The following is a 243,793-nucleotide window of genomic DNA, read 5'->3' on the forward strand; positions in this document are numbered from 1 at the left end:
AAAAATTTTTAACTAAGATTAATTAATTAAAAATTAAATGAAACATTTAATCAGATAAAAATGATTAAAAGAGCTTTGTCTTTTAAATGTCATTATTTCTTTTAAAATATCCCCTTTTCTTATAATTCTCTGAGGATATAAAGAAGTATTTGGCTGAAATTTTCTTTCATTTAGTAGAAAGTTCATGCTTTTCTAAAGTGTACTTTCAACTGCCCTTTAATGTAAATTATGTATCTTTTTGTTTTTGTAGCATCTGTGCCAAAATCCTACTTCAGATCTCTTTGGCTTATCATTCATCTTTGAACCAGCAGTTCTAACTGGGTCTACTCTTTTTCTAAAGAACAATATGGGAATGGGCACGTATCTGATCTATATCACCTTGCTTATCTTTTCTGAGCTCCTTCTCACCAAGTCTGCTGTCTCCTCTTCTGGGGATATCTTTCTGCAGCAGATCAACGTAACTGCAGTCTACGTGACTTGCAGTGAAGCGTTCTATCAGCAAATGTCTTTTATTTGGAGATTTAATGTTTAGCTTTGGTCAACAGTACATGTCCAACCATCATTTTCATCACTTTTTTCACTCCTTATTGTTCTAAGTAAAAAAAGAAAAAAAAAATCATCAGATGGACCTATTAGGATCCTCGCTTACTTTGAGAGGAACCTATAGTCTGCCTAAGCTTGAGAGGTATATATTGGTTTTCAATATCTTCTTTCCATTTGATTCAAGTCCCACTATATTTGATGGATGGCTGCAATTCATAGACTGTGCTTGGAGATTTTAACCAAGTTTCAATTCAGGTAAGATTTTACATTTCCAAATGTAAATTGTTATGTTCATCAGGTTTCTGGCATGAAAAGTGGTAGGAATTAAAATAAATATGCCTTTATCCCATCGTGTTTTAGAGGAAATTCCCTTTCCCTTTTAAACTGAGTGACAACACAGTTTGTTTCAGGGAATTTATGTCAATCTTATACATGTCAATCATAAAGCTGAATTCAATTTATTTATTTTTTTTTAAGATTTTATTTATTTATTCATGATAGTCACAGAGAGAGAGAGAGAGGCTCAGAGACACAGGCAGAGGGAGAAGCAGGCTCCGTGCACCGGGAGCCCGACGTGGGATTCGATCCCGGGTCTCCAGGATCGCGCCCTGGGCCAAAGGCAGGCGCCAAACCGCTGCGCCACCCAGGGATCCCATCAATTTAAAAACAGTAGTATAAGTTACTGATGTCAACTATCTGTATTCTATATATTTATTCCTAGTTATGGGGATGCTCTGAATTTTTCTAACATTTAAACAATCAACTTTTTAAGAATCAAAGTAATATATATCAATTGCTGAACATTTAGAAACATGTATGTATTATAAGAGAATTTAAACCATGTATAATTTCACTACTCTATAATCAGTATATTTAATTTATTATAAGATGGATGTTTTCTTACATTTTAACATCTCCAAAATGAGGTTATGCCTTACAGTTGGTAGCACAACCTAATTTAATCAATGGGTTTTTTTTTTTTCTTATTGGTATATGAAATAATTGTACATCATATAGCTGACACTGTCCTAGATTTGATCCAATCTGATATATTTTCTTCTGGATATATATACTATTTTAAACTGAAATTGGGATCATATTTATACACTTTAGGGCCAACTATTTTTTTTTTAAAGACTTTCTTCATTTTTTTAAACAGAGAAAGAGATAGAAAGGGTAGGGAGAGGCAGAGTGAGAGGGAGAGAGAGAATTCTGAGCAGACTCTACTGAGCACAAAGTCCAGCATAGGCTCAATCCCAGGACTCTGAGATTGATGTAACTTTTTAATATATAGAAGAGGTTTGTGGGCACTGGAGCCAGTCGCCAAAAATAGAGTTCTTGAGATGTCTTCAGTGTAAAATGGTGCTCTTATTAAAGCATGGGGACAGGGGATGCCTGGGTGGCTCAGCAGTTGAACATTTGCCTTCAGCTCGGGGCACGATCCCAGAGTCCTGGAATCGAGTCCCTGTGTGGAGCTTGCTTCTCCCTCTGCCTGTGTCTCTGCCCCTCCCTCTCTCTCTGTGTCTCTCATGAATAAATAAATAAAATCTTTCAAAAATAAACAATAAATCACAAGGACAAGATCCATCGGCAGAAGGAGCTACTGCTGCCTATTGCTCCCTGCTGATCCTGCTGCCTCAGGATTATTAGGAGCAAATGATTACATACTTTGGGGTTGGGGAAGTAAAGATAAATGAAGTTCCAAAAGGATCTTCTTGTGCTAAAGAAGACCCAGGATACCAGAGGCCTTACTATTATCAAACCAAGGTTGTTTTTCTCTCTAGCAAGGCATTAACATTAAGACAGTTAGGAGCTTTGTGGAAGAATATTATTTTTTTGCGTGTATAGGAATATTATATTCTGCCTGCCTCAAGTATTTGTCAATGGGCTGCAGGTATATGGACATTTAATTTTATCTACATTTCCTTATGCCTTAGTTTCCCACATAAAGATCACAATCCAAGCTGAAACCAAGAGTCAGAAGCTTAACTGAGGCACTCGGGTTTCCCCTCTTTTTTTTTTTTTTTTAATAGAGAGAAAGAGAGAGAGACCACAGGATGGGGGGGAAGGGCAGAAGGGGCGGGAGGGAGAGAGAATCTTAAGCAGGCTCCACGCCCAGTGGAGAGCCTGATGCAGGGCTTGATCCCACAACCGAGATCACAATCTGAGCTGAAATCAAAAGTCAGAAGCTTAATCAACTAAGCACTCAGGTGCCACCCTCCTCACTTTTTTTTTATTTTCCAGAGAGAGAATCTTAAGTAAGCTCCTCACCTAGTGAGGAGCCTAATGCAAGACTTGATTTCAAGACCCTGAAATCATGGTCTGAGCTGAAATTGAGAGTTGGATGCTTAATGGACCACTTGACCAACTAAGCCACCCAGGCACCCTTTTGTGGCCAACTTTAAATGAAATGCAACAATTGAGCTTTTTGTAGAATAAAATAAAGCAGTATCACAATGTCATCATCCTTTAAACATGGTTTACAATTCTATAAATGGGTGATCTAAATGCTTACATAATGTAAAAGAAAGATAAGTACTTGTCTCAAAATCTGCAGGCCACTTAACTTCTCTAAGCCTCAGTTTTATTTATCTATAAAATGAATTTACTAACAATACCTTCCATCTAGGAAGCCAGGATAATTCAATGAAGTACTTACCTTAATGCAACACATGTTAAATACTCAATAAATGTGAGTCATCAGCATTATTGTTACTAGTTGCAGTGTCATTAGTAATGATCCTTCAGGGAATGGCCTCTTTGCACTTATTTCAAAAGACAGATGGCTGATTCCATTCTATTAAATTGACCTGCTTACCCCATGCCAAACACTAGCTGGACACTAAGAATACAAAGACAACCACAACTCTTACCAGAACCCTCTGTGAATCAGTTTCCTGTCAGTATCTTGTTCATGTATTTTGGGTAAATAGATTTATTTTTTCTGAATACTCACTGCTCTGACCACAGGCAAATCTCTTCCATGCACTCTACACTTACATACAATACTTGCCCTTCTCCTCGCATGCCCTTTGTCACCCTATTTCTGCAACTATATTATAGTTCCTTCTTCATCTGTAATGCTTTTTCTTTTTCCCATCTCCAGAGGTCCAAATCTCTCATAACCCAAAGAATATTTTAAAGTGAAGAAAGAAGTTCCTTATTATTTACATTCAGTTCAAACAAAAGAGCAGCCAGAATGAGAAAACAAACCAGTTCACACAGGGTAATGCCACTCACATGCAACTCTCCTTGCATCCTTCTCAAAGCCAACTGCTTTGATGCCATTGCCTCTTCCTCCATACTCCCAGAGCATTATTTGCAATATTCCTTATCACATTCTGCATCACGGGATGCAGAATGTGATAAGGCATGCATGTCTTATCTGGCCTAGATTATGAGGTCCTCAAGAGCAGAAATATTATGTTGTCTTTGTCTCCATAGCATCTGTCACGTAATGCATGCTTAATAAGGTTTTGAATTGAATTAATTTAGTCACCTGACTCTTACAACCATTACTAGGGTTATTTATCCCTTGAAGTAAGTCACTCCATCTACTTATTTGAAAAAACAACAGCAACGTCTATGTATATGTACTATATACATGAAAACATCAGTTAGTTTTCTAAGTCTTCCAACAAAATCAATGATCTCTTTGTGCTTCTTTCCCAGTCTTATCCTGAGGTAAACACTTGCACCTTCTTCAGCTATTCCTTCCCACGATTTGCTTCTCCATGTTTAAACAGCATGAGACATGTGCTGTCCTCTTTCTTAACCTTTCCCATGTTATGATGTGGAAGATGAGCTTTGATCTTTTTACATGACTTGCTGTCCCCCATACATATTTCACCTCCCTGCAAACTCCCAACATACTACAACTTAATTTCTTTTCAGGTTTTCGTGTTCCAACCCTCTTGTTCCAATCTGGAATTGTCATTCTTGAAGTCCTGGGATGTCCCTTTATCACATGTTGGCTGTTCCTTTTGGTCCTCTCCTGTGTTGGTTTCCACGTTTCTTAGGTTCCAGATATTTGTATTTCTGGTTTATTCCTTACTTTGGTGCATCACAGCTTCAGCAGTTTTTCAAGAAATGCTCTATCAGAAATAATATTTACCTTTTTGAGAAGAGTGATCGGAAGTTTCACTTAGAATAGAATTCCAGGTTAGACGTGACTATCCTTCAGAATCTGGAAGGTATTACCTGCCATAAGAGGTACTAATAAAGTACAGGTAAAGGGTTTCTTGGATTATGTGAAAGTGAAATACTGCTTATCTGTGGGTTGCAAGATACAAAGTCAGGTAGGGTAACTGGAGAAGCAACATTTTAGGGAAGGGGACAGGGCTGAAATGAAAGCCAGGCAGGTTTTCCAAATCAGCATTGAATCAAACATGATAGAACGTGGTAGGAAAGCCCACTGAGACCAAAAGGATTGAAGTGAAGACTGTTAATATGGAGCTAGAAAAAGAAATATCCTGGGACAAAATAAATAAATAAATAAATAAATAAATAAATAAATAAATAAATAAAATTATCTCCAGTCACTTTCAGCTTGGTGCCAACACCTGGCTCTGAGGGAGCCTCTCAGTGATTGACCACAATCTTAACACCTGTACACTCTCCCATCCAAATTTCATTTTCTTCGATGAGGTTAGCGCGGTCTCACAAAATGAGAGACCCAAAAACATAAAATGCAACTACACCACAAAGCAAAGCCATTCACGTTTTCTTAGAATTCAGGATCTCTTCAGTCCAGAAAATATGGCCAAGAGTAAAATGGCTCAAATGCTCTTTCAAATCATCCTGCTGAAGAAGGCCCTTTAGTTCTACATCATTAGGCAGCTGCTATCTCAGAAACGGGAAGATTAGGCATGTTGGCCAGGTCAGCAGCAACCTCACTGTCTATTGAGAGGCCTGAACATTTATCAATTGCAGAATTCTACAAGGATACAAAATTCCTTTGGAATCAACACCGGCAAATGAGTGAGCAGTGATACCACGTCTTCTATTATGCACTGCTCCATGCTGCTGAAAAATTTCTTGTCAGCCTTGATATTAATGCACTCCTTGGACTTTTGTAGTAGTTGTGAACCTTCAGGATCTTCCCTAAATGGTGCATTAAATGTGTAATGGTGTAATAAAGTTTTCTTCTCATGGATACCAGATGGTATTAATAGGCCAAGACTATTAACCATTGCTTGTTAAGTAAAATATCCCTACTACCTCTCTGGCCCTTTCCAAAACAAATGCGCTGCATATCTGCTCCGGGAAAGGAAAACTCCTGTCACATGCAAATTCCTCACTTAAAGCCTTTTGTCTAGAAATAATACTCATTTGAGCTTTGGGTGTTTTCATTTGATGAAAAAAAAACAACAACAACAAACCACTGGGGAAAGAAGTACATCCCTTTGTATCTCAAGTAAGATAAAGGAAAGTCTGGAGGATGGTTACAAAGGATGAGAACACTCTCTTGCTACCTGACACCCCTGTTGCTGAAAAGGTTACAGGTTTTTTCTACAGGCCACAATTCACAAAGTGTGGTCTACTTACAGCATCAGATCACCAGGGATTCTACTAGAAATTCAGAATCTCAGGCCCCATCCCTCCTCAATTAGAATTTGCATGTTTAACAAGATCCTTCAGTGATTTGTATAAATATTAAAACTTGAGAAGTGCTACCTATAGATGCTGCATCATATTTGGAAGCACAGGATGTCAATACATTTCTTTACTGGTGTTACCTTTGATCATTTGAATGAGGTGGTATCCACCAGGTTTCTCCACTATAAACCATTATTTTCCCTTTGTAACTAGTAAGCATTTTATGCTGGGATACATTGAGACTACACAAACATCCTATTTCTCTTCACATTTGTGCTCAATAATTTTAAGATCCATTGATAATACGTGACTGCCACAATCATTACTATGGTAGTGACCAAGTGGTGATTTTTTTTTCAAATTCTCTGGGTTTTTTTAAAGATCTTATTTATTTATTCACGAGAGACACACACAGAGAGGCAGACACATAGACAGAGGGTGAAGCAGGCTTCCTTCCCTGTGGGGAGTTTGATGCAGGACTCAATCCCAGGACTCTGGGATCACGCAGTGAGCAGAAGGCAGACTTTCAACCACTGAGCCACCCAGGCATCCCTCAAATTCTAATAGACTATTTTTAAACAGTTTTAGAATACACATTTCCCCCACACCTAGTTTCCCCTATTACTAATATCTTGCATTACTCTACTTGTTAGGAGTGCCTGGCTAGCTAAGTCGGTTAAGTGCCTGACTTGTGATTTTGGCTCAGGTTTTGATCTCAGGGTTGTGAAATGGAGCCCTATGCCCAGTTCTGTGCTCACTGGGGGAGTCTGGAGTTTCTCCTCTCTCTGTCCCCCCCCCCCACTCGCTTATGCAGGCTCTCTCTCAAATAAATAAATATATCTTTTAAAAATATATACTTGTTATAATTAATGAGGCAACACTGATTCTATTTTTAACTAAAGTACATAGTTCATTTAGATTTACTTAGCTTTAACACTTGTCCCTTTCTATTCAGAATCCCATCCAGGTTGCCACATTACAGTTAGTTATATCTCCTGTGATCCCTCTTGGTTTGACAGTTTTTAAGACATTTATTCCCACCACACATTTCCTTATTTATTAACTGGAATTCAACTTAAAGGAATTCACTTATTTAATCACTTAGGTCTATATGGACCCATGGACATTTATTTTATTCTACATATTTTAAGCTATTGCCATTATTATCTGTTGTATTAAACACACTGTCTCCAATGTGTCATTTGGAATACAAGGTCCAAGTTGACTCTTCAAGATGCTCCCATTAGTTTTTGAGCACTTCCATACTTTCCAACATCCAAAATATTCCAAGTCTTATCATGCATTTTCCTGATCCCAGACTTTAATTGGGTATTTCTTTGAGAAGTCTGGACCTTTAATTGTGAGTACTATTTAGAAACTAAGGACAGGGGGATAGTGTTCTTTTTTGCTGCTGGGATGTCATTACTTCTAGGTTTTCTCAGTGCCAGGGCCAGAAAATATGGATGCATTCTGACCCATACATACATGTCCTTTATCCATTCCATGTATATTAAGAACCATGATTTTATATTAACACCTCGAACTCCAATCCAATAGTATAGGGTTCCCTTTTATCTTTTCTCTGACAATGAGAGACCTAGCTTTCATTACCATATTATTATATTCACTTATTAATTCAATCTCAGAATATAAACAAATAAATTGCAGAATTGCTAATCCAGATCTCTGAGAACAACAAATTTACTAACTAGAGCACAAGATTTGTGTACAGTTCTATCTTTAGCCTTACAGTACCCAGTTGAAATATTTTTTCCAAGATCACTTAGCAATTTTCCTTCCCACCCTCTTTATTGTGATTATGTGATTCACTTGTAATATTGTTAGGTTTTTTTGTTACTGCTTATATTCCATCTTGGGTTCCAGGTAAGAAGAATGTTTTGACTATGGAAGGATCTCACCTTCAAAAAAGAGCTAAGATCAGCCGAGATAATATTCCAGTATTCCTTGATATTGTAAAGTATTTAATAAAGAACAAGGGATATTTAAACCTCTTTGATCAGCATATGATTGTCCATATTTTAAAATTCCTATCTCAGTACATTCCAAAGAGGCAAAGTAGGAGCTAGCCCAGAAAAGAGAAGCATTCTTAATTAAGGCTTCCTTCAAAACAATGGTATGACTTCTCTCAGTAACTTGTAATGGCATTTCTATTTTGAATTTATACATCCAAATAAAACTTAGGGCTAAAGGAAGGAGGAAGTGGCAAATCCATAAGCCATCAGTGAGAAAACATATTAGGCACTTAGTGAAATAAGACTGAGGAGTCAAAATAAGCATTATAGAAAATCCACATGGCATTTAATTTTCTCTATGACAGACAAGGCACAAATAAGTAAAAATAAATAAATAAATAAATAAATAAATAAATAAATAAATAAATAATTTATAAGAGTAAAACACACATCCCTTAGGTCTGGCTAAAAGACAATGCAACAGTTTGCATTTTTTGTAGACTCAAGTAAGAATTTCAGGGTCCTGAGCCCTATCGAAATATTAATAGAGAGTTATCTCCCTTTCCCCTCAAGAGAAGTTTCCTTAATCTGGGTCCCTACAGGTAGTACACCAATCCTCACTATGACCTCCATGAGTCTTACCAATGCCTCTAGAGTGCCTCTGCTTTGTTGTTTCTAAATTCCAATAAATCTCTCTCCTATTAATAAAAATTACGTAGTAGTTTAATCTCTCACTCTCCCTACCAAATGGGAGGAGTTGGTTTAATAGCTCTCTAGAAACAAATAAACACGGCTTTGTAAGTAGTTAAATGTTGGTTCTAGTTGCTTCTGAAGGAGCCAATTACATAGCAGTCCTTCTCACGATTTAGTAGCTTTTTTCCTTATTATGTGACATATCTCAGTATATTCAATAGTTAATACCATTCCAAAATTTGAGTAGCTTAACACAATATATATTTTTTATCTCACTCACACAGTCCATATTCGATGTATAGCTCCATTAAGTGGCTTCTCTCTGAGCAGTGACAGGGATTCAGATGTCTTCTATCTTATGTGCCACTTCTTTACACAGGGACCAGATAAGAAAAGCAAATGAAGTGCTGAAGAGGGGAGGGATTCATGGGTCAGGTCTGTAAGTGGTACCTATCACCTCTGCCCACATTCCACTGGCAGAACCCAGTTAAATGGGCATGCTAAACTGCAGGGAGGGTGGCAACTGAATGCCCACAGGAGATAAGCAATGGTTTGGTAATCTGCCAACTTTTCTCTATTGTAGGTAGTAAACTCCCATCTAAAAGATTCTTATTTTTGCTTAAACTCATTTGGTTTGGTATTTTTCAACCAAAGGTACAGACTAACATAGGTCTTAGGTATAGTAATAGTAATAAAGTTTGGATAAGGACAAGTCCTAAATCTCTCAGGTAAGCATTCAGGTAATTGCAGTATAGATTTCATTATTCATTTTTGTCATAAGAATATAAGAACAAAGACCCAGAACATAAAGTAAGAGATGAAAGACGTAGTAAACATATACCAAAAAGGTCATAATATCCAGTAAAATATTAGGGCGCTGTCATTTTGTTAAGAATTAAACTTTTTCTCTAACCACTGACATGTAGCACTGTCTTACAGAGTTTCTGATTTCCTTATCACTTTCTAGCAAGATCTAAACTTAAGCATTCAGATGTTTTATAAACTCTTCTGAGTTATTCTTCATAAGTCTTTTCATAGATCAAAAGTTCTTGGATTTGGCCATGTATCAAAATAACAAGGATATCCAGGCCAAAACTCAGATATCATCAAACATTAATCTAGGTTAGGACCTGTATATCTGTATTTATTTAATGCCACAGGTAATTCTGATGCATAACTAATTTGGAGAACCTCTGTCATAGGGTGTAGGAATAGATGTGAATCTTATCTCAGGAACTACCATATATTTCCTATCATTCCCCAAGTTAAACTTGAAATGTAAATAATTACAATATTGAGTTATAAAGACCATGTGGAAGATATTAAAAAATACCTATTAAAATAATTTCTGTAGGATAGATGGTAGGCACCATGAAGTTAGAGATGTCCCTGGCTGACCTGGGTTGTGCAGCCTTCACAGGGCCAAGTTATTTGACCTGGACCCTGATAAAAAGATAGAATCTGATAAAAAGAGGGCAGGAGAGGCCATCCCAGATAAACTTAAGCAGCAAGAACAAAGTCACAGTTGGGAAAACACCAGAGAGAGTCAAAGGATACACAGGCCCACTGTGGTTGGAGCAGAAATAATGAAGGAAAAATACAAAGTAACATAACTAAATGTTAAACTATGCTCTGTGAGCTTAAAATGCTATGGAATTTCCAAAAAGAGAGTCATTTGGTTAGAACAGCCAAGAAGACTTCATGAAGAAAGCAGAACTTGAGCTAGGTCATGAAAGACAAGTAGGATTCTGTCAACAAAGAGAAAAGGGGGAAAAATTATTTTTATTGTGATATTTCTAAAACCTAGCAGGCAAAATGAAATACTATATGACTGGCTATTTTCTTTTTTTGTATAGATGTTCTAGGGTCTTATGTATACAGCTTAATACTATTATAAATGTTTACTAATCGTTTATTTGTTTAAATGTTGGTATGCCACAGAGGCCTTGAGTTGGCTTTTAAGAAATTCATGTTATAAAAAAGTATAATATGGAAGGATCTTGGAAGCCATTCGGGGCCTGAACTGGGCTACGTGGGATGGGAGACAGCTGGGAATCTATTTTCATAAACTAAAATCAGTAAAAAAAAATACAAATAAAAAGAGACATTAAAGAAAGGAGAGATTGAACACAAATGTATAAGCATGTAAGCATACATATATTTAACATAATTGATTTATGTCAGCCAAAATTTTGTCTCAAAACTTTCTGGAAATTAAAACAAAAATAGAAACACAATCATTTACACAATTCTCAGTATCCATGAAAACATTCAAAAAGTTATGCTAATTCTTCATGGGAAGGAAAATTTTCTCCTGCAAGAAGAACTATGTCAACTTCATATTAAATCATGAACAATGTACACACCAATGGAGTTTCAGTGGAACCACAAAAGATAAGTGAATCTTGGGAGTTGCCCAATGGGTAGAACCATTTTAGCCTCCTTGGTGAACTTCATGACACATCAATTGCTCACTCATACATAGCAAAAGCAAACTTGACTTTCATAAGATTTTCCCTACTGCAGGCCCTAAAACTCTGGAAGAACCAGCATCATCAGAAAGGAATGTTTCTGATGTGTCTATACAAAGTTGGTACAGCTGCTTTGATTTAATTAACAACCAGTCAACTCAATCAATTAATAATTTGATTCCATGAAAAACATTCCATCAAAATTCGGTAATATGAAAATGAAAGAGCCCACTAATATCCTAGATTTTCTCTATTCAGATGGCTATGTAGACCATGCAAAGACACAGTTTTTCTCTTTTCCTGTTTTTTTCAGATACAGTTCTGAGTATCCCTGGGCAGTGGCTAATTACCTGATGATAATGGTTAACATCTGTATTATGTCTTCAGAACTTCTTCACAAGTACAACCATCATGTGAGGTTGTGTTTTCACCTATGAAATAGGAGGTTCAATAACATGACCTAACATCTAGTTATTAATAGAAGAGGAGGAAGTATGGTGTAATACAAAGAACTTTGGAGTCATGGTAAACAAGGGCTTGTTGTCCAAATTCTGCATTTACTAGTTGGGTAGCTTGATGTCACCCATCTAGTTCCAAATTCTTGATGCTACACTTTCAACTTTGGTCTCTAACTTTGACCCCTCCAGAATTAATGTTTATTTTCATTCTCACTTGAAATTTAGTCCTTGGCTTTGTTCTTACTGTTTTTGAGTAAGCTAACTCCTGTGGTCTCAGCATCTTTTGTTGTCTTGGATCAGAACACTTTTCTAGCTCCAGCAATACAGAACACAGCCCTCAGGTTTGCCCTTGACTGGACCAGCCCTAACTATTCCCAAGGCACCCACACACAACTCCGGCAACTCTCACAGAAAATGAGGACTAGTACAGGACAGATATACAAATGGTAGGACACAGGGGGAAGGCTTGGTCAGCAAAGAGAATTAAGCTTCACATATATAATATACATTGATATATAACAAAGACAATATAGGTGTTTTACTCTGGACCAAAGTATGTTCAGGCAGATTCTGACTGAGATTCTGTGATTAACATATCAAAAGCAAATATAAACGCAAAATTCTCTGGATTTCCATTTACTTCCTCAAATTATTAACAAACAAATCATTTTCCACCACAGGGAAGTACATATTTAAAATCATGCTATGAATTGCTCTATATAAATAAAACCATATGGGATTCAGCCTCTCATTCCAGCCTTGCAGTCCTACCCCCCACCATTGACAAGATCAGATTTAGAATATCTTTAATTAAAGTGCCATCAATAAATAAATAGACTGAGTGACACTGGATGGTAGCAGAGACAATTAAAACAAAGTTACTTGGTGTCCTATTTATCTGTCATATGGGCTGATTTATAAGCTTCCTACAAGAAGTAATTTAAAGGCTCTTTAATAGAAGGAGGCTTGATAAAATACCAGCAGATGGTATTGTGGGTAATGACCCAGGCTATAATGATTTTAGTAATGACTTGTCTTATCTATTTACCTGTACTCAAAGGCTGAACTATATATACACACATGCACACACATTGTCTTCTGGTGGATTAGGCTCCCTAAAAGCCTTTTAGCAAAGAGAATGTAAATATAATTAAGTAATTAAAGTACATAAAACTCAAGAAAGGTACAAACCTAGAGAAAGTATTAGTAGTAGTAGTAGTGGTAGTAGTAATTAATAATAATAATAATAATAATTGATGTGATGATGATGATACAATCCAAACAAAAGCTATTTAGTACTTCTATTCTCACTTGCCTTGGCTTTCCATCAAAAGATATAAGGCATCTTCCTAGAGTATAAGCCTTTTAACCACTCCCAGCAAGTTTCACAGGGATCCTGAGTTATCTACTGCCGAAGGATGAATAGAAATGGCTTATTTATGCCAAATAGCCCTTTGGCATCCATATACAACACAGGCAACTCTCACAAGCAGTAAGGACTAGCACAGGACTCATACCAAATGATATCTCTTCTACTGATTAATTTCTCTTGGTCCCTTCTGTCTCAATTACAAACCCAGCAGCTACAGACACATTCTGAAGGGCTTCCCCTGACCTTGTAGGAGCAAATGTATAATTGGGAACTTTTCTTAGAGGAAACATCCAGGTCAAGTGCAATAGCATCCTATCTACTGTTTCATTTTAAGTATGGTAGTGTATGAGGCCCAGAAGTCTAGGTGTAAGCCATGGGATCAGTCAGGAGCAGGAGGCTGGGCATAAGAAAGAAAGTCTACAATGACCGGCTTCCTTGGCAGTCCTAGACAATGGGATTAAGGAGTTTCAAGGACCTGTTCTCTTTTATGCCTTGGCCAGAGCTAAGTCTTGGGCACCATCGATGTCTGGTCTCTATGGGTGGAAATAGCAGTGCATTATTTCAGGGAAGTTGAGCTCTCCTCTGACCTCTGCTCTGGGTGCCCCAGACAGTACTACTTGCCTCTGGCCATAATGAGAAGGTCTGTGAGCTCATTTCTGGGCAAGTTGTCTATGGAACAGAGACAGAGTCCACTGGGGCTAATATGTGAGGGAAATTTTAGGTCCCTGTTTCCTAAGTGAGCTGGAAAAGACATTACTAGGTACTGAGAAGAATAGTCTGTGGGCTTTTCAAATAAAATTAAAAAGGGAAGGCAAAATGAGAATTTTCCCAGGAAAACTTGACTTGGCATATTTTCTATGGGTGGAGCAGCAGACACCAGCACTGACCTTGCTCGCCCGCCTTTGGATAAAGTCAGCAAATAAGCAGAGCTAAACATCTGGGCTCTTGCTAAAGCACCCTCCATCTCTGCACTCCCCTGGCTTCCCCCAGGGCTCACTCTAGCTTTGCCCTCCCTGGAAGGTACACTATCCTGCAAAATTTACAAGCTGGTTTTTCTAAGCTGTCCAAACGGTAGCCATTAGCTACCCATGTCTATTGAGCATTTGAAATGCAGTTTGTTTGAGTTGAAATATTCTGTGAAATGTAAAATATGTAACAGATTTCAAAGACTCACTACAAAACAAGAATATAAAATACCACCTAAATGTTTTTATATTGATTACAAGTTGAAATGAAAATACTTTGGATATATTAGGTTAAATAAAATATATTATTAAAATTAAACTGTTTCTCTTTACTCTTTTTTTTTTTTAATGTGGTTACTATAAATTTTAAAATTACATTTGTGGCTTGCATTTGCGGCTCACATTATATTTCCTTGTGACCACAGTGTTTTCTATCCTCAGGGCTTTTATGTTTAATATGGTAAATTGATCCTTGACAATGACAAAGGTGAGCTTTCTCAAATAATATGCTTGATTTTAAAAGAGTTAATGGAGATAGATATGTAGGGGAACAGGTAATTCCTTTGTCCTGGAATGTGCTGCCTTCTTTATTCTGGAAACTCTTATTCATCTATTATGATTCAGATCAAATGCCTCCTCCACCAGGAAGCTTTCCCTAACTCTCCCAGGCAGAGAGAGCTAGTCCCTTCTGTTCTGTCTCAACATTCCATGCAAATCTTTACCAGAGCACTCTAAATCATAGCATGATATACCTTAATTTATATGTCTCCTTTTCTAAGCTGTGAACTCCTGCAAAGTAAGGATTTTAATAATAATAATGCCATAGTCGTCATAGTGTGTTTTCTGATACCTTAATTAATTCATTTATAAATGTATTAATTCATGCTGAAATCAAGCTGTCCTGAGCCATTCAATCAGCAACAGGGATCTGCCCATACCCCTTATTCTTCAAATAACCTATAATTATAGACCTCAAAGTGAGTTTTCTCCTGAGTTGCCAACCCAGCTACTTCTAATGAATTCATCTAGAAATGACTATATTCATAACTGAACGCAGAGTTTTAGTCATGTCCCTTGATTCCCTATGTAGGTGTCCTGGGTTTATCTCTTTGTATGTGTTACACATAATCCCACATAAGCCAGAGGTGTCCCTTGTTCCTGCACTGTTTTCTGCTCTCTCTCTTTCTCTCTCTCTTTTTTTTTAGTGCTGTTCTCAAGGTTCTGTTGTAAACTATCTCCTTACCTCACCCCTGCGAAAACTCTCCTGCTTCCAAATGTATTACTTATTACATTGCTTGGGTGTTGACTCACCTCGAATCTAGTGAAATATGGGATTTATTAGGAAGATGATGAAACTACGTTCCAAAGACTCAATGATAAGTCAGCCTTCTAACACATCCCAACCAGGCTGTCCGTTTTGTCTTGCCCACAGCTTTATTAGTCCTTGTCATGTAGAGTTATCCTGTATGTTGTAAAAGGAGTCAAGACTTTGCTTAACTGGGGAGATGTTTCCCCTTCTGCGTAAACATGCCATGGAGTACCAAGGAACAAATCTTGCTTCTACAGCCAGCATCCATTTTCTTAAAGGTTGGCTTTGGAAAAATAAGTTTCAGTCTTTGTAAAGGGTTGCCTTAAAAAAAGGAAGCAGCCTCGGAGTTCTTGTGAAAGGTGCACAATCAAAACTCTATCTTCAATCACTATCGAGGTAGTAAAAAGAAATTCATTGCGAAACAATTGTCATTAAGTGAGTAAAAACAAACCAAAGGCCATTTTGAAGTGTTACACTCTCTTTGGTCTTGAGAAGGTAGTGACAAGACACTTAATTTGACTCTCAAAGGAAAAAGAAAATCTAATTGACGCATGTCTTCATGTTTTAAATATGAGATTGCACAACTGTGGAACTCTAGTTCCTAACTTCCTTGCCTAATTTCTATTTCTCAGGTCCACTGGGATAGTTTAGAGATAAAAAGATTTGGTCTGCCTGGAAGGCTCCCAGCCCTCCCACTTTGCCTGAAGAACATCTACCACTTCTTCCTTTCTCAGCTTGGACACCACTCCTACTGAAAAGCCTTCTCTGATCTCCCAAGATAGAGAAGTGGAGCCAGTTTTGAGCACAATGCCACATAGGCATTCAAGAAATATTTGTTGAGTGAAGAAATGAGTGGTAGTAGGATGTAGACAAAAAATACTTGACTTGGAGATAAGCATTAGCTCTGCAATTTATCAACATCATTAACTCTACTGCTGCTGTGTGCTCCTCTATAAAACAAAGGAGATAATAGTACCTATTTCATTTCATTTCTCTAGTTTCTGAGAGCAAGTAAGGTTATGCGTGTGAAAGCATTTTGTAAACAGAAATGTTTTATAAAATTTGAAGCTATAACTTCCTTTTCTTTTTTACCTACATATTTGCTGTAACAATTTAAATATAATGCAACATCTTGGCATATGAGCCGAAACTATCTGGGAAGTAGGTTGGAGAGAGCCTGCCAACCATATCATGTGCTAAATGCAGTTTCATAGTGGACTGCATGTAATCCGTAGCTAATATGTAAAGAATTCCTTCGGGATAATCCAAGGCAGCCCAGCCCAGGGGTCTTAGAAATCAGAGCAACAGTGGAGTAGGTATTGGATAAAGAAGATGGTTTTATCACCTGTGACTCTGTCCACAGTCAGTATTAGGTTTTAAGACCTGTGTTCAGTGGGGGGCCCCAAATACTGTTCAAATGTCCAGTGTTTTAATAGTTTTGCCACATGGTTGGGTAGAGTACGAAGTTCAGTGTATCATCTTGCCTGCCTAGGCAGGAGTTTCTAACAAAGTCAGAAGAATGAAAGATGCATATGGAAACTTTGCTCACTAGCCTCTTAATTCAGCATAGCATTTAGAAGAAGTTAAGAAAGAGGACAGACTGTTGAATAAAAAGAGAGGAAAAATGAGTTAACCAGGAAAAACTAGTTTGCACATTGCACCAAGGAGTTTATGGATACTTTTTAGATGTTGTTGACCATATTTCAATTATCAGTAGTTATAAAATAACTGAGTTGTAGAACAGAGCTTAGTAGGACAGCCAAAGAAAGAAAGGAAAGCCAAGATTCCTCACCCAAATCTACTTAGTTATGTGAGTGACTCTGGCAAGCTTTTTAATCTCTGGTGCCACAGCATCCATATACAGGAGATGAAAAGTCAACTTAAACAAATCCAAGAGTCAACTATTGAATCTGAAGGATAAGGGATTAAGTTCTCCCAAGTTAATATAGTTGATTTAAGTGTCTTTGTGATTATCTGTTACAGGAATGGATACTTAGCTTAAACAAAAGATTTATACTATAAAGAGGCACAAGATACTTAACAGACAGCTGAGAAAAGAAAGAAAAGGAAAAGCAGAGCGACACAAGGATAAGAACTGGACTTGAGAAGGCCAGGAGTGGAGCAAGGGTTCTTTTGTTTCTCTTGGGCAGTAGGGGAATCTGTACTTTGGCTGTTCTTTAATCTTCTTTATCTTAATTGTTCCCTTTTGGTTGCACCTGATCCAACATGGCATTTTAGTTAATCCACCATCATTACTTTCTAACACCCAAGAACATTGGCCTAGATGCCTCCTCTTTGATCCAATCAGTTATGGCCATTAAATACTTGGCCACATGATAAAAGAAGGCACTAGGGTTTCATGTAGAGGCAGAGTTTTTAAAAAGAGGTTGGAAGCAGAAGTACAAGTCCTGTAAGTTGCCTAATCTTTAAGAGCAGTTTTGGGCTTATGAATGGTGCTGAGAATGTGGAAGGAGGTGTGGACTGAGGAAGAACATGAGGAAAATGGTTTTCTTTATTTAGGAACCAGTCCAATAAAGCAGAAAACCCGGGTTGACCAAAGTGTGATGTATCTCCTCCCTTTTCTTGTTTCCCCTCAGTAGGAAATGGTGATTCAGTCTTCTGTGGATCATAAAAGGAAAGGAAACTCTTCAAGTAGGCCTGTAATTGTGGTTTAGGAAAAACACCTTATAAAAAATCTGTACCTGATTTTCACCTTACCTGCTGGTGTACTCAGCTGTACTCAGTACTTAGCACCAGTAACAAAAATATTCATCTACTTTTAGATTTTAAGTGCCCTTTAATCGTCCTATGCATTGCTTCTACTTGCCTTCTGCCAAGTTCAAATGGTCCTACCCCATACTGTACTCCATTCACCTTTTCTCACACCTACCTCCATCTTTCACCACAAAGAGCCTTAGCCACATGGAGTATACACCCACCTCAATCTATATTTCTTTCCAAAAAATTCACCCTTTGGCTACCGTGTGGATCAAGAGAAACAGAGCTACAGGGTAGCTCACTCTCTGGAGGATAGATTAGGAAAGAGGGCTGAGCAAGCATTGAGAACTGGCTTTAGCATCTCAGGTTCCAGAGGACTATAGAAATGAGGGAGGTCTGGTGTGAGGGAGCTGCCACCCTGGGCTCCACAGACTTTTCATGGGGCTCTAACCCAGGTGGGGTCTTTGGCTTTGGGGTTAGTATTATGCTTCAATTGGCCATACAGGGCTGGGAGTCTCTGGATTTCTACCCATGTGCTATCAAGAAAGAAAAGGATCATTCTGCGAGACCATTATAGCTCCAAGACAGTATTTTCTAGATGGATTGCAGCCATTATCCCGTAATACCCCAAAAGATGTAATGGCCCTTCAACACCAGAAATTTAACATATTTGAAATCAAATTCATCATCCTTTTTCTTAAACCTTTTCCTTTTCCTGTTTCCCTTCACTATCTTATCCCTGCTAAGAGTATTATTGTTCTCCCAATAACTTTGACTCCATATCACTTAGGTTTCTCTCTTTCCCCAACTTTCTGACATTGAATGCTGTCACCAAGTCCTCATGAGTGTTCCTCTCTGTTACATCAAATGCCTCTCCCTTTCCTATCCTTGCATCTGAGATGTAGTCCTGGCCCTTATTACTTCCTGTCTAGACCATTACAATAAATTCCAGTCAATTTTCCACTTGAATCCAACCTAAACAATAACAATAATTTTGTCTTAATCTCAGGATACAAATCTGTTCACATCACTTCCCTTCTTAAAAAGCTTCAGTGGCTTCCCATTGACCAAGAATGCATCTAAACCCCTTAACCTGTTATTCAAGTCCTCCACAACCCAGCCCCAGCCAAGCTCTAGATAACATTTGTTTTGGTTCTTTAAGTTTTTAAATTATTATTATAAAAATAACTCTAGGTAATTGTAAACATTTGTGCAAAATATATGGAAATGATATAAATCTTAATATTACCATTCAAAAATATTTTGGTCTATTTACTTATGTCCTTTTTGTTTTTACAAAAGTGGAAACATCCCTCTTTTTTTTTTCATTGCTAAATCTATCTTGGTAGCATTTTTTCATACTTGAAAATAATTTTTAATTGTTTTAATACCATTTGCTACACTGACTCAAATATAAGTGATCTGTTTTTATTATGTAATGAATCTGTGCTTATGTAAAAGTGTATAAAATTTAGATCAGCATAAATAATTAAACAAGTAAGTTTATTCCATATTAGGTAACATAGAACTAATAATCATTAGCATTTCAGCGTATACAGTTACTGCTTATTTTATTTACATAATGTGCCATGACATTTACTGGGATTATCGTTTCTTTCTTTTTCTCTAGTGCTCTGGAAGGTTTACATCATGTTTTCTTTCTAGCAGTGATAAAAATATTAAATTCTATTTTAAAAATACATTAGACTCTAGTTTCCCTAGTTATTAGTATCATGAATGAAAAATATACATTTATTTTCCAAGTAGAAGACATGATACTACTTTATCACTCTTTATTTTTTCTTATCAGTTTCCAGTTATTGATTTAATTTGAATTTTTAGACTGAACTATAATTAGGTTATTCTTTGCTTGTCTTGCATCTTTTGTTTTAAAGATTATTTTTGATGTTCAAAATATTTCATCACCCAAGAAATAATTATTGATATTCAAATGGTTTAATTGCTCAAAATTATTTTTTTAACTATGACTTTCTTATCCTTGAGTTTATTATTTTGTCTTAACAGTCAATTTCAATTCTCTTCCCAGGATGTGTGTTCAACTAATTTCTTCTTTTCAGGAAAGGTACGCTGATGACTTTCTTAGCCTCTAAAGATAGGAAATAACTCTCCTTTGCCCAAACACATTCCATTTGCCAAACATATTGTGAGTATATAATTCTGTGTAACAATATTTTAAAATCCAAAACCCTTTTGTCATTCTCCATTCTTTTTCTCTTCAGTATTTGGTAAAAGTATGTATGATGCCAACCCCATATTAGCTCTTTATTTATTTTTTTTTTGAGCCAACTTGTTGCAATTAGCTTCTATGCTTTTATTTTTTTATTTGATTTTTAAGAATTTCAGCAACCTATTTCTAGGTGTTGGTATATTTCCATTAAATTTGCCTGATAATTGGTGAATTGTCTCAGTCAAAAATGGGTTTTTCTTTAGTTCAGAACAATTTCTTCTTTTATTTCTTTACTTATTCTTTTTTCTGTTCCTTACTAACTTTCATTCTACTATATTTAGATTTTTTTTTTCCTAATCTGTGTTCAATTTTCTATTGTTCTCTCTCTCAAAAATTCCATTTTTTTATCCTGTAGGTTCTTGGAGAAAGTTTCAAACATCATTATTCAGTTTTCAAAGTATTCAATCAACTTTTTCATGCTTCCTTTTAGTTAAGCATTTTTAAAAATTCCCATGAACTTTTTCATGAGTTCAGAATATTTCCTTTACACAACTGCTTGCTCAATTTTTTTTTTTGCTCAATTTTTATATCTGTGACAACTTCTTGAATTATGTTAGTAACAGGAATGAGAACATTGCTAAAATTTTCTTCATACACTTACGGAAAGGTGGTCTTATCCTTTTGAATAAAATATCATTTTGATGTATTCGGTGATACTCCCTATTTACCTGCCTTCATAGATGAATTAAAAAATTCAATTTTACCTGCCTTTGCTGGAAGAGAAGAAGCCCAAGGAGGTAGAACTTCCTTCATTTGTCCAGGATAAAACTTTTGGGTTTCTGGTTTTTGCTTCTTGTGACTTCTTACCCCATGCTTGCCATTCTGCTGAGTTAGCAGCCCATCAATATGCTCTACCAGTGTCTGCGAATCTCTACTTTTCCAAACAGAGAGCACTTGCTCTTTATAGGAGGGGAAGCTTTAGGTCATTCTTCCATGCTTTATTTAATCTGTCATTGTTAGACTTTATGTAGCTGAAATTTTTGACATTTTTAAAAGGCAAATTTTACAGTTTCTAGTTTTCACAGATTTTTGCATGACCTTGGCCATTTCTATTAGAATCTGGTGATGAAGAATTGAATACCTCTACTAATGCTACCATCTTTCTGAAACCTTTCTTTCTAATATTTTTTTCATTTCTCTTCCCATTATATTTTCCATCAACATCTTAATGATATTGCCTATGATTTCTGGAAAACATGCATTTTCTTATCCTGTAAGCTTCTCCTGGAAGCTCTTTCTTGGTGTCTTTTCTCAATTCATCTCTTCCTACTAAAATAACCAAAACTCAAGAACTTTTCAATGAGGAGCATAATGAAAGTCTACATAAAGTAGATAATACAGAACTCTCTCTTCTCTGTGCTCTTGTGCTATTTGTCAATATACATTAGAGTGCACCATGAAAGATAGCTATCTGTGGTTATACCTTAATCCTAATTACAGCACTCACTCAATCTTTAAGAGTAGGATTAATGCTGTGTTCATGTTATTTTCTCTGTAGGACACAAAGAGAAACTATCAGCTAGAAGAGGTTCCATAAAGTATGTTCAATTCAGTTTAAGCTCAGCTATTATTTATTATACATTCCATATCAGTGCATGTGTTATTTCTGTTCCCTACAATGAGTATCAGAGGTAAGTACCATTGTCCCTTTTTGTAGAAGAGGTATCTGAGGCACATGCAAGATTAACAACTTTCAGGTTATACAGTTAGTGACTGAAATTAGATTCACACCCAAGTCTGACTCCAGTGGCCATGTGATCTTCTGCCACACCATTCTGATTCAATTAAATTTTAATTAAGTTTAGATTACCTCACCAGGCATAAGACTTACAGGAGTATAATTGAGTTAGATATGTAACAACATTCTTCCCTTACTGTCCTCATTCTTTGATCAAAAATGAGAAATACACATCAAAGTTTCTACTGAATTGCTGCCTATTGAATTTCTGAAACCCTTTGTAGATCTCTCTTTTCTTCTCCCAAATAATGTGGCAATTCTCAGATTAGGATCTATGTAAAGTAAGTAGCCATAGTATACCTTGGAAATCTGAAGTAAGATTTATAGAATATAGTTTTTCCTCATGTCATAATTACAATGTCATCTTGGAACACTAAACCTACACATATAATGATCTAACTACTCAGCTAGATCTATCCTCCGTGGAAGTAGTAGAAAAATAATATGTAGCAGCTGTTGTTCACTGACCAGAAAAGTAGTAATTGAAAATGGTAAGAGCAGAAAAAAAAAAAATTCCTTAAAGCATAAACTGGCAGCCCATAGGCCAAACCCAATCCACTGTTATATTTTGTTTGGATTAAACAGTGTTTTAAAGCTATTTGACTTGGTGACTAATATTTAAAAGTTTGAAATTTTACATAAAAATCCAGATTTCTGGTTTCTTTTTTAAAAAATATGAAGATCTAATCACACCAGGCTTGCATTCCTGCATGAAAACCACACACTCAGTTGGGTAGCAGCAGAGACGGCTGGTGCAGTGCCTCCAACTGTGGATCAGTGAATTTGCAGTATGTAACACATGTGGAATAAATATAAAATATAGGAAGTTAGAGCTGGAAGGAATCTTCACAAAATTAAGAGTTTTTCATTTTAAATAAGGAAACTGGACCAGGATGGTGATACCACCCAGGGTCTCATAACTGACTACCAATAAGCTACAATTAGAATTGCATATTCTGACCACTCAGGCCACCGATCTGTTAATTGACAAGCTTCATAAGGAAATAAGGACCTCCCATTAAATTACATTATTTGATACTTTAAAAGTGAGATGTATTTTAAAACACCTATCCGTTATTCCTCTGTTCCCTTGATGCCTCTTCCTTCTCCTTTTGCATTAGCTAGCACATTGACTTTTACTGAATGACAAATAAATCCTTTGAGATAGGGATGCCAAATTATTTGAGTGACCATCTATCAACATAGTTCTGAAAATAGGATACTGAACAAGATTAAGATTGTATAAATAAAAGTGTAAGGTCCATATAAATCTTATTATAAATATACAATATTTTTCTCATTTATTTAACAAATATTTATCTACCAGGTGCAAGGAACTGTATTGGGCACTCACTAGGGACAAAAAGAGTGAATAATACAAATAAGATCTCTGCCTTTATAGTCATAAATTAGCAGTACCATCTGTAACAGAATCCCCAACAGTGAATTATCTAAATATGTGTTCCTGTAGATCCAAACGTCTTTATAGATCAGAGTATAGCAGATATAACAAACATAATTCATGACGAGTTTTTAAAAACTCATTATTATTAGTGGCAAATAGAATCAGAGTCTCAAAAAAGGCAGCAAATTAATGAATCAAGTGATAGGACAAATTCTCTGGAACTAGGTAAAAATACTAACATACAATAATCCACATTTTGAGCCAATAATTTGATTTTTAGAAGCTAAATTTTAAGGCATTCCTAAAATGCAAGAATATTTATATTGGAATAAAGGGTTCTTGGCCCCTCATCTAGTCACAGAATAATTACCTTCTAAATATGCATGTGGAATCAGAGACCTGACTATGGTTTCTGGCAGGTGTAAAAGGAATAAACATTTTTTCTTTCATATCTCATGGAACAGTCCTCTCTCCACAAGATAAAGACTAATAAACATGTATTGAGCACTAACTTTGAATCAGTTATTTTGTTTATCACCAGAAAGATAAAAGATGACTAAAATATTTACCTTCTTATATTAAACATATGTTAGAGAAAGAGATTAAGGAAGATAGAAAATAGTCAATGCTTAGTTACATGCTGTTTTATATTTTTTTCAAAAAAATTGAAAATAAATACAATAAATATCCCAAAATAGGAGAAAACAATGAGTTAGGGGATCCAGGGCATGCTTCAAGGGGGTAATGAGTCTTGAAGAATGAGCAGTAACTATAATGAAGGAAAAGGAGGGAATCTTGGGGAACTAAAAGATCAAAACCTCACTTAGGATGGATAACCAGGATTAAATTTATTAGAGATTTATTAGCAATTTATTAGAGAAATTTAGTCCCAACTAGATCCCTAAAGAGGAATGGAATATGGAAAAAAAAAAAAAAGATTGGTTTTTAAAGAATGAAAAAAAAGTTTAGTAAGAGGGAGCTAAAGAAAAATAAGGAAAAGAAGGATGGAGATTTATTGACTTATTTAGCTAATATTTGACTGGACACAGGTACTGAAATGATGCCATCAGTCATTGGTAAAGCATCTCTTTCAGCTTTTCTTTCCTTCACATTGTCTTCAGTGTCATTCCTTAACTCCAGTGAACATTGGAATCTCTTCTTTCTTGTCCCCACCCATACATGTGTTACCTGAAACAGACATTCAGGCAGTTGATACTTAGTCAATATTTAATTGAAAAATTATATATATGAATTTAGTAAATAAACTTTCTTTTTAGCCATTTGAAACCAAGAATCTTGAGTAAAGAGACAAATACATGTCTTTTGTATCAACTGTAGCAGCTTGCATGTTATCTGTCACAAAGGTGATCAATATATACTAGATACACGGAAATTATATCAAATTATTCTTTAGGTGATTAGGATCTTGTATTCTGAGAAGGGATTAAGAATGACAATTTATAGGGGTGCCTGAGTGACATAGTCAGTTAAGCAGTTGACTAGTTTGGGGCTCAGGTGGTGATCTCAGGGTCTTGAGATGAGCCCCATATCCAGCTCTGTGCTCAGCATGGAGTCTGCTTAAGATTCTCTTCTCCTTCTGTCCCTCCCTTCTGTATGCACATGTTCTCTCTTTCTCTCTCTCTGTCTCTCTCTGTCAAAGAAATAAATAAATCTTTTAAAAAAGTGATAATATGCAATACAGATGTTGGGGTAAAGAGAGGAGACAGTGACAGATTGCATAAAGAATATAAAGGCACTATAATCATTTCTAGTAGTTTCAAGGCTTACAGGCTAAAAACTAGCAATAATGTAGATTTGTTAAATAACAAAATAGCAACAATGGATGAGAATCAATTCCTGGAAGAAGATAAATTCCACTTTGGACACCTTGAGCTTTAACAGCTGATGAAATATTCAAGTTGCTAGTTCATATTAACAAGTGCCTATGGGAGGGGCACCTGGGTGGCTCAGTCAGTTAAGATCCATTTTGGTTCAGGTCATGATCTCAGGATCATGAGATAGAGCCCCAAGTCAGGATCTGCACTGGGTTGTGGGGCCTGCTTAAGATTCTCTCCCTCTTCTACTGCCCCTCCCACCCTCTCTAAAATAAATTTAAAAATAAATCTTTAAAAACAAAAACAACAAAACACTTATGGGAAATAGAAAGCAGATGACCATTTAGATCTGAAAATCTAGATTTGGGATTCACTGTCATTAGCATAGAATTGATGATAATAATGACTAGAATGGATAACATTCCATAAGAATGAATAGCAGCAAGTTTTGCTTTCAGTAATAGGATTGGCTATATATTCCAGAATAAAACATCTACCACAAACCCTGAGAAATTCTGGATAAAATAAAATAAATAAATAAAACAGATAGACTTTAAAATATATAGATAAATAACAAAAAAGTAAGAAAATTTCACAGATTAAAATAAGAAAAGCCTAAAAGTACATGAAACTGAGTGTAAGCAAGTGCTAAAGTCACAAACTGCTCAGGGGCATCTCCTGACAGTAGGAATCTAGATGCTCAGGTTTTAACACTCAAGATCTGGAAGGGTGAGAAAGACCTCAGTCTGAATCACACTAATAAGTCAAATCTGAGACTCCTACAGAAAATTGGGTTACTTGAAGGGACATTCCCTCCATAAAAATGTGAGCCAGAAAAAATTTCATCCACTGGAAAAGGGAGCAACAGAGGAACCAGTTTGCCGTAGGTCGTTGTGGAAAGGAAAAATGAATCTCCCCTGGAAATTCATAATGACAAGCCTGCCCTCTCAAAGGTTAGGGATTTGAACATTTGGTATCTTTGCATTCTAGTAAACTGCAAGCAAAATTAATTTTTAAGAGCTTCCAGGTTATTAGTGGCCCAGGACACCTGGCAGAAGGAAACACGGATCTTGTCTAGAAAAACATTTCCCTTAAACTAGATTCCTCAGAATCTCCATAAATTAATATCAGCCAAGAGGAAAAATAAAATATAAAATGATCAAAAACACAAGTAAACAATACACTAATAAGAGTCAGAGCAAAACAGCCCAAGGTCTTCAGATGTTAGAATAATCAGATACAGATTATCTTAAAATATGCTTTAAAAGTTTGGGGGAATAAGAAAGAATTAAAAGTAAGAAATAGAACATGGTATTTTCAAGAAATAACAAAGAACATTTGAAAAAGAACTCAAAGGAATTTTCACAAATTAATCATATAAATTTTGAACTTCAAAAATCAGTGGATTGGTTAAACAGATTGGATACAGCTGAGGAGAAAAATCAGAGCACTCACAAGAGAGATATGAGAAAAACAAAAGCAATGCAGAACCTTTGAAATAAAAAAGTAGGAGAAAAAAATAAAAAAGTAGGAGATCTGGAGAATGGAATATTGACATATATACATCTACTTGGAAATAACATAGGAAAAACATAAAGAAATCGAGGAGAATTGACATTAAAAGAATTAATGGCTTTGGATTTTTCAGATCCCCAAAAGTCATATATCTTCAATTCCAGAAGCACAGCAATACCAATAAGAGTAAATAAAAGGATATCCTAATTTCATTACATGACAGTGAAGTTTAAAACACCAATGACAAAAGGAAAATCTAAAAATGCAGCCAGAGAGATAAAAAACAAATGGATAATAGGCTGCCAGCAGATTCTCACAGCAATATGGGAAACACCAACAAAATAACATCCCCAAGGGATCCCTGGGTGGCGCAGCGGTTTAGCGCCTGCCTCTGGCCCAGGGCACGATCCTGGAGACCCGGGATCGAATCCCATGTCCGGCTCCCGGTGCATGGAGTCTGCTTCTGCCTGTGTCTCTGCCTCTCTCTCTCTCTCTCTCTCTCTGTGACTATCATAAATAAATAAAAATTAAAAAAAAAAATAACATCCCCAAAAGGTGATCTATAATTATTTTCCTGCCTAAACTTTAATTCAAAAGTAAGAGTGAGAAAGGATATCCATAGGGAAAAAAAATAAAACATTTACCACCAGCACACCTTCACTAAAAGAAGATCTAAAAAACGTACTTTAGGAAAAAGAAACTCATCTCATGAGGTAGTCCTTCAAGAAGGATTAATAAACAAATAAATTGATAAATATGTAAGTAAATATAAATGAACAATGTATATGAAATTATAGTAAGTTTTAAAAAACTAAATTAAAAATTTTTAATTAAAAAAAACTAAATTATTACACCAAAATAACATGTCAGAATGTGTGAGAAATTCACTGCAAAATATTAAAGAATATCTAAATAAATGGAAAGATATATCATGTTCATAGAAAGGTGTGATACTATGCAGATGCCAACTATCTCATAAAATAATCTATAAAGTAAAAAAACTTCAGCTAAGGTGCTAAAAATGTTCTTTCTTGGAACTTGGAAAACTGATTCTAAAATGTATATGAAAGAATAAAGTGCCAAAAATAATCAAGATATTCCTTAGAAAGAAAAGTATATGTGGGAAAAGTAGGGAGAGGACCTTGTAATAACAAAGCTTATTATGAAACTTTAGGGTTAGTTTTAATTCATAAGAAACTGACATTTTTATAGGTCAAAACCAAATATTGGTAACTTCTCAGCCTAGAAAGAACGATGTAGCTTACCGAAAGACAAATAGGCAAGGCCAATCCAGAACACAAAGCATAGGGACAGACCCATGCATGCATAGAAACTTGTCAGAACTGGCATCATAGATCAGTGGGAGAAAAGGAATAAAAGATGCTGTAATAATTAGTTACCTGATAGGAAGGTAAGGTCAAATTATATTTCTTACCTAATGCCATAAACAAAATTAGCTTCAGGTGGATAAAACACATACTTGTGAAAGGCAAATATTAAAACTGCTAGAAGAAAATATAGTAGAATGACTTTACAAATATGTTTTCCCCCTTCTACAATCTAGAATTTTCAGATGGGCACATAGCTATCCAGAATAAAGACTATTTTCCAGCCTTCCTTGCAGGTCAGACTGTCTGGCCGAAGGGATATAAGTGGAAATGCCCATAAAGCAGTTTCTTAAGAATCTCCTTTTAAAAAGCAGGTAGATGCCTGCTTTGCCTTTGTTTCTCTTTTTTCTACTCTCCTGCCTGGGAAAGGGGTATATAATAAGGACTATAAGGCATCACAAGAGTGGAGCAGAAAGTGAGAAAGAGCCTAGATCCCTAAGGACTTCATGGAACAGAGCTTCCTTACCTGTTGCAGATTGCCTACCTCAGAACTTTCACATAAGAGAGAAAGATAAACTTTCTGTCATAAGTATTTTAGGTCTCTGCTCCTCACAGGCAGACCTAAGGCTAACTAGTGCAATTTGTGATGACATTTCCTCCCTCCTTATTACAGAGAGACTATAAGAGGGAGAAACAGAATGTATAGGAATAATTACATGGGAACATCCACTTTTAATGGACTAAATAAGACTATGAGACAGTAAGAAAAACAAACAAACAAAGACTATGAGACAGTAAAAGAGAGAGAAGGTATAAAAGTTCCAAGTGCTAACTGCTGTGAAATACAGAAAGTGAGGACTGAAAAAAATTACCTCTGGACTTGTCTAGATTAGAAGGAGGTCACTGGTGACTTTAGAGGACTATTTCCAAAGAGTAAGAAGCCAGTGAAGCAACACAGCACTCAAAGGATTATTGCCACTCGCACGTTATTTGGAGGCCTTCCAACTCCAAACAAAACCAGCATACAAACACGTTTAGCGTTTCTGGGTGACTGGTGTAACTAGATGTACCTGAATCATCAAGAAACAGAAATAGCCTTTACCCTGAATAATGTTTTGACGTCCCTTCCACAACCATGGCACATCAATTAGGAATATGGTTGGTCCACACCATCTGGTCACTAGGACTGACATTTCAACTGGGATTCAACCTTTCTCCTTCAGTATGTGAGAGAATTCATTTTTATCGAGGGTTTAAAAAAATAACTGTTTTTTTTTATCTTTTTGGCATAGAGTAAAACACGTTACTATTAATGATATATTTATAGATGTGCGCATGTGTTTACCTATAATATAAAATGACAAAGCTTCTAAAGATTAAACTAAAATATTGGCCCGATATCCTTCACCAATCTCTGTGTAGAAGCCCTGAGCACTAAAACAGGGGAAAGAGTGAATGTAGGCCAGAACTTTGAACTTTGCAAAATAGAAGTGGGCATTCCTTGATGTACCCAAAGGAGGTACTTTTTGAAAGTCTGTGCAAATTAAGAGCACATACATCAAAAGAAAATTTTCCATAAGAAATAATTGTAAAGAATGAATTCAGGGGATTTCAGTCATTACAACATATGAAGAGGGGATGTTTGTCTCCCCTGATGATGACTGTAGGAAATGAAGGACTAGATTTGTCTAGTACCAACAAACTATAAGAATTCCTAAAATTCCCCTTAGGGTGTTTTTTTTTTCAATTTGAAGAAACTTTTCTTGTCAAACATTTACCAGGCAGTCCTTCTCCCATTAGAACTGGTAAAGCACATAAACTTTAAACACTTAAGGTAACAAAGGTCACCAAGGTGTCAACGCATAGAAACACAAAAGGTGATAAAAATGTGGTGGCTGAAGTGGGGTCACCTGATGAGTAACTATCCTGCAACATTAAGTGCACCTGCCATGTCCCATGGGAGTGGCCTATGAGGATACAGGCCTGTGGTCTGTGCACATGTCAATAAATTGCTTCAGTTGCCTCCTATGTGCTACAGTTTACAACTCAAGATTTTTGCCTGAATTACAAGGGACTACACCAGTTATACAATCTACTCCATCCTAGCCCATCTCCATACTCACTGTAGTCAGGCTACACTGTAGTGAGGCTAAGGACTGTAGTCCTTATTGTTTTCTGAGGGAAAGGGAAAATATAAAAGAGGTAGCAAAGCCAGGGAGGAAACAGAAGTTAAACTCCCTTTTCTGAAGCAGGAGTGGGAATGGATGGGTTCCTGGATCCCTAGCATTCTCTCCCATCCAATCTCCCTGGTTTGGACCAGTTAAAATGTCCTCGGTTTATCATTAGATACCTGGAATCTTTGCCACTGCTCTAATAGATAGCTACAAGACCCAGAATTATCACCCCCTGGATACCTAATCTACAAGTATCAGTATCCTCATGTGTTCCATGAGGAGCAAAACTCCAACAGGGCTCTAGCCAATCTTGGCTCCTGTAGGTAGATCCCTTGAATGTGTGTGCAAACTCACCCAGGACATTGCATTAACTTAGCAACAATAAACCTTGCACTTCCCTAATTAAAAGTTGCCAAGTTTTTGCACTGGCATATGTTGGGCGTTTATTCTATGCATCTTTCTCCTATATACCTTTTGTCTCTTATACAAATCTAATCCATAGCAGTTGACTAACATGACTAAGCCACAGTGAATCCTCACCCATGTGAAAATTGGAAAAGAATTGTGAATACCTTTGCAGAATGCCCCAATAAAAGGCATTACACTAAGGAATTTTATTACAAATTTTCCTGGAATGTCTTTAAGAGCTCAATGCTGGGTAAAAGATTCCTTTATTTTTTAAGTGCCCTTTTTCTTCCCCCCTCCAATTACTTCTGAAGGTCCTTCTTGATGGAGTTAAATGGCAATACTTCAAAATTTTAAAGCTCGGTACATTTGGAGGCTGTATCTGGTACATTAGATTTCATGTTTAGATTTTTCATTTACTAACAAGACTGTAAACACTTAGTGTGGGAAACCATATTTCATACCATTTGTATATATACCCACCAAATGTAGTGTTTTGATGGATAGTGCTTTATTTACGACTTTTTAGGTGCTTAAAACATCCATTGGTGGTTGCATTTTAGATATTTAAATGTCTAATCATCCAAGAAAGGGAGAAATACAAATAAATAAATAACAAAGCTTCTATCCTCAGGTCTCTGAAGTGGATTGAATTTTTCCTTCTGAGGATGATGGTCATTTTAATGTCTTATTTTTTTGACTATTTGGCTTTCTTAGTCAATTTAATGGGCACTTTGTAAATACAGATTGACTTACTATTTTTTTTTTAATTTTTTAAAGACTTTATTTATTTGACAGAGAGATATTGAGCACAATCAAGAGGAGCAGCAAGCAGAGGGAGAGGGAGAAACAGGCTCTCCCTGAGCAGAGAGCCCAATGTGGGGCTCAATCCTGGGATCATGACCTGAGCTGAAAGCACTTAACCAGCTGAGCTACCCAGGCAACCCCCAGACTGACTTACTAAATGAAAGATAATCTATCTTCCTCTTTCTAAATTTTACCCATTCTCTGAGGTCAACTCCTATTTAAACTCCACAAAGCCTCTGAGAGCTCTACCCAGAGTCCCATCCTTCCTTCCTCTGAACTTACTTATTCTTATTGATTGTATATATCCGATCATTTATGTAACCCTCATTATTAGGGAAATTAAAGAAATGGCCACTTCTGATACCTTCTGACAGAGTTAACTTCTGATACCTTTGGACATTCCCAGAACTTCTTGCTCTCCTTTTGGTAGTGACCCTGCTACCATTGCAACACAGCTGGCATGTAACACAAGCTCATCTAATTCAAGTCCTTCTCTGGGGATAGAGTCAAATTCTATCTGAAGCATCTTATAGTTAGAACATAAGTAATGTACAGCACAGTAACAGTAATACTGTGTTACATATTGGAAAGTTGCTAAGATAGTAAATCATAAAGTCCTCATAAAAGCTTTTTGTAACTATTTATCAACCTAAATAAAGTCAAAATTATCCAAAAGATGCCTTTATTCAGGAATAGCAGAGGAATTGTAATTAGGGACAAGCCAACTGCAGCAAGCTACAGGCAAGTCCTTTGAAGGTTTGGGGTAGCTGTGTTTATGGTAAGGAAGGGAGAGCTCAGTTCAGTCTGTTGAAATAAAAAACAAATGAAGACCAATTCTGAAAATTCCCTAAGCATACAAAACCAGTCCAGTCATACAAACAAAGCTCAATTCAGCTCATCTTGTGAGAATAACCTGATCTGGGTCATTTCTTGTTTATGCATCTAGAAACCATAATCAAAACTTCCCAACGTTGATTTGAGGCAACCTCTGACCAATTCCCTATCATTTAAGAAAATTCCAATATTATCAGTTTTCTGTAAATCACGCCTTTATGGGAAATTGTCTCTCATTCCTTGAGTTTTTGTTTTTCTGAGGGCACATGTCTGAATTTTCCCATTTTATATTTTCCAGTTCCATTTTAGGTTGAAGTTCTTTCATACTACACACAGTAACAGAGTGTTAACTAGACTTATTGTGGTGATCATTACACAATATATACAAAATCAAATTGCTATGCTGTACACCTGAAACTAATATGATATTACAGGTCAATTATATCTCAATAAAAGAAAAAAGAAGAATATAAGTAAGGAATTCCCCCCAACCAGATCACCCAACATGAGAAGCTGATCTAAGAGAAAAAGGTAACACCCAAAACGAGCAGAAACCAAAGACTTAGCAAGCACTGGAAGTTTCTAAAGCCCCTGGATCCATTCAAGTATCCCTGAGGTAAATTTCGTCCCAATCATTTCTAGGGTTTGTTATATTGGCCAATAAATTCCATAAATTCTAAATTTTTGTAGACTAGTTTGAATTTGTCATTTGCAGAGCCTTGCCAAATCCATGATGGAACCCTGGAGGGAGTCATATCTTTGTGAATTTCATTTCATGACTTTTACACATCCCATTGCACCCAGTACAGGTCATGCCCTGTAAAGAATAGAATCTCAATCAATAGTTGTCAAAGTCAGGGCACCTGGATGGCTCAGTGGTTGAGTATCTGCCTTCAGTTCAGGTTGTGATCCTGGGGTCCTGGGATCAAGTCCCACATCAGGGTCCCCACTGGGAGCCTGCTTCTCCCTCGGCCTATGTCTCTGCCTCTCTCTGTGTCTCTCAAGAATAAATAAAATCTTTAAAAAAATAGTTGTCAAAGTCATGAGTCCTCAACTTTCCAATAAGATTCTGGCATATTACATAAGACACTATAAATATTAATGAAATTATTGTATGCAGGAAATCATAAGCAATTTCAGAGTCTCAACATATATTAATACATTGGTTGAGTCACCTGTTTTGGGGAACACAAAGCACATATTTAACCATGTTGCAAATATATCTCGTCATTAACACACCACTGCCTACAGAAACCATTCATAGCCTTTACACCTTTTCACAAGGCAAAGTACCTGATATAAATGTGTTCAAAATTTTTTCATTCCACATTAACACTGTAAAGCATATTTTGTATAATATATGTATCTGTAAGTATATGTACACACAGATTTATAGATAGATGATAGATAGATAGATAGATAGATAGATAGATAGATAGATAGCTTTAACCAACTCCTGGAAAGTTTATTTATTGCACTTAAAAAACCTAGGGTGCAAATATAACAAAGTGAAACTATGCTCCACAGGCTCAATTAGGGCCCTTTCCATGAATTCTGTGTGTGACTTGTTCATGAATATGGAAAGTATCTGAAGATTTTCTTCTAACTTGTCTTGATTTCCTTGAAGACTCTGGCACACAGCATGAGATTAAAATAACCTGGCATTGCTGGCGTCTTTACCCACAAATACCAAGGAATAAATATTAGAATGATGGATTCTCTTTCCCTTGTCAACCATAAATGTGTTCCAGCCAGGGGCAAGGTCTAGAGAGTAATTTAAAAATAAACAAACAGAACCAAAGAGTAACTTTATTCTTTTATCCAAAGTTTATTAAAATACAAGAACAAATTTTAAAAGCACACGTACCACTCAGCACCAATATAATAACACTCTTTCTACTGATAATCTCCAAAGCATTTGTTTCTGCAACTGAGCAGCAGAGAAATACACACGTACATTCTCACCACATTTACCCAGTACCCATAGCATCGTGCCCCAAATATTCTCCTTGCCAGGGAGACAAAGATGGACAGAGGAAAACTAATGTGACTGTATCCAACCACTAACTGAGTCAGTGACTCTTTCATCAGTAGTTATCATTCGCACACTGGTCACCTCTGCACATCCCAGTCTCCCTCTCTGGGTGCCCGATTACTTGGGTTAGTGATAGAGTCTGGTGATAATGTGATGCAAAACTAAGTAAAACTGGCCAACATTCCCTACCCAAAATCTTTTAATTGCTTTGGTTATAAAGTACCGGATACTTATGTCTTCATACTCTTTCATCCTAATACACATAAAAAGTACATGGGCCAGTGATGTAGTCTGGAGAAGTCTTGAGAGAATTTTTATTTATTCCCCACCCCCTTCTTTCATTTATGTGTTTACCTGTTTGCTTTTGGGGAAAAGGGGGAGTTTTGAGCTCAAATAATGACTTCATTCAATATCTCTTGGGTCCTTGAGATCTCCTCAGTAAATATTAAATAAACTCCCTAGAGCTCTGGTGCTACTGCCCAAGATGGGCAGCAAGCCCTGACTTGCATGAGCAGTCTTATTTGGATATTTGTACATGTTTGCTTTCTATTGGTTCAGACTCACCTTAGAACACAGCTGGGTCTCTTAGGTCTGAGACGTTGCCTCTGCTGCTATCCAGAATATAAGGCATTAAGAAGTGGCCCAATATTGGTCTCATCCTAAAGTCATTTATTGACACCTAGGAGCCCTCTTCCACTGGTGAGAAGTTTCTTTTCAAATTCTCCCTAATCGGTAGACCAAATTCCCAGGGCCTAGTTCTTCCCAGTTAGCAACTTTCTGACTCTCCCAGGCCCTACTCCCTTCTTTCATGGAGGACCTCAAGATACTACTAAAAGAATGCTGATCAACAAGCAGGGACTGATACTCATCATGCCCCATTCTGGATGTACATATGAAGACTAAATTTGGAATCTATTTTTAAGGTAAAGAAGAAAGTAAGGAGAAAACTGCAATATAAAAACATTTTTGTTCTGATTTTTGGCAATATCATTTTAAGTTTTTGGAATTGGAATTCTTAATGTTAATCTCCACTGCTGAGAGACATGGCATTGGACATGTCCTGAAAAGCTCTAAGTGCTGGAGAGGTTTTCATTAACCCTTCAATGGGACGGAAATTGGTGTCTACATTTTCCCCTTTGCAATGGCCATTGTGATTCTAATTAAGCTTATTTTGCAAACCATCAATCTGATTTACAGAATGGAAAGTCCTGTACATCAATGCGTTCCTTTTGCTGTGGATATAACCCACAGGGCATGCTAAGAGCACCTTGTATCCAGCTGGGAATTCTCCCAAAGGCACAGATATTGTCTTTAACATGCCCCTCTGGTATTTTATGCAGCAAGGCGTACCCACACATGACCTCACCATATTTCATATTTTTTATTCACGAGCCCAAATAGTGACATATACTTCAGGCAAAATAAAAGACAGCAGGCTTTTCTTCTTTCCTTGGTCATAGAATAGGCATTTTCTGCTTAATGGCAGGAGAATTTAAATCAATAAGCCATTTAGAATTTGATATTACCAAAAATCAAGGGTACATTCTAAAACAAGGTGAAGACATAGTACCAGAGATCCAAAATATGAATATAAAAACTCATATAAGTTAAATGAATGTCAATTTAGTTATACAATGAAGAGTTACTAGTCTGCCTCTAAGGAGGTCAGTTACATTTTAATATTTATATCATACATTTCTACATTATTGTTCAGGCATTTCATTCATGCCCATTCAAGAAAGTCATTGTTGATTCACTAATATTTCCTCTAAGCAATAAAATAACATAAGTTTGAATAGTTCCAAGACATAAGTCTTTCAAACACTAAATGTTTGAGTAAATCCAGATGCTATGATAAGATCTAAAATCCCTTGGAAACTATTTCAATAATAGACAAGCTAATTCAGTTTAAAAGGCTAAACTGATAGCTCCATGTAAACATAGCCTATGGAGGGGAGATATTTAGGTCTCAAAGTTTTATATATATATATATATATATATATATATATATATACACACACACACACACACACACATACACACACACACACACACACACTACAATTGTTCAAAGGAACATATTTTACAAAGACAAAATAGGTGGGGTTGGTATTGACAATCTAATAATTTCTCTGAGAATACTAGCTAAGCATTGATTCTCCTCTACTTCAAATAATGAGTTCTTGTGATGTTCATAAAAGATACATCATAAGAAATCATAAAAAAATCATGTTGAGATAAATAGGTTACATAATTACAGGCCTATCATAACTCTGGTAACACCAAGACATTCTACATACTGTAGGATTCCTGAGCTTCGTCAATTCACTTTCTTCATTGGCCCCTAACTGCCTTTCTTCCAGAAAGTCTTCTATGTTCTATTGAACATATCTTTTTCCCTGATAGTCAGCCTATGCCTTTGTATATTTACTTCCACTGCTTCATTTTTCCATTGGAGTATCCTCGTGGAGAGGAATTGCACACACACGACCTTCTCTTTTCCTTAAACATATATCACAACTGGGTGCTTTTTCCATCATTCTTTTTCCCAGACAACTAGCACTGCCTTAGCCAAATCTCATCCCCCCACCAACTTCTCTAACATCCTGTTCCATTATTGTACATGTAGAACAAAGGGGAAGTTTAAGGTTAACCGGGGGAGTGAGCTGCAACAAAGTTTTCATTTGATTTTTCCAGGGTATCACATAATTTTGACACCACTTTAAAGGTAAAATTCAACAGGGACCACTGAACAATCTGGAATATAGAGTTTAACAAATGAGAACTCTGAAATAATCTATTTTCCATGGGGTTTTCCATAATGTTAGATGATGCCATATTTTCAAAATTTGCTTGGTTTCTTTGTGGATGTGTATTATAGAATTTAAGACACTGGGAAGCTTAAATGTTGCTGTAAAGAAAATTACCAGTTAAAATAGTGCATTAATGTCTAAATAATAAACTAGTAATATGACTGATATATTGCTCCAGTTTTGTTTTTTTTAATATACTTTTGGTTCTTACACAATCAGTTCCCACCTTTTTCTTATGTCAGGCAACTAGTTCCGGAAGATATTTTCAACTTGAGATATTTTTTTTCTATGACTTTTATTTTATAATTCAATTCTTAATGGAATGGTCATAAGAACCTTTGATTGTACATATCAATACAACCATATACTGTGATTTGACAGCATCCTCAAATTTACAATAAAGATTTATAATACAAAATTAACTGGTCTATTCCTTGGGGGTTATGCTATTTAGATATTATATTACAGGTAACACTATAGTACCTTTATTTTAAAGAGAAATATGGTGTGCTATATATATGTATATATATATATATACATATATATAGCATTATAAAAATGTACTATAGAGGTCTTAGATTATTAGACCTCAGCTAATTGGAACAAAGGAAGACTCCAGTCCAAATTCAAATGTAAATGGGAATTCCATTTCACCAAATTCCATGCCACTGAGGGTTGCCTTATATTAAAGCCTCCAAAATTATTAATTAGAATTGTCTCTAACTTTTTCTTCCTCTGTTTTGTAACTCAAGAAAACTTGTTTATTTGCACCTATTATTCATTATAGTTCACCTACTTTGGGAGGAGAACAGTGCTATAGCTAAATGACCAGTTCACCTACCTCCCATAGCAGCTGAGAATATATTATATTAATTATATTATATATATTATATTATATTATATTATATTATATTATATTATATTATATTATATATCTGAGCTGAAGAATGTACTTCCCAGCTCAGCATTCAAAGAACATGTTATGGAGACTGAGACCAAGAATGTCTGGAGCCACAGCATAATTGTAGGAATGGAGAGGGACAGATAAGCACCACTGGAACTACTGGTTTTTACATTAAATCAGTATCACAGGATATAATTCATCCATTGAAAATATACATACCACAAACCTGCCTCAAAAAGTAATTATTTCTACTAAAGAATCTTCATAATTACAGATAATGAAGTTTTTTTTTCTCCTTTCCATCCCCTTCCTCCCTCAATCTAGGAGTATATGATAAATATATTGATTTCATGTGTATATTCTCAATGCTAACTTTAGTTGAGCTGCTTCTTTTTCCAGCCCATGTATGTTTTTTGTTTCCATATTTCTGTGGCTAACAAATTAATTCCACTCTCTGTAGCTTCAAGGTGAAACTCTGTGAAGCCTCCTTGTCCTTCTGCCTCTTTTCCCTAGCTTGTCAGTTTGATTTTCTTCTAGGGCTTTCCCCACCTGCCTAGAAAGGATCCTTCAGATTTCAGATAATCATCCTAATCCTCCGGGTAGGGATCATTCTCAGTATCTACAAACATACCTGTGAGTTCTGGGATATTTAGACTGGCATAGAGCACCACATGGCTAGAAACTAGAACAGCAGAAACTACTTGAACATTGTTAAACACAAAGTCCTAACCAAAGAACCAGGCTCAAGGACTCTTTATAAGTTAATATTTGGGAATTTTCCAGTTGGGCTCTATCCGTGCTGAACAAAGCCTAGGCAATACCCCTTATATTAATAAGGACGATAATTCCCTAACATAGTAGTTATTCAGGTAAGTCCTTTCTTCAAGTCCCAAAGCATGCATCAGCTGTATTACTTCTTTCCCAAGGCAGAATGAACATATGTTGGAATAGGGTTTCATCCTCTCCATCTTGGGATCTTTTCACTAGGAAGAGATGTGCTGGGGCTACTATTTAGCCAAATGCCATTTGAGTGGTAAAAGGGGTATAGAGATGTTAGAGATGTTTATGTTCTTCTGACATGTAAATTCCTGTCTTTCAGCAAGGCAATGGGACTCAGTTGAAATAGTGGATTCAGTTCTTAGTTTCCTTTCCTTTACATAATTTAAAAAAAAAACAAAAAAACTCTTTTACAATCATACCTTTAACCAGCTAATCTAGATTTCATCTTTTGCTGAAATTCTTCTCCAGCCAACGCCGGACTTCTTGAAGGTTGTAGTAGAAGGGGCCCTTTCCTCCCAGATAAGCAATTTTCTGTCTCTGCACAATACACACACGTTCAAAGGCTACCCCATAAGCTACATTGGCATTATTGTCCATGCGGTCAGCCACAACTCGGCACTGGGGCGGCAAGGAGAAACGCTCCAGAAGCTGGTGGGCTGCTGCACATCGGTCTTCCTGGTTCCGGTGTTTCTTCACTTCAAAAGACAAAGAAGAATCACCAGGCACTGCCCAACCATCTGAAGGATGAGCCTCATCAATGTAAACCAACAGGAAGTCAGCCACTGATGAGAACTCTTCCACCAGTTTGCTGAAGGCTGGCAGCTGGCTAGTAAAAGGAGGTCAAGTGGCTGAGCCAAAGTTGACCACCAGTGGGCGCTCAGGGCTGGCAAAGTCAAGAAGGTGGCACTCGGCTCCATCAACTATCTTCACCTGGGCACCATTTCTACTGTTGTCACCTCCTTCAGAATTGGAGACATGCACCACACTGGAATTGGGGGCATCTTCACCCAGTTTCACCTGGTGGTGAGAAAAAGAAAAAGGGGAGAGAATACCATATGAAATGCATTGTCGCTCAATTTCACTCTATACAAAAACAACTGGCTCTAATCAAATGTGGTATTTCCTTCTTAGGATGTGCTAAACACATATTGATTTAAGGAAAGAGGCATCATGGCAGGTAATGTAAGAAATGGTCCTAAAAAGAGTAAAAATCTTTTTCATTCTATATATCACTGAGGATAATTGTTTTCATCACTAAAGTCATATTAGTTAGCTCTCTTCGTAATTATGTTGAGGCTGGTATTCTTTACTACCCTTACTATGCTGTTAATGGTTAGCACACATTACATAACAAATGATTAATTGACTTCATTTTAAAATGAACGACCATCTCAACCAATGGACAATGATCCCAATGAGATATTTCTGGCCAGAGCTAGAAAACCTGGGGTCTGCCATTTACCAGAAGGGCTACTCCCACTTCACCTCTTCACTGCCTCAGCTTTTCCATCTGTAAAATGGTGAGAATAGTACCTACCTTCCTTGGGCAGTTATAGGGCAATAACATCAGAAAATGAGCGCTTGTGTACTACAAATCATTGTGTGGGTATAGGTTCCATTATTAAATGCCACCCAAGCAGCATACCATTTCTCTAGGAAATTCTATGTTTTAAAAAAAAGATTATCCTTAGAAGTGATCTGAGCTCTTATCAATGATATCTTTCCTGGAGGTTTCTCGAGCTGCTGCTTTCTTTCCAGTTCCTATAACTAGGACCTCACCAATTTCATAAAACAAATGAAATAACAAAAACATACATTTATTCCAGAATTCTTTTAATTCCTCATTTATCAGGTAACTTTTGGTTTTGTTTTGTTTTTATTTAGGAAATCACAAACCATTAACCTGTCTATCATATATTCTATTAACAAGCTCCTCTGAACTATAAAATATTCAGGTAGGTAGAGAAGAAGGTATGCAAGAAAATTGTTCCACGTGCCCCTTTGCAAATGGTTTAAATAGCTGAACACAGACTGTAGGAAAATTTGCTGGCCTTCGGATCTGTAAATTGATAATAAAAAGCTGGCAACATAAAAGAACCAATTACTTCAGTTTGAATTAACACAGTCGGATCTTCCCCTAGAATGGTTTAATCAAAGCCAATAACATCGGGGACAACTTACAACAGCCCAATTGATTTTTATACACTATACTTAATATTATAAAACACTTCCAACTGGATCGACTCATTCCCTTCATATAAATACAGCCACATATAACACCGCTAGTAATTGAAGTCACTTAGAAGTAAATTGTTAAAGACTCAACAATCCAAACTGATGTAAAATACTCAAGGGCTTTTATTCAGACGCTTCTACCTAATATGGATGCATAACTCATTTTAACCATAGAGAAAGAAGTTCTTTCTCTTCCTTCTGAAAAATCCTAGCAATGAAGATTTGTAACAATACTATTAGTTTTCTTTAAAAAAGAAAATCTTGGAATAATAACCTTCTTTCTTAGTAAAGGAAGCTATTGGTATGATTTAAATAAGTACATTTGTTTTCAGTTACTATCAGGGAGAAAGTCACTTTATTTATATTAATTTTCTTGATTAATTTGCAAGTTACACTAGATAGAAAAATATAATAATCCACTTTCAGCTGGGTTATTTTATAAGAGGTAAAATAATACCTCACTTGTCTCGGAGGTATTGAAATACACTTAAAATTTAAAGATACACATTTTGAAGGTACTATAAACTTTTTAATCTATAGGTACTTCTTGCATTTTTTTTTTTTTAGATGGAGGTGGTGGGTAGCATTACCATTATCTTCTCGTTAGATTTTTCCCACTTAAAATATTGTAACAATCCTAAGAGGGCTGCTTTTAACGATATTGTGCTGTGTTGCTCAATTTACTGTGATATGAAGATCTGAATGCATTCAGACCAGTCTAAATCCATTAGCTGTTGTAGTGACTTCTTGTCAAGTGAGCAACCCATATACAGAAGAAAAATCATCTCTGGACTATAGACTTGTAGGTTCTTAGTAGGTGAAAACAACCATCTGCTTTTTGGAGTCAATTTAAAGACCTCTGATGCCCCTGACTCTCACCCAAGCAGAACTGCTGATACTTGCATTATTCTTGATTATTCAACTGAATAATCTAATCTGATCCTTCATTCTCTTATTACCTGTAGTTAATTTTCTTGGAAAGTTAAAGCACCTTCTCCTTCTTCTCAGTGACATAGTTCAGCCACATAATCCTTTTCAAAATACAGACTAGCCTACCTCAGAAAATTTCAAACAAGTATAATACATTCACTCTAGAATTAAAAATTAGAAAGGTTACCAAATACAAAATGCTTGTGTGTGTGTGGTGCTGGGGGCAGGGTTGGCATTTTGTTAAGCTGGGAATTTTGTTGAATGAATTACTGAATGAATGATAGCTGTTATAATACTGAGAGTAGGGGCCAATGAAGAATTTTATATTTAATAATAATCTTGATCTACAACGAACATAACTTTGTTTTGGCGATGGATATGCTCACTGAGTCAGATAATTTAGAAATGTGAATCCTGGAACCCGATTGTAGAGTTCTGCCATAACCAACACCAAATATCTGTTGGTGATTATCTGTTTTTGATTATCTCAGCTGGTCAGTGTATGAAATGAAAGTAGCCAATCCTTGTTATTTTGCTGAACAGCCATGGGGCCCTATTACAGATTGGAATGTCATAAACAGATATCCTGTTCATGAGGGTGACTATGTTAGAGAAGATGTGTAGGTTAAGACCAATGACATTAATAAACTTATGAAGGGAAAAAAAAATACAGACATTATTGTTAAGTCCCAACGTGAGTAGACCAGTAGTCTGCTTTTGTAAACATCATCTACTAATTGTAAAATTTGTCCATTTTTGCTAAAACATGCTGATGATAATTTAGCAATGATAAAATAAAGCTTTAGAAATTTTTTAAAAATGAAAGTCCTCTTTTAAAAAAGAACCTTTTAAAAGGACATTATTGTCCTTTCTCAATTGATATTTGAGACCAGTGTCATTTCTCATCTTCACATTTGATCTCCATGACAATTAAATTCCTAGTATGACCAGAGTTTCAAATGGAGAATTTCTTGGTTTGCTCAGTTATATGCCCTGCTGAGACAGAATGGGAGAATCACCATTGTCTTCAATGATGGAAGAGTCTTTGCTTTCCCCAGGAGCAAAGCATTCCTTGACAAAGAGCCAAAATGATGAAGAAAATAAAGTTCGTCCCATAATAACATTTAGGCTGCAGGAAAGAAGCTCAACAAAAACAAGTTATCCCCTGGTACTCCCAAACTTTGTTTTAATTTCCCACAGTGGCACAGAAAGTCTCCTGGCCACAAGTTACCTATCATCTTAATTTCTCCTTCTTAGAGGGTTTGTGTTTGGTTTTTGTCCTTAATGAGACATATTTGCCAAAGAGGCATTCAAAAGGCATTTTTTACTCTTGCGGAAGAGTAATTAGGTCGGTACCTCTTTCCCTGCCAGCATTAGCTGCTCTAAAGAGAACCCTGCCCAGTATTTAATGCCCAAACACAAGAAGCATCATTTCCACTAATTGGTCTTGAAGTTCCGATGTTCCCAAAGGGTCCCTTTATTTTGCAAGGATCAGAAAGGACATACGTAAAATGTAATATCGTCATCACTGACTTTATCTCTCTCATCTGCGCTATTACAGTTGTCCTTTCTTATGTTTGTGTAATCAACATCAACACAACACCAACAAGGGAGGTAAATAAAGGGTTGCATTTTTACAACACAGGGCATTACTAGGCAGAGCAGAGCACAAATGTTGTGATAGCCATATTTATAAATATGAACAAGAGTGTAAATATATGGCATATAAATTTGAATCCCTCGATGATGGTATCCCTTTTTCTGACAGTGTTCAGTGCATGGGGAAAAAGGATAATACCGCTTTAGCATGTGGACTGTGAAATGCAGGGCAAGGGAAAAAAAGAACCATTCATCAAGCAGAAGCTGGAAATAGAGCATATACTACTAACCTTGTTTTTTCTTTTTTTTTTTTTTCTTTTTTTTTTTTTTCTTTTTCTTTTCCACAGCCTGAGAAAGGCTTCTGGACAAAATATCACCTAATCTCATGATAAGAAGTAAGGCAAATGATAAAAATGGGGTGGTGGGTATGTCACAGAACAATATTTACACATCCTTCCTGCTCCCCAAAGCCCTGCAAGGCTTTATTAACCATCAAGAAATTTCAAATTCTTTGACTTAACGACCAGGCTACATCAGTGTCCTTACAATAGTGTCCAAACAATTATTAAGCAGCGATTTACCCATTTATATTCATATTGGCCAAATCCACCAGAGTTGAAGAATCAGCTACCTACTCTTTCCTCTGAGTTCGATTTCCTTTTGGCCATTCTCTTTTTGATTTGTACGTTGAAAATGTAGCTCTAAGATCTATCATTTTCTAGTGTTTTATCCAAGCGATGGACTAGCTCTCGCTATGGCCTCCTTTGTGTTCTTTTGGGACTATTTCTCTCTTAAAAAGGCTATTTTCTATTGTAGAAATTAGTGTCAAAAGGTTTGAGGTGAATGAAGAAGAGGAGGTGGATGTTAGAGACACTTTAAAAACCAAAATTATATGTTCAAATGAATATGTTTTCTGTGCTACTGCAACGTTAACCGTGCAGAAGCTAAACTGCTTGTCAGCATCTATACTGTGTGTTTACTTTTACACTTCATTTAGGTAGGAGCCAGGCTCCCAGACAGGGTAGTTTGCTTATTGGTTGCATTTTTGAGTCTTGGAGTGCCAGCACAAGGATGCAGTGTTAGATGCAATGACACAGATTAGGAAAACTTAAATAACAAACATCTGTTATTCACTTCTGTTACAAGTTTTCGTAGACTTCCTTTTTCATCAAAAACATGCATGGAACTCCATCTAACCAAGGGCAAGTTGTCTTTAAAGGTTTCCCTCTGAAGTTAATTTCAAATCCCATTCAATGTTTTAATATAGAAGCGTTGTTTTATTTTGTTCTGTTAATTTCCTTGTCACCTCCTATAGGAGCCAAATAGGGATAGCACTTTTACTGCACTTTCTCTAAATATCTTCCCAAATATCTGACCTTCAACAAGGGGAATTAGAAAGGACGTGCCTAATGTATCACAGGTGCATAAACCCCTTATCCTGGAAAACTCTGCTTCTGTGAGTGGCAGCCTCAAAATAATGCAAATCAGGATTGGGAAATACTGTGGTGCCGTCTCACACAGAACCTCCTCCAGTGTGGCTCTAGAACTGGCTACACCCAGAGACAGTGTCACAGATGACAACAGCCTTCAGGGAAGTGATTCAACCTGTTTCAGAGATTCTGAGTGACCCTTAAATTTCACCCAAGCCACTACCACCCTTGTCATACTTGGGAGACAGAAGGAAACCTAAAATCAAAGCAAGCTATGTTCACAATTTTTTATTCATTATACACTCAGTTCAGTCTTGTCTCTAGATATATGGGCTCTTGGTGGCTTCTTCTCATGGTATCTATTACATAAATCATAAAAAACAAACATAATAACGTCAGTTGTGAACTTGGTCACTAATCAAATCTATAGAAACAGGAGAAGAATACGTAAGCCATATGCAAAAACAAACAAACAAAAAAAAAAACAAAAAAAAGAAAGAAAGAAAAGAAAAGAAAAATTACTTGTCCCTGTCAATTTTCTGGAATACAAGTCACAAAATATTGCAACAGAATGGAACACTATATATTACTGAAAAAAAAAATCACGAAGTTTATTGAAGAGGCATTTGTTTGCTTTCCCCTCTTTATTCCAATAAGATGCTTAAGAGGAGAAACACTCTCACTTAATATTTGTAGGTAACAGCACAGCCCCCATATTTTATGTGAAATATCTATGCAAGCATATATGCATATAAGTAAAATTCTCCCAAGTAGTGACTTTCTTTTTATAGCAGAAGTCAATTATCTTTCAAAAGAGTAAGAGTTCAATATGCTGAGTTCAAGCCACTGGCATTGCCATGTTATCTTCCTAACACCAACAAAATACAGATGTAGACAAGGGAACTTGCTAATTAATACTGTGCCTGACACACTTGTGCATTCTCCACCCTCTTCCAAATTCTTAAGTCCCAAATCAAAGCATAAAAATTTCACATTCAATGATAGATTTGAAATGGGAATGAAATGGTCATCTCAATATTTCTCTCCCTCAACTTCCCTTCACCTCACATATATAGTATAAAGGAAATTATATGGTTAGAACTTTAAGCATTGTTTCATATTATTATAAAGGAGCTTTCACTTTCTAACAAGAGCTCTTACTATTCTCTGGCCTTTAGGACAACACATGCAGACCTTCTGCAGGTTACTTTCAATAATAAAGACATGCGTTGTAATAAAACATCCCTAAGTCACAATGAATATTTCCTTCTTGGACACTTGTTTAATTTTCAGAGAAACAAGCCTCCTCTGGATTCTTTGTGACTAGAAGTTACTTGTTTTCCTAGTGCATAGATTTATTTTTCTAGAGTTTATGTATGGGGGACTCATTCCCTTTCCTCTCTTTGATTCTTAGTTTTCATCCTGTTTCTGAAGTACTGATTATCCATAACGTACCACTTCATTGGCTTCCATATTCCTCTCAAAGTCCTTTCCCTGGCATCTCAGACAAGGTCCCCCAATACAGTTAGGGAAAACCAAGACTGTCTACTTTGACTGCAACTTTTAGCCAAGTGAGTCCATTCTTCTCAAGCCCAGAGATCTTTAGGAGTCATGTGATTATGGGCAAAGGGGACAACCAACAAAGGACCAGTTCTCCTTTGCCCCTTGAGATCTGAGTTGGGAATGTCCTACCAACATCTCCAAGCAGCCAAAAGGCTGGAATGTCAGTAAGTCTTAGAGAAAAAAAAAGATCAACTCTGGTTTTGAGAAGCAGTCCTGAGTTCTACAGCTAAGCGAGGCCACTGCTCCAGTGCTCAACACACGTGTTCTAACAATTCTGAGACTGTAAGGAACCATAGACTTCTCTGCTCTTTCTAGGACAACTCATTTTACTTTTGAGAAAGCAAATGTGGTTTCCTCTACAAAGTCTGGATTTCTGACAGCTAGTTCTCAGCTTTTTTTTTTTTTTTTTTTTTTTTTTACAAATTGATATCTAGTAACCCAGGACTCAGTGACTGATAACCACTTCAAAAGGGTTCAAATCAAATAAGTCATGGGGATGAAAAGTGTAGCATAGGGAATATAGTCAATAATTCTGTAATAACTGTATGGTGACAGATGGTAACCACACATATCATGGTGAACATTTCTTAATGTATATAATTTTCAAATCCCCATGTTGTACACCTGTTCAATGTATGTCAACTATCCTTCAATTAAAAAAATATCCATGAGGACACTGCACACAGGGCTGCTTTCATTAACTCTTACCCCTACCAGAAATGAGGGGGCTATTATGCCAAAGCATACCGTATGTGATCATTTTGTTACACCTTGCCAGCTCTGAGGGTTCTGAGTAGCATTTTCTTTTTTTCCCTCGCTTCTCAGTGCCCACCATTGAACTACCTTTCCTAACGTACCTCTGCCTCTCATCAGGCAAATCATCAAAACCCCAGTTTGTGACAAGAGCAGGTTAAATAAATGCAGCAGTCTCCCCTCCCCCAATATTTTCTGACTTTTCCTAAAGTTATTCAACCAGCACAAATAGCCTCTACTCCAAAACTGCAGCAAGATATTAATGACCCTTATTAGAAAGCCTCCTTACTCGGTCACCCAGAGTCATTAGGGCTTAATACCTGTCACCCCCAAATCCAACCTGTGTGACAGGTGTGGAAGGTGCAGGAAGGAGCTCCCTTGATCCTCACCACCAGGGCCCCCCAAATAGAGCTCCGCGATCCCAGCCCAGGGCTCCCCACGGCCTGCTGTCCCTGCCTTGCCAGCCCCTGTCCCTGCTGACCACGGGAGAAAAACCCCTGTCAGGGCAGCTCACCTGCTTGTAGGCATCGAGGAGGAAGCTCTTCCAGATGCAGCGCATTCCCTCTGAGGTCAGCATGCGCCTCCACTCCCCGCGAGTGGACTTGGAGCGGCTCAGCAGCAGCACCACGTGCTTGAGGAGAATGACCGAGTCATAGAGTGCCAGGAAGAGGCAGTTGGAGAAAAAAACTGGCAGAATTTGCAGTGTGATCAGCAAGTCTACGCTGAGGATGCCCATCTTCTCTGCCTCCCAGTCAGTTCCCTTGTGCGCTCTGGTTCCCCTTCACCCTCTTATTTAAAAGGGGGGTGGTGATAGAGGGGGTGGGGGAGATAAAGGGGAAGGCCGGGGGTGGGGGGAGAAGGAGAAAAACTAAATTAAAAGGAAGCCCAAGTTGTCTCCTCTTTCAAAGAAGCAGAAATGGCAAGACCAAGTCCAGTCTCTCCAGCCCAGCAGTTGGAGTGTGCCCATCAATTCATTCAATTCGGAGCTGCTGCTTTTTTTTTTTTTTTTTTTCAGGATTTAAGATGTTAAAAAAAAAAAAAAAAAAAAAAAAAAAAGAAAAAAAACCCACACACACAAACTGGCGTACCCGTCCCTAATCCAGTTACCCCTCTCAGAGTCGGTTCAAGACAGGCAGTTCTACTTTCATTTCTAAGCACCTATGAGACTGTGGCAGAGATTGCAAAATTTCCTTTAGCTTTTCATTGTCTCTATGTTCAGAAACGTAGCCTGTTTCTTTCTTGAATTGCCAGAGTTTTAAAAATGTGCTTAAAGGGTAGTTTTCCCCCTTCTTTACTCCGTTTTACACACACTTTCTGTTCTCCTCCCAGGCTGTCTCTCTCTCTCCCTTCCCCAGGAGCGACTGACTCCTCTCTTCCTCACTGCCTCTGGCTTTCCCTTCGTGCTATCTGTCTGTGGTGCAAAGTGCCTCTCTCTCTGCAGCCCAGTGAGTCTCCCTGAAGCCTTTTATACATTCCCTGGCTAATTGCTGCAATAGAGAAATGAAAGCCTAATCTTGGTAAAGATCTTGACGTCATTGAGAAAGAGGGCTTTACTTTGGCCAGAACTGCAGTGAATAGAAAAGCAAAACTCGACAACTTTTTTTTTTTTTTTTAGAAGGGGGGGCGGGTAGAAGGACAGTGGAATTTTGCTTTGTGATTTAAAAAGAGGAAGAGAGCGAGAAAAAATTAATACCTTTGACAGTTTTCAGGAAATGCTTCCAGACTTTGGGAAAAGTAATTTAATGTAACGTCTAAATTGAATTGATAGGGAAACACTCTCTCCTCTGATGATTATTATTGTTATCCTTCATTTATGAGGGGGTTTTGGAAAGAAAGGATTCTGGAAGGCAGGTAGAAAAGAGGAAGAGTACTCAGGGATGGCCTCTGTTTTATTTCTTGGAAGATGTGGATGCTTACATCTGGTCTTTATACCTTTATACTGTGACAGTTTCTCATCAGGTTTGTGACCTAGGTTCTTTAAATATTTTTGAGTCATGTTCTTATTTAAGAAAATTCAAAATGAGTTGTGAGGTGGAAAACTTTTAAACTCTTTGAATACCATTCACAGCATTTCTCTAAAGCTTCTTGCAGAAAATTAATACAAGTTTTCTTTTCAGTGTTATTGAAATTTCCAATGCAAAAAAGAAAAGAAAAAAAAAATCCTCCAAATAGGAAAATAGCTAGGTGACCAGACCTTCTTTTAGTTCCATTTTGCTTATATATAGATTAAATTAAAACTTTCTATCAAATGGCATTAAGATGCCCTAAGACTGAGAAATAAATTCTTTATAAGTGAGCTCTCTAAATTCTGCACTTTCCCTGCTTCTGTTAACATAACCCTTAAGAGACTTGAAGCTTTAGGGAATCTTCCTTTTTCTTTGAAAAAAAAATTTAATTAAATTGGTAGGTGGTAAGGAGCAGACTTTGAATTGGTTCAAGAGCCACACTGAACTTTGCTCAATGGCTCCCCTCTGCCATTAGTCTCCAAGACCAATGGCTATTTAGGCAGACAATGCTCTGGCACAATGCCATAGCCCCCACCTCATTCTAGTTTTCCTTCCTCACTTACCTAACCGATCACTTCTAGGAATTATATTTTCTTGGAAGAAGGAGCAGTAAGTACAGACACTGAGGTAGGGACATAGAATTTAAATTGAAAATTAATTAGCCAACTTTCCTATATACACAGTACTCTCATTAAGCATGAGCTAAGCAGGAGATAGAAACTTGCAGCCAATACATTTCTGTGTTTTGTCCCTATGGCTATAACCTGCAAGATTACAGAAATAATTTAAAAGCCTAGAGCAGGGGTCATTAATTGATGGGCTAATGGGCCAAATTCTGCATATATATGCATTTTATTTGGTTGGCCTAGTGCTTTAAAAAATATTAATAATACAATGAGAATGCTTTTAGCTTTCATGAAATCAGGGATTCCTATCTGCTTTCTCTATTGCTATCTTCCACCAGTAAGAACCATCCCTGGCATACAGTAAATCAAGGATACATTGAATGGATCAATGGGCAGGGTATGCAGTGCTCCACACTAGGGGGCATCATTCACATACAATATGAAATGGCTAGAGTGCCCCAGAATTATACACCTGGCTGGTCTTGAATGAGGCCCTCCCCCATTGACACAACCCTGACCATTCCCTATTGTCTTAAAAACCTGATTCCTTCATCTTTCTCATGAGTTTAGCCCATTATGAATCTTGGATTTATATTCCATGGACTAAATTTTGAGAGATTTCAGAGCTTAGAAAAATGAATTTAAACTACATAGAAAAATATTTTTCCTATGACTATACATTGTTGGCTAAAGAACTATTCATATACATGATATACATTTACTCCATTCATTCAATATTCTCAATGTCCCTACTGAAGAAAAAAGACAAAGAGAGGGAAGTGACAACATGGCATTTTAACTAGTGTAGATGGAAAAGCTAAAGTGACAGATGAAGTCCCACTCCACAGTGACAGAAGGTCTAGAGTCAGGAAATGATGTTTCCCCTCACTCTTCAAGCCTTAAAATCTTGCCCCTTCTCAGACATTCATTTTGACCTGTTTGAATGAAAGCAGTGCTTATTTAAGGCAGAGACTTTAGCAGCTATAACCAATTCTTCCTCACTTGTCATTTGCTTTCAAGGAGAAAGATATGATTAGAAATGGCAAGCTAAGGAGGGGAATTGGTAGAAAATCAGAAAAAATGTTTTCTTCTTAAATGCAAAGTTCAAGGCATATCGAAACTACAAATGATTGTAAATCAGAATGGCTTTTTTTTTGGTCTTTTTATTTTCCTTTCTTTGGAAGTCAGATGTGTTTGAGGGTTTTTTTTTTTTTAATAGAAAAACAAATAGACACATAACCAAACTGTTCCTATCATTTCTCAGATTTCTTCCACCATTTTTTAAATGAGTAAATAAATGAATCACAAAACTGAGAGCCATTCTTTTACCTGTTGGACAATCTGTCCCTTCTAGAAGTTACAGTTCTCCAAAGCTATTTCTTACACAGTTTGCTTGCTCTAATTATTAACAGTATTCAGCACTTTAACTTTCAAGTAACTTTGTACCCATGAAGTAAAAAAAATAATGTATACAGTGATAGAGAATGATTTGTCCCATCATATAGGTGAAAGAAAGTGGATCATGAAGGCTATAGAGTCAGAGCTCATGCTGATATTTTCTCTAAAACTGAACCTCACTTTTTTCTTACGTAACTGTTTTGTGGGTCCTGGTCATACTCTGAAAATTGATCCCCTTGCCAAAAGTGGTTGTGCTAAATTATTTTACCTTCTAAATTGCAAAGGATATCTGGGATTTCACATCTGTTTAATATTGTCCTAATTCAAGCTCCTGGTTTAGATTTCATATGGTCATTTCAAAGGCTTGGATATCTTCTTGGCCGTATTAGTGTTCTTAGCAATCAGCATTGTAATCAGCTCATTGCAAACCAATGTGTGGCGTGTTGGTTGAATTTCTCCATATAACACTGTACACAGGTTTTAAATTCTAAACAAAGGCAGCTTAGGGCAAAATGCTTTGAGTTTTTCAGTAAGTGCAGAACTGCTGTAAAATTGTTTAATTTTTTTTTCTCTTTCTACAGTAAGAGAGCATCATGTCCACCATTGCATCCCTCTGGTTGGAAAAATAAGAATATGAGTGATAAGTCTTCCCTTAATTTGCTCTTTGACTCAAATTGAGACTGAGAACATGAAGCTGGATAACCTGAAAGCAGATTTGGAAATTCCAAGGATAGAAGCTATCGCTGTTATCTCGTTATTGTTCTATGAAGGAGCCAAAGAGCATCCAAAGAATTCTGTGGATTTTTAAGAAGTCTTATTTCACATAATTTTATTCCTTGTAATTCAAGCAATTTGTTAAATATAGTTTAAAATGGAGATTAATTCTTCCTTTATTAAAAACTTGTCAAGTAAATAGATTATAAATCAAAAAATGTCTGGTCAGGACAGGTGTGTTGATTTGGCGTTTGGGAATATGATTGCCAAACACACCACCCCCCAAATAGCGCAGCTCTTATCAGAGAAGGGAATAAAACACTGCATGACCTTCTGTCTCTGCAAACTCCTACTTGTGCCCAGGAGGGAGTTATAATGAAGGGTTTGTACCACCACTACTGAGTCATTCAGAATTCCCTGTGGGCGCATCCATTTTACAAACACAGCCGTGTTCCCTTGTGATGAAAGAAGCTCAATGGATAAAATAGACAACCCCAGAGTAAACTCTGACACACCTTGAGCAAAGCAACTTCGGGCTGGGGCAGAGAAGGCAGACACTGTGGGAGGTAGGAGCATTCTATCCCAACAGCTGGTCTTAGGTTCCTTTGCAAGCCTTGGCAGAAAACACAGGCTGAGGTATTAATGCATTTTTCCCTCAGGAACTGCTGCTACTCTTTTGTTTCCAGGCCACCTACTGGTAAGACAGAGAAGGAAAGGAAAAGGGAAAAGACAAGGGGAAAAGGAACGCAGAAATGAAGAGAAAGAAGATGAGGGGGTAGAGAGAAGAGACGAAAGGAGAAAAGAGAAGTTTCAATAGCTGCCTGCAGGAGGCTGTGAGCAAGACAGCCTTAATGCCAATTGTGGCAATGCTTTCTGTGAGGAAGACAGCTGTCCAGAAACTGGATGGAAGCCACCACCTCATTTCACAGAGGCCACTGAACAGCTGTTTCGAGACAACAGCCTTCATTTGCTATTGACCTGGTCTAGATCTCAATTGATGGCCAATACCCGCCCCCAGCTGCCCAAACCTCTCCGGTGCTATGAGGCTTTCTGAGTGTTATTTACTTTTGAGAATAGTTTATTAACCTCTAGAGACACCCAAGGTTGGTGGTGGGGAAGACAAGAGAATAGAAAAGAACACAGTAATGTTATACAAGATGAATTCCTTCAGGACAAGAAGCCCTCAGAATGGATACACTGAACTCATCCTCTTTTCCTAAAATTTGACTCAGTGTCTTCATTCTCTCTAAATCCTTGACACAATGCAACAGACAGAAAGAAACAGAGGAAAACAGTAAAAAAAATCATCATCTTTGGAACACCTTTTCTTCTACTTTGTTCTACTCTATAGCTCATAGGAAACCACCAGCTGACATTAAGTTTTAAAATAAAATAGGCCATTCTTTATAAACAGTTTTATAGTTGCCTTTTAAAAAATCATTTATACATTGCCTCACTCATATACTGAGTACATGAACAGAGCATAACAAAATATATTAAGATTCATGCTGGTTCATGCAATTCCAGAGGCAATAGTAACTTGTTCCCACTGAGAGCAAAGGATGCCACACCTCCTCTCTCAAGAACTGGTAGCCACTAATGCACAGAGAAAATAAGCTAGGTATTCTATTCTAATCTCACCATCTCAGTGGAGATGATAAAACTAATAGAATTACTATAGCATCAAAAAAATCCACACTTGACATGGGAATAAAATACCTGCAATGAGAATGACTATACAATGAGATATGTTACCAAGGGAGGTTATGAAAATGTTATCAGTGGACTTGTTTTCAAGATAGGGAGGGAGGCTAATAAGACAATCTCTCAAAACCTTTTTAAACCCATGGTAATCTGAAAATAATAGTTTAGAATAGTTGAAAATGTAACAAATACATAAAACCATACAACTGGGTGAGTAGCAGAATACCATAATCATATTGTTCTGTTTCCATGTAAATTTTGAAAATAATTTTTTTCTAATTAAGTAAAACCTTTTGTTTTTCTAAGAGGTAGTAAACAGGAAAGCATTTGTTCATCGTCTAAGGACAAAATATAGGGCTTAAAATCAAATCTATTTTTAAAATCCAACCTTATTTATTAGATGGATGCTAGTGGTCTTTTATCAAGACACAACCACTTAGATAAATGATAATTTAAAAAAGAGATGTGTACTAATTCCTGAATACTCTTATTTTGTTTTCTCAGGAACATCTTCTATCACTCAAAATCTGCTTTCCCAAAATAAAACCAATACACTTTATGATTTTTGTATCAGGAATGAACTAAGTGATACACAAATCTAAGATGCTGAACTCCTCAGCCCCAGTATCTCTATTTCTTCTTGATAAATGTTAAATAATACCAGATCACTCAGCAAATTGGCATTCACCTCTTGTCAAGAAATGTCTCATTCTAGCAGACTTTAATCATCAGACACAGAATCTATTTTTGGGGCCATACAGGCCCATAGGATCAGAAACAAACCTCTGAATTGATTTCCCACCTATAAAATAGAGCTAAAAATGTCTTCCTGTACTGACCTCATGTTTGTGGCTAACGTATCCATGTTTTTAAGAAAGTCTCATTCTAAGAATATTCAAAATAAAAAGCAATCTTGGTTGGAAAGTTTATTTGGACCTATCTATATCAACAGATTTCTTCTAATAAAAACTCCTGGAAAAAATATTCCTAGCAGGCCAGATCTGATTTTAGTATGAATTACCAATCTGTTCTAAATGACTTTAAGGAAACTCTGGTTACTTAGTGGAAAACAGGAATGATTACCTGTATTGGTGGATATTAGGGATGCACAAACTTTGCCTAAAAGATAATAATAATCAACCTGAATCTTTAACCAAAATCAACCCCGAACTGAATGGTTTGAGAGCCCTCTAGAGAGGCATGTTCCTTAACTCTAAATTATTCATCATGTAACTACTCCTGCATCTTCCATAATTCTAGGGAGCCTAGAAAGAAAATCTACCCAAATGTCCCTGGTCCTAGAAAACAATTGTTCTCCTAAGCTTTCTTGGGCCAGAATGGACAAAGGAGGAAAACCACTGATATTTTAATGGATAATATTTATCAAACTGAAGCTTCAACAAAATCCATGTCTGCCACTATCTGTGGCATTACTTTGTATCTTTAAGAGACCATTTACTCATCCTACACAGAAATATTTCTCTTCTACCATGGGACCTCAGAACTACTGGTCTTAAAAGAGCTATCAAAGCTATTTGTTTTTGTTTTTTTTTTTTTTTTTTTTAACAAAATTACTCTTCTATAAGGGGCTAGCAGGCAATGGGAGAAGGGAGACAAGAGATAAGGCAGAAAAATAGAAGACAAGGCTGGATTTAGAAGGATGAATATAATAAGGGTTAGGGGGTCGTGCACATCCAGTAATATTTGATTCCTTGATCACAGATTTTGGATCTGCTAATATATTAAATATTGGATAAACAGAGAAACATAAAAATGTAGAGGTTAGTTCAGTGAAACGATAGGAAATTGGAAGTCAGAGTGTAAGATATTTTCCTCTTCTGTGTGTAGCCCCAGTAAAAGGATATGGGAAATGTGAAAAAAGGGATAGGAAAAAGTCAAAGGCATCTGCTTACATAGTAAAATAAGCTCAGATACACTCAAAAGATCATCCACCAGAAGACATTTATTCAATTTGCCAATTTATTTTCAACAAGCATTTATTAAAACCTACAAAGTGCTTGTCATTTTGCCGGTCATTGAAAAGGATTACTGGTCTCAAACAAATTTGGAGTCCAGTAGGGGGAGACAAACATGTAAACTAAAGAAGGCAACTCATGGTATAGGTGCTATAATAAATAAAACTGCAACATACAGTATGGTATTAAAGAAGAATTAGCCAATTCTATGTGGGATAAGAGTCAAGAAAGTATTTTTTAATGAAGAAAATACACCATCTCCACTAAATATAGTACTGCAAAATCAAATTTAGAAATGTGGTATTTGATAATAGAACAAGTTCAAAACAATGTTTATGTATTACTTTATCAATAATCAAAAGATTACTTTATCAATTATCTCAATTAGAGTTATAAATGCATAGTATTTTTTGACCTTGGAACTAAATTATATAAGTATATATAACCTTCTCTTGATAAACAGTGTGTAGCTTGTTATAGCTACACAAAATGAAAAAAAAGATTATTAAAGCTTTGTTCTGACAGATTCTACCAGTAATAGCAAGGAACAGGGACCTAAATATATTTTTTCTCTCATTTTATAATTGAAAGTTAGTATGTACAAGTTCAATCTGAATGTTATGGATGTATTATGGAAGATTAGAAGTACTTCTTGATAATGCTGTTCACATCCAGTTAAAGAATAATCAGTGATGGGAAGAACAGTGACCAGGTCAATTCTAGTCTTCCACTACCACACTTGTATGATTTCAAGCCATTCATTTCATTTTTAGCTTCTTCAGGTATGTCATAAAGGCAAGCTCAAAAAGCACACTGAGATTCCAAATTAGTGAGTATCTAATATTGTAGCTTTTGGAATCTTATGCTGCTACAGGGGAAAAAATGGGTTGAGTAACTCAGAATCCAAATTTTCATTCTTCTAATTCTGTTCAGTCCATAGCGTAGGGTATCCCTCTTGCTTCTTTATTTGTAATTTTTATTACTTTTGTCTTCTCATGACAAATCCCCCAGATAATGAATAGGATGCAGGGTCAGAAACATTGACGATGTTTACTTGTTGGAATCATCTAAGCTAGTGCAAGAAAGATGTGGAAATCAAGATTTTATGGAAGTAGGATATATTTATGAAATATAGAGCCTGTAGTATATATGCACGAATGAACATTCTTGTTTCCACATTTGGAGTATAAACTCCTGCTGGGAAATAGTTAAACCTTGGGATTTTAGAAAAACTTATTATGGAAAAACTCAAAGACATGGAAAAGTAGAGTGATGAGAATAAAGAATCCCATGTATCCATCAACCAGCTTCAAAAGATATAAACTCATGACCAATCTTGTTTGATCTCTACCACTCTCACCTAGTTCCTGGCTTTCAATGTAATTTTGAAGATAGTTCAGGTCAAGTTTTTTATTTTCCCAAAATATCTATGATGTTTCTTTGCCTACAGAAAGCATCATATAAATTAGCTAGCTAATTGATTTATTCTCTTATGTCTACCTTTTAACTCACTGTGACATTTATCTGTCGAGCTCCTAAGAAAGAAATGGAAAACAGATATTCCTCCCCATCATTTTTGAGCTTGAATCCAATTTTTCATCTGAGTGCCCTGGTGCTACAGTGATGGCTATTGTAAAAAAAAATGTATAAACAATAAAACTGTAACATTTTTCATAAATTATTGAATGAGTCATTTCCTTTTTTCCCCCATTTTTAATGGTAGGCAGTACACATGTTGACTCAGAGTAAGATTGCTTTTTAAATTATGAGGTGGTCTCAGTTTACTCATTTACATTCATCCCAAAATGCAATGTACTATAAGGTACAACATGAAATTGCCAACTATGTCATAAGAATCAGATTGTGATAGAACAAAAGCTGATAAGAACTCATGGAAGTGATCAATGACAATCTGATGTGCTTCTTAATGTGAAATTTCTCATGGGGAAACTTCATTAATACAAGAAAATCATGATATTTACTATAAAAAAAAATCATATGAATGTAAAACTTAACTTCTTAGTGAAACCCATAATAATAGGTCTGTGTGCCTGTTCCCTAAAGTCATTCTCCTTTCCTGAGTCATCAAACACTCCCCCAGGGTAATGATCTTTTCCATTAGAGATTATTCCATCTTCCCAACTACTTACCATTCCAGAACAACTCTCAGCCTAGAAAGTGATGAAGAGATGTTTGGAGGGTTTTATGGAAAATATAATGCTTTTCCCCATATCACTGATCACTAAGGGAGAGTGTAGAGGATGGGAGGGCAGCAGCATGTGCATTTATTTGGGTGTTTGCATCTTCTCCAACAGAAAGTATAAATTTTTAGCTGATACTATGCCAGAATAGTGTACTTGCATATGCATGTACATTAAATTTTGTAGGTGTGCTTTGCTATATTGGAAAACATATTCAAATAATAAATCTCAATAAATGAAAATGACTTTCTTTTCCTACAGTATATAAAAATGCCAGGGCAATCTGCTTTCCATGTTCAGACACCAAAGAGCTAAACATTGAGTGATACCCAAGTTTATGAGACACATAAAAATGAAATAAAAATGGGTAAGAAGATAAACATTTAAAGAGATAAACATTGTCAAACAGAAATGATTACAAAGTTTGTAACAATCTGCAGTTTTCATTGTTTTCTGTTTACCTAGCTTTCCCTACTATGAATTTCTTTTGCTCATTTCCCTTCTTTTAATAATGTATGTTCCCATAATCATTGACATTAAAGTAAAGGATGTGAAAAAGGACCCAGTTTATATTTATTGGGAGAAACATCAGTAACCTGAAAATGCAAAAATTTCCTTATATACTTGAATATTTCATCTAGCTACTTTCTTTTAATAGCTCTGGAAAATTGAGCTCCTTCTTCACAGGGGTACTGTCTGTTTACTTTGTACTATATGAAACCACCATATGCAACCTTTTTTGACCTACTAAAACAGCAATTTCATGTTATTTAACCTAATAATATTTAAAATGTCAAAAGGTCTACAGATTGCTGTTACACGTGAGCTTACCTACTGTTATTTCTTGGTGAAATGCACAGAGAAAAATGGAAGTATTTCCAGTGGTGCACCCTTGACATTATTTGAAATTTTATTTTTAAAAAATCATATAAACAATGGAAAATAAATTATTTTTTAGTCTGGCTTGTCATTGTCTCTCTCAGTGGCCTAATGTAGCCCCTGGAATAAGTTACATCCCCTATCCATTAGTGCAATATACCCAATGGTTCCTTCTTCAAAACGATGACATCTAATGTGTGTAAGAACACAGAATGTTTCTAGAAGATCCAGTAATACCTTTGGCTAGAAAACATGTTGTAGACAACATGTTGCTTTATTACTAACAAATTAGACGTTCTTATATTGCAATAATGATGTGGGGGCAGAGGAAGGACAATCTCATGTGTTAGAAGTAGAAAGGCCACCTTGAATGTGAGACTGATATTCAACAAGCCAAGTTCTATAAGGATGGGACTCAGATTTATAAAGGATTTTTATTATAATATAAAAATTTGAGATTTTACTTATGTGCATAAAAAGTTGAAAGAATGACTCAGACATTTTAAGATTATAGAATAATTTCATCTCTGAAAGAATCCTACATCTCTGCTATTCCTAAAGCTATCATTCTTAATGGGAACCTCAGTAAGACTTGGTTTTTAAGTCGCCTTCTCAATTTGGGGGTTAACTTAGTCTGTCCCTATTGTAGAAAAAGTTAAATGAACTCCATAAAGCAGTGTTCTGTAGACACTAAGTCACCACTTTACTTCTGTGACTCACCTTCATTAAATATGTCAAAGCAAAATAAAGTAACAGTAAAGAAATGTTGATTATATCATAGGCCACCAAGCAAGTACCCAATTATCTTCTCACATAGTCTTCTTTTTTCTAATATTAATATCAACACAAACAGCACCAACAAGTAATGATAGCTGACACTTAGTGAGAACTTCTTAAATAACAGTAACTCTTCTAAGCATTTTAATTGCACTGAGTCATTTAATATTTGTAACAATCTTATTGGCCTAAATACCAGTATTAGGCTCATTTCATAAGTGAGAAAACCAAGGCTCAGGGAGGGATGAAATAAATTGCCAAAGGTCACAATCTTCGGGGCACAAAATCCTAATGCTGGAAGGTGTCCATGAAGCAGGCAACCAGTTTATCCCTCAATTTTGTGTGATTGGCTAAAAAAAAGAAAAAGAAAAAGAAAAAATCCTCCCCTTCTGAAAAAAGAATTTTAAATCCTAATCCCTAGAACCCATAATTGTTACCTTATTTGGAAAAACGGTCTTTGCAGATGTGATTATGTCAAGGCTCTTGAGATGGGGAAATTATCCTGAATTATTCAGGTGGGCCCTAAATACCATCTTATATTTTTGTAAAAGAAAGGCCGAGGGAGATTTCATACAGGAGCTTGTACACATGCACACACACAAAAGGCAATGAGAGAAGACCACAAAGGAGATTTGAAGATGTTGGCCTTAAAGACTGAAGTGATGAGGTCACAAACCAAGGAATGTTGGCTGAAAGAGGCAAAGTAAAAATTCTTCCTCACCACCTCTGATCTGACCAACACCTTGATTTGTGGCCCAAAGATACTGATTCCAGACTTCTGGACTCCACTTCTGGACTCTGGAACTGTGAGAAAATTATTTCTATCAGCTAGAGCCAACCAATTGTGTTTATCTGTTACAGCAGCCATTGGAAACTGACATAGGCCACAATAAAAAGAATATCTAAACTGTTGAACATAACTTAAATGTTCTGGTTTTTAAGAACTTTAAAAGAGCATTATTCATCTTATGGAATGTAACAGTGATATGAAGTTACTTACAGTATGGAAGGATGTCATAAAGGACAGAAATAAACTAATATCTGTTCCTTTAGAAGGCAGAGGAATAGTAAGTGAATGATTTACAAATTAGAAGGGATTATTTCCTGAGAGTGGGATGATCAACTGTGTAACATGCTAACTGAAGGAAGAATTGTAAGTCTCTTTTTTTATTTAGTCTCTTTATTACAGGACTAATTTCTGGTGTTACAATTATCTGTCTAGTTTTCCTCTGATATCCCACTGCAGTTGTGAAATTCACAATGGTCCCAGAATTCAAATAAACTAGATTTTCTTCAAGGACTAAGCATAATGCAGAGACATGGAATGGGATGAGTATGGTTGTAAGATTTTCCAAATCAATCATGGATCTTTAACTCAAAAACACTTAGAATAATTCAGTCAAAATCCCTCCAACATTAACAGTGATTATTTATTCTATAAACATTCCTATCAATCCACAAAGTTGTTTTTAGTCATCCATATAAATTGAAAAAAAACTGTTGAATATCTGTTATTTCTATATTAGGAGTTTAATCTGTAAGGTAGTATTACCAATTGAAACAACCAATATTTACTTAATCGTATTAGATAAGAATTTTTGTGTAATAACAAATTCAGGGGACATGAGACCTCTAGTTTACTTATGGAAATTATAAAAATTACAGATACACTTACTTGCCCCAAGCTCTAGCAGATTTTACATCTATTTGACTCCTCTAAAACAGCAACTAGACTATGCCATCATAGAATAGCAAGCAGAGGTCAAGATGTCCACCCCAACCCATTTCTCTTTCCCCATGAAAATAAAAATTGGGTTCAGCAAACAGAACCTGTTTTACTTGAGCAAGCTGATTTAGCCATAATTAACAATGACACAAAAGACTTAGGAGCTCATGGTGGAAGGGATGCATTTTCGGGTTGCCTGTAAAACTTTTTCAACACATAGTCATCAAAAAGATTTCACATGGGACACCTAGGTGGCTCAGTGGTTGAGCATCTGCCTTTGGCTCAGGTCGTGATCCCCGGGCCTGGGATTGAGTCCCACATCAGACTCTCTGCAGGGAGCCTGCTTCTCTCCTCTGCCTATGTCTCTGCCTCTCTCTGTGTGTCTCTCATGAATAGATAAATAAAATCTTTTTTTAAAAAAAAGATTTCAGTTTTTTCTACTTTATGTGTACTGTTTTAGACAATTTGAGCCAGATAATTTGTTTTGGTGGCAGTCCTATGGATTGTAAGATACTCAGCAGCATCCCTGGTCTTTACACCTTACCTGATCCTCCCATCAAAAATGTCTCCAGATATTGTCAAATACCCCCAAGGAACAAAATTACCTTCAACTGAAAACAACTGTTGTAGAGCAAGCATAAACACTAATGAATATAACTAATTGGCTGAAATGAAATAGGAAACAAAGAATGGAACTACTATGCCTCTTTTACATTGGTCTTGCTTTAAAAGAAACCATAAAGCGATAATGCAGGCCAACAAGGAACAGTAAAGATAAATTTCTTTAAGAGAACAATTGAGAGTTTATTTTTAATCAGACAATTTTGTACCTGATCTTGAGGCCAAAGCACAGCTTGTTCATGTTTGATATCTCTTCAATACTCCTTAATTCGGATTTCTGGGAATGAGGATTTTAAAGCCAATCCTTGATTTACATGGATTATGCTGACATTCAGGGCAGGTGTGCATCTATTCATATATGTATCTAGAGCATATGGAGGTGATGTTCCTGCATCAGACATTAGCAGTTTCATTAATTTAAGTGGCCAGCAGGCATATTTTTAATTCTCTCAGATATTTTTAATTCTCTCAGTGATTTAGAAGTGGAAGTAAGGAGAAAAGGGCTTAGGAGAAGGTCAACTGAGATTCTTTTTCCTTGTTTCACCCCAAAACGGGATTTTTGCTCTTTCTACAGCAAATAAAAATAAAACTAAGGCACATGGGTGAGAGGGCTTCCAATAGTGATAATCTATCATGAACTTTAAGAGAAATAGAAACTTGTGAAACAGATTTTCAACTCTTTGTTTTTTAAAGATTTATTTCTTTATCAGAGAGAGAACAAGCAAGTGAGCACAGGGGAAAGGGCAGAGGGAGAAGGAGATAAATTCTCAAGCAGACTCCCCTCTGAGTATGGAGCCCAATGCAGGGCTCAATCTCACAACCCAGAGATCATGACCTGAGCCAAAATCAAAAGTTGACACTTAAGCAACTAAGCCACCCAGGAATCCCCAGCTTTTTATTTTCAAAATAATAAAATAAATGTATAAGCACCAAAATATTTTAAATCTACCAACAAAGTGAATTTTTGTGAATGTTTATGGAAATACCATCTGAGCTACCAGTTTCAACTTCCACTGTGATTTCTGTTCAAATCATGTAAATATGTGATATTTTTAATAATACCAGAGGTTATATGATACTCTCTAGACTTTTATTTATTAGGGTCAACAAATTAAAAATCTGACCTCAGATCTAAATAATCCTCACAACCCCAAAAGATAGTCCATTACAGTCATTACCAAGTGAGGGCAAAGCTTAAAGCTGGCTTTCATTTCTAATACCCTCAGCCAGCCATTCATTTCTGCTCATTCTGCAAAGATAATGCATGTATAAACAAATATGGGCAAGTGTTTATTGTTGTTATTTTTAATCAGACATCATTTGTGAGAGTATATGGGCAAAGTTGTTGTAACGCTCCCATTCCTGGCATCACAACCACTCCCTCCCAAGGCAGAGGACACAAGCCCTGCCCTAGCTCTTGTACCAGCAAGTCAAGGACTTCTGCTGAGGATCACTTTCACAGTCATGAAAAAATTAGTATAAGAAGCTCTGTAGACTGAAAGTGGATGGGGCCAGTTCTGTTGCCAGAGATATGTATTCCTGCCCCTCCTTCTGATTAAGTGTTTTGCTCTTTTGACTGAGGGAGTTTCAGCTGGTGAGGAAAGCTACCCTTGAACTGTCATCTCTTAAGAGGAAACTGACAGTGCTAATAGTTCAAGCACAGGTTGATTGATGAGACTGTCCCAGCCTGAGAGGCTAGCAATCTTTGTCAGTGTAAGGATCAGGTAAGCAGTTTCACCTGCCAAAATTCTGGTCTCTCTCTACCTTATCCTGCCTACCCTAAAATAGAGGGAAGCAGTTCTGTTACTGAAAATAGAAGTTTCATGTGATTTGAGCTTTGTTGACTTTACAAATCCAACGGCTTTGGGTTGCAGGTTCGAGAGTACTCTACTAGTTCTTTGTAGTGAACAAGAGAGCATAAGAGAACACAGAATAAATGCAGATTTTATGAGGCCTGAAGTTTCTATAGTTTGGGAAGGCTCTCTTTAAGAAAAAGAACATGCGTTATAAATATAAAAATTGGGTACAAAAGTGAATCACTATTCAGAATATTTTAAAAAATCACAAAAAATTACAATTTTAAAAGACTGAGAAAAACCACAAACATCACAAAATCCAGAAACATAGCAGAGGGTTTTTTTTTTATTAATTAGCTATAGGATACATTTCTTAAATTTTATGACTGTATATCATCTCTTCATAATACAATAAATAATTTTATATAGAATAAAAAGATAATAGTCTTTTACATAAAATTGCAAACAGGAATAAAATTTCTTCTTATTTATCATTTTCTTTCAACTTTATAATTCATTAAAGTCAATATAAAATTTTAGGAGGGATGTCCAATGTTCTTTCATATGAGAGTTGTAAGGCTGGGCATTCCAGCAATAAGCTTCTTTTTTGTATATTTCCAACCTTATTTTTTCTTCCACAATCATATCTTTAGTCCTTTGATCCTGTACTTTGCTGTCACAATGCCGTTGATTTGTTATGGAGAGTAACATTCCTAGAAACAATTCCACACCAGGACAGCTAGCAATAGCTTAATTATGCACAAGTGACTGAAAATAACATAAATACATCCCATTAAACCTGAACTAAATCCATTTCTACTAAACATATCTGCCTGCTCTCCAACACCACTGAACACAAAAGTATGAAAGAATAAAAGCCAGGTTGTAAAGAGACAGTTGATTTAACTAATTGTGATTAAAATACCTCACTTGTGTAAAACTTTGAAAAAAATACATGACTATCTGAACACATTGCAAGTGAAGGGCCTGAGGCTTAGCTTCATTTAACAAACCATAAAATTGCCTTGTGGGGAACTGTGAAGGTTGTACCCTCTGTCCACACATTCCTATCCCTCTCTTATTTTCCCCCAGATACTTCACAACTCTTCGTACTTCAAAGTGACTGGCAAAAAAATTAGGTATGTAGTTTTCATTAGGAAATTTTCTAATACTAGAATGACTATGTTAATTGTAAAAAAGAAGGTGTCATGAGGATTTAAAAACAAAGGATCTCAGGAACAGGGTAAAGACATAGAGATGGTGTAGTTGAAGAAATATATACACGAAGACAATTTCATTTGGTACACATTCATTAAACTACAAATATGATGTACCTGTTGGTCCAAGTACTGTACTTCGTGTAAGAGACAAAAATAGAACTACAATCTGGACCTTACCTTCTGAGGGGTCCTCATTTTAAAAATAACATGTGTAATCAAATTCACATTGTGAAATTTGTCTCTATAAAAAAGGTATAAAATCACCATAAAAACTATGAGAAAAGATTGGTAATTATTTAATTCATCTCTTTTAGAGGATCAATAATTAAATCATATAATGGAAGAAATCACAAAGGAAAACCTGTAGATATTATATTGAAACACTGCTCTACTTACAAACTATTATCTACCAAGTTAAAAGGTAAAGGATAAGTTGGCAAAAAAGTCCAACATTTATTGCAAATGGAGAGTAAATATAATTTCTCTATAAAGAGTTATTTAAATTAGTTGAAAAAAGATCAACCCAATAGAAAAATAAGAGACATAATAGGCAATATAAGAAAAAAATATAGCCAAAACAAATATTTGAATATATATTTAAACAAATAGTAATCAAAGAAATAGAAATTAAATCGATACTATTTTTTCACTTATAAAATTACAAATATCCTTTGTTTTAAAGACAAAATTAACCCTGATGAGGATATATTGAGGTGACAACTCTAATATATTATTAATAGGAGTGTCAATTAGTATAAATATTGTAGCAGAATGAATAATGGTCCCCAAAGATATGAGGTAAAAAAATGAACAAAGACTTCTACTAAAGGTAGAAATAAGTATCCTAAGAATTAATCAAAGATTTTTTTTAAAAACTGGAGAAATGCTGTTCATAACAGCATTACTTCCAATGGTAGAGAAAATAGTAGAGAAAAACTACATGCAGTAACAGGGTATAATACAGTAAATTATTATGTATGGATATAAACAAATATTTTGCAATCATGGATTTTTTTGAGGATTATTCAATATTAAAACTATGCCAAAGGTATAATATGAATATATTTTAAAGTAGGTCATAAGAATATGTATGTATGAATAATTTTACAGTTCAGGTTCATCACAGCATGCCTATCATAAGGGAAAAGGTGGGAAAAATATGAATGTGCAACAATAAATAAATTATAGCCCACCACATGATAGGATATTATGGAGCTATACCAGGGACTGTAAGTTACTTGCCTAATTTTTATTTCTTAATATCATAACTCTATTCTATTTGAAACTACTTACTAGATAAAATTCTGCATTTACCATTTTATAGCCAGGTGATAATGACACGACATCCTAGCCACTGAGATAAAAGCAAAATTTGTTAAGAACTTCTGAGAATATTCCCTTTAGGGTCAAATAACTGGTAGGTTTTCTTTTTCCCATTCTTCCATTTATGCTTCTAAAAAGGACATTGTGGCTAGAGTTCTGGCAGCCATCTCAGACTCTGTGACAAACTTGAGGATGGAAACTACATGCTAAGTCTAGTAGAACAGAAATATAAAAACATCCTGGGTCCCTAATGACCACAGAAATGCCAAACAAGCACTAGATGGATTTTTTCTGGTCTTCTTTAATATAAGAGAGATATAAACCTCTCTAGTGTTTAAGCCACTGGTGTTTGCTGTTACAAGCATCCAAACTTAACTAACACACTAATTATTTTTAAATTGTGTTTGGCAATTACTGCCAAAATGGGTAATTCAAACAAAAGCTCCCACTGAAAACAAATAGAAAATTTAGACAATTTTTTTTAAAGATTTCTTGAAGCTATGAGACCTAAGGAGACAGTAAAAAATTATAAGTCAAAGATTTAAGAGAAAAGGTCCCAGAGAGGTGTGTCTGACATTTGGGGCCACTTTAATTATAAGAGTGTTTTGTAGATTCTAGAGAGATAGCACATGCTGGGGAGAGGGACAGATAGAGAAGGAGAAGTAGACTCCCCACTGATCAGGGAGCCCAATGTGGGGCTCAATCTCAGAACTCTGAGATTATGAACTGAACCGAAGACAGACACTTAGCCAACTGAGTCACCCAGGTGCCCTCAGTAGATAAACTTAAGAAGAGCTTAAATTGCAGGTGAAGAGAGGATTAGGGAATTCAAATACAGTTTAGTGGAAGGAAAGGGTTCAGAATAAAGCACTATAATAAGCATCTAAGGAGATTAAGGTCTAATGTACCTTCAGGACTTCTAAAAGAAGAGAAAAAAAGAGCTGAGAGCATTCCAAAAATGATGAAAATGCCATAGTTTAAGTTCATAATTTTTCTCATATTATCTTGACTGGAGCATGCTGAACTTCTTAAATCTCTGGAGTGCTATCTTTTATCTGTTTTGGAAAATTCTTGCCAATTGTATCTTCAAATATTGCTTAAATCTCATTCTTTTATTTTTTTGAGACTCTCCTTCTATGATTGTGTCCTCCAAGTCTCCTAACTCTTTTTATTCATTCAATTTCTATTGACTTGCTTTTGAATCCACTAATTGTATCTAGCATGTACAATCTAATACTAAGCCATTCCCGTGAAATCTTAATTTCAGATATTGTTTTTGTTTTCAGATCCATAGTATCTGCTTGGAAAAATTTTTTTAATTATATTTCTCTCTCAAAATTCTCCATCTCTCTATCAAATTTGTCCATTTTTTTTTGTATTTTTCATACAAATTGTAATAGTCATCTCAAAGTCCTTGTCTACTAATTCCAATATCTAGGTCATCTGGGGTCTGAGACATGTATTTCTCTTTGATTATGGGCCACATTTTCCTCCTTCATGTGCTGCATAATTGTTTTGTGTATGCCGAAAAGGACAATAGAAACTGGAGTCAATATTATTTTCCCTCAGAGAGCGCATGCCTTTTATTTGTCATGCAGACAAGGAGTGTGACTGGCTCTTTTGAACTAATTAGGAATTGAGCTGGATAAACATTATGTTGCCACTTTAATTAGACTAAGTCACAAAGGTGTGAGCTGTTCTGTGTTTATTATAAACTTTAACAGCTCACAGAACTTTGGCTTCTAAGTATTGAAAATAGAAATAGTTTTTATTGAGTATTTCAGCCCAGTGTCCCTCCCCCGCCCTGCAGAACCCTAGACAAGAGTCTTGTGAAGAAATACAGTGGGGGAAAATAGCTATGCATTTAGGACTTATCTAGTTTCCAAGTGGCTATACCATCACTCCATTAAAAGTTCCTCTGATTTATCTTTCCCTCGGCAATTTCTGCCTGTCTGTATAGGAACCTCAACCTATGACTGGACTTGGTAAAAGTTCCCAAAGGAACATGGATGCCAAACTTTGTCCACGTTGAAGGTATCTTCAATCTCTGAAATTAATTCCTCTAGATCTCTACACAATTTTCTGATGACTTTGTAGACATAGATACAGAGATAGGGATAGAAGTAATAGGTATAAATAGTTTTTAAATCCATCCAGGTTTTTCTAGTTGTTACAGAAAAAATAATGTTCTGCCTCTATATCTTAAAGGAGTGTAGAAGTTCCTATAATTATAAAATAATCTAATTCAATTAAATTTTTTTTGATTCAGAAAACTCCATGCCTACATGACTTAGTAGATAAATTATACCAAATATTTAAGGAAGCACTAATACTGATCTTAAATAAATCTTCAAGAGAACAGAAAAATAGAAATACTCTCCAACTCATTTTTTTAAGCTGCACCACCTTGATATCAGACTTATAAGAAAAATTATAGCCAAATATCTCTCATGATTATAACTGCAAAAGCAAAAAAACAAAAATTGTAAAATTTAACTCTAATCTCAATTTGTTTGCAAACACCAAAATAATACATCACAACTAGTTGAGTTTACTTCAGTAATGTGAGGCTTATTATTTGAAAATGCCATGTAACTTCCCACGTTAACAGAGAAAGAAGTAAAATCATATTGAATATCTCCATATATGCAGAGAAAATAGTTAATAAAACTCAACAATTCATAATAGATGTTCAACGCAAACCAGGAGTAGAAGAAAACTTCTTTAATCTGATGAAAGTTATTTCAACAAAATTACAGCAAATGCCCTACAAAATAGTGATTGATATCTTGAAAGCTCTCCCTCTACTATCAGTAACAAAACAAGGATTCTCATTATTACCAATTTAATAAACATATATGAGTAGTAGCAAAGAAGAAATAAAAGCTGATAATATCTTATACATAGAAAAGTGAAAAGATTTGGTACAAAGTCAGTATATAAAATCAATAGTATTTTTTAAACATCAATGAACAGAAAATGAAAATTTAAACCATATCATGTATAACAACATCCAAATATATTACATATTGAGAAACTAAAGAAAAATGTAAGGAGTCCCACACAGAAAAATATAAAATATTATGAAAAGAAATAAGCAATATTCAAATAAGAGGAAAGCAAATATTTTCTGTAAAGGGTCAGATAATAAATATTTTCCCCTTTGCAGGCTAGATAGTTTCTGCCACAACCACCCAACTCTGCACTGCAATGCCAATGGAGAAATAGACAATATATAAACAAATGGGTGTGGCTGTCCTCCAGCAAAACTTTATTTTCAAAAACAGGCAGAGGATCATAATTAGCCAATGGGCTGTCATTTGCCAGCCCCTGGTTTAAATAATCAGAGGAATAAAATATATTAAGATATAATGAAGACATAAATAAACATATCTGTTCTCCCCAAATTGACCTTTCCATTCAAATTTCTTGCAGTCAAAAATCAGGAAGTGGGTTTTGGTTGCTGTTTGGTAGACATTGACAAGCTAATTATAAAATGAAGTAAATGTACAAAGGGCAAAATTTGTCAAACTTGAAGAACAAGAATTAAAGGACTTTGGGATGCCTGAGTGGCTCATCAGTTGAGCGTCTGCCTTCATGTTCAGGGTGTGACCCCAGAGTCCCAGGATCAAGTCCCACATCAGGCTCCCTGTTTGGAGCCTGCTTCTCCCTCTGCCTGTGTGTCTGCCTCCCTCCCTTTCTCTCTCTGTCTCTCTCTCTCTCTCTCTCTCTCTCTCTGTGTCTCTCATGAATAAATATATAAAATCTTAAAAAAAAAAAGAATCAAAGGACTTTAACAGATGCTGAGGCTTATTTTAAAGCTTCAGTAATTAAGAGAGCATGTTATTGCCAACAGAACGGATGCTTTGATCAGCAGAACATAACAAACAGTCCATTAATACCCTTACATACCCAACAGGTTCATGACAAAGGTCGTACTCTAAAGCAGCGGAGAAAGAATGGTCCTCCCAAAAAATTATTCTAGGTCATCTAGATAGGTGTATTATAAAAGAAAATATTTCTTATATTATGCAGAGAGATCAACTAAAGGTATATGGTAGAGCTAAATGTGAAAAATAAAACAGTGAAGCCCCTCAGAAGAAACTATGGAAGAATATCCTCAGTACTTTGAGGTAAGCCAAAATGCCTTGATCAGAACACATAAAACACCAATGCTAAAGGAAAAGACATTAAAGTTAAAAACTTTTTGGGCAGCCCTGGTGGCTCAGTGGTTGAGCGCCGCCTATAGCCCAGGGCCTGATCCTGGAGACCCGGGATCGAATCCCATGTCAGGCTCCCTGCATGGAGCCTGCTTCTCCCTCTGCCTGTGTCTCTGCCTCTCTCTCTCTCCTCTCTGTGTATTCTCATGAATAAATAAATAAAATCTTTAAAAAAAAGTTTAAAACTTTTCTATTTATCAAAAGATATTTTAAGAGAGCAAAAAGGTAAGGCACTGATTGGGAGATTATTTATAGAGACTTGGCACACGAAAGAAGGCATCAAATGAAAAGACATTCAACATTATGACACTTTAGGAAAATGTAAACCAAAACCACAAGAACATATCAATACACACCACGTTGGAATGGCTAAAATAAAACTGGTAATCCTAAGTGTTGGTGAGAATATGGGACATCCAAAATTCTCAGAGAGCTGGTTCTACTAAGTAGAACCCCTGTGGAAACATACATTCTATGCTAATGTAGAATATATATAAATATATATATATTCAATTAACAATTCCATTTCAGATGTATTTCAAAGAGAAATACATGTATGCACACATAAGAATATTCATTGCAGTACTACTCATGATAACCTCACACTGGAAACCACCCAGATGTTAATCAATAGTAGAGTGAATATTTTGTGGTACAGTTATTCAATGGAATATTACACAATAAAGATGAATAAACTACTGTCCCACATACAAGGTAGATAGAGCTCACCAACATAATATAGGAAATAATTTGCTAGACACAAAAAGAATGTATATTACTTCACTTAAATAGATGTTTAAAAGACAAGTAAAATGAACCATTATATTAGTCACAATAGAAATGTTTGGAGAAAGGGAGAAAGTAGTCATAGAGAAAGCATATGAGGATTATCTGTGTATTTGCCATACCTAGTTTTTTGACAGGGGTGATAATTACATAGATACATTCTTTTTATTATTATTTCAGTTAATACATTCATATTATACTAAAATTTTTGCTTATTCAGGTAAGTGAATAATGATTGTGTTTCTCTAATGCATGAAACAATGACCAGAAGGATAAGTAGCAATATAAAATTCTCATTTCTAGATGGAGGTTATGAGTATTTATTTTAATTTTTTTTTGCATCATTATACTACTCATTTTCTTCTTTTTAAAAATAATAGGATCCTACATTCTTCTACACTAAGAAAAAAATCAGTATGATTTTTTAAATTAAGAAACAACTACTTCAAGTTTGTCAGGATTGAGTGTCTGAGAGAATGTTAAAGTCATTAATCAGTATGGATAATAATAAAGGGAAAAGGGCAGGTTTTGACAAAAAGCAAATCCTGCAAATAGCTTAGTTTTGTGGAGGGTGAAGTAGCAAAATGGAGGAGTCAATCACAGACAAAAATTCAGTCAAGGCTGAAGATATAGATTTTAGGTCTTGCCAACAAAGATGTGACAATTCACTGTGAGAATGGGGAAATTTTTTTAAGATTTTATTTATTTATAAGAGACACAGAGAGAGAAGCAGAGACCTAGGCAGAGGGAGAAGAAGTCTCCCTGTGGGGAAGCCCAATGCGGGACTCGATCCCAGGACCCCAGGATCACGACCTGACCCAAAGGCAGATGCGCAACTATTGAGCCACCCAGGGGCCCTGAGAATGGGGAATTTTTTAAAGGGAAATGTACATTGTAAATCTGTGTGCCAATTTTTATCAAATATCAAAAGTTTTTTATTATGAATGGATTATCTACTCAAAAGTCTTTACTCTGGAGTATCTCCACTTTAATGTTTTTATTTACTCCTGGGGTGAATATTGCATTATCTAGCACATTACCTTATACATGGTAGGTTTTAAATAAAGACTTGATTAATGAAATAAGTGATAATGCTGATAATGCAATAAAAAGAGAAAGTTTAAAGAAAGTAAACACACAGATGTCAGAATCAGGACTGAGAAGATCTCAGTAGGCTAGAACAATGTAAGCAAATTTCCAAGATAAAACAATAGAAATAAATGTGAAGTCCCAAATACAGTTTTAAAAAAAACTAACCTCACAGGTATAGGATGAGAAAGAAAATCTTATGACATAGACCTTTATGTGCAAAGACTTCAGGTTTGAAATGATGCAGAGTCCAAGATAAATTCATGAGGTGTACAAGGCTACAAAAACCTAGGTCAGTTTTAGGCTATATCAATAAATGTAGTGTCCCAAACAAGAAAGTTAATAGTCCCATCAGACATTTTGCTGGCCAGAACAAACTGGAATGTTGCACTCGGTTCTGGCTGCATGTCCAGAGGAAGGTAGCCAAAACGGTGAGGTATCTGGAAACCTGATTTAAGGACGGTTGATTTTTGGAAAAAAAAGAAGCGTAAAAGGGGACAAGGCAACTCTCTTTGAGTACTTAAAAATCTGTCATGCATAAGTGGGATTTGATTCTCTGTGAAACTTTATAGACCAAATAAAGAGTAAGTGCTGAATGCTCCAGCTTAATATAAGGAAAGAGATTATAAGGTAGACATGTCCAAAACCAGAATGGGTTATTCATGAGATTGATCTGTCACTGAAACTTTTTTTTTATTATGTTGAGACATTTCATAAAGTGGTACATTAAATAAATTTCGATAGTTTAAACAATAATAATATTTGAAAACCCATGTATTTAGCACCAAGATTAGAGAAAAAATATCAGCAATATTTAGAAGCCCCTGTGGGATAGAAATATCTTGAATTCATATTTACCATATCTCTGTTTTTCTTAGTTTTACCACCTATGTAGGTTTCCTTAAATAATATATTATTAGTATTAAACTTTGTAGGAAATAATAATGCTGAGGAATTTACCTCAGGGTTTTTTTCCCCTTAACTTAAAGTTTTGAATCCATGCTGCTGCTGATTCATAGTGATGGTTTGTTTTTGCTACTGAATAGTACTCCATTTGTAGGAATATCTCACAATGTATTAATCTACTGATATGCATTTCAGTTGTTCCCAGCTGCTCTTAGACAAGACCCTACTGGAACGTGTTTATTTTGTATATGTTTCCTGGTGCACAATAAAGAGTTTCTTTGGATTACAGAGCAAGGAACAAACACACAAGTTCAAAGTTCAGCTTCACTTGGTAACCCCAGATAGTTTCTTTTTTTTTTTTATTTTTTTTTTATTTTTTATTTTTTTCCCAGATAGTTTCAAAGCAGTTGTGCCAATTGACCATCCTGCAGTATCTGATGAGTCTCCATTGTTTCAAGTTATCACTGGTCCCTTGGTATTTTCAGACTTTTAAAGTGGCCCATCTGGTGTGTGAAATGTATAATTGTGATTTTAATCTGTTATTCCCTTAATACAAATGAGGTAGAGCAGCTCTCATATGTTTACGAAGCATTTGTGTTTCATAGTCGGTGTAAGCCTCTTTACACTTTTTGGTTTGCTTGTTGGTTGGTTTCCTATTTCTCTACTGAGTTCTTATCTTTCTTTCTGATACTTAGCTACTAATCCCTTTTTGGTTGTTTGTTTAATCTTCTCCTAGAATGCGTCTTGCTGCTTTGCATTTGTTATGGAATTTTTAAATATTAATTTAACATTTAAATGTTAATTAGTACCATTTTACAGTCTTTTCCTTTATGGTTTACCTTTATTTAATTTTTAAAGAATTCTCTCTCTGCCCTGAATTAATAATATATTTTTCATTATGGAAGCCTAAAGTATGGCTTTTTTGGCTTTGCCACTTAAAAGTCTTTATTCAATCTAGAATTGATAGTTGATTATGGTATATGGTAGGGATTCAAATAATTATTTTTATATGATAACCACTGATATAAAAGGTCACTATTTGCCATGTTCCATTTGCCAATGAGTCTTTCCCTGCATATATATCACATATGTGGCAGGGGAAAATATACACATACATACACATATACACACACATGCTGGCTTTCCTCATGGGGAGCATGGGGCCTTAGTTTCTTGGACATCTGCTCTACAATACCTATTTTAAAACTAGCTTATCCAATACCATAAAAATAGAACAATACAATACAAGAAATCTTACTGAGGTTTTGTAGAGAATTCCTTTTAACCTATAAATCAACGTGGAGATATCTGACAGTTTATACCATTGAGTCTTCCTATTCGAGAACATTATTTAGGTTGGTTTATTTGCTTTACTGTTTTCCAATAACTTAAAAAAATTGTATCATAGAAATTTTAAACACCTTTTGTTAGATTTATTCACTTCCACACGTTTTGTTGTTAGGTTTCATAGAACATTTGTATCAAACACCTCTTGTGCATCATTTCATGACCCCATGACAATGTAATCTCTAATCAAAGTTGGCAGCTTAATTACATGCAACCTTATACATAGTACAGTACCTTTGTTGATATTTCACATGGGCTAACATCTGCCCTGAGTCTTTCTGACATACAGTGGAAGATACTCATGGAAACTCATCGCACTCATCTGTAGGCAATTTGAAAGTGCAAGGGACTTAGCCCTCATTGGCTCATCCTTGAGCACTGGTTGACAGGAGCATATGGATAAATGCTTCCCCCTTTCACACCAAAGGAGGCCATTTCTGAGATGTGTTGCATAAGATCTTCAGAAGTTCTTGTGGCCAGATCACTAACACAGACTTATCTTGGCTTTCTTTTCTTTCTTATTTATTCTCCCGTCTCTCACAACTGCTACATGGCATCACATTTTCCACTTCTCTAATTGCACAAAAACCTTTGTTTCAGACTCTACTTCTAAAGAAACCTAGGCTTAGACAGTAATTTCAAATTACATTATCTAGTTACCGATGTACAGGGAAGCAATTGACTTTCACAACAATAACAATTCTACCAATTCTACCATTGGAGTTTCACGTGATAAGTACTTCATGTACATTACCCACATTAATTCTCATGGACTCTATTATGCAGTTATGTTATCATACCCAACAATAAACTTTAGTATATGACTTTTGTATCTAACAATGTTGCTAAATTCATATTAACAATAAAATTCCCATAGAATTCTTATAATTTTCCATCTAAACAATTTTTTACTTCATTCTGAAATAAAAAGGGATGCTTTCAACATTTCATGGTTAAAAATTATGCTTACTACGGGATTTTTGAAGATCCTTAGATTAGATTACGGAAAGTTTCTCTTATCAGTTTGCAAGGAGTTTTTATTTAAAATGGATAGTCAGCCCACCAAATGTTTTTCTTTTAACCTATTTAGTACCTTGACATTTGGTTTTCACTACTCTGTTAATGTGATAATTTATTTAATTGATCTTAGACTATCATTGAGATAAACCTATCTTAGTCATGATTATCTCTTTTACATACATCACTTGATTTTGTTATTATTATTGTGTCCATGCTTAATAATAAAATTGACCTCGTATTTTTTAATAGTCTTGCCTGATATTCCATATCAAGGTAATATTAGCCTTATTAGATACATTGGGGAGTAATCTTTTTTGTCTTCTTCAAGAGTTTGTGTGAGTTTAGAATTATCTTATCATTGACAAGTTAGTATAACTTGGCCATAAAGCCATCTGAGCATGGTGCTTTCTTTATGGAAATGTTTTTAAACTCTAATTCAACTTCCTTAATGATTATAAATTAGTCATATATTTCTTCTTGGGTCAGTTTCAAAAACTGTATTTTTCTACAATTTATTGACTTTACCTAGGTTTCCAGATATTTTGGCATAGGTTATTTATTATTTGCATAACATCTGTCCCTTTTTTCTTTTTTTTAAGATTTATTTATTCATGAGAGAGAGAGAAAGAGAGAGAGAGAGAGAGAGAGAGGCAGAGACACAGGCAGAGGGAGAAGCAGGCTCCATGCAGGGAGCCCAACGTGGGACTCCATCCAGGGTCTCCAGGATCACGCCCTGGGCTGAAGATGGTGCTAAACCACTGAGCCACCCAAGCTGCCCCCCTTTTTCATTTCTAATATTGCTTATTTGTGATTTCCACCAAATTTTTCTTGATTAATCTCATCAGTGTTTGATTTATTAGTATTTTTCAAAGAACTAACTACTAGTTTTACAGATTTTCATTGTATTTCCTCATTTTCTATTTTATTACTTTCTGTTCTTATTTTCTTCCTTCTACTTTTTAAGGATTATTTTGCTATTCTAACTTTTTTAAGTTCAATGCTTAAGATACTTGACTTACTAACTTTGAGCCCTTCTTTCAAACTAATAATTGCTTTCTAATACCACCTCAAATACATAACAGGGTTTGAGAGTAGGAATTTCATTATTATTAAATTCTAATTATATTCCAAATTTATGATTTGTTCTTTGACCCATGAGTATATTTAATAATATGTATTTTAAATTTCAATATTTTTTTCTATTTTGGGGGAATTACTGACCTCTGACTTAATAACATTGCAATTAGATGATGTGGTATTTATGTTATCAACCTTTGAAATTAACTGTGGTTAACTTTATGACAATAGCACATGATCAGTTTTCATAAATGTTTTATATGTGCTTAAAAAGAGTGATTGTTATCTAATTGTTGGATGCAATGCTCCATATAGGTGAATTAGACCAATTTTGTTGATTTTGCAGTTCAAATCTTCTATACACATAGATATAAAATTATTTTAGTTGGCCTGTGCTATCAAAGACTCAGAGATATAGTGCCAATGCTGATGGTTTTGTGTGCATTTCTCCCTGCAATTCTCAGTTTTCAAATCAAATTTTTGAAGTAACTGTGTACATAAAATTTGAGAATGTTTTAACTTCTTTCTAAACTTATCCTTTCATCATTTTTTGTATTTCTCAAAATCACAAGTAATTATTTTGCTTCGTGTTTCCTTGGGATGACACTGATATTGATATTGATATTGATATGGCAACTTCTTTTGGTTAGTATTCAACTTGAAGTCTAGAGGAGTTGAATGACAGGTTCAAGTTGACACAAATAATTCACAGAAGTAGAACTAAGACCCACACTTCCTGACTTTCAGTCCAGTACTCTTGCTAAGTGTCCCAACAAAATGAACATGATGTGGTACAGAGAGCAGAAGAGAGTCAGAAGAGAATGAATGATATGTGCCAAGGAGCAATGGGAATAGCAGGCAAAGCTATAGAAAAACAATGGGGAACAACTAAAGCTGGCACAAAGTTTGAATTTTATGACAGGTGTTATGACAAAATAGGATTTAAAGATACCTGTAATTTTAGCAATATTCAGGAGAAAGAGAAGGAAATGAGATGGTTTAGGAAGGACCTTGCCCTCTAAATCCCATATAATGTAATAAGAGCTCTAATCAAGGCAGTAGGAATGAAGAGGAAAAGGTAGACTCAAGAGCCACCTGATGGAGAAAATGACACATCAAAATGACTTCGTGGATTTTAGAAACGTAGAAAATCGTAGAGTCAAAGATACTACCTCATTTATGTCTGTTGTACCTTGACAGCTTCATTATTTCTTAGGCTAGAAACCTGAGTTAGAAAACAGTAGTTGGCCTAGAGGAAGAGAGAAAATAATGAGTTTTCTCTCCATGCAATGAACCTGGTATTTCGACAAGTGAAAATATAGAACTAAGAACAGATCCAGATCCAGATCCAGATCTGTAAGGTTTTTTGTTTTCTTTTGTTGCTAATGATGAAGGGGACTATTTGCATGGAAAAGATAGTTTGTTGTTTGTATTAGGCTCTATATTTCTTAAACATTCCTGTTTTTTAAACACCAAGTATCATTTTTTGCCAAAATTTTTCAATTAAATGTATCTGTAATTTATTACTGCTATCTTTTAAAATGGCTGCATGAATAAACGTCTGGACAACCCAGAGAGCTTTCTTGGACAACCACTATACTCCAGGTTACTCTTGAGCACCACTGTATTAAAAAGTAAGGTTTATTGCTACAGACCTTTAAAATTCCTTGTAGACCTCCCCTTAAAGTACTGACAAGGCTCAACCCTATTTAATTCACAACCATTAAGATCAAAGCTTTACATGGTACATCTGCTTGTGTAATTATCACTAATGCCAGAACACAGCTTTGTGAATTTGGTCACAATGAACTCTGAGGGAATAAGCAGCTGGAAAGGCTCTAAGAGCTTTCTCCCCAGAAGTTTAAAAAACTGTACTCAACCCAGTGAATTTTTTTTTCAGTGAGTTTGGTTTTGTTTTTTGTTTTTCCAACTGGATATAATAAAAATGTCTGAGATTTTGCTACATAATATGATCTTTTTGGAAGGGTCAACACTAATGTTTTAGGCCAGTTAAGCAGGCTTGAGTTCAACTCTGGAAGTGTATAAGTTTCAACAGGATTCTAACAAATCAACCCAAAAGAGCCGGCATTTGTCCATGGATTATTTATGTTGACCTCCTCCACTGGTAGAGTAGGCAAGTCCTAGGGGAATCATTTAGTTGTCTGAGTATCAACTGTAAAATACTTAGAAGCTCTGAAATCACAAATTCAAATCCCCACAAGGCCCACTCAGCCCTCGCTACAAGGTATATTCATGGAGTATAATGCTCTCTGCTAAAGAAGGCTTCAGGACAAAACTTTTATGTTAATACAGAGCACATGGAACTCTGGTTTTAAAGATCCCAAGCCATTTTTGATATCAGGGGAGGCTTGTCTTAGTGCTCTCAGCCAAAATTTCTGGGACTCAGCCAAACTTTTGAAGCCATTGAAAACTTGGCACTATATATATGTAATCTCAGATTAATAATAAAAGACATATTTCCTTATTTAAATATCAAAATGTATTGGATATCTAAAGTAAATAAAATGCTTTGAGAATGTCTCCCTACAACAGAATTCTAAGGCTCTATATTGGCCAAGTTTTCACCTCTGAACTTTATATAGAACCATGAAGTGTTTCCAAAAATTTCAGCAAATAAAAAGTTCTTTAAAGTTTTTCCTAAAAAGAGATTTTCTTCTGTTCACTGAAAAATCTGCTAGCTGTCCATGTTTATCTTAATGCACCATCTCTTGCTACTCTCATCCCTCTTCCATGTAAGAATGAATGGGAGGGACATGAATGAGACTAACTGTAGTTCTTGTAAAGTCTGTCTGTCTGTCTGTCTCTCTCTCTCTCTGCATTTTCATATGTGATTCCTCCTGTTGCCTAGGTTGATCTATCCTACACTCTCTTTTAGTTAAGTCCTAAGGATCCTTTAGCACCCAGCTGAGCTTTCCCTTCTTCTAGAAATCTCTAGAAACCCTAATTGTCTTTCCTCTCCCTTGACCAGGTTAGGAACCTTCCCCCATCTTCCTCAGTCACTTTTCCTTATTTCTATCATTCATAACACTGTTTATGTCACCCTCCAGGGAGAATTCCTCAAATATAAACTGCCTTATTTGTACCTGTAGTCCCAGCATCTAGTTTAATAGATATTTGTTAATAAGTACATAATGAAGCTCTGATAAATTACTTTTCCACTTATTTAGCAGAAGTACAAAACAAATGTGGATCTTTTAAAGTGGCTAACAGATTGCCTTCATTCATTAATCCATTAGAGATATTTACTGAGAAACTGTTATGCGTCTGACACTTTAGACACAGAAGGCAGAGTGATGAACAAACCAAAAATGTCCCTCTTCTCATAAGTTTGTATTCTAGTGGGGGAGACATACATTCAAGCTAACCAAAGCAAAACAAACAAACAAACAAACAAAACAAGTAAATCCACAATATGGTATCAATCAGTGTTAAGTGCTATGAAGAAAAAGCATTCAGAGCCAGGGATAGAAAGTGAATGTGTGGGGTGGGGTAGGGTGTCATGGGGATGGGGAGCTTGGGGAAGCCCTTTCTGACCTGAACAATGTAAGTGAATAAGAGCTAGCCATGGAAAGAAGAGCATTCCAGTTAGGGGAACAGCAAGTGCAAGGATCCTGAAATGTAAGCACATTTGATGTGCTCTTGTAGAGAACAAGGAGACGGTATGGCTAGAGCAGAGAATGAGGGCAGAGCGGTAGGAGATGGATATAAAGGTGATTATAAAGAGATAGATACAAAGAGCTCAGACCATTCCTCTTAGGCACTTTGCATGGGATGCCTATAATGCAAATGTGAAGGGACCCTTTGAAGGCTTTGATAGGGGACATGATATGGTCTGATATATACCTTAGAGGGAGCACACTGGCTGCTAGGTAGAATCAGAATGTAGGAGCACACAGAAAATTGTAAGAAAATTCTTAGTGTAATCTGAGCAAGTATTGATGGTCACTTTAGCTAAGGTGACCATGGTGGAGGTGGTGGGAATTAGATTTCAGATCAATTTTGAAGGCAAAGAGAATAGAATTTGGAACTTAGTGTTGTGAAGTTATGTTTTAAGTTTATTACAAAGTAAACTAGGATCAGGTTAATCCTATGATTAGCTGTAATACTTACAACACACACATACACAGACACACATGCATAAGTACAACACACATCAGATAGATACAGCTAATGACACAGAATACAGGAAGCCCTTGGTTTGGTCTGATCCAAGGCTTTAGGTACCATTTTCAGATGCTATGAGTAACTTAGGACAACTGCTGAACAATTGCTCCAAATGAGCCACCTCTGGACGCTCTTCCCACCTGATTTTCTACAACCATAGTTTGCCAGGATTCACTCCACACATGCATTGCCCTATGTGAGCCTGTATGTTTGTGTGCCTATGGGAGTTACTTCTACCCCTCCACTCTCACAAAAACCTGGTTTTGTATCAACCAGGGAGGCTGGGCTACCCCGAGCTCCACTTCAGAGATATAATGGAAGGAGGAGAGGCTTGAAATTTAAATCTTGACTCTGAGACTTAACTGTCTGAGTAACCTTGGATTACTTACTTAACCTCTCTAAACCTTAGTTTATTCATTTGTGAAAGGCAGATGTTTAACAAACTTGAGATGCAAAGATATTCTTCCCCATTCTGTCTCCTGCGCTTCTGGTCCTCATTCCAAGTTTTTCCCAGAAAAGTATGGCATCAAGGTAACACTGGTAAAACCATGAATAGGGACCGCGGTGGCATATTCAACATTCACAGCCATGTTCAAGATCAGAATCTGTCTCTGCTTTGAAGACCTTAGTTTGGAACAATTCCCGTCTACAGTGACATCACTGGGACCGCTTGCTGTCTCTGTAACAGAATCCAAAGACAGCTTCCAGTCTCAAGTTTCCATTAAAATCTTTGGTGCTCTTAAGGGTAATAATACTGTCAGCATGGCAATCCACACACACAGAGGAAAATGATGTCTCAGAAAGGAGCCATCAAACTGAGATATTTTCAAGATTTGGCAAGTCAGTCTCTTTATCCTGCCCTTTTGGTCACTGAAGGGCTAAGGCTACTTTAGTTTCATTAATTTTAAAGTAGCCTTTTAGGATAAAGGCTAAAATTGCTCCAGTGGGAGGGAGAGAGAGAGGGAGTAGACAAGAGCCAAGGGTTGAATGTTGAGCAATGTGTCAATACAAACAATGGAAATCATCAGCAGACACTGAGGGCAAATTGCTTTCACATATAGAAATTATACCACAATAAAAGACTGATAAATGGTTACACAGCTGTGGTTATTAGGGCGACATAATAGCGTTTGTTCAAAGCAAATAATGGAGTAGCAGCAGGCTCAATATGACAGGCTTTCAGACCTTACCAACAATAAAGAAGGGACAAGTACCAGATAAAGCAATAAAATAATCAGGGAAAAAGAATAAAGATTGAGCCCTTGGTTGATGTGATAGAGTGGGAGTGATTTGAGAAGGGTTTTTAACAAGGCTACTTTTCTAGTGTATGAGGTTAATTCTAAATATCTAACAAGTTAACAATTTTCAGACAATTTTACAACCTGTGCAATTGAAGTGGTGTTTGTGAGTTATTTGTTTTGTTTCTAATTGAAATTTGGGATTTGGACTGTGTAATGATTGGTGTCAGAAGAGAGATGGCACACATAAAGAGCTGACAACTTGTACTTTTTAGAAGGATATTCCTATAAGCCCAACAGATAATGTAACCTAAAAAAAATTAAAAACTCTCTCCTGGCAGTACCTTACAATGTAAAATTTGGATAAAATGTATTATTGGAAATGGTGGTAAAGAATGAACTAAAATAAGTTTGTGTCTCTTCTGTTGACATCATCTTTTAATACACCCCCTCAAGTAAAAGTAGGCTTTCTCTTCCCAAGAAATGATACGTGTTATTCCATTCCTTGGACAATTTTACCTGAGGAATAGCACTTGGTTTTTATAAATATACCCTCTGATGCCATAAGAAAGGCAATCACTACATTTACTACATGTCTCAACCTGATATGTGGCTCTGGAATGCTACTCACTCAAGGTGCCAAGAAGATGAACAACTTTACCTGTTATATAAAGTTGAATATTGTCATATAGTCATTATCACATAGTCATTTTAACAAATCTGTAGCAAAAAGGAGAATCCATAGTTATTGTTAAAAGTTATTTGCATTATCAACCAACTAACATTAATTCAACTAACCCTCTGACTATAATCCTCTGAATATATTTTCTGCAAGCCCTATTTCAGGCCCTATGACACACTTAAAAATGTCTTATTTCTTTGGAGCCTGAGGGTCCACTGGCAATGGAAGAGTTAATCATGAGTTTGTAAAGCTTAAAGGCTCACAGTTTCATTTCTTTTTGTTCAACAGAAAGAGGCCTTGAGAAAGTTTGACTGACATTTATGATAATTACATTTGAAGATTAAAATAATTTAGGGTTTCGAAAGGTTTAAAAATTATACACCATATTGGGCCTCACATGATTATGGCTTCCTCCATATCATTTTAGTCGGGTGTTGAAATCCATTTGATGTGAATGTAATAGTCATTTTAATGGATATTGTTAATTCCTTGTTTTCAGCATAATAGATAAAGGGGATTTTAATTAAATTCATTGTGTGAGCACTTATCGGGGGTAAGAAGGTTCACAGAATTATTATTTTTCTGGCATGACACGTAAAGAACATTGTAAAAGGGAAGAGAGAAATATCAAAGTGTGGCTGGCATGAGAAGTCAGGCTAGTTTCATCTCCTGTGTAGATGATGTGACGAGTCTTCAGACACTGAAAAGTAGAGCCTTGAAACTGTACTTTCCGTAAAGGACCAGCATGATGTAACAACATTGTTTTCTTTCTTCTTCAAACTTAATGGAAGTCTTCAGGTCAGAGTTCCAGTGTCCCCAAAAGTCTCAATAGAGGGCCAGATCCTAAATCCCTTAGCAGTCAGCTAGAAAAATGGTAAGAAATGGCAAGAACTTTTGTCCCAGTGGCTCTACTTCCTGTGCTAGTTTAGAAAACCAGAAGACAGCCTTTCCCCCTTTCCCCGCAGGGTTTTTAGGACACTCCTGGCTAGAATCACTAGATGACTGAAGGTCTCTAAAAGTCATTGGCCTGGTTACAAAGGAGCTATGACATCATGGAGGGTAGCATTCAGGGAGTCAAAGGCCCAACAAGAACTGCTGAGATGGTGACTTTATTTTGGTAGAAGAGGAAAGCCTGAATTATTTATTCCATAGAATTTTTACAACATATTAATCGACTGACCATATCTCTTTGGGTCATTAAGCTCAGAAACACTGCCCTTAGTTTGCTACTCACAAACCTCTGTCATAAATTCTTCAGTGTTGTTAGGCTATGTTCAAACAGTATAATTATTAAATGTAAAAATATACTAGGAGCTTCCACTGGAAAAAGATAATTATAAGGAACCCAACCAGCAACCATAGCAAATGAACTCTACAGTAAACAAACCCACTACTCTCCTAACCTTTAAAATTTTGAGCTAGGATACTAAAATTAGGTCATGAATAGGTGTACACAAACACACACACACACATAATACGGATATGCTAATAGTTTTCTGTAGAAAGAGGAATTCCATGTGATTTTCTTTTCTTTTCATATGACTATATTAAATAATAATGAATATATATTACTTTTTAAATCTGTACAAATGCCTTGACAAGTTGAAAAAGTAACTAACTTATATACAAAGGTCTCCCTCTCTCTCTCTCTCTCCAACACTTGGGTGTGTGTGTGTGTGTGTAAAACACTTGTATATATGTATATATACACATATGTATATGTATCGCTTTTCCCAAACCAAATCCAACTCCTTACACATTCGATTTATCCTAGCAATCTCTTCATGATTCAGAAGTAGCACAGAAAGACCTAAAACATAACTCCATCACATTTTTTAACTTTCTCAAATTAAGTGGAAGGTGTGGTTTTAATACATATTTTGAGGGGAGACTTTCTACTTCTAACATGAACTCCATGATATCACTCTTTCTTTCTTGATTAAAATTCTCAGGGGCACTTTTTGTTAGTCTCCTTGCCACCCATTTCTCAGTGTTTACCATAAGGCTTCTACCTCCCACTCACAAACCCCTTAAAACTCTTCTCCCAAACCTCACCAGTGACTTCCTAATTACACAATTATTATATCTTTGCTCACTCTCTCTTTTTCTTGATCCTTCTGCTATATTTGGTACTTTTGTACTTCCCCCTCCTCTTTAGAAACCAAAGGTAAACTTATTTTATTATTAAACACCTTGGTCATTCTTTTCTAATTCCAAGAACTATTCTTATCTTCTCTAATTTTGGTGGCTATTCTTTCCTTCTTTGTTTCACCCATTCTCACTCTTTTCCCGGCTCTGCTTTCTCATTCTACTCCCCATGTGAAAGCTGTTTCCAAGTCTGTTTCCAGTCTTCATGCCATTTTATTTCAGCAAACATCAATTTAAAGACTTGCTATATATTTACCACTGTGGCAGGCATTGGTTGTGGACTGAAAACAGAGTGATATGCATACAAAGGAGAAGGTGGCAGATTCTGCTTGCAGAGGTGTGTGGAATGACCTCTGCTAGGAAGGGACAAATCCCCTGTGATAATGAAGAGATTAAACTTCTTAGACTTCATCCCATGGATGAAGAGAAACTGAGGATTTTTAAGCCAGGAAGTAACACCGATTAGCATTTTAGAAAAATTGTTGAAAGGAGTGAAAGCAATGGAAGAAAATAGCTAGAGATGAGGAGACTTATTGGAACTGTTGGCTGGGTGAGAACTGATGCAGGCATTACCTAATATAGCATCACTGAGGACAGAAAAGGGGAGATGGACAGGCATGAAGGAAGTGGTGAAGAGTCAGGATCAAAGAGGTAAAATCCATAGGATTTGACCCTCATTCCATATAAAAAGGAGGAAGAGAGAAAAAGGAAACAAAGATGACTCCCAGGATTCTGAATGGATGCCGCTGGTGCCTTATCTTACAGATAGGCAATATAGGAAGATGTCTGTGTTGATGGGAGAAATGGTGGGTTAAGTTTTAGAAACATGAGCTTGAGATATTTCAGGGAAATCTGGGGAGTGTTGGCTAAAGGGTCTGGATTTTGTGCTTTGAATTTGAATATAATTTGTTACTCATAAGTATAAGAGAGTCCAATCATGTTATCATAACAGGAAAATATATGAGAGAGTCAGGGATGAAGAACAGAATAAGGAGAAAACAATACCAAACCAGAATCCAGGAAGTATCAGCATTTAATTGGTAAGCAGAAGAAAAATCAGCAAAGGGAAAAGAAATGATTGCCAATTCTATAAACCTATCTACACTGGCAGTCATATTTCCTGTTTTCCTTCTTGCTAGAAGTATCCCACTAATATTTCCTACCCTCTCAAGCAACCTTTCAAATAACTCCAAAATCTATATCAACAAGTCAACCTCTCTTCTAAACTCCTTAATAAGACTCTTCAAATCTGAATCAAGTCTATTTTCTCCAGACTTTCCTACCATAACTCTCTCACATAAGCCCTTATTTTTAGCCAATCAAAATTACCCCTTTTCTTCACTATTCTGCCATTCTGCTTTTATTCAGGCTGTCCTCTCTTCTTAGAATTCCCACATACCCTACACCCAGCAACTCCACCAGCCATCACTCATCATCCTTACCGATGGCTTAAAAGAAGCTAAAAAGAGCCCAACTGTCACCAACATCAAAAGATAAAGGAGGAAGAGCACTAATATTTATTCAGGATTTACTCATATGCTAGAACTGTGCTAGGCTGTGGACGTTTGAGTGCTTGTGAATAAATATCATTTAATCTTCACAGAAACCCTAGAAAATTCCTTTTACATATGAAAATACTGAAGCTCCTTAATGACTTAATAAGCATTTATCAAACAAACACCTATGATATGTTAGGCACTGTGCTAGGTGCCAATAAGCAATCATGAACCAAAGAGAGCCTCCAGGTTGCCCCTACAAGGGCTAACAATTATGTAAGAGACAAATATTAAAAATATAATTTTGCAAATAATGTATAACAGAAACTTGGAGCAAGAGCCATTATGTAGGATTGGGAAGATAACTTGGGAAAGCAGGTCTCTTTTCTAAGATAGGAACACTTTAGCTAAGATTTCAACAATGAGTATCCAGGTGAAAGGAGAAACAATGATGTGTCAGGCTAAGGAAAGAATCTGTTGGAAATGTAAGGAACTAATGAAAGGACAATGAGGTTGGCGGGGTTGGTGCTCCTTGAGACTGGAAAAGAAAAGTAGGCAAAGACAAGATTTTGCATGTCCTTGTAGGCTGTGTTCAGTAGTTTAGATTTCAGGGGCACCAGGGTAGCTCAGTCAGTTAAGCATCTGCCTTTGGCTAGGGTCATGATCACCAGGTCCTGGGATCCAGCCCCACATCAGGCTCCCTGCTCCGTGAGGAACCTGCTTCTCTCTCTCTCCCTCCGCCTGCTACTCCCCCTGCTTGTGCTCTCTCTTTTGTTCAAAGAAATAAAGAAAATCTTTTTAAAAAAGAGTTTAGATCTTACTCACCAGGCAATTAGAAGAGATTGGGGGATTTTAAGCAGCACAGTTATATAAGGCTAACATTTAAAACAACTCAGAAAAGCTAAATAAATAAAGTCATCCAGTTAACAAATGGTAGAGTCAAAGATTAAATGCTGGGTCTGGTGCCTACCATTTGCAGGAAGCTTGTAATCTCAGTCCAAACCTAATCTAAAAGGCATAGCCACCCCCTGTTTGGCATGGGTGGTCTCAATTCAGATTCTGATGCTTCTTGCTCAAACACAAAATTTTGGTGACAATCTGAATTACAGAAACTTTTTCTTTGCCATAGGGAACTAGAACCCTAAGGCTATCCTCAAGTGATGGGTGCCTTAAAAGGGCATTAGCCTTTAGTAAAGGCAAACCTGTGTGTCTTTCAACTCAGCATCATCCCCTAGAATGACATTTGTGGTTCAACAAGCTGTTTGGGATGGTGCTGCTGCTGTTACCATCAGGCTTGTCATTATCATGGCTTAGGAGAAATAGAGCTAGCTAACCAAAGGCAGCATAGGGTGATGGAGCCTGATTGCCTAGGCTCCAAATCTGGCTTCACAACTTATTAGCTGTGTAACCCTAGGTTAAGCACTAGAACTAAGAGAAAAAAGTGTAGCCTTTTTCTCATCTATAAAATGGGGATGGTGATAATAATTAATAATAATAATAATAATATTACTTAACTATTAGAATTGTGAGGATTAAATGAACACACATATATAAAGCACTTGCAGTAGTACCTAGCACAGAAAAAGTGCTGCCTAAGTGACAGCAGCTAAATCCCAAGACCTGAGCTTTACTATCCACCTACTAGTACTCACAAACCTTTGCCCCACATTTTTCCTGAAGCTCTTTTTATCCAGCTTATCTCTTAGCTCAGGCAAATGGAAACTGAAGCCACTCCTCAAGATATAGTTACTGCCCTGACAAGACCTCCAGCCAGCTCAGACTACCCAGACCAGTTAGAGTGTAGTCCCCTGCCTTGTGCATGCAGATGGACCACTGGAGTGATATCTAGAATGACTGACAACTATCTTTACCTCACTACAATAGAAAATCTCTACCCAGGGAGGAGTACAAGCCTCATTTACATAACATGTATGTATGTAAAGGTATATTTCCTTAAGGCACATGCATGGCCTTATGCCCACCTCTACATAGATGACAAGGCTTTCCTATCTAAAAATTCATCCTAACCCTAAACAAAAGGAACCCATTCACTCTTGTTTGGGGAGTCATGGCTTTAAAACTTCTTCCCCATGATCTTATTTGCAGCAAATGATGTTTACCTTGTGAAACAACTCCACCTAGGTATATCTGTGACTCACCAAGGAATGAATGAACTCATCTTGGTTGGGTTATATTATTACCAATAGTTATGAAGGCATTCATACATTAAGATGTTTCTTAGGAAAAATGCATATATTCATTTGTAACCATTGTTTATAAATAGACTGGACTTTTAAGGTGGGGAATCTAAAACAAAGAGACATGTTCTTTCATTTCCCTACTATAATATGTAATGCTTGTGCTTGCCAGATGCTTCATGATCACTTTTGTGCTTCTGTCCCTACATGAGAAGTAAGAAAGCCCAAGTGAGTGAGCTCTGTTCCATCCAGAGTCTGGTGGAAGGTATACCCTCACAGCACCACTTCTGATAACCCAGTGGCTAACAGGATCTGAAAGCTACCCAGAAACCTTCTGAGATGGTTTCTGGTGCTTATCAAATCAACAGCCACCAAAAAGGAACAGAAATAAATCTTAGAGGCCATATCAAGTTGAATAATTCACTAAGGTGACAACTCCATAAAAGATTCTAACTAGACCCTAGACAAATTACAGGAATAATATTACAAGTGACTTCCATATCTAATCCCTGCAAGAGAGAATGCACAACTGAGGGAGGAAGGCTTCCCTGACCCTACTACCACACAGAAGAAATGCAAAGGCTTTGAACCCATTGGTTATTTAAATGGCATGAGTTACTCTGGTTTATGTTTTGCCAAATGTTGAATCTAACCCTAAATTGATGTAGGGAGAGAAAAGAAAGGGAGGCCTCCAGAATATTTCTAAAACTAAGAAAAAAAAAGTAGAGCAGAGGGGGGAAGGTAGATCAAATCAAGGTAATCTCAGTTGGGAGGGGTGAGGGGGTGTGGTAAGGAAGGAAGAGAAACTAAGCACAAACACAATTTTCACAATTCACATTTGAAAACTGATTTAAAGAACAACAAGGAGGGAAGGATGCTGGAGAAAAAGAGAATGACAAAACCCTCTCCAGCCAGATACCATACATGAGGTGAGGGGGAGATCAGAGACTGGCTGACGTGAAGGCAAGATTGAGACTTAAATGCATACTTTGGAAGTCTGACGTCCAATTCTACAAATTCAACTTCCTATTTGGAATGTTGACATTGCAGCCAGAATGACACCTTTGCTGGGATTCTATGTGTATATTTCTAGTTGATGGTATATGAATAGAGTAGGTGGTAGGTACATATTTTTGCATATTTAATTTTTTTTTCTAATAAGAGAAGTGTTTTATAAGGACTGAAATACTATCACATGAAGTGTACTCATCAATTAGAAGATCCTTCACAATTCCAAGAATAAAAATACACGGATTGGGACCAGCAGGAAGGGGATGGACTGATGTACTGTCAAGAAGCAAGTGTTTGCAGACTTCCTCAAACAGCATCAACCATGAACAGACCAGAACCTACAATTTTTCTTTTTTTAAAGCTTTTTCAAAATCAGACTTGGAATTTTCTTAGAGACAGGTACCCTTGGCTCATTTCTCCTGCTGCCTTTATGTCAAGCAGCTTCCTTCAAACATGTCTAAAAAATGAATGAGTTCCTTTCATGGTTTACTTGGAAATCTGATACAAGTTATGGACAAAACAATTGAGGCAAAAAAAAATATGAGAATATATATATATATTACAATATCTAGTCCAAACTAAAATTAGGTTGGAAAAGATAAGCTGAAAAATGCCCAAGAATTCAATTCCTTGTGTGACTCATTTGTAGATTTTAAATTAGAAAACATTTCTTCAAAAATCTGCAATGTTAACATTTTATGTTACTTATTTAGACCAAAAAGGAACATGAATTTCTAAACTTTGGTAAACTTATATAAGTTTATAAGTTATATCATAAACTTAGGGACTACAGACAAAATTAAGGAAAAAATTTAAGTCTTCCATAATATGGCTACCTGGATAATTGTTAGCCTTTTGACATGTATCCTTATATTTTTCATAGATATATTTATATATACTTAAATAAAATTAGACTTATCTACATATTATTTTATAAGCCTTCATTAATGCTTAAATTATTAAATTATCATTTTTAATAACTACAAAGAATCTCCTTATATGGCTATACTCTAAATTATATAATCAATAACCCCTTTTTGGTCATCTTAATTGTTTACAATTGTCATAATATTGCAATAAGCATTCTTGACATAATTTTGGGAATATATCAGATTATTTCTTTATACTAAATACATGGAAGAATTGTTAGGTTGAAGAATATAAACATTTTTAAAACATGATATGTATTGTAACTTGTGCCATTAAAGTGTACCAATTTGCCTTTCCACTAACAGTATAATCTATATTGAATAAAAAACAAACTACAAACCCTGAAGTTAAAGCTACATAACAATTTCTGCTTCTAGCTAGAATCAAACAAGAAGATGGCAAAAACAAAAAGTTATAAGTAAAAGTAGTAAGCATAGCTTTTCTTAAATCAGTGAGTACAGAACATTGATACACTTATTTATGCACTCATCCTAATGCTCTCTAAACTTTTTAAAATCTCATTTAGTCTTTAAAAACATGGTAGAGAATGACTCGGAAAGGCTTTGGAGTGAGAAAGAAGTAGGTTCAAGTCCTAGTTCTCCATTTGAAAAGTGTAAGTTAAAGGAACTCTGTGAAGTTAAATTCTTTCCTATGTAAAATGAGTGAAAAACAAACTTCTCAGCGTTTTAGGGAAGACTGCAGGACAAGATGAATGGAAGTTGCCTAGCATGGTGCTTGCCTTAGTAGGTCTTCACTCCTAGAGAATCTTCCAACTCTTTTTAAACATATTCCATTCATGGTATTTTTAAATACTATGGGAATATGATGGGAAGTTGTTGAAAGGGATCTAAAAACTTTCGTGCCCAATTCGTTTGTTAATTGGCTTTCAGCAGGCAATATTAAGAAAAAGGCCATAAATCCTGACATAAATATTTAAGAGAAAGTTTTATTCATTTGATGTTTGAAAAATTAAAATTACCAATTCAAAGTGGAAAAATGCAGGCTCTATTCAGCAAAAATCAACTGTGTTATCTAAACTCTTTCTCCATTACATCTCTGTGGTTGTGAATGCCTTTTCCTTGGGGACTCTGCCTACCAAAACAGCCATTTTTGTCTCTTTGTCCTCATTGTTTTCATATATTTTTCACATCTTCTCTAATGATTAATCTTTCCCATAAAGCCTGTGCATTCTGATTTCTTCCTTTCTGCTCCATTTTGTGATTTAAATTCTATCAGGCAGGAGGGGTGGGGGGCCAAAAAGCTTATAATGAGAGACACTGAAGAATAAAGTGGTAGAGACTTGTCGAATACACTGATGAATAGCTAACATAATTGACTCAAACATATGAACAAAAGAAAGTCATGAGAACTAAAAATGTGTGGGCATTGAAATATGTCATAAACAGAAGATTAGCCCAATGAGTCACAGAACAATGCTGTCTGAAAATGAGAATATGGATCAAGAGAGGAAAATAGATGAATTTCCACCTTTTGCTACAGAAATTTTATTTTTTTCATTGTGAATAAATTGAGCTTTAACATTTTTAAAATTCTAATACTGAGTGTGAGTGTATGTGTTGACTTATGCCATCTTGACAGCATTTAATGTTCACTGCAAAGTTACCCATGGGAATCAGCATCTTACTCAAGAAAGCTACGACTGACCAAATGTCCAAATTGGCCTCTGTAATGGCATAACAATGAGTGTATTTCAAAGGAGGATGCTTGTCCTTTGGGTTTATATGAAATAAGGGATTTTTAAAAAGAAATTATTAAATTGTTGCTATAAACTGAATGTTTTTGCTCCTTCCTTTAATTTATACCTTGAAGCCTAATCCCTGATATGCTGGTATTGGGAATAGGGCCTTTAGGAAATAATTAGGTGTAGATAAGGTCATGAGGGTTCAACCCTCATGATGGGATTGGTGTCCTATGAGTACATAAAGAGTGCAGAGTAAGAAAACAACTGTCTATGCACCAGGAAATGGGTCCTCACCAGACATTGAATTGATTAGTGTCTTGATCTTAGACTTGCCAGCCTCCAGAACTGTGAGAAGCATCCATTGTTTAAGCCACCCAGTCTATGATATTTTTGTGGTAACAGACTCAACTAATCAAGGCATCTCTCAATATTGATGAAGTTTACCATTGTACCTCAATAAAGAAAAGAAAAAATAATAGGGTAAGGGATTTATTCTATGTGGTTATTAGAAAATGGAAATAGGTAACCTAACATTTTCTCAATGAAGTCTATTTTAGTCTATTATATAAGCCAGATCACACAATTGCCAAACCTCACAGAGGTTTTGAAGGTAAAAATGCAGACCACACTGTAGCCCTAGACCAAATACTGTATTTCTGTTACCAACATATCCAAATAGCCTACTAAAAAAAATCTATTGGCCCCATACTTGAGTGTCCACGTTTTTCAATTCTCAACTATAAGTTAGTGCCAGAAGTTACCCGAACATGCAATTTATATAAATGATTAAAATCAAGATGATCTTCACTGAGATGGTCACCCATCCCACATGTTTAATCTTGAATATAAAACACAAATCTTGCATCTATGCAGATAGACACTACTGGTGTTACCCTCTTTTTTGCTAAGAGAACCCTGATTTTATTTTTGTCTAGGAAAAGAAATATGTTCAGAGAACCTTCTCAGACATTATTGTTCTAAATTAAGCATAGCAATTCTACTTCTTACCAGTAATTATTTAGAAGTAGATATCTGAACTAGTTCTAGCTCACGAGATAAAAGGAGTGACCTAAAAAACAAAACCATCACACCAAGCAGGCAGGATGGATAAGTAAAGCTCTAGGCCAGTATGCACATCCTTCTAATACTGAAGGAATCCTAAAATTCACCACCTTAAGACTTCTTGTGTAATGATATAATGCATGTTTTTATTTTCTTCTTTAAGCTTCTTTTAATTATTTTGTTAATTGCAGCTGAAGTTATCATAAATTATAACTAGTTAGACATTAGACATTAATTTCAGAAATGGTCATAAACTGCACCCTTACTTAGCCTCTAGTCTAATCCTTTTCTGTATCATTGTGTCTTTGTCTATTATGTTCTTTCTATCTAGAGTGCCCTTCCTCTCTTTCTTCCCTGAGCAAATGGCCCCAAAGTCCCCTTTGTAATGTTGTCTACATCCCCCTGCAAGAATAAAATTACTCCATTACCTCTGTTTCTACATAATTTAGCCATTGTCATTATTATTGCTATTATCATACAATTACCAAACAATATATTTGTACTCTGTGCCAACTTGTGTTAAATGCTTTATATGTTACATCTTGTAGCACAATATTCTATTTGTTCACAAATATTTATCTGCTTCTCACCTGTGCCACGCTCCTAGAAGGCAAAGTACTCTTCCTTATCTATTGACTTTGGGCTTGGCCATGTGCCTTGATTTGTAATTGGATCCAGGTGGAGAAGGAAGGATTAAGGGGAACACATACAGTATATATTAGGATTATCCAGAGAAACAAACAGGATGAATGGGATGGGTGAATGGATGATGGATTGAGAGATATTGTAGGGAATTAAGTCATGCGATTATGGAGACTAAGAACTCCTGAGTTTTGCAATTGGCAAGCTAGAGGTCCTGGAAAGCCAATACATGACTCTAGCCTGAGTCCAAAGGCCTGAGAATTAAGAGAGCCAATGGTGTAAGCCCCAGTCCAAATGTTGGCAGGCTGGAACCCCAAGAAGAGCTGATATTTCAGGTCGGAAAAGAACCATGTCCAGCTCAAGCAGCCAGGAGGAGTTCCCTCTTACTCAGCCTTTTTGCTCTAGTCAAGTCTTCAAATGATTGGATTAGGTCCTCCCACATTAGGGATAGCAGTCTGCTTTACTCAGTCTACCAATTCAAATGTTAATCTTATCCAGAGAAACCCTCACAGACACACTCAGAATAATATCTGGCCAAATAGGCACTCTTTGGCCCAGTACAATTGACACATTAAAACTACCCAACACACAGTATTCCCTCATGTAATGAGTATACACTCAATGTGTTAAATGACTATTCTATGTACTTGAAATAAATCTTCACATCAACATCCTTGTAGTAACTGAACTTTCATCTTTCATCAAACAATTTTAAAAGTAAAGTCATCTTAGAAACTATGTCGTCCAGCTGAATCATTTATACAGGTAAGAAAAATAAGTTCAGAGATACTAAGTGACTTGCTCCAAGCAACATAATTTTACTGGTAAAGACAGAGGTAAGACTAGAGCCAAGATCAAGAGCAAATGTTCTTTCCATTATACTGTACAGTTCCACTTCTCCTTCTCAGTATTTGATTGTGAATCCCAATCCCAGAACAAAAAAGAAATTAACAGACATACACATAGAAGTCTTGTGAAGTGTTTATCTTGCTGCAGACTTATACACACAAGCATTTGTGACACAGGGAGAGATAAAAGCTTTATTATATCTTCCAAGCAATAGTAAAACACATTTTAGGTATAAAAGACAAGATTCTCATAGATAAAAATGCATCTTTTGTAGTTTTTCATCCATTAGAGAAAGATATAATAAAACATCCAATTTCTATTCCTGAATGGAATATTTCAGAAGTTTAATTTTTCTCAGTAACATGCAAGTAACCCAATGATGTTCATCTAAAAATGAGGGCAAAAGGTTTTAAATTCATCAGCATATAAATAACTTTTCTAGAATGTAAAGATGGATCACAGTGAAAGACATCCATGATTACAAATATTATTACTTACCAAGGAAAAATAAAATCGAGTTTTTCATGCTATCATATACAAATTATTTCACTGAACTGTTCTTATATTATCACTTTATGTTTTATTATTTTCCCTCAGAGAAATTAACTACAAAATAATATGTATGACTCAATATTCTTCAAATCTTAACACATTTCTTCTCCCATTGTTTCCCTAAATGATCCTGTTAGTAAAAAAATAATAGGTAATTGACCCACACCAACTGAATATAAGTGGCACCACTCAGAGTGAATTTCAAAATGGCTATTATCTTGTTTCCATGCCACAGAAAACATGATGTAACCATGAAGAAAAGATGAGAATAAATGCCAGTAAATGCTTAAATACTCTAGTGTAATTTTAGTACATAAATAGTTGAAGACTATTATTTTATGATCTCTTCTGAACTGTTTTTTTCTTTTTCTAGATTTTTATTTATGAGAGACAGAGAGAGAGAGAGAGAGGCAGAGACACAGGCAGAGGGAGAAGCAGGCTCTACACAGCCTGACATGGGACTCGAACCCGGGTCTCCAGGATCACGCCCTGGGCTGAAGGCGGCGCTAAACCCCTGAGCCACCCGGGCTGCCCTTTTCTGAACTGTTAATAAAAATATATGTCCAATCAAAAATCTCTCATAAACTGACTAAAGTTCAATTGTGTATTTATCCATTCATCCATTTACTCAACAAATATGTCTTGTTAGGCTAATAAAATTCATATGCTAAGTCTGGTACTATCAAATATTTTAGAGGCTGAATTCATAAATATAATAACTAATTGGATAGGAGTAGAAAAAGAAGAATTAGGGGATCCCTGGGTGGCTCGGCAGTTCAGCGCCTACCTTTGGCCCAACGCTTGATCCTGGAGTCCCGGGGTCAAGTCCCATGGCCGGCTCCCTGCATGGAGCCTGCTTCTCTCTCTGCCTGTGTCTCTGCCTCTCTCTCTATCTCTCTCTCTATCATGAATAAATAATAAAATAAATATCTTAAAAAAAAGAAAAGAAAAAGAAGAATTATATGAATACAATATGGTTCCTACCTTTAAGGAGGGCAGAGTGTTTGGGGAATGCTAAGTCAATAATGGAGTCCAGGTATATTACAATATTCTATGGATGCAGAGTAAGAGGACAACTACCTCCTGATAAAGTTTTAGGTGGCTACTCAGAGATGATATCTGAGACCTATCTTTATCCAGCAATGAAAAAGGATGAGATTATTACTGAGAGTGCGAAGAACATCAAAACTCCTAGAAGTATAAAACAGCAATATATTTTTTGTTGAACACAAAATAGTTCAAAAAGAAAGTAGTATGTGCTGGTATGAAAGATGGAACTGGAGAAGCAGGTTATATATTTAAATATATCCCTTCATGATTGGGGTTAACACTGAAAGTTTTTACACTGAAATGTGACCAGATTAATGATGAGTTTTAAAAAAACAGTGGGCAGAGGAAATAGAGACCTGAGTCCATGATAATAGTTGGGCAAATATAAACCAGGAAAGAAAAGGTAAGCACCTGAAGCAAACAATGAAGGAGGTGTATTCAAATGTTCAAGTTGATCCTAAGGACCTGCAAGGTCTGTATTTACAAATATTCCTACTTGCTAAAATTTTTTGTAACCCTAAATCCCCTTTCATAGTCATTTGCAGGCACACACAGGTCAGAGAAAATTTTGAATTGCCCAATGTGCATATTCTCAGCTGAGATCAAACAAGGTGATGCTTTGCTTTCCTTTTTCAGTTTTGATATTGAAAACACACGTCCTTTTCAGAGTCTATGTAGTGCCATGTTTTCACATCTTTGTACTTTTTGTTGGTTATTTCACTGCTTAGAATGGTTCCCTAGCACAATGCTGTCTAGAGTACTTAAGTGCAAGATGACTGTGATGTGCCTTAAGGAGAAAATACATGTGTTAGATAATTTCATTCAGGCATGAGTTATAATGCTATTTGCTGGCCATGAGTTCAACGTCAACAAATCAACAATATATCATAGTAAAGTTGTCTGTAAATAAAAACTCATGAATAAGGTTATCCATTATTTAGTGGACAAAAATGTTGTTACCGGAGGCTCACAGAAAACTAACTTTGTGTTTCCTCTAGGAGCAATGGTTCAGTATTCACTAATTCATTGTTCAAAGTGACTTTACAGAACATAACTACTATGAATAATAAAAATAAATTTTATTTTAGAATTTATAAGATTCAGCTGTTGGCTAGATATGGAGGAGAAAGGAGAAGTCAAAAATATTACTTATCTTGCTTGAGTATCTGAGAAGATGGTAATGCTGTAACCTGCAACAGGCAGACAGGAGATGGTACAAATTTTAAGAACTGGCGTTGGCTTAAATTTTGAATAGGCTGGATTTGAGTATGTTCAATATAAAGGACATATAGGCAGAGAAATTTAGAAAGGTTGGGTGTGTAAAAGTGTGAGACTTAGAGGTAGTGATATAGACTAGAAAGTCAACAGCATGGAGTTAAGGGAATAAACGGGGTCATAGTAGGAAAGATGTATAATAAGAGAAATGAGGCTGAAGAAGACCAATTTTCTTTGCAACAGTAAACAGAAAGAAGTCCAAAAAGGAGCTAATAAATATGCAATAACTTAGAAAGAGAGGCAGGGCATAGGGAAAAACAATAACCAAGGAAAAGGAGACAGGCTAAGAAGACTAATCCTCCAAGAGTCAAGTGAGAGAGAGACTAGAAGAGATGATTCAAACTTAAAATTGGGAGACTTTTGGTGACATTAGTAAGAGGAACTTTAGGAAAATGGTAGAAGAGAAGCCAGATTGAAATGGGAGGAGGAGGTAAAGAGGCTGACCTATCAGCAAAGGAGCAGAAACACTTGCTCCTGCAAAGACTTTGGCAGTAAAGGAGACATGAAAGGTAGGCACTCAGCTTGACGATAAGGCAACTTATTTGGGGGTGGGGGGGTGGGGGCAAGAGGAGTTCATGAAGTTTGCCTTCTGGAAATCTTAAATAAGATAAATATACTCCTTTACCAATGGTATCTGGAAAACTGGATTTAAATTACTCTTTCAAGTCCAATTTTTTAAATTGCAACAATTTACCTGAAGCCTAAATTGTCATTTATCATTCATTCACTCAATTAATGTTATGGGAACCTACCTTGTGCCCAGCATTATTCTAGACTGAGAATACAGTAGTGAATAAAATAGACAAAAGTCTTTGTCCCTACGAAGATTATATTCCAACATACCATGTCTTCTAGGAAGAGAAATGGCGTTCTCCAAGTATAACATAAGCCAATGGATCATATATGAAAATCAGAATATTACAGAGAATGAAATAAAAAATTAAGAGCATGTCTCCTAGAATCGTGTTAAGGATAGGAAGGAGTTTCCAAAAAATCATAGTAAAGAATGACAAGAGTGGCCTGACCAATAAATATAGCAACTGAAGATCACTTCTGGCAGTTTTGTGGTGAATGGAATGGCAGGGAACATTGGAACTCTACTTGCTTATTTAAAAACCATAAAGTATAATTTTTCAACTGGCACACAAGCTTTTTGAAGTACCAACTAAGTATTATATTCCTTTCGCAAACCCCCAATAACCCTAGCATAGGGATGAATCCATCTAATTCAATACCTCAAGGGCATCCTTAGATGCCCCTCAAGGATAGCTAAATAAGAAGATTCGTGATGGTTCTTGTTTCAAAATCAGAGAGATTCAGCCATCCTAGAGTGGTACGGCCCTGGGGTTGAATTCTAGTGTGAACATGAAAATGCATCTTCAACCTTTAAACTGCATGTCCTGTTAAGTGACAGCTGAAGATAAATAGATACAATAAAACTGACAGACCTGATGGATTTCATAACATGCTTGAGTATCTAGAAATATATTATTAATAGTATAATACTTTTTTGTAGTTATAGCAATGCATAATGATGGTTAACTGACTTTTAGAAACTTATATGCACATCTTATCAAATTATATAAATAATTTGATATATAAATAATTGTTTTATTTGAATATAATTTTAATCCCAGGAATCCCTGAAGATCAAAGTATTACAAAAACATTTTATTGATTAATTCTTAATTTACTCATTTTGAAGTTATGATAGATCAGAAAAAGGCTAAAAGAAAAATGGCGTATTATTGGAATAACAAATATATATGGTAATGCAGAGTTTATGTTTAACTCACTAGAAAAAATTTTGAATGCCTAATTTTTTATCAATTAAGTAATATGCAAAAAAATCAAGTAATATGTTATGAATTCTTTTTCTTCACTTTTTAGGAACTTAGCAAATTTCTCAATGGCCTCTGACAAACACTTCAGTTACCAATTGAGGGGATTAAGTAGTGAAAACTTCCAATTATAAAATAAGTAAGTCGGGGATCCCTGGGTGGCTCAGCGGTTTAGCACCTGCCTTTGGCCCAGGGCGCGATCCTGGAGTCCCGGGATCGAGACCCACGTCAGGCTCCCAGCATGGAGCCTGCTTCTCCCTCTGCCTGTGTCTCTGCATCTCTCTTTCTCTCTACGTCAATCATGAATAAATAAATAAATATAATCTTTTAAAATAAATAAAATAAGTAAGTCATGGAGATTAAAAGTACAGCTTAGGAGATATAATCAATGATACTGTAATATCTTTGGATGGTAACAGATTATGACTACAATTATGATGGTGAGCATTTCATAATGCTCATAATTGTTGAATCATTATGTTGCACACCTGAAATTAATATTTTATATCAATATACTTCAATTAAATATATATAATTCAAATTTAATATCTCTATGACTAGGTCTCAATTAATCTGAGTTAGTAAGATCTAATGCCATTCCTATTCAGCTGCTAGGTAAAAGGCCCAATTTTTCTATATCCTGGATGCTCATAAATAATTAACTTTTATTAGTTAATACCAGTAATTGTATGCATTTGAGATCTCAAACTATTTTGATTTCTCTTCTCCATAAAAGCAGGCTGCCCAAATTACCTACATCAGTAAAACAGTTGTCAAAATATTTCAAAAGCATTAAGCCAGATTTTTAACTCTGCAGAGACAACTATTAATTTATTCATACCAGGACATTGGAATTTTGATGCTACCAGTTGCCTTTTGAAGTGTTTGCCAAGAAAACAAAAGTGGAACCCAGACAAAAAAACCCACTGTTTTATTTATGAGTAGATGATGTGAAATAAGAATTTAGATGTAAGGTAAAAGAATAAAGGGAGTATGTTGTTTTTTTTAACCAGACATCAACTTAACATAAAGCAGAGACATCTAGGTATGTATAATAGAGGCAATTCAGAAGTCATTTTAAAAGTAATATGAATTTATATGGCTACCCTTCAGAAGTACTAAAATAAAAAGATAGAAAAAAACAAAATTGGCGAGGCAAGTAAGGATGCAGAGCAAATCAGAACTCACATGTACTGCTTGCGTTGTGTAAATGGATACAACCACTTTGGAAGATTGCTTGGCAATATCTATATACCCTATAGCTTATCAATTCTAGTCCCAGGTGTATACACTCAGCAGAAATGTACCATATGTGCACCAAAAATACACTACAATATTCATAGAAGCACACTTCATAATTGCCCAAAACAAGATACTCTTCAAATATCCATCAATTGTGAAGTGAATCAATAAATTACAGAATATTTTCACGATGAAATACTATGTGACAATGAATATAAACAATCTACAATTACAGGCCACAATATGGATGGACTTTTACAAACAAAACAGGTTAGTGAAAGAAATCAGATACAAGAGCATATACCATACTATTCCATCTGTATCCAGTACCAAAAAAGGTGGGGGGAGGGGATCTATATTGTTAGAAGTTGATAGTGGCTAGTCATGGCAGGTGGGGCAAGTGGGTAGTGGTTAGAGAGAGCTACGTGGGAGTTCCTAGTATGCAAATATTGTTCTATTTATTTATTTGATTGTTGGTTACAAAAGTTAGGTTCACGTTTATTAAAATCCACCAAGCTATATAATTATGCTCTGTGCAATTTTTTAAAATAGATATTTTTTAGAGCTTTAGTTTCACAGCAAAATTGAGAGGGGAGGTACAGAGATGTACCATACAATTCATGACCCCTCATGACCCCTCTGCATAGCCTCCCCTATTAACTTCCCTCACCACAGGGTAAATTTGTTATAATTGATGAACCTCCAGTGACATATCATTATTACTCAAGTCCACAGTTTACATCAGGGTTCATTTTGGGCACATTCTATGAGGTTTGACAAATATCTGATGACAGTATCCACCATTATAATATCATACAGAGTAGTTTCACTGCCTTAAAAATCCTCTGCTCCACCTGTTCATCTCTTTCTGTCCCCAACCCTCAGCAACCAAACCACTGATTCTTTTACTATATCCACAGTTTTGCTTTTTCTAAAATGTCATATAGTTATGATTCTTCTGAAAAGAAGGCTTTTCAGATTGGCTTCTTTCACTTAGTAATTTTTAGTTAAAGTTTCTCTGACTTTTCATGGCTTGACAGTTCATTTCTTTTCAGCACTGAATAATACTCTATTGTCTAGGTGTCGTAGTTTATCCATTCACCTACTGAAGGACATCTCGGTTTCTTCTAAGTCTTGGCAATTATGAATACAGATACCCCATGCATCCATCAATTGGCCTTTACGTGAATATAGGTTTTCCACAGCTTTAAGTAAATACCAAAAAGCATATTTCCTGGATCATATGGTAAGAGTATGAGTAGTTTTATAAGAAATGGTCAAATTGTCTTTCATAGTGGCTGTACCATTTTGCATAACCACCAGCAACGAATAAGAGCTCTATTGCTCCATATCCTTGCTAACATCTAATGTCAGAGTTCTGGATTTTGACCATTCTAATAGGTGTATGGTGATATCTCATTTTTGTTTTAATTTGCATGCCACTAATGACATATGATGTGGAGCATCTTTTCATATGCTATTTGTCATCTTTATATCTTCTTTGGTGAGATGTCTTTTAAAATCTCTGGCCCATTTTTTAATTGAGTTGTTCATTCTCTTATTGTTGACTTTTAAGAGTTCTTTGTAGGGGCACCTGGGTGGCTCAGTTGGTAAAGTGTCTGCCTTTGGCTCAGGTCGTGATCTCAGGGTCCTGGGATTGAGCCCCTTGTTAGGCTCCCTGTTTAGGAGGGAGCCTGCTTCTTCCTCTCCTTCTGCTCCCCCGCCCCCCGCTAATGCTCTTTCTCTCTCTAATAAATAAAACAAATTTTTTATTTTAAAAAAAGCTCTTTGAATATTGTGTTAACAGTCCTTTTCATGTCTTTTGCAAATATTTTTCCCAGTTTATAACTTGTTTTTGAATCTGTGTACTTTTCACCTTTACATTTTATCATTATTTTGTATTAAGCAGTTTACCTTTGTTATTGTATATGTACATAATGCAAAATTAACTGAATTTAATCATTTTTAAGTGTACAGTTCAGTGGCATTAAGTACATTTATGCTGTTAAGCAATCATCACCACTACCTATCTCCAGAACTTTTCCACTATCTCATACTTAAACTCTGTCCATTAAACAGTAACTCTCCATCACCCTTTTTCCCCAGACCCTTAAAACTACCATTCTTTCTTCTATGGATTTGACTGTTCTAGGTATCTCATATAATTGCAATCATACCAAATTTGTCCTTTTGTGTCTTATTCCACTTAGCATAGTGATTTCAAGGTTTATCCATTATGCAGCATGTGTTAGACTTTCATTCCTTTTTAAGTACTGAATAACATTTCACAGCATGTCATCATTTAAAATGTCATATAAATGGTCATTACATCAAAGTCATGAAGCCAAACGTCCTTAGCCAACTAGCTGATATTTGTATAATACCATGAGAAAGTTGGCCAGAATCATATGTAAATGATGTACGTGATCACTTCCATAGTATTATTTAAGGAAACTCAGAGTGCCCTTGTGCCCTCAAATGTTTCCCTTCCTCACCTCTGATACATTATTTAAAATTCTACACAGGGCATTTCTAAACTCAAATATTCCTGAAAAAGAGTAACTTATTAAACAATAACATCTTAGGATGGTTTAAATATACTGCTTTCTTTTATGACAGGAGAGATCTTAAGAGGGAAAGAAAGAAAACATTTCTTCTGTTTCAAGTACTCTGTGAAGTGCCATGTAATGCTCATATCAGCTCCATAAAGCAGGACTGATAATCCTCCTCTTGGAAACGAGGAAATAGAGACTCAGGTTCAACAACTGGGACCAGATGAACAACTGGCATATGGGAGACTAGATTTAATTTTCAGGTCCAATAATTTTCTACTATGCCAATGCTGCCTACCAGGAAGAGATAGGATTTATGAAAGAAAAAGAAGTAAAAGAAAGAAAATACCAAGAATAACTTTATCAGCTTCCTAATTTTGTCTAAAGCTAGCATAAATTGTTAATTCAACTGATCTATTTCACTAGAAGTTGCTTCTTATCATGAAATGATAAGAACTTAAATAATAAACTAACTTAAAATTTAGTCCATACCAAACTTTCTCAGTCCCCTCCCAAAAAAATGAGCAAGAGATGAAGAGGGAGAGAGAGGGAGGGAGATTGATTGATTGATTTACTGAGGGGAAAAAAGTGTCTGGTTCACTGGATTCCAGGGAAGTCCTCTGCCTCTAACCATTATGTCCACAGTGGCTCCCATTGATTGCTTTTTTTCCTATGGATAAGAGAAAAAAAAATGCCAGGCTTATGTTTGGCAAGTCATGTCAGTATTTGAAATCATTATTCTTAGGAATCTCTTCCTTAGACATTAACAAAAATCTTCTTGTTTTAAAACTATTTCTCAGGGTAGATGGAGACTAACTGGTCACTATTTTTTAAGATTCTATCCTAGAAGATTCTCAATGAGCTTCCTTTCCCTAGGTGAAATAATTTTAATGTTTTTCATCCTATCTCCTAAAATAATCAGAATTTTCTTAGACTTTAACAAGGGTGAAGACCGAGAAAGCAACAGTTCATCCATGGGTTTTCAGCATCAGCCATGGTCCATAAATGCCAAGTGCATCTGCTAACAGCAAGCATAAACATGAAAGTGGTTTTATTAGTTTAGGCATTTTAAACTGAAATAACCTAAACTGATATTTATTAAAACATGGGAAGATGTAGCTATATCACCCAGATTTTAAAATGTATCTTACTATAGTGTTGTAATTTTATAGACTGAGTTATATCAAGAGAGATACAAATATAGAGATAAAACGAGGTAGGGGTACAAGTAGAGATAGAAACAGAGATGAAGATTATGAAATTAGATTGCTTTAGATAAGACCTGAAAAAAAAAATCACAAAATCTTTTGTACTAAAAATCTTTATAAAGCCCTAAAATCAATGGTAGAGGAATCACAAACATTCTCAACTCTGCAGAATAAAATAAAGTCTTTAATGTGTTTCTTTGAAATGTAAACAAATCACATGGTATCTTTGTTATGATCTGTTACCCTACAGTATAGAAGTCAAGTAATATTAGATCATATAATAATCCAAGAAAAACCACTTCTCCCTTTGACCTAGTTCCAAAGCACTTTCCTCTGGCTTTGAAAATGAGTGAATATGCTTGTTAAAGTACTAGATCAGGCCATCCACTTTTAGTAATAGATTCTATTAATTATCAACTAGTCCCTATTAACGTGACTTTAAAATTGATTTGGAAACAAGTCTTTATTGTATAAGTCTTCTAATTTCTCTTTTATTTACTAAATGTCTGCATATTAGTTGCTCAAGAGATTTCTAGCTATGCTTAGCCTTTGATTATCCCTTTTAATAGAAACAAACTTGAATGATATTCCCAATGCCATATAAGTATCATGATTAAGAAACTTAAAAGTAACCTTTCCTCTTAACCCCCTTAGTTATTCCATAAGTGTTTAAATACTGGATCTACCATTTTCTTTAATAAAGACATTTCTACAAAAAAAAAAAAAAAAACCAACTCATTACTATCATCATATTTCTTAAGCACCACTATGCTTGTTATATAAGCAAGATTTATAGAAGGTAAATTTTTGCCCAGAACAGCTAAAAGAAAAACATTAGCCCTAGCTTTTAGTTCTATTAAGATAGAAAATATTGGCAAAGAGATTGTGATTATTTCCCTTTCAAATTGGTTGACATTTCCTAGTTCCAGATGCACTGTAAATTTGAAACTGACTTTGGAAAATAAGTAATTTCATACTTTTTGTCTAACAAATGGTTTAGTAGTTGTCCCCTTTAGTATACGTTAAGTTCATGTGCTAATTGAATAATACAAATTTTAAGATAAGAATACATTTACAAATATTGCTATCCCCATTGGTATTTGGCAATATATATAATTGGTTTTGGAAATGTTTAATTTACCAGTATCTATAAGGTTTTGCCTAAAGAAATCATCAAGTTTTTTATCCTCTCAGTAGTTTAATAATGATAATTTTTAAAAATTAAGTTTACACTTAAGCAGTCAATACTTATTATTACTATGAATCTGAATGTTTGGAAACTTATCAGATTATTTACAATTAAAATAAAAATTAGAATACCTGAAGATTTGGTTGACTATTATAATTGGTTTCTTATGAAAGAGTAAACATTTATCACAGAGCATCTTTCTTTTGGTATATCATAGAACTAGTGTTCTACAAAATATCTAGCAAAAAGGAATATTAAAACCAAGAAAAAATTATCTTTCACTTTAATAAACAATGATGATTTCTACTAGACTCTTTCAACCTATTGCCATTCTCCTACTATTATGTGTCTTTGTGGGTCATAAATTTGCAACTCCATAAAGAAAGGGTTTATAGAATAGAAGACCTAAATTTTAGAGAAGTTACAGAGGAAGTTGATTGAGGTCACATTGCGAACAATGACAGAAGCTTGATTCAAGTTCAGGTGGATCTAACTCAAAAATTACATGGACCTTTTTTCATCCATTACATTACGCTTTTCTCTACAGTCAGCAGCAACCAATGCTATTCTCACCACCATTGCCATGATCCTGCCTCCTAATCCTTTGAACTGTATACATCTAAACCATCACAACAAAGTAGTATGCATGTTGTATGGCAATTTAAGGTAGAATTGGGGGTTTGAGGGAACAGAGTCTATCTTGAGGGTGACTTCAAATTTGGATATTAAAAAATGCTGCAAACAAAGAAGCCTGATCTGCATAATAGAAGCCTCCAAGAACAATAGATGTCAGGGTAAAAGGGACAGAGAAAAATACCGTAGTCCAGATATTCTCAAATGCACCAGCTTTGTGCTATCTCTGTGTCAGGTGTAGTTCTGTTATCTCACAGTTCTTCTAAAGAAGCCATCTACACCAAAGAACTTAGGAGCAGTGTAGATTTTACCGAAGATTTTATAGGGGAGATGGAGGAGGAGATTTATTTATTTATTTACTTACTTACTTACTTATTTATTTATTTTTATGGAGGAGAAGATTTAAATTGCACACCTCTCCAAAACCTTTAAAGTCTTCCATTAGATGTTACATTTCTTTTCGAAATCACTACCAAGACTTTTTTTTTTTTTTTTTGCCTCTTCTCTTTCTCAACATACTGGCCAACTTGTTTACTCTTCTCTTTCCTTCCCCCAATTCTCAGGACCTTCAAACACATCTCCCCTCAGGATGCTGAAAATTTCAGCTCTGCAGAGGGACTACCTCCAAAGTACACTCAATTCCCTTGATATACACAAAAATAAAGGACTTCTGATTTACATCACTCATCCTCCATAAGAAGCAATGAGAAATTACAGCATTTCCTGAAGTAAACTTGGTTCTCTGAAATCAGTGTCCATAAAAATTTATCCAGAATAACTATCCATGAACATTATGTGGACTGATGCTATTCTCTACATAAACTCTGTCTCCGTGTTCATTCTAGATGTCCTCGCCTGAGTTTCATTCATCCTCACTTACTTCACATCCTGATCCTCAAGTCTGACTTTAGCCAAAAATCAGAATGGACCCTGCTTCCAAAAATGTTCACCAACAAAAATCATCAATACCCCATTTATTTAGCATTTCCTGTGCACTTGGAAGTGTGGTGAACACTTTAAAAATAAGCGAGTTAAACCTCCCAAGAAGTCTATGAAGTATATATCACTGTTCACATCTGTCCCTTGGCCTCTCCCTTGCATTGAAACAGGACTTTTATCTTGGTGCTCACAATTTAGTGACAGAGAGAGTTTGCGAAGTAAGCATCCAGGAACAGCACAGATAGTATAAAGTATTGATCTTGATCTCACATCTTAATGATTTAATGGTACAAAAAAGTTTGCCATTATTTAAATTTAATTCACTGAAGTTATGTAGTGCTTAATAATTTCTCAAATGGTGTTGCCTATATAATCTTCCCCAATCTTCACAGTAACATTGAAAAGCAAATATTGTTATGACCCCATTTTCACAGACCAGGGAAGGAGACTCATAGATGTTAAGCAACCTACACAAAAACCTATTAGCAAATGGCAGCTGTAAGAGGTGTCTTACAGGTGAAGGTGGTGTCCCTTCAGATCCATGCACTTTGAATAATATAGTGACTCTATATAACTATATATACTAACTGTATAGATAGTTACCTATGTAACTAGATTAACACACACACATGGTAGCATGTGTTGTAGTGGTCAAGGCCAAGACAAACCACTTTGGCATGAACACTATTTTTTGCTGAAGGCAATCAGGATCCTGCAGGCTCAAGAAAAACTTTTGCCCCTCCCTTAACTACTTAGAAGAATCTAAATTGAGCATCTTTCTCAGAATAAGAGTTATTAGCAAAGATAATTTTTATGTAAGTGACCCATTTGTATGGCAAGGTAACATCCAATTCCTGAACATATGCTTTTCTTATTGCCCTGTGAATTGCATTCGTTTCTTCTAAATTGCCTGACCCCACCCTCTTTTCCTTAATTCAGGATGATGTATATACCTCATTTTGCCTAACTAGCTTTGGAATTTTCATGTCTTTGTGGATTCCCCATGCATATGCTATTAAATTTGATTTTCTCCTATTAATTGATCCCATGTCAAATTGATTCTTAGTCCTGCTAAGAAGGACCTTTGAAAGGACAAGAATTCTTGCTCACTGACAGTGTGTGTACGTATGCAATTGTGTGTGCCAAAGAAATGGCAACTGGCTTAACACGGCTGACTTTTTAAATAGGGACTAATAGCTCAACATTTGCCCCTCTGAAAAAGTAAAAAGTTCAAGTACAGTGAATTGATTCAGAAATTTATAACCATAACATGAAAAATCTCCTTTAATCTCATTATTTAAATCTCATACTTTTCATCTGTAGACTAGAGATATTATTATAGGATTTTGTGTTATTTCAAAAAATACAACTTTAATTTATGTATGGATGGGTACTGGGGATGGGTGTACCACAGTGTTCTTAGAGCTGAGGTCTTCTAATATTCTGAACCCAGAGATGAGAATATAGAACATCCCTTCACACTATTCTACTGAGAGAAGAAAAAGAGGGTGGTAGCTAGAAGGAAAAATGTAGGTAAGGAGCAATCTGAATGAATAGGAAAACTGAAATCAAGACAACTTAACATATATTACATATATAACCAAGTGAATATGAACTGCAAAGCATAAATCAAGTTTTTTGTTTGTTTGTTTGTTTTGTTTTTTTTATAAATCAAGTTTTAAATACAAAACTTTGAGATAGGAGATAGGAACTTCTGAGATAGGAGATGATGACAATCATAAAAATTGTTAACATTTCTCTCACACATGACAATTTGCCAAGAATATTATATGCATCATTTGTTTAAACCTCACATTGTTTCCATGAGGTATTACTATTATCATCTGCATTCTGTAAACAAGAGAATAAGGCCTGAAAGGGTTCTGCAAGAGCTCTAAGTCACCCAGCTTGTGAATGGTATTAGCCACCATTTCCAAAGTGTGGCCACCTGCAGTGGCATTCTCTCAGGCAAAAGGGAAGGTGGTGTGGGAAATGTAAAAAGTGTAGCTGCCAATCCACAAAATTTACAAAACAAAGAAATTAGAGTAATTTCAAACTTAGAAGTTGAAAAAAAAAAGTGGAGTAATTCATGGCAGCTTAAACATTAGAAACTGAGGAAGTTCTGTAGCAGCAGGGACCTAATAGAAAGAAAAAAAATAGACTATAATAGATAAAATGTATAAATTAACAAATGTATTCAAGCTGTCTCTTCCTGTGGAGCAGCTTTTAGGGGCAGAGAGGGAGGGCAGGGAAGAAGAGGGGAGATGGGGGGAAATCATGACTGAAAAAATACCAAAACATCAGAGACCCATCCTAAGAGTAATTCAAGGAATTCTCACTGAGAACAATGAAAAGAAAATAGAAAAAAAGTTTCAATATCATAAAACTCAAACATTTGGGCAAGTATTTGAGTTAATTGCTTGAAATAAGGTTTGGAAAATGATTCTCTAGCTAATGTCTTCTTAGAAAGAACAGAAGAACATTAAGTAATTTGATTACAATCATTACAAGGGAGGTTTATAGAAAATTCTCTGTTTCTCAGAGCCTCACCTTAACTCTTGCTATTCACATCACCATTTTGATTCCAGAATACTGGAAACCAAGACTATTACTTTCTATTCAATCATGAATAGAAAGTAAACATGCCCTGGTGGGTTTGTTTTCCCTTACTCGGGGGGTTTTCTGTGGGGTGTATATAGTAGGAGTTACATCATGCATAGCCAATTGTATTCAGTTCATCAGCTGATTATAGACATCCCTTCCAGGAAAGCTTCCATCCCTGATATGCTCAACTCTATTACCCGACTCTGAGGCACAATGAAAGATTCATGAGGACAATGACAGTACAGATGTGTGAAATGCAAGATACCCAGGAGAAGATGAAATTCATTGCTCAATCACAGTGTGTTTTATATAATACATTGTGGCAAGCCGCATACATGATCAAAAATGTATCTTTATAAACTATGGCACCTCATACTTTACTTATCATCTCTGCAGATATGCAAGTAATACCTCACACCTAGGCAGAATGCTAATGATGAGAAGATGGTCATACCTCGGAATAGCTAGTACACTTACTTCCAAAGCTCATACCTAAAACATCCATATTTCATTCAGTGAAAAGTTTATTGGACTCTCACTTAGAACCTTTTTACTTTTATTTTACACACAATTCTAAGAAATTTAGTATAGCATAGGATTAATCTAAATCAAAATCACAGGCTCTCCCATAAATTAGTTCCCATGTCTTAGTTGGTTAGGGACTTAAACTTTGCTAGCCCCCACTTACCTGGAAAATGAGTATTTCACAGAATAGGTATGAGATGTAATCATGCTGTGTACAAATCAGCACAAAAAGCAAGTGTCCTAGAATTTAAATGCAGATATTTTTTCATAGAACCTGGTTACCACATTGTGAACCAACTACTTTATCTGAGCTTCTATCAGGGTAAAAACAAGCCTTTCCAATGCCAAAGAAAAATGGGTTGTTCTGGAATTCTTGAGAGATTGATTATACATCCATCTCCACAGAGAAACTCCCTAGGAGATTTTCAAAGGTAACTATAATTTATAGGGTTGTCTTTTATTCCTAATGTTGATATTCCCCTAAGAATTCAAAATGCATAGCAATCTTAACTGGCACACAGGTAAATAGCTCTTCCTAACTTCATTGCACTGCCTTATATAGCACAGTATAATAATCAATGCTCCTGATGATGAATAAAGTCATCAAGAAAGGGTTAAGTATATGTTTCCTAATGTTCTGACAAGGAAGACAAAGTGAAGAGAAATGTTAAGATCAACCATTTAAAAACTTCTAATTTAAACAACATTTTTTCCCTAGGAAACTTAGAAATTTCAGTTGAGAAACCCATTCATTCAAAACAAAGCTGATCATGATGCCAAAATATATAATCACTATCTTCCCACTCATGTATAAAGATGGTTTAATACTCTGTCTTCAGGACTTGGACTCAAGACTATCAAGGTAACTTTTTTTAGGTGGAAGGAAGCAGTTACCTAAACATATGCCCTTTCATGATCTTTGCTTACTGTACCAAGTTGTTTATCTAGTTTTATTGATTTGTAGGAGCTCTGTACAAAGGCCCTTCATGATATTAAGGATATGAGCCTCAGCTTCTAAATTGTAAATAAATTTCTACAGTTTATCCTTTGCTTTATGGTTACTTTTTTGACAGAGATCTTAAATTTTAGTGTAATGAAATGTGACATACTCTTCTCTTAGATCCCTGAATTGCTCTCATGGAAAGGGAAACTTTTTCCAACCCAAGATGGTTAAAATATCCTCCTATACTTTCTCCTATTCTCTATGTAGCTTTAGTTTCACATTCAAGTCATTAGTCCAATTGTAGCTTATGTTTGCATTAGGCAAGGCAAACAAATTCTCAATAAAACATCTTCTTTGAAAATATAATTCTTTGCCTCTTAATCCATGTAGATAAAAGCATGGATTTTTACATTATGCCTAAGAAAAATAAGTGGAATACATTTTTCATATTATTCTAAGTCATCAAACATTCATCTCTCTTAAGTAAATGTTTTGGTGTTATGATGAGAAGGAAAAGGGAACTAACACTTAGATAATGCCAAAAATGTGCCAAGCACTATCCTGGGTACACTATATCCACCATTTCATCTAATCCTAATGAAGCTGAGAATCAAAGGGGATAATAACTTACCTGCAGGTCATGTAGCTGGAAAACTGGAGAAATGGTTCAAAACCAGTTTGTTCTAACTTCAAAATGTATGTTCTTTCTGCACAACGACATAAAAATGTTACATATAACATGTCTAAGGGATGCATGATTATAATATTTAATGGTTAATGCTACTTTTCCCCAAATGCTATGCAGCCCATGTAATGCTTTGAATAACAGTTACTACCATCATGTTGCATCATAGTATATAAAGAGAAAAAATGATAATATAAATGGAACTCTATTCCTGGTCAGATGAGAGCTGGAAAATGGATTCTTACCTCTTTTTCTAATTCTGTGTGCTGAATTTCTAGCCTGGAACTTAGTACAGAGGTGACATGATATTCCACAAGAGTTCTAGGCAGTTGGGGAATTTTGTACTTCTAGGTATAGTCCCCAGCCTCTAACCACTCATCCAGAATGATTAAGGACCTAGGTATAAACTGCTTTGTGAAGTGAAATCAAAATAAAGTAGATTCTGTTGTTTGTACACATAGCCCAAAAGAAATATTTATGTTAATGTTATGCACTCTAATTTTCCTATTAATATCATGTCAATACAAAAGTTTTATAGCACTTTATTATATGAAAAACATCACCATGTACTTTATCATAATTGATTTCCACCATTACCACATAAAAGGAAAGCAGAACAGGTGTTGTTTCCTCTGCTTTTATAAGGTGGTGTCTGGGCTACTTGCCTAGATCCCAAGGAAGGGAAAGGGATGAATGAAGGAGCAGGGGCTACACTCACTCCTGGGATGCCTAATTCAGTTCTTCCCACCTTGCAATACTCCTTTAAAAAGAAAAGAAAAGAAAAACCTAGCTTTAATTTTAAAAGTCCATGAAAGTCTAATAAAATAGTTTTTAAATGATTTATTTTATTAACATATATGCTCTGTAGCCCTATCCTTTTATAAAAAGAGATACTGTAATCTCTGTCCCTAGAGCTATTTGAGAAGTTAATAGAACAAGCATCTGTCCTTGAGGATTAAAAAAAAAAAAAAAAAAAAAGGCAGGTAGACAAGAAAGTCCACTGGGTTTCATGCTGTGCCAATAATTAATATTCATAAGGGATTTACAACCACTTTCACATCTTTTTGGAAAAGTTCAATTCCTGACACACTGATAGACCTACTATGTACAGAGTTTCTGACGGGTACTAAGAAAATACAGTGGTAAATGAGATGCTTAAAACCAATATTTACTGTGGCTATCTCTGAGAGTGTGGGATTTCAGGGAATTCTTTGGCATAACTCCGTTTCCAAATTTTTACCTAATTTGTATGCATTTGTTTTGGAATAAGAAATAAATAGAAAATGTATGGAAAAGGGTATAGTGTAGTGAGATCTTATTTCTAATAGAATAGGCCTCCCATATTAAGCTCCTTTGAAAATGCTATCCTGCTGAGCTGAAAGAGAGAAAAGCCACACTGATTGCGAAATGACTATGTCCAGGCATTTTCTTGGATAGTTAGAAACATTAATCTTCCTTATTTCTCACCACAACTTCTCAAGGAAAATATTATCCTCGTTTCATAGATATATAAAATGGCTCTTACTGAGATTATATGACTTGCTTTTGGTCATGCAACAAGGTTTCTATATCCCCAGTACAGTACTCTTTTCACATTCCCATGATACCTTTCAATTGTGTAGACAATAGGTTTGTCTATTGCGGGGAATACAGGTCTGACTTATGACTAAAACAGAAAATCATGCGTGAGGTTCCTAGGAGCACCATATTCATTTTGGTTTGTAGTTCTTTAATACACCAAATATCAATTCTTAATGAATTATTCCTAGTTCCGATAAACTATTGCACTGAGTCTATTATATCCAACCAATGGGTCTGCTTGATCAAATTTTCCTGTTAGATAAAACGGAAAAAAAGTCAACTACTTCTTTTAAGCTAATATAGTTCAAACAATTACCTGAAGTGTTCCATAATTGATATTACCTACACGCTTATTACCACCTTGAAATTTTAATTTGTACATTCCAAGGTTAGAAACAAAACATGGAGCAAACAGAAATGTTTCAAGTTGAATGTAGGAATTGTCACTCCGTGAAAGAAAAATTCTAACATCATAAACTAGCAAAACAAGAGTTTTTTAAAAGTCAGCATGTAGTCAGGAATGTTCAGATTAGATTAGTAAGATGCTAAAGATTCCAATATGTACAGAAAGAGTAATACTTATTAAAAAATAAATGATTAGATATTTTTGAGAAGTAAAATTACTTCTAGCCATCAGGAAAATGCTCTTTCTTGGAAAGTTTTAGTGACTGAAATTAGGGACAAACAGGATTTCTGGGGTATCAGTGAGGTTCTGTTGCTTATCTCAATACTGGTTAAATGTTACCCTCGGTTTGTATATTTTCTGGTTATATATCACACAGTTCAATAAACATTTCTAAGAAATGACTTCTAGGAGTGAGGACTAAAACCTTGACTGGTTTTTAATGATGCTTTTTGCATCTTCACACTATAGATTTAAAAAAAAAAAGTCATTAGAAGAGCTTAGGTACAGGGGATATCTATTCATTTGCAAAATAAAAAGACAAAAGAGGGGTGCTTGGATGGTTCAGTCAGTTGGGTGTCTGCATTGGGGTCAGGTCATGATCCTGGGGGTCCTGGGATGGAGGACCCATGAATCAGAGACTGAAGCAGTTCCCTGCTTGGCAGGGAGTCTGCTTCTCCCTCTGCCTCTGCCCCTCACTCTACTTGTATGCATGTTCACTCTCTCTCTCTCAAATAAATAAATGAAATCTTAAAAAAAAAAAAAAGAAAAAGATAAGAGAAAATTTCTTAAAACCATTTCACAAAAGGAAAAAGATTAGTTCTTTTTAGTATTCCATAAGTATTTGATCTGGGATAAGACAGGGTAATCTAAAGTCCTCAGACACAACAGGCCCCGGTCCTACATATGCACATGTGCACAAGTACACTCATACACATACACACATATGCATGCCTTCCAAACCATGTAAATCCATCCCTGAAAATAAGTCTTTGGTCTATAAAGAGTCACTATTGAGCAAGACTCAGACACTTATATTTCTAAGGATTAATTTTAGGACAATTTTTCCTTAGTATCAAATCTGACAAACCAGATTATTTCTAATCCTGACAAGTTCTGTGTTGTAGGACTATTGCTGATCCATGAAACTCTTATTTTTAAAGTCAATTATTTGAACCCCCAATTCTACTGAAAGCCTTTTAGAAGATAATGGTAAAAGAGCACACTTAACTTCAACAGAAGCTTGTAGTTCTCTAACTTTAGAATTCATAAGAATCATCTGGAACATTTGTTGACAACATAGACTTTTAATCTGTATGTCAGAGACCTTGATTCAGTAGACCTGTAGGGGCAGTCCCAGAAATCTATGGTCTCCGGAAGCATGCCAGGTAATTCTGAAACAGACAACCAGCACACCACACCTTAAGAAACACTGCCACTATTAGATCCTCAAATATTTAGTTCCTACCAAACTCTGCATGGGATTTAGAGAGATCACAATACAAGCAGTGTGCATGGACCTGAATAACCAGATGGCTTTCATCCTGAAAATATAATAGTCCATGATTTAACACCATGCTAGAGTAAAACAAGGGAGAAGAGCACAACAGGACAGGTGACTTCACCATGTTCTCTTGGTGAGTTTGACAAGATGTACCCTGGCTGAAGTATTGTACATTTGTAAACTTTGTTCTAGTACTTTCACAAACCTTCATCCTATTAGACACAATAGCTTATGTGAGGGAAAAGGGTACAACTCAGTAAACTTTTATGACACCCTGACCCATGGTTGGCTAAGACCTAACAAAGATTTTGGCTAGCTAGCAGGCAAACTTTCCATTTGGAAACAAGTCCCATTCATGGAAGCTGTAACTCAACCTGTCACAGCAAGTATAAAAGCATTACATCTGGACTGTCCTGGGCTGTCAATCACAGGATGGCTCACTAATTTTCTCAACCCAGAACCTCATCATGCTAGAAGCAGCAGCTACCTTGTTTACCCTCATTCTTAGGCAATCTTTCTCTGCATTATCATTTTGATCATTAATGTGCTTATGTTGACAAGAGCCAAAGAAAATTCAAATGCAACCCAGAAACAACAGAAATGTGTCATCCTGGAATGGACATGTGGTCTGTCCAACCTAGGCACCTGCTTCTCATGATGAGTAATGCCAGATGTTTCAGGGAAAGATATAAGTCTCTATTACACATGTGCTTTATCCAATTGTGCAATGATACATCACAAGGGAGTTTTCTTTTTCTGACCCTGGGTTAACCATCAGTTGCAGCCTAATATTTCAAGACATCAGCCCTTGAACTCATTACCCCTACATCCTTTACAGTACTCTCCTAAGAAATAAAAAAAAAGAAAAAAGAATATTTGAATATTTGTTCAATATGTTTCCTCAAAAACTCTGGACCAAAGCAATTATACTTGTAGACAACATTTTCTGGTTTCCATTACAGAGATGGCTGGATATTTGATATAAGGATAATATTTATTCGATAGAGTAGATAAATGAGAACTAGCTCACATTTGCAAATAACTTGGAGACAAAAATTACTACTGATAATCTTTAAAGTTGGTATTAGGAAAACCTCCCAGAATCTGTATAACTAATAGCATAATTTAGGTAAAATGACAAAAAAAATTACTAGTAACAATTGCAAGAATTATAAACACTAACCATTTCTCTATGATTATATACTCTTGAAAAATTTCAGTAAGAAACATAACAATAGTATGATTTATTCATTTGAACAGATATTTATAGAGCACCTTCACTACTCACTGTGTTAAGGACTAGGGAAGTAGTCATGGGTTTTACCCTTATATGGTCCAAAAGGGGAAATGGACAGTTGTTAGAGAAATAAATAGATAATATAATGACAAACTGAGATATATGTTCTGAAGGAAACCAGCATGGTTATAATAGAGGAAAAACTGGAGGAACCACTATAGAATGGTCATATACATTTTCTTCAAGAGGTGACGTTTAAGCTGAAATGAAAGGTTAAGAAAATAAAGATCAAAAAAAAAATAAAATAAAATAAAAAAATAAAGATCATGCCAGAAGCAGAAGGGGAGCATTTAGAGTAAAGGAAGCAATGACGAAAGTCTTACAGGTAAAACCAAGCTTGGTGTGTTTTAAGAACTGAAAGGAAGGGGCAGTCAGTGTGCCTAGTAGTTGGTAAGAATCACATCTTTTGTAGGACGATGTAGGTTATTATAAAGAATTGGATCTTTACAATAAGTGAGATGGGAAGCCATTAAAGGACTTCAAGTAGTGAAATGGTGTGAATGTATTTACATTTTTTGAAGATCGCATTGGGTACAGGGGGAGAATTAATGGAGGAGGTTAAAGAGTGTGGTTTGTTTGTTAGAAAGTATATGGAAATACCTGTCAATCTGATTAAAATGCATATTCTGGTTCTCCAAATTCAGGGTGGGGCATGAGATTCTGCATTTCTAACAAGCTCCCAATTGATGCAGATGCTACTGGTCTACAGACCACACTCTGAATAGCAAAATATGAGAATACTTTTACCAAAGTCCAAACTTTTGTCTCTTTCAAGATGGTGGCTTGACTTAGGTTGGAAAATGTGGTAATGGAGGAAATTTGACAGATTTGAACTACCTGATTTGCTATAGCATGCTTCTTTACATTGTAGCAGTATAGTATTAAGAAAACCTCTGAAACCAAAATGTATGAAAGTAAAAGTTGATCCAGGAGTTTTTATCTCAACACTGGGTGTGGATGTAGATTACAGCTGAAGAATTAAAGGCAGAGGTGGAAACTTTCAATGAATAGGCCATAGCTTAGCTTTGGTGGGTAGCTTAGAGGGGGTTGAAGGAGGTGGTGAGTGGGATAGAGCTGTTGCCTGGGGCTCAGCCTGACAGCCAGGGAGTTATCATCAGTGCGTCAGTGAGAACAGAAGACTACAGACGGACAAGAAAGAACCTCAAATTCAGAAACTTTGTTCTGCCACATTTTAGCTCTGTGTCTCTGGAAAAAAATCACCTGTCTCATATCTATTTCTTCATTTAATAAAATATGATGCAATGAGATCATGCACATGGAAACATTTAGCATGGCACCTATCATAATAACAAGGTATTAATAAATATCAACCAAGTATGCTTATGCATTTCCATGGGGGACCACTTTTGGCTCTTCTGAACATATAAAAAGAAAAGTGTTTACATAGCTATAGGAGGGTGTGATTTCATATCATGGAGTGTGTCCCTATGCAACCCATGTTGTTTCTGCTCTGGTAAAGATACTTTCTGACAACGAAGTTGGAAAGCCTTTTCTTAGTTAGAGGCAATAAATAAGTATCACCTTTAGATTAAAAAACAGTCCACACTTCTGCAAATGCTTCAAAGGTAATTTCCAATTAAATATAATGTTAATACAGAACGTAAAAACTTATCCAGTCCCTTCACCATACCTGAAAAGCATCCCTAAAAGGTAACGGACTCTTATGTTATCAATACTCTTAGGAAGATTGGCAAAATTGAGACTCTTTCAGGTCACCACCCTGCAGTGGCCATCAAGATTTTTTCTTGATTCGATCTCAGTCTTTTTTTTGTTATATTACCTGTACTAAGAACAAAGCTTGCTGACTTTATCTTTCCTAGTTCAATTTAAAGTCATTTGTCTTACCCACACTTGCAGAGGGAATAGAAAATAGCTGATCCCTTTTCTCTATTACTCAGGTCTGGTGTGAAGTTAGACTGACTTCAATTAAGCCTCTTTTGTAATTAACAGCAAATATTTGCCTACAAGCAAAGTGCCAGAAGTCCCCCCAAAGCTATTTGATCTCTAAGTGGGTAAAACATGACCCCTGTAAACATACTCTGCATCATTAATTCAGAGTGATTCTGGTTTTCCCGGTGATGCAAAGGCAAACTCACTCTTTTCAAATTATAAATACAAAACAATTAGCTTCTTTATAATCTTAAAAGTCATGGGCTTTATGGCTCTCTCAGGATAGGAAAGAATTTATAGAGTACAACTTGTATAGCCCTATGAGTTTATTTACCTGTTGAATACTAGGCCTGAAGTAAATGACCAGGGATCTTCTCCCCAGAACCACTCTATCTATCCCAGGCAACGCAGATGCAGCCTTGGTGCCCACACTCCTTTTATTTCCCTAGAATATTCTCAGACTCTGAAAAAGGGTCTCTGAAATTTCCATTGACAATCCACTCTGATAGAAAAGAAGTAAAAATTTTGGTCATTATCATTGTGCATGCTCCCTCAGGCAACAACTCTAGGCCTCTATAAGAACTTCTCACAAAACATTTCTAAATCAATTCCTCAATTGCACAGAACCTCTCCAACACGGGAAACAATCAGGCATTTCCCACATCTGTGAAACAATCACTGTCTATTTTCACTCACAGGCAGGGTAACATCAAGGAACTAAATATTCTAGCCACACAAACTACCTGAATCCTATAAACCAATCCTTCCCTTCACTTGGTCTCATAATAAATAATGCTAGGATGCCTGGGTGGTTCAGTGGTTGAGTGTCTGCCTTTGGCTCAGGTCATGATCCTGGGGTCCTGGGATTGAGTCCCACATTGGGCTCCCCATAGGGGCCCGGCTTCTCCCTCTACCTATGTCTCTGCCTCTCTCTGTGTCTCTCATTAATAAATAAATTAAAATATTATTTAATAAATAAATAAAGCCAAGTTTTTGGGTTTCAGAGATGAAAAAATCTTTCAAGAATTTATCTCACACCTATACCTCTGAAATGACCTTGATCGGGCTCTACTTCCAATTCACCTCATTTAAATCCATCCTACGCACTGACCCCAAAGAGAGAAATCTAAGAACAGATATGATCATGGTGCTCAGGCAATGGAAGAGCTTGTATTTAACACATCAAAACCATCAATATTCTTGTGACTCACTAAACTGTAAAACCTTTAAGGCAAGGAACAAATCACCTTCATCTCATTAATCCTACAAGCTAACACCAGGCATGGCACTCAATAGATACTTCATAAATGCTTACTGAATGAGTAAATGTTAGTTTTTAAAAATCACAGATTCCCAAAAATGGAGATCTCCAAAAAAGAAAGTGGGGGAATAAACATAGTAAATGACAAAGATGCCAAACTATAGACTTTCTGTCAATCTTTCTTTTGTTCCCCAGAGCAGTTAGAGTAATATCTGAAATAAATACTTTATATCACAACCTTCTGCTACATCCAAAGATTCTGAGATCACCATCACCTCCCAAGTGATATGCAGGGAAATCACATTTCACACCAACAAATTATTACTGAAACAAAGCAAAGCGGTTCTCTAGGTTTTAAGTAGAATGGAATGGAATGATGTTTTCTGAACCCAGTTTCACTAAAATGGATTTCAGTCCAAATCCTTCAATAATTGTAACTCAATACCATCTGCCTGTTTATGCCCACCACACACACATACAGGTTTTTGATACAGTGAATCTTACTTAGATATATGGGGGGTGAAGTTTACTCACCCTTAACTACCATTCCTCCTCAGCTTCCCTAACTGCATTATAATCATAGTCATTACTGCCTTAATGATAGTAATAATGTTTTGTGCTTCTACAGCACTTTTCAGATGATCTCAAAGCATGACTGCATCGTGACTGTAAAAATTAAAAATGTGTGCCTCCTCTGGAATGGTGTTTATAATAAGGGCGGGAGCTCACAGACTTGTCTGACACCCACAAGTCAAAATTATGAGGAGGCTTGTACAGATTTGTTTCTTTTATTTAGCTAGGAAAGGGTGATTTTATGGACACAGGTCAAGACAAGTCTCCAGAGGAGCCCATCAAAGAAGAAAGACCTATTTCTTATCCAACACTCACTGACCTTATCAAACACATTTTATACTGACAAGGAGGAAGAAAAAATTTAATGCTTCCATAGTTTAAATCTGCAAAATGCCTTTCAAGTCATGACAACAAATTGACCAGATGCCCTGTGTAGTCTTGGTATCCAATCTCAAGTCAAACCTGTATGACTTAAACTTCTCATCCTCGTTTCATGTGATGCTTTCATAGCAACCCCCCCCCCAATCTATCACTGCAAGTTCTATATGGCCATTATTATAATTATCTTCCTATAATCTGAGGAAATCACTTAGAAAACACTAGAAAATATAGTGAATCCAATTTACCCTTCATGAGGACCAACCCATCGGTTAGAAGGGTCCTAAGTCATGAGAGGCTAAGACATTTCTGCCCCAGTCTAAGAAATTTCCCTCACCCACACTTACAGAATATACTTAGTAGTTACCAAGTACCCATGTAGTGCTGGGATAAGGCAAAGCAGTGGGAAGAATATGTAGAGATACAGTCTCTGCCTTTGAGGAGCTCATATTCTTTGTAGGCTAGATCCAATGAGAGGGGATAATTGGTCCTGCTTCCCCATGACTGCCCCAAGAAGTTTAGTCTCTACATGGCAACAGAAAGATGAATTTAAGATACAAATGAGATCATATTGCTCACCTGCTCAAAACCCTTTGTGTTGCTTAGCACAGTTAAAATGATATATAAATTCTAACCATGACCTACACAGAGATCCCTGGTTCTCTTGCTGCCTGCCTGTTTCTCCAGTCTCATTCTCTTCCCTGTGAACTTTCAAACTTAAGGCACCCTCACTTGCTTTCTGCTTCTCTAAAAATCTAAGCTTAATCACCTCCAGGATTCCACAGTTACTGCTCCATCCTCTTATAACACTAGTCTAGACCATCATATGACTTGTTCCCTCATTTCATTCAGCTCTCTCCACCAGCCTCAACTTCCCAGAGAAGCCTTCCTTAACCACTCCCTCTAACATGGCTATCCCAACTGTAATAGGTCCACTCTCTCTTTTTAGCCTACTTTATATTTCTTTATCATCCATATCCCTATATGGAATTATAATATATATGTTCATGTGATTGATGGTCACCATTGCTCCTTTCCACTAGAATGTAAATTTCACAGAGGCAGAGATTTTGTTGTGTTCATTACTGTAACCAAACCATCTAGAATAACACTCTTCACATAGTGCCTGCTCAATAAATATTGATAATAAATAAATTTGTCCATACCCACATTTCACCTAACAATACCACTGGATCATCTATTTTCTCCTAGTACCCTAGGGATTCTTTAAGGTCTTCAAGATGGGAAAAGAAAAGGAATGGATCTTTACCTTTTAAACCCAGACATACTCATGTGGGCTGCAAGTTATGTCTATGTTCCCGCAGTCATCCTTTACTGCCCATAATCCCAGTTCTCTCTTTCCTTTACACATTAGGCACTATAATTATGGTTTTATTATTGGGGACTGGCTGTCCAGTCATCAGGAAGCATCCTTCATTGGCATATATTGCCCCATTGACATAGATAGGCCTGATAATTGTGGCTTTTTGTCTATATCTACTCCTATTTATTTTGAGCAGGCTAAATTTTGATGCATTCACCTATCCCAAGGTTTCCCCATAAGAGCAATAACAGGAACTAGATTGTTTTCATAAAGCTTCATGTTTATCTTGTTAGCCCGAAGGGGTCAATTTTTTTAAAAAATCTTGCTTTCTTATAGGGTATTTCAAACTATCAAAGCAAGTTTGTTCTAAGAAAAAGCTACTTAGTTGGATTCACCAAGAGCCTAGCTGCCTACCTACAAACACATACAATTCTTTGTGCAAAATGTTAATGGACAAAATGCAAGGACACAAAAGCTCAAGTCTACCAAATGAACACACAAATCTTAAGATATACCGCATTGGTGCTTTTGAAATTCTGATGGGTTCAAATAAGTCTTGGAGCTTAGTGTAAATGTCTCATTCATAATTGCCCCAATTCTGTATAAAGCTGCCTCTCCAACAAAGAGTATTCCCTCCTTTCCACCCCAGTGCCCAATAAGGATATTGGTTTCCATTGCCAGCAGGCAGCACTCTGTGGCATGTGAGAAAACAGGCTGATAGCATTGTCTTTATACCTCTTTTCTGCTTTATTAATCACTTAGCAGTTGGCTTGATCTCATTGGCTGACAATAATACTAATTCAGAAAATGTTTCCTATCACAAAGAATAAGCCTTTTTTTCTCAGCAGTATTTCATGCCATCACCTGTCTTTCCAGAAAATGAGGTAAAACACTGCAGTATTACCAAAATATTAAGTAAAAGTCATGATGTTGATTTTCTTTTAAAACTGTATTGAGCTGAGCTAAAGAGAATATCAAAAACTGCTTTTCCATTTCTGAACCTAAAAGTGAACCAGAGCTATGTAGCCACCCACCCATCTGTTCATCCATTCACCCATCCCTTTTAACAAGCACTAAACATCTACTCCAGGGCAGACCCTGCTGGAACTGGAACTTTAAGTATTAACAAGATATAGTCCTTGCTCTAAATCAATTATCTACCTTCAACCAAAACTTTTGTCTTCAACAATAATAATAGCTTTTAGGTCCAAACATATGTAGTCTGTGTAGCTTTACACCTACTAATTTTCCTTTCATGACTCTCTACCAAAGCTTTAATTGAATCCACACTACATATCTGTGATGTTGGGATTCTCCTATCTCCTTGTTTAATTATTCATAGTACTTACAAAGTACTTGTTTCTTGGTTTGCCTATTTTTTCCCTTTGCTTTTCTGTTTTGTTTCTTAAATTCCACATATGTGAAATCATATGGTATTTGCCTTTCTCTGATTTATTTCACTTAGCATAATACTCTCTAGCTCCATCCATGTTGTTGCAAATGGTAAGATTTCATTTGATATGACTGAATAACTTTCCTTTATATAAATCATGAACCTCATTTAACAGAAGCAGCAGCAGAACCTCAGGAATGCTGTGTCAGTTGTCCAAGGTTACATATGGTCTTCAGGGTAGAAATGGACATTTCTGAATCCACATAATTGCACCATGGCTTTCAGTTACCAACTGTATTATCTCCTTTTAGTCTTCTTTGGTTGCATACTCTATTGGCAAATATTTGTTAAACATGATGAACTGACTACATGCAAAATATTTGTATTCAATCCTTGCCTGCTTGGTAAATTTCTTCAATTCTGAAGTTGACCAGGTTGTTTATCTCTGATCCCTGAATCTAGAACTAGTTTCCTCTACAGTTTCTAGATTAATACTATTAAATATCATGCAGAATCTGACTTAAATGTCTATTTCACCTCCATTTCAGAAAGGGTCAAAGCTTTTTTCCATTAGTCATATCATTTTTTAAGTTATTTTCTTATTTTGCATAGTAGTTTTTGGCTATAGCACGTTTTTTCCTTGTCCCACCTAGAGAAAAACATAAGTGGATTAGAGGAGAAAGGGCTAAGTCATGTTGCAATTCTTCGGCCGTACTTGAGAAACACAGGTGGATGAGCAGCTAGATGCACCAGGGCCCATGGCAAGTATAAATGGGAGCCATGAATATAGTCATCTATATTCAGGTTACATAGATAGTTTTGTAATTTCTGCCGCTTTTTAACCAGAACCACTTCCCTCATTACCTTCATCTCTCACTTGCTGCTTGTTGAGCTACTTTAAACCCTAGTTCAGAAAGATGGCCCTTGAGATAGAAATGAGATAGAGATGTGAAATCAAAAGCAGATGCTTTAATGTACTGGGGTCATGTCTGGGTCTGGAAATAGAAACAGGGACAGCAGGTTTTTATATTCTCTTGAGCAAATCCCAAGACATTCTTTAAAATGAAGCAGTCAAAAAATATAATTATTTCCATTAGTCAAAGGATACCAGGGCAAGATTTGTCAAATAAGGGACTGCAAGAATTTCTCCAAGTGGAAAGTACCGAGGCAATCATTGTTACCAAGGCATGAGTACCGAGGCAATCCTTGTTACCAAGAACTTTTGTGGGATGTATGCACCCTTCTCCCTCATTTCCAGATGTTATTGGATGAGATGTTAAAGAAAACAAGAATTAGGGACACCTGAGTGGCTCAGCGGTTGAGCGTCTGCCTTCGGCTCAGGGCATGATCCTGGGATCTGGGATCGAGTCCCACATCAGGTTCCTTGCAGGGAGCCTGCTTCTCCCTCTGTGTCTCTGCCTCTCTGTGTGTCTCTCATGTATAAATAAATAAAAGCTTTTAAAAAAGAAAGAAAACAAGAATTAAAAGACATAGACACTGAAAGGAAAAGGGTGGGATAGGTGAAAAGAGGGAGGATAGATGGCATAAAAAAGAACAAGTTTTTTTTAATAAAGATTTTATTTGTTTTTTTATTTATTTGTTTGTTTATTTATTTATTTATTTATTTATGTATGTATGTATGTATGTATGTGAGAGAGAGAATGCACACATGTTTACACATGTTGGGGGGGAGAAGCAGGGGAGAGGGGAGGGAAGGGGAAAGCATCCCAAACAGACTTCATACTGAGCATGGAGCCTGACAAGGGGCTTTATCTCAGGGCCCTGAGATCATGACCTGAGCTAAAAACAAGAGTCAGATGCTTAATTAACTGAGCCACCAGGTGCCCCCAAAAGAAACGTCTTGAAATCAGATAGGCATTAATTTAAATTCTGGCTTTTGCTATGTGTCCTTGCCCAAACTGGCTCATCTCTATAGTGGACACAGTTATATACCATAGGCCAAATGTAAAGATTAAATGAGATGTTGAATGAAAAGAGCCAGCACGGTGTTTGACAGAGCAGACCCTCAATAAAGAGAGGTGGCAGTGACTGGTTTTGTTGTTGTTGTTTGTTTGTTTGTTTGTTTTTTAGAGGAAAAGATTGAAGAAAGTGAGAGAAGAAAAGATGTTCTCATTGAATAGCATGTCATTCTCAAACCAGATTTTTAAGAAATTTCTATTTCTAAAAGTCTACCTGGATAGGCTAGGATCTTTTAAATAAACTGTGATCTGAGCTATTCTGATAATTCTATAGTGTATAGATACAAAGGTAAAGCTACCCAAAATAAAAACTGAAAAAGTTTTTGAGTGTACTGTTCGTTTCAATCAGAATCACTTGTGGAGCTTCTGAAAGAAATCACATCCCCAGTTATGACCTCCATCTAATTTGTTTTCAGTAAGTCTTGGGCAGGGCCTAGGCGTTTGTACTTTTTTAAAAGTTCCACATGTATTCCACACCCAAACAATGTTGTTTTTTGCTGTATAAACACTACATAAAGTTGGGCATTTGAGCAATGTGAGGCTCCTCCTACCACTATCCTAAATCAATACAAAACATCAGCAATGAAATAGGCATTCAACATTGCAATTTTCCTTATCAGATTAAAACCTACAGTTACAAAATATTTTATTTCCTGCATCTATTGGCTCAAACTTCCTCTGTGTTTAAATCTATCTATAAAATCAAGATGTGACCTACAAGAAAGACTATGGAAACACAGTAAACTCTTCCTCTACAATGTACTCCAAGTTTTAACTACCTTCATGGGTCTATATAATGACATTAGTAACTTAATGACATCTACTTCAAATGTGTAGAGAAGCTCACCCTTGAAAATGGGGCAATGACTGTATGTAGCATGTCATGTTCTGAGGAGTAATCAGGATAACATTAAGTAATTTGATATTTTGCTTCAATTTTTTTGGATGCCTCCATCTGCACAAGTTATCGATTGGTGTATGGAAAATGAATTACTTCACTTCCGAATGGGTCATGAAGGAATTAAGGCTATCAATACTAAATGGCTAATAATGTACCAAGTTTCAGTAGAAAACACTTCATTGTCCATTGATCTTGTGGAGTACACTTTTTATTCAAGATTACAGCTTTGATTGCTTAAAAAACCATTATTTCCACCATTCCAAAAGGAAAATAATTACAAGAACACAAAGTGTTTATTCTTATAAAGTTAACCATTTTGCAAAGCTTTGTTTGCAAAACCCAAATGAGCTTATAATGCATTTGTTTTTAAATAGGCAACAGAAAAATTGTTCCAAATAAATTTTAAAATGAAATGCCAGAAACTTGGGAAAATGTACTCAGTGGGCCAAGAAAACAAAAGAATGGATGGTGATGAGAATTTCCCTTCTCTTTCATCAGGTTCCACTTAGCTAAGGTCAGTCATGCAATTGCAGATAAACAAACAAAAGAATTTACATTTAAACATGGTACATTCCTAACAGGACTTCTCAGCACAGGGGAGAGAGGCCATCTTGTTGCTTTCCTACCTCATGTATGCACCAGCTGCTCCTCATCACTTGGGGAGCTAGTAGTGAAGAACACTAGTGACTTATAATTAAAGTGAAGAAATTCCATTCAGATGTAATCATAAAGGGAAATGACAGAGACACAAAAGAAATGCAGAAATTAAAAAAAAAATTTAAACCCACTAAAACCTTAAAGGCCTGAAGTGACCCCACATTATTAAAAAAGAAAAACAAAACAATATATTGGCCTTAAAAGAATTTTCCTTTTGATAGGAAAGCCACATCAATTGAGATGAATTCTGAGAAAAGGCAGCCTTGTTGGTATGAACGGATATCATTTTAATAGCTTAACAATGCAGATCAGATGGTGAAAAAGGAAGGGTGGCCACTCATCAATCCTCTAATTATTTACCTTTTTTTTAGCATGCTGGAAGCTTTTACTGAACACTGAGTTTACTAGATATGCTTAGTCTTACCAAATAAGTTTAAGGAAAAATCACTTTGAGATACCCTGAATACCTTCTGTCTGTCATAAATGTTTAGACACAATGGAAATCTTTATTCAATAAGTTCATTTTATCCCATGGCTCATTTGTGCATTCTCTCTTTCTCTCCCCCAACATCTTCTGTCTTCTCTCTCTCTCCCTCTCTTCTTTGAATAAGGAGAAAAGGTCCAATGTCTTTTTCACTATGTTTCCAAGACACCTACGCAGAAACATACCTCTGTGGTGATGAAACAGATTAATCTTTCATTGAAATAGTCCCTCATATAATTTTTAATCTGAACAGAAATTACAGAAATAATCTAGCCTCATGGGCGTAGTAATGGAGGCAACAGCACCATTCAATATTTATGTGGGCCATCAGTTGAATTAGGACGGGATGGATATATGGCAAAAGAGTTGCCTAATATGGAAGAGTAGAAGAAAACAAAATGATGCATCAACAATATTTGCATGACTTGTTTGCCAAGTTACCAAAGTACTGATCTACTATAGGTATCAGAGCCAAATGCAACCCTTCAGCTCAATTTTTATATTCTCAGACCTGAGTCCCTGACCCTAAATTGACTTGTATCACTGAGGGTAACTTTACATTATAAACAGCTAGTTCTACTATTTGAATAATTTGGAACCTAAAACAATATATTCAATGCACAGAAGTTAATGAAAGTCTATTAAGACTTGCTTACCAGATTCCATCAGCTCTCTTTGTAACAGCACATTCAGAAGCTTTACTCTTCAGAAACAGTGTGAAATAGAGGAAATCACATGAACTGAAGAGCAATGGAGACCCCATTTTAGAAGCTCCACCACAGGCCATGTGATTTAGAAATAATAACATTTACGGAGAAATTAGTATTTGCCAGAAACTGTTTTTAACACTTGACATGTATTAAGTGTAGTCTATATAACAACTGTATGAATTAGATTATGTTATTTTACTGATGTTGAAACAAATACAGAGAGTTTCAAATAGCTGATTAGTGAGAAAGCCAATATTTGAACTCCTGGTGCTAGTTGGTTAAGAATCATGCTCTTATCTCCTCTATGTTATACCATTCTTTAGCATTATTTAATTTGTCTGACTCTAATTTAGGGGAAGGCAAGGATTGTGATGATTACATAATACATAAAATGTCCTTAATGTTTTATAGTTCTACCCTTAAGGAGACTTCTAATTCTAGTCATGAGGAGGTAACATAGACCCGATTTATTCTCCTGCCTTAACAAGAAAACTATCAGGGGGTGAAGGGATATGAAACAATGATATTCAAATATAAAACTGGTAGCATGGGCCCAGTGGTCCCTGAGAAAAATGAAACAAATAAAATGGCCTCTATGATTGCCCCCACCTCTATGATTGCCTTCAGAGTTTCCAGGCTGCAGTACAGAAAAGGAGATCCCAAATAGAACCAGAGGTCTTCCTGAATTGAGGGTACAAGATGTTGGAGTTCAAGGAGGCTAAAAGATCTAGAATTAGTGGGGCAGAGTATCAGAGAGAGTTATGCAGAGAGCAGCCCCCAGAAATCTGAAAAGGGATGCTCTTGAGTTTTTGGCTGAATACTCACATGCATGTGTATGAAAGGAAATTATCCAAAGGTAAGGAAGGAAGAGGTGAACAATTCCTGAAATTCATACAAGGCTGAGAATAGTTCTATTCCAACCACAGTGATTAGAAGGATCTCCTTGTACATGGGGAATTGAGTCCTCCATTGCCTTAGAAGTGGGGATGAATTAGTCTTAGACTACATTGTGTCTGTCCTAATGAAACTTAAAAAGCAAGGCTTAAAAGAATCAGACTGATTCCAAGAACTTTAACTGCAAACGAGAACAAAGCCAAACAAAAATCATCATTCAAGTACATATAGTTCACAATGTTGACATCCCATCAAAAATTACTAGGCATGTAAATAAGGGGAAAACTATGACCCATTTTTAGGAGAAAAATCAATCAATATAAATAGACTCAGAAATAAAAATATGACAAAATTAGTAGATAAGGGTATTAAAACAGCTATGATAAATAAGTTCAAGAAGGCAGAGGGAAAAAACATGAACATGATAAAGAAAAATGGAATATACAAAAAGAACCAAATCTGACATGAAAGAAATGCACTGAATGCAATTGAAAATAGATTAGACATTGCAGAAGAAAAGATCAGTAAACTTGGAAACAGAACAATAGAAAATCCCAAAATAAAGCAAAGACAGGGGAAAAGACTAAAATATGAACAGGCCATAAATGTGGAACAATATCAAATGATTTAACATGCAAATAGAAAATATTTGAAAAATATGACAAAAATTTTCTGAATTTAATAAAAACTATAAACTCACAGATCCTATAATCTCACCACACACCAAACTAGATAAACATTAAGAAAACCAATCTAATGCACATGATATTTAAATCGCTGAAACCAATAATCAAGAGAAAATCTTAAAAACCTTCAGTGAAAAATGCATTACATATAGAAAACTGGAGGTAATAATGACAGCAGACTTCTTTTGAGAAACTATGCAAGCAAGAAGACAATGTACTGACAGCTTTAAAATATTGAAACCAAAACTCTCAACCAAGAATTCTACAACCAGGAAAAATATATATCAAAAATGAAGGTGAATTTCAAACTTTGTCAAATAAAAGAATTTTATTTAAGAATTTATCACTAGAAATTCTTCAGAGGGAAAATAATACCAGATAAAAATTTGAATCTCCACAAAAACATGAAGAGCATTAGGAATAGTAATATATGAGTAAATTTAAAAAACATTTTTTGCATGTTAAATTTCTTTTTTTGAAAGATAATCACTGTTTAGAATAAAATTAATAATAATGTAGTATGGACTTTATAATATATATAAAAGTAAAATGTATGATACTAATGTAAACGATTTGGTTTGGCAGGAGTCACTTAATTTCAGTTTAATGATATGAAAATGAGAGTATTTGTATTAATTCAATCACTTCACTTAAAGCACTTAGCATAGGACCTAGCATATAGTCATTAAGGTTAACTATTGACGTTACATTTATTCCTGTATAATTTGGATTTTTACATGGAAGATAGGTGTATATTATTCAGTGCCATGAAAAGCCATATTGAGGTTGCAGGAAAAGGGAAAATCAGAAATGCTGATCCTTTTTTATTTAAAATTATGAAATTGTGTCCATCATGGTCTTTTTACGTTATTTTTTATTTTTTTAAATACTATATTAACATATTATTAATGGGAGAGGGGTTGATGCCTAAGTCTAGTGACTCAATCTTTCTCCTCCCAGCCTTGTACCACCATATAAATAAAAGAAGTGGGAGAGAGGCTTATTCCTTGACTACAGTGCCCACCAATCAAATATTGTAGAGTTATATAGGTATGGCCTCCTACTCTGAAAGAATGGGAGTTGTTAGTAACCCGAAGGTGAAGTGTTTTTTCACTATTAAGGCATTTCCTATGCCTTCTTTCAAACACCTAGTTCTCCTAAAAGTATTTTTACAAAGAATTCAGTTTACTGAAAAGTTGTTTGCACAACACTTCATAAAAATGTTTTGCTGGCAAAATGACCTCAAATAAGAAAAGTAATTTGGTAACACTCATGTTCAGTTTGTGTCAGGTATTGTCCTAAACATTTTACATACGTCAAATGATTTACTTCTCTCCATAGCCATATGAAATAGGGACCATTTTAATCTCTATAGATGAGGAAATTGAGATCCTTTAATGTTACATGACTTTCTCAATATCACACAACTGGTAGTGGCAGTCAGGATTTGAAACTAGGTTTCTTGATCTGGGGCCTCACTCTTAACCACCACACTACATGGCCTTTCACTCCCAAACTTAGGAGGCGGAGATCCAGAAAACCATAGGATTTCAGTAGGCAGCAAACACATCTAGGACCCTTTAATTCCTGCTTTTTATGTTCCCAGACACTGACAAGTATCATGGGTGGGTAATCATATCAACAGATGATTACACTGCCTAAATATTCAGGAATATAAAAGAATATTCTCTATGATTTATAGTTATATTGGCTGTTCATTGGCAGAAAGAAACACAGAACACACACACACACACGGGAATTCATTCCACTTGTCAAGTGTAGAAAGCAAGCACACTTGGATCACTTAGGCCTGTGCCCCCTTTTTCTCATTATGATATCTTTGCAGTCATGAATTCCTCTGACAGCATGTCAATTTGGAAAATGGTATCTCCGTTGAAAGCTTGATGAGTACATCTTATTTTTAATGCTAACTAATTCCTGCTTACAGATAATCCTCCTCGAGTGATGTTTACATAAGATACACAGAAATGACAGGATAAAAATAGTTACTATGAAATTCTCCACAGGCTATAAACAGTTTTAACTTTTGGCAAAAGGACTTTATTATTTACATACTCAGACAAATATAGGTCATACTCTTCTCAGATTATTAATGTTCTACTGCAAATAACTCAGTGTGTAAATATACCAATAGAACCCCTTACTGTGTCTTAATTAAATTCTAGCAATCTTGTTCAGAGTTTTGTATATTTGGTTTATCTTAGGATCATCATTAATATATATCAACAATATTGCAGTCGAGATCTTTTCTTGCCTTCTTTTTTAAAAAAAAATAGAGTCAGAAGTAATTTATTTCCACTGATAGATAATGTCTAACTCCAAAATCTCAAGATTCCAATCCCCCACTGTCCAAATGTCCATAAACTTCAAATAACATCAACCCAAATGCCATGCTTCTAGTAGAGAATGAAGTGGCAGATTCTGTAACTGAAGTAAAGAGCACACTGGTTTACATTAAAACAGTTATTTCTCTGTCAAATCCTCACAGCAAGAACAGAATCTCAGTTCAACTTTTTTAGGCCAAATGAAGCATCATGTTTATAAATAAAGCTTTCAGTCCTTTTCCTCTCTAAGCAGTAAATTCTTTGCAACCTCTGGCATCTGCAGTATGAACATCTGTCTGATTTAATTGCAGGACAAAGTTACTCTGTTATGGAAAAAGCAAGCATTTCTCCACTCACCACCATACCCCAAAACATTCCTAAAATGTAGGTGTCCTATGGGGTCTGTGGTAGGTGGAATAATGATTCCCAAAGTATGTCCATATCCTCATCCCTGGAACCTGTGAATACTTAAATTATATGGCAAAAAGGGCTTTGCAGATATGATTAAAGTTAAGGACCTTAAGATGGTGCAATTATCCTAGATGATTCAGGTTAGCCCAATTGATTACATGGGCATTTAAGATAGAAAAACCTGAGGTGCTTGGGTGGCTCAGCCAATTAAGTGTCTGACTCTTGATATCAGCTCAAGTCATGATCTCAGGGTCAGGAGGTCAAGCCCCATGTCAGGCTCTGTGTTCAGCATGGTGTCTGCTTGGTATTCTCTCCCTCCCTCTTCCTCTGCCCCTCCCCCTGCTCCTGCAGGCAATCAATCAATCAAATCTTAAAATAAATAGGAAAATCTTTCTCAACTGGGTTTAGACTCAGAAAGAGAGATAGGAGAACAAATGGCCAGAGATGCAGTGTTGCTAGCTTTGAGATAAACAAGGGACTGGACTTGGGTCCCCTCAACTCTGACCATTAAATCCAGTATTCCTTGAGCTGAAACCCTATGACCATTGAGTGGCGTAACTTGCAGGAATGCAGAAGCAGGATGCTTACCAAAGGAGGGATTCAATTAGAAAGACTGGTGAAGATCCGACCTACCTAGTCTGCACCAAGGTGGACCCCCATGCTGATGTCTCACCCACTTTTTCTTTCATTTTAATGCTAAAAAAACCATGCCCAGGTGTGGGATTTAATATGCTAATGAGATAGGTACATGTTTATCCACTGTACCTATGGATCCAACTTACTGTATCTCTTCCTGCCTCTACATGCTTAGATGTCACTCCTTTCTTGGTATAGACTCTTTAAAAACGGCTTGAGGTCTTTGTTCTGAGAATTGGCCTGAAGGACTCTTTCCTTTGTGCTGCCTCCCTTGTGATCGAACCTAAGCCCCTATAAACATCTTGCCTGGAAGTTCTCATCAGGCCCTCGTTTGATTCCATTACTTGAGAGCCCAAGGACCTGAGTCAGTAATAGCTTTAAAGTTAGAGAAGGGACCACAAGCTAAGGAACATGGAACAGTCTCTAGAAGCTTAAATAGGCAAGAAAACAGACTGTCCCCTACAGCTTTCAGAAAGAAATACAGTCAACACCTTGATTTTAGCACAATCACAACTGTGTCACACTTCCAACCCGCAGAACAGAATGTGTGTGTTTTAAACCACTAAGTTTGTAGTAATTTGTTACAGCAGCGATAGGAGACTAATACAAAATATATTCAAGAGGCAACTCAACCAGCTCCACAAGGAATATCATTGCATCTTTAAAAAAGGTATTTTTAGAATCTACTCCTTAAAGGAAATACATTGTGAAAATTAATTTTATGTGTCAGATGGACTAGCCATGGGGTTCCCAGAATAAACATATTTCTGGGTGTGTCTGTGAGGGTGTTTCCTGATGAGATTAGCATTTGAATCATAGATTCAGTAAAGCAGATTACCCTCCCAAATGGGCATCATCCAAACCATTGAGAGCCTACAAGAACAAAAGGTGTAGGAAGAGGTAGTTTTCCCTTTTGCTTCCTGTCTGCCTACATTGGGACATCTTGTCTCATCTTTTCTGGCTCTCAGACTGGAATTTATACCCTTAGCTTCCCCAGTTCTCAGGCCTCAGAATAAATTATACCAGAGACTGTCTTGTGTCACCAGCTTGTAGATGGTATATTATGGGACTTCTTTGCCTCCATAATCTTGTGAGCCAAGCCAGTTCCTCAAAACAAAAATATATATTAATTTATCTATATACATATAGATATCCATGTATCTTGCTGGCTGTTTCTCTAGAGAGCCCAAATACATGAACTTTCTCTTTTTTAAAAGATTTTATTATTTATTTATTTATTTGAGAGAAAGAGAGAGAGAGAGAGAGTATGAGCAGGGGGAGGAACAGAGGGACAACCAGACTCCCTGCTGAGCATGGGGCATAACTCAGGACTCAATCCAAGGACCTGAGGTCAGGACCTGAGCTTAACCAGCTGAGCCACTCAGCCACTCCTGAACTTTATTCTCTTCATGCAGAACCATGTATGCTATTAGGACATGAAAAATTTATTAATCTTCTATTCTTCAGGAAAAAAAAACTAATAGAATGTTCTTAGGTACTGAAACCAGAACTACAGAACTGTAAACCTCAAGCTTCAACAATTTCTCATCCTTCATTAAGATGCAACATCCCCAGAATTTCCTAACAGTTAGCAGCTCTTGATTATTCATATCTTGGGTTTGCCACCAGGTTGTAAGGATAAGAGGTGTGGTGGGGAAGGACAGATAAGTGACACAGCCCTGACTCCTAGGTGATTTCCTTAGAGAACCAGAGTTTCACACCCACCTGGGCTGTGATCAATTTATCATTTACTCATTCCTTAAGCAAATAGTGTTTATCAACAATTTCCAATCACTGTGGTAGGTGCTGGGGATACAGTGGTGAATGTGACAGGCAGTGCTTCAACCCAGAAGCTGGAATTTACTGAGTTTACAGAACAATGAGATCTAATAGAACAATAAGAACTTCTCCCCAGCTCATAAGCACCTGGTTGAGAATTTTGCTCTGCAAATAGGAATAGAAATGACTTAGTAACTGATGTAGTTTCACAACATAGGTGAGCTGATTATATACTTGGGAGTTGGGGGACGAAAGGAAAAAGTGAGGCTTTCAAAATAATTTTTATATGCTAAAGAGGACCTATAAGACACTGGAGACCTTGCCATTGTCAAGTGAAGGTTATTTTTTCCTTCTGGTAAAGCATTATTAACATTAAGACAGTTGGGAATTTCCTTCTGAAAGGTTATTGATACGGATGCTTTTTTTTTTTTTTTGAAATCACTAAGACAATTGTAAAATGTACAGTTTACACTTGTAAGCTGTAATCTCTGTAAATTAATCATTTGTTTTTCCTTCCTTTAGCTATAGGGAAGCCAAAAGTGACTGAGGAATGTCACACACATATTCCACCTGGAAGGGGAGGAAGGGGTGTTGCCCTGTGTCTGCGTGTGCTTTGTCCTTAGCTGGTCTTCTGCTCCTTCATCAGTAATTACTGAGACTTCACCCTCCAGGTGATTTCCAGCTTTACATCTAAAACCATTCCTGACCAGAAAGAACAGACTGCAGAGGTCCTACAACTTTATTCTATTCTCTGCTCTACAAATCACTTTTCCTGTGCACAAGCTGAGCAAGCCATTTTAACCTGGTTGTTCTCAAATTCTAGTGTGCAAAGGAACCACCTAGAGTGCTTGTTTAAAATACGAGTTCCTGGGTGCTCATCAAACTAGCCTGATTAGGTGGGTGTAACATGAGAGTCAAGAGTCAGAATTTTAAACAAATATCCAGGTGAAATCTGTTCAGATAACTACAGATTGCACTATGACAAACATGGATTTAACTCCTACATTTTTTATATCCATAAGGCTATGATGTTATTACATTTATTAAAAAATAATTTTTGATTTATTCTGAATTTTAAAAGTTTATTCATGTTGAAGAAAAAAAATTATACAAACAAATCAGCCCACCTTCAATTATACAAAGATAATCACTTAACATTTGGTAGATTTTCTCCCATCTCTTTCCTAAGTGGATTAGAAAAATATTTGAAGTCAGGCTGTATATAAAGGTCTGGGTCTTGCCAATTTCAAGTAAATATTATAAACAATTACCTATATGATTAAATCCTTCAAAAATGAAATAGCTTTTGATTGGTCTTCTTTTAGGTTGCTTAGTAAAGCTTATAAACTTTCTGTCAATTTTACATACTTTGTGATAACCTTATTTAAATATTTTCAAATTTTGTGACTATTAAATTGTTTCTATTATACTTTCACATTTTAAAATAGTGTCAGATTCAAGAGTAAAATTATATAATTCCTGATTCCTAGTCCAAGTTTTGTCTTGGAATTTCTTCTTTGAGATGTCATTGTGGCTTGGTGTAAGGATGGAGTGGCTAGTCTGTGAGGAACACATTCAGGGAGCATTGTAACATGTAGGAAATCTACTAATTCTTATGTGTTTAAGTTTTAGAAGGAGACCATATTTCATTCTCTTGCTAGTTCTAATTAACACTAAAGTTGATAATAACTTTCTGTATGATTTGCAAATTAATAACTGTCTCCTTCCTAATATTTATATTCATCGATTTTTCTTATTCCATCCATTAAAAAGCAATGCTAAAAATTACTAATAACTCATATACTTACTTTATTCCTGGTTTTGACATTATTCTAGCCTTTCACCTTTAAATGTCATACTATCTATTTATTTCAGGCTGATCATTTTAGTATTTTAAGCAAGTTTTCCCCTGTCATAGTTTACTAAGACTCTTGATTTTAAGATCAAGAGATGTGGCATTTTGGGTGCTTGGATGTCTCTTTTGGTTAAGCCTCTGCCTTCAGCTCAGGTCATGATCCCAGTGTCCTGGAATAGAGCCCCCACATCAGGCTGTCTGCTCAGTGGGAAGTCTGCTTCTTCCTCTATCCCTCCTCCCTGCTCATGCCCTCTCTCTCTCTTATGCTCTAATAAATAAATAAAGTCTTCTTAAAAAAAAAAAAAAAGAGCTGTGGCATTTTGCCAAATAATTTTTAACATCTACTAAGAAAACAATATACATACATTTATTTTCTCTTCAGCTTAGTCTAGCTTAGTAAAACAAATTGAGAAGATGTCCATCTTATACTAAGCTTTGCTTCAGAGCATAGATTTATCTTTTCTTCAAAGATTTAAAAGAATTTGCATTTAAAAAACAAAATTGAATTTCTGAGAATTTCTTTTTGATGCCATGCATGTGAAAAATAGGTTGAGTATAAAATGCTTAAGTCATAGTTTTCCCTCAAAATCTAAAGACTATTGCATAGCATTTAATATTTTGAAAGAGATATAATTCATAAATAGCTTGTTTCTTCCCACCTGAATGTTTGCAGGAATTTTTCTCTTTTTCCACCTAAATTTAAAATATGTTAAGTGTAGGTGCAGTTTTTTTTTTTTATTTTGCTGAATTTGATAATTGCTTACAAGGTGAAAACTTAGATACTCGTGGCAAATTTTCTCCTCTTAATATTTTTTTATTATTTATCTGTCCTTTTTTTCCTCATATTCCTAGATTGAATAGCCTGGGACTACTCTTCATATTTCTTATATGTTATCTTATAATTATTGTTTAAATTTTTCCGCGAGTTTTGTGACAATTTCTCAAAACTGGTTGAAGATAGTCATAATAGATTCATCAATGTGTTTTCAAATTTGTCTTCCAGGTTTTTTACAGCAGCATGCCTATAAATTAACTAGGCATATGATATTGCTTCCTGAACTGAGTTACTGTCCTTATAAAGTACCAACTCCAGATAGGTCTCTACTTCATTCAATAAGCTGTTTCAATTAAGCACAAGCTATGAGCAGCACCATGGCAGTAACTCAAGGTCCACGAATCTCAGAGATTTTACTGAGATTGAGATGTGTGTGGCACTCCCTATATCTGCTAATTGCCTAATGATTAAACTGTCCCAAGTCTATGTCACTCTGAAGGAAGGACCAATCAGGCTGTGAGTCCCTACAAACAAAGAAAAGCCTGCTTGGCAAAATCCATTTAATATTTGCCACCTCAAACAAATAAAGTCTCTCCTTTATCAGATCCTAAAAAACAAAAATTAATTATTTAATAAGATTCTTGATGGTATTCAGACCTAGCTTTGAGTTATGATAAGGGGTTCCCTTCTTATTATGGCCCTTTGTCAAATGGGCATGTGGGAGGACAAAGTCTAAGGTGACAAACAGACTCAGACCATGTCATCATACAAGAACATCATCATTCTGATAAATACCTCAACATAAATACAAAAAAAAAAAGAAAGAGTGGAGAGTTAAAATAAATCATTCAAAAACTATGTTGGACAATAGTAATGATCTAACATGAATATTACTAAACTCCAAGAAGAGAAAGAAAATAGAACATCAAAACATTTAGAGATAATGGCTAACAATTTTCTCAAACTGATGAAATACAGCACATCACAGATCTGATAAGCTCAGAGAATCCCATGCTGTATAACATGAAAAGACACACATAGACACATGACGGTCAAATTTATAAAAATCAAAGACAGAGAAAATCTTGAAGATAAATATAAGAAATATACATAAAGAGAAACAAAGATATGAAATACACTAGATATTTTGTCAGAGATTACACAAATCCAAAGATAATAGACTTAAATATTTAAAGAATTGAAGGAATAAAACAGTAACAAAAGAAAAAACAAACAAAATCTGCTGGCTCAGAATTATATATTTAGCAAAAATATCTTTCAATAATGAAAGTCTTTTCATAAACCTAAAGCTGAAATAATTGATAGATGTGTACTCAAAAAAATGTAAAGGAAAATCTTCCAACAAAAGTATGGCACCATTTAAAAATATGGACCTTACACAGAAAAATTAAGAGCAAGAGAAATGACTTTTTAAAAGGATGCTCTATGAAAAAGATATTGTTCTTACTTTAACTCCTTTAACAATAATTAACTATCTATAGCAAAAACAATGTCTTTTTTTAAAGATTTTATTTATTTCCAAATAAATACACAGAGAGAGACACAGAGAGAGAAAGGCAGAGACCCAGGCAGAGGGAGAAGCAAGCTCCCTTCAGGGAGCCCCATGCAGGACTCGACCCTGGGACTGAGGATTCTGTCCTGAGCTGAAGACAGGCTCTCAATAGCTGAGCCACCCAGGTGCCCCTGCAAAAACAATGTCTTGCCAGATTTATAATATGTAAAAGTGAAAATATGAAGTAATATGAACTATGAGAGAAAGAAAATGAAAGAATATTGTTGAAAGCTTCTTACACTATGTGTGAAATAGTGTAATATAATTTCAATGTCAACTATTTTAAGTGATATATATTTCAACCTTAGAGCAATCTTGAAAAAATGTAAAAGAGGTATAGCTAATAATAAGCCCATAATGGAGAGAAAACAATCCAAAAAAGGGAAAAAGGAGGGGAAGGAGAAATCAGAACAGATAGGGCAAATAGAAGAGAAGCAACAATATGTTAAATGTAAACATGTCAGTTACATTAATATGAATAGTCTAATACCCCAATTAAAAGGCAAAGATTGTTAGATTGAATTTTTTTAAAAAGCAAGACACAACTATATTCTATCTTTAAGAATCCTCTTTACCTATAAAAGCATAGTAAATAGCATATAAATAGTAAAAGGTTGAGAAAAGCTATACCATGCAGACACAAATCAGAAGAAGGTTGGAGTGACTGTTATATCAGAAAGACCTCAGCACAAAGAATATTACCAGGAATATATAGGGACATTTCATAGTGAAATAACAACTGTAAATGTGATTGCACTCAAAAGCAGAACTTCAAAATACATGAAACAAAACTAAGAGAACTAAAAGAAAAAGTCAAATCCACAATTTTTGTTGGATATTTCCAACTATTCTTTTAGTAATTTGTAAAACAGCAGAAAATCAGTGAGGATCTAGAAGACCTGAACAACACTATCAACTAACTTCACCAAATTGCTATTTATTGGCTCTTCCATTCAATGACAGAATGGCATATTTTATTTTCTAGTGGTATGGAACATTCACCATGATAGGCTACACTCTGGGCCTGAAAATGAATCTCAACAAATTTTTAAAAAATTAAATAATGCAAAATACAAATACAACTTCTGACCACAATGAAATTAAACTATGTCAGTAACAGAAAGATACCTAGAAAATATGCCAATGTTTAGTAATTATTAAATTGGTTTCTCCTAAGTCTCTCAAATTTATCCTTTTTCTCCTTAAACCTAAGTCTGTTTGGGGGGTTTTGTCTCAGAGGGCATCCCCAGCTTCCCATGCTCTAAGACATTAAACATTCCTGCTTTTTTCTTTTTTAACACCCCAACCTCTCTAACACACACAGACTCATCTGTTGACAGAGTTGTGGTGCTACCTCTGAGAAGTCTCTATTTCACAATCCCCAGTTCAGGTTCTTATTACCTCCCCTGTGGCTATTCTATAGCTTTCCAAACAATCTTCTTTCATTTACTCCTTCAATCCAGTCTTACAACAAGTGTTATCTTCCTAAAACAGGATTTCCAATGAAGTGTGCACAATGATCTGTTAATCCTTTTAGATACACTATCACAAAAGTATTTCTGTGACCAAAAATATTAGGAAAACATAGCTTATTACATTTGTCTCTCTGAGCCTTACAACACCTCTTGGCACATTAATATTATTTGAAGTATTGCAGTAAAAAAAACTGTTTAACTTTGCTTAACCTAGCATGTCCCAAATTTGTTTGGAAATTAAGTTGTTGTTGGTTGGGTTTTCTTCATATAATACCTACCAATAATCTAAGGATAAATGTTTAAAAAGAACATCCTTCAGCAAATACTTTCCTAAATCACAACAAAACTTCACTTTTCCCTTCCTTTGAAAAGCTGATGTTTAGACCTGGTTATGAAATGACACCCAAGTTCTGTGGCCTAGCTGCAAGGTCTTTCATGGTCTGGCTTCAATGTTCCCTTTTGAGCCGGTCTTCCTTATGCTCCCCATGTTCAGTCCACCAAACCTGTTCATGACTCAGCTATTCTGGACTAGTGTCCATGACTCAAAAATACCTTGTACTTTCCTACTGCTCATCTTGTTCTTTCCCCGTGTTCACTATTTAAGTCTACCTGTACTTCCATACACAGCACAAATACAATGTCACCTGTGATGAGGTGTCATTTATTTATTCAGAAAACATTAATTAATATCTACTAAGTCATAGGTACTGGGGTCTGTTCCAAGAGGGCTCCAGTTGGAAATAATCTCTTTCCACAATAATTTGACAGCGAGCTCTTCCTATGTTCTATCTCTGCTTATATTTTGTGTATATTAAAGCACTTATCAAAAGCTGATCCTCAAACACACTAGGCTCTCTTCTGCCAAAGGTTTACAATTGCTATTCCATCTCCTGGACTACTCTCCCAGGTATCTGTATGGCCACTTCCTTACTTCTTAAAGTCTTGATACAAATCGGATCTTCTCTATGAAACCTTCTCATTCTTTACAATTATAGTGTCCCTTCTCTCTTTTTTACCTTACTTTCCTCCGTAATATCTACCATGTGCTATAATTAACTTTTATATAGCTGTGTGTTGTAATCTCCACAATCACAGGGATCTTATCTATCTCATTCACTGCTCTATGCTTGTTACCAAGAACAATGCTCACTACTTAGTAGATGTGATGGCTTATTTTACATCTTGACTTGGCTAAACCACATAACTAGATATTCAGTCAAATACCAGTCTAAATGTCACTATAAAGGCATTTGTAGATGAGATTTTTATTTAAATCAATAGATTTTTGAGTAAAGTAGATGAGCCTTCATAATGTGGGTGAGCCTCATTCAATCAGCTGAAGGCCATAAGAGAAAAAAAACCTGAGCTCCCCCAAAAAAGAAGGAATTCTGCCTTTAGACTGCTTTCCAGTGGTAGTGTTCTGTTCACTCTTTTCTGGATCTCCAGCCTGCTATCCTATACTTCACTGACTTCAGGCTTGCCAGAACTCACAATCTTGTGAGCCAATTCCTTAAAATAAATCTATATATATATGGATATGGATATAGCTATGTATATCATCTGTGTCTCTATCATCTATCCTATCTATATATGGGTATAGATATTTATATCCGTGTATCTGTCTTTCTATCTCTCCATCTATCCATCTGTCTACTGAGACAGAAAAATTCTACTGATTCTCTTTTTCTGAGGAATTCTAATACAGTGGGCACTCAGTAAATATTTGAAGAATGAATAAATGACTTATCTGTAGTTATTAACAGCTTAGACTCTAAGCTTCTTGAAGGGAGTATAACTTACATACCCTTCTATTTGTTTGGTGCCTAACACCATTTTTCATTCATTCATTCATTCATTCATTCATTCATTCAATATGTATTTTTTGATTACTGACCTAATACCAGGCATTAAACCCATGCCATGTACATTCCTATACTTCTCTACCTCTGGTTGTGTCCTCTCCCCGACCCCATTCATTTATTTAATTCAACCTATCTTTCAAAATCCAGTTCAAATACGTCTTCTATGAATAGGAAGCCATTCAACTATTCAGCAAACATTAATTAAATGTCTACTATGTACCAAGTACTGGGTTATGTTTGTTGAATAAACATATGAGCTTCTAAAAAGAAAGTGTTACATAAGGAGAAAGTGGGTATGATTAAGAAAAACAAAGTTGAACATGTTAGAGAGTCTATACATTAATAAGATCACAAGCAGCAAAAAATACATAGATCAATTGATTGGAATCACTTTAGTCGCCCATGAAATATAGTCACTGATTGGCCAAAGGACCACAGCCCTGAGCATTTAGTATAGGAAAGAAGCATATTCATATGAAATCAGAAAGTCAAGCAAATGTGAGAAGTAAGAAGTGGACAAGATTAAATAGTATAGCAGGTAGGGAGTAATAAAGAAGGAAAACAGTAAAGGGTTTTCAAAGGAACATCATTTTTGCACCTTATCCATATTTTTACCATCCATCAAAGGTGATCAGTCCAGGTTTAGCATCAGCACTAGCAAGCAAAAGCTTTATGTATGAGGTAAAGAGCAGTCTTCTTGGCTCCTGCCTTACACTGAAATGATATATTAGGGTAACAGAGATTGACAGCTTGGAAAGGTCACTTCTCCAGTCAGCCCAGCACACCTTCTTATCTTGCCTCCATGTCATAATAAACTTCACTTGCAGACCCTGTCTGAAAGCACATCCATATGCCTTGGATGCGCTAGGAATGGAAAGGTCATGTTGGACCTGAGTGCCTCTTGGTCATGTGTGGGTGCTCGTGGTCTACCCTGACTTGCATATATTTGTATTTAAAGCCATAAGCAGGTAAGTTTCCATCTCCTGTTCAGCCTGTCAGCCTGAGTCTGAATCATAAATTATATATTTTTTTTCTTTTTACAGTCAGAAAAATCTCCTCTTCAATGATAATAAAATCAGTGGACCAGCTTCTGCCCTTCGTTACTTATGTACTAATCCTGCTGAAGTCAGCAAAATTTAAGGGCATGCAACTTTGGGCAGAATGTATTCCAACTTTTTTTTTTTCCCTTGCTGGATTTTTATTACCTGACATCTTTCTGATTCCTCTGGATTGCACAATAAGGGAAGGGTGGCCCAGTTTGGGTAAAATAAAAAATGACCCAAACCACTGACCTAAATCCTGTCTTTGAAATTTAAAATTACATTTACTAGGAAGGAAAATAGTTTTTTGAGTGTGGGTGGTTTTCTTTTTCAAAACCCATTTTCAAATGTTGACCTCCTGAATGTTATCATACCAGTTTGGATTGGAAAACAGAGGGGTAGGTAAACATTTTTTTAAGCTTGGTGGGGGGAGGTCATCCTTTCTGAATTCATTATCTGCAAAGAAGCAGGAAATACCAAGAACTTTTTTTTATTCCAAAAGATTTCCTGGTTGCCAGATTTGACTCCAAAAGTAAATTGTCCAATTTTGTGAAATATTGAGACTTTTTGTCTTTCCTTCTTTCAAAGGTGAATTCAGGTAGTGAAGAAGCAGAGGCAGGAAAGCTTTGCTTGAGGAAAGTGATAAGGGATGGAGATGAGGAATTCTCCTTTGCACAAAAAAAGAGGCCACATGCATAGTTGCCACACAGATGACAGCCCGCATGATTTGATGTAATGACTCAAAGACTATACCACCATAAACTTCACAGCTTTTCCCTTGAGATGCTTACCGATGTTAGTCTTTTATAATAAGATCCCATCTCTAGAAGCACTCTGTAAGATATCTGGGCTATAGGACTCTTAACACATTATAACCGTATACTCAATTATTTACCAATTCCCTCTCTGAGATTAGAGCCCTGACTTAATGGAACATGACACAGGAAAATTTTGATAAGAAAGAAGAAGGTTAAATGTGATAATGGAGGAAGGAAAGATTGGAGCAAAGCTCTCTGTACATTACATTAACACTATGTTGTCATTCTTTGTATATAGAACTAGTCTCTGACCTAAATTGATCTCCTTAAAATTGGGGTCTCTGGCTCATTTATTTTTGTTTCACCAGGCACCTGGCATAGGGCCTGATAATATGGATGAAGTTTAACATAGAGCTTTGGTTTTACAGTCCTGGGCTTGAGTTCAAATTTTGACAATTACAAGTTATATGACTTCGGATAAGATATTGCACCTAGTTAAGCCTAAATCTATAAAACAGTCATAGTAATTCCTTCCTCATTCTTCTGAGGACAAAATAAGATATTCTTTTAATGCTTTTTACAATGCTTCACAGAGTTTTCACTTAATAAAAACTATAACTATTACCATACATTCAAAATGTTTCTTGAATGAATGAATGACTCAATCAATGGATCAGCCCCAAATTAAAATTAACAAGGGAGTAGTGGGAGTATATGAGTGCTTTGTCATAGGAAGACATTTAAAGGGTCAGAGTGGGGAGTACCTAAAGAATGCATGAAGCAATTAACTTCAATTTTTGTTCTCAGCACATTTTCAAAAACTTATCACATTTGGTGGGACATTTGAGTAGAATAAAAGTCCCTGAATAGCACTAAAGTAACAATAATTTAGAATACCAGTGTTTCACAATGTCAATACCATGTGCTGATAATCTTTCAGCCCTGGGCAGCTATTTAAGTAAACTATCTATGTGCTCTTTTAAATTCTTATACAGCAAAGTCACCATATGTTTTGGAAAACATGTATTCTTTCTTTCCTGCTGACATGTTTATTGGGCCTCTGACCTCATTCCAGTCATGTTGTGCCTCCTGCTACATCATAAAAAGTTAACACGGAGAGCTTACTCTGCACTCAGCACTTTTCTAAGTACTTTACATGAATCAATGTCTTCAATTCTTACAACTTCATAATGTTAAGTACTACCTATGTGGAGGTTACCAGTATCAACTTTATTTTACAGATGAGGAAACTAAGGCCCATGGAATCAAATAATTTGGCAAAGGTCACAGAAGTAGCAAGAGCTGCAGTGTATATTTGAAGCCAGACAGGTAGACTCCAGAGTTCTTAACCACTGTGTCATATGCCCCACAAGACACACCAGCTCCAATCGCCTAATTCAGGCACCATCAGACCAGTGTTTATAAATTACATTGTAGCTAAATGAACTTTTTCCCATTGGTGGAAATACATCTGTATACCTGAGGAAGCTCTTTATACATGGTATAAGATCTGTTGGCAAAAAAAAAAAAAAAAAAAAAAAAGATCTGTTGGCAGAGGCACAGTGTCTTGGTGACAAATTCTGCTTAAATCACAAACATGCCAAGGGCCAACATGCCAAGCTGAGGAAGTGAGGCAAAAACTGACCATATTCTCAAGCATGTAATTCTTAGAGGAAACATGGCCCATCATGAGATCTCAGCAACAATCCCAGTTTCTACTGGAATGCTATTGAATGCCTGTTCAACCCACTTTCCAAATTTTCTGTCAATGGAGCAGACCTACAGATAGCAGCTGGGCAATTATGAGGCATAGCCAGAGCTGCTTAAGCCCTCCTAGCTTAACTTACAAATCATTAGCAATTCCTCGCTCATGATAATCTTGCTAAAAATAAACTTGAGTGTGACAATCACCAAAAGAAAGGACAACAATTACTGAAGACAGTAACCAGCATGGAAAATACAGAATCTTCCATTCAGTTTGTGTTTTAGGCCCAGGCCTGTGTGCCTGTATACTTGTAGGTCTTGGCAATGCTGCCATACACCAAATTACTGCCTTCAGAAACTTTGCTTGTGCATATTTTTATATCTGTGCATGAGCTGGTTAATAGAGCTCCCCACTTTGATTTGTTGCCCTTGGATTGATTGTATCTAGATACTAAGATTCAGCAATAGCATCCATTGTTAATTTTCTGTACAATAACAGGATTCAGTAACTTTGTCTAACTGAATATGTCAAAACCATTGCAATTGTACACTGTATTGCATCCAAATAAAATGTTAGTTCTGTCCTAGAACAGGCAGATTGGATTGCATATTTATTAAAATTGGGAAAACAGGCCAAGGACTTTAGGGAACTCAACTTTGTTACCCCTGGGATCTTTACCATTGCAAGCTACCTTTCTCCTCAGCTGGAACAGTCATGACCAGTAATGGAGAACTGGTAAACTCCTTTGAGAGTCTCAGTTGAAAGGTTCTTAAATAGCCCTTAGAACACTTTTAATTTTGCATATCGCCTTTCATCTCTAGAGCTGTCCCTGCTGACTTATCTTCTCTGTTTGTCTCTATCTCAAAAGAGAGATGGCCCTTGAAAACAAGGAGCATTCCCACTTGGCAGATGGAGAAAACAGACACCTGATTGGCTGTACTCTATTCACATAATCAATATTCCAGAAAATCACTCAGCACACATAGAATCCATGGAATGATAGGAGTGCCAATTCAAAAGTAATCTTCACCCTTAGATCCCACTGAGGTTACCAAATAAATTGAGAAGAGTATTTCCAATTAAGATCAACACTGTAGAACTCTTAATGTTTGTCGTTAAGCTTCAAATATCCTGCACCCAAAGAGTGGCAACTGGACAAGAGGAACATCCACAGTCTGCTTCCCCTATTTCGGCTATATGCCTGTAGCAGGAGCCAGCTAGGTAGTCGGCATTGGGTAAATAAAGCTAGGGGAGGATGACATTAAATTCAAGTTACCATCATACCTTACCTCAACAACTGTAATATCTTCTCTACCACCTTTCTTGCCCATCTCAACCTTTTCTTTTCATGTAGACTAGAATTATTTTCACAAATACTGTAGCAGGTCCTACCCTGCCCTAAAACTTTCAGTGGCTTCCCATTCCACAAAGATAAAGGGCAAATTTCTTAACATGGCCAACAAAGTGCTTTATAAGCCGGCCCCTGCCTACCTGTGCAACCTCATCTTAAACACTTTTTCCCTCATATCATTTATTTCATCAATACTCACCTCCTTTAACTTCCCAAACCATGCCAAACCCTTCCCCCAACCCACAGCATATACTTTTCCCTCTTTGTGTAGCACATCCCTCCCAATCTCTTCCCCTCTCACAGACAACCAACCTCCCTCTGACTTTTCTCATGATGGCTTCTTATTTTTCAGGTTTGCACTTTCCTGACTTTCCTGAGACCTTTCTTTATTAACCTAGATAGATCTCACTCACCTTCCCTATCATAATACCCTGTTCATTTTCTCATTCACCTAACAAATTTATTTGTGCACTTATTATGTGCCAATGACTGTTTTAAGTGCTATGGATTCAACAGTGAACAAAGCACACAAAAATTCATGCAGTCATGAAGACAACATTTTAGTCAGAAAACCATACAGTGAGCAAAATAAGTAAGTGAATGAGTATCAAAAACATTTAGATATTCAGTTATAGATACTGGAACTAGGGCATTTTTTTAAGATTTTATTTATTCATGAGAGACACAGAGAGAGAGAGAGACAGAGAGAGAGAGAGAGAGAGAGAGAGAGAGAGGCAGAGACACAGGCATAGAGAGAAGCAGGCTCCATGCAGGGAGCCTGACGTGGGACTCGATCCCAGGACCCCAGGATCAGGTCCTGGGCTGAAGGCAATGCTAAACCGCTGAGCCACCTGGGCTGCCCTAGGGCATGTTTCACTGAGAGGGTAACATGTGAGAAGATACTGCCAGAGGGGAGGGGCAAGTATCCTTATGACTCCCCAAAGAGAAGGTACTCCAGGCACAGGGAGTATCAAGTGCAAAAGCCCTGAGGCAGGAAAGTACCTGGAATGTTTGAGGAATGCAAGGAGTTACAATGGCTGAAATGGACTAAGATAGAAGTCAGTTGTAAGAGATGACGCTGGAGAAGAAATGGTAGGGTCAGATACAGCAGGACCTTGGACATCAGAACAGGCTCCTTGGCTTTTTCTCTGACTGAAATGGGAAGCCATTGAGTGAGGGCTGATATGACCTACCTTGCATTACAATAGGATCATCCCAGTTGCTCCTTGGGGGAATAATTCCAAAGTTTGTGTCCCTCCAAAACTCACATGTTGAAGCCATACAACTCAGTGTATTTGTACTTGGAGACAAAGCCAGTGAGGAGGGGATAAAAGTTGAATGAGGTCATAAGAGTGAGACCCTAATCTGTTAAAGCTGGTATCCTTGTAAAATGAGGAAGAGTCACCAGAGCTTTCTCTCTTTGCATGCAGGCACCAAGGAAAGGCCATGTGAACACCTACTGAAAAGGAGGCCAGAACTGGACCAGGCTGGCACACTGATTTCAGACTTCTAGCCTCTAAAAATATAAGCAAATAGATTATTGCTTAAGCTAGAGCTGCAATATATTTTTATTATTTATTTTTACCAAAGACAATGAGCAAGAATGGAAGACTTTGTTTCCTTCCTATCATTTAAAAGAATTTGTAATTTTAAAAAATCTGCCAGTGTGAGGATGCCTGGGTGGCTCAGTCAGTTAAAGGTGCCTTTGGCTCAGATTATAATCTCGGAGGCCCAGGATTGAGCCCCACATCGGGCTCCTTGCTCAGTAGACAGTCTGCTTTGCCCTCTCCCTCTGTACCTCCCCCCACTCCTGCTCTCTCCTTGTCTCTTGCTCATTTTCTCTCAAATAAATTAATAAAATCTTTTTTAAAAAATCTGCCAATGTGTATTTGTTTCAAGCCTTCTTCAACTCAACTGCCAGCTTCAGGAGGCTTGGCTCTGAGTTTCTCTTATTCACCACTCTACCCTCACATCCCAGTACTGCACCTTGCAAGTCATGCAGCCAGAATAAATATTGGCAGAATGAGTGATTTGATGAACTTAGGACTTGTCCTAAGAAAGTCCCATGAATTTAAGATATTTGCTTTTGTATTACAAATCTTTTGTTTGTGTTTGTTTCTTTAGAGCCTTCTCTGATGTGATACTGTGATGTGATACATCACATCTCTGATGTGATGCTTTATTTTAATCAACTTTCCTTTTTTGCATTCTTTTATTCCACAACCATTTCTTGGGTACCTACTATAAACTGCCAGGGCTGGGGTACAAATATGAGCCCTAATTGCTTACTAGGCTTACTAAGCTGGAAACAGATTTTTATGTTTTTTGTATTCAATATTGTAGTATTAATAAGAGTTCAATATGTTAAAAAAAAAAAGGATATATCTTTTTTTTTTTTTTTTTTTTACCAGAACCAGGTCTCTTTAATTTCTGAAATGTTTTTTACTGGACTGCTTAGCAATCATCTGTTAGAACTTAGAGGGCACCTATTCAAAGTGTAACATTTTTATACAATAAACTGTAAGTGGAAAATTTGGAGCACTTAAAAAAAAAAAACTCTTTTATTAGTTTCCTACGGCTTCCATAACTACATATCACGAACTGGGTGGCTTACATAACAGAAATTCATTGTCCCATAGTTGGGAGCTAGGAGTCCAAAATCAAGGTGTTAGCAAAGCTGGTTCCCTCTGAGTTCTGTGAGGGAGAATCTGTACCATGCCTCTCCCCTAGCTCCGAGAGGTTTGCTAATAACCTTTGTCATTCCTTGGCTTGTGAAGCATCACCCAAGTCTCTGCCTTCACCTTTACATGGCATTCTTCCTTTGTATGTCTGTGTCCTAATTTCCCCTATTTTATATATATAGGATAACCAGTCATGTTGGATTAGGAGTTTATCCCACTTCTGTAAGACCCCATTTTAACCATTACATCTACAATCTACATTTCTAAATAAAGTCACATTCTGCGTGGAATGTGGGGGTCACATTCTGAGTAGGGGAACACCATTCAGCTCATACCAACTCTTAACAAAGAAATAAATAAAATCTCTTCTCAAAGACTCCTCCGCCTTTCAGCCCTTAATAACTACTTGTCTTTGATCAGTGTGAGGGTTCAACGTTGAAAAAAAAAAATGGAATTCAGCATTCTACAACTTTTGTCAGAAAAGCACCAAGGGATAACAAAGAAAACACTTTAGCAGAGGCCACAAAGCCCTATTCCAGTCTCACATATCTGATTCAACTAATCTTATTGAGGATATCAGTGAGGTTCCTCATATATAAAAGGCAGGGTCAACTTTCATCATTACTAATATTTCAATCTGTCCCAAGAAGAAGGAAGTAAATGTTATTATTAGTGATAAGCAAAATTCAAAAATGACCCCCGAAACCTGCACCTCCAGGCATTAGCCCTATGATTGCTACCTCAAGTGGTGAAAAGGATTTTGTGACTATAATTAAGGTTACCAATCAGTTAACTTATCTTGAGGAGATAAATCTATGTGGACCTACCCTAGACACAGGGGCCCTCTAAAAGCCATGTTTTCTCCAACTGATAGCAGGAGACAAAAAAGATTCAAAGTACAAGAAGGATTCTTCTAAGTGAGGTTCTTCATTGAAAAGATGGAGGGGTTGGAGACAAGGACCCAAGAGTGGCCTCTAAGAGCTGGAAGAGGTATTGGCTAGCAGCCAGTGCGAAAGTGGGGGCCTCAGAACCACAGGGCATAAAATTCTACCAACAACTTGAATGAGCTTAGAAGCAAATTCTTCTCTGGAAACTACATATTAACCAAACTTTTGAGACTCTAAGCAGAGGACCCAATCAAGTACAGCTGGACACTGACCTATAGAATTGGGAGCTGCAAATGGGTGTTGTTTTAAGACACTGACTTTGCAGTAATATGCTACACAGCAACAGAAAACAAATATATTACTACATTATAGTGAGACAAGGAAGAGAGAAACCAGGAGGAAAGAGAAGAAAGAATGGAATAGGGAAAGAAACCAAGTAAAAACTGAGTAGGATGGAACACCATCAAAGAAAAAAAGCGAGGGAAGACATAGAGATAGAAAGAGATAAGACAGATGAAGTTTGCCTTAAATATTTCTACTTAGAGCTAAAACACCCTTATATTTGTTTCTTTAACTGTTCCCCTGCTTGCATGAGTGGGGACAGTGGATCTAACACACACCACTTTGAACAATGAAACTGAAATCATCCATACTATCTAGGAAACAATAATCTAATAAAAAAAAAGACAAACTGTGCTCTTTGCACATGAGGAAAAGCATAGAGGAAAGGAAGAGACGAGAAGATGAAGAAAAGAGAAAGGATGGGGGAAGAAGAGAAAGAAACTGCAAAATAAATGGTTTTTAGAGGAATGTAAAATTCTGTATTGAAAATTGAATGAATGTGTATCAGAGACGAGCATGGTGGCATCAAACTTCTCTTGAAGTTCTCCAGGAGTAATAGAGAAATTGCCATTTCCATTCTGCCTTTCAGCCTTTTTGAGCTTCACTGAGTTGCCTGGCTGCTTAAACAGCCTTCAATGCCATCAAAGGAAGCAAAAACTCCACAGCCATGACATTAAAAAAAAAAAAAAAAATGCCTTTACCTCATGTAGGTATTTCTGAATCCAATAATTATGAAAACACAAAATCACATCTGTTTGAAAGAGACGAGTAAGCCAATAGCAATGTTAGACATTTCCAATAAAATTCAGTAATTGAAAATAAGTTTTATTAGGAAAACATCATTTCTGGACTTTTCCTCAGCAAGGCAGAGAAATTACTCTGACATGGTCAAATCCCAAGGAGAATTTTTTTTCCTGTGTCCTTAATGGTTCTATGGCTCCTTTACAGTATGTGGAGACATTTCATCCCATGTTCAATGCCCAGCGATACAGACCAACCTCAGCGCATTGAAACAAAAACACAAAGACCAAGTGGGTGTAGAATTTACAGTAAAGAGAATTACAGAGCCAAAGTGGCCAGGCAATTAAAACAACAAGCACCAAAAAGTGAGCAAACTCTGTGTAGAGACAGCTAGTTTCATGTAAGAATTCTTTTTTTTTTTTTTTTAATCGATCTATTAAACACTAAAAAACAAGAGCTGAAAACACAGGACAAAATTCAGCTATACAAGCTGGCACCCAAATAAGGAATAAGAAAGCAGATATTCATCTAGCAACTTCTGTTCAGGGTTCTAAGGAAATACCAACTCTATTTTCTTTGTCTATGACTACCAATATTACTCGTAAAGCATTCTCAACAAGTTAGTTAAATCAGATCCTTTTTCCAGCAAGAACTAAAAGACCTCTAATGGAAGTATGCTTTCAATAGCTCCCCTTGCTGTGCTCAGGAAATTCTACATGATTATTGCCATTATTTCCTACATGGATGACTGTTATATAATTGTCTATTCTCTGTCTTGTGGCCTTGGGAGAACGATTAATGTGATGGTTGATGACCAGCCAAACCCCAAGATTGTCAAGTGACCCAAAGAGTTGTTTATGCCAATCTCAGGAAGGAAAAGTACTACATAATTACAAAATAACATATTTAGACCAAGGGTCAGCAAACTTCTTCTGTAAAGGCCCATAGAGTAAATATTTTAGAATTTGTGGACCATGTGATCTCTGTCACAACTACTCAACTCTGGCTGTAGTGTGAAAGCAGCCATAGATGATATATAAATGAATAAGTGTGGCTATGTTCCAATAAAACTTTATTTATGGACAAAAATTTTCTATTTCTTATGTCATAAAATACTATTCTTATTTAGATCTCCTTCAACCACTTAAAAATGTAAGAACTGTCTTAGTATACATTCATACAAAAACAGGTGAAAGACTAGAATTGTCAGGAGAGCCATTGTTGCCCACTCTATATTTATACTATTTTATGTGTTTCCAGAATCCACCACATGATTATACTTTTAGATTGAACACATTATTAAAACAATAAAAATTGGTTAAAGTTATATACAATGGGTACCAGGTGCACACTACTGAATTTTGTGAAATATTCATAGTTGTTCACCTTTTCTAATACATTGTAATTCCATTTACTTGGTGGTCTTAGAGCTTCTAGTCCATGAAGAAAACGCAATGCAGAAAATCTGAAAATCCCAACTAATTTGATTACCTAGCAACTGCAATTTTTTTTTTTGACACTGACATTCTATATAATGTCATAAAAACCCTGCGATTTGTTTTTCAGCAGACAGGAATTATCTCAGAATTATTTGATGTTATTTATTTGGTTGGGCGATTATCTCAGAATTATTTTGTGATTTACCATGTATGATAGCACAATTACAAATGACCTATGGTCAACATCTGCCCTGCCCTCAGTCCTCTGACATCAGCAATAGCATTAAACAGATACAATCAAAGAATCAAGTTAAGGTAGACTCTAATGGCAGATCTTGGGGCAGCTCTAGTGGGAGTTTCAATGTGGCTTTACTATTATCCACATGGAGTGATTCATAGTTCAAGGCAACACTAGCCGTTGCTGGTGTAGCACTGTTTGTTTGTATGTAAGTTGTCCAACACATATAGCAGCATATTCTTCATATTAATGCAAAATAAGGTGATGGCTAAAGAGTTCTCTAACTTAATTCTGTCAATAAATCAACCACCTTTTTACCAACTCTGTGACTTCTTCAAAGCTTCACAAAATTCCCTTTATGTCTGCTTCCCTTCCACATACCAATGCAAGTTACCTTTTACAGTTCAGTAGATCTGGCAATTACTTTTCCCAAATTGTCATTTTTTTCCCCTCACAATTGAATTTAAGTTTTAGGGATGTAGTTAGGCTCCACTACCAAGAGAAGATAAATCCTAGGTTTTTTTTTTTTTTTTTTTTTTTTAAGCCCTTCCATTCTCAATAGGAAAACATACTTTCTTCTTGGCCACACAGGAAAAAAATGCCACATCTTTTGTCTCTTCTTTAATTTAGCTCTGATTTATTCTCCCCTTCAAGTCTTCTTTGCTGTCATTTACTGCCTTCCTCTTTCTTTTCTTCCCTTTTCCTAGTCCCAGGTTTTTCTGGTTTCCTTTCCTTTTTCCCAACCTTCCTTCCCACAAACACTGATTAGCTATCAGGAGCTGTACTCAGCACCACGTGCACAAAGATCAATAAGACACAGATGTGGGAGGTAGAAGGAGGCATAAGAGGTATAAAGACTAGATGTGGCATGGATCTCAGAGTCGACTCCTCTCTGAGCCTGAGACCCTATGTGCTTAATTTTCAAAAGGCCCATGTTTTATCCCCAATCTTTTCAGTGTCTTAAAATTCTCCTTCTTTCTTAGCACTAACTTCAAATAGAATTATGTCTCTCCAAACTGAAAAACAATCTTGACTTTCATGTTTTAATAAAATATTTCACAAATAAAGTAAAATAAGAAGACACCCACAACCTAAATGAATTCATTAGAGTTTTGTCTTATTTCATTCAGACTTAAAATAAAAATAAATAAAACATTTCAAGTGCATTTGAAATTTTCTTTGTTGGGATGCCTGGGTGGCTCAGTGGTTGAGCATCTGCCTTCCATTCAGCCTGGGATCCCGGGATCAAGTCCCACATAGGGCTCCCTACAGGGAGCCTGTTTCTTCCTCTAACTATGTGTCAGCCTCTCTCTGTGTGTCTCTCATGAATAAGTAAGTAAAATCTTTAAAGAAAAAAAAAAAGAAATTTTCTTTGTAGCTCTGGCTGGCCTCTTCCCAACTAACACCTCCACCAGCACTTTACCCCATTAAGTAACTACCATGATGAATCCTTCCCATTTAGTATTTTATACTTTTGCTACATGTGCATGGGTCTATTTAGTTCTGTTATATGTATATGTAGTTTCTAAAATAGTGTTCCTTTGAGTGTTTTAAGTACATGGTATCATACTTCATGTTCCATTCTGAAGTTTGTTCATTAAATATATTTTGTATATTACTTATATACTTGAGATTTACCCATATTGATACATATCACTTCAATTTACTCATTTTACCTGATGAATAATATTCGTCATATAAATAAGGCACAAGCTATTTATCTTTTCCTTATGACAGATATTTACATTGCTTCCAGTTGTTCACTATCAAATATAATGTTGACATTTTAGTACAGGTCTTTTTGTGGGCATGGGTAAAAGTTTCTTTAAAGTAATTAGCCAGATATAGATCATCTGGACCTCAAGCCATGTGCATTTTCATCTTCACTAGATACTGTAGATAGAACCAATTTCCTCTCCAAAATAGTTGTTTCAATGTGCTCTCCCACTGTTAATGTTTGAGGCTTCCCCCCAGCCCTGCAGCAATGGGTGTTGTCAGATTTTTACATTTTATGCTGTCTGATGGGTTCAAATGTATCTTATCATTGCTTTCCAATCTGGTTTCCATCCTCATTTAGCTATAAAACTGTTCTTTCCATGGACATCTAATAATCACCTTCTTGCCAAATCACAAAGACTTCACTAGTACTCGTCATTCTGCTTGACCTCAATTGCATTTGGCATACTGGTCAACACCAAGTCCAAATTCTCTTCTCCCTTTGCTTACATATAACAGCATTCTGGAGAAGAGAAGGCAGAGAACAAGATGTCCCCTTAGAAGTTCAGGTGTAAATCTGGTAGATAAATCAGGGAATATTTTCTTCAAAGAAATATATTTAATAATAGAACTACAAACTTGAAAAATATTTTTAAAAATACAGGTAGCTTTCATAATACAAAATCCATAAAATTAATATCAAAACAAAGACTCCTAACTTTGGGTGTATAAAAAAACAACCTGAGAACACATTTATAATAAGTACTATCCTTAATGCAACATAACATAATTTCTTAATTATATTTAATATAATTTGTGTGATTTTTGATAAGCTTACTTCTTAATGGAATAGAATGCTTTATGTTTTAAGAATTAACATATTTGAATCTATTGTAATATCAAAAAAGGGGTAATTGGTGTCATGAAAGCTATTTATGATGATGCATCTTCCTTTTCCATGAGCTATGGTTCATTTGGACTAAGGAAGTTAGAACACAGATTTAAAAATAAGATTGGGGTGCCTAGGTGGCTCAGTCAGTTATGCATCTGACTCTTGTTTTTGCTCAGATGATCATTTCAAGGTCATGAGATGAAGTCCATCCTCAGACTTCTTGCTCAGCACAGAGTCTGCTGGAAATTCTCTCCCTTTCTTCCTTTCCCTCCCCTTCTATTCTTTTCCTTCTCCAACCCCCCTACTCAGGCTCTCTCTTTCTCTAAAATAAAGAAAATCTTTTTAAAAAAATTAAAACACACATGCATACATTAAAGATCATTTGAATCTGGCTCCAGGAACCTTTCAATGGGTCTAAATGAGTAGCTATACATGGAAAAATTACCTAAAATACTGCTTACTGGAGCTCTTATATATCTGAAACAGCCAGCCCCACCATCCATTGCCCACCCTTGATGTCACTGATAACATTAAACAAATATTCATTAAGAAATTTACTCGACAAAAAAAAAAAAAGAAAGAAAAAAGAAAAGAAATTTACTCGACAGATATTTTCTGAGTAATGACTCATCAACTCTTCTGGCCAAAGGTACTGAATAATGAATAAGAAAGCGTCTTCCCTCACACAACTTAGATTCTAGACTTCTGTTAAAGTAATACCAGTCTCTGATTAGCAACCCTTGTTTTTATAAGTTCTTCAAGTGATAGGGGATGAGGTGTTTCTGCTTTCGGGGGATAGTAGGGTAATTGTCAATGTTAGCAAAAATAAAACTCCAAAAATATTCTAAGACTGATACCAAGAGTCACAAACATTTTAAAAGGATGATGTCCAGATTTCTCACTACAGTCCAAATCTCAATATATGGAGCAATGTACCAAATGACCTTTTTGAATGGCATTGGAATAAAAATGTTTTAATAAAAATCACACAAGTCCTAAAAAAACCCTCCAAACTATTATTTGGCAATTACTGAAACCTATAACCAAGAATCCTCAAAGACTGTGAAAATTTTATGTGAAATAGCCATTTTAATTGCAAAAAGTAATTCTGTGGTGACTTGTATTAAGCCTTGTATTCTGAATGTTTCCAAAACTCTTATTAAACAAACGCTATGGTGTTTCTATGGAAGAAATAGTATTCTTTATTAAAGAACATTATGATATTTCTTTGTATAGTTTCTGCAGTCAATCTTCAAAAAGATAACTCAGCAGAAAATACCATAACTCAAATTTGACAAAAAAAAATCAGTTCTTATCTTTTATTTTCTTTGGTTCGCTTGGTATGGTTCTATCACTGGGAAAGTCTATTCAAATATTAGTTTATTCTGAATGCTTAAAGATTCTATGGAATAAAAATGCCTTTTTTTTTCACACCTTGGCAACTACCACACAGATCTATTATCTTCATGATTCTATCAATTTTTTTCTAAACAAAGGAGCAGAATTAGGGAGGAGAAAGATTATAATATATACTTTTCCTAATCTAGAAATATTGGGTTTGGTAATCTAGATTGCTAGAAAAAAAAATTAAAGAGGAAGAAAAATCATCAGTTTAGATGTCCTGTGCCATTTGTCCCCAAGCAATGAATTTCCAAATGCTGCCAAATTCTCTTAGAGAAGAACTCATCTCACTATCAAGATAATGGATATGAGAATAACAGTATATGAAACCAGTTTTTTTCCTTTGCTTTGTGAAGATATGTATGTGGATCAAAAAATACTTGTGTTCCATGTTGAGGTCCTTTGATTCTCAAAAGGAAATATGCTTGGCTAAATTTATGAGCTGAAAGACCAAGTGACCTATTTTTGGAACACCAGAGAAAAGACCAACTGTGTCAAACCTGAAAAAATTATAACTGTCAGTGGATCTTGGCTGTTTGGCAGATATACTTTAAGTATAGAGTATACTGCATCTGAAATTTCAAGAGAAAATTTCCAACCTTTCTCATTATAACAAATTTTAAGCATTTATAGCCAAAACCCATTATGGATACTACATATTAAAGCTAAAAAAAATCTAATTATTGTCTCAAGTTGGTGAAGATTTCAAGGACAATGTCTTAAAAATGATTTTAGGGAGGAAAAATTGAGTCTCATCTACTCCTACTGTAAGAAAAATATGGATGGTATTTTCTTGATGCTGTGGCTAAAAATCCCTTCTGGGGACTCACAAGAAATATTTTCTAGGATTGGACTATACACAACTCACTTGATGGAGCTTTTATAAAGCATGCTTAATTCAGCTTCCAAAGTTAATTTTTCTACAGTCATAAGTGGAGTAAAATATCACCCCAGAGGAAGTAAACAGGCTTTCCTTGTCACTGTTCAATGTTCATCAAATTATACAATGTGACACCTATTTTCTTCACTTTCAGCAAACAAGAAAAATAATGGTACAACACATTTGATACTGAAGCACACCATTATGCCTTCGTTTTCCACATAGCTTACCAGAGAAAATTTTATAGCAGCCAAGAATATTCAATTCTCACATAATTGACTCTTAAAAAAAAAAATCAATGTAGGATTAAGGGTAGTTTTTTCTTTTAAAACTACTGCTGAAGTGCTGGTTTTTGCCCATGTCTTTTAAATTATAGAAAATTTATACATTGAAGCTATTGTCTTTCTTATCTATACCATTTCTTTTGTGAGGTCCTTGTCTTGTTATATTTCCTCACTAGAAAACTGTCCCAAGACTTGGCTCCTGGTCATTTTCTTCTTCCCCTGTCCTCCCTCCTACCTTCCCTTCCGTCTTCCTCCTTCCTTCATTTCCTTTCTTCTTCCCTTCCTTCCTTTTCTTCCTTCCCCCCTTCCTTTTTTTCCTCCTTCCCTCCCTCCCTCCCTTACACTCATTCAAAAACCTTATCATTTCTCACAATTTGAACCAGGATCTCTGTGCAGATGACTTCCAAATCTTTGTTCTTGACACTTAATCAAATCACCATTATTATATATTTACTTCCTTCAGTCATTCCCCTAATATGTATAGGACACTTACTCTATACAGAGCTTGCCACAAGCATCTGGTATACAGCAAACAGTACAACATCGCAAAAAGCAGTCACTGTAGGTGCCTTTGGATAACCTCCTTACATATGTGCTCAACACGTTGCATTCAACATTCACCACCTAAAACTCATCATCCTTTCCATTAGCTCTCCTTCTTGATTAATGTTTCTATTTTAATCAAAGCTACAGTCACTCTCCTATTAATCCAGATGTGTAATTGTGGGGGTAACTTGAATATTAGAATGAAAGTGAAGAGAGGACATTTTTTAGTTTCCACTCCACACCTACCTACTTTCATTCCATGGTGTTTTTAAGTTCATTTTCCTAATGAACCCCTCAGTCTTTCTCTTCCAGTCCCTTCTCTATAAAGGTGGCACATTATTTTTGTAGTATCATCTGCATAATGTCACATCTCTGTTCAAAACCATCCTTGGTTCACTACTACTAAGTAATAATATCTAAACCTGTCATTCTAGCATTCAAGACAATCCACAAAGTACAAGACACTTTCCAACTTTATCTCCCATGACTCCCCAATATATATTTTCTGCTACAGACAGACCCTTCTCCTCATTGTTCACAAAGCATATTTTATCATTTGTACCTCCATATTTCATACCTCCCGGAATGCTTTCCCCAACCCCCACCCCCATTTTCCTCCTTAGATGACCAGGTTTTACCCTATTTAAGAGAGATCTGTAGGGGTGCCTGGGTGGGTCAGTCAGTTAAGCATCTGCCTTTGACTCAGGTCATGATCCCAGGGTCCTGGGATCAAGCCCCACATCGGGGCCCCTGCTCAGCAGGAAACCTACTTCTCTCTCTCTCTCTCTGACTGCTGCTCCCCCCTGCTTATACTCTCTCTCTCTGTCAGAAAAGGAAGAGAAGAAGGGAAGAGAAGAGAAAGGAGAGGAGAGGAGAGGAGAGGAGAGGAGAGGAGAGGAGAGGAGAGGAGAGGAGAGAAAAGAAAAGAAAAAAATCTTTTTAAAAGGGGTGGGGGGGAGGGAGAGAGGGAGGGAGAGAGGGAGAGAGAGAGGGAGAGAGAGAGAGAGAGAGAGAGAGACCTGTAGTACTATCTCCTCCTGAATTTTTTCTTTAACTTCTCCACTCAACATTCAAGTTTCTCAAAAAGCATAAATTATTTTATCTTATCACTCATGTTTTGGTGATTTAGTTTTAAAAAGTGAACCTTTTTTCTCTCTGATACCAAATTCAATTTCCTTAAGTTGGGGACTTCATTTTTCACATCTATAACCCCTAATATTGTGATTCTATTTGTCTAAAGGTTTACTTTATAAAAGGACTTGGCCTTTTACAGGTTTAGATGTACTGCAATCTAATCACATCCTATAAAAACAGCACACATGTGAAATATCATGTAAGATAACTATTTATAAAGAGCCCAGTGGCATCCCCTTATAGCAATGTTTTCATGGGATCTCCTGCATGACAGTGTTCTTTCTGTTTGTATTAGGTCTCAAGTCAAAGAATAGCCCAGTGCCTTCACATGTACCATTCACTATGATCCAACTGGCAGGACTTTTGTGTCATTGTAGGAAATGAAACATTTCCCATCTTTTACGTGACTGCAGAACAAGCGGCAAGAATCGGGTTTTGATGTTATGTTCTCCATGTGAACTAAACTTAGGCATTGGATTCTATTAACTGAATTAGTAAGTGGAAACACTTGTGAAAGACTGGCTATCCAGACAAGTTTATAAACATCATTTGCTCTCTGCACAAAGGAGTAATGGTGAGAGATTACAGAGAGAATATCAGATGCATTTCCTGTGACTAACAGAACTAACACGGCCCCGTTCTTGCTCCATTACTGTTTATTACCTGCTTTTCAACAGTGCTCTGCTTTTTCTCCAAAGATTCTGATGCGGTGATGAGCAGAGCATTCCTCAAGCGAGAACATGCTCAATGTGCAGTACATCGATAGCAAAGTGCTGACGGATATTATTCACGAATTGCGATATGTCAGGAACTGTACCCCTGTGGCTCATAATGGGAATCAAGCGCAGCTATTAGATTTATTGGCCAAGGTCACACCACTTGGCTGACAGTGCCAGAAAAGACAGAGGTCCTCACCCAGTGCCTCCCAATTAATGTATTTATAATTCCTGTCATTCTACTAAACAGCTTGTGCCTCAAAGTCACAGATAATTCTGTGGTCAGAGTAGCCCCATCTACCTCACTTCTTTCCAAGATAAATAAGTATGCAATTGGCCAGTAATGCTTCTGAATGGACTCCAAAGGATCTGTGAAAAATCATGGTGTTAAGATCAGTATAATCTAAAAGAAGAGAAATGTAGGCTGGACCAAAGCCAAGACAATTCCCAAAGATCGGAGTTTTCAACAGTTTTACAGGAAGAATAGGAAGCTTTATTAGCAGCTTTTTTTTTTTCAACAGCTTTATTGAAGTATAATTGATATAGCATAATTTCAGCCTTTGTAGGTGTATAATTCAATGCTTTTTAGAAGATTTATAGAGTTGTGCACCATCACAATACAGTTTTAGAGCATTTCCATCACCTCCAAAAGTTCCCTTGTGCCCCTTATTTCTAGTCAATCTTTATTCCATCCCAGCCCCCTGCAACCACTGAACTGCTTTGTGTGTCTACAAATTTGTCTCTTCTCAGTGTTTTTATATACATGAAATTATAGAATACATAGTCCTATGCTTTGGGATTTTTTTCACTAAGTAAAATGTTTTTGAGGTAAAATTACATTGTAGCTTATATCAGAAATACACTCCTTCTATATTCCTTCTAGTATCCTACTATATGTTTGTCCATTCACCAACTGATGGTCATTTGGATTATTTCCAGTTCGGGGCTATGATGAATAACATTGCTATGAATATTCATGCACATGTCTTGTCTCTAAGTGGATGTAAGTTTCCACTAAAAATCGAAGTAATCCTGTATTCTTCAAAATTAGTTGTTTTTCCTCCCTGCCAAAATTCTAAACTCCATTGAAATGGTGAAACTCCACAGAAAATACCAATACCAGCAAGATTTTAAAAGAATGAAAAGCCAGACCTGATTCATTTCAGTGTACTGAATGACTGACCCTTTCTCAATTTTATTCTGTGTCCAGGTAAGTGTATAGGGAGAAATGACACAAGGTCAACTCAAAAGGCTAGAAAAGGTAGCCTTTATCAGGGGTTATAGACTTTTTCTTCCAGGTGTACAATAGTCTAAAGAATATGATAAAACTTATTGGCACCAACTTATTGCCACAGATTTCTTGAGACAAACAGAATAATAATCTATTAAGACATAATTCTCAGTTTAATTAATGTTAATCCTAATATATATTCAGCTATATACTCTATCTCAAAACAGAAAAATTTGCTACCAATTTAGATATGCACAGTACTTTCCTGGCAGGTAGACCATCCCTCTTACATTCTGAAATGTGTCCCTCTAAAATTCATATGCTGAAATCCTAGCCCCCAAGTGTGATGGTAGTAGGAGATGGAGCTCTAGGGAGGTAATCAGTTTTAGATGAGGTCATGAGGGTGGGATCCCCATGATGGGATTAGTGCCCATATAATAATAGTGCCATATGAGTCATACAGAAAAAGACAGACATCTACAAGCTTGGAAGAGGACCCTCACTAGAACTCAACCACGCTGACATCCTGATTTCAGACTTTCAAACCCCAAAACTGTAAGAAATAAATATCTTTTATTTAAGCCACCCAGTCTAAGATATTTTGTTATTACAGCCTGATCAGACTAAGACAATCCTTTTTTATGACCTTCATTCCACCCTAAGAAAACCTCTTCCTTTCTCAAAATTAAATACAAAAAAACCCTGTGGGAATTAAAATATTATTTTGTTGCTTATTTCTAGTGTAACATCTTATTTTAGAATTTTGTGAAATTAAGATCCAACAAGTCCATTTCACTTATTTCTGATATCTTGTGGATAATTTTTCAGAAGTTATTCTTTCTAAATAAATATGTTACAGCAGAGCTTTTTATATTAAAGAATGATTTTAATTTACCTTAGTACCAGTATTTTTAATGGGGGCACACATCCCTGAAGTTATAATGTAAATCACTACAAAATGTGCTTTTCTTTACAAAATGTGTTCAGAATAATTCTTGAGAAGCATAATCCTTGGTAAATTGAACTATGGCCAAAATATGCATAATCACTCCAGTGCATGTAGCTTTAACTGAGGTCTCTAACAAATGTCCTTGTTTAGCTGGCAGAGTGTATGAGGGAAGAATGTACCATCACCAAATGCTTTTTGGGACACTCTGCCTCATGAGCCCAGACTATATTAAGCATTGATAACACAGTAACCACAGCAATGACTTTGTGTGTAACAAAATAGATAAGCGTATACAAAATTCTGCACAATCAAAAAAGCATATAGAATATTATCAGAAGGATGTGTCTCTGGTACAATCAATAAATAAGTAGAGACTATGGGATTATAAAGGCACATGGCCAGACAAAAAAGATACTCTATAACTTCAGCCATAATCAGCATACTTACCTTTCAAAAACAAATCATTATATTTGTAGAAGGCTACTGTCTGCACTCAGGAAACATTTATCTGAGTAATAGGAGATTAAATAGGAGTTAAGGGGCACCTGGGGGGTTCAGTCAGTTGAGTGTCCAACTCTTGGTTTTAACTCAGGTCATGAAGTTAAATCCTGATCTCGTGGTCATGAGATTGAGCCCACATCAGGCTCTGCACTTAGCTCAGAGTCTGCTTGAAGATTCTCTTATCTTCTACCTCTGCCCATCCCAGTTGTGTTCTCTCTCTCTAAAATGGACAAATCTTAAAAAAAAAAGAAAGGAAGAAAGAAAAAAGAAAAAGAAAGAAAGAAAAAAGCAAAGAATAAATCAGGAGTTAAATCTTGCTTCCTTTACCATCTTCTTTGTTGTCAGAAAAAAATAGAGGACATTCTTTTTATACTCTGCTGGTAGAGGAGCAACAGATGCTTAGGCCATACTGAAAGTAAAGTGGCCAAAGGATATCAACTCCAAGTATTCCATAGGTGGAAATACCAGCATGGGGCTCAGAAGAGAAATCTGGCTGGAGATTTATAATTGTACTTCATCAACATAAGGACTCCAATTGAAGCCATGGAAATGCATAAGTCAGTGAAAGGACAATTTGCAAACTGAGCAGAGAGCCGGGAAAAAATCCCGCTAAGTGTCTACATATAAAGAACATGCAGAGGAGGAGGAGTCTGCAAACACTGGTAGGCTGTCTGAAAGCCAAAGGAAACGAATGTATAGAGTGCTTACGTGAGGAGAGGTGCATCAGCCCTGCCAGAGCAGTTTGGGTAAGAAAGTCAGAGCTGTATCTTCTTCACCTTGCCTCAGAGGACTGCCTAGAGGTCAGCAACTCCTGGCACTCACAGTTGCTGACCCAACATGATGGCTTAAATAATAAAAACAATGAAATAAGGGCTTAGTTCATTTATGCAACCCTGCCCTGATCTGTTAACCCAAGTATATACTAAGTGCATATGGGAAAGAATGGTAGAAGTTCATGGTGTTTAGTCTGTAAAAAAAACCAAAAACACATTTTGCCCCAAGCATTTTTCCCCTTCATTTAAAAGTTAAATTGTGTATTTCAAAGATAAATCTAAGCCATGTGTCTCACTTCTTCCCTTTAACAGCAAACTGTTCTGAAAGAGCTCACTGTCATATCAAGGACTTCCAGAATGTCATTTTTATTCCAAATGAGAAAAATCACATTTTCCCTAAACATACAGCATTCAATCTCAAAAATACATATTGTCTTAACTCATGTCTCATAAAATACAATAATAATCTATTTTCACCTGATCAACCTATATCATTTCTGCCAATATTTGCCATCTGATCAATGCCATCAGCAGTTTAACATTAATTAAGAGCCTACTAGACACCAGACCACATACTTTGCAAATATTAGTTTAACCTCAATCACCCTGGTAGGAAGGTATTATTAATTAATTGAATAAAAATATTAAAGTTTCAAGAGGTTATATAACTTGTGAAGCAAATAAAAGGCTAACACAACTCCTGCCTAACACATAAGCCCACAGTCTTTCCATTTTTCCAGATGGCAATATGTTCCCTCACAGATAAGAAAAGCTAAATCATCCCTATTTTCTGTAAGTTGATAGTCTTAATAAAACACATAGACAAAAGCATATTGACACAGAGTTGACTAACCCATATTAGAGAACAATGCACTAAAATGGCACGTGCTTGGATCTAAAAAATCCATCTTTTATAAGAAATTAAGTTGCAGAATTCACCCCAAAAAAATCAGACTTCTTTTTAAGATGATGTATAATGTATCCTATCTCCAGTAGTCACAGCTTTTTTTGGAGGGTTGTTAATTATATAGAGATTGTATTTTTCTGTATTATGAGGGTGGAAGAAAAGAGAAAGAACATTTTCAAAGTGTATGCATTAGAGAGCCATTCTGGATTCTGATGCTCTTGGGTTCCAAACCAAGTTCTGCAGCTTACTTGCCAATTATATGATTAGAGGCTCTTTGCTTAACTACTCTGTACCAGATTGTCCTCATCTATAAAATGGACATAATAATACCAATCTTAATGGGGATGATATAATAAATAAATATTTGGACAATAGTTGTCCTAGTGCCTGGGACAAAATAAACATCCTGAGAATGGTGGTTGGGTTATAGCTAAACCATCAAGCAGAAAACTTTGGCAGTCACAGTAAAGTCATGGATGCCAGTGAGGCACTTTCAAACAATTATAGCCCATGCATAGAAAGGAGAAATCTAGCTATGTGATAGACAGCACTGGGAAGAAGAGAGGGGAAAGGTGACTGTCAGAACTGGCATATGCATGGATAAATCAGAAAAGATAAAGAAAGAAAAAGAAAAGGAAAAAGAAAAGGAAAAAGGAAAAGGAAAAGGAAAGAAAAGAAAAGAAAAGAAGAAAAGAAAAAAGAAAGAAAAGAAAAGAAAAGAAAAGAAAAGAAAAGAAAAGAAAAGAAAAGAAAGAAAAGAAAAGAAAGAAAAGAAAAGAAAAGAAAAGAAAAGAAGAAAACAGGAGTTAAATCTTGCTTCCTGTACCATCTTCTTTGTTGTCAAAGACACCAAAGGGTTTGGCAACAAGCATAGTAAATATAACAAAAACACGCTACTTATATTTTTAGCCATAAATTATCTCCCATTTGAATGTTTCACATGGCAAAAAAATAAGACATTAAGAGATTATTTTCATTGGATTAGGAGAAATAAAAAATTAAGGAAATTCAGAATTTCTATGGTTTAGCCTTAGAAGTAAGCATTAGCCCATGTGCTGCTTGCCTAAAAGTAACTCTACTATTACTAATGAGAATCATACATTGGGACTTGCAAAAGTGGAAGAGGCAATTTATTATCATCATTTTGTGTTTAATTAGTAATAGTGAAAATCTGCCTTTGAGAAAAAAACTGGATATATCTGTTTTGTTTTTTTGATGTTTTCATAGAGCAAGGGCCAGCAAACTACAGGCTGCGGCCAAACTGCCCCATTGCCTATTTTTATAAATAAGGTTTTATGAGACCACAGCCTCATTTGCTTTTTTACATATTGCTTATAGCTGCTTCTGTGCTACAATGGTAGAGTTGAGTAGTTGCAAAAGATTCTAGGACCTGAAAAGCCTAAAATATTTACTATATAGCCCCTTACAGCCACAGTGTGCTAACCTCTTTCTTAGAGCTAGAGGTATTTCATTTTAGTCATCTTGGACTGCCATAATAAAATACCCCACACCAGGCAGCTTAAACAATAGACATTTATCTTCTCACAGTTCTGAAGGTTGTAAGTCAGGGTGCCAGCAGGGTTTTAGTGAGAGCTTTCTTCCTGGCTCATAAGTGGCCACCATCTCACCATGACCACATGGTTGGAGGAGAGGAGGAAGAGCAAGCAGTAGCTCTCTGTTGACTCTTCTTAAGGACACTAATCCTATCCTATCAGGGCCTCTCCTCATTATTTCATTTAACCTTCATTACCTCCTTACAGGCCCTATCTTCAAGCACAGCCACAGTGAGGGTTAGGGCTTCAATACATATGAATTTCAGTGAAACACAATTCAGTCTATAACATGTTTCAAACCTATAAAAATCTGATTTTGCCTTACATATCCATCTTTCATTTCCAATATACCTTCCAATGTGTCTTTCTAAACACATCTGGAAAACAGGTTGAAAACAAAGTACAGTGGAAACTTCTCCTGCTGACTAAGAATAAAGAGCCCATCCTGAAACCTTATCCCAAGTGTTACCCTTAGCAAAGCATTTGAGCTTGGAGAAAAATGGAGATGAAATGACTTCTGGAGGGCAGAACAAATTCCTCCATTGAGAGACTGAAGGGCACCTGTTAATCCATCCCCCAAATGGTAGTTTCCATCATGTGGATGCTCTTTTTTATCTTATTGAGAAAAAGAGCAGCAAAAGAACTTGGGGATAATCTGTGACCAAGTGCGGTCAAAAGATTCAAATAAGCATTGATGGGTCAAAGTCAAGTTGTAGGCTTCATCATTCTTGCACTATTTGCAAAGAGGATATAACTTTATTTCTCTAACAACCACAGAGTATTTTAAGAGACACTACCTCATTCATCTCCTGAGTGCCCTTTGAAGTAAGTGTCCCATATTTTATTTCTATTTTATAAATGGAAAAACTAGGGCAGTGAGCAGTTGTGTGCTTCTCCCCAGAGTAAATCAATCACTAGAGATAGAAGAATTTTAAGTCTTTTGTTTTCTATGCATTCAACCACAGATTGATGTATTGAAGACCTCTCTATAAATAAAAAGTGTCTTATGCTTATTGAATACAGTATTACTCATACCACAATCATGGTGTGTATTTCCCGCCATGCCAATATGGTGGACGACTCTCTCATTTTGGAACTTTTAAGGACTTCATTATCAATTATAAGATAATTGAAACATGAACAACAATAGGAAAGAAATGTTAAACCAAAAATAGGTTACTGCCAAAGCACCAGAAGTAGTACTAGATTGAGATCCCCAGACCACATGCCTCATGGACATAGAAACAGGCTCTAGCACCATCTAGTGGGAGACCAAAATAACTCATGGATTATTAAGAGGGTTGTCATCCTGGGGGCTCCTTTTATCAAGAGGTTTGGATTTTTTCCAGTTTAAAGCTTCCTTGGGTTTACTCCTAAATAAGCAAGTATATCTTTTTTTGAAATAATTTTAGAAGTACACCAAGGGTTGGGCTTGGGTTACCTACTGTAGTTTATTTCCCAATGACACAAAGTAAAACGGGCAAAGACTAGAAGTAGATACACAAATTTAGGTATACTCCACCAGCAGCAATTTGGTTTTACACAAATTACCCTATCTCTCCCAGGGCCCATTTCTTCACCAATATAATGAAGTTGATGCCCATTTAAAGGGTAGTTGTGATGATTAAGAGAGACCTTTAGTTTATTCCTATTTGTTTATACAATGACTGTCAACAAATAATTAGTTTCCTCTTTCCCCAAAAAGATTTCTGTGATATTTCCACGTAGCATACATTGGTTTCTTAGGGATACTCTAACAAAGCATCAGACTGGCTTAAACGACTGAAATTTATTTTCTCACAGTTCTGGAGGCTGGCGAGTCTGACATTAAGGTGTAGCAGGGTTGGTTCCTTCTGAGGACATCAGAGAAAGATCTGTCCCAGGCCTCTCTCTGCTTATAGACAGCTATCTTCTCCCTGTGTATTTTCCCCACTATCTTCCCTCTGTACATGTCTATGTCCAAATTTCCTCTTCTTATAAGGACAGCAGTCACATTGGATTAGGGCCCATCCTAATGACATCATTTTAATTTAACTAGTTCTTTAAAGATTCTATCTCCAAATACAGTTGCATTCAGAGGCACTAGGAGCTAGGACATCAACATATGAATTTGTGGAAGGAGCACAACATAGCCCATAACAAGTACAATGAGCAGACAGCTACACAGCAAGTAAATAGTTGAGGCAGGATAAATCCCAGCCCTAGACCAATGTGACATAGGCATGCTGCCTCCCTAGAGAGGGAAGTAGGAAAATACAATTTTATAGACCAAATGAAAGATCCCATTTACTTTTGTTTAAGGCAAACCATAAGCTCTTCTTCCCCCAGGATCACAGATTTCTGAGATAAAAGGGACTCTATGAGTGCAACGATGTATTGTTAATTATAGCAGCCCCCTCAGGTACACTGGGCAAATAAGAAGGCAAAATCAAAACATTCGTTCTAGCCCCTAAATGGATTGAATCAATGGTTCCTGAGTTATTATGCTCCCCACCAGTGCTAAACCAACTTTGGAAAACTTCATTTCACTATTTAGCTGACTCAGGAAAGGCTTATTGTAACTTCTAGCTAATCTATAGTACAATTCAAAATCTTCAGCTGCTAAAAAAAACTGCACTTTCCAGTTTCTATTCTAAAAAAAAAAAAGTGTCTGCCAGCATTTTCAAAATGTATTTTGTGAGGTGCACATATGTTAATATAAGTATAGCAAAGATTGTCCACCTCGTTGCTCTCCTATTAAGCAGATTTCCTTTTACAATCTCCAACATAGCCAGCCTCTGCACTTCAGGTTTAGAGAGAACAGAATTGCAATGCTTTCCTTGCCTGCTGTACCGTGACTTTTACACTGTTTTTCCCTTCCAATCTCTCCACCACAGCTATTTGCATGTCTGGTATCCAGTCTTTCTCTGCCTGGGACAAAATAAAAAGTCATAATAATAAAACACAAACAGGAGCTTCAGAATCCCAAACAACTGTACTCTCTAGTTATCATTATCATACCATTTATATTTTAAGTGACTATTTGAGTTTACCTCATAAAAAGAGAGAAAACACAGTGCAAAGAGAGCAATATCAAGCAGTACTTGGTTTTGAGAACCCAAATGAAGCTGGGTTTGAGAGATCAGCTATGAATTTTTCTTCTACAATTGCATATTCTACTCAATTTCAAAGATGGCTTGTCATATATTTACTTCATAGTCCCATCATCAATTTAAAATGCCTGGGTAGAGGCGCCATGCATCTTAATGTACAGTGTTTCAGGTGAGTAACCAATGGGCACCATGATTTACCTCCAGCTTCAAAACATCATTCAATCCTCAGCTATCATCCAACCCACTCCCTTCATTCTTAGTTTTTTTCTCTTCTTTCTTCCCCTGGACAGATGATCCCTTCCTTTCCCTCAAGTTGACATTTTCCAGTATACAAACATACTGCCTTTACACCCAGCACCTAGATCTTGGTTTCTACTACATTCTCCAATAAAGAAAATGGAACTGGTTCTAGGTCTGCCATACCTAAGGGATATACAAAATGGGCCTGGAGTGTTTGTCAGAAAGTAAAGTGCTCAATGAAAAAAAAAAAAAAAGGATTTTTAAAAAGGATGGAGCACGTCAAAGAAACAAAGGAACCTACTTGAAAGAGCTCTAATGGCCAAAGCTGGGACAATTTGAACAACAAAATAAATAACACAGAATTGGATTATAACACAAATATAAAATAAATTTACATGCATCCATATTGATATAAATGATTGAATAAATACATGGACAAGAAGAGACAAATCTTTGATACAGAAAAGTTACGAGTAATTTATGTAGATACTTCCCCACATTATGGACTGAGTATCTGTGTCCCTGCCAAAACTCATGCTGAAATCTCAGACCCCAGTGTGATGGTATCAGGAGATGGGCCATTAGCAGGTCATCAGATGGAACTCTCATGAATGGGATAGTGCTGTTATAAAAGAGATTGAGAGACCTCTCTCTGTTCTCCACCATGTGAGGATGCAACATGAAAATAGCTGCCTATGACATAGTCTATGAAAAAGGAAGTGAGCTCTCACTAGACACCCAATCTGCTGGCATCTTGAACTTGGATTTAGCAACCTCCAGAACTGTGAGAAATAAATTTCTGTTGTTTCTAAGTCAGTCATCCAGTCTATAGTATTCTGTTACAGTTGCCTGAACAGACTAAGACACCCTTCCAGAAGGTAGGGCTTAATCTCCCCACACCCTGCTCTGCATATGAGCTGGATTTATGGTTCACTTCCAAAAAATACAGTATGAAAAGGAAAAATCATAACTTATAGCTGATAAACCTAGTAAACATTAATTTAAGGAAGTAATTAAGCTTAATATCTCTAGTGCTAAGTCCTGTTGATACCATGTACTCACTCATATGATGTAATGAGAGGTATATTTGTAATATTTCTCCCCAAAAACCATAAGCCCAATCTAATCATGAGAAAAACATCACACATACCTAAACTGAGGAGCATTTTATAAAATACCTGAACAATTCTCTTCAACACTGTCAAGGTCAAAAAAAGAGAGGAGAAGAGAGGAGAGGGAGATGAGAGGGAGATGAGAGGGAGACGAGAGGGAGAGGAGAGGGAGAGGAGAGGGAGAGGAGAGGGAGAGGAGAGGGAGAGGAGAGGGAGAGGAGAGGGAGAGGAGAGGGGAGGAGGGGAGAGGAGAGGGGAGAGAAGAAAGAAAGAAAAAAAGAATGAGACAGTCACAGATCAGAGGAGGCTAAAGAGACGTGACAACTAAATGCAAAGTGGTGTCCTGGATGGGATCCTGGTACAGAAAAAGGACATTAGTGGAAAAACTGGTAAAATCTGAATAGAGTTGGAATTTATTTAACAGTAACGTATCAATGTTAACTTTCTTAGTTTTTAGTCTTGGTCCAGCAGTTGTATAAGCTGCTAACCTTAGGGGAAACTGAGTGAAGGACATAAAGGATTTCTCTGGGTAAAGGACATATAGGATATCTCTGTATCATCTTTACAACTTTTCCGTAAATCTAAATCACTCTAAACTGAAAATCGTTTTAAAAATTAAAAAGCAAAAATAATTCTTCTCTTTAACATGTTGTTCATCTACAAATTTAGTTTACCACTACAGATTCTTCCTTTAGGAAAAGGTAGTACAAAGTTAGACAAAGGAAGAAAATAACTAAAATGAAGATGGCAGTAAGTCTGGGGGATAGAAGCATGCTCACCTCTATCTATTTGAAACATAACTCATATGCCATAAAATTGACACTTTTAACATGGACAATGCATTGGTTTCTAGTGTATTAACAAAGTTGTACAACTATTACCACTATCCAATTCCAGAACATTCTTTATCACCTCAAAGGAAACTTTATATACTCATTAGTAGTCATTCCCATTCCCCTCTCTCCATAGCCCCTGGCAACCACTAACTAATCTGTTTTGTTTATATAGAGATTTGCCTATTCTGGACATTTCATATAACTGAAATCATATACTATTTGGTCTTTTGTGTCCACCTTCTTTCACTTAATATAATCTTTTCAAGATTCAGGTCGTAGTATAGTATAAATCACTACTTCATTCCTTTGTATGGCTGAATAATATTTCATTGTACTAATAGGTTACATTTTGTTTATCCATTCATCAGTTGATGACATTTGGCTTTCCATTTTTGGTTACTATGAATAGCCTTGCTATGAATATTCTTGTACAAATCTTTTTTGTGTGAACATATGCATTCTTTTCTCTCATATAGCTAGGGGTGGAGTTGAAGTGGGTTTTTTAAAAGATTTTATTTATTTATTTATTTATTTGACAGTGAGAGAACAAGCAGGGGGAGTGGCAGGCAGAGGGGAAGGGAGAAGCAAGCTTCCCACTGTGGAGGGAGCCTGATGCTGTACATGGGCCCAGGACCCTGATCATGACCTGAGCTGAAGGCAGATGTTCAACCAACTGAGCCACCCAGACACCCCAGGAATTGATATTTTATATGATAACTTTATACTGAACCTTATGAGGAACTGCAATTTTTTTTCAAAGTGGCTGCACCATTTACATTCACACACCAGCCAAGCATGAGAACTCCAATTTTTTTTTTTACAATCCTAACCAATACTTGTTATTATTTGTCTTTTATATTATAACTACCCTAATGAATATGAAGTATCTCACTGGGGCTTTGATTTGCATTTCTTTGATGGCTAATAATGTTCAATAACTTTTTATGTGTTTATTGATCATTTCGAGATTTTCTTTGGAGACATGTCTGTTCAAATCCTTTGCCCATTTTAATCAAGGTGTCTCTTTTCCTGCTAAGTTGTAATTATTGTTTATATATTCTGGACACTAGACCCTTATCAGATATATGATTTGCAAATATTTTTCCCATTCTGTGGGTCATCTTTTCATCTGCTTGATAGTGTCCTTTGATGCCCCAAAGTTTTTAATTTTGATGAAGTTCATTTTATTTATTTATTCTTTGATTGTTGGTACTTTAGGTGCTATATCTAGGGAATTATTGCCTATTCCAAGGTCATGAATATTTACACCCACGTTTTCTAAGACTTCTATAGTTGGAGCTCTTACATTTAGGTCTCTTTATGTATATGATGGGAAGTAGGAGCCCTCTATATTTTTCTTTATGTCATATCATGAATAATTGTTGATCTTAGAATCAACAAAACTGAAATATTAGTTCCACCAGTTACTAGTGTAAAGATGTTTACCTTTTCTGAGATCCATTTTTTCACTAGAATTGGAGGGAATTAAATATCTTCTCTGGAACTTGTTTTGATTCTATTTGGGATTTTACTTACAATCACTAAAATTTCAGGGTACATTTAAGGAATTCATCCTTACTTTCTACAATTAAATGCTGAAATACTTATGTATCAAATATAAGATGGATTTCTTAAAAACAGAAAGAAGGAAGGAAAGAGACAAAAAGAAAAAAAGAAAAGAGGTGGATGAGCAGTGATATAGTCAGACAAAATAGAATGGACCATGACTTGTGCATTGTAGAATACACATGGGTTTGTTATACTTTTTATAAATGTGTGTGTGTGAATTTTAAATTTAATGAAAGAAACAGGACTGCTAATATTTTAGGTAGCCAAGCAAAAATATTTTTAAAAATCTGTTATAATTATAAAACTATTATCATCAGAGTCGTAATGAAAGAATGTTCTATGCCAAATAATAGGAGCAATACTATCTCTACATAAAGCGGATTTCTTTAATTTGGGGGTGGAGGAAGCTTCATGAAAATTAGTTGCCTTGCCCTTTTGTTTTTCATTTGGCCATAGACTAGGATTGATCCCTAGTCTGATGCTTGAGAAGCACTGAATCTGATTATAGTTCTGAGGAGTTAACCATAAAAGCTCAAGTTTATGATTCTGTCTACTTTTTGATAAACATAAAGAATAGCATGGTGGTAGGAACTAGACATTGTCAAGTAGAATCGTGTTGATACCAAGCTTTCAATAAACCAGAGAGTGTTGAACTATAGGACACCAAGTGAAGCTCCATCTTTATTTACAATACACTATATTTTTCATGAAGTGCTCATGACTACAGACTAAATCAACATAACTGTGAGACAAGTGGAAAGTGAGAAGGGAAACTGTCGTATCCTTTCTTGGAGTTTGTTAATTTTTTTAATTATTGAAATTATGGATGAGTTCAAATACATTGCAGTAAGTTTTAAGTGTGTGGCTTTATTTAAAAATTAATAAAATTCTAAGTAACATACAAAGGCTAAAATCTCACAGTGGACATCACTCATTCATAAGATTCAATGTACTGGAAGTGTTTGTATTAGAAACCTCATTGATATGATAATGTTGCTTTCATAAATATTTTTAGGAAAAAACTATAATTTACAAATCAAAGAATAAAAAAGAAAAAATTGGACTTTCCTTCGGCCTCCAAATGCTCTCTAGACAAAAAGAAATTAGTGCATCCACTGACTCAATAAATTTTAGAGCCTTTATCCAAGCAAAGTCATGATAAGAGTTAACAATTCTGTAAAAATACAGGTGGGCATTTTCTGTTGTATATATCATTTGTACTCTGGAATGGCCATTAAAGCTTTGAATTTACCTTAAATTTCTTTACATTAAAAAAAAAAAAAAGGTGGGGGAATGCCTGGGTGGCTCAGTGGTTAAGCATCTGCCTTTGGCTCAGGTCATGAGCCCAGGGTCCTGGGATCAAGTCCCGCATAGGGCTCCCCACAAGGAGCCTGCTTCTCCCTCTGCCTATGTCTCTGCCTTCCTTTGTGCCTCTCATGAATAAATAAATAAAACTGCTTTAAAATTTTATATATTTAGCATTTATTGTCAGCTATATATTTTTGGGTGATACTCTGAGCTTTGAAATTATCTCCTCCATCACCTTTTTGGATATCAGGTATTACAATCTTTACAAAGGAATTTTGAATTTACAAAGTACTTATTTTTGAATAAGTGATTCCTCAGTATAGGCTTGTAAAATGGATTAGTCCTAACATGTATTTTATAGTCAAGAATTCTAGAATGTTGAAAATTTCAATGAGCTGCTTTCCCTAACTTCCTTCCTTTTCCAATCCCCGTGCACCACTTCCAGACAATTCTCCTTTACTAGGATTTGGATCTCTTTCAATTAGTCATTTAGCATTTATTGGGTACCTACCAAGTGCTAGACATTGTTTGCGTTAAATGGATATAGCAGTGAACGGCAGCAACAAAACAAAAAATGAAAACGGCACCTGCACACATGGAGCTTCCCCTATCTTTAAGGAGGGGAATATAAGTTAATTAATTCTAATTAATTAAGAAATTAATTAAGAAAGAAAGAGAATATAAGGAATTTTATTTCAGCAACTCTGCTCTAATTTAGCCTTCTAGTTAGCCCAAATGTGGCCTTCTAGCTTATATTTGTTTCATGAGCTTCTCTCTTATACCCTAATACAGGCTCATATCTTGTATCCTGACAAACTAGTTTGTCTCTTCATGACTTGATATTCCAAAAGTGTGATGGAGGGGATAATAGGAAAGTTCAAAGACTCACTCAGAAAATATATAACTAATATTAAATGCCAATGGTATAAATAAATTTAAGATAAGTTCAAAGTTATACTGATTTAATGCCCATTCCATTCTTGAGTGCAAAGTGATATATATAGAGCAGAAAATGTTTAACCTTACTTTTGTAGAATTTATGAATCTTACCATTACCTTGCTTGGAAAAAGGGTCTAAAATTTATTGAGTCAGTGGAGATACTAATTTGCTATTTGTCTAGAGATCATTAGGCAGCCAAGGAAAGATATGATTCTCAGATCCTGCAGGCAATACTTTTAAATATTGCATCCTTCCTTAATTTTTCTAGCCCATTCAAGGCTGCAGTCATGCTAACTAAATCCTCATCATTCAACTGGTGCCTGACACCTGTTGCAAGATCATGCCTCACTGGACCACTTTGACACTGACTAGCAGCTGAATTGTTAAGTTCTATAAATAGCATGTTCCCTGCTTGTTTGGACTTCTTCCTCAACTATTTAGAATAGTTTTTAAAATACCACCTCTCCACCTCTCCATCCATTCACCTGAGTGGATGGACTTTAGAGGGTGGGATTTCAGAGGTAAGCCCATTTTCCTGCTGCATAACCTTCCTGGTCTAGCTGCCAGACTATCTCCTAAGCACAAAACTTCCTTCTCAAATACAACCAACACCTACAGGCATAGGCAGAAAATAAAAAGGAATTAGAAATTTAACTCAAGAATTCCCTATATAAGTTCAATTACTGATCCTTTTCCAAAGTTTATAACATTTTACCCTGCAAATTCAGCATTATCTAAGTAGATGGTTATTAAACAGAAGGAAGCTCCAGACATGGAGCTGGTATTGGGAGGTCACTGACCTTGGCAAGGAGAGAGGATTCAGGAAGAATTTGATGTTTGAACAGAGAGGAAATACTAAGTCTGTATATCATCTTCAGTCATGAAAAGGAGTTTTTCCTCATACATGCTTCAGAGCCTGAAAAAATAACGTGTAAATTGCTAAAGACATCACCCTTGACTCTGAGCAAGACTCCTTAAGGTCAAAGTATCTAGAGGAGGATTGGTTACGAGAGGGCATGATGAGGTAGAAGGAAAGAAGAAAGGGGAAAGGGGATAGTCTGATAAAAAGTAAGATGCATTGCCTTTGTGGCCAATAAGTGAATATATAAAGAGTAGGGTATTATTATGTTTATGTGACACCACTACAAAAGCCATACAGAAAGAATTCTGCAATAAAGAAGAGCAAGCATTTAAAAAAAAAAAAAAAAAAGATACTCTGCTCTTAGTGAAGCAAAAAACAGGTAAAATAATTTTATTTAGAGTAGTCGTACTAACTAAAATTTAAAAATCTCCTCTTTGTTTTGAAAGCAGAAACTATAGCAGAGGAGCACATTTCTATATAACAATGATATTGCCTATCATACAGACAAGGTGAATGTATATGAGGATTTTAATTTTTCAGTGTTTATTAATAATTAACCTGATCATTAGGTTTATTAGATAGAATTAATCCCTAATTGGAACAGAACAACCTCAAGGCAAATTATTAAAATAACTGATGGAACTTTCTTTCTTGACTTTAAAAGATAAAGTTTGGCAGCTCCAGATATTTATATGTCCAATATGAGAAAAGACAGAGTTTTTATTCTTCAAGAACTGTAAAGAACAGTGATATATTTAAGTACAAACTGGATTCTTTGAGACTAAAGTAGGGTTTAATACAGAAACTGTGAAAAGAGAAAATTTTAAACCTAGATATGCTTCTCTGGAAGGAAGGATAATGACAATGAAGGAGGTTATGCGTGTGTGTGCGTGCACGGGGATATATGGGAAGTCTTTGTACTTTCTTCCCAGTTTTGCTATGAACCTAAAACTGATCTAAAAATAAATAAAGCCTTAAAAAATAAATATGTTTCCATGTGTTGACATAGTGAGTCTTCTGCTCAGCACATAAGGCTGGTCACTCACTGTTGATGCCATGTTTGGTAAGAAGACCACAGCAGTGTATGAGTGTAGGAAAACATATATGCAAAATGATTTCTTAAAATTATATCTGACATAGCTTTGATCTCATAAGGTTTTCCAGGATTTAATAAATAAAGTTCTCTTCAAAAAACTCTGTACTTGAAATTTTATACTAGGAAACTCAGGAAGAATAAGGTCTGCCAAATATAAAAATAAGTGATAATAAAGATGACTGTATCTAATACTTTATCTTAATTTTTCACTCCTATCCCAAATATTACCAAATACTTTTAAAGACTTATGAACTATGTCTTTTTAGATTCTGGGATATCTTTGCTGATTTATGCCCTAGAATATCACAGATAAAAAAAAATCAAAATACTCTTTGAAAAATGCCTGGCTCCATTGATTTTGTGGAGAGGCTCTTGCTTGGCTGAATTTAATTTAAATGTAGTCCTTTGTTATTGCTTCAAGAGGACGACAGTCATTTCTAACAAGCACAAATTATTCAGAGCATGACCCTAAATGCTGTATTTCAAATAGCAAAAGAAAACAAGCTATCCTCTAACCTACTTCACTTTGCAGGAAGAGAAGCTGTGTGAAAGAGAGCTGCAAAAGGGCAACCTGACCCAGAGAGATTTGCCCTCACCGGGGCCCTCCTCCCAGCTTTCGTGGGTCTCTGGATGGGCCAGTTGCACAAATACAAGAAGATCAGGCCAGCATCCTGGAAGGGGGGAGGGGGCTTGGTATCACCCTCCTTGGGTAGCTCTTTGCCAAGTTCTAGTTAACCCAGTTACAGTAAAGCCATTGTGGACTCTTTAGTGGAGCAAGCCTCAAATCTACATGGCAAACACGATTTTTTGATGGCCATGGCCACAGCCAGTAACTGCAATTTAGTGGCTTACACATTGTCATGAAAGGGGGCGGGCAAAGGCTCAAGAGCAGTGGATTTTACGGCAATAGGAAATAGGACACATTTTGTGCAGTAGCCAACTCCTTTGCATTTCTGAGGATGAAATGCCCCCTAGATCAAAGTGACAAAGTAGTTAGGATATTCACGGGACAGAAGACAAAAGGAGTTCATTCACTGCCAAAAAACAGCCTTCTGTTAAGTATTTAGAAGTTTAATAACAGTACTTACATGAGAAGCAGAATGCAGAAGGGTAACTTGAAAGTGTGCATAACTTAACAGAAACTGGTCATTCTTCAGGAGAGTAGACAACCAGTAATTCACTTATTCACTCATCACACATATATCAAGTACCTTCTATGTGGGGCACTGACCTAGGTATTATAAGGAATATAAATATACACAACAAAAGTCTCTACCTTTAAGGAGCTTGTAGACCTATATAATAATATGCTATTACATATTATAATATATTATTATACATATAATCAAATTAATCACAATAATAAATGAAATTAAACCACTATATGTAATACATTGTATGTTATATATTACATATATACAAATACATATATATTACTTATGATATTATATAGTTGGCATTTATATTTATATATATATATATATATATATATATATATATATATATATATATACATGCCCAACTCAAGGCGTCAGGCTATCTATACCACACTTGCAAAACAGATGTACAAAAAATTACCTTGCAGTTTTACCCCAACACCCCCTTCAAAAGGAAAAAGAATTGTGGTTGAAGAGGCAAGAAGAGAAAGTCTAGAGCGATTTGCTGGAATACTGTGCATTTCTCTCTCCACATGTCCCCACCCTATTAATGGAGAAGTTGAAGAGAACTTCCTTACTTGATGCCAAACGAAAGCCATGTCAAGAGAACCACTTGGTGGGGGGCGGGGGTTGGCTGTCTCTTTAGAGTTTGGGGAGTACAGGGTCTAATGTAAGACATATACTTGAAAGAAATCTCCAGGCAAGAAGCTGCCTGAGGCTGCCTATAGTATGTGATTTAAAAGTTGTACTGAGAACAAATTGTGCTTCCCCTAATGGCAGAGGCAAGGATGCATAAATGTCTTCCAAGTACTATATGTGGTCCACAGCACGTGGGGAAACAACTGTCCTAGAGCAGTTAAGGTCCTTTACCTAAGAAGGTACCTAGAGGGACAATGGGTTTAAAGAAATGAAGGAAGAGTAAGGGAATGGAAAATGAAGTTGCCTTCTGCCTGCATCTGATGGAGATCAGCACACTTCATTCAGCAGCTATATTACATTAAGGTAGAACGTCTAAATCTCATTAAGATACTTGAAGATACAGTGCTATGGAGGAAAAAAAAATTTAAGTCACCTAAAACTTTTTATACTGTTATGTCACTGATAGAAGGCTGGATCTAAAAAGTTCATATTGATAAACCAAAGTAGTCAAAAGTGAAATTTTAAGTTATTATCCAGATATTTGGCTTGCATTACTCTAAATTTTTAGAAATGTATAGTTTTGAAGTTTGGAAACTACAATCCCCATCTACATGTCTAACATATCAGATAGGACACAAATAATAAATGCAGACTCAGTATAAATGTATTTGGTCCTTTGGCATAAAAAGCCCTTAGAGCAATGCCTCTTAAGAGTGAATCAAATAGGTAATTATGGAAGGTTTGCATCCTCTTTCCTGGAGGAGTTGAGATGGGATAGAAATAAGAGAGAGACAAAGCCAATTTCTTCAGGCTTATCCCTGCTCATTAGTATGGGGAGGTTAAGTCATTCAGAAAGCAAAGGACAATCCCTGCTTCCATACTCCAGTTTCCCTCCTTTTTTTTATCCTATTAGAAAGTCCCTCTCCCCACTGCCTTGCTTCTCAACCCCCTTGACTGCTTAGTCAAACAGGCCATGCCTAGGAGTCCTTTCAAGGCTGAAGACTATGGTTTGCTGCAGTCCACAGACAGCTAAAATATAATCCAGAAGTCATATGGTCTACACCCCTCTGGGATTTAGAAAAGTGTCCCACTTATTATAGTGTACAGGCTGATAGCAGTGACAGGAGAATCTTGATCTGCTGCTTCTGTAATAAGGCTCTTTAGACTACACTATACTAAAGGAAGGAGTGTGGTATCACATGCACAGACACATACTATTGCATTGCCTAGCAGTTTGGGGCCATGATATCAAGAAATTTCATTTGGTATTAGGCAGCAACCAAATGAGAAAAAAAGGCAGGAAGCAAGAAGGAAAAGGGAGGGAGGGAGGGAAGAAGGAAAAGTAGCAGCAGCAGTGGAAGTGGTAGTCATAGTAGTAATTTGGAAAACTGAAACTTACAGAATCACTTTACATAATATGAAATTGTACCATGTGTTGTGAGTCAAACAACCAATTAAATAAACTGGGAATGTCATGAAAATTCCATTAACACTCATGTCATCTTTGCCTAGAAAAATCATGAAATTAAGTAAATTCTGAAAAAAAAAATCTCTAATCTCCAATAACCTGCAATTCTCAGTATACAGACATTTACATTTTATGGGGTTGTTGTCCAGTCTACACAGATGTTTCGGGCAAAGGGCCATGGGGTTGTCTGCAGAGCCTGCAACAGAATTAATTTTGTTCCCTGCAGGGTTCCTGTTCCTGTGATGGTGCATGGGCCCACATCTTTCTAGGAACCATTCCTAGATAAGAGTCAATTTCAGCCAAGTCCTCACTCTACAGTGTTCCGGCCTCATATCGGTGACTGCAGGCCTTCACAGAGGGTCCTTGCTGTAAAAAGCAAAAGGCTGAACAGCACTGGCTGTTAAGAGTCTCCTACATTTGGAGGTAAATTCCTTGATTTTATCATGGAGATAAAACCAAACAGCTCGAACAAAACACCTCAGTCTCATACACCAACTGTTCTTTCAATGGCAAAAAAGCAATTTTTTCCATAACATGAATAATAAAAAAGTATGTACTAATGAGATTTACGCAATATTGGAAAGAAGGATTATGAACGGGTAATGATACTTTTAGAAGATTTACAGATTTCAACCAGTTCAGTCCCATGGTATGATTATCTCATAGTCCTATGCACTCAGAATGAATATAGAATAGGCTGGGTGTGACCTGCGAACAACACTTTTTGCCAGAAACTAAAGAAGAAACTGTGGATTCAGTAGGATATGTACCAAGCATTACCTAAGTGGATTTCATGCTTATGAAAGGTGAGAAGCACCTGGCAGAGCAAGACCTCCACGGTCAGAGCCATTCACACCATCTGCCACATGGCCAGGATCCCAAATAAACTACATTATCTCAAAAACGTCCTGGGCCTCCCCTTCTCAGAGTACTCCATGTTCTTTCTATACCATACTCACTTCTCACCCATCCCTCCCTCAGGCCTTCTCTGTGGCTTGTTCTCCCAGCCCCGTCCCTGGAAATGAATTTATTTTCATCCACTCTTATTCCTAGGAGGCACATGTGAGTGCCTCTGGAGGTATGAACCTACTGCTTTGGCTTCAGTTAGATCCTACTCTAGAAGATTTCTCCTGAAGAGAGCAAGCTGGGAAGGGCACAGGTGTTCTGCTTGTGAGGAATGCTCATTACACAAAAAGAGAAGAAAAAGAAGTAGCAAATGGTTAGAAGAACAGTTTCATCAATGATGGCTAACATCAAATGAAACCCTACTATGTGTCAGGCACTATTCAAAGAGCTTTATCTGTGTCAACTCATCTAATTCTTTCAATAATTTCATGGGATAGGTGTTCGTAGAATCCCTAATTACAGAGTAGGAAATAGAAGTGCAGAGACATAAAAATTGATGAAGTTTAGAATATTGGAACCAGACAGACCTGCTCAATCATTATACAATTAATTGGACACTCAGTTGGTTTCATTAGTGTTAGTCATGTGCCAAGCACTGTGCTCTAGTTCTATGGATTATTATCTCATTGAATCCCTACAACAATCTTATGAAGGAGGTACTAACATGATGCTCATTTATACATTGGCCTTATTTTACATCCAAAGCTCAGAAATTTTAAGCAACAGATGGAAACCAAGGTTTGAATAAAGAAAGATTTGGGGTTTTTTCTCCTCACTATTGCCACTACAAAGTTATATCCAACTAATCCCTAGAGAAAGTGAGTGGGATGCTTAAGAAGACATGGACTGCCCTACTATTGGACATAGTCAAGGAGGGGGTTGACATTTACTCAAATGGGGTAAGCTTTTAAAGTTATTTCTATATTCCCCTGTACCTAGGGATATATGTTTATATTCATTCACATTGTTTTCATGCCTTTCTTGTATTCTTTTCCTCTATTGTTTCTATTTACTTATCTTGAGGTTGCAAACTACCTTTTCTTTTTCATTTTCTCACAACATCCGGGCCCCATCTTCAATAATTCTTGCTGCTGCTGCAGCTAAGAAGTTTGAGGTTATGGAAGGCCCTGAAAAACAAGTCTGAATTGTCTTCTTACAAAACAGACATTTCCTTGCACAGCATTTGTGCCAAGAGCAAGGATCACATTGTTCAGACTTGTAATGGACTGGGTGCTCTGAAGACGGCAGCACCACCACACCCAAGCATTACCTCAGGGGTATTTTGTTTCTCTTCAGATCTGGGTCTACGAGGTAATGTTAGGTTCTGATACACTTGGAACTTTGTGATTAGTGACAGATTAAAAATCAAGTGATCCACATTGATGAAAAGTCCATAAGTTCTGAATCCATTATTGTAGTGGAGTCAGTTTCTCCAAGAAGGAGGAGATCATGGTTTCACTCATACTTGGAATATAAGAAATGGTGAAAGGGATTATAAGGGAAATGAGGGGAACTGAGCAGGAAAAATTAGAGAGGGAGACCAACCATGAGAGATTCCTAACTCTGGGAAACAAACAAAGCATTGCAGAAGGGGAGGTGGCGGTGGGCCGGGGGGTCGAGTAACTGGGTAATGAGCACTGAGGAGGGCACTTGACGTTAGACTTTAGATGTTAGGTGTTAGACTATATGTTGGCAAATCGAACTTAAATAAAAACAAATGTAAAAATAATTAATTAATTAATTAATTAATTAAGCCAGCCAGCCATCCAGCCAGCCCTGGCTTCAAAGCTGGAAAAAAAGAGGATATCAGAAGTATAATAATTATTACTTAATATTTATTAATCATTTACTCTATGCCACTCTGCTGACCACTTTACATTTATAATTTCATTTATATCCTCACACATAAAAGAAAATTAAGATAAGTATTAAGATTCATCATCCAGTAACGTAAGAAAACTGAGGCATTTGAAAATGAAACAGCTAACCAAGGGTCACACAGTTGTGAGAAGTGAAAATAGTATTTTAAAACAACCACAGAGCTCTGGAAAGCCTGCATCTTTGACCAGTACCCAACATGGTCTCCCACCTTCCCAATATAATCTATCAACACAGCATCACAAAGGCCAAAATGAGAGCATTTATGGATGCTGCTTACTAGAGCTTCTGTGAGGGCCTTCTGTGTGGAGGTGAGTTCTCATAAATTCCTGCCACCTTGACTATCAGTTCAAAATGGCCTTCACTCAACTAGATACTTACTGAGTATATCCATTTACTATGGATTTAAATTCATAGTAAAGGGCTTAAAGCCTTTCTTCAGTAGGAACTTTGGCTCTCCTTGTATGCTTATTGGTGTACAACCATCCTAAGAAATATAGTTTGAAGAACTGGAGGCAGGATCGTGTATGTACTACTTTAAGGGCACCTGGGTAGCTAGTCAGCTAAGCACCCAGCTCTTGATTCTAGCTCAGGTCATGATCTCAGGCTCCTAAGATGGAACCCCATGTGGGGCTCTGTGCTTAGCAGGGAGTCTGGTTCTGTTTCCATCCTTCTGCCCTTCCCCACTGATTGTGCGTTGGTGCTCTCTCTCTCATACTCTCTATAAAATAAACAAATAAATCTTAAAGAAAAAAACACACCAAGGATCCCACTTTAGAACACACAGTTTTTCTTTGTTTCAGTTACTATTTGGTAGAGGGGATTTGATTTCACTTTTTGCCATTGAGGTTTATCTTTTTGAGGTACTTAGCTTTGAAAATGGCAATTTTTTTAAATTTTGGCCACTTGCTTATAAAATAGTTTTAGAGTATATTTTTTGGCACAGACACCCTAAAACCATGGACATAAAGGAAAATTATAAATAGTGTATATAAAAGAACATGAACCAATCAGATGGAAGTTTAAACTAACTATATAAAACTTTAAGATTATGGAGACACAGCATCATAGAAATACAAATCAAAACTACAATGAAATACCACTTCACACCAGTCAGATGGCTAATATTAATAAGTTAGGAAACAACAAATATTGGTGAGGATGTGGAGAAAGGAGAACCTTCTTACAATGTTGGTAGAAGTACAAGTTGATGCAGCCACTCTGGAAAACGGTAAGGAGGTTCCTCAAAAAGTTGAGAATTCCTACAACCCAGCAATGCACTACTAAATACTTATCCAAAGGTACAAACATAGTGATGCACATGTGGGCACATGCACCTCAACGTTTATAGCAGCAATGTCCACAATAACCAAACTATGGAAAGAGTCCAGATGTCTATCAACAAACAAATGGATATAGAAGATGTGACATACACACACACACACACACACACACACACACACACACATATACTGGAATATTACTCAGCCATCAGAAAAAAAATGAAATCTGACCATTTGCAAAGATGTGGATGGAACTAGAGGGTATTATGTTAAGTGAGATAAGTCAATAGACAAAGACAACATTATCATATGATTTTACTCATATGTGGAATTTAAGAAACAAAACAGAGGATCATAGGGGAAGGGAGAGAAAAATAAGACAAAATCAGAGAGGGAGACAAACCATAAGAGACTCTTAACTCTAGGAAATAAACTAAGGGTCACTGGAGGAGAGTGGGCAGGCAGATGGGATAACTGGGTGATGGACATTAAGGAGGGCATGTGTTGTAATGAGCACTGGGTTTTATATAGAGCTGATGAAAATCATTGAACTCTACCTCTGAAATAATAATACACTATATGTTAATAAATTAAATTTTAATTTTAAATTAAAAAAGACTATAGAGACAGATGTAGCTAACTAAAGGTATAGGGAATTCAGATTCTAGATTGACTTGAAACAATATTATAGAAAGTTTACAGTAAAACTTCCTTAGAAACGAGATTTCCCAGTACCCTCACATTCAGATGAGGAAAGATAAGGCCTGTTTCATTGGGGTGCCTCATCTGAGATGACGTTAGGAGCTGAAGCAGGGCCACAGTGTGTAATCCTCTCTCGGAGTTGTCATTCATCCTTACCACTGCATTTTTTTTGCGTCTTATTTAGTTTTATCCCTTATCTTCTTTCCTCACTCTCTTCACCAGACGATATTTTTTATAAAGGAGCACTCTGTCCTATTCAGCAAGAGATCCATATTCAACTTCCACCTCTGCTACTAACTCACTGTGGACAAACCATTTACCATGGTGCTAGCCCCTTGCTGTAACTTTGCATCTCTCTCTCTCTTTCTCATTCTTTCCCTCTCTCCCCCTTTATTCTTCCCCCCACTCTCTCTCCCTCTTTATTTCTCACTGATCCCAAAACAAAATCAATGACTGTACCCTAGAGCCCAGGCAGCATCAACAAGGACAATGGACTCTGAATTTTACAAATTGGGAAGCCCTTTATCTCAACCAGTTACTTTTTTAAGGACCTGGAAGCTACAAGCAAGTGATGTAACATGTTCTCTTGATAATAAGCCAAAGACAAGATTACATATTGGTCTTTCTCATGGACATTGAGCCAGAAGTCAAACATTACCTTCCCCCTTTACTATGGTGAAGTAAAATATTTGTGTTGGATGGTTCCAAGATATTTCATCACCCTAGTTTTCCCTTGATAGGAACTCTTCTGTCAGAACAGATCAATGATGTTCATCAACCAATGGTAGGGTTCTGAGTAGCCAACACCACATACTATTCTAGAAACTTCTCTTGCCTTCTTCACACACTGGGTGGAGCAGAGGGGACTGCTATGCAAATGGCAGCAAGGAGGAATGGAGTGTTTGCCCCTCTGCAGACATCAGAAATCTTCTCATATTGTCTCACACAGTGTCCCTAACTGCCACTGGAGATGGCACACAGAGAAGTGCCAGCTGGCAACTCACCTGCTGGCTGGCTTTCTGAGACAGGTTCAACTCATTAAATTCAAGTTAATAGCCAAGCCAACATTATCCTGACCTGCATCAGAAAAGGCTGAAACCCTGCCACTGAAAGGAGGTGGCAGGAAACATGGGGAGGCAGTTCTGGGTGCAGAGATTCTGGTTCAGCAGTTGTATCTTTTCTTCAATAGCTACATCTTGGATCATGTTATGGTTGAATTCTGTCCATCTGAAAATCATATGTTGAAATCCTAACCTCAAATACCTCAGAAAGTGACCTTATTTGGAAATAGGGTTGTTGCAGATGTTATTAGTTCAGATGAGGTCATCCTGGAGTGGGGCAGCCCCAAGCCAACATGACTGGTGTCCTTATAAGAAGACACAGCTTCACAGAGAGAACACCATGTGAACATGAAGGCAGAGCTCAAGGAGATGCTTCTACAAGCCAAGGGATGCCAAAGATGACCAAGAACCACAAGAAGCTAGGAGAGAATCATGGAACAGATTCCCCTTCACAGTCCTCTGAAGTATCCAACCCTGCTAACACCTTGATCTCAGACTTCAAGTCTCCAAAACTGTGATACAATAAATTTTATCACACCCAGTCTGTGATAATTGTTACAATAAGCCTAGAAAAACTACTAAAAATCATACTTCCAAAGTTGTGAGAAACTTAATCTATAAAGCTCTAACAATCTATATATTTCAGTAATGATTTACTAGAATAGAAGAAGGTGGGTATAATTCATCATAGTTAGTGTTTCTTCTTACTGGGTGATACATTGTTCATCTGTTTCCACCCAACAAATACCATCATTTCAATGTCCCTCAAAATAAACTGAAACAACAAACAAACAAAAAACCTCAATGAAACTTAGATATTTCCACATAATCCTTTCCAAAGCAGATTAGCATTCCCAAACTGTATTTAAGATCAGCTAAGGACATCCCATGATTCAACTGATACACTTGAGATGTATATTCTTTTCTTCCCTACAAGTATCCTTTGGCTGCTCTGAGCCAGGCACTCTGATAGGCACTTGAGACCAAATAGTCTCAACAGCAAAATAGGTAGATGTTGTCTTCACAGTGGCCCATGTTCAGTAAGGAAGATAGATTTTGCTCAAATAGCCACTCAAATATATAGAACGGTTAACTGTGACAGGTGCAACAGGTGCAATGAAAGGGAAGTATCACTGCATTCTGCAGGCAGCTACTTTCCCTATTGACCTGTGGATAGGCAGGACAAGGCTTACTCTATTCTATGTGAAGGCTGAAATTTCTCCCATCAAAAGAGAATGCTGAATTTTACATTCAGGGGACCAAACCACCTGCCAAAAATAATCATCTTAATAAAATATAGGCCCAAAAAGAAGGTGGGGTTAGGTGCTGAAACTAGTAAAGAGGGAAGTGAGATCTGGAGAGAGTTCAATAAATAGGAAACTCAGGACAAGATGCTGACATTGAGTACCCCTCCCCCACCCAGGATTCAAGAATCAGAGAGTGAAGACATATGCCCAGCGCTGTGAGCACCGCAATGGTGGTTGGCATGTGGTCGGGCATGAGATTTTGTGCAGTTGAAAGGATGCTACCCCAAATAAAAGCCTACCTTTGTTTGCAGCTCTGTCCTTTTAAACTGGAACATCACTGTACAGCATGCTCCTTGCTCTGTGCAATTGTGAGCACTTTAGCCCGCTGCCAAACGACGTAGCTGGTCACCAAAGCTGCTGAATGCTGAAAACAGGGAAGAAAATCCATTGAACTAGTCCTGAACATTGCAAAAGCAACTGCCTCTCTCAATTACTTTGTCAAGTCCCATTATAATTGTAGCTCTGATCACATGCGAAGGTTCTCCCACGGGTAAGGATGGAGCCAGGATCCTCAAAGTACTGACATGTACCACCACCACCACCACCCCCGCCCCCACCATCAGGCCACTTTGGACAGATCTGCAGCTGCTGCATTGCTTGCCCTTGGGGGAATTTGACAAGACACACTGCTTCCTTGGCATTTATATTACACTTAGCAAGGGTTATTGCCTATTGGTAGTGTCCAACTTGAATGATCCACTTTGAGATCTCCTGAACAACTTATGCATAATTGATTTAAAAATACTTTGAAAATAAATGCATCACTGAATGAAAACATAGACCCCTCTGTTTTCCAAAATATTTATTTAGGGAATACCTGTACTGATAGCTGGGGCCTGGGTTGATGAGCAAACAATATCATTGGGGCAAAGAACTCCATCATTAAACAGAAATAAGCTTGCATCACAGCACAGAATTCTACTGTGACCCTTGCTTTGTCCTTGTCTGCTTGACTTACATAATTCAGGAGGTGGTCTGTGATAGTTGATGATGTCATATCATCCTTAGGTAACCAGTTGCAACACTAGAATGCCCAGATGAACAATGTGAGATGAAAACTACATATTTTGAGTGCTATTATATCAGATGGTAAGACCTAAGCAAGTTCGGCATATTTAGCATCATATTTGAAAACCAGTGAGGGGAGAAATGGTCTCAAAAGAGGAAAAAGAAAAATATATGACTTTCACACAACAGAAAAGTGGAATGTTCTGAGAATGGGTATTGATGGCTAGTTAGCACAATGGTTCTCCATGTGTGGTCCTGGGACCAGCAGCATCAGCCACACCTGGGAACTGTTGAGTACCCCAAATTCTCCAGAGTCAGAAACTCCAGAGTGGATGGGGATGTTGTGCTCAGCAAGTTGCCCAGTGGTTCAAATGTTCACATTTGAGAACCACTGGGTTAAGGCATGAAGACCAAAGCACAAGGAAGAGAAAATCAACATGGGGCAAATCATCTTCCCCAAAGGAGGATTATCAGGGCTGAATGTCAATGTCTCCAGGGAAAGACACTCTAATCCTGGAATCCTGGAAACTCACAGGGTCTAGGAATCAGAATAATGATGATAAAGAGAGGAAGAAAGTCATTAAAGAAGACTGACGAGCCATTTTTCAACCGAATAGTGACAGATCTGATCTCTGCCCTTGTGACATTTGCAGAATTCCTACCAGTTCCCTACAAACAGTATTTTCATCCCCAGATTCTTAAGTGACTAAAATCAGTCTTAAACCCAGGCTGCTGAAGTTTTTGTGGTCTGGCAAGTATTTGGTATGACCGCCTTCACCTGAATCTGAGCATTTTCCTTCTGAATCGTTCACTGAGTGAGAAGAATTTGAAAGGAATTAGTAGAACACATTCTTTGAGGTTGGAAAAATACAATCTGCCCTAATCATAGAATGGCTAGGTTGGTACAAGCAAATGACATACAGATAAGAAACACTATTTTTATTCTACATGGTATAGTCTTTCTAGTTATTATATATACACACCTAGGGAAATTCCAGGCAGTGGTCACTGGTCAAAGGTAATGTAGAAAGGATTGAAAATTCAGGAAAGGAAAAATGTGCTACAATAAAAGTAGAGCTAATGTGGTTGGTTCCACCTAAAGCTGAATACCAGAGATACTTCTCCACTTTCCTCACCCTCCCAAATGTTACAAGCAACTCTTAGCTCTGGAATATTAACAAGAAAAAGATTTGTGTGAATGGAAGTTTCTTTTTCTTTTAAACGCCTTCATTTCATATATACCAAAAAGATATTCGTGTACTTAGAAGTGCCATCCATTTGCTAGTTTCATTCCCCGAAGCTAGCAAAGTAAATGTATATTTTGGCAAAAGTCCTAACTAGCGCTCAAATTTGGGTACACCAGTCATGCTTGAGAAACATTTTATTTATTCAGTGTTTTTCTAGAATAGCAGGTGGTGCAAGATTAATTTTGAAAATACTGGGAATATTTTAATGAAATCTCTTTTATGCTATGCCTAACTTTTTTTTTCCCCACATAGGATTGTGAGCCTCCTATCTCTACCACAAATTGACATTTCAAAAGATTCTTTAAAGAGGACACCCAAATGTGTAAGCTTCAGAGCCATCAAATCAATTTAATTTCAGTTTATAGAAATTTTTTCACTGAAAAACTAACATTTGCTCATTCAAGTCCAACTCTATGAGTACAGATCATGAATTCAATTTTCTCTACTAAATTCTTCTCTTTTTTTTTGTACAGCCAGGGCAGCAGCCTATAGTCATATCTCTGCCAAAACTTTTGAGGGCACTAGGAAGTACAAAAATAGTAATTTAATATTTCCCACCTGTAGCTATAACTCTCCTTTAGTACTTACTGGTCTCATGCTGGCAAGACTCACATAATGCTTTTGACACACCTGAATTTTATAACTTTTCCTACTGTCTTTTACTCACCAATAAGAATAGTCTTGTTTATCTCTTGTTTTAGGACAATGCATTTTAGTTTGGGGTGCCTTACTGATCCTACAGATCATTAGCCCAAACCCTGATTTGTTCACCAGTGATCTTCAAAACTGAGATGGAGAGGGAACTAGTTCAAACCTCATGGCGACTACTAATGGGAAGAACCACTCTTAGAAGCACCAGCCCAGAGGGTTGTTCAAAGGATTTTAAAAGTTTGGCTGAAGCTAAATTTCCGTTGGGACCAAAAAAGCTGACCAGTTTTTTGAGCCGATACATGCCAGCTTTACTGTGATCTGTTCCTTACACTCCCTAAGCAAGTAGCTTTGTGTGAGGTTAAGGAAGCCAAATACCTCAAAGGACTCAGATATCCAATGAATCAAAATTCTCTCTCTCTGTCACACACACACACACACACACACACACACACACACACACGAGTCTAGGAACCCAAATTCCTGTAGTGGGGTGTTTCACAACCTCAGAAGCACAGTGCTCTCTTGTTTTGTTCCCCTTCTTTCCATGATCAACTAAATGGGGGTTGACACTAATTGAAGCCATGTGGATTGATGTGCTTCAGGTTTTGTTGATAGTGTAAAACTTACTTCCTATTCTTCACAGCTCCTAAACTTTCACTTATACCATGTACATAATATATGTCACACCTCATTACAATAGAAACCTTTGAAAGACATATTTCCAAACACCTTGGCCAAGATCATGTCTTTTTTTTTTTTTCAGACAATATGCAATACTATAGTTTTCCCTTATAACAAAATCTCATGGACAGTCTTGGAGTTAATCTAAAAGAAATTGATAATTATAAGTAAATATAAATAATCTCAAAAAATAAAAATAAATTTAAAAAGTAATCTCAGAAGAAACCAAATCTCACCATTGACATAGCACTAGCTTTCTTAATATCATTCCATAAAATCTGATTATGATTTACTGATTTACATGGAGACAGAGTATACAATAGTGTTTTCATGTATACCTCATTTGCCCTCCATACCATATCCTGGCTTCATCCCTGGTTTATAGAAGTTATTCAGTCTCCCTGGGGTAAAATGAGGCAGTTGGCCTATATAGTAACTAAATACCTTTCTAAGCCCTCAAAGCCTCTGACTATCCTCGAAGAGGCTCAAAGATTCATATTTTTTTTCAGTATATTTCATGGACTTTCCTTACCAAGTCCAAACCACCCTACTTAATTAAATTCAAGTCAACTCATTCATTTACTCATTTAACACATATATATTGAGTTTTGACTATGTTCTAGGCATTCTGCTAGACGCTGCCCTTAAGAACCTCGTAGTCTAGACTTATATTTTTCATACTTAGTAGGTATTTATTTTTAAAAGGGCTACATATGAGCACTGGGTGTTATGCTATATGTTGGCAAATTGAACTCTAATAAAAATTTTTAAATAAATAAAATATAAAAGGGCTACATATACTCTTATGTCATACATTATCCATCTTATGTGTATCAGTGCAGTCTAGTGCCCTTGAGACTATAGACATCTCCAAATTCAGGTGAATATTTTATCAACTTTGGCCCTGTAGACAAAGTAGTTAAGAGACAATCTACACATTTAGTATAAAAACAAAATAATAACAAATAGTTTATTCAAACAAATTAAGGAAATACTATGGATATTTTCCTTTAAATTTCCAGATAAGGTAGAAATCAATAATTCAAATCCCTGGTTGTGAAGACAATTAGGAGGAGATTCAAGTGAGATTTGAGGATTACATTTGCTAGTAAGTTCTTTTTCTCTAAGTCTTAACTATTACCAATTATTACTTAAACTTGTACATAAATCCAGTGTAAGGTTGTATCAGGCAAATAAATTCAAATTTTATTCTGATAACATTTTTATTACATTCTAGTAATCAAAGGCCATAAGTTAGATCTAGAATTTAATGCAAAGGCTGTGAAATCCTGCAAGTGAGCCTATGAGATAACTTATCAGCATTTGTAAGTATGCCAGAATATTATCTTTTCATTGTTCTTAATCCTAATATCTTAGGAAACATAGAGCTGTTCATAAGCATAGGAATTTTAACTACACCAGATTTGAGAAACACTAGATAAATCACCATGCCTCTGAATATTTCCCTAACTAACAAAAAATTATCTGAATTTCTCCATTAAAGGTGCCTTCTTTTGGGTTCAGATACTGCATTATCAAGAGTGGTCTGGTTACAATAATGCCCATTTATTAGTGCCCAGTCTATTCCAGACACTGTGATAAGTGCTTTACATACTCATTCCTAAAAACATCCCTGTAAAATAAGTATTATCTCTCATTGTTCCCTACCCCCACAACCTGCCCAGGAATAAGTGAAGTTAGGGTGGTCACCTAACCAATAAGTAATGTAACTAGCATTCAGCTCCTACACTCTTCTACTGTGCCACCTTAGGACATTGTGTTAAGCCACCATCACTTTTGGTGGCCCATCATAAAGAATTTTATTATATTATTCTTCCAGATGGCCAAAAATAATGAGAGAAATGTTTTCAATAGCAGAGAAGAAAAACAAATGACACTTCTGAGGAATGGAGCATTTCTCAGGGTGACAGTCGAATTAGTCCCTTTAGTGAGGAGTGGTAGAAAAAGATACACAAGGCTGCAAAATTTGGAGGAAATAAACACGACATTAATTATTATAGCTAGCATTCACTAAGGACTTACTATGCACATTCCCTGTCTTAAGTGCCACACATATCTTACCTGATTTAAACTCCCAAGATCAGAGAAAGATCTCAATTTTGGAAAAATCTCAGAGGAACGCGCAGACAGGAAAAATAAAATATACAAACAAATTTTGTCTGCATTAAGGATATTCCTTTGCATAGATAGCTATTTTGAAAGCAACCTCGTGGTGGCTATCTGGACACATCACACTTTCCTAATCTAATATCTACAATCTTTTAAGAAGTATTTATTATAATGAAGGAGACAGATCGAGGTTTGTTAGCTTTAAAGTTTATGAAATTTGGGGGTCCTTCTTTAAGAAAAAGGACACAAAATTGATTGTGAAAGTACACAGGTGGTTATAACTGATTTTTTGCTAGATTATTTTATATTTTCAAATTTTACACAAATCTGATTGCATTACAAGAGCTCTTGCTAGAGACTTGGAAGGGGATCATGCAAGCAAGGGGTCTTAAAGCCTGAGCTTCATTTGATTCACGGTAAACCTGTCTCTGACAATGAACAAGAGTGAAGTGTATACATTAAGCAGGAGGTTAAAAAAGAAGTCATCAGTGAAGTCACAAATTGAAGTTATCTTTCAAATTAACCACCAACAGCTCAAATATTTAACTGAAAGAACTTTATAACCAACTGCAAAATCTCAGTAACTGAGATAAATGTTGCAACTGATCATCAAACTGGAGACTGAGGCACATATAATCAGGCTCAAAAGCGAGGCTAAAGGTACCTGCCTGGCAGAATGATAACAGTGGCATACTGTTACACTCCTTAAACCTCTTCTGGGAAGCAGCAACTACCTCTCCTCCTGAATGTGTCAAAACACATCAGAGCACTAGAAAACAACTGAGACATTTACCACATTTCCATTCTTGTATATTGACCCAAGAGATAGGGAGGGGCAAGTGAGGCAGTAAGCATCCTGTTACATATAATCCACCCAAGAGAACAGAATTCATTTCTTGAATCGCTATCACACCCTGGGCCCCTTTGTTTCAAAGTCCAAATAGATGGACTCATTTTTCCTTCCACCTTGTAAAATCCACTTAGAAGGAATTTAATGCAGTCAGAGAGCATTAAAAAAATTCCTTAGTGGGACCACCCATTAATAACCTTACCCTAGAAGAGATAAAAAATAATGAAGTATAGACACAAGGATCAAAGGGGCCAGGTGAACAGGATCCTAATGGCTCTCACAGAAGATGATCTAATAAGATGAACTGGATTGGTTTTCCTTTCAAAAGCAATCTTGAAATGAAAGAAAAATATCTTATGCAGAGTGAAACATACAGTTGTAGTTAATGGACACAGACTGACTTCCTTATTTGCACCCTTAGATTTTTCAGAAGGCTGAAGAGATTGAACCCTTCCCTGCTGTTTGTTTGATTTGGTCTGAGTTGAAGCCAAGAGATGTGGTGATGGAAGTTTGGAAAAACAATTAAAAAGAAATGTATGCGGTGGTTTTTCTGGGATCCTAATTAACTGACCCATTTCTAGGTAACATTAGGGAAGTTGTGGGCAGTGATTATTATCTCTTTAAAGTCCTAATTAAAATGTCAAACTGTAAGGTAGAATGTCTTCAAAGCTGCATGTAATTTGATTGTGTTGGCTTATTGGAAAAATGGCCTTGGAAATACAAATAAACCAGCCACTAAAAAGATCCCAGAAGTCCAGGCTTTATTCCAGAAGTATAATCTGTTGAACCAATAGCATTTTATAACTAACCACTCACCAAGTGGTAGACATCCAAATGTCAAAGCCAGTTTCATAACATGGTAACACATAACATGCTGCAAGAATGCCTTGCCATGGAATACTTAGGTTTGAAAAGGGTTTTGGCATTAGTTCACCTACAAAGGCTTATCACTCAGCTTTAAATGTTCTCATTTCATGAGCTTCAGAAATGGCTGGCATCCGACCCACTCTCTAAATTAGTCTGCTAGAGCTTTGGATTTCTAAAAAAATTCCTGCATCCTATGGCAGACTTCTGCTACTTACAAGTATCAAAATCTCAGGCAGAAAGGATCCTTATTAAATTTATCCAGGACCATTAGTAAAGCTGTCCTTTGCTTAAGAAGATGACGCATTTATGACACTTTGGGATGCAAGTGACAAAAAAAGCCAGTCAAAAAATGGCTTAAACAATAAAGGCATCTATTATACCACAAGTACAACATTTGATTAATACAGCATCACAATGATAACAACAATGGTACACTTTCTTTCCACGTTTTTCACAGTGCTACTCTCACTGTGCCAGCTGCTCCCCTCATTGTCACCCTTTCTTTGCATAAGCCCTAGGCATCACCTCCTCATATAATCACTTCCAAGGGAAAAGAACAGAAATGTTGCCTCACATGCATCTCTTTTTGTCTTCTTCTATACACTCTCAGATTTGCCATCTCATTTCACTGCCCATAATTGTATCATATGCCAAGCCCTAAACCAAACACTGTCGAAGGGAATTACTATAACTAGATTAGTCTAAACAAGACACATCCCTCATCCCCACACCTAATAGGAGACCCAGTCTCCCCTGACATACATATCATACTGATACTATAAAAAACAAATCACGATTCTATTTGCAAGGAAAAAACGGAACAGTGGTTTCTGGATAGGGAACCAACAGTGCCTACCCTAGTAAATAATCTGTCTACCACACCGCTGTCAGCTAGGTCTGAACACACAATTGCTTTTCTAATGGTGGGCAGATTTGTATGGATGCATAAGTCACACTCTCTCTTCTATCTCCTCTCATGGCAACATTTATATAAAATACCTTGCTGAGAACTTTGGTCATGAGTAAGAGAAAAAACTACTTCCACTTCAGAGTTCATCAATTTATTCAGTTGTTTATTCACAAATATAGATTGAGCATCAACTATGGAGTAGGTCCTAAGTTAGAGATATAGCAAGCCAGTCATGGTCTCTAATAACAGAGATCTTCTAGTCTGTTGGGGAGAATACATAAAGGTAAATAGGCATTATAGTACCATAGTCCTTTAAAAGGGAAAGCACAGTACAGGAAAGTACTTAAGTAGCATATTTTTTTATATTTTGATAGCAAGAGTCCAGGATACTATATGGATGCATATAGAAGATGCACCTTACCCATTCTCCTAGAGATTCCTGGGATAAGAAATGAAGAATGATATGAGGATAGGTTGTAAGTAGAAAAAGTTCAAAGTTTGACTTATCCAGCTAACTTCTCAAGAATACCTACATGACTAAAACAGAGATTCTTAGTTTGAGATACATGGATGTGATTCAGATTACTGAACTAAGAGAAGAAAAAATACATCTTTACTTTTATTAACCACTAAGTGAAACTTAGCATTTCCTTCAATAATATATATGGGAAAAAAAAACATAGTAGTATTATCATTACCAATTACTTTGACAACAATAGAAATAATGGATATTTCATATTAGATTACAATTGATGCAGGTATCTCAAGAAAGTGTTCAAAATTACGGCATATATAAGACCTACTGCTAGGTTTTGTTCTTTAAAGCATTCATTTCTTAAAAATATGTGTTTTAACATTTTGATTACTGTATTCCAATATTAGATTTCTTCTGATTCACTATATTTTATTTTATGTATTAGGAGCAATAGTCCAAAAGGGGCTCAATGATATAGATTTCACCAGACTAATAGGAATGCATTTCTTCCCAAATCAGACTCAGTGCCTATACATGAGAGACCTGAAAAATTATGTATTTGACTTTTATTGTAATTGTGCATCCTGCCCAGTTGAAATTTTGCATCTGATTTTTTTCAGCAATGTTAGCTCTATGGCTACAAAAAAATAAAATATTCTTTTAGCACTGAAATAGAGTCTCTTTGAGCATCTGAATTTGTTATATTCTTTCTGTATGAGCAATCAGGAAATCCATCCCACATGAAGTCCTTGTCATCACCATTACTGTCATAAAGGTCAAGTTCAGTAGCTTCTTAGTCACTCACTTTATCACAATCAATCACAGATGATCATTTGATTAAACAAGATGCTACTGCATGACATGGATTACTAGCACCTAATTTCAGCATTGTGTTCAAGCCCAAGAACATGACCAAACCCCAAATCCCAATTTTCGGGTGTCCATTTCCTGGGACATTTGTGGAAGCAGTTTTTTTTTTAATCGGTCAGGGTCCAAGCAGGAAACAGAACCATTTGAGTTATTTGAACAGAGTAAATTTAATATGAAATTTTTAGATTCTAGTGTAAATGTGTTAAGTCTTGCTGGGTGGCAAGACTAGAACACTGAGGCAGAGTTAAGTAAACTTCTTGTATAAAGGACAAGATGGCCAATATTTTTTTTTTGATGGCCAATATTTTAATACAATAATATGGTCTCCATCACAAGAACTCAAGTCTTCTGTTATAGAACAGAAGGAGCAATAGTCAATATGTATGTGTATTTGCCTACCACTGTACTAAAATATCATGGAAGTATCAACTGCAAGAGGCAAACCACACTCCTTGGCCTGGCAAAAAAAAAAGGGGGGGGGGAGAGGAAGGAGGGGGGAAGATTGGCATTTTTAAACTTAGAGGAAAGAGCCTGTGGAGCTGAAATACAGACTCCTGAGAAGGGAGTGCTAGCTGAGGCTGAGGTTTCTGAGGTGGTGCCATAACCCAACTCTATAAGTGTTTGAAAAGCTACAGAATGAATCCAGCTGTCATTATGCAAGTTCACTGTTAATGCTAAGGGGAACAAGTGTAGCAGTGATAGGAACCAGGCAGGAAACAAACAGGAAACCCATATAAAACAAACAGGAAAGAGAAAATCCTCCTCGCTCTCCCCCAGTCTTGTCATCTATCTATAGTGCCCCCATTGGCATAGCCTCGCAGGAAGCTGGGTGGCCATGCTGAAATGTGGTTTACAGAAGTCTTATCCTCAGCGTCACAAAGAATTTAGAGGCTTGGGCTTGCAGCTAAGAAACAGTAGCTTTATAACTGGTACAGAGATGGTTCATAAGTTTCACCAGACTAGTAAAGGATAGACAGCACAGGAAAACAAGTAAAGAATGAACTGGCTTGTATTTGATGAACTCTGATTACTGAATAAGCTCATTAAGTAGTCTGCATGAACTGTTTACTTCAGCAAACATTCATTTTCACTATGCCCTAAAAGAGTATTGAGAAGTATGATCCCCCTTGTTATCAGTGTGAAAGATAGAGAACTATAACTGATCAGTAAAGGCAATGACCCCATTCAGGTCTCTTTTAAAAAAAAGAAAATACTACCAGGGCTGAGGCAGGTTCTCCTGCTATTATGATGACTGCTTCTGGGCATATGCAGATGGTTCCATAATCTCTTCAAAATCTACTGGGAAATTAAAGGGAATAATAAATCAATCTAACATTTTTAATAACATAGTCATGTGTTTTAATGGAGTCTTCATTGCTATGGGTGGCAGAAATGGACTGGAGACAGAAGAGATGATAATTAGTAAGCTATTTTATTTATGGAAACTAGTTCCTGGTCAAAAGGACCACACATTCTTTGCCCTTGGATAATTTCCACTATTAAAAATCACAGGGATTCTGAGTAATAAAAAAATAATAAAGCACATTCCAGGTTGACATGTCATAATTGGAGGGTCCATCAAATATTCCAGGTTCCATTTTTTCCTAGGATGTTTATACCAAACAACACAGAGGACCATAGAATATTTGGAATTTTTTTTCTTTTTTATCCCCCATTCTAGGTCTTTGAAAAGAAACAAAACCCTTGCAAAATTATACTACCTTCTTTGGAAACTTTCTGACTAGTGATGTTGGATTCTCAATCACTTCCTTATGCTGTGCAACCTTCTGACATTTTTCAGCATGGCTTCCCCAGGCAACAAGAACACACTGTTAACTGCCTAATGCCCAACACTGCCTGAGGTACTACAGGATTTTTAGAACAACTTCCATGGTCAAAATGTTTACTATATGGTACGAAGAGTAGAATGGGACTATAGGAAACTCTTGGGATTCACCAGAATGTGAAATGAGGCAATTTCTTTCCCAGCATCCTAGCTAGTTCATAGACTCATCCCTGGCAAAAAGAAAAGAAAACAAACATTTACGAGCTGACGTATGTAGCCTACAGTTGCAAGTTAAAAATAGGATTTAGACTGGGCCTTGGAGGGTCAGTAGAATCTAAACCAAGAAGACTAGGGCCAAGGAAATAGCTGAGCAAAAGTACAGAAGCAAAAATAAAAATTCTGACTTAGGAGAGGCAAGAGCTAAATATCTGGAGGGGGAAAAAAACCTGTGAAATAAGTTCATAACAGTTTATGGAAGTACTTGAAAAATGATCAGTAAAGTGTGAACTTGAAGCAGAAACTTCAAGTTGGCAGGATCAGACATGCTGAAAGTGGGGGTTTGCAAAGATTGATCATTCGTATAAAGAATGGTTAGGCAAGAGGAGGGCAGGTCTTGAAAGTGTTGCCAAACAGGCATCTAGCACAGAGGCCCAGGCAGAGGTTGGTTAATAGTCCTACTAGAGAGCAGTAGCCATGAGAGGAAAGAGGAAGGCTCCCAGACTATAGAAATTGAGGTCACACCAGTTGATCACTTTGACAGTGTCTTTTTCAGCACCCTGAATCCCCTTCTAGTCCATCAACCTTTAGTGTGTCCCCTCCCAGCCTCTGTATAGATTGCTCAAGGATCTAAACAAAGACAACATCATGCCCCCTGAAGATGGTGATTATTGCTTTTGGGAGCCATGCTGACCACGCTGACCCACAGCTATCTGTGGGTTTTTGTTTTTTTTTTTACTGCATTCCTCTGGTAGTTTTTAAGACCTCCTCTCATCTCCTGAAATCTTCTATTCTGTCCCCCTACACTGAAAGGATGAATGTGCTTCCTGCTCTGCAATTTGACTTTGGAATTAAGAATCATCAGAGATCCTATCTGACCACTTCATGTTATGATCGCAAGGCCCCATCTCATCTAGAACACTTGGCTCTTTGCACAGAGGATACATTCTTGCTTTATCTGACTTCTCCAGCCTCTACCCCCATGTCTCCCCTAAAGTATCGCCATATGTTATATAGGTCCTCAGTGTGTTGGTTCCATCCTGGTCTTAAGCAGTTCAGATATATAGGTCTGCACAGTAGAATTTTATACTATATCATCATCAGCTTGTTTTATTATATTTTTATCTCTATACTTGGAATCTACAATTTTCAACCACAGGAACTTTGTCCTACCTAGGTTTAGAATAGCACTGTCATTCTGTATCTCAATAAGTACTAGTAAATGAACTAATATTTTATTTTTAAAGATATATTTATTTATTTGAGAGAGCGCGCACACATGAGGTGGGGGCGGGGTAGACAGGGAGAGAATTTCGAGCAGACTCGGCACTGAGCTCCAAGCCAAAGTGGGGCTCAATGTCACAATGCTGAGATCATGACCTGAGCTGAAATCAAGAGCCGGATGCTGAACTGACTGAGCTACCTAGGTGCCCCAAATAGGCTATTTTAAATGTTTATAATCCTTGCCAAGGAGCCAGGGATACAGATGTAGATATTCTGACAAGCAAACCTAGAATTTCTAAACTTTAAAGGCACTATGCTAACATTTGAGTGAAATTTCATAAAAGCATCTTTCCCTTTAATGTATGCTAAGAGACAAATTGTATATAGGCAAGAACCCTGGGTTTTGAAATGTCACTTTTAGAAAGGGCTATAAAGTGTTCCTTGGAAAACAACTTTAAAACAGAGCCCAATATGAGGGCTGTTTCCCCCTTTTTAAACAAAATATCATTTGTTCTTTGGCACAATGATCTCAAAATAGTAATTTATATTATAGTAAATTCTAATAGCATGAAAGCTCAGACTATTCACAGTTAATGACCATTATCTTTTCCTGTTAGATTCACCAGGTACAGATTTTCATGCATTTTGTTTGCTCCTCACATTATTTCAGAGGACTCCTCCCTTCCCATTCTGTAAATCAGTTTCCATAGTCTCCCACCTTTGCAAAGTGTCTACTAAACATATCTAATTTCTCAGTCACTTCCTACCTAGCTGCAAACCATTATTGTCACTACTCTGATGACTATTTCCACAACCTAGGGATATCCATGCAATCCAGCTATAAACTTAAAAGAAAGTAAACTTTTTACTAACTATTTATGTATCAAACCCTGCATTATTTAAACAATGTATTCTTCAGGGCCAAGTTTCTGATGCTCCCTTCTCTGCTTGGAATAGAAAGGAAAAGAAAGAAAAAAACACCTAGAAATATCTTCAATAATCAGATACCCCAAAAGGCAAAAATACACAATATAGTTGAATAAAGAGCATATACAAAATTTTTTAACATTACCAAAAGTATGTGTCATATTTTAGAAGTAAAATATATAAAAGGAAAATAATTGAAACATCCTAGATATAATAAGGAAATATAAGAATAAATAATTTGTTACAAAGAGATATCCAGTCATTTAAATATTTTGCCCAAGCACTTTCAGACAAATGATCTTGTTTTAGGTCTCATGGAGCCTATACCAAAGTAAACATCAAACTCTGTTCTAAAAAATGACAATTCAGTTGGAGAGAAAACACAAATAGAATAAGTATTACATTGAATTAGAAAAACCTATCACGGGTACATGCCTTTGAACCAGATATGCTATTTCTCATATTTTAGCCTAAATAAACAATCTACATGTGTTCATGCTGGTTTGTAGAATAACCTTAGAGAAATGACAAAATAATTGGTTTTAAAGTTGTAACATAAAATAGACTAGCATGTAGCCATTATAGTCATGTATAAAAAACTATTTAATGATAGAAATGCTTATGGTATATTAAGTGAAAAATCAGGCTGATAATTACCAAACTTGGTATGATCCCCTTGGTGTTAAAAATATACACAGAAGCTTGTCTACAAAAAAAAACTACAACTAACATGATTAATGGTGAAAATTAGAAATAGATAAGGATGTCCACTCTTGCTGTCTCTATGCAACATAATAGTAGAGGTCCTAGCCAGAGAAATTATATGAGAAAATTAAATAAAATCTCTAGATTAGAAAGGAATAAGTAAAATTATAATTATCTCCATTTGCCAATGATATAACCTTATACATAGAAAATCCAGGAATCCACTAAAAAACTATTAGTGATAATGAGTTCAGCAAGGTTGCAAGATATATCAAAATATGAGTATTAACTGTATTTCTTTATAGTAGCAATAGCCAAGTCAAAAATGAAATCAAGAAAATCGTTCCATTTAAAATCGTATCAAAAATACTTGCGAATAAATTAACTAAAGAAATGTAAAACTTTTACTCTGAGAACTACAAAACATCACGGAAAGAAATTAAAGGCCTAAACCAACAGAAAAACACCATTGTTCATGCATCAGTATATTTAATGCTGTTACAACAGTAGAATTTTCCAAATTGATCTACAAATTCAAAGCAACCCCTACCAAACACCAGCTGTCTTTTTGCAGAAAAAAAAAAAGAAAAGAAAAAAGAAAGCAAATGGGATCCTAAAATTCATATGGAAATGCAAGGGATGAAAACAGCCAAAACAAGTTTGAAAAAGCAAAACAAAATTGGAAGACTCACATTTCCCAATTTCAAGAGCTACTATAAACTACAGTAATCAAGAAATGTAGTACTAATAGAAGCATAGACATTTAGACAAATGGAATGGAATTAAGAATGCTGAAATCAAAACCCAACTGATTCTTAATAAGGATGCCAAAGGTTACACCCCTACCTCACATCATATACAAAAATTAACTCAAAATGGATCAGAGATCAAAGTGTAAAAGACTGAGGTATAAAATTCTTAGAAGAAGATATGTGTAAATCTGCATGAATTTAGATTAGGCAATCAATATGATTATATAATAATATATATAATTATAATCATATAAATAATATATAATATATAATTATATATGTATTATATATAACTATATACATATATAATTATATAACAATCAATATACCAAAAGCACAAGCAACAACAAAAAATAAATTGGACACATGTCATTTTTTGTTTTCTGTTTGTTCCCTCTGCTTTTTGTTTGTCTTCTTTTTCTTGTCTTCCTGTGAGGTTTTTCATAACAGAATTCCATTTTAATTTATAACATTTTTTAGTTTCTCTCTTCGTTTAGCTTTTTAAATGGTTGTTGTAGTTATTACATTATGTATACACACCTTATCAAGGGCTGCTGGTGCTGTCATTCTACCAGTTCAAGTAATGCGTAGAAACTTTACCTAGTTTATGTCCCTTTACCCTCCTGCACTTGTAATAGATACTTCCTCTAAATGTATTTAAAGCCATTGTAATATTTTTTTTTTTAACCATCAAACATAACTTCTGTGTAAAGAACTTCCTTTAGTCACTCATTTATAGTAGATCTCCTGGCAACAAATTCCCTCAGTTTCCATTTATTTTTAAATGTCTTGGGGCATCTGGGTGGCTCAGTGGTTGAGCATCTGCCTTTGGCTCAGGGGGTGATCCTGGGGTCCGGGGATTGAGTTCCCCATCGGGCTCCCTGCAGGGAGTCTGCTTCTCCTTCTGCCTATGTCTCTGCCTCCCTCTGTGTCTCTAATGAATAAATAAATAAAATCTTTAAATAAAATAAAATGTCTTGATTTCTCCCTTCATTCTTGAACTATGTTTTCTCCAGGTATATAATTTTGGGTTGACAGTTCAGATTCCTGTGCCCCAAGAGTTACATGGGAAAGAGCAACAGCACTTCTGGATTTCAAAGGATCATGGACATTTCAGAAGTAACCAGAAAGAAGTCCAGGTCTCTGGAAAACATACATGGCCCAAGATTTCTTCCTTGTGTTACACTTATAAATAGGGAAGGAGTCCCAATAATAACCCAGAGTGAATTTACCACTATCTCTGTAGTATAGAGGCTCTGGACCAAATTTAAGTTGATTTAAAAAAATAAAGTAACATGTCTTGCACACTTAGCTTTGTAAAATACAGTCTAAACCTCTTACATGGTTTTCATTTTTATCTAATTCTGGCAGGGGAATGGGAAATCTTGACCTTAGAATGATTTTACTTACCTCTCTTTTATTTTTTTCTAATTTGCTCCTTTCTAGACGTAGTCTTCTATGACGTTATGCTCTGTTATTTTTTTTTAAGATTTTATTTGTTTGAGGGGGAGGGAGGGGGGAGAGAGTGGGGAGAAAGGGGGAGGGAAAGAAGGGGAGAGAAAAGGAAGGGAGGGGAAGAGGGAGGGAAGGGGTAAGGGAGGAGGGGGTGGGAGGAGGAGAGAGACAGAAAGAGAGAGCAAGTGCACACAAGCTAGGGCAGGGGCAGAGAAAAAGCAGACTCCAGCCCCTGAGCAGGGAACCCCATGTGGGGCTCAATCCCTGGATCCCTGGGATCATGACCCAAGCTGAAGGCAAATGTGTAACTAACTGAAACACCCAGGTACCTCCTCAGTTCTGTTTCTTGTTTTTGGTGGTCTTTTCTTTTAAAAAAAAAAAAAAATCTGAAACCAGTCAGCTTGTCTTACAGAGCTAGCTTTACACACTGTAGAATGACTTTAGCTTGGGCCTCAGCGTTAAAAGAAAATCCATCAACGAGCACATGTAACGTTTTACTCACCTTGCACTGGAATGTCACCTGTAACTTTAAAGATAAAAATGCCTTCTTTTATACTCTCTATTCCTTCTGTGGTCTGGGAATTGCAGACATTGCCTAGACAATGTGAGTCTACTTTTGTAGTTTTACAGACCTAGTGGACATTACTGGTTCTATTTAAGACTTCTGATGTACCATGTATTCTTCCTAAGGCTGCTTTTTTTCTATTACTGTTTTTGCTGTGTCCTCAAACCTCTATCCTCATCTTCTGCTTAAAATCTTTTTAAAGCTATTCCTTACTCTCATTTTTTTCTAATTATTTTCTCAATTAGTAACTTAAAAACTAAATAGATAGAATAGTTGTAAATATACTCCTGACCACCAAATAGTTATCTCAAGGCTAAGTCTGTCCGTGTCTCTGATGTCACACTTGTGTAACCTCCACTACTGCATATAGGAACTTCCCATGGAGCAGAAAATGCATTTCAAACACAAAATATACAAAACTAAACTACAACTTCCCCATTAAAATCAGCATCTCCTTGGGGCATGCCGGTGACTCAATGGTTGAGCACCTGCTCAGGTCGTGATCCCAGGGTCCCTGTCTCCCAACAGGCTCCCCACAAGGAGCCTGCTTCTCCTTCTGCCTCTGCCTCTCTCTCCATGTCTGTCATGACTAAATAAATAAAATCTAAAAAAAAAGTCAGCATCTCCTCCTGTGAGCTCTATCTCAGAAAATGGCATCACTGCATATCCAGCCAGGAGCCCAAGTTATATTCTCACCCACTTCGAAGTCCAAATGTTATCAAGACTTCACACCTAAATATCACACAAAATTATTTCCCTCTCCATCCCCAATGCTACTTTCCTTGTTTAGCTTCCAATCCTTTCTCACCTAAACAGACTACTGCCATTACCACTGCTTTCTCTGTGCTACTTCTGCTGCTACTACTACTAACAATAGTAATAATAAAACAGGAATAATAACAGCCAACATTAAGCACTTTCTATGAGCCAGGCACTGTTCTAAGTACATAACAGTATTTGATTAATGACTTCTCACAAACTTAAGGAGTAAATTCTACCTTTAATCCCAATGTAAAGATAAGGAAACTGAGGGCACTGAGAAATTATATATTTTAACCAATGTATTAAAGCTTGTAAGAGGAAGATCAAGGATCCAGACCCAGCAAGTGTGACTCCAGAGCCAAGACTGTTAAGTACTAACCTGGTACCTCCAAACTGAATTCCCCTCTCCCCCAATCCCTCCTTCAGGCCACAGTGATGATTTTAAAATGGAAATCTGACCATGTTACTCACCCATTTAAAATCCTGAAGATAGCATGAAATGGCCACCTGTGTCACTGAAAAACTTTCATCATCCATACCATCCAGGCTCATCTCCCAGAGCACACACCCAGTTCCAGTCACATTAGCCACATATGGGGTCGTTTGCACAGATTCTTCTGACTTCATTTCTTCCCCTATCTTCTTCCCCTGCTGAAGCCTATTCTTACTCCAAGAAGTAAATAGGTAGGTGGTAACCTCTCGGCAATCTCCAGGGCAGGTGGTTTTCATTAGCTAGGGGCCATGAGCCAAAACAGGTGGCAGAAATAAGGCATTAGCTTAGCATTGGCAGCAGCTGAGGAAAAGGTGTACCAGCCAGGGAGTGGACATGTGGTAATAGCATCGTCTACAGCCTCTCTCACATTTACTGCTGTGGCTTGTAGATGTCTATTTGTTATCTTCCCTGCTACACAGGGAATTTCCCGAGGATGAGGACTATGGCTTTTACTTTGGATCTCTTATGCAAGCACACTGTCTGGTAAACTAATGAAAGAGTGACTGAATGACAATGCAGTCCCTCCCACCATAAGTGAGGAGATACACAAATACTTACAAAGCAAAGTGAGTGGAGCATTAGAAACACAAAGGAGCGACTCACTGAGTCTTGGGTTCCAAAAGAACAGAAGCTCCACGAGAGCAGGGTTTTTGCCCACCTTATTCCCTACTGTATCCCCTGAACTTAATAGAGGACCCAGATGTTACTATGCACTCAACAAATACTTAACTAAATAAAAGAATTTGTGTGGACTAAATTCCTGAACTCAGGAATTGATTAGAAGTAGTTATACTTAATTTCTACTAGCTTGTATACATCAGAGGGTCAGCAACTCCTAAAATAGTTCTCAAAGTAAGACCCTGACATAAGCATTACCTGGAGGCATGTTAGAAATGCTCCAATTATGGAGCCCCACACCAAACCCACAGAGTCAGAAACTCTGGGGGTGGTGCCCATCAATACATTTATTAACAAGTTCTCTAGGTGTCTTGTGGGTTTTTTTAAGACTTTATTTATTTATTCATGAGAGACACACAGAGAGAAAGAGAGGCAGAGACATAAGCAGGCTCCATGCAGGGAGCCTGATGTGGGACTCGATCCTGGGACTCCAGTATCACACCCTGGGCTGAAGGCAGGCACTTAACCGCTGAGCCACCCAGCCATCCCTCTCCAGATGGTTTTAATGCACACTTGACAGGCACTGTTCTAAAGCAATGGTTCACAACCTTGAAGGCACATTAGAATCACCTGGTGTGTGTGTGTGTGCACATGTGTGTACACTATGGACTGATTGTGTTTCCCCACAATTCATATGTTGAAGCCCTAACCCCCGCCATGTGATGATATTTGGAAGTGGGGTCATTGGGAGATAATTTGGTCTGGATGAATTGGTTTTTTTTTAAAGATTTTATTTATTTATTCATGATAGTCACAGAGAGAGAGAGAGAGAGAGAGAGGCAGAGACATAGGCAGAGGGAGAAGCAGGCTCCATGCACCGGGAGCCCGACGTGGGATTCGATCCCGGGTCTCCAGGATCACGCCCTGGGCCAAAGGCAGGCGCCAAACCACTGCGCCACCCAGGGATCCCGGTCTGGATGAATTCATAAGGGTGGAGCCCAACCTTTTGATGAGATCAGTGTCCTTATGAGTTAGGGACAGATGGGGCTAGGCAAGGAAAGATAAGGTAAAGGCCCAGAGTTAGGCTGTTAGGCTCCCATAAATCTCTGGGCTCTCATAAATCCCAAACACATCGAAAGGCCCAGAGTCAGGCTCCTACCAATCCCAAGGAAACAGAGATAAGTCACCAAACACAGAGAAAAAATAAAAAATAAATCTGGCTCCGTAGCTCCAAAATGTTAGAAAGTATCTCCCTTTGATGGCTACGAAGTAATCACAGAAACTCACCAGACCACAAGAAATAAGTCATTAAGGGTATTATCAATAGTCCTTGCACAAACCAAGACTGCATGAGAATCTCAAGGCCACCAGCTTCCCAGTCACTTCTCAATAAAAGACTGCCACTAAAAGCCCTCAGTGGTAACCCTATTGGTAGCCTCTCTTACTTCTGAGAGCTTTCTCTGTATCTTTGCTTAAAAAACTCCTAGCGCTTCACTTACACTGTCTTCATGAGATTCATTCTACAACTCCATGAGACAAGAACTTCTTTCTAGGAGACAGAAAGACCAGAGCTCACTCTCTCTCCACTATGTGAGGACACGAAGAAAAGACAGGTGTTGCAAGCCAGGAAGAGGGTTCTCACCAGAACCTGACCATGCTGGCACACTTATCTTTGACTTTCAGCCTCCAGAACTGTGAAAAATAAATGTCTCTTGTTCAAGCCACCCTGTGGATGGTATTTTATTATAACATCCTAAGCCGACTAACATGGTGTTTATGAGCCCATACATGCACAGTTACGTACGCAGATACATACATATGTACTATACATCAATCCTTGGTCTGTCCTCAAGGAGCCTGATTTAATTGGCACTGTACGGACGCTGGTGTTTCTCCAAATGCTTGAGACCAGGTCTCAGAACCCCTAGGTTTTCTCACTCTAAGGAGCAGACCTGTGTTCTGAATCTCACAGATGTTTACTATCCTCCAGAAGAGTACATCATTCTTCTCTCTCCTCTCACCCCGCCCTTATCCTTTGCTTTATTTTTGGAGGCAGTGTATGCTGAGATAAAAAGAACATGACCTTCGAATCCCAAGACACAGATCCTGCTTTTATCCCAATTCTGCCAGTAATGGCTTTGTAAGCTTGAGCAAGTCAACCTTTCTTAGCCTCAGTTTTTCATATTAAAAAAAAAAAAAGTAAGATATGCCTACTCTCTGAATAGTGTCAAGATTAAGTGACATTAAAATAATGTATATAAAATTCTAGCATAGTTCATAAAGCTAGGCAAATGCCACTCATCTTTTAAAATAGCATTCTTCTCAAAGTCATATGATAAATTTAAAGGCTTCCCCAAACTTCATAATCATAACAAAATTAACAAGATGTATTTTCTTTATTTCTGACATATGCATATTGAAGCAATAGAATGGAGCATATATTTTTAGGAGAATTCCTCAATGACAATACACAGAAAATCTGCATATTCACTAATAAATGATGTTCCAGTTACAAAACATCAAGTGAAAAGAAACCCAACAATAATATTTTTAATAAGAGGTTTTGTTGTTGTTGTTTTTTAATAAGAGGTTTTGATAGTCTGAGACATGTTCCAAAAGCACACACAAAAAAATCATGCTTGAAGATAGCCTTACTTCCTTGGAGAATGAACACAAGAAATTACAATTTCATGGTTATATTCCCCTAAGCTAAGGGGAAATGTGAGTTTCCTTGTCTTTCACCTTGCCTCCTAAGAAAGTAAGGATTGGTATGAAGTTGTATTCTTTTTTTTTTTTAATTTTTATTTATTTATGATAGTCACAGAGAGAGAGAGAGAGGCAGAGACACAGGCAGAGGGAGAAGCAGGCTCCATGCACCGGGAGCCCGATGTGGGATTCGATCCCAGGTCTCCAGGATTGCGCCCTGGGCCAAAGGCAGGCAGGCACCAAACCGCTGCGCCACCCAGGGATCCCCTGAAGCTGTATTCTTGTGAAAGTGTAAATTACTCTCACTTTCTTGAAAGACAACTTAGTTTTCTTTTGAGAATTTTTAAAAATCATCTTTTTGAGGTGCAATTTACATATGATAACATTCACCAATCTTAAATAAGCAATCAGATGAGAATGGATAAATGCACACAGTTGTAACAATGCCACACATAATCATGATACAGAATATTTCCATCACAACAAAAGGTTCTCCTCTTACAGTTAATCCTCTCCCCCAAACTTTAGACCCTAAAAGCTACAGGTCTGCTTTCTATAGTTTTGACTTGTGTAGAATTTCATTTAAATGCACTCATACAAGCATTTCATAAATGCTTGGCTTCTTTTATGTAGCCTAATGCTTTTGGGGGCATTTGATTTTTTTTTAGTTCTTGGCTATTATGGACAAACTTTTTATGAATATTTCCATACAACTAATCGTGTGGACATAGATTTTCATTTCTTTGGATACCTGGGAGTGGGATTGGTGGGTTATATGGTGGGTGTATGTTTCATTTTATAGGAAACTGCGAAATTGTTTGCCAGAGTGGCTGTACCACTTTTCATTCTCATGAGCAATGTGTGAGGGTTTCAGGTGTTCCTCAATTTTATCAACACTTGGTATTATCAGTATTTTTTATTTTAGCCATTATTTTGTAACTGTATAGTATTTATTTGTGGTTTTATTTTACATCCCTCTGATAACAACTTTTTCATGAGACACAATATTTCCTATTAAAGAATATAATTTGTTATATTAAATATTAACATTATATTAATGTAAGTCTGATTAATTTAATAATATAAATAATTTAAAATTAACATTATATTTAATACTCAGCAAATATTGTAGCTTATATTGCATCACAGTTTAAAGTGTGTGTCTTGCACATATTTTATAAATTTATTTCTACGTATTTCAGACTTCCATTGCTATTACAAATGATACTTTTCACATATCAATTTCCAGTTGCTTATTGCTTATAAATAGAAATACAACTGATTTTTGTGCAATGGCCAAGCATTCTATGACATTGCTAAATTCACATTAGTAAACAATTTTATAGGATTTTCCTTAAGATTTTCAAGATAAAATAATTTGTGGCCTGAAAATAAGGCAGCTTTACTTTTTTCTTTCCAGGAGCCACAACTTAAATCTCAAGTGAAAACTTACCTTATATAATAACCATTCATTTAGCCACTCTTCACCATTATAGCTCTTGAAATGTCAAGCCACATTTTGAACAACTTCTTTGTTTTCAGAATAACATCTTTTTCACCCAAAAATATACTAAATAAATACACATAAAAGATGATATTTTTGACACTACATACTCACTAATTTTCTTCACAGTTTCTTCTTAAGAAAGAAATTATGGAAACAAATTTAAATTGTGTGACCATAAGGATGAATCCAAATGTTTCGCTTGTATACATATGCATACATACAAATGTTTTGCTCTTACACATGCACACAAAGTGAGAGGGATGGAAAGGTAACATCTCCTACCACTCTTTTGTCTATATTGGATATGTACTATTTTCTCTTGCTTTTGAGAATTTAGTCTTTAGAGGCCCTAAGAGTGGTTTTCTATACTATCGGTTTTCTAGGTGTAGTTTTATTGCAAGTTAAGAATGAACCTTGAATTATCTCAAATTATAGGATTTGTGTTTGCTTCCTGTGTGTTCTTACTTCCATGAGCATCCCCCTACCAATGCTTTCACCTTGGTAGCACCAGACCCAACCCGTCAGTTATAGCAGCTGAATCTAATTTTAATTATTCCAAGATTGGTAGAAATATCCTTATCACTCCTCCTCCCATTAAATATATCAGCACCAGCTAAGCAGAGTCATTTAGTCAGAATGCTGATTTCTAGCACCATAGGCCCTTCCTCCCAGCTCCCAGAGGTTAAAATTTCCAACCTCTCCCTCTTGCTCTCTCCTATCCCTAAAGGAATGGCTGCTTCCAACAACTGCTACCTCTGAGACACCCTAGTTTTCTCTCTCCCCCTCATTTACTCTCCCTCGTTGTGTCTCTCTATCATTCTCTCTCTTTTTCTCTTTTTTTCTTTTTCTGGTATATAGATACTAATTTTAGTCATATTGAATAATTCATTCAATCAATTCATTTATGTTCAAAACACCGCTATGCTTTGTTTTTGATGGACCCTGACATAAAGATATTATTAGCACCAGGAACAGTCCTGTGAAACAGACTATCAAACATAGTATATTGGGGTTAATTTGGTCATTTTGTGGGCTTGCATGAGTGTCGAGCTCCTTGTTAACGGGAAATGGATTGTTGGTGATCCATGACATGCACTGGCATATGATTAATTAAAGCATTACTTGTGATTGATTGTGGTAAGATGCCCACTGAAGTAAGTCCTTGGGAAACCAAATGGCTATGGCCCTTCAGCTACTGTGACCATTACAAGTAACAAAGACTGTGGTGAGATGGATTCTCTGAGTGCACTGGAACAATTACAGAAAGAAGATAGGAAATACTCCAAATGGATTCTAAAGATGTTAGATCAAGGAGGATGGAATAAAATTCTGGAAAGCACCAAATTTACTGATTTTGATGTATGTATCAGGGTTTATGGACATAATGCGTTGATTGGAAGTGGTTCTAATAGTTTATTCTGGTTGAGTGACCCTTGACTTTTTGATAGCTTACATTTAGTGACATCAAGATTCCAGAACATCCCTGGCAAAATGCAGAACAGATCCAAAAGCCTTGAGGAGATAAGAATGTTAGAGCAGATTTATTAGATGTGACCTGAACTACATTCCTACCCCTCTACCACCCTCAACCTGTACTATGTTCACTGAGAGAGTTTAAAGGACACTCACTTTACATTGGTGAGGGGAGAACCAGAATCTTGGGAAAGCCCTCTGGTTGCTGTTTTCTATAGGAGAGGTATGAAAAGGAAGATGCTGCTTTCAAGATGTTCTGATTTTCAGTGGGATCCTACAGTTGCAGAGGCCAAGTGTCAGTGCCTAACTGACAGAAGCAGTGTGAATACATTTACCATAATGGGGGGAAGGAATAAACTGGTAATCAGTATTTTTGTCTTGCAGGTATCTTTGGCAGTGGCAACTTAATAACCATGTTTCTAGGAATGAAATACATACATAGCTCACTAAAATGTTACTTGATCTATAAAATAATAATTTTCAGGCTGTTAGAAACCAGCCATGAGTTGACATAATTCCTCTTTCCCATTTTCCATACATAAGTCTAGAACTCCTACCTTAAAGGGAGACTTAAAGGGAGAGGCTAGTTTCATTTGAGGGTATAGCCTGCTCTACTGCTATCTATCTATCTATCTATCTATCTATCTATCTATCTACTATAAATCTTTCTTGAGCCTTTTACACTGTAGGCACTTATTAGTATGACTATACTATAGAAAAAAGAAATACCCAGATACTTCAGGAGTTGTTAGGCATGGGCTTTGAACTGGTTTTGGCTTCTAAAAACCCTAAATCCCACTATGTCCATCAGCCATATTGAAAGTTTATGGTGATCACATAGAAAGTGGAGTTAACAATGGTGTGCTGACAAACGATATAAGATGGAGATATAATTTTGGAGTCATTAGAATATAGATGATATTTTGAACCAAGATACTAGATGATATCACCAAAAAGTGCTATAGCAAAGGAAAGTGTGAAGTCCAAAGATTAAGCCATTTTAATCCAAGGGTTAAAATTTTAAACAGTGATGATATGAGAAGGAACTAGCAAAAGCGATTGAGAGGCAATAGCCAGAACTACAGTAGTGGTACCAGCTGAATGTGGTGTACTGGAAGCCAAGGGAAGAAAAGTGTTTCAAAGAAGAGAATAAGCTAGCTACATCAGATGCTAGTAATCAGGCAAGTAAAAAAAGGACCATGAGATGGCAAAAAGGTTTCAATGGTGTGGTGACCAGAAGAAAGGAGTCTCAGAGCAGTTATTGGTGTAGAAGTCTGATTTGACTGGGTTGAAGAAAAAAAAAAAAAAAAAAAAGAGAAGACACATAGGAAAAAGCAAGCACTGACAGCTTTTTAAGAGTTTTGCTGCAGAAGAACTGAAATAGGGCAGAAGCTGGAAAAAAACAGTGCAATCAAGAGTATGCTATTTGTTGTTATTGTAGTTGTAAGATGAAAAAATAATGGCATATTTCACATTGATATCAATGTTTCAATAACAAGGGGGGAATATTATGATTCAGGAAAAGAAAGAAGAATTGTCAGGTCTTTGTCTTTGAGTAGGAGAAAGGAATACAATTTAATGCACAAATGAAGAAGTTACACTTAACTTTGAGCACAGTTTATCCATAATAATAGGAGAGAAGGCAAAAAATATTAGTACAGATTCAGAACATATATAAAATAGAAATAATATGCAAATAAAAAGTTACTTCTACAATTATAAAATTCTTATAAACTTAATTTTATGAATTCTTAAAAATTTATAAGACCAAAATAAGTTAAAAGTTTTTATAAATTTTTAAAATTGGTAAAACACTGTCAAGGTTTGTCAAGAATAAATATTTTCATATGCAAAATTAGGAATAAAATAGACATAATTTAAAATGCTGGCAGATATTTCAAAGATAGTAAAAGATTTTCATGACCAACTTTATGCCAACAAATTTTAAAATAAATGCTAGGAAAATGTAACTTAGTAAAACTGCCTAGCAAAGAAACAGAAAATTAATAGTCCTATAACTTGTTAAAAATTGAATCTGTGATTTAAAATCTTCTTACAAAATAAACTCATACTTAGTGATAAAGTGCTGAAATCATTTCCTTTAAGATAGGAATAAGAGTAAGAAGAAATTATCACCATTTATATTCATCATTGTATTAAAGAACAGCCCAAAATGTAAGGAAAGAAATAAAAGTCATGAGCATCAGCAAAAAATGTATAAATACTCTTGATATTCGCAAATGCTATCATTGGCTACATAGATAACCTGAAAGAATCAACAGAACCCAACGGGATTAAGAAAAGATTACTAGATTAAAAATCAGTGTATAAAAAACCAATTGCATTTTTATAAACTTTCAACAGAAAATTTAAAAAAATAATATCCTTTCAATAGTAATATAATTATAAATATTTAGAAACATACAAGACCTATGGAGAAAATTGTAAAACTGATGAAGGACAGTTCAAAGAGACCTAAATAAATAGAGATATACCATATTCATGGTTCATGATACTCAATATCATAAAAATGTCTTTTCTTCCAAAATAATGTATACTTTCAGAGCAGTTTATCAAAATGTTAACAGGTTTGTGTGTTTATGTGTGTGGGGGTTGGAGGGTACAAATATGTGTATAAGTGAATAAGTGAAATCTGATAGCTAATTCTAACATCCATGCAGAAGTTTAAGGTTACCAAAAACCACAAAATTCTCCCAAAAAATCAACAACAGATCTAAAGGAAAAATACTTAAGTTACAATTGTAAATAAGAATCTTTTAAGGTATCCTGTGAAATTTTTTAAGCAGCTTTATTGAGGTTTACTTGAAGTATAATAAATGCATATTTAAAGTGTACAATTTGATAAGTTTTGGTAAGTTTTGATACACTTGTGAAACCATCACCCTCCAAAAATTTCTTTGTGCTTCTTTATAATGCTCCCCTTCACCCCACTCCGTATCAAGGCAACTACTGATCTACTTTGTGTCACTATAGATGAATTTTCATTTTTCTAGATTATATATATAAATGGAATCATACAGAATTTCCTATTTTTGTCTGACTTCTTACACTAGGCATAATTATTTTTAAATTCATCCATACTGTAGCATGCATCAATAGTTCCTTCCTCTTTGCTGGTGAGCAGTATTTCTAAGTAAAATTTGAAACCATAACTTCCTAAACACATGGGAAAGCAAAGACAAGGCAGATGACCTCATATCCTAGAAATCCTCATAAGATGCACGTTCACAGGTTTTCATATGTTGGTCCTGATTTTGCTAACCCACTTTAGAAAGCTGTGGCCAGATACTTCTCCAAGAGCCTGTTGCTGAACCCCATTCTTCTTACAGGCTTTTTTTTTTTTTTTTTTTGGCTGAAAACAGTATATTGTTATAAAACTGCAGCTCTGTATGTGGTTCTCTTATGGGCCATTTAGGTTTTACTTTATTCTATTTTTATAACTGTAGCCCCACCCACCGGCTAGTTGATGTGAGCTTTTGATCCCAAAAAAGAGTTTGTGGTTAGGTAAGCCCTCTTACTGCAAGAAAAGCAGTTCAAAGTGCAAATTGGTGGATTATCAGGACAGACAACACAGCAGCAAAACTTCTAATAGATACATTATTTACAGTGCAGTTGTGCAACTAACGTTTACTTGAGTATTTTCTACGTACTTGGCACTGTTATCAGAATTTTACATGTATTGTCTCGTTGGATCCTTAAATCCCAGTGAGATTAATGTTACTAATTATTCTTGTTTTATACAGAGGAAACTGAGGCACAGAAACTCTAAGGTCACAGAGGAAATGATAGAATGTAGCAGAGCATAGACTCTAGAGACAAATAAACCCCGGTATGAATTCTAGCCCGACCTTTAGTAGTGCCCAGTTTTCTTGCTAGTTAAACAAGACTTCTGTAAAGTCATTACCATAAAATAACAGTACCAGCGTATAAGGCTGTTGTGTGGCTTAGATGATACAGTGTAGGCAAAGTGCTTGCCACAGTGCCTTGCACAAAGTAAGTAATAAATGGTAGCTGTAATAATTATTATCATTACCATTTTATTATTACCATGACCAAGTAGTAATGCTTTCAACCATTATTACCTTGAGTCAATTACCTGAAAGTAAAATGTTTCCAAACCTCCTAATCAAAAATGAGCTTGTGTCACTTCTAAATACTGGGCATTTAAGAAGCACAGGAGATTAATATTAATTAAAATACATTCTGATTTTCCACCACATGTGTTGATTTATACCCTGTCACTAAGCAAGCCTCTTTACAACATTTTAAGACAACTAATTTTCTTTAAAATGCATAGAGAGAAAAATACACCTAATATTTTAATCCAGTGACAAACACGTTCACCACATGGGTATTATCTTAGAGTTAGCAATTTGACTCCTTGATCAACAATCCCTGCTTTACTTTGTTCAGTTCAGCCAACTCCCATTTCTTTTACTTTTCTCAGCACATAATGTGATAAATGTTCCCACTGCAACGTGTCACAGGGTAACTGAGGTTGCCAAGGTACACACACACACAGTCTCACCAGGCGATGAGGAGGAGGGTAATTCAGCAAGGCTGCCATGGCATTCTGGAATTCTTTATGGCTAGGGAAACTTGAAGGCTTGCTCTTGAAGACAGTTAACTTCATGGTGATTTTTAGTGTGAGTGCTTCCTTCCCCATACATCTGATCATAACTAAGGATTATAGGCTCTTAGCCAAAATAAGGTGGGGACCACTGGCTTGCCACATGCCCTTGCATGCCACATGACAAAATTAGCCTTGCCAGTTGCATCTCTCCCTACCCCCATTCCAGTTTAGGATTAGTGCAATGACCTTTTCTAATTGGTTGGCACAAATTCCTGTCTGGAGTCTTACTCTGAATTGTAGTTACCAATCATATGACTGAAAGAAAATACTCCAAGCTGTTAGCACCAGGCAGCTGGAGGAGGAAACCAAGGTAGGAATTCTTGCTCGACAAAACTGCCCTTGGCTCTTTCTTTATAAAAGAACAGAACTGGAAATACTGTCTAGTCTTCTGTGAAAATAACAATGAACATTTGGCAGTTGTCACTCATAACCATCAAGTCCTTCTCAAATACCTCTATGGAAGGTGATTTTTCTAATTATAGCCTCTTCTTGGAAACAAAAAAGAGTTGGAAGGGACCTTAGTCTAAACCCACCACTTCTTCATGTTAGGTTTATTGCCCTAGTCATCTGCATTCAGGATCCATCACATCACTTGCTTGTCTCTCCCTCAATAATCCCTTCCTGCACACACAAACAGCAAGCCCTCAATACCATCCAGCAATACTGTGATGTCTTTTGTTGACTTCCTCTTCCATTCATCATAAGTAGTATACCCAACTCACTACTCTACCTAAATCCCCAGCTCCCCCTCACCTAACAACGTCTTTTCAATGTCCTCATCCTCCTGCTTCACAGAGAAAACCCAAGCCTTCACAAGTGACAAACCTAAAAGAATACATCAACACATGTTTTATCCTTCCACAATGAATGATCTCTTTATTTAAGAAAATAATTCTTTTACCTGTCCAACAGATCTTTTAAAAGTCATGCCTTCTTTTTTCCTTCTTTTAATTAGGGGGAGAGAGAAAGCACATGCAAGAGACAGTATGGCAGTAGGGAAGGGGCAGAGGGAGAAGGAAAGAGAAAATCTTAAGTAGGCTCCATGTTCAGTGAGGAGCCCAGCATGGCACTCGACATGGAGCTCAATCTCACAACTCAGGGATCATAACCTAGGCTGAAACCAAGAGTGAGATGGTTAACATACTGAGCCACCCAAGCACCCCAACATTCCTGCCTTCTTGAGAACCTAATCCTATAGATTGCCCCACATCATTAATTAATCATCCTTTTTCTCCCTGTGGCCTCTTTGCTATCAACATTTAAACATTCTCAACTCTCTCTTCTTTTAAAAAGAAAATATATCTTCGAAATGTATTTCCCCCACTAGCTACCTCTCTCTGTTTTTATTCACACTACTTCTAATTTAGTCTGGGCAGCCCCGGTGGCCCAGCGGGTTAGCGCCACCTTCAGTCCAGGGTGTGATCCTGGAGACCAGGGATCGAGTCCCATGTCGGGCTCCCTACTGCTTGTGTCTCCGCCTCTCTCTCTCTCTGTGTCTATCATGAGTGAATACTTCTAATTTAGTCCCTTTCTCTGTTTTATTAGTTCTTCAGAATATTGTCCTCTACCCTACCATAAATCCCCTGAAATGGTTCTTCCCAAGGTCACCAAAGACCTCAATGTCATCAAATTTAATTGATCTTGGTATTCAGTACAGTCCTTCCTGCTGGAAACATTCGCTACTCTTGATTTCAGGAGACTATAATCTCCCGTTTCCTCCTACCATAGACATCTCTATCTCTTCTCAACTTTCCCAACTCATCCTGTTCTACCTCTCCAGGAAATGATGGAATTCCCCAAAACTTAGTCTAGCCTCTCTTCTCACATAAAACTATAAATTGTCCCTAGATGATTGAGACTGCTCTGCACATTTTTCATTTACCATTAATATGTTAATTAAGCTAAAATAACTTTGCCACTAACCTTCCATGAGGCCCATACCTATATATTTACCAACATATTCAGTTTGTGTACATATTTCAAAGGCATTTTAAAACTAGCTTGCCCATGGGATCCCTGGGTGGCACAGAGGTTTGGCGCCTGCCTTTGGCCCAGGGCGCGATCCTGGAGACCCGGGATTGAATCCCACATCAGGCTCCCAGTGCATGGAGCCTGCTTCTCCCTCTGCCTATGTCTCTGCCTCTCTCTCTCTCTGTGACTATCATAAATAAATTAAATAAATAAATAAATAAATAAATAAATAAATAAATAAATAAATAAAAATAAATAAATAAAAAAAATAAAACTAGCTTGCCCAAAACTAATCTCAACTTTCCCAGAAGTAGTTCTTCTGAATATTCCCCATCTAATAGTACTACTGTATATTCAAGCTCACATAAGAAACTGGGGAGTTATTCTTGACATATATTCTCTTTTAACTGTCACATCCAATCAATCATCAGGTTCTGTCTAATAAAGAGAATTCCTGTGTCCCTCTGGTCATGTTGCTTAAAAGGAATTTCTGGTTCTAGAGAACAACAATTGTATTGAAATAACACTTCTATTTCTCTTTCCATCCCTTCTTTCCGCATCCTTTTTCCTCCTCAGAGGAGATGACATGAATTGCCTTATTGGTGAATTTAAGACCATTTTGTATTTCCCTTTCGGCTGTTCATACTGTAACGGTGGGTGCATTCTAAAACATGTAGAAACAAACAACCCAAAAAGTACAAAACTTTTGTAATTTGTACATTGCAAACTATAATACATTATTGAAAGAAATTAAAGAAGATCTAAATAAACAGAAATATATCCCAAGTTCATGGATTGGAAGATTTAATATTATTAATATTTGTCCAAAAATGATCTACAGATTATCTGCCAACCCTATCAATATCCTGACTGGCTTCTTTGCAGAAATTGACAATTTGATACTAAAATTCATATGAAAATTTAAAAGAGACAGTATAGTCAAAGCAATATTGAGAAAGAACAAAGGTGGAAGACTCACACTTCTCAATTTCAAAACTTACTAAAAAGCTACTGTAATCAAGACACGATATTGCTGGCATAAGATACACAAATCAATGGAATCTATCCATTCTAGTTAAGAATCCAGAAATAAAATCTTATTATTATGGTCATTTGATTTTCAACAAAGATGTCAAACTTTCAATATAGGGAAGAATAGTCTTTCTAACAAATTGTTCTGGGACAACTGGATATCTGCATGCAAAATAATGAAGTTGAATATCTGCCTCATATCATACATAAAAATTAGCTCAAAGTGGACCAGAGATCAAAGTGGATCACATTACCTAAATGTAATAGACAACATAAAAATAGGTTTTGAAAATGATAAAACTCTTAGGGAAAAAAAAGGAATAAATTTCTATGACCTTGGGTTTGTGATAAGTAGATAGTACTTCACAAGCACAAGCAGCAAAAGAAAAAATGAATAAGTTGGATTTCATCACAATCAAAAACTTTAATAATTTTCAAAGGATACCATCAAGGAAGTGAAAAAGACAACTCACATAATGGGAGAAAATATTTGCAAAACATATATATTAAAAGAGATTCTTATCTAGAAGATATAAAAATGATCACTTACAATGAAACAACAAAAAGGTAAATAACCCAACTAACAAATAGCTAGGAATCTGAATAGTTCTTCAAACAAAGTACACAAGTAGCCAATAAACACGTGAAAAGATGCTAAACATCATTAGTTATCAAAAAGATGCAAATCAAAATCACAAAGAGATACTACTTCACAACCAGTAGGATGAATGTAATTAAAAAAGACAGACAACAAGTCATGATGAGGATGTGGAGAAATTGGAGCCCTTATACATTGCTGGTAGAAATGTAAAATAGTACAGTGGCTTTGGAAAACCACTTTGGTAGCTCCTAAAATGTTAAACACAGAGTTATCATATAATCCAGAAATCCCATTCCTTGTTATGTCTAAAAGAAACAAAAACCAATTTCCACACAAAAACTTGTACACAAATATTCATAGTAGTAGTATTGATAATAGCCTCAAAGTGGAAACAATCCCAAATGCTATCAACTGATGAATGGATAAACAAAATGTGGTATGTCTATCCAGTGGAATACTATTCAGCAATAAAAAGGAATGAAGTACTAATACAGGCTACAATATGGATGACCTTCAAAAAATTAGATTAATTGAAAGAAGCCACTCACAAAAACTACGTATGTATGACTTTGTTTATATTAAATGTCCAAAATAGGAAACACAATTATAGTATATGTAATTATGCTAAAAAGCACTGAATATTGAACTTTATACAGGGGAATTTTATGATAAATGAATTACTTTCCTACCACAATTATAAAGTTAGTAAAGTAATATCTCTCTGACTCTTAATACACTGTCAAATATTTCTTTCTAACCTCACCAGAAAAGGTTTTCCATTTGGAAATACTCGTCATAGGATTGAGCCCACCTGGATAACCCAGAATACTATCCCCATTTCAAGGTCCCTAAAAATCTGCAAAACTAATTTTATCATGAAAGGTAACAAATTCACAGGTTCCAGTGTTATGATATCTTTGGGAGTCCATTATTTTGCTTTTTACAGTAGGTAAATTATCTCTCTCTCTCTCTCTCTCTCCTTTTTTTTTTAAAAGTGGGTACATTCTGTTCTTCTGCCGCCAGGAGAATATCTACTAGATCAGATCCTAGGTTTGGCTTCCAGGGGCAGTTTGGAAGCCCTTCGTATCTCTGTCCCTGTGATAGGGCCTGCACGTATATAAGATAGAGATCCTGGGAAAGTGGATCTACAGGGTAATACACTCCCTTAGTGGGCCATTCACATTCTAGACTTGGGCAGAGGCATTTGGAAAGAACTGGTCACATACCTAAGTTTCCTTTGAATGATGCAATTGTCTCATGTGTCAACTGTCTTCAATTTATTCCAAACTCAGAGGTTAGAGAAAAAGAATTACTGTCTCCAGAAGCTCAAGCATTGAGCTTTTTTTGTCTTCTAGATAATGTTCATAAACATCAATTTAACTCTATCTTTACTGTTACCACCTTACTTTAAGTCCCTATCATGGCTCAAGAAGATTATTAAAATAACTGCTTTGCATATTTTCTTTTTTGTCTTCTAATCCAGTCTCCTAGATACAGCCAAAGTGACCTTATTAAAATGCAAATCTTATCATGTGATTCTGCTGATTAAGCCTTCACTTTGTTTCCCATGACTGTTGGGATAAAAATTTTAAATGTCTCACATGCTCTACATTCCAACCACAGTGCCAGTCTCCACTTGAACCATGCTTCCCTGGATCATGCCATCTCAGAACCCTAGTATGCTACTTTTTTTCTAGGTGGCCCCCCCTTTCCCCTCAATCTTCACCTGGATAACTCCAGCATGGTTTATGATCCTAGATTAAACTTCTCTTTCCAGAGCTCTACTCAAAGTTAAAAATCTTGAATTATGCCACTTTACCTTTAGCACCTGTTCTTTTCCTTTGAGGCACTTACCACAACTTTTATTTAATATCAATATCAATGAATATTATCCACCCTTTCCAATCTCAACTGATACATTAACACACTATATTCAGTACATGAGAGACAGTAACTATGGGGTTTCTGCTCTTCCCAGGCAGCCCTATTCCCACCAGAGTGATATATAACTGAAAGAGAAATTCATCTTGGAGAAAATGGTACAATCCAATGACTTCTTATTCTAACATAATTTTATGTCATTTGTTGATGGTAGAATTAATGTGTGTAATAGGATTATGAACCCACACATAAAAATAAGTCTTTAATAAGCTCATGAAAAAAAAATAGCTATATCAGTGGTATACATATAAATGGAATATTGCTCAGCTATGAAAAAAGAATGAAATCTTTCAAGTTATGACAACATAGGCAGATCTCAAGGGTATTAGGCTAAATGAAATAGTCAGAGAAAGACAAACACCATATGATTTCACTTATATAGAGGAATCTAACAAAACAAGCCAAACAAAACAAAACAGAAATACTTATAAGCATAGAGAAAAATGTGATAGTTGCCAGAGGGAAGGGGACGGGGAGATGGGTGAAATAGGGGAAGGGAATTAAAACATACAAACTTTCAGTTATAAGATAAAAAAGACATGGGGATGCAATATACAGTATAGGGAATATGGTCAATAATATATAACAACTTTGTGTGGTGACAGATCGTGGCTAGATCTATCATGGTGATCACTCTGTTATGTATATAAATGTTGAATCACTATGTTGTATATCTAAAATTAATATAACATATGTTGACCATACTTCAATAAAAATAATAGGTACATCATAAAAGTGAATATTTTAATGACATATATTTGTTTCTTCTACCACTTTCATTATCTAGTGATAATCCTTTTTTTTTTAATGATTGGAATTATGAGGTTGGAAGGGACTTCAAAATATTGCTAATTTTGTAAAAGTAATTTGTATGGCAGTATTCAAAAAAGAGGTAGAAAAAGTCTTTAAATTTTGAGTCTTGACTATTCCACCTACTAGCTGTGTGATTTCAGGTAAATTATTTGACCTCTTAGCCTCTGTTTCTTCATCTGTAAAAGAAAAAAGATAATAATACCTAACTCAAATGGCTGTGAATAGTAAACATCAATTACAGTGTTTGTGAAGTAACTAGCACAGATTGTCAATATTAAACAGAAATTCTTGGACTTGTAGATTTCATGGAAATTTTATATATATCACGTACATGCATGTATATTCATATACACATATATTTGATTTAGGTAAGACTCACGGGATGTGATGTTGCTTTTATTTAGTCAAATATCATTAAGGAAAAAATCCATAGGGATCCCTGGGTGGCTCAGAGGTTTAACGCCTGCCTTTGGCCCAGGGCCCAATTCTGGAGTCCCAGGATGGAGTCCCACGTCGGGCTCCCGGCATGGAGCCTGCTTCTCCTCTCCCTGTGTCTCTGTCTCTCTCTGTCTCTCTCTGTCTCTCTCTCTCTCTCTATATATATATATATATGTCTATCATAAATAAATAAATACATACATACATAAATATTTAAAAAAGAAAAAATCTATAGAACATTATTTTACTAAAAGACATTTTAAAACAAAATTGGAAACATTAGGCTCTATGTTATGCATTTCTCTATAGAAGGATGAAAACCTGATCTCAGACTATTACTAGCTTATGGGCTGGATTTGGAGACCCACAGTTACAGCAGATATTTCATAAATAGGACTTAAACCTAAATCTGGTCTTGACTATCATTTCAGACAACTCAGTGTCTAAACCATTCAAGACCAATTCTTGCCTAGGCTCTTTTAAGTTCTCAGGAACAGACTCTCCTGTGACTCATGGCATGTCCAAATCTATATATGCCACATAAGACTAATCTTTAAGGTACTTTCAAATAAACTCATGCCTATTTTTTTGATGGCAGAAAAGTATGATCCTAGTAGGAGTTTTTTTAATTAAAAAGTGTTTATCCAATTTTAAGTTGTTTGGGAAAATTTCAGCTAGGATATTTCAGTCCACTTGTCTCTAAAATAGGTTTAACTTTTAAAATATGGGACTAAGATCCTAAATAATGAAGCTACCGAGCTATCTAAAGAAGGGTTAAACTTCAGGACATTTGAAAAAGCCCTACTACTTAGGGCTCTTGTGAAATATAACTTGTACAGCTTTCTGGAAAACAAAGTGGCAACAATGTAATAAAAGTCTGAATTTATCTACACCCTCCAATTTGCATATAATCCATAATACGAATCTTTATGAACAAAGATGTTCATCTTAATCTTAAGGACTAAAGTTTGGAAAAATCCTTAAATATTCAAAAATAAAGAAAACCAACATACATACATGACACACACACTCACATAATGGAATATAATTATTGAAATGCTCATAAAGAGTTTTTAATTACATTGTATCATAGACATTTTCTCACCCATTAGTTTTAGACCAGTGGCCAGCAAATTATGATAGCCCATGAACTAAACATATTCTGCTGCTTAACTTTGTATGGCCCATGAGCTAAAAAGTGATTTTTTACATTTTTTAATGATTAAAAAGACCAAAGGAAAAATAATAAGCTGTGATACAAGAAAAACATATAAAATTCAAATTCCAATAGCCATAAATAAAGTTTTATTGGAACATAGCCAAGCTCATATGATTATGTATTGTTTATGGTTTATTTGGCACTACAACTACAGATTGAATAGTTGTGAAAGAAATTATATGGCTCACAGAGCATAAAATATGATGTGACCCTGTATAATAAAAATTTTGCTGAACCCCGTTCTAAGCAACAGTGCTATTTTAGGTTGGTTTGATTCCAAAGCTCCTTCCTCATGCCATGCTGCCTTCCCCCCACACACACACTCTCCTTCATTGCAAGTGAGATAGGGTGAAAGGCAACACAACAAAATGTTAAAAGTGGAAAATTATCTTTGAGAAAACAGCATCTGGCCCCTGACAGACACTCAATGTTTTCTGAGCGAATAAATGTGTACATGAATACCAATGCATAAAGAGGGATTCACGTGGAATCAGAGTTCTTTCAAAGTCCTATGTCAGTCTGTCTCTTGCCATTATCTACAGAGAAGCTGCCACTCAATGAAAAAGCCAACAGTTGCTAAAAGGAGCTTTTGGGTTTCTTATTATGAAAGAATGTCCTGGCTTTTGAACTTCTAAAGTCATGAAATAATGGGGAAAGAGTCTTCTCCAATTCAAGTCTGATTTCTGAGAAGGCTCTTCTGATGCTACTGAGTGTGACAAGCTAGCAGGGTCATTGGAATTGAACATGCTTACAACTGAGGCCATGATATAGGAACTTCTGGTACACTAACTTGTCTCTATAGACCTGTGTCACTAGCCACATGTGGCTCTATTCATATTCAAATGATATAAAGTTAAATAAGATTAATATTTCAGTTCTTTGGTCATACTCGCCTCATTTCAAGTGTTCAATAACCACACACAGCTAGTGGCTTCTGTTTTGGACAGCTCAGAACAGATCATGTCCATCATCATTAAAAGTTCTATTGAACAACGGGACGATTCTTTTAAGGTAATTGGTGATACGGTGTGGGATTGAACATTTTCGTCCTGAGTCCTCTGTGGGAATTGTTATGCTAAGCTTCTCATCCCATTATTTTCCATAACAACACATCTCTAAATTAAGAAATCATTGGGAGACATTTGTCTCCCAAACTCCTGCTTTCCAAATTTTAGGAACTGATGTATATCTCTCTTTATGCTTGAGATCCAAAAATTAAGCATGCCTCCTTGTCTCACAGTAGAAACACAACGACTGGTTTTTCATAGCATATAATTCTTATTATGTAATTAAGATAGATCAAGCTCTGTGGATGCACATTGGTAATCATTTCTTCCCCTTCTCTACTTCTCTGTGATGTGTTTAAAGCCTTGTGGGCTATAAATCAAGTAATTATTGAATGTGTACTGGCTTGCAACCTTACTTACAACACTGTTCTCTACTCCCAGGGCCTTTTATCCAAGCCTCTGAGAGTATTTTACATCTCTGTACTCAATAGAACATCTCATTCTCCTGGATGGGTGACAGGGATTAAATCTGCTCACAGATGGAGAGACCAAGGAAAAGAGAATTACAAGGTCACTATGTGACATTGACCATTCTAAGAACTGAATCCACTAAACCAACAATAACTGACCCAGTGCTAATAGTGATGATTTGACCTTTGAAGAACATTCCTCATCCAAAACTTCTTTACAGGCATTTTTATTTCTGGAACCATTTTCTGCATGTGGAAAAGAGCAACTTTTTTCCTTCTTTTAGTAACTGTAAAAGTAGTGAATGTTCTTTTTTTTTTTTTTTTTTTTTTTAGTTAGCAAGTATAAAGGAGAAAGAGAAATCCAGAAGCCAATTGCTAATCAACTTTTTTCATTCAAGAAATATTTAGTAAATGCTTAGTACATGCCACATACCATTTTACTTGAAGACAACTTTCCACTTCATCTCTTGGTGCTTTATATAAATAAATAGAAGTCTGGGAGATAGCAGGGCATAGTAGAAAGAGCATGATCATTAGCATCAAACCGTCTGTGTCCAAATCCTGGCTTTGACACTGACTATGTGAAGTTGGGCAAGTCACTTAAACTCTCTGAGTTCCATTTTCTCATATGTAAAATCAGTATATTAATAGCAGCTCTGCAGTTTTTCTAAGAATTCTAATAATCTCTGCTCTGTTGGAGAGTATCTAGGTTGTTTGGGACACAAGCCCATGAGTCTCAACCAGGTTTTTGCTCTGCACCAATCAGAAGCAACAAATGAGCAGGAATATATATATATTTTTGAATCATAAAAAGAATGTTGGAGCAGGGAATAAGGGGATATGGGCCACTGGGATAGTGGCCAAGTTTTTCCAAGATTCAGGGAGGGAAGACAGATTTTTTCCCTGGGCCAAGCTTGCAAATCCCCAAGTGTGTCACCAACTACAAAGCGCTCCATGTTAACACACCATTCAGAGTGAGAATTGTTAGGTTCTCAAGCAAAGTTGTAGACTCAACACAGAAGGGGATGTATGCAGGGCAAGTAGGGCTGTGTAATCTTAAATTATAGTGAGTTAAATGGGAGCCTTTGAGAAATGATTAGGTTTATCCATAGTATTTGCAGGTCTCTCTTGCCAGCTCACATACTTCTGCCACAATGGGAATGAAGGAATCATGGAACCTTCCATACAGCCTTGCCAATTCTTTTTTTTAGTAGGAAGCTGATTATTCAGTTTGGAAATTAACCCAGATTCCTTGTTTCTCTTTCTGCCTACTTTCCTCCACTGTTTTCTGATCTGTTCACTTATTAGAAGCTCTGCCAGAGGGTAGAAAGGAACATGTTCAGGAAGCATTGAGTCAATGTTTCATTGTTTTCTGGTTATACAGATAAAAGTTATTTGGAAGACTATACTCTTAAGACTGTCCTTTACTCCTGATTATGCAAATGACAGATCAATCAAAGCCTTGGTAGAATTATCTTGTTTTCTATACCAATACTCCATTCTTTAGAACTGGGCACTCAAGAGCTACCATCTCCTTTTCCCCTCATTACCATGGACAAATTAAAATCTGGGTGTACCAAAAATCTCCCAGAGGTTTTATATTTATTTTTGGCTCCACACATTGATCCAAAACTAGTTTAGAAAAAAAAAAAAGTGAATTTCATCTTTGAACTGATGAGAGCAATTTACCACATATTGAATAAGTTAGTTTCCAGTGTATAATAGCGTCAACAATTGATAGAGTTTAGTTTCCTGCCTTATAATCTGATTTTACGAAAAGTATAGTTGTTCAGAAAAATTTTAAGAACATAATTTTCTAACCATCTTGCCATCATGCAATATTTACTGTTACTGCAGAGAATTTTTTCCCCCTTAGCCCCAGCTTGAGATCATTTTATGCCCTAAAGCACATCACAGTATGCCCTGGAGCATATCTTGGGAATCAGAAGTGAATCTTTAAATCACCTAATTTCACATCTCAGCAGCTATGGTTTGGTCAATATCTGTGCAAAGTACACACTGAGGCAGAGGTTAAAAACACAAAGACAAAACCTCAAACTGAGTGGAATAAAAAAGAACTTGTCTTCAGGTAGAAACAGTGTATTTCTGTTGATTTTTATCTTTCATAATACCCCTTTTGAAAAAGATTAGCACCTCAACATCCACAAAACAACATCCTCCCCCCACCAAAGTATTTTTAAAATAATTAGGCACTGTCTTTATTACATGTGAGTTGTCAAATAGGAGAGATATGCCTCTGGAGTCTGCTTCTAGGTGATATATCACTTCTGATCTTTATTTGTTCAATTTGAAGATTATTGCTTTTCATATTGCCTGTGAGCCCTTGGAAGCTAAAAATGAGATCCAGCTATCAAGACCTAGGCAAGCTATCTATTCAGAATGCTTTAGAAAGGCCCAGGTATCCAGATCCAACTATGGCCATAAATATACTTTTATTTTATTTTCAAAATTATAAAAGACTATACATAGACATTGGAGCTTGGCAAAAACTGCTGTATGACCTTCATCAATTTAATTAGGCCCAGCTTTTTGTTCTGGAAAATGGATTTAAAAATATCTACTTCATAGGATGGTTGTAAAGTCCAATGCAGTTCTCATTTGTAAGCTTCCCAGAGTATTACCTGTCACAGAAGAGACATTCAAATAATCACTCTTTATAAGCAAACTTGAAGTTACTTGGATATCTTCTTATTATATTACAGAAAGGAAAAACCTGTTTGGAAACAGAAATGCCTCCTGAGGAATATTGGTTTTTCTGAAGTGTCCAAAGAAGTTTCGGGGGGAACACAGTTGCTTTGTTTCGTTTTGGTTTAGTTTCGTTTGCAGTCTTGCTGTATACCACACACGAGGATAGGCATTTGGTATTTATTTCTCTCTGGGCTACAGTAGTAGGGACTAACGCCCTATTATTCATACTATCCCCAAATCAGTGGCCCAAGTAAATACTGACAATTTCACACCTGTCAGTAATAGGTTCAGGAGTACCCAATTCTGGTCAAAGAGAGCGGCACAAGACATTGTGACAGGACACTTGCTAACAAATTGCCCCACCATGTGCTAATTTCTCTCCTCCCTCAGACTTGGTCATCCTGGGACATAATGCTCAGAGCTACAGCAGCTATCTTAACCAGCATGAGGGAGAAATGAAAGCCAAGGATGGTAGAGGGCATCTCCTGACAACATCATGGAGTTGCTGAAATAACCAACCTTAGAGTCTACCTTGCTCATGGGTATCTTATATATGAAATAATCATGTCCTTGTATAAGCCAGTTTGGAGCACTTAGATTCAACAAAATAAAACACCATTCTAACTAAAAGGAGGAGCCACAAACTGGTCCTCTTGATTCTACTCTTCCCCTCATGTCTGTTCTCACACAGCAATCAGTGACCTTTTAACTCGTATCTTACTATCCTCTGCCTCAGAATTACCTGATGGCCTCCTATAACCCATGGAATAAAATCCAAAATCAGTACCAAGGCTTACACCCTTCATGAGTGAATCTGTAGGAGCCTCCAGGACAATGGACAACAGCATCCTGTATGACCTGACTTCTTTCCACTTCTCCACTTTTACTATCCTTCTTACCCTCTCTAGCTCTGCTACAGACACAGTGGCCTTTTTTCTGTTCCTTTAGCAGCTCTTTCTCACCTCCAGGTCCACAATCTTACTGTTCTCTCAGCCCGGAATGCTCTTCTCCCGACCCTTATTTCATCCCATCCTCAGATCAAAGTTACCTTCTCAGAGAGGCCTTCATCATCCTATCAAAAAAACTGCTTGCATTCTTAACTAAACCTAGCTCTTCACTCCATCATAATACATTGTTTTCTTCATAAATTCTGTCACTATCTGAAATTATATTATTTGTCTTCCACAATACAATGAAAAGTCCATGGGAACAGAGAGCCCATCTGCCTTGCCTTCTCTTGCATCTCTAAGGCCATGTATATGGTATCATATAGCAGACATTCAGTAAGTATCTGTTGAATGAATGAAAAGCAGAATTATTATTGTAGGGATGGGAGTAACTAAGCCTAGGATGAACAGACAATACAGAACGAAGAATTAAAGGAAAGAGGGAAAAATATTCAAAGGAAATCTTTATAGGGTCATTAAAATGAAAAAATACAAAAAGCAACATGTAATACAAAACAAATGGCTCTAAATACCAACAGCCAGAGGTCTAGCTCTGAGGAAGAAAATAATACATGGATGCTGCCTTAGTATGACAATAAATCTGAAATGAAGAGGAAGGCATGGAACCCAGATCCCAAGAAGAAGTAAGCCCCACTGACCCAGAAAGTCAAAAAGACCTGAGATCTAAATTGGAAGACCCCCTCAGAAGTAAATTTAGTTGTAGTTGTTTAAAACAAAAAGTTTGGAATTGCATATTCCCTCCCTTCTTTCTGGGGAAAAAATATGAAAAATTGGAAAGAGATATGAGCTCTGTCTCTAGGAAACTGCTAAAAATTTAGAGAAGTATGAAAACATAGGAGGGGCCCAACCTTTTAAAAGTACCTCTTTAAATAGTATTAGGATGACATGCTCTTTGGAATACACAAAGAAAAAGTTTGTGAATCAGGAAAATGAATGGATATACAAGGAAAGAGGTGGAGTTATGTGAAATTTAAAAAGCTTTCTTTTCTGTTCACACAACCATGAGGTTGAAATCATGTCTCCCAAAGCTTAGAAATTAGTTTATAATAGTGGGAAAAAAAAGTATCAGCTACAACAACAAATTAAAAGATGCTTAAAGGGAAGAACAAGACATGAACACTTTGTAACATATATTTAAATATGTATAAAGAAGGTGTCAATGAAGAGGTATATTTAAAAGCTTTAAAACAGAGATTTCCATCCACTTAAGCAATCAGAAAGAGAAAGGAAAAGAAGTAGAATTCTCATGGATTTCAAATAATATGAAAAAAGTAAAGTTGGTTTAAAGAAATTCATAATGGGGGCACCTGGGTGGCTCAGTAAGCTAAATGTCTGCCTTTGGCTCAGGCCGTTATCCCAGGGTTCTAGGATTGAGCCCTGCCTTGTTGGGTTCCCTGCTTAGCGAGGATTCTATCTTCCTCTCTCTGCCCCTCCCCCCTGTTTCTTCTCTCTCTGTCTCTCTCTCAAATAACTAAATTAAAAATTCAAAAGAAAAAGAAAAGAAATTCATAATAGTCTTTTTGAACAGTTGGGCCCTAACCAGAGCTTATGAGCTATGACTTTATTTTTACATAAAAGTCTACCATTAAGTCAAGGACAGCAGTGTGATTATAAAAAGATGAAGGAAAAAATATATTAACAGTAGTCTTCAAAACCAAACAAACAAAAACTTAGAAAAATAATGTTTACCTGGCAGACATATGAAGAGTGGAAAATAATAAAACCATTTGTACTGACCAAAGACCCTTAACTCAATCACTTGGAGCAGGACTCCTGGTTACCCTGGTTATCCATCGGACTGAGACTGAGTTATAAAAGAAGGGTAAGGAAAGCATTGCCGCAGGTTGTACAGTCTCGAAAATTCTAATCTCTTTCTATTACATAAAACGCTTGAAGTTATTTTCACTAAAATAGTAGTTAATAGCTAACATTTTTTTAGTAGTTACTGACTACCAGATATTGTTCTAAGCATTTTATACATGGGATCTTATCTCTCATAACAATCCTGCAAACTAGGCTCTCCTCCATTTTATGAGCATGAAATGTACTCATCTCTGACTTCTCAGCGTCTGGAAAATGATAGCCCCCAAAATACCTATTGAAAAGATAAACTGGGGAATGTGTGAAAAGGATCAGAAGGCAAAAAAGAAAGGAGGGAGAGAGAGTGACAAAGCAAAAGAGGGAAGAAAAAAAGAAGGGAGGGGAGAAGGAGAGGAATAATGGGTAATAGCAAAAATCAAACAACCTTAAGACAAACCAAAATACGACAAACAGTAGAGGAAGACAAAGGCCTGAGAAGATCTTCAGAAAAATAACAAAATGACACCACGAATAATTGCATAAAATGCACAGGAAATCTCAAGTGGCCATAAAAACATCTAGCAAGCCATACAGGATGTAAAAACAAGTCTAACCACTTGGTGCCATGCTGCATGCATCTTGAGCACAGTTAAACAAGAGAAGTAATTCAGCCTACCAGAGAAAATGGAAATTCTTCCCTTTGAGGTAAATAAAATGCAAAAGAGAGAGGGAGAGAGAGAGAGAGAGAGAGAGAGAAGGGAGAAAGGGAGAATAGGAAGAAGAGAAGAAGGACAAGAGGAAGAAAGACAAACATCCTCATTATAGATATACTGACTCCTGGGACCTGGATTTTCCACAGTATGAAATTCTGCTTTGAAGGAAGTGCCAAAAATAAAGGCACAATTCAACATCCTGAAGCATGCTTTTCTCTACTATAGAAACTTGTATGAAAATTAACAAGAAATATAGTCTACCGCACGATGCTTGTTCTGGAAGAAAAGATCATCATTTTTATCAGGACTTTAGTCTAATGAAACAACTCTTTATTGCAAGAGCAGGAAGGCTGAATTTCAGGGTCTGCCCCAGTGGTAAGTAGAAAGTACAGAGTTACATAAGCTCCCGATTTGTGCAAAAAGGTACAGAAGAGTAGCCTGGGAGAGACTAGAGAATCATACCTCTGAGAACTTGGTAATGCGTTGAAAAAGACCATTTAGGTTTTTTTTTAAATTGTTGTTGTTGTTGTAGTTTTTAAGATTCTACTGATTCATTTTAGAGAAAGAGAGAGAGTGCAATCATGGGGAGAAGCAGAGGAAGAGAGAATCAGAATCAGACTCCATGCTGGACATGGAGCCTGACATGGGGCTCAATCCCACGACCGTGAGATCACAACCTGAGCTGAAATTGAGAGTCAGATGTTTAACCGACTGAGCCACCCAGGCACCCAAAAAGACAGTTTTTAAGACCACAAGGAAAGAAAATATTTAGAGTAGTACAGAGACTACAAAATACACTCAGAAGGTTGTTAGGGCATAATGATGCTGACCATTCCATGCACTGGCTTGCAGCTAAAATTGGCCTTAGTACCATACAGTAGGGAAAAATATCACCTTACCTTTGAGATGTCTGTTGTCTAGTACCATTTCTGCCACCAACAAGTTGGGCAACTTACATAAGCTCTCTAGTATTCAGTTTTCTTTGTATGAGGCAAAAATTATATTGGTTGATCAGAGAGATTGCTTCCAATTCAGTAAGCAATTCTATGGGGGCCTCCAGTAAGAACTGAAACAGGAACCACTGCAAGGAAGAACATGAAGCAGCAAATATGGCAAGTCTTCATTAAATTTTTTTAAAAAGTCAACCACTGTTGGAAGAAGATGGACAACTTCAATCTAAGAATCTCTGCATTACATAGTAGTCTTTTGCAAAAGTGACAAGTGGTGAATTTCCCATGGTCGTTATTTTGAGGCCTGTGAATTTTAAGGTTTTTTTTTTTAAGATTTATTTATTTATTTATTCGGAGAGAGCGAGAGAGAGGCAGAGACACAGGCAGAGGGAGAAGCAGGCTCCATGCAGGAAGCTCCACGTGGGACTCGATCCCGGGTCTCCAGGATCACAACCCGGGCTGTAGGTGGCGCTAAACCGCTGTGCCACTGGGGCTGCCCGAATTTTAAGTTTTTAATGATTTTAAGAATTATTCTCCGACCCCTGGGATCATTCTCCCTCAACCTGCCTCTGTCTCGAATTGTTCTGAATCTTTTTTTCAGTGCCCGTAGTTCCACTTCATCTTCAAAATTACCCATAAAAGGTATGCTATTTACTTTGCATTTTAAAAATTGTCACTCTATTTATTTTTGAAAACTATGTATTCATCTTTCAACAAATATCTTTTGAACCCCTACCATGTGATCAACGAAAGGAGCTAGGAATACAATGATGAAAACAGAAGGCATAATAATTTTGGACATAGGGACTTTATGGTCTGATAGGAACAACACACTAACGACTAACACTAACAAGAGGGGCAGGCATGAATGCTCTCATTTTTAAAATATCAGTCATGGATACATAATTAAATTTTAAGTTAGAGCAAAGAGTTAAGGGCAAGGATTATTTTGTTCGTCCTTGATCCCATTAGAGTACCAAGCTACAGAGATTTTCTAGAGTAAGTGTTCAATAAACACTTTATTATTTTGTTGTTAAAGGCCACTGTGTCATAACTGCCTTTGTGCTAGGCGTAGCAGCTGAGTCTTTCACCCACTGTTCCCAATTAAACATTTGTTGAATGGCTATTATGTGCCAAGCATTGTGCAAGGTCCAGGTGGTCCTGGCTGTCAAGGAGAGCGGTCTGGATGAGACAGGCATGTATACACATAATTATTATCGCATTTAAGATACACCAGAGTACTATGGGAGCAAAGAAGCATGACCAACTTCATTTGGGGAAGTAACTATAATTTTATATTATAATAGGATCTTTAAAGTGTGAAAGTTTTGCAGGCAGAGAAAAGTGGGAAAGGCCACTCTAGGTCACAAGAACATCATGTACCAAAGTACAGAGGCATGAAAAAGCAGATGGGTTTGGAGATTAGCAAAGCATTAAGTATGGATAGAATTGAGGTTGGGTGGGAATTGAGTGATGAGAGATGAGGCCGCAGCTGAACCGAGAAGAGCTTTGTATGCCAAAGTAATGAACCGAGATATTATTCTATGGAGATCAGAGAACAAATGGAACATTTTAAGAATGGAAGAATTGTGATTGGGTGCTTTTATTTACTTGGGAGTGACAATGTGGAGACTGGTATATGTAAGGATAACTTGTAGAAAGATTGTAGAAAGGCTGTTGAGGAGGGGCGCCTGTGTGGCTCAGTAAGTTAAACATCCAACTCTTGATTTTGGCTCAGGTCATGATCTCAGGGCCATGAGATCAAACCCCCTTCAGGTTCCATGCTGGGCATGTAGCCTGCTTAAGATTCTTTCACTCCCTCTACCTCTGTCCCACCCCTCCCCCTCTCTCCCTCTCTTAAAAGAAAAAAAAAAAAAATCTGGCTAGGAAACAGTTCCTGACCGAAAATTATAAAGGCCCAGCGAGGCTGGAAGGTGGATTGGAGATGTGTCTCCAACAGGTTTGACAGGATATGCCGAGTCAGTGGATGGGAAATACAGAGAGGGAGGTAAACAAGTCTGTATTGTGTCTAAGTTGGGAGACCCATGGGAGCAGTGACTTCATAAAATAGGAGGAAAGGCAAATTCTGAGTAAAAAGGCTACTACTGTAGATTTAAATCCTGCCTGGTGTACTCATTGTTCTGTAATTTGGGTAAGGTACTTCACTTTCCTGAGCCACACTGGTGTCATCTACAAAATGGAAAAATACTATCTACTTCATGGGATTTGTCATGAGGTGAAATGGGAGTAAAACATATGAAAACATCTACCTTACTGCCTAGACAGAGAAGGTGCTTGATAAATATTTGTCAAATGAGGAAAACTGACAGAAATAGAATAAATAGCAGAGACTAGGATCTAAAACTAGGCTTTGTTGTGTGACTTTAAGCATGTTACCTAACCTCCTTGACTCACATGTGAAATAGGGAAAACTTATCCTATCTCCCTGGCTTGTTGGAAAGATTGAATTGGAAACTTTATGCAGAGCCTGACCTAGTAGTCACTGGAACATAATTGGTATTGAATAAATGTGCATTGAATAAAAATACAAATTAGCTCAACTGTTGTAGGTACATCTTTTTTAAGGAGGTAGAAAACTACTTCAGGTTCCTAAATACTATGTTCAGACACATACCCACAAAAGAGAACATTGACTCTATTTCACATTAGAATTTAAAATTGTAAGATACCATTGTTTGAAAAGTTAACTTGCTTAGAAAAGGTTATTTTTCAATAATGTCAACAAAAGACATGCCTTTCTAATCTATTTGTATTATATAAAAATTAGAAACTACCTTCATATCTTATTAAAAACAAACAAAAAAAACCCCAGCTAAATCTTTGTGCAGCGTGTAGATGACCTGCATAAATTTGCTCCACAGAAGTGATACTGAGAAAAATTGAAAATCATTATTTTTTAATTTTTAATTTTAAATTACCCAAGTATGACCAGCATTACTTCATTTTTTATTTGTTTGGATGCCTTTGATGGTTTGTTTGGATTTTGTTCCTGCTTGGATAAATGCAGTTCACTTTGTATATTGTGGCTGTGACAGCTAGATGATCCCCAATATACCTTCTTCTCCACTTTCTTTTAATAGATGAACTCACCTCTCCAACCTCCAACCTTCTTCCTCCACCCCAGTTTTTAGAAACATGGCCTCCCAATTACAGACTACATTTCCCAGCATATCCAGAAGTTAAATAAGTTCATGTGCTAAACTTCCGGGTAATGGAAGAGGAGTGAAATCGATATGTTTCATTTCTGGGTCATCTCCTTAAACACTTGCCCTGTACTTTCCCCTGTGCCTTCTCTGTGGGCTGTAGCACAGGTTCAGTAACACCGAAGAGCATGACATCAGGGAATGGTAACGCAGAAGAAAGGAAGGAACTTGCGTCCTTTTATGACCTAGAGGAGTTAATCTACTTCACCACCTGGACCGGCGGGACTGTAATGTGAGAAATACATTTCTATCTACGTAAGCCACGACATTGGTTTTTTTTTTTAAATTGTTATTATTATAGCATCTCAATCACTACTCCAGGTATTGCAGGGTTTTACCTTATTTTTCAAGAAAAAAAATGATTTCAACTGTGAAAATTGCCTGTAGGACTTCTGGAACAAACAGATTTTTAAAGACGAAAGTCTGATGTGTCATCAGGCTGAACTCTGAATATTCATTACCACTCCAAGGTTATTACCAAGGGCTTTCCATTGCTCCTTATTTGATAATGGTATTCTGAGTTCTAATGGAGAATGCTTAATTGTCACCTTGGTCGGTTTTGATCTTATGCTGTTGTTTGCAATGAAGTAACATTTTTCCATTTCTTTTACCACTCCTGCCAGTGAGTAGTATTTGAATAAACTAAAGACCTTTCAATTAGTCTTAACCACAAATTAGATTAAAAACGGGGGGTCTCAAAAGAGAATGTCTAAAAAAAATGGCTCACTAAGTTTTAACCTTGAAATAACAGGGTCATTTTGTATACCATAGCCACTGACTTCCATTAAGACTTTTTTTTTTTTTTTTTTTTACTAATGGGTAGTCAATATTGGAAATACAATTCTATTATATTGTTTTGCCACTATTGTAGCAAATGAGGTAAAATATGATTCAAAATTCTAGTTTTGCATAACTTTAGCATAAGGTATTTGCATCAGTATTTCTATTACTAGTGTAATGAATAGCTACAAGATGTCTTGTTTGTCAGAAAAAAAAGTCAATTAAAAAGATAGGTAAGAAAAGAATTTTAGCATCGGGTGATGGTGGAATATAGCATAATATAAACAGAACATAACAAAGTTATCGTATATGGCCACCTACACAACTTAATTCCATCCCACATAGAATTGTCTTGGATCAACTGATTTGGAATACAATTGCACGACTGATATTTCAGTCACTTTCAATAATTCTGAACTTCAGAAAAGCCAAATCAGTTTCTTCCCCTCACCTTCCAAGTAACCAGTGACAGCTGTTGTAGCGGAAAGAACTCTTGGCTAAGAATCAGGAAACTTCATTGCTAGGCTTGGCTTTCCCACTTGGGAAGTGTGAATTTGGGCAGGTCATTTAACCTTTGTGCAGGGTGACTATGAATTTCAGAATAGGATCATCTATAAGAAGTATTTTGGAAAATAAAAAGCTTTATACAAATATGCAGTAGTGTATTTATGTGTTTAACATCATCAGTAGTAGAAAGCCACCTATTAATGTATTTGTCCATATGTATATATGAACACACATATATGGGTATATGCATGTGTATATATAAAGATACTCATACACATACACACATATTAACTAAATTAAAAACTTCCACTATTTAGGATTTATGTCCTGGCTGGTTCTAAAATAAATCAAGGCAGTTACAGATTAACACACAATGCCAAGGTGCAATAAAGAGCTTTAAAAAAAGACAAAGTCCATGTAGATGACATTTAAGATGTATTTTTTTGTGTGGAGCCCCTTTGTTCTTCATTGATGGTTAAAAGCAAAGCAGATAAGGGGACTTCTGTTTTAGAACAACAGGTTACCAATAATTTATTGAACACCTGTGAATTCCCCCACCCCAAATTAAAGTTAGAATCTTAAAAATGACCCACATCTAATCATTAGGTTTCACCCATATCCTATTCTTCTGTCTCCCCTCTCTGGGTGATGAAGTTAATAGGTCACCTCTGCCAGAGTTTTCAGGAAGTAACATCTGAGAAGTATCAAGTTCCCATAGTGAATACAAGGCACACATTAGCCTTGTACCCTAAAGTCAGTAGGACTATTATTATAACAGTCTTTTGAACTTTTCTCCTTCTGATCATCTAAGATTAAGGAACAGAATGACAATCATGAGAATAACTAATCTTCCTCTTGCCTGGTGACATACCACCTGATAGTTGTTGAGGACCCAATAATCTCTTCTCTTAAAATAATTTTAAGTGAGCTATATTCCTTTTACATAAACATAGATGAATTAGGAATGAATTTCATTGTGAGGCAGAGGGTAATACAAACACCTTTGATTTGTGAGCTCAGACAATGTCATTCTATTTTGAAACCATCCATTAATTCCCTTTGATCTTTATTTCAAAATGACCAAGAATAAAGCATTGAGTTTTATGGTCTCAGTCTTCAGTGTGAACAACAAATATATTAGACTGTATTTTTATTGGACAGGTTAGCATTGATGGTCTTCTCTCTCAAATTGAAACTCACAGATTAATCACTGGGTTAATAGGACTAACCAAAAAAAAATGGCATTTGAGGTTTTTCCCCATATCCCCTACTCCTAGTAAAATGTAACATGTAAAATAGTTTAGAAATCTCTGCATAGGTGGCATGGAGACAGAGAGCAAGGGCTGATCCTTGACTACCATTCTGTACTTTATTCTACTGCTGTGGTTTGTTTGCCTCATCACTTCGCCAAAGCAATCACTCCAGGAGCATCTCTAGGCATTAAAAAATGCTCACAACTAGGACATAAGTCTTTCAGAAGTTGGAATTTCTTCTCCAGACTAGTATTTCTATTTTCCGATTCTCATGAAAAACAGTTCCTAAGAAAGAATTTTGCAGCAATAGACTGGAAGCTTGCCACCTTAGAACCTTAATGCACCTTTCTTGTAAAGGAAACCTCCAAAAGCAGTGTCTCATGAAGTCTCATAGCGTACTTGCCAAAGAGGTGGCAAAAAGCACTGGTCGCATTTTATAAATGGAGGCCTGAGTGCCAACCCAGCCTCTCTCCGTGCAGAGAGAACAAGAGGAAGCAGTGACAGTCCCATATTCTACTCATTTCTTGAATGTGCATTTGTGAGCTCACATGTCCATGGCAGACTCCTTAAGCTGATGCAGAATAAACAAGTAGAATACATTGGGAATGCTGGTCCTCGTGATTAGAATTTAATCTGTCTCATGAAGCAACTGCAAAGACACAAAATATATGCAAGTAAACATAGTCTAATTGATTCAGGACTCACCTGACCCCTCTTGTCCTCTTGGAGCTGTAAATACCTGCCCAGATTGGCAAAAGTCCCCTAGAACAGAGACAGTGGAGAGAGATATAAAGCCCCAAACCTTTAGTCTTTATATGCACCCCCCTCTCTGTTCAAACATTCTCTTCCCTCTGATTGGCTTCTGGTTTTCTCACTGCTCCTTGCCTTTGAAAAAATGTTCTCCACTCAGCAGCATGCAGAGTTAATGTCTCCAACTCCCCCAAAGCATCTACGCACGTCCTGGGCATGTATGTGTGTTTCCAGTGACCCAAAGTGACAGTCAGCGGGAAGGAGCTTCTTGTGACTCCTTTTCCTGGAGACTTGTTTCTTCCTTGCATGGCTTGTCTTGGCTCTTCTAAAAGGCTAAGGGAGGTTATCTACTCTCTTCACCCACAGGTTACAAACCATAATGTGGCTCCGTTTTAGAAGGATGGCCTGCATGACTAGTACATCACTGCCAGAAAGAAAACTCAGGTTCTATATTTGAACCCCTACTCTGTCTTCCAAATCAAGCAAACCTCTAAAAATTAGATGAGCCCATTATTGCCTTTCTATTTGACATCTTCCTACCTAGGTTAAAGATATTTCTTTTCTTAATCTGATCCCCCCCCCCTTTTTTTTTTCTTGTTAAAGTTTTCTTTATAAAGTTTCTTCTGACACAGGTGAAGCTATAGGTTGTTTTCTGAAAAGAAGAAAAGAAAAATTCTTTAATCCCTAGCTTCCCATACCATATTACAGTATGAATGTATGTGATTTTCAAGGAATTATAACTAGAATAATTTTGCTTGTCATTTCATCTTCATTTCTTGATTTACAAATGGACATTCAGGTCAAATTTTGCCATAATTACACAAGGGAGTTTCCAAGCCTTTTGGGCTTTCACTATTCTGGGGTGAAATATTATTATACCTGTTATTGAGTTAAAGTGAAAGAGAAGCTTAAGAATCATTCATCTCAGGGCACCTGGGTGGCTTAGTTGGTTAAGCATCTGATTCTCAATTTCAGCTCAAGTCATGATGTCAGGGTTTTGAGAACAAGCAACCTGGGTTTGATTGGGCTCCACATTGAGCATGGAGCCTGCTGCTTAAGACTCTCTCTCTGCTCCTCCATTCTCTCTCTTTCTCTTAAAAAAAAAAAAAAAATCATTCCGTTATGCATAGACTTTGCTATTATAATGATATTTGCTGAAATGGCAGATATCCAATATACCATTTTTGAATTTCATCATGACCAGTTTTGATAACCAGAATGTGATAGCATGATTACCTACATGTAACTTGAATTTTACAGCCCTGGCCTACACAGACACTGGAAGAATATCTTTTGAAAATCATGTTCAATTGAATTTAACTGGTTTCTACCAAATAGATAAATGTCAGCTTTCACTACAGTCTTTTTATTCCAGTGAAATTCAATTAGTAATGAGATTTAACATTTTCAACAATAAGTTTAATCTAAGTTTAATCTTTTGAAGTCTTGAAACAGACTAATGTACTCCTTCTTCCAAATTTCTCTGGGATGGAGGTGTACTGAATGTCCTCTCAGAATTCTCAATCATTGAGTTATTTTTGATTCAGAACATTTGCACTGGTTGCCCTTGGGAAGACATGCCATATTATCACATTACCTTTGGAATCTCTTTAAACTGTGACCCACATTCTTAGTAAGGCAACTAGATATGAACACCTTCTTTTCCACTGATTTTTTTTTTTAAGGACATTTCCCTTGAGTAACTGGTCACCTTGCATGGTCTCAATTCATTGAGCTGAGTACATGTGATACATATTCCTATGAACTGCAGGGACTTTTTGTTTTGCTTAACTTGGAAGCACCAAGAACTTTAATATTGCCCCACATACTTGAGTTGTAACGTTCACAATATTGTCCTAGGGAATTTCATTCCTCAGTATTTCTCATACTTACTTCATACCCTGCACACCAATTGCACATATGTATGTGCAGTCATATATCCAGTTAAAAATTTAAGTTTTAGGTGAAGTCCCACCAATGTAACTCACAATTCAGGTCTTTTGATAAAATACATTTTTCATTACACTCTTAAAATTTATTATTGCTCTCTGTGGATACAGATCAGGGTATGCTATCTTTCACAATAATCTTTTTCACATGATCCATCTGAAAAAATCTTGTGA

At 36.4% G+C, this 243,793-nt stretch overlaps 1 protein-coding gene and 2 long non-coding RNA genes across 3 annotated transcripts; 1 reads left to right on the top strand and 2 right to left on the bottom strand.

Annotated features, from left to right (window-relative positions):
* Positions 1 to 34,193: 34,193 nt before the first annotated feature.
* DIO2 (iodothyronine deiodinase 2) lies at positions 34,194 to 60,310 on the bottom strand. Its single transcript, XM_072839546.1, is given in 4 exon segments — positions 34,194 to 39,365; positions 39,368 to 39,938; positions 47,946 to 48,219; positions 60,150 to 60,310. Coding segments are annotated over 3 exon segments (816 nt in total). The 5' UTR covers positions 48,168 to 48,219; positions 60,150 to 60,310; the 3' UTR covers positions 34,194 to 39,342.
* On the top strand, positions 47,849 to 52,337 carry LOC140640324 (uncharacterized). The gene is made up of 2 exons (XR_012036991.1): positions 47,849 to 48,182; positions 52,043 to 52,337. It is a non-coding gene; the product is annotated as an uncharacterized lncRNA (long non-coding RNA).
* A 50,449-nt stretch (positions 60,311 to 110,759) lies between the features above and the next one.
* On the bottom strand, positions 110,760 to 241,716 carry LOC140639456 (uncharacterized). Its single transcript, XR_012036168.1, has 4 exons — positions 241,626 to 241,716; positions 189,232 to 189,356; positions 112,171 to 112,246; positions 110,760 to 110,836 (listed from the first exon to the last, which is right to left on the bottom strand). It is a non-coding gene; the product is annotated as an uncharacterized lncRNA (long non-coding RNA).
* Positions 241,717 to 243,793: the final 2,077 nt, after the last annotated feature.

The sequence above is a fragment of the Canis lupus genome, chromosome 9 (genome assembly GCF_048164855.1).
Source record: "Canis lupus baileyi chromosome 9, mCanLup2.hap1, whole genome shotgun sequence".
NCBI lineage: Eukaryota > Metazoa > Chordata > Mammalia > Carnivora > Canidae > Canis > Canis lupus.